General features: G+C 38.7%; 1 protein-coding gene across 1 annotated transcript; it reads right to left on the reverse strand.

The window, feature by feature from the left end:
• Positions 1–21012: 21012 nt before the first annotated feature.
• On the reverse strand, positions 21013–231447 carry LOC136873913 (uncharacterized). Its single transcript, XM_067147250.2, has 8 exons — positions 231048–231447; positions 206945–207265; positions 131868–132017; positions 118088–118363; positions 98052–98171; positions 97892–97946; positions 63315–63558; positions 21013–22617 (listed from the first exon to the last, which is right to left on the reverse strand). The coding sequence occupies exons 1-8, from the start codon at positions 231339–231341 to the stop codon at positions 22176–22178; spliced, it is 1902 nt and encodes a 633-aa protein (XP_067003351.2). The 5' UTR covers positions 231342–231447; the 3' UTR covers positions 21013–22175.
• Between the last annotated feature and the right edge of the window lie 50777 nt (positions 231448–282224).

Genomic DNA, 282224 nt, shown 5'->3' on the forward strand with positions numbered 1-282224 from the left:
ACAAAATCATGTGTTTAAGAACAGGTATCAAATATGCCAATAGGTTTCTCGCAATACAATTTTTGTAATAATCTACAAAGCATGTATTCAGGAACCTCAGGTATGTTACATGACATGTAACAAAACTTACCAGTCTATAAATATTTTAAAGGACAAAAACTTGATGGCAGACAGGAAATAAGCACCAAGGACTTGAGACCATTTTCCACTATTGAGAGTGGAGGTTGTTTTCTTAATTTGATTTTTTTTGCTAGTTGCTTTACGCTGCACCGACACAGATAGGTCTTGTGGAGACGATGGGACAGGGAAGGGCTAGGAGTGGGAAGGAAGCGGCCGTGGCCTCAATAAGGTACAGCCCCAGCATTTGTCTGGTGTGAAAATGGGAAACCGCGGAAAAACATCTTCAGGGCTGCCGACAGTGGGGTTCGAACCTACTATCTCCCGAATACTGGATACTGGCCGCACTTAAGCGACTGCAGCTATCGAGCTCGGTTTTCTTAATTTGAAAGAAATAGAAGCTTTCAAAATGTGGTGTTACAGAAGAATGCTGTAGGTGAGATGGGTAGTTGAATCATGAATGAAGAGATACTGAATTGAATTGATAAGAGGAGAATGATTTTGAAAGGCTTTTTACAAGAAGAGATGTAGAACACATCTTATGACACCCAGGATTTGTTCAGTTAGTTTTTGAGGGAACTGTATGCGGTTAAAACTAAAGGGGGAAAACCAAGGCATGAATATGACATACAGATCAGAGTAGATGTAGGATGTAGTAATTATGAAGAAATGAAAAGGTTAGCACAGGATAGGGTGGAGAGCTGGATCCAACCAGTCTACGGAATAATGATCCACACAACAAGCGACATGTTTGAATGCTGGGTTACTAATCTTTTGTCATGTTTCACCGCACACCAAAATGTTACAGTAGATAAACAGTTTTTATTATTTTGTAGAAGATGCCGCTCAAGCAATTCATACCTTCAAAACCAGGATAATATGGTATCAAAATCTGGGCTTGGGCTCTTTAGTGACAGTACAAACAGTTATACTTACAATCTTCAAGTTTACTCTGGAAAGGCAGAAAGTTGCTCAGAGAGAAGTTAACAATGGTCAGAGAGTAGTCCTGGATATGACAAAAGGCTTACGAGAAGACAGGTCATAATAAGACTTGTGACAACTTTTTCACAGGCCTAGAATTGAACATTATCCAGTTAACCCTGCTAGACACAATTAGAAAAAATAAACCAGACTTACCTAAGGAGATAATGTAATAGAAATAAAATGTTGGAAGACATTTTTGTTAGCATTTGTTTTCAGGATATGTCTGTCAACTGTGGTGTCCTATTGTCTTAAAAAGGGAAGAGACAAACACAAACCACCCTCTACCAGAGGAGGTTATAAATTCACAGACTAAACTGCTGCTGATTCTTGAATACAACACAAAATCTGACTCTGAGACTATGAACAAGTTAGGCAGAACATACTCAATGAAGAAAATGACAAAGAAGTGGCCAATGGTCATCTTTTTCAACATTCTTGATAACAGCACTCTGAATGCTTTCAATATATGGATTCATTTGAACCTAGACTCGAATATTAGATGGAAATTTAAGATTGTTATTTCTCCTGGAATTTTGGAAAATCGTCTGTGAAGCAGAATGCAGAGCATTTTAAAAAATATAACTGCAGGCATATTTCCAGAGTTTTTATGTCAGAAATCTTGAGCCTTACTGATCACACATTAAACAACCACTTTTATACCATGCAATGTCAACTGAAGAACAGCAACTTTTTCTCAATTTCAAAATTCACTTTTTTTTGGGCATCCACACAACTGACTTTTTTCAGCATCTGCACCACCACTCAACTGAAACCAGACCTTATTTAAAAAAAAACACAGTAATATCAATATTGATGTCACCTTGAGTTGATTTTTGTTATTGCAAAATCCCAATCTAGGATCAGGCTATACATGTAATTTTATGCACAGTTGTTATATACAGTTTGGGCACAAGTAACTTTTATTGCTTTCCATGACTATGTCTTGGATATGCTGGCCTGTTGATTTGATAGCCACAGAACAAATGCTGTGGTGCTGAAAAAATGTTCTGTCAAGTTTTTCCTATCTGTTTAATTCTTCTGAAATGGGTTCTTATTATTGAGTTGGTATATTGTTACTTTTAATTCCACATCATGACTATTCAATATCGCAAAACTGTCGAATCATAATAAAATTAATGAAGACATTTCACACATGCTTTGTATTAAAAAAAGCTTTAAATCTCATTCATGCAGCTGCTTGATGACAGTGATGCAGACCTTTCGGAGCAGGATGCTGATGATTGTTGTTTAAAGGGGCCTAACATCTAGGTCATCGGCCCTAATGGTATGAAATGTAATCACAATTTAAGAGTAATCATCCACTGACCAAAATAAAAAATGCGATGAAGAATGAATGGATGGAAATGAAATTTAAAACTATCAGTGAATTTGATCCAGAAACCATCATAAACAATAGTATTACTGACCAAGGGACTGCTTCTAAAGCACAATCCTGAATCAAGGATGTTTGTTGTCTAAAGGGGTTCAAAATCCAGGTCAACGGCCCCTCATAATGGTACGTATCGCTAGTAAAGTAGAACCATGGTATTTTTCATGTTGTGGTACTAATCAAAAGCAGCGTAGACTCATGGTGTTCCACACATTACGGTAATACTCAAAAGTATTATACGTCGCACAGGTAATGAAGACCCATGGTATTTCTCACATAATGGCGCCGCCCATAGACAACGCAAACCAATGGTGTTCCTCACCTAGGTGTACTAATCACAGGTGCCGGTATTCCCGTGGTGTTCCTCATATAGTGGGTACTAATTACAGGCAACGCAGACCCATGATGACACTCATATAGTGGTACTAATCACAGGCAATGTCCAGACCTGTGGTGTTTCTCATAATGGTACTAATCACGGGTTCTGGAAACTCACAGTGAACCACTCTCTGCTGCTACTAATCACAAACTTATTGTGCACCTATTAAATGCAACCCATGATGTACCCCGTGTGATGGTACTAATCACAGGTAGTTACATGGTTCTAATTCAACCATTCCTTGGTCGCCCCTTTTGGCCGCGAGACAGCAGGTAGGTTATGTTTCCTGATGAATGCCCTGTACTATCCCATATGTACAATAAACCAAAACAACTCAGCAAAAAATGCACACACTGCCTCACTCCACGCCACACATAGGAAGATCTTTCCTACCTGGCAGAGATGCCATGGAAAGTATTTTTTTCTTTGTTGTCATTTTACTTGATAGTGCTTCAGCATCCTTGGCTCAGTATGCCACTCTTCTACTCCATTTCCTATTTCTTCCTTACTCAGTTTGACTGTCACCTGTTACCTATCCTGGTTTACCAGGCAAATAATGAATTATGAACTATCTCCATACTAGGTCAAAAGCTAATAGAAGCTTATCAAATAGTCTGATCAATATAAGATTGGAGAGCCACCATCAAGTCATGGAAATCACCAACTTGTCTTCAACTGTGAGTATAAGTCGTTTATACAAAACAAATATCTGTCAACTCCCAGTTATCCCCTTAGATTATTAACAAAGTTTAAGAACAGTCTTATGTTTTCATTTAATTACCTTCATGTGAATGTCGCTTACACTGAATCATCAAACGGTTTTCTCTTATAACTGAAATTTTAATTTGGTAATGTGACTGAAGATGATGAAACCAGACATGCTCCTCATACAGTAATTCAAAACATAAAACAATAACCCCCCCCCCCACCACTTTAAAATTAAATTATTTTAATCCTCATAAATTTTGACAATTCATTTGAGTTTAAAAAAAGAAGTACCATTAAAAACTAATACAAAGATGAGATCATTCACAATACATTCAAACTACAAGTTTGCTTCTGCATGCCACATTACTTCACATACTCTATTCCTTGGAATGACAAAACCAACTCCCCAACAATTTAAACCCTAATACATCAACTTTTCTTAGAAGGCTAGAATATATATAAAATTCTGAGATACATAACATTCTATGCAAATGGTCTGAATATAACATTATATACTTAATTTATACAGAAAGGCAAATCAAACATACAAATCAGTAATGGAAGTGTGCCATAAAACTCTAATTTTTACATGTGGCACCTCTCCTTATATTTCAAAATAATAATAATTCTCCTCTTAGAAAGGACATTCAGGATAGCTTTCCCAAGTTGTTAGACAAGTTATATTTTTAACATTCCACAATATTGGTGACTGGCATCTTTAGGGATGTCATTTTACTTCTCTGACTGAGTAAGGTGAAAAACAATAGCATAAAGCTACTGTATTTACAAACGGAGAAACTTTTAAACAAGACAAAGTTTAAGCGTTATGATAGTGTGGTTTCTGGTAACATACCCAAACAAAATATTAGTTATTGTTTAATGTACCAAGGCAGAGTTCTTCCCTATTGGAAAATATGGAATCTGTAAAGATATAACAATTAATGCTACAGACTACTTGCAGCACACAATAATGAAATTTCAGACTACGTTCCAAATACTACCATAACTTCCATTAAGATATCTCTTCTTATTTATAAAGTTCTACAAGTACACATGTTGTAAACAAACTTAAGGGAGGTAGGAAAGAAAGATTTCAGATGCAATTGCCGGGGAAAAGTCAGAGGACAAGTCAGGTCTAATACCATAAAAAGTTGTTCAGGACAAACATTTGCTTTCTTAAGGGTAGCAGGAAAACTGAACATAGTACAAATATATATTATAGAAATGGTTATCTACAAAATTATTACAGGCTTACAATAAAAACAAGGAAACTTACTCCTTAAAGACACTCCTGTATGATCGAGAATCTGTTGCATGTTTAACACATCTTATTTAAGATACATGAAATGATCAGTCTCTTGATTGTCATAAAACAGGTTCTTAATTGGTTAATAAAGATTTCCAGTTACATGAAAAAATGTATAAAATATCCAGTATAGTGTTATAAATTCCAAATCTGTGCAGCATACTAGTCTCAATAGGAAATTTGTTCATTCATAGGGTATAATAGAAGTACTTCAAAGAAGCATGATTTAAAAAAAAAAATCTTTTGACTATTATACTGCAATGTAACAATAATGCTGTGTTTTTAATATTTCCTGTAACTACCATGGGTCTTCAGAGATGCCTGAGTGCCAGGGATCCTAAAAATTCTGGTAAATCAAGTAACTAAAGTATCTCTCATTTGAACATCCTTAAATTTCACCCATGTCAGGCTTCGGTTTTGCAACTTTGAATAAAGAAGACGAATACATAACCAATGGCACCAAGCAGCCAATATACACTTCACCCTATGTGATTCCAGATCAAATCAAGATTGATTTTTTATCACACCTACACGTAATACAGATTTTATCTTTTCTTTCAATCACTAAGTCTTCCTCATCGAAAGTTCCATTAAGTGTCACAATTGACAATTACAATCTCCTAAAATGAAAGAACTTTGTACTGAGGAAAAGCAATTCAAAAGAAAATGTATTCAAGTTTAGATTCAATCACCATAATTTTGATAGGGCATAAGATAATTCACAATTTCATACAAGCATCAGAAAACATAAATAAGTAATTAGCTTTCAGTCAATTGTAACTAAAATACAGGGTATATTGTACATTCCATTGCTGATAAAAACATTTTCTATATCCTTTACAACGAAATGAAGATTAGTATTACTAAAAGTAATTACATCTTCATTATAGGCTTATGACTTTCAGCACTGAGTCTGAAAGTCTCTGGGAAATTAATAAACGCCACCACAATCTCTATTTGTAACTAGAACTATGGCCTCGTTTAGTTCTATAACTGTTATCTTTAAACCATCGGGGGTTTGCCCATTAAAATAGCAATCAAAGTTTAGCACATTAATTTATCAACTTTTATGAACTTCAAAACCATGGAATTCAGTATTCCTCCATGAACATAATTAGAGAGTTCCTGAATAAATAATCCCTCATGGTATTGTAAACCATAAATTTGCAAGATCTTATTCCCTACATTCATGTCTGACATATACCAGTAATCAGTTAAGAGCACACCATTTATCATAATCTCTATCAGGATTCAGAATGCTGACGTAATGATTTGGAAAAGTTGAAGTAAAACTGCGGCACAAAATTGAAAAGTTTACCCGCAAAATTTTGGGTCGCTTTAATTGTTGCAAGCAAGGGACTTTGAAGCAGTTCCTATATATCATCAGGATGTCCAATTACTTGATGGTTCAGGCAACATCAGTACAAAATATATAGTTCTCTTTCTTTGGCTTGGTGATAAGTGTTTCACGTGAATCATGAAGTCTTGTATGTCTTGACCACGTAATATCTTAACGTTAGTATGCCGCACGAACAAATGTGGGAGCATGAAGTGAATATTGTCATATTAACTCATGTATATATGAAGCAAGACTTTTCTTTTTATTTACAATTGACTTTACGTTGCACCAACAAAGATACGTCTTATGGTGACAACGGGATAGGAAGGGGCTAGGAGTGGGAAGGAATTAGCCGTGGTGGCCTTGAGGTACAGCCCCAACATTTGCCTGATGTGAAAATGGGAAACCAAAGAAAATCACTTTCAGGGCTGCCAACAGTGGGGTTCTAACCTATTATCTCACAAATGCAAGCTCACAGCTGCACGACCCTAACCGCACGGCCAACTCGCTCACCACTAAACAATAGAGTCCAAAGAATTCAATATAAAAATTGTCATTGAGACTTCGTTCGCAGAAACTATCTCTAGTGATATTTTTAATATGAGAAGCCAGGTTGAACAGTCAGTCAAAATGGTTGTTTAAATTAGTATTTTTATTTATACTTCTTTTTAGAATATTATGTCTTTCTCAGTACTATTGACTTGAACATCTAAATTATCTACTTCTGTGGCAGTTTTCTTCAAGGATGTTAATAGATAATAAACAGGATTTCTACGTTTTCCTCCCACTCTACTGCAGATTTAGGACTAGTTGGGATACCCTTGGTCTTGGGAACAAAAGTAAGAAGGAAAGTGAGCTCAAATCCCATTATCAGCTAGTAGCAGTATCCTACTTCAACTCGAGGGGAATTCTGAGATGGTATCTTATGTCAGTATCCTAACAGGAATACCTAAGAGGATTGAATGTCAGGTTAGGAATGCAAAACTGGAACAGGTGAATCATTTCAACTATTTACGATATTTATTCCAGGATGGTGGTATATTAACCAGAATTGAATCAAGGTGCAGCAAACCTAATACAGTGAGCTGCACTTGCAATCAATAGTATTCTGTGAGAAAGAAGTCAGCGCTCAGATGAAACTATCTTATTATCAGTCTGTTTTTAAACTCACTTTGATGTACGGGACTGAAATTTGGGTGGACTCAGGATATCTTATTCACAAGTTGAAAGTAACAGACATGAAGGTAGCAAGAATGATTGGTGGTACAAACAGGTAGGAGCAATGGCAGGAGGGTGTTTGAAATGAGGATATAAAGGCAAGTTAGGAATTAACTCGATGGATGAAGCAGTGCACACAAGCCAGCTTCAGTACTAGGGTCATGTGAGACGAACAGATAGCTAGGAGAACAATGGACTCTGCCATAATAATAATAATAATAATAATAATAATAATAATAATAATAATAATAATAATAGCTTCTCAACTACTGGGCAAACAAAGAGAGGGACACCATGGCTAACAGAAGCGAAGGAAGACATGCAGGAACTGGGAGGAACTGAAAACATCAGAAACTGAGCACCTCTCTTAAGAATAATCCAACAAAAGAGGTTTCAGGACAGACCATCATGCAAAAAAAAAAAAAGAAGAAGAAGCACCCTTTGGACAAAGGAAAGAAGGGAGAAGCATAATCAGAGAATGTGCAAGTATTGGGCAAATATTAAGTCCCTCTCCAAGTAGAAAAGTTGAACATTGTGATCCTTAGTTGGCCCATTTGAAGAAATAATAATAATAATAATAATAATAATAATAATAATAATAATAATAATAATAATAATAATAATAATAATAATAATGGCGCGTAACCTCCGAAGAGGCCTGGTGCAAGTCTTACGAGTTGACGCCATACAGGCGACCTGCATGTCTACGACAATTGGGGCCCTACCTATGATGAATTGTAACGATGAACACGGCACACATACCCAGGCTCCGAGCTATTGTAATTAACCAGTGAATGTTAAAATCCCCGACTGACCGTGAATCGAACCTGGGACCCCTTGGACCTAAGGCCAGCAGGCTAACCATTCAGCCATAGAGCCTCTACCATAGAGGTTAAGAGAAGCACAGAGAGACCGAGGCGATGACGGTTAAACACTATTTTTATTTTATGATAAGAGGTACAGAACTAAATGAGGGCATGGGGCTAGTTGCAAATAGAAGACTAAGGAAGAACTTAGTTAATCCATAGTTGTTTGAACACTGGACACAAAGGTATATATAATATATATTAGATAGTGGTTTAACGTCATGCTGGCATTAAAAATTTTCGACACTGCAAAGATGGGAAAGGGCTAAGATTGGGAAGGAAGCAGCCATGGCCTAAAGGTACAGTCCCAGCATTTGCCTGGTGTGAAAATGGCGAAACCACGGAAAACCATCTTCAGGGCTACTGACTCTGGGATTCGAACCAATCATCTCCCGAATGGAGATCTAAATAGGCTCATCCCTTGTTACACATGTTTACTGGATGATTAAAATGCTACTACATTTCTGCCTCCAACAGTTAGTGCATGTAAGTTTCTTCCTTGTCAAGTTTAACTGAACTACCTGAACTCAAACTTTTTTTTTGCTAGTGGCTTTACGTCGCTCCGACACAGATAGGTCTTATGGCAACGATGGGATAGGAAAGGCCTAGGAGTTGGAAGGAAGCGGCCGTGGCTTTAATTAAGGTACAGCCCCAGCATTTGCCTGGTGTGAAAATGGGAAAACACGGAAAACCATCTTTAGGGCTGCCGACAGTGGGATTTGAACCCACTGTCTCCCGGATGCAAGCAAACAGTCGCGCGCCCCTAACCGCATGGCCAACTCGTCCGGTCTCAAACTTATCAACAAAAATCTTAGTTATGAATAGAATGATGCAGGCTGGGTTGGAAAATCCCTTGGTAACTTATGAGTAGACAGTCACTGGCAGCATTCCTCGAATTCTTGGAACATACTCTAATTAGAAAACAAGACAACCATAACCAACAGTATGGGGAAAGACCTGCACAGAAGAATTAACTTCAGGGTTACTACAGCATCTCTCTCTCTTTTACCTCGGTCTAGAAATCGTACAAACATTCAAAAGCAATCACTGTATGTCTGCAGAATGGTTTTAAAAGAAAAGATCAGATAGTACAGTGTAAAAGAAGCATCTTGGAATGTGTAAAGTGTCTGCTTAAGACAAATGGATGAGACTAAAGGCGATGTCTGCTGTTTGGGGTCCGAGGTGCCTGTTTAAATGAGGCTTATTTAATATGTATCATATGTAAATAAAAATCAATCTGCTGGTATTACCTATTTGCTATATTATAAAATTTGGTATTTTGCATACAATTCTATTGCAATTTCCATCCTTAACATAAATTTATGAAGAAGATAATTCAATATTAAAACGGATTAAAAGTACTTCAACAAAAATACTGTTAAATAAATACTAACATTTAAGTTTCAACTAGGATCTTAACAATGTTATGCATATTAAATGGGATGAGATTTATTTTTATATGCAAGCAGCCCAAAATGAGCAGGAAGCGCAAGTCATGAAAACTAGCTGTATATCAGTATCACTTTAGTAAAAACAATGGTCAATGACCAGATATCAGTTTGACAGTTTATTTAAGACAAGAGCCCTCAAATTAATTATATTTATTATAAAAGTCATATAATGATAAGAACATGAAAAAGAACACATAATAGGGCAAAATCAATGACAGGTCAGTGCAGGGAGAGGGAACATCACTCTCAATGTGTTCACTTTATTATCTGTTCCTTTTCATGTTCTTATTTGAAGAGTGTAAATGTCAAACGTTCTAAGTGCCAGTTTTTGAAAAATTAGTTTTATTTCACAAATACGTTCTATGTGCCCAGGAGCATATACCTAGCTGGGTTCCAAGAGCCAATACACGGAGTAAGTGGTTCAAAGAATTTGCAACATATAGGGCTGTTCTAAGAGCCATACTGTGCTGCCATCTCTTGTTCCAAGTGCCACCCTTCTTTTTACGAGTGCTTTGTTCTGTGTGTTGAGAGCAGGAAATTGTATGTGGTTAGAAAGTTCCTTAATAAATGGAATAAAACATTGTTTATAATGGAAGGAGAAAAGTTGAGATCGGGAAAGGTAAAACACAACTGGAGAAAAGTACAAACGAAGAAACGAATATCGGGAAAATGTTAAGAGAAGAGAAGTACAAAGGAGCTTCATCATAAAAGTACAAACGTGCAGTGGAATTAATGGCTATTGATTTTTTTTTTTTGCTAGGGGCTTTACGTCGCACCGACACAGATGGGTCTTATGGCGACGGTGGGATAGGAAAGGCCTAAGAGTTGAAAGGAAGCGGCCGTGGCCTTAAGGTACAGCCCCAGCATTTGCCTGGTGTGAAAATGGGAAACCACGGAAAACCATCTTCAGGGCTGCCGATAGTGGGATTCGAACCTATTATCGCCCGGATGCAAGCTCACAGCCGCGCGCCTCTACGTGCATGGCCAACTCGCCCGGTGGCTATTGATTCAGCTGATTCAAAGCTCCCCAGTTGTGAAAGCACTGTACTGTCTGTTGATAAGCAACAAGTATTACCTGTACCAACATTAACACATGGCAATATGTTTTACTGTAGGCAGCACGACTGTATTTTTAATTATGTTTCTGGTTAGTTTAGGGTGGTTTGAAGAGATTGTACACAAATTCTTAGTAAGTGGCCATAGCTTTTTGAGTTGCAATCGAGACTTCGCCATTATAGAGAAAAAAAGAAGGGTAAGTAAGGCCTTCATTCCCCAAGATTTGCATAGGATTGTTGAGTCAGCAAAAGCTATAAATTTTTTTCATGTACTTCCAATGGAGTCAAGTGACTTCGTTGATTTTAAGAATACAGCTGATAGTCTATTAACATTACACAAGTGCAACATATCAAAATGCACAATGCTTAAAGTATCTCTGTCTCATCCATCTCAAATAGCTATTAAAAACACTTTCTCAGAATTAAAAGCGTGGAAGGTTATGAATGTTTTAAAGAGAGGAAAGTCAGTGGTTGATATACAGCAAGCTGTGCTTCATCTGAAAGATCAACCCCGTTTATCAGTGAAAAAAAAAAAAAAACCCTCGACAAGGTTGCCATTCCTTTACGAAAAGCACAGAGAGTTTTATGGAGACATTACTTTCAACCCCTGTGTAAGAACTGAAAAACTGTCAGTTGTCAGGAGAGAATGTGAAGATTGATAGGCATTTTTTCTTAAACAAAATACATTTTTGAACATTTCTCCTTAATAAGATGCAGTATTTTGTGTATAATACAATCATATGATATGTTCCTGCTAATCATTTATGTTATTGCTATTATTATATCCTTCTAAAACCTTAAATAAAGTGTAACAACAAGTTGAATGGCACTTGTAACTGACTCAATCATCATATGGCACATAGAACGTTCTTGTCCTTAGTGCTTTGTTTCTCCTAAACCATTATATTTTGGGAAAAATTTTCTAGTACAAAAGAATTCTGTAGTAGGAACCTGCCTACATACTTATTGTTGATGGAATAAATTAAATGCAAACAGAGACAGTTTTTACCTTCTGTAAAATTTAGAAAATGGCACTTAGAACATTTGACATTTACACTCTTCATTTACTTAAGACTTCATTTGACACTTGTTATGCAGTATTATACTAGAGTTGCAGTTTATGTTGGCAAATCAGATTAACTTGAGAGAGAGAGAGAGAGAGTGTGTGTGTGTGTATTCCCTATATTTTTACCAACTGTTGTCCATAGAATGCAAATACCCTTTTAAAAGAAAAATTATGAACTAATAACATTCCTAGGGGTTACAGAAAGGAATATGTTCCTGGATGAAATGAAGATAGTGAGGCTTTATACCAAGAATACCAAAGTTCTGGAAATCAAACAGTGGGCTCACAGCTACTCCACTCTTTAAATAAGAGCAGAAGAGAGAAATGGGAAGCTACACTCAAAAAAATGAACTTCGCAAAGTCAAGCAGGAAAGCTTGGAGAATCTTGAATGGGGTAACTGGTAAGCAACACCCCAAAAAAGCCGCATCCTAAACTGAGTCCTGACATTATTGCCAATAAGATCGTAGACCTCACAAGGACAAAGAGGGACAAGAACCATACCAGAATAGTAAAATGTAACCTTACTAAACTCAAGTGCAGTGCCCCGAGAAACGAGCCGCTTTCCAGACCCTTTTCCACAGTGGAAGTAGAAAATTCAATTAAACAACTGAAAATCGACAACGCTGCTGGCCCCAACAACATCTATAATGAATTTATTAAGAACAAGGGCCCGCATTGTATATACTGGCTCACTTCTCTCTTCACTTACATACTCCAAGAGAACAGATTGCCCACACAATTCAAACTGTCAAAAGTTATAGCCATTTTCAAACCTGGCAAACCTGAGGACAGCCTCGAAAGTTATCAACCAATAGCACTGCTCAGTTGCATATTCAAGCTTCTTGAATGAATCCTCCTAACCAGAATAGCTCCATTCATTGAAGCTGTTACTCCTCCTGGACAAGCTCGATTCAGACAAGGACGCAGCTGCACCGATCAAGTTCTTGCCCTAACTACACATATCAAAGCTGGTTTTCAAGGACAACTAAAATCAACAGCTGTCATCAACTTGACATGTGCATATGACACTGTTTGGCGACAGGGACTGATCTACAAACTATTGCATGTTGTACCAAGAAATTGTGGATCTAATATCTAGCATGCTTAGTGAAAGACAATTTGAAGTGTTTCTAAGCAACACTAAAAGCCACAAACGAAAACTAAGTAACAGTCTATCACAGGGATCTGTTTTAGCACCACTGCTATTCAATTTGTACATTCATGACCTACCAACCACATCAACTAAGTTCATATATGCTGATGACATCGCATTGGTAGCACAGAGTAATAACTTTGAAGATGGTGAACAAATTCTTAACGGAGGACCTCAAGATGATGTCAACCTTCTTTACGACCTGGAGATTGATCCCCACCACAACATAAACAAAAGTCTCTTGTTTCCATCCAGCGAATCGTGCTGCAAACTACAAACCAAGAGCTCTCATCACAGGACGAAAGCTGAGGTACAACCCTTTCCCAAAATATCTTGCAGTTACTATAGATAGAACCCTGAGCTACAAAGAGCACAACACTAAGCTTTCTCATAAAGTTGCCGCAAGAAACATACTGCATAAGCTGTGGTACCTCTTGGGGAGCATCTTCTGATCATCTACGTTTAACTGGCATCAGCCGTGCCTACTCGGCTGCTGACTACTGTGCTCCTGTCTGGTTGGAAAGTGTACATATGAAGAAGGTAGACACAAAATTGAACAATACAATGCGTTGCATTACTGGTACCATCAAATCAACTCCATGTCACTGGTTACCTGTGCTGAGTCACATCTCTCTACCTCACTTAAGGTGAAAGCAAGCTCTACTAAGAAGACCAGCAAGTGTCACGGCAGGGCAACTCATTGCGGACGGATTTGACCTAACTGAAAGCTGGAAGCATGAGTGGTCAACAAAAACATTGGGAACAAGTGCCCACTATCTTGAACCCACAAAGAAGCCAAACGGTTTTGACCTACCGAGGAACCTCTGGTGCCATATCAACAGGTTAAGGACTGGACGTGGTTGTTGCAATTATTTCACGTACAAGTGGGGTTGGATCAGTTCACCAATGTGCGATTGTAACCTGGAAGAACAGATCATTGAGCACCTGGTCCAACGCTGTCCTCTTCATTCGAAACCTGGCACGCATGATTTGTTACAAACCATTATTCTCGTCATTATTCCGTACTGAAAAATAGCTAATCACAAAGTTTATACAAGGAGTAATTTTAATACCACCTATTCAATACAAATTTATTCCACTATAGTGTGGTTAAATACACATGGAAATTATAAGAAATTCGAAGGGTACATGTTTCGCCCACTATTTATTGGGCATCATCAGCCTCAATCAATCTTAAAACACACATGGTCTAAGGAGTCATAACAACTTACGTAAAACGTATTGATGAATATTTACAAGTGTTAATACTGTGAATGCAAAATGTTTACAGCACAAAAATATTGAATAAAACAGAACTATACTAAAATCACTTTGAAAAATTGAAATGTTCATCTAAAAGTAATAGTCACACATTGTTTTTAAAAAGTAATCCATGTCTGACACTGAAATTGATCTTTTTGATGAAAAGCTTGACCAATATATATATTGCATTAGGAAAACAGAATATAAAAAATAAGGCGACAACAGGATAAGAACAAGATGGTTAAAAGAGACAGTATATGCTCATGTTTGAGGCCAATATTTAAAATAAGGATGGAAATAAGTAGTTGAATTGAAGGCGGTATAGCTTAAGACGTCTTGGAAAGTTCGATAAAAATCGTGGTATGTCGTGAAGTGCTAAAAAACATCGAAGAATTTGCCATAAAACGCTGCTAAAATATCAAATAAAAGAAGGTAGGCTGGCAGATACATTAGGGCATACATTACATCTTGAGAATAAATTGACAACATTGTTTACTAAGGACATTCACGTCTACAGGAGGCATTTCCTGGTTACACGAAATTGTCGTCAAGCTTACCTTCTTTTATTTGATATTCTAGCAGCGTTTTATGGCGAATTCTTCGCTGTTTTTTAGCGCTTCACGACATACCACGATTTTTATCCAACTTTCCAAGACGTCTTAAACTATACCGCCTTCAATTCAAGTACTTATTTCCATCCTTATTTTAAATATTGGCCTCAAACATGAGCATATACTGTCTCTTTTAACCATCTTGTTCTTATCCTGTTGACGCCTTATTTTTTATATTCTGTTTTCCTAATGTAATATATATATTGGTCAAGCTTTTCATCAAAAAGATCAATTTCAGTGTCAGACATGGATTACTTTTTAAAAACAATGTGTGACTATTACTTTTAGATGAACATTTCAATTTTTCAAAGTGATTTTAGTATAGTTCTGTTTTATTCAATATTTTTGTACTGTAAACATTTTGCATTCACAGTATTAACACTTGTAAATATTCATCAATACGTTTTACGTAAGTTATTATGACTCCTTAGACCATGTGTGTTTTAAGATTGATTGAGGCTGATGATGCCCAATAAATAGTGGGCGAAACATGTACCCTTCAAATTTCTTATAATTTCCATGTGTATTTAACCACACTATAGTGGAATAAATTTGTATTGAATAGGTGGTATTAAAATTACTCCTTGTATAAACTGTGATTACGCGTGATTTGTTCGCTCTCACACCTGGTTTATCTGAATGGCTGAGAAGGATGGACTTTAAAGTTTGATTTTGCCTTGTATATATATTGTGTAAAATCACCATACGATAAAGTAAAAGTTCATAGTAGTTTGTATTTCTATACAAAAAAGCCAATTTTGGTTTTAATTTGATAAAGTACCTCCCTCTGTCGATCAGTGGTAGAATGTCGGCCTCTGTATATTAAGATCAAAGGTTCAAACCTGGCATAGGTAGTGGGATTTCTGAAGGGTGGAAGAAAGGTTGATTCTACATGTCATGCTATATAATGTCGGCATGTAAAAGATCTCTGGCAACATTTGGAATTTATACAACAAAATTAATTTAAAAACTCAGCTGCACATCGCCCAACAGAGATTTGGTTTTCTCTGCCATCTGGTAGAATAAAACAAATTCAACACTGGCATGCAGGCAGCCTAAATGCAAATTTAAAATGCCTGCATATAGTAGCCAAGGCCATATGATTATGATTAAATAATGCTCTTTATTTTACGTCCCACTAACCACTTTTACAGGTTCTGGAGATGCCGAGGTGCCAGAATTTTGTCCTGCAGAAGTTCTTTTACATGCCAGAAAATCTACCGACACAAGGCTGACATATTTGAGACCTTCAAATACCACCGGACTGAGCCAGGATCGAACCTGCCAAGTTGGAGTCAGAAGGCCAGTGCCTCAACCGTCTGAGCCACTCAGCCCAGCAATTACTATTATTATTATTATTATTATTATTATTATTATTATTATTATTATCATTATGCTTTAATTTGTGTATCATAGTTCATTAGCCCATTACTTAACAGCCTTTCAAACATAAAATTTGAGTGTGAAGTCATTTCAATGCACATTTTTCCATCTTGGCTGCAATTATCATCAACATATTGTCAGGACTGAGTTTGACAAAGCCAGGTTCTATTGTTCTGATCAATGCTCCATTTAGTTTCTCACAAATATTAAAGTATCGGGTAAGGAAGGCTTCTATCAACCATTCTCAGAAGCATTACGAGAATATGCAAGAGTAGTCACCCCTGACTTATTTATCCACACGGGTATTTAGTCATATTGACTCTGAAGAATGCATGCAGTTTTATGCAACTTTTAAGAACATAAGCCCCAGTGCCTGTAGTTTTACGTGTATTTGAACGACAGAAATGTTTTCCATTTCAAGAACTTTTGTGTACGTAGATCAGGATTTGAGGCATATTCACCTTGGTGAGGAACTAGTGACTCTCACCAAGCTATTATGATCCTCTCTAAAAGACAGAACTGTAATTTATTTTCTGAATATATTCCAAATCAGAAAGACACTTATTCTTTTCCAGTGCAGCTTAGTAGAAATTTGTACCAGTATTCTTCCAATATATTTGTTTCTGTAGAATACGACTGTTTTGCACTACATACAACTTCAAAGCCATTGTTAAGTCCCTCTGAATTATTATAACCCTATAGCACAAAGTAACTTCAGTTATTGAAAGTAATAACAAAGATAATTGTGCACACCACATACCAATTGCAGTCCTCAAGACATTTAAAAAAATTCAAAAATTCTTAAAAGCCAGAGTGAACACAACCAATCCTGTCTCATGAAACTAAACAGAAAAGTGGAAGAATGCATCATTTAATCTCTCAGTTAATGAAAATGGTAAAAATCAATGACAACTATAGTTCCTTACAAATATGATCAGGTGAACATTGAATTATAATAAGTTATAAAAAACAACACATACCACAATAATAAGAAACAAGTTATTTAATCTATTCTTACAATGAACAAGTGATATAAAAGATATTAGTTTAATGAACAAGTCAAATCAAAATGACTGAGACAAATAAAAATAGAGAGCAGTTTTGTAACCCATTATAAAACCTTGTAATAACATCTGAACATAACCAACCACAGAAAGAATAATTAATTTCATTTGCAGTCACTTTTAAAAAGGATAAGAAATAAAAGGAAGGAAGAGTTTGGATCACTTTCATTTTTACCGAAGCAGAGAGTACCAGTGAGAATGAACATTATTATATCAGACATCAGAATTAAAACATCTAAAAGAATGAAGTACACAGAAATTCAAGATCATCTTAATGACACACTCCCTGGCACCATAGCATCTCTGAAGACCATTAGTGGTCTTGCAAAGTGGAATTGTTTATCATCATCATTATCACCACTACCATACTGTATCAGACTGAAAGGATTCTTTTATGAAAAGATGAAATGAAATAATCAACCTACAAGAACCGTCTGATGAGAAAAAATCCCTTTCTCAGATAGTCAGGATAACCTGAAGACTATATCCGACTTACAGTGGTTAATATTCACAACAAACCACTAACTTTAAGACTGATGCCTTCATGGTCCATATTGATAAGACATGATGATCTGTTGGGATTTTGCAATGCAAAAGAAAACAAAGATAAATTACTTTTTTCTTTCTTTTGTTTTCTCAGTGTTTTTGTTTTTTCAACTGAGGAAAATCCCAAAAGATTATAACGTCTAATCATTAACCGTGAAGAAAACACCTATGTTTAAGTAGAATTTCAATTCTGAACCTCTAATATTTTATATTTTAAAATCCACTTACAATTTAGTCAGTTGGATACAATAATATACCTAACTAGACTTCTCAAATTCTCCATAGATCATGAAAGGCCTAAAACTATATAGTTTTCCTCCTTTAAGAATAAGCATCCTTTCATCAAAGATTGCAATACATTCCTACATACATACATACTAAGTCATACACAGTCAGTCATGGGATAATTAAACAAAGGAAAAATTCCCCTTTCCTTTACTGAACAAAAATTTCACTGACGATATCCTACAGATTCACGATAAGACCACAAGTTCACTTTATATAACAAACCACATTGTTATAAACGTCCCAATAAATAAATAAATAAATAAATAAATAAATAAATAAATAAATAAATAAATAATGAGAAGAGATGCCTAATTATTATTAAGACCATGGCATATTATTTACATATTAGTGAAGAGGTAAAACAGCTAAACAGCTGCAAACTGCCATAGTATTCAAATGTTTACCTCATACAAAAGATATTACAAGTATCACCGTGTATCAAATTTGTCATGTATAATGATCAAATGATCTGCATGTTGAAGATACTGTTTTACTATCATGAGAAGGATAACTTAAATTGCATTCGGAAGTATCTCACACAGCATTTTAAAATCTCTCTTTTTTGGTACTCAGTATTTTAGCAGTCATGAATTATGTTTAACTGAATCATGATTACAATTTTATGGTATCAGAGCTGTATTAATCTACACTGACCAGCAAACTACTTCGTAAAATTTAAATTTGAAACAAAGAAACACTAACATACAAAGATTGCTTCTATTTAGGGAGGTTTTGTGAATGTGTGTTCATTACACCTCCACAAGCCATTTTTCAAACTCAAGTGCTCTCATGTTTTAAAAGTTTTTGCGACATACTGGAGCGAAAGCTATTGATGGATTATCAGTATATAATTCTTGTCAGAAGTAACAATTTCTTCAGTCTTTTTTGAGTAAAGATGCCTCTTAGCTGAGAAGATGCAGCGAGAACTATCACGTTAATTGAGATTGACAAAGAATTCATTATACTGTCAATGTGATTGGCGCAACATATGGAAGTGTCTACAGTGCTTCAAGAAGATTCCGTGAACTCTGTACCTATCAGGGATGATGTGCCATGGGAAGTCTACAACTGTCAGGGATGAAAGGTTCCTATTCTTCAGGTCTTGCTGCAAGATTGACACTCTACTGCAGCCCAGGCCAGAAATAGTCAAGAAGCTATTATGTTGCTGTAAGATAAAGACTTCTGGAAGCCAATTCGAGGTCCAGGAGACTTGCCACTGGCGAACAGCTTACTCCTCAGCACTGAGCAAGTGAAATTAGAATTTGCATGTCAATAATGGAACTAGAGTGTGGACCAGTGGTCAGTGGTGCTCTGTACAGATGAGTCGCGATATTGTTTTTGGTCATTTGATGGTAGTGTGTACAGAGAAGAACCAGGCTGTGTTCATACTATAATTCCTCCAAGAGGATGCTGTTTAGATGTGGCTCCATCGTGGTTTAGGGTGGTAGTAGTTCTGAGGCATGAACAGAGCTTATAACTGATGACAGATACATTGAGGAGGTGTCAACAGAATATGTAATCCCCTTTGTTCAATTTGTTTGTGAAAATTTGAGACTATTGCTCATTGTGTCGGAACTCCTTCACGGCATCAGAATATGAACAGTGAACTGACCAGCAAATAGTCCAGACCTCAAACTCATTGAGCACCAATGGTGGATGCACTCCCCACCAGGAAACGATCCAGGACCTTGAGGGTAGCATACCATGGTGCATGGAGTCTGCCATTTTCACCAGGAAAGGAAACTCACAATACCAGCATGACGAAAAGGGTTGTAGCAAGAGAATGTTTAGTTGCAAGACTGAATTAAGGTAAGACGGTATCCCTAATTTCTACTCGGCGAAAATTTAAAAATTTCATAAAATACTGTAAAAAAGCACTTAACCTCTGATGATGAGAATAATGTGCATAGGGCACAGTCAACGAAATGTATTATATAATATAAAAAAACCAAGGTTACAGGTAAATAAATATAACAAACAGTTTCTATAAAAAGTTTGAAGTGATTCACTTTTTGATGGTCAGTGTAGTAATTGCATATGAAACCATAAGATTGTGCCCAAACTAAATCTAGATCATGGCAGCAGTCTCTTCAACTCCCTTAACGATTGAATACTCTATAATGGACAGGAAATTTACTAAGATGATCTGTATGGGAGAGAGAAGAATGGAAAACAATGGTGGTCAGTAAAATTCCATGATTCCATGTTTGTGGTTAATGAGCAGAATACATTTGAAACACTGCAGTGAAAAACAACTTCCATTACTTAACAGCAGCTTAAGTCCACAAAATCAAACAATACATGATTAAATTTCTGCACTCTGGTAGTAGTTAGAAAACTTTCAATGGTCTTGGTTCTAAAAAAATATACAAAAATGACATGAAACACAGAGCTTTAGTTCCATCACACATCACACCATTAATTACATTCTTCTCTGCTTGTCTCATCTTCTCTTTACTGACAATGTGGAATGATCCCTCAGCTTAACAGCCACAACCAGTTATGATTAACAATCTCTATTCATACACATGACAATGCGACTTGAGGTGGGCTGAGAACAGTCATCTACAAAACAGTGATTCAAAAGTATCATCACGAAAGTTGGCAGACTCCTTCATGCCTAAAGGCAATAGACCAGGAACTATTCACAGAAAACTCAAGTAGAATGTTCTTCAGTCAAGGGCACAGATTTATCTAGTTCAATTTAACTCCAATGACAAAGGTAAGGAATTCTTTGCCAGAATTAACTTCGTATTTCACATGTTGCAGCCTTCATGTGCCTTCCATCACACAATCCAATCAGCCCTGAGAATAAGTAGGAATGATGAGACAGGATAAGGCCAAATAATGATGCATAGCAAGTAAAGAGCATAATGTGCTATCACCCAAATTAGCATGAGGAACACCATAAATGGAGCAAATGAGTAACATGGTATGTGATCAAAATATATTCCAAGCTATGATGGCTATCATCAGATAACATCAAATAAAATACATGATTAATAAATACTTAACAATATACTGTATAAGAATACAATTATGAGAACAGGACTTAGTAAAGAAACCTTTCCTAAAAATTAAATATGCATAATCTTACATACCTATCATAAAAGTATTTTTCTTCTGATTATCGTAGTCCGACATTTCACAAAGCTTCCTAAATCTAAATCAGAAAATGTATAGTCCATCTAATACATTCTCTTTTATGTACAAACCTTCCAAACATATACTTAAAAAAGTACTAATAAATACAAGTAAATAATATTCCACCTTGTTAAAACCTATCAAGTCATAAAATAATAAAAACTGCGTGAAATAAATTAATCTTATTAAATAATCAAGGATGCAAATACCAAATTCCCCAAGTAATGAGCAGATCCAAAGATGCGGAAACTATTCAGAGACTTTCCTACAGATGTGGGACACATCCCACTCAACACATATTTCTAGGTTTAAATTTATACGTGTGGTACCTCAACTACAAGACAACCAGTCTTTCAATTTATGTGAATATCTGTGTTACCATAACTTTTATGTAAAAAAAATTCATGAGACATGAAAAAAAAAGGAAAATTGCAAGAATAGATGTTAGCAGAGCATCCTCTCTATCTCAAGAACATCAATTTATTTTTGGCCTAAAAGGCCAAAAGAAGGATTGGTAAGCTATATTTCCTCAAAATAGCATACTTTTCCATTAACGATAACCCTGGGAGGGCCTACTGGTTCCTTGGCCGACAGCACTTCAAAAAATGTGCTTTCAATATTATAGATATTTTGATGAATTTTTAAAATACGTTATTTGCACCCCTGACTTACATGCAATTTGTATATACACAAATCAGACAAAACTGATAATCTTTTCAGCATGGAAAGAAATATTTCAGTGCAATATGTTGTCAGCAGTCAGCCACCTATTACGCGTGGAAGACTGAAGTTTAGTGGTAAATTCGAGCTAGGCTCTTCTACCACCTACCTTGCTATATAAATTTAGTTCCCCACTGCATCCTCCATTCCATTGGCAGCATGCTCACTATCATCAGCATCACTAATCAAATGTTCTGCATTGTTGTTTGTAGCAACTGAAGAAGGTGAAGAATCAACATCGTCATCATCATCGTCATCTTGTTCGTGGTTTGCGATTGGTACCGGTTCTTGCTTCACTATTGTGATGTCGGGATTATTCTCTAGAGCAGCTGTTGCTAATTTTTTGGGTGTTGAAGTGACAGTGTCTTCAAAAAATTCATCAATTGTTTCCTCGCCCCCCTCATCCCCCGAGGATGAGCCACCAGGACGTAACGTTGAAAGGTAGTTGGCTAATGTAGTAACAGTGACATTCAGCATTTCTGCTGCTCGAAAAAGAGTGATCTCTTTCCGCTGAACTTTAGCCAAAACATCAGCAGGACCAGATTCTGACCAAAAATCACGAACTCTGTGAAACAACCAAGATGGCTAGGACAATATTCTTTTTTAAAAGTTAAAAACAAAACAAATTTCACAAAAAATAAGGAAAAAAAAAACCAAACAAAATACTGCAGTAAAGAAGAAAACAAATATTCAAATGAAACAATTCAGAATATGATTTCCCCAAACCTTTCTGGTTTGGCCAAATTAAGAAATAAATCTGCATTTTTACAATTTAAGATGGAAAATTTTAGAAAGAAATCAACTTTCTTCTATTTGAACACTTCAGCACACACAAATTGTAAGCAAGAAGGTAACAAGAAGGAAAATATTTTCCACCATTATGCTATGGTATATGATGCAATATTTGCTCTGACATCTTTTTACCAGAGGTCATGAGTAACTAAAAGAGTGCACAGAGTTAGAACACAGCAAAACAATATAAGTATAGCTGTCTGGACTGTTACTTCGCAAGCATGATTAGCCTCCTCTCCTTTAAAACTGGTACAGGCTCTGTCTGAAATATTAACTAAGCTGAAGCCATTAAATGTATAAAATGAGAACTCTGAATACTATACCTTCACTGCTATGGATAATTTAGCTCCGAGTTCTTTCTTTTCACAGTATGAAATCCATATTAAGAAATTTACGTCAAACTAATCTGGGAACAACCTGACAAATCAGCAAGGTAATTCCGTATCAGGCTTGCCTTTAACTCTCTACTTTACCATCGCATACGAAATCTGTACTGCAACGATCCTCCTCCCCACTTTGAGAACATATATGTCTGCATTGAATTCAACACATCACTCATCCTGGCTCCAAACCACGCAACCATCACTATTCTAGGACATAGTCTGAATAATCAAGACTAGTCTTATACAAAGATACAACAATATTGACCTTATGTGGTCATCTTTTACAGCCTGCTCTGCTTTGCCTTCCAAATGGATAAGCAGTCACACCAACAAAGAACTAAACAATGTAGTCATTACCCCAATGTATGGATAATTTACATAAACACTTTACCAAATTTTACACAATGAAAATTCTTACCACCACATTTTTTTCTTATATCTGCTCATCACTGACTTGATGACCAACTCATGATAGGAATTTGAGACAACTGTATTCAACTGGTGAAGGACATAGGAAGATATTTCTTTGACATGAAAGAATACCCCCTTAAAATCCACACACATTCAATTTTCTGGTCACCATCCTGGTAGTAATATCAACATAGCTCTTTGCTTGACTCCTCCATGCCAACAAAAAATCAGTCAACAACCAAGGGATTATATAATTACAGTAAAACCTCGTTAAGACGTTTCTGGAGGGGAAAGAAAGAGAATGTGTTAAGCGAGAAAACGTACTACTGAATACACCCTATCCAACAGGGATATGTAAACATTTGATATGTTTTCTCCAACATGCATGCATTTTACGCCATGTATGTATGGGGACAGTGAAAAACATTTTCCATTTCTAAAGATGAGACGACCGGGCGAGTAGCTGTGAGCTTGCATCCAGGAGATAGCGAGCTTGAATCCCACTGTCGGCAGCCCTGAAGATGGTCTTCCATGGTTTCCCATTTTCACACCAGGCAAATGCTGGAGCTGTACCTTAATTAATTAAGAGCACGGCTGCTTCCTTCCCACTCCCAGGCCTTACCTATCCCATTGTCGCCACAAGACCTATCTGTGTTGGTGCGACGTAAAGCCACTAGGAAAAAAATAAATAAAAAAAAGACAAGAGCATTAACAGGCGTGAAGAAAAACGAGAGGACATATACGATAACCTTTTCCCACTATGGTAAATAATAACAGTGTATTTAGGTGTGAAAAAAACTGGAAACCTATGCACTGGGGCCCATAAAAGTATCAATGTATTATTGCAGATCACACTCTTTCTATACAAATGTTGGCTGAAGTCTTATATTTCAGACTAGCGGGTTATTAAACATTGTTTTCTGGTCACACTCTTCGACCATGAATTATTAGGAGGTTAAACTCAGCCATGTGCGAGAGAAGTGGAGAGAACACACATAGAGACTAGATTGGCTGTGTAGAAACTTTCGACACAAGCTGCACTGAAGCCTCACAAGGGGGCATGAGGGGTGCGGGCAGCAGGCTAGGTGCCATATTGGGTTCACCCAGCTGATACTAGAAGTTGTTTTGAATCTACGATGTTTTTCATGTATTCTCAGACAAAAATAAAATGGTAAACCACTGTGTAGTTTCGGGGTGTCATTTCTAATACAGTTCTTGAGGAAGTTACCATGCACAGAATATATCTTTGCATAGGTTAAGTAAAATAATCACTTACCGGTACATACTTGGACCTATTGCTGGAATTTATTTGTGAAAATTACGCATTATAAGAAAATTTAATACATTTTTCTAGATTTTCAACTGAAACATCTAGAAGAGATCTTAAAGAAGCCTGGATCAAAGCAGTAAGAAGAGAAGGATGGCAGCCAACGAAGTATTCAGCAGTGCTCCCAGCATTTTCGACCTGAAGATATAGACTTCACCTGACAAGCACATCGATTAAGAGATGGTTCAATTCCATCAGTATCCCCATCATTTCCTGAATACTTACAGTGTGATTCGAAGACCCGTGGTAAGACACCAAAATGTCATGCACCTCTAATCAACACCAAAATGTCATGCACCTCTAATCGACACTAAGCCTACCCCTGAATCAGTTCCAAGTTCCAATAGGAGCTTGCAACTGTGAGGGTTGTACCTTAATTAAAGCTAAGAAGATGTACAATATTATAGGGAAGGATCTTTCCCTATAATATTGTACATCTTCTTATTTCTCTATTCAATACGGAACAATCATGAAGTTTTTAACTTTAAATTAATTAAAACTACCGCGCTTCCTCCACACTCCTAGTCCTTCCCTATCCCATCATCACCATAAGACCTATTTGTGTCGGTGCAACGTAAAGCAATTTGTATATATAAAAAAGCAAAAAAAATAAAAAACTTCTGAATGAAATTTGTCATTATTAAGAGATAATATGGAAAACACCAAACTCATGCCTCAGAAAAGAATGTTGGAACATAAATTAAGCAAGTGTAACAGTGCTTTAATTTATTTAATTTTAATTTTTTTAGCCAACATAAGACTACTTTAGTCAGGTTTATGGAGTTTTCCTTCTTTTTGTCAGCCCAATACCGTTTCATCCTTTCTGAATGTAATTTTCTTTCTGCTTGGAGTCACTCTTCCTATTCTCTGCTTGTTGATTTTTGTCTGTACTCTAGTGTGTTTGTCTTTCAATATCTTGAGTGTATTTATTTTCTATTTTAAATCTACTATTGTAATGTGTAACTCTCTCACGTCTTCTAAGTTCTGTAATCCTTCTTATATTATTCTTACTCATACATAATTTTTCTACTGATTCTATTTCCTGGTGACCGTATTAGATGCCCTAAGAATGACATTTGTTTCTTTTTCATTGGGCTATAAACTGTTTCATTGGAAGCTAGTCTCCAGACTCTGTTTACTCGTTAATTTTTATTTAAACAGGTTCTCACTATTCTCCTTTCTAACTTGAGTACTCTTATCTATTGCAACTGTGTTTGTTGTTTTGATTAATGTTCCACATGCATATGTAATTTGTGGCTGGGTGACTGTTTTGTAGTGTTTCTATTTGGTTGCTATTGAGAGACACTTTTTTAATATGTATTCTTGATAACGTGCTGTGCTGTAACCAGTATATCTATTATATTTTGCCATGCTGGTTTCTCGTTCAGGTTTTATGTGATTATTCCACCTAGTATTTAAATTTTTCTACAATTTTTATTTCATGGTCTCCCAGCTTAATTCTGTTTCCAAGCAGAAGTCGAGTTAGCATCTCTTCTTTTTTTCTTTTTCTTTCTTTTTTTTCCAAATGAAATTTTCAAGCCACATTTTGAGCTATTTCCTGTAGAGATGTTATTTGTTGTTTTGTTTCCTGGATATCATTGGCCAGAAGAGCTAGATCATCAGCAAATCCTAGGCAGTTCAAATGTATGTTATCCTTCTGGGTTCCAATTTTTATATTTTTTGAGTGGTTCTTGTACCATTCCCTCATAACGCACTCTAGTGGACAGTTAAAAAGAAGGGGTGACAATCTGTCACCCTGTTTTAACCAGCTGTTACCAAGAATGGCTCAGAAAGTAATCCTCTTAACTTAATTTCAGAAATTGTATTAGAGTAAGTTCAATCAATCTGATCAGCTTTGGGTGAAATCCGAAATGTCTTAAATTTTTTAATAATGATGGTCTGTCGATGGAGTCGTATGCTTTCTTGAAATCTATAACCGTTATTGAAAGGGTCTTGTTTTGTTTCCTGTACTATGCCATGACTGGCTTCAAAGTTATTATTTGTTCAGAGCAGCTTCTCCGAGGTCTGAAGCCTCCCTGGTATTCACCTCAAGTTGTTCTTTAATCCAATTATACACTATCTTAGAGAAAATCTTATACGTGCAGTCAAGGATGGAAATACTGTACCTCTATAGTTGTCTGAATTTCTTCTTTCACCTTTCTTATGAAATGGATTAATTACAGCTGTTGTCCATTGTTCCGGGAATTTTTCTGATATCCAAATCTTTTGTAACATCATATGGAGGGACGTCTGAGTCGCACTGCTGGTGTATTTCCACATCTCTGTAAAAACCTGGTTTAGCTTTTATCGGGGTATGTGTATCAATTAATAAGAGCTTTTCAGGTTCATCACTGTTTGAGAGCTTGTTAAATGCTTCCGCCATGACTTCTGTTTTTCCTTAATGTGGGGGGGTTGAATTTTTGCAATTGTCTACCAAAGGCTTTGTAATAATCTCTAGAATTGGTTTTGTAATAATTTTCCTCAATACAGTTTATTAAATCGTTTTGACATTATCTCTTAATTGTTCTAATAGTTTGGGTGAATTCTTTTCTGACATTCTTGAGGTTAGTGAAATTTTCTTCTGTTTTGTGGGCTTGACATTTCAACCAAGCTTGATGCCTTTCTTCATGCTTTCTATCACAATCAGAGGTCAACCAGGCATGTCTATCTTCAGCATTCTGTTTAAGAATTGGTATTAGGTCATCTAAATTGTCAGTTATCTTGTAGTTCCTGTTTTTTTTTGCCGATACTGGGCATTCTGGATTAACTGATGAGGGTCGTATATACTTTTCTCTCCAACTCTATTTTGTCTTTTTCTTCTTAATAGAGTAAATTTCATTAAGTAATGATCTGAATCAGTGTCCGTTCATCTTAAAACTTCGACATTGTGGATTTCCTTGTGAAAGAATTTGTCCATACATATGTGGTCTAGCTGCCATTCCCATTTTGTCCAAACAGGATGTTTCCAGGTTAAGTTTGTGTGGTTTTCTTTTAAAATATGTAGATTTGAAGATTAGTCCATGGGTTCTGCAAATTTCTACGAGTCTTTGGCCATTTCTGTTAGTATATTTAAGAGGAGCCCACTTTCCTACTACATCTCGATACTTCTTTTCCTTACCCAGTTGAGCGTTAAAGTCCCGTATAAGGATCTTGATGTTATTCATATTTATTTTATTCATTGTCCAATCAAGGAGATTCCAGAAATTATCAACTTCTTGCAGAGGTTTTGTTATGAAATATTTTTCTTTGGTAGAGGCATGAGCATTTATGATGGTGTGAAGTTAGTTTGTGGTTTGTAAAGTTAGAATTGCAATTCTCGGCGAGATGGCTTTAAAATCAATTACGGAATCTATTATTTTCTAATTTGGGGCAATGTTTCATGACCCTTTGACCTGGCTTCCCATAGTACACCATTAGTCTTGAGATTCAACTAGATCTTCTGTTAAATTTCTCATTTCTTGGAGCCCTACCAGAAGAATATTTTGCCTATGTAATTCATCCATAAGTTTTCAAGCTTTCTGGTGCTTTAATTAATGCTAAGAAAAAATTTAAAAGTGTTGCAACAGTAGTCAGGAGGAAAGATAAAGTGACTGAAAGCAATAAAGAATTCATTGATTCTCTTTTGAACAAGAAACTCTTGTCAGAAAGTGCAGCTGACATTTTAGAAAAATCTTTACCTGCAGGTGCTTGCAGTCTTGTGATGAGAGCCATTGTGAACGAGGGTAATCGAGAGTTATGCAGATTTTCCTGAATTGTGGTCATTTGCATTAACTTTACATTATTGCTCACCCAAAGCATATGAATATGTTAGGTCAACATTCAACAATGCCTTACCACATCCAAGAACAATCCGAGCATGGTTGATTGTGAACCTGGGTTCAGTCAAGAGAGTTTTAATGTAATCGAGTTAAAAAGGTGAAGGATGCAAATTATAGAGGTATTATTCCACAGGCTTCTATTTCAATAGATGATATGAGTTTAAGGGAACGCATAGAGTTTGATGGAGTGAAAGTAATGTGATATGTAGACATGGGGACTGAAACTGATGACAGTTTACAAACAGAAAAAATGGCACATGTTATGTATATTTCCATTAATATGTCTTGGAAAATTCCATGTGGCTATTTCTTTTTTTTTTGATAGCACCATGGGTACTAAAAGAGCCAATATTAGACATGCAGTTGAAAAACTGAATGATTTAGGTGTAAATATTGTTGCTGTGGCATTTGCTGGGGCTCCTAGTAATATGGCAATGGCAAATGCACTGGGAGCAAATTTAAGAGATCCATATAATCTTGAAGTTACCTTTCCTAACCCTTGTAATAATCAGGAAGAAATAGAAGTTATTTTTGATGCTTGTCACATCTAGCAAATAAGTTAATAGTAAACATGTGAATTGACAACAACAAAAAATGAACGTTAGGCTAGCTGCTCAAACATTTTCATAAATCTGTTAGCAAAACTATCGAATATTGTACAAAGGAACTAAAACGTGACCAATATGAGGGCTGTGAAGAACCTGTAGATTCACAGTGTTCACTGATATTGCATTTGTTATTTTAAATTCATCCAGTTGTTTTGGTAAGGTACCTTATTACTTACAAACTTAGCTAAGACCATCTTGATTTACTTTTTGATTTGATAAGACAGCGAGGAGGATGGAATAACAATCCTAATTATCGTCAATTCAAGTCTGCATTCAAAAAGACTGAAACAGTGTTTAAAAGACTTGTAGTCAGGAATGAAATAAAAGAAGGGCACTGGCAGTTGTTTACACCAGAGTGATATTAATATGTTGCATGTAAGTAGTACACCCAGTACTAGGAGCCACCAATTGATTGAGTCAGATGTGTCAACACCAGTTAAATCACTAATTATTAATGATGATCATGACCACATCCCTTCCTTGCTTTGTCTGTCACTATATGCAGATAATGTAATAGAATATGTTGCTGGCTGTGTAGCAAAAATGGCACTAAAATTCCTAGATTGTGAACAATTTAAGAAGGCATTCATTTCTGCTAATTTAAGACGAAGAGACAACATATCGCGAAAGGTTATTCAGGGAGTACAGGTCACCAAATTTAAACCTTGACTCCAAAGAAATATCTAAACTTTAATAGCAACTCAAGCCATGGAGCTTAGTTTATTTCTGCCACTGAATGGATATGTATTACACTTAGATCCATTTGATACGCATATAAATAACACTGTTAAGATTTTGTTCAGCAAGTATCTAAAAATTCGCATCCACCATTGTGTATATGAATAGAACACATCTAAAACTGCGCACAGATCAGTATATAATAGATTGGCAGTATTTAAATATCTGTGAAGTGTGTGGATCTTTCAACTGTCCATTAAGAGCCTATGAAGACATGTTATGCATAATTATTGTATACTATTGTACAGTAGAAGTTAAAACAAATAGATTCTGAGTGAATTTCTCTTCTGTTGCTATGCCCACTTCCCCTCTGGTCGAAACTGACTTGGGTGTCTCACTAAGTTTACAAAAGGAGTATTTTATTACACCACCTATTCAATACAATTAATTCCACAGTTTTATGTGATTAAATGAACATAGAAATTACTAGACTTAAAGGGACATGTTTCGCCCTTCTTTTAATGGGTCTAAAAATACCTGGCCAGAAAGAAAGCAAACGAGTTAAAAATTGTCCTAGTGTATTGAGTAAAGAAAAATAATTGTATGATGACTAGTGCCGGTAGATATTACTCAATGCAATACTTGCTCAATACAATAAGACAATTTTTAACCCGTTCGCCTTCTTTCTGGCCATGTATATTTATCCCTTATGTTTTTCTTAAAATAAAACAGAATTCTGCCTCAATATTTGCGTTTTATCATACCGTTCTTATCTACTGAAGCCTTGGGTTTGATAATCTGATCCCCAAGTGATGCTTACTGTTCAAGCTTTTTACGAAGAGGATCCACCTCACAAAATACTTTTCTTTTTGATGAACATTTTTAAGAAGGTCCGCGCATCTTTATGCAGTTCATCAGCAGCATCATCCTAAAGCATCTCCAGTTTCCCGGGTGTGGTATATGAGCCTCCTCCATCTCATCCTGTCCTTGTACCATTCTTCCTCCACCAACCTGTCCCAATCATGACCTCTCAGCAGTACATCGTTCTTAACTAAATCTATCCATTTCCTTCGTGGCCTTCCCACGGGTTGTCTTACTTCTACTTTTCTGTCAAATTCCTTCCTTGCAGTTCTGTTTACTGGCATCCTCTTCATGTGACCAAACCACTTCAGTCTTGATATCTGAATCTTATTGAGGAGAGAATCATCTATTCCTACTTCTCTAATTTTGTCATTCCTAATCTTGTCTTTCCTGGTTTTCTGGATCATAGTGCGAAGGAATTTCATTTCAGCTGCCTGAAGTTTGGAATTATCTCTATTGGTCAGTGCTGTGGTTTCGAGACTGTAAGAATTGCTGTATAATAGGACTTGTACAATGTCATTTTTGTTTTCATGGGTATTTGCTCATCCCACAGCAGGTGTCTTACCTGGTGGTAAAATTGTGTTGCCTTATTGATTCGATTGATCACCTCATGTTTTGCTAGGTTGTCATTTGATATAACGCTACCCAAGTATTTGAAAACTGGAACGCTGTCCAGTTGGGCTTCACTTAACATGACTATTGGTTCTGCTCCTTCCCCATACACTTTCCTCACCACCGTCTTGGTCTTGCTGATGTTTAAACCATATTTCTTAAACTCCTCCTTCCAGCTTTGCATTCTCTCTCCCAATTCCTCTTCTGAGTCACTCCAGATTGCAACATCATCTGCAAATGTGAAGGCTTTGATATCTCCATGTTCTTTCCTTTTCATGTATTTCATTACTACATCCATTAGAATAATAAATAGAAGTGGTGACAATGAGCTGCCCTGCTGCACTCCTCTCTTTGTTTCAAACCAGTCCGACAAACCACATCCTACTTGAATACAGCTTCTGTTCCCATTATACAACATTTTCACTTTGTCTATGAGGCTGTCTCGCACTTGAAGTTCTTTCATGCATTGCCAAATTCTTTCCCTTGTTACACTGTCGTATGCTTTCTCAATGTCCAAAAATATTAGAAATAGAGGCTTGTTCTTCTCCCAGTATTTTTCCATTAGCATCCTAATTGCAAATATAAGGTCTGTAGTTGACCTTCCTGGTCTGAAACCATACTGTTCTTCTTCCAAAATTGGTTCAACAATATCTCTGATTCTGGTCTCTATTATTTTTTCCAATATTTTCAGGACATGAGACAGTAGTGTGATACCACGGTAATTAGTACACTTTCGTCGGCTTCCTTTCTTGAATAGAGGTACAATGATACCCATCTTCCAGTCCTCAGGAATAGTATTTTCCTCCCATATCTTGTTGAGCAGTCTGTAGAGCCATTGGATTCCTGGAATTCCCGCTGCTTTCAGCATATCTGCACTTAGTTCATCTATGCCCACTGCCCTTCCTTTCTTCATGCTCGAGAGCATTTTCAACCTCAAGCCATGTAATTGGTGGTTCAGTTGTGGTGCCTCAACTTGGCTCTCCTCTATCTGTTGTTATATCTTCTGTATCTCCATTCAGCAGCTTTTCGAAATAGATCTCGAGTTCTTGTTTAATTTCTCCCTCTTCTTGTGCCAGAGTTCCATCATCACCTTCTATTGCAGTTCATGTCCGGGGAAAACACTGGCCAGTCCATTCTGCAGATCCCGCATCCCTCCAGGTATCCACTCACTGAAGCTGTACAATGTGGACAAGTGTTATCATAAACCCATCTCCTACAGTCTCTGCAAAACCACTTACTATGGGTAAAAGAATGTTACGTTCGTTTACTGCGGCTGTCATGTTTTCTTGAACTAGTGGCATATGGTGGCCGAACACGATACCTGCCAAAAATAGTGCTGGACTGCCAAGCTGTTGGTGACGTTCTACTGAGGACTATTCATTGTAGTGTTCCCCTCTTGCCTTCCAGGTGTGCAGAGAGTTGTCATCAAGGTCGAAACCAATTTGCACTTCATCAGTGAACAATGTTCTGGACCACTGATCTTGTATCCAAATCTGACATGCTGTACCTCACTAAATCTGAGCCACCCCATGACGATGACATGGGGAAGTCCTCAGGGGTTTTCTTGAATACAGTTCCCCATCATGGAGTCTACTGCACACAGTTCGGGTACTTTCAGTAACTTCTGTGGTATCTCAAAGCTCGTGGTGCATAGTAGTTCTTGTGTGTGAAGGATTTCTACAAGCCAATATGTGTACATACCGATCTTTGCTAAGGTTTTATGTGGATGGGGCCCATGTGATCTCGATTTGCTATTGAACAGGTGTCTAGGAACTTTTTCCACAACCTGGTGACAACACTGATTCATGTGAACAATGTTGGCAAAGTCATCTTGTCTCATATTCTGTTCCGTGAGTGACTATTTTGATGTGATCTGCTACAGACAACATGGTGAGGCATTTCAGTGCACAGTGCATAGAAGTGAGGCACACTGACAAGCTTGCTTGGATGCCATTGCAACTCTAGTGTACTGAATTTGTTTACCAGTTTCAAGTCTAATGCCCGTAGCTATGAGGAAGGCAGGGTTGCCATGTTTTAAACAACATACATACTATCTAAACATAAATGAAACAAATATTAAACATTGGTGAGTAAACTGCAAAAATCTTTAACTTTTTTTGAAGAGTATATTAAATTCCTAGGTCCTCTTGTTAAAGAAAAAAAAAAGGAGTCCAAATATTTTGCAGAAGAAGTACAGTCTCAGCACGATAAATATCAAACGGCTTCAATCTAAAAATAATGCTAAGTAACACTACAAAACTGGGAATCTTAAGGGTATGTCAAAACAAATAAATCCATATCAAAAATTAGAAATTACTAAGTAATATTACCCTGCAGGTCATCAAGAGTCAAACGATTGTCTTACCTCATCATGTATGATAGATGGTGCTTAAAAATTAGGAAAAATAGTCATTTTAATTTTCTATTCTTTGAAGAGCTTGAATATGTCAACATATATTATAACCTTTACGTAACATCTGCTTAAAATGGAAGTGATCCAAACCCTTCACGATTTCTACACTGAAGTGAAAAGGTGTAACAGGCTCGCTATTTAAAACCACAGCTCCGCAAGCGACAATTGCATAGATTTCTATAGGAACACCTTTCCACGGTGAAGATGTCTTCTACAACAAAGTGCAAATTCAATTACTTGTAAGGTCATATCCTGGAATCACTGACTTTTATCCTACAGAAGCAAACCAACCAGTTTAACTTTTTGTTCAGAAACTTCTATTTTTTTTAACTGTCAAAATGACTTTAAAAAAAAAATACAATCATGTTCAATTACCATTATTTCATCAACCATATGTCACCATTGCTGGCAGTAGAATATTCCAATTGCAATAACTTAGACTCCACACCTGAACAAAGTTCGCAATGTTAACATAAGTGATTAATCTACAATTTCTGAAGTAATGGACACTACTTCACTATCTTAAAGCAATTCTATGTAACACAGTGAACAGTGGAAATTCCTACAGGATGTTACTGCAATCACATTCTTACTTTTGGGATTGACATACAAATTTGAAGAATATGGAATGAGAAAACAGAGGTTATGGCACAAAACCTTTCAAAAAAAAAAAGTTTAGTCTCTTTAAAACATAGCTGTTATGATCAGTTCACAGAACATATGTTCAGTTAATACAATGCGTAAGGGCCCTCAGGAAACCAGACTACCTGGCTGAGCATCTTAGACAGATCCCAAGTTACCTCATGTTAGCTGAAGACTGAAATTTGATGCCGTCTTTTGGACTATACCAGAGCTATTTCGAGATCATTGGTGATAGAACTCTGTTGTGGATAGTTTTGCACAGTAGATAACCTAATTTTTTAAATTATTATTCTTAATTTCATAGCTTTGTTTGGATTTCCTGACAGAATTTTTACAAAGTTTAAAAGACCCATGCAGTCAGCAATATGACAGTACCCAGGCAACAGGCATGTTTAGACAGCCGTGACTGATGTGTTGATATAGGTTCAGAATGCGATTATTAAGGCTCGGATGTTTAGGAAAAGTCATATTTTTTTCTTTGTCTCTATTTTCTTGCATGATTGGATTTTGGTGCAAATCAGGTGATTATCGTCACAATTAAGTTATTTTTATTTGTCATACAAATGCATATTTTGGCTATTTTTTGTCAAAAGGTCATATTTTGAGCTATTTTCATAGAAACGTCATATTTCAGCGGTCTGACGACAGCTGTAGCTGTGCAAAATTACCTTCAACTTACCAAATACAAACTAGTATTCACAAAACTGTTTCTCGGTATCATGTCTGCAGCTAACACAAGTGGAATACTCTGCCTCTTCTATCGAGGTTGAGCAGGAATTGTTTTCTAACAGTTTGTCCAGAGTTTGACATACATTAAGTCTAATTTTGGAATTACATCGAGTGCAATTTCTCGTTTAGAAGCTGCTAGCTTAGAAATTACTGCACGTATTGAAATTGTGAGAAATGCTTTCAGTACATCAGTCATATGGAATAGTTGGCGACAGTGTAAAATGGAAACTTTTTTTTTCTAGTTTTACGTCGCACCGACACAGATAGGTCTTACGGCGACGATAGGACAGGAAAGGCCTAAGAGTGGGAAGGAAGCGGCCGTGGCCTTAACCCTTTGGCACTCAGCCTATATGCAGGTGTTTGCTCGAAGACACTCAGACCAATTTCTGTGATTTTCCAAAGCAAATTACAAAAATTCAACACGTAAAGAGTTTAACACACATTAAAATAAAATTAATCACACTAATACAGGAAACTTTGAGCATTTCAGAAATGAATATACCTTGGACGTATTGTTATTGGTTAAGCCGAAAATAATTATTAAATTTCGAAAATAATTTTTTAAAAATAAATTATTGTTTTCAATGACAGAAAAATTAGACATTGTTGCATCTTCCTTCTTTACTCTTAGACGTGGATGAAAGAACATTTAAATCTGAATAATTTGATATCAATATGATGTGTGTGCTGCAATTCACTCACGAAGCATTGCACAAAGTTATTCAGGGTACATGTAACGGTCATCGATGTCAGGGCCTCGCGGTCCGATGCACGGTGAGCAGTTACGACCGTGTCACTTCCCACATAACGGGAATCACTTTCGGCAAAAGAAGGTCATTATTACTATCTAAATCATCTGAAAATTCGTGGATATCGGCATCATTCGGCCTTGAATATGGCCTAGCCATTACTATAAAAAGATGACGCAAGCACGTGCAACAACGGAGTTATGAAAAGGAGTAAAATTGTAGTTTACGAAGTGCATCGAACACACGATATACCAAAGAAACGATATAAACTATAAACAAAACTCATAGCAAGATCAACTTGTTGTATTCTTAAGCCAATCAAAACAGATCCACGCAATAACAACTTCAAATAACCACAACATAAATATTCACGGTCAACAGATTTTATTTGTCGAAAATAAAAATATTTTGTAGGGCTGGTGGATATATCTGTTGAGTTAAACGCAAATTCAACGCTTTAATCTACCGTCACGATCAACTGTTACGATTTAACAGCTACGCAAATGACCAAAATCCGTAAATAAGGCAGAGCCGATGTATCGGCGCCGTGAGCGTTTTCGCCATAACCTCTCGCGCCGATAGATCGGCGCGCTGAGTGCGAAAGGGTTAATTAAGGTACAGCCCCAGCATTTGCCTGGTGTGAAAATGGGAAACCACGGAAAACCATTTTCAGGGCTGCCGATAGTGGGGTTCGAACCTACTATCTCCCGAATACTGGATACTGGCCGCACTTAAACAACTGCAGCTATCGAGCTCGGTAAAATGGAAACTTTAAAAACGTGCTTAATCGAAATGACACCCTTCGCTGTGTGTGCAAGATAAATGATGTTCTTAATCAGTACATTTCAAGACGAGTGCATACTCGACAGTAGTGATTTAACATTATTTAAATATGCACTAATATCTTGTGTCGTAGAAAGGAGGTTCTCTTCTTACAATAATGTGTTAAGTGATAATCGGAGGTCTTTCGTGCCTTATGCTTTGAATATGAATTTTGTCATACACTCAATTCCATCCACGGAGAAGAATGAAAATGGTATGCGAGTTTGCACTATATGCCCTGCCATCCTATCATAATGTATTTAAAGACACCTACTTAATTCATTTCGTGGTGCTCCATTTAAACGTTAACACATTTGAGTAATATTAATGAAATCTGGACTTAAACGTTCCAAAATATTTAAAAATAGATTGATTTCTAGTTTTTTTGGTATTTCAAACCACCAACGTAGGGTGCAAACATGTCTTGACTTTTAAAATATTGTGTGATCTGATAATCTTAGCGAACTTGTAACTCTATAGGTATGTATTCACAAATGCTTGATAAGTGAATGAAGGACAATACACTGTGAATAATTGCTAAACGTGTATACTCAGATTTTTTTTGCTAGTGGCTTTACGTCGCACCAATACAGATAGGTCTTACGGCGACTCAGAAAATTAATATGAAAGTAAGAATAAAGAATTTAGTTAACAAATATGTATCAAAGGAATTGCCATTTCGATTGATAATTTATTTTAAAATGACCATATATAGATTAATCATTTTCGGGTCATATTTTGTCATTTTACATCATATTTCATCACTTTTGAGGTCATATTTGCTTGCTTATTTGGGCTATTTTTAGGTCTTAAACACCCGAGCCCTAGTGATTCTTCAAGGGAAGAGGAACTAGATAACAGATTCTAAATATAGGTCAGTTGGTTGAAAAGGCACATGAATTCAACATTCCTTTGTTTCTGTGCTTCATTGACTACCAAAAGGCCTTCAATTTTGTTTTGTGGCCTAAGTTGTGGTGTGTTCTAGAGGAAATGGGAATGCCATCTCATCTCATTTCACTTATAAAAGGCTTATACGATAACTTGGCCAAAGTCAGAGTTGATGGTGATCTATCATCAAGTTTCAAAGTCTCCAAAGGTGTGAGACAAGGATGCATCTTTTCACCTCAATTGTTTAACATCTATGGTGAATATATCATGAGGCATGCCCTCGACAGTTGGGAAGGAGGATTTTCGATTGGTGGAAAGAGAATTAATAACCTCCATTTTGCAGACGACACCACACGTGTACAGGAGCTTGTCGAGATAATGGATCGTGTACAACAGGAAAGTCACAAACTTGGCATGGAAATTAATTGAAACAAGACAAAACTAATGATTGTCAACAAAGGTGCAGAAATTCAGCTGCCACAGCACCTTAACAATCTTCAAAGAGTCTGTCAGTTTCCTTATCTTGGTTCAATAATCAAGGATAAAAGTAGCTACGAAAAAGAAATCAAACGTCGCATCATTCTAAGACGTACAGCTATGGCAAAATTAAAGAAGATCTGGCAAAATAGAGCAATATCTATGAATACGAAAAAAAGATTAGTCCATTCGCTTGTGTTCTCGATCTTCCTGTATGGATGCGAAACTTGAACCATAAAAGCTTAAGACAGGAACCGAATCAACGCCTTTGAAATGTGGTGTTGGAGAAGGATGTTGTGAATACCGTGGACAGCCATTCTGTCATCCGGGAAATTGGAATACAAGGAAGTTTATGCCAAGTTGTGTACCAGAGAATCCTGCAATTCTTTGGTCACATTATGACAAGAGAGGATGACAACCTGAAAAAATTAATTGACCAAGGAAAAGTTTCTGGCACAAGGACACGAGGACAGGTTGCAAAAAGATGGGTTGATCAAGTAAGAGAGATCATGAATTTACCAAGGAGAATTACTATCCGGAAAACACAAGTACGTACAGAATGGTATCAGCTTATAAAAGAAACAACAAAGTCCTTGGGTCACGATAGTCATGAGTGGAACGACTGGAGAGAGAGAGGAAAGATCTAGCAGAAGTGTTTCATGTGACGAGGAGGATACAGCCTCATCTTCAGAATGTGGAACTGTCACGGTAAAGAAACAAACTATAATTGTGTTACAAGTGTAAATAATTTGTTTTCTGTTATCAATATTAGTGCACCTTACCGACATGGAAAAAAGTATAAACACCTGAGTTTATATGTTTATAAAAAGTTTATCCCTTGTTCCACATAAAAACAAGCTAAACCAAAATGTAATTTATTTTATTCTACGTTTAATTACGCGTAGTATAAAGTTTTATTGTACCCAGTTAAAATTTTAACGCAGGTTGAACGAAAAAGTGTCTGTATTTTTTCCATTTCCAATGGAGAGCTCACTTTGAAAATTCACAACTTTAAAAGTATTGATCTGATCGTTACCAAATTTGAATACATCTTGAAGCAACTTATTGCTGATCTGAATATCAAGTTTTTATTTTAAATCTGATATTTGTGAAAACAGTTGTTGTAAATTTTGTGAAACATTTTTCATTATGGGGTGATCATAGTTGTAAACAAATTGGCTCGTTATGAAGCTCTTGAGAATGTCAGGCTAAAATTAAAACTGCTTTTTGCCTGCATGCAATTGTTGATTTTATACTGATTTATATTTAATTGGGTGGCTGTGTGAGAAGAAAGCAGCCTATCGGCCAGCGAGAACAATGCATTTGGCCCTGGAATCCCTAGCGATGCTGCTGAGTTGAACATACTGGGCGTTCTCTGCTGTACAATAAGTGGATGTTTGTTGTTTCGTCAGTTGTTTAAAACCTTAATTGGACTAGTGCTTGATATATCAGCGATAGAATTATGTAGTATATCTTTTATCTTGCCCTAAGTTCCAGCTTATGAGAAGGACCTCTTCGCTTCGTTAGTGATTAATGCATCAGTGCACTTCGCAGAATTATTTGGAAACTTAGGTTCCTTAGAAGTAGGGAAGAAGTCATTGTTTCTCCACAAGCCTCATTTCTACATGAACTTTAGTAAGAGGGTACAGATTACGCTGTCGCTAACAGTTCCAGTCAGCTGAGCGTGCAGAGCATAGTAGCATTCGCTCCACTGCGAATCTCGTCGTGCATGTGTAATACAATACGGTAAAGGTCGAACACAGTGTTTTCTCTAATTTTTTGGTTTTCAGATACAAGGGTCCCCAGGTTCAATTACTGGCCAGATTATTGAAATTTATCTTCACTCGGGGATAGGTGATAGGGCTTATTCAAAGTGTATCCTCACTTCAAGGCATCAGTAGTACTGGTGGGATGCATTCGACTTTTGAAAAGTCTTTTATTTAAAGTTCCAGGTGATGGGAAAGACCAATTTTTGTCACCTAGCATGTTATTCCCTTATTCCATCTTCTCACCCCACAACACAACATTCACTGCAAAGTAGTTCTAAATGACTCAAAGCTGATACAGAGGAGTGACAGTTCAGTTGGCACGGCAAATAGACCAACATGTAATAAAATTGTATATTAATTGAAACAATTAAGTTTATTGAAGTTTATAACTTAAGCACGACACTTACATTGGGACATGTTTCACCCTTGTTGTGAGCATCGTCAGCCTATCTCTCAGCCTCAAAGTGAATTGTCATCGGAATCCCGATACATTCGTATGAAACCATCTTATAACAAACATGTGCAATACATTAACACTTGATATAAAATATAAACACTATGTTAGGCACTATGTACAGTCACAGGATAAAGATTTAAGTGAAAGTTGTCTGAATGCTAATTAAAATGTTTGATGTCTGATAACATCTATTAATTGTACTCGAAGGATAATATAAAACCTCGTACATACTGTCTTAACAGGGTGTTTATTTTGTATCAAGTGTTAATGTATTCTTTAAACATTAAACATTGTTTCATAAGACAGAGAGTGCCTAACCACATAATTATTTTAATAGGTGCCAAACACCAGATCTTACAAATTATTTCAAAGACCTTTCCAAGAACTACACTTAGGGCCGAATTCATAGACAGCACTTAAACATAAGTGCCCCTTATAAGCCAGGTTTCATTTCATATTACCTACTTAAGTGTCCAACTTACTGCTATAAGTGGACCTCCCACACACACTTAAGTAACTCACTTACGTTGCAGCAAGATGGAGGATAATTATTTTGCTGAATATGTTGCATTTCATTCACAGAATGCTTTCCGTGCACACAGTAGAGATGGAAAATCCTGTCGAAATGTAATGTGACCAACAATTTTAAGAAGGTTTCATTTTAGTAAAGTGAGAGTTATGAATATTCTTGTTCCTTTGATTGAGAGGACATAACCTTTAAAGAACTTACTAGCTCACCATTAATGAAGATATTGTTTTGAGATTTTATGCCACCTCTTAATTTCAGGTTATTATTATTATTATTATTATTATTATTATTATTATCCTCCTCACCATCATCATTACCGGTATTTCCCATAATTAATTGGAAACGTGTTACAAGTTGGTAAGTTATCAAGACTGTAGGCCTATGGAATAGTAAAGAACTATATACTGAGTTATAAGAAAAATTGAAGTGTTGCACTGCCACCATTTATTTTCAGGTTGATCTGTGCTAATTATATGAGGTTAGTCAACCAATTGTTTGCCAGATTATATCAGAAGTTTCTGAAATCATGGCTCGCACATCTAAACATACTATTTACATTTTATTGGGGAAGAAATTTAGGCCAATTACAACGTAACGGCTACATATACACTTGTCAAATCATTAACAGAGTTTTAAGGCTATATATTCTACATTTGGATGAATATTTATATATGTTCGAGTACCTGGAGAACTATAAACATACTATATTAAGAAGAAAATTTGACTGGTCATTTTCGTAGTTTGCTTTGTCCATAAGTTTTTTCCACATCATTCATATTCTGATGAGAAACTGTGTCGGTCTGCTTGTTCTATATTATGTGCATATACTTCGACACAAGTTCTTGCAGGTGCAGTCTCAGTTCACTGTTTTGTTATCCATTCTGATAACCAAATACAATATAGTGTGCCATTTCATTGCCCTGATTATGTCAAAACGAGATGTTACAACACCAACTTTTGCCATGTATTGCAATAAAATAACAAGGATTACATAGTAGAAAAATGTATTATAGAGAATACAGACATACGGAACTAAATAAGCCGTGAATATGTCAAGAGAAATACAGACATAACGAATCAAATAAGCCATGATCAGGAATAAAGACGTTCAGACCTATAGTATCCATGCGGCCGTGATTAAGAAAAATGCAGAATCTTTTAAATTGTTAAACCGGCTAAGTGAACAATCACATTATACGATGAGCATCTGAACGAAGTGACACGCGAGGTCCAACACGTAAAGAAGGAAGAATCTGGTTACGAGAGGAGATTTAATGATTGATTGTACGAACAATGAATAACATAGATATTACGCCAATTCTCGAATAAATATCAAGATTATCAAGGGTAAAAACCAAAAGGAGAAGAAGAGATAAAACTGACTGAAACCGTAGATCGAATTGGAAATTATCAAGGATTATTTAGAAAAGAAATTAGTTTTCGCCAATCTGAAATAGATTTGCGTTAAACTGGAGATTATCTAAAGAACTATGTAAATAACATAACTGAAGATATTATTTTTGGAAGAATAATCTGCTAGAAAATATAAATTAAATACAAGATAATTCATTGTGTAATTGAGCAATGGAACTAATGACATTCTTAAATATGTTTTTATCGCATGTATGTGACAGCATTATGATGAGCGGCTAAGCTGAGAAAATGGGATTGACGTCTGGCGGATACCACTCCGCTGATTCTGCAAACCCGAGGCTGGTAACCACTGCCCGGAGATGACACAGCCATGACTTGGAGCCGATGAATCCAAAGAAGATCAAGATGTTAACCAACCCAGTCCAGTAACGCGGGCAGTTCCATGTAGTTTTATACATTTAAATTATCCATATTTTACTTGAGATGTAGTATGTTGATGTTTTGTAATGTGATTATAGTAAGGTTTACAGTTAAATCTTCGAGAACTGATTTCAATGTGCAGTGTCTTCACGAAAGAATTTATATAATTGTTTAAAGCCATGAATTTAGGTAGTCTTCAATTACTTAAATTAATATTCATTTGTAGGGATGCTTATATTCATTTGTGGAGAGCTTTGAAAATGATTCTTTGACTTATTGCTAAGGAAATGTGTTATTCATACCGTGATTCAATCAAAGTGCAATGCAAAATGGAAATAGTTTGTTTTCTAGGACAGTAGAACTTGATTCAATGTCAAATCGTCACCAAATGTAACTAGATATGAGCCTGATGTATTAATACATGTATTTCTTTCACAGGTAAAGAATTATTGCTGGTATTTGAATAATAATCAAACCCATAAAGCATCATTATGATATGGTAGTGGAATACTGAAACATTACGCTGCTAATAGAGGAATGATTGATATTTATATGTGTAATTGAGAGAATATACAACGGAATTATGAGATTATACTCGTGAATATTATGATGGATATATTTGTTAATACAATTTATGTGGAGGCATGATATTTATTATATGAATATGATGAAAGATATGTATTTTTAGACAATTGATGGTATTTACGCGACATAACGCTAACTATACGTTACAGTTGTCGTAATTGCGTCGTGATTTACGTAGTATCGTATGATGTTTGGGTTAATGTGATATACATATGGTGATGTAAGGTTACTGAATTCGCAACATATTATCGGTGTACGATCATGAAAAGATTATTTCCAAATAATTGAAACTGCAGCTTAAACTTGGTATTTTCTAGGAGAATTTCGCATGTTGTGTTAAGATCTTGTTGGTTAATGTCGAAGATATGATTTGTGGGAGGAAGCATCTTCATAATTTGAATTACTGCCATTAACAAATAAATCATCATCATTTACAATATTCCTTGGAAACTTCGCGATCGGGTGATTGTATTTAAATGAGAATTTGACACTATTAGGTACACGAGTTGATAATGAACGTGATTATGCTAAGTTAGGCTAGTCCTACATGTTTCTCAGGAAATATTATGGATATATTTTGTCCCATGACAGATAAAACTAACCGATTATATTTTTTTTAATTTATTAGTATATTATAGAATAGCCATTGGAAGCTATGATAAATGGAACTTACTTATTCTGCTTACGTTATGAGTGAAGTTTGAGAAAATCAGATAAAATTAATGACTTGTGGAAGTCATAAATAAGCATTCTTGATATTTTAAGAACGTTGATAGTCAATATGATTGATAAATATTTTAACTTATTTTTCCTCATTTTAATATCTCAATTAAATAAGTACAACATTAGATGATGATCGGATTTCAATCAAGAACTATACTAATTTTTTTTTTGAGAATGCAATGTTTGTAATTGAACATTTTAATAATTTAATAATTCATCCTAAGATACATTTTGATCATGAATAAAACTAGGAGTTAAGGATTTAAATAATTATAATTGCTATTTTATTTCATTATTATAGAAGAATAGCTTAAGTCGAATTATTGCAAGATTGTGATTGGGTGGACTTGAGAGTTGATTAATTTAAAAAAAACTTAATTACATTTAAGAAGAAATGGATATGCTGGTAAACTAGAAAAGAGGAGATGCAGTTCCTCAGTCGATCACATGTTAAAAAAATAATCTTTTTTTTTTAACATAATATTTATCCCTGACACTAATAGTGAAATGTGGGAAGGAGATATGCGTCGTAACCAAAATATATGTCGGCGGAAGAAGGTTTATTCTGTCGGGTCAAAGAAGAGAGGTAAAGCTGCAGATATACATCATATAATATAATTGCGTGGTTGCATGATAGTTAATGATGGATGAATATTTAAATGGCTATCGACTGTGGTGTAAGGAAAGAGGAAGATGCCGCGGAGCAAAGCGTTAGTTACATTTATTGGGCTCCTATTCATGCGGCAGTTTGAGGAGACAAGCAACCGGTGCATTTATTTGGTCGCCCAACGTGGCGCAATTAGAAATGTCGGTGCAATAGACGATTTTTTAACCTAAAAAAATGTTGCGCGCGGTCGTGCAATGTCCTTCGATAAACAAAATACAATAGATCATCCCACTATTCGGCAGCCAGAACTACACGATCCAGAAAGCATAGGCATAATATACAGCACTGCCACATCTCCAGTGAATACTTACTGTATCAGTGAGTGTGCTCTTTAAGTGCTGTCTATGAAACGTAAAGTTATCTAAATGAATACTTATTACAAGCGATCCCTTATTACTTAAGGGTTGCACTTATGTATAAGTGCCGACTATGAATTCGGCCCTAAATCTTGTTTACCTGTCAGTAAAGGACCGTCACATTGTATTTTTAACTTATACTACTATTTTAGTTATAAGATGGTATAATAGGAATGTATCAGGATCCCGATGACAAATAATTTTAAGGCTGAGAGATAGGCTGGCGATGCCCACAACAAGGGCGAAACATGTCCCAATTTAAGTGTCATGCTTAAGTTATAAACATTCTCACGAATATATTGTATTGAATAGGTTGACCACTTCAATAAACTTGTTTTAATTAAAATAGGCCAACACTGCTCAGCCGATGCATTGCTTTCTTCTCTCAAAACCACTCAGTTAAATATAATTCAATATAAAATAAACAATCGCATGGAGGCAAAAATCAGTTTTAATTTTAGCCTGACATTCTCATGAGCTTCATAACAAGCCAATTTGTTTACGGCTATGATGATCCAGTAATGAGAAAATGTTGTTTCACAAAATTTACAACTTTTTCCACAAATATAGATTTCCGACTGGAAGAAAAACTGTTCTAAAATCAAACAGTTTTGTACACCATCGACAGTAGACATTCTTAAAACCCGCCAAACATCAAAAGTGTCCTAATTCGATAAACTCTATGAAGTACTTTATTTATGGTACTCCGGCAACTGAACAGTCTCTAGTAGCTGCTGTGCAAGGCTAGTTCTGAAGTCCGTGTAGCTCGTCTTTCTGTTAGCAGCGATCTTGTGATACACAGTGAAGGAATTGAAAATACACATATCTAGGAGGTAAAAGAATATTTTCCTATACCCTTCACAATGCGTTGCATGACGGGGAACAGAGCTGTAACCTGACCCTGAAGGTCAACACCACCCATCCCCTTCTGGTATTCAAGGCCACACTTGGGCTTTATCACTTCTTCCCTATGGGTTTGTCCTCTTTTTCGTCTGAGTTTGCCTGTCCCTGTCATGTCAGCTGATTTGTGTTTAGTGGTGAGAAAGCAAACATCCTTGTTATCTTTCCACTTCACACACAACATACTGTTGGCAGCCCACGTCTCATACCCTCCACGTTTTAGTTTCGTCTTACTGATATCGCGAGGCATGTCTTTTCGGTTCTGTTTAACAGTTTCAATTACATTCACCTGCTTGTCGTGTAGCCTTTTGAATAAATCTGGGGAAGAATACCAGTTATCTAAAAACAATGTATGCCCTCGGCCTAACAAAGGTTCACATATGTTGAGCACAACGTTTGTACTTGCTGGCAGACTTGGATCAGTTACAACATCACCTACATAAATCTTGAAAGACAGACTATCCAGAACTTGATTCACAAATTTTGTAAATTTTTATTCCAAACCTAGAACGTTTAGACCTATTACACTGGACATATGAAAGGCGGCCTCTGAATTTCATTAGACTTTCATCTAGAGCAATGTCTTATGAAGGTAAATATAATTCTGAAAATTTGGAGCAGAAATGTTGTATTATAGGCCTAATCTTTCTTAGTTTGTCACTACTATCGACTTGTTTATCGTCAACAAAATGTAAAAATCATGAAATTATAATAAATCTTCCCCTGCTCATGGTTTCACGAAAAATAGGAGTGTTTATACACCTGTTTTTACTCCAGTATAACTGTATTCTTGACTTTTGCACTTGTGACATTAGTATAACTAACGCGAAAAATGCCCTAATTTCGTCAGGTGTAGTCTCAAGCCATTTGCCATCGTCTTTCAACTCTTTTCTGTCAGGATTGCTCAACTGTTTTGCGGCATATGAATTTGTCTCGACAGATATTTTGTCGAACAAAGGGTTCATGTATTCACAAAAAACAGAGTTCAGATACTGGCTGCGTATCAGACTTTTTCAATAAGTTTTCACCTATCCCACTGTATTCACTAAACTTATGTACAACAGGTTTACTGTCACTTTTTGTCCAGTTCCAGTCAGTCAAATTAGTCTGTGCCGAGGTACGAGCTTGTTTCGAAAGACTCGGCACACCGTCATTTGCATCACATTCCGTGTCATCAGAACTATTATCCACATCGCTAGTACTCGAACTAAGGACTTCAGGGTCTATTTCATCGTCACAAACATCACTGCCTTCAATATCACTCTCTAATACACTATCTATTAACTTCCGTACTCCTTCATCAACACCAGCACATCTGCTTGACACCATAATGGCAACTGACAAGAGCGAAATAATATAAAAAAGATTCTCTTATCTCTTATTCCGGAAGTGTGGGAGAACCTGGTGAAAGGGAAAAAACCGAAGCCACATGTGTAAACTTCAGCTCAGAATGCATACGAGTGGCATCTGTGGGTTAGTGACTGAACTACATGGATTGATGTACAGCTGTGCACCGCTGCGAGCAGAGTTCGTCATTTGATTCATATGCCATGAATAACTATGACGAGCTAGGGTCGTCAAATGATGCGATTGGGTTATGCCCATCTATAGGAGTTATGGTGATTTTTTTAACAGAGCAAACTCTCAATTATCCAGGTGCAGATTATCCGATTTGCGAGCTATCTGCACCCCCCTCCCCCCAAGGTTTTATTATTTTAATTTCCTTTATTTTTGCCATGGAATTTTGAATACTTGTGAAATGTGTGCTTGAAATTAGAGTGTGCTCTCGTCTGCAGGTGTGCTGGAGGCATCCTTTGTTTGAGAACTAAATGCTTAACAGATATTCTTTGTTGTTCTGTGATAGCAGTCATAGCTGTACCGGGCGGTACACCCCTACGCCACAGTTTTAAATCTTGCGCCAATAAATCCTCCTCTACAGGAGAAACTCTGAACTTTAAAAACTGTATCAACTCATAAGTTTCTCAGAAGATGTCACTACCGTAAATTTTGTGATTACGAAGTTGTCAATACTCTGTGGATTTCAACTTGTTTGGTTTTCCATTGATCAAGAAGTGCGGAAAGTTCTCTTATAGATGTCTCTACTAAAAAACTATAATCATGCACCCTGGCGCAAAGTGAAGGAACTTTTTTGAATAAATTTTGTATTCATAAGTTTTCTCTTTACTAAATTTTGTTCATTCATTTGTGGGTTGGCAATATTAACCTTTTCTTTCCGCCAGTTTTGAATCGAGCCAATCCAGAATTTCTGTAATTTTTGACCAATCATGTCTTTCTTCTTCGATTCTGAGTGTACTGTTTACACTGACCAATAAAATTGAGTGGGTGTGGCAGTTTTATTCATGAAAGGTCTCAAATTTTTCCCGAGGGTATAAAAACTGCTGATTTTCTTGTCTCTCAGCCACTTCATCAACATCTAACCTAGTGTATGGACATGTAACAGGAGGCAGGAAGCACCTCCTTCATCAGGACGTAGCTCTCCAATAAGGTAATGGCCGTTTAACATCTTTATTTCTTGCTAGCTCAGCAGTTTAACCCTCGGGAAAGGTACGAATCCCTTTACAATGTAAACTATCTTTTCGACGTGTAATTTTTGCAGTTTGATGTAAAAACTTCATTAGATCTGTAACCACAATTCGGAGATAGAGAGTGCTTTACCCTCTCAAGCTCCCTTTCATATTGGTTTGAGGTGACTGAGTTTTGTAACTGGTTTTCTTCCCTTCTGTAATACCTTAAAATTTTTCTTATACGAGTCACCTCCATAGTTTTGGAATAGCCCCTGTTTCATCGGCCTAGTGCCTCTTAGGTTTTAAGAAGTTTCATTTAGGAGTGCAAGTACTCGCCTCCATTCCTTTGGTATTGCGGGCCATTCACTTAACCTGTTCTTTTTCTGCTAAGACCCAGTAGATTGGGTACAAGATACCCCCGTTTCAGTGGTGTACTTTGTGCCTTGATGGCAATTTAGTGTAAAGCCTGGTATTGCCTTTAATAGGCTTGGAAAACTGAGAGCGGGTCAGCTCTTAAGTATTTGGATATGTGCCTCTAGGAGGCCTGACATTGCTAGGTGGGAGCAAGTGTTCCATGTTATTAGGGGTTTTCTGCCCTTTGGTAAATATGTGGTTGTGAGCTGAGAGCTCAGAAATTGTGAAAATTGGGGCTTGAAGCCCAGATTGTTAATTTTCGCTTTTCCTGGTCTTGTACCTGATTGTCGGTTATTTGTTGACTTCTTGTTATTTGTTGGACTTTGAAATTCTATGTAAAAATTGTTAAGTTTTGCTATTTTCCAAAATATATCCTTTAATGCAATTTTAATTCATATTTTGGCCTTGTAGTTAGACCCATTCACTCCGGCACCTTCTTTCACCTCTGCTGTTCCACAGTAACCTCGGAACAATAGCTATGAAGCAAAAGAAAGTGCTTTTAACTTCAAAACGAAAGTTTGAATTAGTTGAAAAGTTTGAGAAAGGAGAATCAGTAAAGAAATTAGCGAACGATTATGGGATTGGTGTTCAGATAGGGACATTACAAATAGCAAACAGAAACTGTTAGAATTCACTAGAAATTGCAGCAGTGAAGCAGGTCTCACCCAACAAAAATGTATGAAGAAGTCGACTTACAATAACTTCGATGCACCATTGTTACAATGGTTTCATCAGAAGATATCAGAAAGGATACCAATTATGGGTGCTATGTGCACTGTAAAAGCAAAATATTTTCATGGGGCCGCAGGCTTGGAAGGTTCATTTTTGTGCATCATCAGGCTGGTTACAGCTACCATTGCGGCAGATACATTTAAACAAGAATTTGAAAATTATATTTGAGAGGAGAATTACTGGAAATGTTTATCAACCCATACACTTGTTCACGAAGCAGAACAACATGTACCAGGCCATAAATCCTGTAAAGAACTAATAACAGTAATGTGCTGCACCAGTTCTTCTGGAAGCCATAAAATGAAATTGTTGGTAATAGACAAAGGTGAAAGGCTTTGATGTTTCAAAAAGAATGAAACTCAGAACATCCCGACGGGATATTATAACCAAGAAAGGCACATGAATGAACCAACAAATTTTCCAGGATTGGTTTTACTCAAAATATGTTCCCAAATTTATATATTATCTAAAACAAGAAAGGATGTCCAGTAAAAGCAGTTCTAAGATAATGCTCCTTCACATCCTTCTGAAGATAAGTTTATTTCCCATGGCTGAAAAAAGAAGAGTGAAACTTTTACCGCCAAATGTGACATCGATTCTCCAACCCATAGACCAGGGTGTTACTAGATCAATGAAGCAAATCTATCGTTCAAAACTTGTAGGAGACTTGGTTGAACAAAATGACAAAGTACCGTATATATATATGAAAATCCCTGCGTATTTTTTAAAAAAATTGGGGTACGGGTTTTATTTGAGTCAATGTTGGCTTTTTTCTTTTTTTTTTCTTTTCAAAATGAGCCTTCTTAAAGTTAGAGTGCGGGGATTATTCGGTGGTGGGTATTATTCGCGTAAATACCATATTAACATTCTGGAAAATGCTTTCATAGCTGGACGCTGTACATTTGGTTTTAAAGGCTTAGGCTGCTATGAAGTCTGTAACGATTACGCACTCATAGCGTAAATTACTACCAGACATACAGTAGAAAAAAACTATTTCCAATTATTTTCTACATACACAAGAAAATGAATCGTCTAACAACCATCACTTTGATTTCCAGCAAAAATTCGAAAATGTAAGCACTGAAAATATTGAAGAGTGGTTGTATGTGGATACGTGGGAACCAGGCTTCCAGCTAATGACAGAGGAAGAAGAAATAGAAGAAAGGGAAAATACACGTGAACAACATACATCAACATTGGAAAGGGTTCAGACTCCCTTAGATTATGCTGAACACAGAGATTTTAAATATAATGATGTTGCTGCACTTCATAACATTCGCACTTGTATATAAAACAACTTAAATGAATCTCGAAAGCAAAGAACAATAACTTTTCACCAACGGCAAAAACTGACATTTTTTATACTTTTTGTACCTCAAGTGTTTACCCAACAATATCTGTTATCTGGCCTACTTAATCGATAAAGATGGTTATTGAATGTGTTAATTGTTTGACATTATTGCATTTTCAAACAGTATTATACATTCTACATTATTAAAATTTTCATTGTGTATTTAAAAGTACAAAATTGTATATCTGCATTTTCAGTTATCCGTACAAATTTGTCCAGCGATTAGCCTGGACAATCAAGAGTTTGCTGTATCTACATCAGTTTTGATACTATGAATTAAAAAATAAGATGCTGCATAAGCTCTTTAAATATCTGCATAGTACACATTCTAGTAGTGCCACATCCACATAGCTCTTCTTTGTTTTTAAGGAATGTTCCCTGTAATATCTTGTTTTCAAATGAAATTTCTCATAACTGTCCGTCTATGATAGTTTGAAAGTGAAGTTTCTCATCCTGGCATTAGCCTTGTAAACAAACAGCGATCATTTTTCTTTTGTGGTGGTATTTCTGTCTTGTTTTCATTACAGGAACAAGGACAGCAACTTAGAAGGCTAAGAAGTGTGGTTTCCATGTAAATCAACATTCCACATCTCAAACAGAAAGAAAAGATGCACAAATTAATGAAAGAGCTAGCGCATCAGGAAGAAAATTAACCTCATTTTCAAACTCAGGTATTCCTGGGAGTAGCAACAGTGATGATAAGTTGACAAGGAATGTAATTTTTGATACTGAAATAATATTTCAGAACTAGAAAAACTTCTGTGCTGTAAAATAGTGATTGTGAAAACTGCATCTGTTATAGACTCATTTTTAAACAGCCCAATGTGTGAAAAAGAAACAAAGAGTACAGGATTAATTCTGGATCGGTTGCTGGCACGAGATGTACAGGGCAGGGACTAGCAGGTCTTAACGTATTTTGTGGGTTAATGAATCAGATCACCAGTGAGGAGAGAGAGTTATTACTAGGGCCCGGATTTTTAGGTTTTAAACTATTTTATTCCTTGCTAGTTAACTGCAGTATTTTAACTTACTTATCCATTTCATTACCAATGGAGTAAATTACTCGAATCTTATAAAACCTAAAAATAACTAAATAAGACGTTAAAACCTAAAAAAACTAAATGGGCTATTCAAGACACTATAACGTTATTTTGAAATATAAGTACCAAATATTAATGAAATTGAATGATTTTTTTAAATAAACATTATTCAAGACTTTTTGAAATGACTTCATGGTTTGAAACTGAAAGTGGTTTGTAAGTATAACTATTACGAGCGAAATAACGTAATACGATACTATTCCACTAGGGTACAGCACAAATCAAGAGACAACCCTCTTCAGTGCATCTCTCATTGTGTACGGTCGACTACCACCAGCTACGGCGCTGTTCACTGTTTAGCTTTATACATATTATTATGCGACAGACTAAAATTAATTTTCCCTATAAATCAATTTATTATTGAAGGCAGTTTAAGAAGCTAGTTTAAGAAGCTTACGCAGATCAGAAGTAGTGATGCCTAAAGGCAAGTCATCTCGAAGTTGGTTGATTCGCCAGTGGATTGGTAACGATCCGGACTTTACTACAGATGGCAAAATTATATTTTGTCCAGTCTGCCAAAAGCAGGTAAGGAATTATTTAGCATACCACCAATAAAAAAATACCCATTACTATAATGAAAAGTAAGTTTTTTTTTGCTATTTGCTTTACGTCGCACCGACACAGATATGTCTTACTGCGACGACGGGATAGGAAAGGCCTAGGAACTGGAAGGAAGCGGCCGTGGCCTTAATTAAGGTACAGCCCCGGCATTTGCCTTGTGTGAAAATGGGAAACCACGGAAAACCATCTTCAGGGCTGCCGACAGTGGGGTTCGAACCCACTATCCCCCGATTAATGGATACTGGCCGCACTTAAGTGACTGTAGCTATCGAGCTCGGTAATATCCGTTTATGTGAAGCGCTGGTTTCGGCAAACGTGCCGTGGAATACGCTGACCATAGCTTGCACCGTCCGAGATGCTCTTCGCATTCTTTGGCCAAGAGAAAAACAGGATGGCAAGTTTTTACTTCTTTTGAGTGATAGTGCGGCATATATGACCAAAGCTGGTGAAGTATTGAAGAGTTTCTGCCCTAACATGCTGCGTGTAACTTGCATAGGACATGGCTTACACAGATTGGCTGAAGAGGTTAGAAATAATTTTCCATGAGTAAACAGTATTGTTTATTCTGTGAGAAAGGTGTTTCTTAAAGCTCCTAGCTGCATTCTCACATTCAAGGAAATGTTGCCTCAAACTCCTCTTCCTCCCAAACCCATAATCACTAGTTGGGGGACATGGCTCAATGCAGCCCTATACAATGCCAAACACTTTGAAGACATTAAAAATGTTATAAATTCCTTTGATGTCGATGATGCACTCTGCATAGTGTAGGCTAAAACAGCTCTCACGAACAAGAACGCTTTTTCACTTGCCTTCATTAGGGCACACTTTGCTGATCTTCCTGCAGCTATTGGGCGTGTTGAGTCGGCATCGTTGCCATTAAAAGATTCAGTAGAAGTTGTGGACTCCATTTTGAAGAAGGAAATACCAGGACCAGTGGGTGAAGCCTATTCACTCAAGCTCACCAAAATTCTACAGTGTAACCCTGGATTTTCAGCAATGAATAGTGTGTCTGCAATACTTCAGGGAGAAGAAATTGCTGGCGAGGTACCATGGGGACCGAGAGATATTGCTTCAATGAAGCTTGCTCCAAGGACTTCTTGTTGTGTGGAGCGTACATTTTCCTGCTATAAGAATATTTTGAGAGATAACAGAAAAAGTTTTACTCTGAAAAATCTGGAAATGTATTTAGTTGTACAATGTAACAGCAAGTGAAAACTGTGTTCTGTGCTTCTGAAAATGTTTCTTGATGCATTGGAAGTGATAAAAATTTAACCTACATGAACCATTCATTGTATTTGCGCATAAATATTTTATGTTATTTTTAATTTCAGTTGGTATGATGTGTTTGAAATGCTTTCATTAAGCCATTCTGTCCCATATTTGGAAATGAGTGGTATAGTTTTGTACTAGAGAGGCGTGAAGGTTACAATAAAGTACAAAAAATTTGAATGAATAGTATAACTTTAGTAATGATTGAAACGATCATTAAAAACTATTTCAGGAAGATAAAACCTAAAAAAACTATTTTGAGCTATTAGAAAAACTAAAACTTGGTTTTTAAGAACCTAAAAATCCGGGCCCTAGTTATTACATTATAAATAACAAAATTAACAGTGTCACAAAAGTTGTGAAGAAGGATTCCATGCTGAAGGCTACTGATGAAGAGATTTCTCTTAGCATCAATAAAGATTTAGCAGTTTCTTGTTACAGAACATGGCCGATTAAGAACCGATCATCTCAATATGGTGTATGCACACTTATCGGGAGTAAATATGGGTAAGTTCTTGACATAAAGGTCCTTTCATTTGATTGCCAGGCTTGTGAAGTGTGGAAAACAAGAAAGGGTGTACTAGAACATGCAGAGTGGCTAAAGATCCAGATGAATCTTCTACAAATATCAAGGAACAGCCAGTGGGATGGAGGTGGAGAGGATATTTGCACGTTCTGAGGCTACGTATAGCACATGTTATATAAGGTTATGTCGGTGATGGTTAACACACTGACGATGGGCCCCGAACAGAGGCTGCTACCCCATGTAGACCAGATAGTTCAAGCCTCCAACAAATTTTTTTGCTATATGTTTTACGTTGCACCGACACACATAGGTCTTCTGGCGACGATGGGATAGGAAAGGCCCGGCATTTGCATGGTGTGAAAATGGGAAACCACGGAAGCATCCAAGAAAGAAATTACACTACTCCACTTAAACTATCATAACTCGACAAGGATTCGTGATATCGTCCTCAAACTTACAGACTATGTACTCACTAGATTGCTTAGTACTCTGAAGGATGCAATACCTTTCAAAGCAGTACCATTTGTGGCAATTCCGTGTTTGTGCCTTTTATGTACTTATTGTATTCAAGTATGCAACAATTTTCTTTACAATTACTCCCCGTTCAGTGTTAGCCATTAATCATTAAAAATATCCAATTCACTGTCACTTGGTACCTACCTATGATAACCGGTCTGCATATAATTAATCGTGAATATCTTTATCCATCAGCAACCGAATGCGCCGCGCCATGTTGACATCCATGCTCGAGCTACACGGAATAGCTCTACATATCCAATATTACTTTGCTAAATTCAGTACATGAAGGTTTAAAGAAAGATGCAGCAATAGCAATAGTTTATATTCCATATAATCTCGCCCACAACTGTATCAATGATCAAGGAAATACGAGGTGCATTAAAGGGAGAATTCTCATAGCCCATCACCTACTCTCGGCTGTCACCTATTGTCAGCTGAGAAACTACGAGAATTCACAGGCCTTGTCACCCATGTGGCACATCAGATAATTAATCCACAGTATGTATAAATGTTGAAATACTTTTGTCACTCAAGGCACGTTGCCATGGACGCGCCAGCTTGACAATTGTCTCTAGGTGCACGCTTAAGATCATCCATGTATGTAGGTTGTTTTCATGGTTTCAATGATCGTACAAGTGAAAAAAAGTATCGGCACTAACATCAACGATCCTACTACTACATGATATGATGGCAAACACTTCAAACTCTAATTAATAGACAGCACAACAAGCTGAAAGCTAAGTCAGTACGTAAAAACCGAGACTTCTGGGTCCAGTCCACAACCGCTGGCTGCAGTACTATGGAGATCTACAGGGCCAGTTTTCAATGTGTTAAAAGATGCTGTCATAAATACTCTAACAACGTAATTATGGAAATGCCACAAGAAGCAATTATCATCGGTAAATGATATGAGAACTCTCATCCGGGCTACATGGTACCATCAAATTTCATCTGATGAAGAGTTGCTTCATTATTTCTGTCCAAAAGGAGATGGTTCTCGGTGTCCATACCAGCGAACTGTCAGTGCTGACACAGTTCAAGAATACACTGGCGGAAAAAAATTCCAACACCAAGAAGACATTAGAGGAATACAATTTAGGTAAGCAGTTTGATTAAAGTTTTGAGGTCACAGGTTCAAGCATGCACAAGAAGACATGCGACATCGTGGTGCATTAATAACCACTGTCGCCAAAATTTTTAGTGCAAGCATGTAAACATGCATGTATTGTGCCATACAGGTGCTGTATGCCATTTTGTGGAACGGAGTTTCACACCTGTTGCACTTGGTCAGTCAAATAAGCAACGGTTAATGCTGGTATTGGATAACGCTGGATTTGTTGCCCTGTAATGTCTAATATATGCTCAATGGGCAAAAATCTGGTGATCTCGCGGGCCAAGGCAACTGATCGAGAGTCTGTAGAGCATGATGAGTGACAGCAGCGGCATAAGGACGAGCATTATCCTCTTGGAAAACACCCTCTTGAATACTGTGAATGAATGCAGCACAACTGGTTCAATCACCAGTCTGATGTACAAATCCACTGTCAAGGTATCTTGGGATAACGACGAGAGTGCTCCTGCTGTCAAAGGAAATCGCTCCCCAGACCATAACTCCTGATGTAGGTCCAGTGTCTTGACACCGCAGACAGCTTGTTTCCAAGTGCTAATCTGGCCTCCCCCTTGCCAACTTATGGCCATCACAGGCGCCAAGACAGAAATGGCCTTGATCTGAGAACACAACAGATCTCCACTCCGCTCTCCAATGAGCTTTAGCTTGACACCACGGAAGTTGCAGACGGCAGCGATTTGGAATTAGTGGCATAAACGCTACAAGATGTCTGGCTGTCCCTCAAGTAATTGATTTGTTACAGTTCACTGTGTAACTCCAGTGCCAACTGAAGCTCTTATGGCTGCAGCAGATGCAGCACAATTCACCAAAACCATGCAGTGAATACGGTGGTCTTCCCTTTGCGTAGTGGCAGTGTGCTGCCAGATCCTGGAGATGGTGCCTTCCCGTGACCATTGTTTCCAACACCGATGAACTGTGGATACATCCCTGGCAAGTCTTTCTGCAATATTGCGTACAGAACATCCACCTTCTCGAAGCTCTGTTACATGGCCTTGTTCAAACTCTAAGCTGCTAATACTGCCTTTGCCTCCTTAAAAGCATGTTTGACATACATGTACCTCACATCAACACTGGACGATGACTAAATGCTCACAATATGTACAGCGCATATTTAAAGCAAGCTCGCTTTGCAAGGTCACAGTGGCATACTAGCACCACTCTTCGACACTAACGCACAAATTTAAATAGGCGTCATTCTTCAGATGTGCAAACATCTTTCCCAAATTTCCGTTTATCAAGTATAACTTCTTCTTGGTCCTGGGATTTCATGTTCTGCCAGTGTATAAACAAAGGAACACATTACCTAAAGCTGTTAAGTGGTAAAGCCAGTGCTCAAACATTTAGTTGCCAAAGAATTGTTAAAATGGTACATAGGGGGCTATGCACTAAATGCCAACAATTCCCTCAATTGTAAGATTTGGAAGGAGAGTCCAAAAAAAGGATTCAGTGTAAAAGGTAAATGTAAAGACTGCCACCAATGAAGGAGTGATAAGATTCAATAACAGTATGAAGAACAGACTGGTTTCTTGGGAGTAAAAGAAAAAAAAAAAAAAGTGTGTGTGTTAATCCTGGATTGTTTTGTGAAAGTGCAGTACTCCAAGATGATAGGCTCCATTATGTCTGCAGAAAGAGGTACAAATGAGGCCAGACAATGCAGAAAACTATCACTCAATTCCTGCAAACTAAATCTTTAAAAAGTCTTTCCCTTACAACTTCTGAACTGTCTGATATATCTTTACGAATTTTCCCCCTTCACCTGCAATGACCTTCAGACCCATGAAGAACAGGACGTTTCCTTTCTGCTTGCAGTTTAGCTAAGCCCGCAAGTATCTTCGATGTTTAAGGTCTTGTGAATAGCTAAGGAACGTGGCAATCCTGACCTCATGTTTGTCATTGCGCTTTCCATTATGTTTTGTTTACTACAGCTGCACTATTTCCTTAGTTTGCTTGCCTTTCAATTCACTATGGTTAGTAGTGAATATGACTGCATTGAGAGTGTGCTTGAAATGTTTTATATAGTTGATCAGAAGTAAATAAAAGTGATAAGGAAAAGAGTATGCATGATGATGATGATGATGATAATTTAAGTGAGGCTGACAGCTTTTCAATCAAAAGTGATAGTGAGATTATGTACAAGTATTCAGTGCAAGCACATAAAAATGTGTGAGTAGCAGGGAAAGTCCATTTCTTCATTTATCCACCAGAAACTGTGAAATGTCTGAAATGCTTCAGAAGGAGTATCAGGATCATACATCAGAACTTTCAGCATTTTCACATAAAATCTTTTCAATTATTGCATGCGAAACAAATTATTACATTAGAAAACAATTGTCCAACCCCAATGGAAAATGATGAGTAGATATGAAGCGGTTGGACACTAACGAGTATAAGAAAGGCTTGTTTAGTTCCCTGCATTCTAATATCTCAGGTTCCAAAGCCCTGTATTCAAATGTACAATAGCAAAGGTAAGGGTCTCTTCATATCTTGGAGTATTTTGAAGCTTATCATCCCAAATCGTAATTCTGAGGCATCATTACTGGCGATACAAATTCTAATAAAGATAATGTTATTGGCTTTACGTCCCACTAACTTCTATTTCAGTTTTCGGAGACGCTGAGGTGCCGGAATTTTGTCCCGCAGGAGTTCTTTTACGTGCCAGTAAATCTACAGACACGAGGCTGTCGTATTTGAGCACCTTCAAATACCACCGGACTGAGCCAGGATCAAACCTGCCAAGTTGGGGTCAGAAGGCCAGGGCCTCAACCGTCTGAGCCACTCAGCCCGGCAGTACAAATTCTTTGCATGCTAAATTATAAAGCAGCATGAAAACCTTCCAAATGTGTGATGTTGTTCTAATGTGCGACGTAGTGCAGGCCAAAGCGTTATGCTTGTGCAGGACAAGAATTAAAACTGGTTTCTTAGTAATTTGAATGACCTTTCAAATACAAGGCAAATAGGTTAACAAATGGATGTCAATGATCCACTGTTCGACACAGGAATTCCCTGCACTAGTGTGATGGAAGAAGATTTATTAACAACAGCACATATACAGTAGAACCTCGATAATTCGAAATCGGTTAATTCAAAATGCCGCGTAATTCGAAGAATCTCTCGTTCCCCGAACCACGAGGTACGGCTTTTTGTGTTATTTAAATTGTTTAATTCGAAATATGGATAATTCGTAATTCGAAGAACACCATCGGTCCCAGTATTGAAATTCAGACTTTTAATTCAAAATTGTCCTTCAATTTGTTAAAAATAATACTTTACAGCGTAATTTGAATTTAAAATTCTCCGCGTCACGATAGAACGCGTCTTCCGGAACGTGTATCTTTCCGCACTTTCACTTTGAGTTTGGTGTCCGGAACGTGTATCTTTCCGCACTTTCACTTTGAGTTTGGTGTGCCTACAGCGTGCTTCAGAGTTGCCAAGTTATAGTGAAATCATAGTTCTTATGTATTCTTCTAGTTACTCATTGTATTTAAAGTTTTAGTGTGCAGTTATAAACTTCGAAGTTGTTATATTTTATTAATACTGTGTTTTAGTTTATTGTTACGATATTTTAGTTTAGGGCACGTGTGCTCCTTTTTTTGTGTTGCGATGGCTAAGCATCAGTATTCTTCAAAGACACTCAGCGAGAAAATGAAAATTATAAGGGAGGTCGACAAAGGACAAAAGACGAAAACTGAAATAGCTGAAGAATTTGGAATTCCTGTCCACACTTTCAACGTTTTTAAAAAATCGTGAGAGCATAGAAGCTCAGGAAATGCAGGGTATAAATACAGCAAAGCGAATGCGCATTCGAGGAGCTAAACACTCCGATTTGGAAGTACAATTGATCGAGTGGTTTCGGCATGTTCGGGCAAACAATATCCCACTAGATGGCGAGATTATTAAGGGGAAGGCGAATGAACTGGCGCTGAAGATGGGTCGTCTTAAATTTCAGTGTTCGAACGGGTGGATTCAGCGTTTTAAGGAACGGCACAATATCACGTGGCAGGCAGTGTGCGGAGAAGCCGAATCTGTGAACACTCGTGATGCAGACAGTTGGCGAGGAAACGTGGCTCATATAATCAATTCGTATGCACCGAACAATATCTTCAATGCCGATGAGACTGCATTGTTTTTTAATGCCGAACCCAAACGGACTTATGGTTTTAAGGGAGAGAAGTGCCATGGCAGGAAATCTTACAAGGATAGGGTCACAGTCCTTCTGTGTTGCAATGCGGACGGAAGCGAGAGACTTCCTCCCCTTGTCATAGGCAAGTTCGAGAAACCGCGATGTTTTAAAGGCATCAGGCACTTTCCTTGCAAATATAAGTCGTCTAAGAATTCCTGGATGACAGGCAAAATTTTTGAGGAGTGGCTGGTATGCCTTGAGCGCAAAATGGCATGCCAGGACAGGAAAATACTTCTGTCGTTGGATCAGTGCGCTGCACACAAACATAATCTAATTTTAAAACATGTGAGTCTTCTTTTTCTGCCGGCCAACACTACGAGCTACTTGCAGCCCCTAGACCAAGGCATAATTTCATCTGTGAAACGTGCCTACAGAAAGCGACTGGTGCGTTACTTTCTCTGGGAAGTTGCTAGAAATATTCCGGCGGGAGAAATACGCAAGTAGAACGTAATTGATGCAATGCGGAGTGTGACAGTTGCCTGGGACTCTGTTCCTTCATCGACCATCAAGAACTGCTTCGTCAAGTGTGGTTTTGGTTCGTTAAATGAAGTAGAAAAAGGAGCAGAAGAAGACGACGACAATGAAGATGAATGGGAGGAGTTACGGCAAAAGTCCGATGTCGGTATGACTTTCTCCGAATACATCGCCACAGACCATGCGGAGACTACTTCAGAAGAGCGGGATCCCGCCATGATGATCAGCTGTGATCACGTGACACCAGAGGGAGATGCAGCTACAGCTGATGTTGAACACGACGAAGATACGGCGCAGGCGGCAACTATTCCGTCAAAGAATGATGTACTTGCCGCTCTCGCCGTGTTGGATTCAGTGATAAGTGCTAGTGATGCTGACGACGCTACAATTAAGGCTACGGCCCAAATGGAGCAGTTCGTAGCCAGTGTTTATAAAAAAAAAGATGAAGCAACCTCTCATACACTCTTTCTTTAAAAGGCAATAAGCCTAATGTGTGACAAAAAAGCCCTACTAGATCATTAAACATTTGTGAACTATTCAGGTACTGTATATAGTTATCTATTATTCTTTATATTTGTTTAAAATGTATATCTGGGTTTTTAATGTTTGTTTTGTTGGTGCCATGTGTTTCCTATATATGTCTGGGTTTTTAAAGTTTGTTTTGTTGGTGTAATGTGTTTCCAATTTGGACAGCCTTGTTCACTCCCCTGTGCAAGTGCTTTATACTGCACTTAAATCAAGTAGCTTATAACATATTTACTTAAATTGCGTCGTGCATATATACAGTAGATTACCGTACTGCTTGTCTTTGAATCATGTTTTATTTTTCCCGGATGTGAGGTTACGTTTGACAGTATACGGCGTTATCCAAGCGCATTATTTCAATAAATGCACCTTGTTAGATACATTTAGGAATTTTTTTCCCTACGGCATTTGAAAGGTTTAACTGTGAATCAAGGTTAACCCGTGCAGTAACGGGCATTAGAATATTTTGTAACGCGACAAGGGTTGGTACTTCTGAATTGCGAATCGGCGGTTAAGTCGAAATCACGTAATTCGAAGTCCGATTTTTGAGTCCCAACGACTTCGAATTAACGAGGTTTTACTGTAATACTATAAGTACTGTAAGCCATATAACTAGTCAGAACACACAATAATATATTGAAGATCAATCTAAGGTTTTAAAACATTGTATAAATTAAATACAAAAGCGTCATTGATGATCAACTATTAACTCCAAACATGTTATATTTTTTATGAAGGGCATTAGGTGAATGAACGGTCGTGAGATTAGAGAGTACAATAAAGATGAGGATCATCTCAAAGACGTGGAAGTAAAACTTGTATACATTACTCAAAGGATATGTGGTGATCACTCCTGGTTTCTCAAGCAATGAAGGATAATCCAACACACCTTAAGTAAGATGTAAACGTGCAGAGAGAGAGTGATTCTGACTTATAAGATAGAAATTATTAGCAACACAGATCAAGATCATTCTTACAATGGAAAAATGAGATGCCTGGTGATAAAGGTAACAGCAGGCCATCCTGCTCCCAAGTCAACTGCTCCTCCAAACTGTTCCTTCAAATTCACTAAAATTGTTCAAGTCCCAGAATAGGAATTGGTACAGAGAATTTATCGGATTGTCAAATTGTATTACCACATTCATAACATGTTAACATTTTTCAAATACTACCAGAACTAACACTAAGAATTTATTGAACACGAATGACGCACAAATGGCCCTTATTACGAATGTCCTTCACATTCCTCACAGGAAGAAAATTTGTGGAATAAATTTAAAATGTGTATTTCATAAGAGTTCTATACATTTTGCAATTCTGTAAGAGCAGCAACTTTTCATCTGTAATCCCATTCCATGTTCATTACAAAGAACTCTGTTTGTATAGTTCATGAAATAAGTTGTGTACAAATATCCCATTAGTCTTGTTTCCACTGATCTCTCTTCAATTTGCTAAAACTTCATTCTGAAGAATGTTCTTTAAAAAAAAAAAAAAAAAAAAAAGTTATCTGAAGACCAATAAAAAGGTTTAAAAAATAATTGCCCTAATTCATACAAATTAAAGGTACATATAAAAAAATGAAAATACAGATTTTTGGATCATTTTAGCACAATTATTAAAAAAAGCAATATAACCTTATATTATAATCTAGAACAGCTAACACCAGCAAGTCATGTTTCACTTCACGTTCATTAGTAATACTAGGTTGAAAGCCATTACAAACTTCTTTAAATTATTTCAAGAAGGCATTTTCTCCTATATATTTTCAAATTTCAGTATTTTGTATGAAGAAATGTAATTTTTTTTTTTTTTTTCATTCTATCCAGAAAAACTGTATATACTCTGAGAACTTTCAGTCAGCTGCAAGTTCCTGTTTTCACATTCACTTGCACCTGATTTTTTGGTATGGCAAAGTAATGTTACTCAAAGGATGTTACTCCTATCTATTGCACATGACTCCATCCTACCTGTAGGGATGCTTCAGGCAGCCATATGCATCACGGTACCTTCCATACAGAGTACCATATGAAACGCCAAGTAGTTCCGCACCAGCTTTCATTTCCAGTTCCTTACTCTTAATTGCTTCCATTACACGACGAGTGAAAGGCTCTTCCCAAAACTGCTGCCGCCTCCCAGTCGTCAAGTAGTCATTCAATTTAATGACATCCCTAAATTGTTCCGCTACCCTCTGGCTCACACCCGAACCTGAACCTGAGCATAACAAATATCCATTAGGTAACATCTGGAAGTGCACCATAATTAACAGTGCAACTTTTAATTAAGCAAGAGTGCAGAATAAAAAATTTCTAACATTGCTAAATAGGATACCTCACTAGATATCCATAAGGTTCCTCAGGAAGGCAAATAAAGACACTTTTCTAAAAGATATATTTCCAGAAGTAATCAGAAATGGAAAACAAATTCAGAAAGAAAACACTAAATCATTAAAACTAATACAGTGATCTCATCTTACGATGAAACTTCATACCATTCTGCCCCTGACCAACTTCCGGCTCTCTCAATTGCAGCGTGGGAAGACAGGTGGCACGTGACGAAACATCCCACCAGTTAGTTCCTTCCGAGAATTGTACTGGCATGTGTGTGCAACCATTGCTTTTGTATTATTGTGTATACTTCTTGTGTATTAAGTAATCAACTAAATTATTTGGTTAAAGAGTAAATTTATTTGGTGGAATGTTATGTAAAAAAAGATAACTATAGACGATGAATTCAGAGATTTACTCATATATATCATTACTCTAGCATTCCTACAAAATCTTCAGTTTAGAAATTGATGAAAAAGTGGCAGAGAACAGGTTCAGTTTGAGATATACAGAGGAAGTGAAAAAAAAAAAGTTTTAAATGAAAACCTGGAGATATTCAGGCTCTTATAAACAACCCCTTAACCAAGTATGTATTTTTCACCCTTTCAGTAATTTATTTTGGTAATTTATCCCTCCTCAAGTATGAACATTATTTTCACTAGGCAAATTTAACATGACACACAAAAATATCAAACACCTGTACACACACACACTCTCCCATGTGATCAGTGCTGCTGGTTCATCAAAAAAGAAATGCTCAAAAATTCTTCTTCTTCATTCTGGATTGGCCTTCACGTAGTGCTACATCCAGATGCTCAAAAATATCTACAGATTCAGAGTTATCCTCACAGTGTAGGCATACATGCTAATTGGCGTTGGCAGTAAATAAGAACCTTTCGTGCTATTCTAAATTCTGCCCACTCTATTTGAATGTCAATGTCACTGTAACCTGCCCCATCTTTTGCATCAACTGCCACTATCAGCATCACAGTCTTCTGAATCTAACAATATACGTGCAATATAATTTTCAGCTACAACCTTCAAATTGTTTTTGTCTCCATTACCACTGTAAATCGCCATGCTGACAGCACCGCCTACTAGTTGTAAGAGCAGAGTGCTGCAGTCGGTCCAGGCGAAGATCCTGAAGGCAATTTACCTGACACCTCACTTGAATTCCACCCACAACTCAATAGATGGCAGAAAGGTTCAAAAAAGGTTTTACGCTCATACGCAGCTTGCACAACGTAGAGGGCTAATTTGAAATGTGCTGACGTGTGAAAGTCATTCATGCAACTAATGGACAGTACGGTTAATTGTCTAGCACAGGAAACGAACATATCCATGTGGTCGGACCACAAAGCGACCAGAATTTTCAAAATTCAATCATTTAAAATAAGGTTTATGCAGGAACTTCAGATTATGCTGCAAAAATAAGGTTCTGCAAGAGGTTTCACGAAAGAGTTTATGATGGAAATTAGGATCTATAGCTAATGTTTCTGTCAACGAGGCATGGTTACATTTTCTGGATGTGTAAATTCTCGAATGTGTGATTGTAGAGTACTGAGTATATTGTACAGGAAGTGCGACTGCATCCCATTAAAATAGAGGTATGGTGTGCGGTAAGCGTGTGGAGGATAATTGAGCCTATATTTTTAGACAACAGCATGAATTCAGATCTGTATATGAGAAAAATTGTGTCTCCCATTTTTTAATGAACTGACACAGAAAGAAAAGGAACCACTCTTAATTCTGTAGACACTGCGTGTCCAGTTTTTGATGACCCGATAATTACTTCAGATTTTATGGCCCCCTACATCAGCTGACCTACCTTAATGTGATTATCATCATCTTAGGTGAACCCTAAAGGGCAAAGTTTACCAAAATAATCCCTATACTATAGAAGAAATGAAGGCCGAAATAACACGTGCAATACAGCCAATTACTGAAGCGAGATTACAGAAAGTGGCAAATAATTTGTTTAAACATTGTGAGGCATGTTTTACTGTTGAAAAATCATTTTCAACAATACAATGGTGAGTAAGAAACCTGTATATGTGTACAGCATTTTTATAATTAAATTTTTGAGGTTATTTTGTTCTGTAGTTGCTGAATATCTTGATTTGCTGGTAGTAATGGAACACTTCCTGCGGGAAAGTGTGAGCTAGGTTCCACTGATATTTAATTTCCTCATTTTGTCACCTGCCTTCCCATGCTGTAGTTGAGAGAGCTGGAAGTTGGCCAGCGGCAGGAATGATCTGAAGTTCTCTCATACTAAAGAGATAAAATTAAGATACTGGAAGTATCAATTCTACACAGTTAACAAACATGCAACAAATATTCTGAAAATAATATTACACATAAAACATGGATCTTGATAAGCAGATATAATCAGAAGGTGAAACTAAAATTAAAATTACTTTTCAAACATATATATTTTTCATTACAGACTTATTTCCTTCAAAATTCTGTCTGGAAGTCTGTGAATGAACTAAGCACATCTGCAATTCTTCAGCTGCAAATAACACTGAGGCTTTTAAGAAACTCTACAATTCTCCATTTGCAACCTATGACCCCATCAGTCATTATAAGATCTTGTAGTATAAATTTACGAAAAAATCCCGTAAAACCTATAAAATGTTTCATTTTTTAGGAAACCAGCTGTGGTATTTGTCAATAATAATAATAATAATAATAATAATAATAATAATAATAATAATAATAATAATAATAATAATAATAATGTTATTGCTTATTACATCCCACTAACTACTTCTGAGGGTTTTCAGAGACACTGAGGTGCTGGAATTTTGTTTTTACGTGCCAGTAAACCTACCAACACAAGGCCAATGTATTTGAGCACTTTCAAATACCACCGGACTGGGCCATCGGTTTGATGGAAATACCACTTAGCACATGCATGACATTTTGTCGACCCTTCATGTTGTTGCTGAGATTCTGAGGTATGTAGGTGGAGAGCCTCTCCCTGTCAACAGGTTGTCATGACATCCTCATTTCCTGGCTCTCTTCAGTCTTATGCAGTTTCACCTTTTAAAAAATTTAATTTGAACTCTTCTCTCTGGTATAAAAAAACAAGTACCAGGTTAATATTTAAAAAGTACAGAGACACGTACAAAGATTTAAAGCATTGCCAGTACGATCTCCAAAGCAAGTCACCACAGAGTTAGTTATCAGCGCTAGGACTTTCAACTTCCCTTATATTCCTGTATCGGGAAAAGGTTAGACAAAAATATCTGTACAAGATATTCTAAATCAATTTTGACATGAACAATCTTCCTGTAAAAAAAAAACTCTAAGAGAAATAACGAGTTTTGAGTTTGAGACCCCCCCTCTGAAACCCTTTCCTGCTAAAGATTTTTGAACAAGTTATGGCTAAAATCTTGCCCATCCTTCTCGTAAACTTGAATTAAGTTCCATGAAAATCCTTCAAACAGTTTTCCTGTGATGTTTTAACAGTCAGACAAAAATTAAACTGAACCCGACATGGTCTATTATTTGTCCTGTCTGGTATAAAAACAGGAAGATGATTATGAACATTCAGTGATGGGAAAGTAGAGCTGTCAGAAAAGACTGCAATTTAACAGTGAATATATTCTTAAGTTACACTTAGGATTCTGGTGCTGTTACACAATGTGCTTGGAGGGGCACAGAAAAATCACTGAACTGTGCTGAAGTATGATTACTTACGGACAAGTTATTCAATATCTTTACTTCATGGAACAGCTTTAAAGAGCTTGCTTAAGAATTAAAACATTGCGAGTTCAAGCCTTGATCAAGTTATAATTTTAATTGTGTTATCGTTCCTTAGAAATATAAATAGCGTACGTTAGTTTTGGAACAATACAGTACCTAATAATAGTGTTAGGTTCTTCTTCTTTTTCTTCTATTAATGTAACAAAATAAAATGAAGAGGAGCGACGAGGATTTGAACACGAGATGTTGCCATCTAACACATTTGAAGGGTGATGGCCTAGGACTGTTGCCATTTAACACATTTGAAGGGTGACGGCTAAGAACGATCATAGTCCATTTTTCGATGAAATTGAGTTAGCAGTGGCATCGTGTAGCTGAATACAGACAGAACGCAAGGTAGACCCTACAGTCCAAGAAAGATCACAGTCTCACAGTAATTAACATCGAAAGATATGGAGTAACGGCTAATAGCGATCAAGCTCCACGCGCTGCCAAGCAATACCGATTAGGGTCCGTAGGGCTCCCCTCCTCTTCGCCATTATGACACACAGCGTTAGCTGGTCAGTTCACAAAATACCGCCAGAATAGCAGCGTCAAATTCAGTGTTTTCTTTGTTTATTGTACTTTGCTGTCGTACGTAATAATTATGTTGAGTGATATTAGTGACACAGACAATGAACAGGCAAATAGTGAGCAACATAGCATAAAGGGAAGAAAAAAAGACAGGCAAGATGAGTGATGTTACGAAGAAATTACATGCTCCAACACGAGACTGAAGAAGACTGTAAGTGTTCCCGGTATAAGTGCTTCGAAATAATTTCTTTCGAAGAATGGAAACGTATAATCTTAAATGAAATAAGTTTCATTATGATAGACCCGTATTGAACTGTGATTACAATAGAGTAAAACTAATGTATAATTAAGGTCCATCTTTTCAATACATAATATAGAGTTTAAATTATATAAACCGAGCTCAATAGCTGCAGTCGCTTAATTGAGGCCAGTATCCAGTAATCGGGAGATTAATCGGGGTTTGAGTCTCACTGTTGGCAGCCCTGAAGATGGTTTTCCATGGTTTCCCATTTCCACACCAGGCAAATGCTGGGGCTGTACCTTAATTAAGGCCACGGCCGCTTCCTTCCCATTCCTACGCCTTTCCTATCCTATCGGCGCCAGAAGACCTATCTGTGTCGGTGCGATGTAAAGCAACTAGAAGAAAAAAATAAATAAATTACATAAATGATTAGGGACTAGTTTCGACCTAATATTAGGTCATCATCAGCCTAAAGCAAAATTAAAACATAAATACCGAAGAAATCAAACAATGTGAAGTCACATAAGGTCTTGTAAATGTACATACCATGTGAGGTATAGAGAAAAGAATTATAGAGATGTGCAGCACTATGTTAATAAATAACTCCATGACAGAGATTCATAAAAAGTCCAGTGCGCATTAAAAAGATGTTAAAGATAGGAATCCATGAGTTGCTGGATAAGGAGATTAGTATAGGCTGGCTCCTTTAAGATGCTGTTATCCAATTGAAGAACAACTGAGCCGAAGTCACGTCGTTTATTTATGATTAAAGTCCAGTGCGCCCTGCAGCATTAAAAAGTTGTTAGGGATGGAAATCTTTCAGTTGTAGGTCAAGGAATTCAATATATGCTTGCTCCTTAAATGTGCTGTTGTACATTCGAAGAACAACTAGGACGAAGTTACGTCGTTTTTCAAGATATTCATAGGCATAAAAACACATGGATGCTACAAAGGCTCTTCTGTTTTTTGGAACTTGAAGGAAGGTGATTGTTGCACATGGAGGCTTAAGAATCAGGTGATGCACTACACTATGTTAAAAAATAGAGGTCCATAAAAAAGTCCAGTGCGCCGTATAAAAGTAAAAAGTTGTGAAAGTAATCCTTAAGTTGCTGGTCATGTAAATAGAAAAAGGCTGGCTTCCAAGCAATGCTGTTGTTCATTCAGAGGTCAATTGAAATTGTAGTAACATTGTCTTCACAAGATGTTTATAAACTTAATATATATGCGGATGCGAAGTATGATGCTAGAAGAAAGTTCTTGTGTTTCTAGAATCTTGAAGGACGATTCTTAAGCTAACAGCATCTTAAAGGAGCCAGCATATACTAATCTCCTTATCCAGCAACTCAAGGATTCCCATTTTTAACATCTTTTTAATGCGCACTGGACTTTTTATGAATCTCTGTCATGGAGTTATTTTTTAACATAGTGCTTCACGTCTCTATAATTCTTTTCTCTATACCTCACATGGTATGTACATTTACAAGACCTTATGTGACTTCACATTGTTTGATTTCTTCGGTATTTATGTTTTAATTTTGCTTTAGGCTGATGACCTAATATTAGGTCGAAACTAGTCCCTAATCATTTATGTAATTTAAAGTCTGTATATTTTGTATTGAAAAGCTGGACCTTAATAATACATTACTTTAACTCTATTGTAACATATAATCTCCATTTCAATGAACTGGGAGACTATAATGCGCAGAGTCAATATTTGAGTGGACTTGTTACTGTTGTTCTTGTTCAGCAGTGGCACAACCGGAAGGATGAAGAGGCAAGTTTCCATAGCTCCTCTTACTGTTATCGTGTTAGGGCACGTGTAGAAGACACACTACAAGATGTTAGTGTTTGCTACAAGGCATTTTTATCTCTGCATGTTATTTCTAATCGCTGCGCTCAAACTATTAAGAAACATGACACAATATGGTGAAGCTAAAACGATGGCCGGGGAAAACAGCAACAGACCTAATAAATTACCCAATGAAACGCAATCTAAAGTTACAGGTTTCATCAGATCACTTCGAGGTAGAAAATCTCACTATTCCTTACAAGATACTTCTCAATTGTACCTGTCTGAAAAACTAGATGTAGCCAAACTTCATAGGATGTATAACAAGTCCAACAAGGACAACCAAGTAGGTTCAATCAATACTGATCTGCATTTAGAGCTGTCGCCCAGGTGGCAGATTCCCTATCTGTTGCTTTCCTAGCCTTTTCCTAAATGATTTCAAAGAAATTGGAAATTTATTTAACATCTCCCTTGGTAAGTTATTCCAATCCCTAACTCCCCTTCATATAAATGAATATTTGCCCCAGTTTGTCCTCTTGAATTCCAACTTTATCTTCATATTGTGATCTTTCCTACTTTTATAAACGCCATTCAAACTTATTCGTCTACTAATGTCATTCCACGCCATCTCTCCGCTGACAGCTCGGAACATACCACTTAGTCGAGCAGCTCTTCTTCTTTCTCTCAATTCTTCCCAACCCAAACATTGCAACATTTTTGTAACGCTACCCTTTTGTCGGAAATCACCCAGAACAAATCGAGCTGTTTTTCTTTGGATTTTTTCCAGTTCTTGAATCAGGTAATCCTGGTGAGGGTCCCATACACTGGAACCATACTCTAGTTGGGGTCTTACCAGAGACTTATATGCCCTCTCCTTTACATTCTTACTACAACCCCTAAACACCCTCATAACCATGTGCAGAGATCTGTACCCTTTATTTACAATCCCATTTATGTGATTACCCCAATGAAGATCTTTCCTTATATTAACACCTAGATACTTACAATGATCCCCAAAAGGAACTTTCACCCCATCAACGCAGTAATTAAACTGAGAGGACTTTTCCTATTTGTGAAACTCACAACCTGACTTTTAACCCCGTTTATCAACATACCATTGCCTGCTGTCCATCTCATAATATTTTCGAGGTCACGTTGCAGTTGCTCACAATCTTGGAACTTATTTATCACTCTATAGAGAATAACATCATCCGCAAAAAGCCTTACCTCCGATTCCACTCCTTTACTCATATCATTTATATATAAGAAAACATAAAAGGTCCGATAATACTGCCTTGAGGAATTCCCCTCTTAATTATTACAGGGTCAGATAAAGCTTCACCTACTCTAGTTCTCTGAGATCTATTTTCTAGAAATAGAGCAACCCATTCAGTCACTCTTCTGTCTAGTCCAATTGCACTCATTTTTGCCAGTAGTCTCCCATGATCCACCCTATCAAATGCTTTAGACAGGTCAATCGCGATACAGTCCATTTGACCTCCAGAATCCAAGATATCTGCTATATCTTGCTGGAATCCTACAAGTTGAGCTTCAGTGGAATAACCTTTCCTAAAACCGAATTGCCTTCTATCGAACCAGTTATTAATTTCACAAACATGTCTAATATAATCAGAAAGAATGCTTTCCCAAAGCTTACATACAATGCATGTCAAACTTACTGACCTGTAATTTTCAGCTTTATGTCTATCACCCTTTCCTTTGTACACAGGGGCTACTATAGCAACTCTCCATTCATCTGGTATAGCTCCTCCGACCAAACAATAATCAAATAAGTACTTCAGATATGGTACTATATCCCAACCCATTGTCTTTAGTATATCCCCAGAAATCTGATCAATTCCAGCCGCTTTTCTAGTTTTCAACTTTTGTATCTTATTGTAAATGTCATTGTTATCATATGTAAATTTTATTACTTCTTTGGCCTTAGTCTCCTCCTCTATCTCGACATTATCCCTGTAACCAACAATCTTTACATACTGCTGACTGAATACTTCTGGCCTTCTGAAGATCCTCATACACACTCCCCTTCTTCATTAATAATTCCTGGAATGTCCTTCTTGGAACCTGTTTCTGCCTTAAAATACCTATACATACCCTTCCATTTTCCACTAAAATTTGTATGACTGCCAATTATGCTTGCCATCATGTTATCCTTAGCTGCCTTCTTTGCTAGATTCAATTTTCTAGTAAGTTCCTTCAATTTCTCCTTACTTCCATAGCCATTTCTAACTACTACTTTCCAGTATGCACCTCCTTCTTAGTCTCTTTATTTCTCTATTATAATAAGGTGGGTCTTTACCATTCCTTACAACCCTTAAAGGTACAAACCTGTTTTCGCATTCCTCAACAATTGCTTTAAACCCATCCCAGAGTCTGTTTACATTTTTATTTACCATTTTCCACCGATCACAGTTACTTTTTAGAAACTGCCTCGTGCCTGCTTTATCAGCCATATGGTACAATTTCTTGTCTTGTGTAACCCTCTTATTAAGCCTTTTTGGTACGAGTCCCACATCCATTATTACAGCTTTATGGTCTACTAATCCTTCAATTACCTCAGTTTTATCAACAATTTCTCATGGTTTAACCAAGAATACATCTAGTAAGTTATTGAGATGAGTCGGTTCTTGTACTACTTGTGTAAATCCTCCCTCCCAAATTAACTTATTTGCCAGTTTCTGTTCATGGGCTTCACTTGCAGCTCCATTCCATTCAAATTCAGGCAAATTTAGATCTCCCAATTATTACCATATCATTATTATTGTTTTTATGAGTATAATCTATTATTTTCTCAAATATTTCCATGTCTCTTTCCTCTCTTCCAGGTCCGTGACAATCGTAAACCTTATAATCCGGGAGTGCATCTTGTGAAATGTGTATTAGGAACTTGAACAAGAGCCAATCAAGCCTAGGCATAGGTCTCAGATTCTGTGCAAGGTTATACAACGTTCCACGAAATATTTGTGGGTAATTTTAACATAACTTTCGGTTACCCATGAAAAGACTCGTGCAGTACTTGTGATATGAATAAAGCCGCGACTTCAGTGTTGACAGCAAATGTAGCTACTTATCAGGATGAAGGAACTAAACAATCTTTGTGTAACTAACTGAAAAATAAAGAGAAAGAACAGGAAAATCACTTGGTGAAAAGTGAAAAGTTTTACTTTGTGAAGAGGAAGTACAGGAAGGCGTCAAGGAAGCATGTAGAACTCGAGGCAATAACAATGGACTTTCAGAGGAACCTACATACACCGAATATTACAAGTGATGTTTATTATCGCCGCCAACTTTATTTCATTCAATATTCATGTTCTGTCAGACTCTACATCAGTTTTTTTACACGTATGATGAGAGTATTGCTCGAAAGGGGGCCGATGATGTATGCTCAATGTTGTATCACTTTGTTAACAATGTGCTTAGCCCAGAAGTAAGACATTTAGTAATTTTTTGTGATTCTTGCTCTGGCCAAAACAAGAATTACACAGTTTTGCGCTTCGAGAAAAACAGTTTTGACAGGGTGAAAGTTGTGTTCCCGATACACGGGCATTAGTTTATGGAGAGTGAAAAGGATATGAGCTTTGTTAATAAAAAATCCTACACTGAAACACCAGATGACTGGAGGGATGTGCTTAAAAACAATCAAATCAAACCTTCACCTTTCAAAGTAATCGACTGCACTACTGAAGTCAACTTTCAAGCCTGAACAGAAATGCCTTGTGCACACCAGACCAATGAGAGTTATGAAAAAAAAAAGTTCATTTGAATTGTGGATGTTACAATCAAGCTGTTGTGGTTTCTAAGAGAGACACAAAGAAAAAGAAGCGAAGCACGCATCCCGGTGAACTGAAGAATTTGTACAATGGACCATTACCAATCAAGTCTAAAAAGTTGAAGGATTTGATACATTTAACAGGGTTTTTGTGAATCCCAATTCTCAGGCATTTTACCAGGCATGAGTTCCTGACAATCTGCAGCGAGAAAATGACAGTGATGTGGAGCTTGTGGACGATCCCCCCTTTGTTTAATGGTGTCCTGTATTTATTTATAATGAAATCCATTTTTTTTGTTTCAGTGTACATTTCAACTATTTCATTTATATAATGCCTAATATGCTTCGCAGTGAGTTCAATTATTATGTTCCTCTCAATATTATAATATTAGATAATAAGATTTGAAAGACAAAACTTAAATTTCTGAAAAATAAACAATATGACCATGATCATTCTTAGCCATCACCCTTCATTTGCAGTGTCACTATGACTTAACATTCATTTAGATTATATTATGATTTCATAATGCTATACAAATAGGTTTATTATGACATTATTTTGCAGCTGTAGTAATAATATATGCTGGAGTATCCAATGATTAAGGAATTATTTTGTGCATATAATTAGTCTCGATGCAGGTCTTTATAAAACAAAGTATGGCTATGAGATCGAAATTATAAACTATATTTTCTTTATGCCTTTGCTGGCGGGACTTAGTGTTTACAGTGCACTATGTCTTCTGGCACAGGCTAGAGCAATCTTGTTACTTTCATTGATCTGTCTCAGCTTTATCCTTGGCTTCGACAAAATGTAAGTGACTGAGGTATGAGTGATGCTAGTAATGCCATTCCTTATGCAGCCAGTCCCTGCTATGAATGGTGTGAAAATATTGCTCATAGAGTCGGTAGGTGCATGTATTTCAGTGGGCTTGGCAGACTGGTATGTAATAGCAACTTCTGGCTTGGTGAGGAAAGCAACAGGAAACTACCTCACTCCTCATTTCCCTAGTACGCCTCTTCAGCGATGCCTAGGCCATCTATGACAGCTGATGGCGGAGCTGTAAAGGATCCAACCAGCCTTCGGGCTGAGGACTAAACATACATACATATTTTCTTTAAATTTTTGGAATTTATGTCTGCAAATAATATAGTGATTAATAAGACTCTAAACAAAGCAAACCAAACCTCATGGCACAGCAGCCCTGAAGAGCCATTCCCTACCAGGCGACTGCTGCTCATCCCCAAGGTGAGCAGATTATGAGGTGTCTTGTGGTAGGCACGATGAATCCTCTTGGCCATTATTTTCGTAATTCAAACATTTATATACGTATGATTGTGAATACTTTGGAACTGCCTGCATAATATTGCCAATATTGAATGATACTGATGATATCAATACTTGTGTTCGATATTATTGTAGCATCACTATTTTTGTGACTTAAGTGTAGATACCAAAACTTGTATCATATGTACTATTGCAATGTCTATGTATACTTAGCTTTACAGTTTCGTAACATATTGCGAGTGGAAGGGCTTCAACACTGTCAATATCAATGTACAATTACTATAAAGTAACAATTATTAGAATGGATTGATTACAATTTTATTTTAAGAAGTAAAGTACTAGTAAAAATTACGAAAAATGTTTTTGTTACAAGCAATTTGATTACTTTTACCCAAGTCCAAACTCTGTATATATATATATATATATATATATATATACATATAGCCAATTATTCAATATCTCTAAAAATGTCTGGCTCTATGGCTAAATGGTTAGCATGCTGGCCTTTGGTCACAGGGGTTCCGGGTTCGATTCCCGGGAGGGTGGGGAATTTTAATCATCATTGGTTAATTTTGCTGACAAAGGGGCTGGGTGTGTGTGTCGTCTTCAACATCATTTTGCCCTCATCACGACGCGCAGGTCGCCTACAGGAGTCAAAACAAAAGACCTGCATCTGGTGAGCCGAACATGTTCTCGGACACTCCTGGCACTAAAAGCCATACGCCATTTAATTTCATTTTCCCTAAAAATGTGATCTTCAAAGCATGTAAGTTAAGTAGTTTAAAAGTAATTAACATTAATAATCTGTTACATAAAAATATGAGGCAACAGAATCATTTGCTGAAACTTTGCAACTTTCTACTCTTCGTTAAATATAAAAAGAAAACCATAAACCTGAGCAAAATTAATGATAAAAATATAACCGTACAGTTAAACAATGCAATATAAGCATTATGCATGGTTAAATCTAAAATTCTACGAACAGTATAATCTACTGAAAAAAAGAGGTATTTATCATTTTCCTCTTACCAGTATTTTGCATGTCAGAGGCATTAAAAGAGAGCATGAAATAGAAGTGCTGATTAATGTTATGAGCTACAAGGACTTGAAAGTCAATGGCACATTTTAAAAAAGGAGAGAGGGAAGGTGAAAAAAATATTGGTAAAATTCACAAACGTATTAATGGCAGATTTGAAGGTGAATAAATAATGAAAGAAAGTTACAGAATCAAGATTAATGATTATAAGACCATATGATTAAATGTATGCCTGTTTATATTTCTTGATGGATGCCAAGATTTTACTTCTGTCTCTTGGCACAGACGAGAGTAAAATGTAGCACTGGCTCAAGTCTCATTCTCACTTATGGCTGTGTCTTAGCTGCAGAGGCATGGGTGGTGCTGAGTAATGACATTCCCAGCATGACTTGTACATGTGAATGCTATGAAAGGGGTTTCTCATAAGACCACTTGTGCTGCAATATCGGTGGGGATGGAGCATGTAGAATTGTAGATTAACTCGGTTCTTGAAGTTACGCAACGTCACAGCGGAGTACAGATTCAACTCGAATACTCAGTATAGCGCTTCAGTAAACCTTCCAGCCAGGCTACACTCGCAACATCACTGTGCTGTTGTTCAGACTCCAGACTGAGACGTCTGTTCTTTTTGTATGTTTCCTTATACATATATCTTTGTTTAAAGTTGTTGCACTATATTTTCTATCGATATTTGTAATAAGAAAGAAGCAATAATGCCACGAAAATCCTCCCAAGCATGGCAGTATTTTACTAGAAGTCCAGGTAGAAAATCTGCCAGGTATTTGTAAAACTTGCAATCAAATCTCTTGTATACAGTAGGTGGAGGAAGGTCAAATTTATGGAATCGCATAAAACAGGCGCATTTTAAGGACATGGTACAAGATACAGTTGCACATCGTGAAAGTAATTCCATTCCTACGTATGGAAGAGACGTACATACATAATCATTAAGCGTTCAGTCCGCAAGCCTCTGTGAATTTACTTAACGTCGCCGTAATCCTCTATTCGCAACTAGTGCTGTGGTCTCATTTAGTTCTATCCTCTTATCTTCAAATTGTTAGAAACTGAGCCTTACCATCGTCGTCTTGGTCCCCCTCTATTTCTCTTACCCTCCATAACAGAGTCCATTATTCTCCATAGGTAATCTATGCTCCTCCATTCGCCTCACATGGCCTTACCACTGAAGCCGGTGTATGCGTACAGCTTCATCCATCGAGTTCATTCCTAAATTAGCCTTTATCTCCTCATTCCGAGTACCCTCCTGCCATTGTTCCCGCCTGTTTGTACCAGCAATCATTCTTGCTACTTTCATGTCTGTTACTTATAATTTATGAATAAGATATCCTGAGTCCACCCAGCTTTCACTCCCGTAAAGGAGTTGGTCTGAAAACAGACCGACGTGAAGATAGTTTCGCCTGGGAGCTGACTTCCTTCTCACAGAATACTGTTGAACCGCAACTGCGAGCTCACTACATTAGCTTTACTAAACATTGATTCAATCTCACCTTATTATCATCCTGGGAGAACACACAACCTAAATACTTGAAATTATCGACCCGTTCTAGTTTTGCATCACTAATCAGACATTCAATTCTGTTGAATTTCTAACCTAATAACATCAATTTAGTCTTTGAAAGGATAATTTTTTTTACCATACGCATTGCACCTATTTTCAAGTTCCAAGATATTAGGACTGCAGGCTTTCTGCACAATCTGCCATTAAGACCAAGTCGTCAGCATAGGCCAGACTGCTTACTATATTTTCACCTAATTGAATCCCTCCCTCCCATTTTAAACCTTTCAGCAGATGATCCATGTAAACTACGAACAGCAAAGGTGAAAGATTACAGCCTTGTCTAACCCCTGTAAGTACCCTGAACCAAGAACTCTTTCTACCATTAATTCTCACCGCAGCCTTTGTCTGATTTTAATAATCTACCTTTAATTCCATAGTCCCCCAGTATGGCGAACATCTTTTCCCTTGGTACCCTGTCATATGCATTCTCTAGATCTACAAAACAAACACAACTGCCTATTCCTCTTGTAGCTTTTTTTCAATTACCTGGCGCATACTGAAAATCTGATCCTGACAGCCCCTCTGTGGTCTGAAACCACACTGGTTTTCATCCAACTTCTTAACTACTAATCACACCCTCCCTTCCAAGATGCCACTAATACTTTGCCTGGTATAATAATCAATGAGATACTCCCTTGCTTATAGATAGGTGTAAATACTGTTTTTGTCCAATTTGAAGGTACGTTACCAACACTATATGCTAATCTTATTACTCTCTGAACCCATTTCATCCCTGCCTTCCCACTATACTTCACCATTTCAGGTCTAATTTCATCTATTCCTGCTGCTTTATAACAATGGAGTTTATTTACTACCCTTTCCACTTCCTCAAGCATAATTTCACCAACATCATTTTCCTCCTCCCCATGAGCTTGGCTGTTTGCAACACCACCAGGAAGATTTCCTTTTACGTTGAGAAGATTGTCAAAATATTCCTTCCACTTGTCCAGTGATTCCCTGGGATCTATTATGAGTTCACCTGAATTACTCAAAATACTGTTCATTTCCTTTTTTGCCTCCCTTCCGAAGATTCTTTATTACTGTCCAGAAAGGTTTCCCTGCTGCTTGACCTAGCCTTTCCAGATTATTACCAAAATCTTCCCATAACTTCTTTTTGAATTCAAGAACTATTTTTTCGCTCTGTTACTTTCATCTACATACAAATCACTGTCTGCATCGGCCCTTGTTTGCAGCCATTTCTGTTAAGCCTTCTTTTTACGTTTACAAGCTGCTCTCACTTCATCATTCCACCAAGATGTTAGCCTTTTCCCATCTTTACACACAGTTGTTCCTAGGCATTCACTTGCTGTTTCTACAACAGGATCTCTCTATGCCACCCATTCCCTTTCTATATCCTGAACCTGCTTACTGTCTACTGTTCGAAACTTCTCACTAATCATATCCATGTACTTCAGTCTAATTTCCTCGTCCTGGAGATTTTCTACCCTTATTCGTTTGCAGACAGATTTCACTTTCTCTACCCTAGGCTTAGAGATACTTAGTTCACTACAGATAAGATAGTGGCCTGCGACACAGTTGTGTCATGATCAATTACCTTCACCCCTACCACCCCTAACATTTTAGATGTGTGCTAGTCGCCATTGAAATCCGTGTCCTATTATTCTAATTTTTCTTCAAACCATCTTACCCCACTTTCTTATTTAATTCATATTGTAACGTGTTGGCGGGGTAAATGAGTACAGAACCTGGTAGCGTACTATTTCTAAGATTTATTAACTAAGCACTACAATTACACATTTGCACAAGCACACACACGATTGCCGAGCTTACAAGTTACACAAGTACCCTTACACGGTTTGCACTCTCTCTCTTAGTTTCTCATGTTCCATCTACAATGACACACACGCAGTCATCGATTATTTACACTACACTCACTCAGCCACTCAGTCACACTCGTTAGCGCTGTCACGGTCCACAGCCTACACGTCAGTCTTGCAGGTCGGGATAGTATCCGCTGTTTACTCAACCCATCGAACCCCGTTCGCAGTCTGCACACGTCGGCACCCAGTGTTCCCTTCGTGCTGCTCCAGAACACCCGAGGTTCTTCACCAGCAGCTGGCCTCAAGGGACTTACTCACACGACATCAGGGAAACAGGAACGAGTCCTCGGCTCCAACAGGCAGATAGTCGGGCTGACATCTCAGCCCAAGCTATCACTGACTGCGCTCTTTGCTAACTCACACCAGCGAACTAAATCTCGCTCTCATTCACTCACTCACTCACTCACTGACCAACTCCCACTAACTGCAGGCAGGTCGTTCCTCTCTTACATACCTGCGATGGCCCTTCTAGAACAGTCCGGATGCTTAATGGATCCAGGAACCTCGTGAAATGGAAGACTCCAGATTAATCTTCCAGTCATTCCCGTAGTCCTCTGCTGCGGGACCGCGGGCGGAGGCGAGAGAGGCTGGCCTAGCACTTAAGTGCTGCTCGTGACTGGCACGGCTGAAGTAATGGGGTGCGCCGAATACGGTGACGAGCGGGCCCGTAGCAAGTTGGCAAGGCGGACGCTATAACCATTACAATATCTTCCCCGGGCCTAGCGCTCGCTATTATGCTCTGGTTCTTAAAGCATAAATCGTCCCTGATATGTGCTGCTATCATCTACTGAGTGTTCTTACTGCGAGACTCTGCCCTTTAACCAATGAGAGCTCTCAATCTTGTCAGCGCTGTCTTCCTCATCTAGCAGGCGTGGCACCATTACGGTTTTGTCATTTGAGTGTGATGGATTGCTGGCGTGCTTGGTGTCTCCTACAGGACCAGATTTCGGTCTGCATTATGGATAAAAAATCTTCTACTGCCTTACCGACTATCAGCAGTAGAAGTTAAACATAGACAAGAAATATAAGGAGCAACACCCACAATATCACATTAAATCACACTTACCGTAAGTGAGACAATTAATTACCCAGAGACCATGAACTGAAATGAGTGTTGGTACGGCAGTAAATTTCTAGTCTACAATAAAGAAAAGCTTTTCATAGTGAACATAATTTACTTTTTTTTTTTAAGGAATTAAGCCATCACTATCAGGGAAAACATCCACAAAAGAAAAACCACCCAAACTGGGTTACAAAATTAAATGTAGGGATAAAACCTTAATGCATCGCCCGGACGGAGAAATAAAATTAAATGATACATTTGCATAACTTCTACACAACCAAACCTCTTGTGAAATTTTTAACACGTTTCATGCATCGCGTCTTCCAGAAATATCTTCTTTTCACAATATTTCTTTAATTTACAAACATTTTCATTACTCTGAAAACACCGAGGTCAAATAAATGATCACCACGGAGATTTCACATGGCCCCCAGTATTTGGCTCGCGGATGAGAAAATAGCAGGCATGAACCAGCAGAAGGCCAGAAAAATGTAAGTATGAAGAGGTAGAGGGATAATAAAATGACATTAAAGCAAGGATAAATAAATGACATTAAAGCAAGGATAAATAAATGACAAATCCCCAAGAAGCAAACAATATCCGCACACATCTTTAAAAGAATCCCAGCGCCACCAAACAACATCAAACAATCACGATCACAAACACAACCAGTTACCATGGTGACATACACACACTAAGAGACCTTGGCAACCACAAAACATGAACCAAAACAACACAGGTCCAACAAGAAAAGTATGAAGGTAAAAAGGAAAAACTACAAATACAAGGTCAAAATTAAGTAAGCAGAAACAAAGTAAACAAGAAATTAAAACGAATCAAGAGACTGGCACCCACGTGAAATCTCGCGTAGTTTTAAAATTATACAGAGTAGTTTCATAGAGTTACTCAATAGTATTACTAAATAAATTTCTTTCTTCTCTTTTCACCAAACAGTTTGGACGTATAACGAGGTACAATTTGGAAACCCAACTTGGAGAAATCTAAGGTAACTAAAATAAACTGGACGACTTAATAAATTCGAGACCCACGACGATACTCAAGATGAAAGATTTTCAACTCATATTTCTTCACGCAGCAGGAAGCAGATCCAAGACAGAAATGAAGAATACACTTACTTGCATTGTTGGAGTTTGCAGGAGTATGCTAGTATCCATTACTCGCATAAATGAAATATACTTGAAGTTACTAAATTCATAATAAAAGGAAGACGTTCCCCGAGTCTGATAAGGCAGCACTAAGGACTAAATCCTTATGCAGAAACACTGCTATCCAGTATCCATGTGGTAGATAGGAAAGCGATACAGAAGTGAGGACGAAACACGTCTTGCCTCCATCATGCCCCAGCAATTACTCAAGCATGGCGTTCCACACCAACAGGCAGCAAGACCCTCAACCAACGAAGGGGAGAGTGAGAGACTCGCTCTCAAGGTGACATTACAACTCAGGGCACGAGTTTGTACCAGACACAATTTTAAGTATTCCAAGAGAAAACATTAAAGCAATATAAGCGCATAACTACAATGACAAAGATGGTATCAATTAAATAATGTGAGGAAAGCCGCACAGAAAGTACTAGTGGAATACAAGGCGGAAATAATTTCCGAAGGACACCAATTTCTATAACACGAATGCAGTTTCGAAATATGGTTGGGGAGAGCTAAATCTCGTCACCAACATGACAATCTGCATGCAAGGGTTCTTTCTTGCCCTCAGAGAATCATAATATTTCTACCTTTTTCGGAATGTCCCCAGACCGTATGGATTATTTATTTCTTGAATAACTGTGTCGACGTGAGTATTGGAAAATGACGCTTACGCGTCTCTGCAAGCTTCCGGGAATCTGCAAGTTCTTCATGTTCTTAAGTGAAAATGGGCTTGTGTACTGCATCTATGAGTTTGGAAAAACTATTATTCGGACTCGAGGCGTTTTAGGTCTCCTAAAAAGGTTCCATCTTCCTGTCTCTGCTTTTAATTTATTGATTGTATCTTTAAACATATTCGGGTTTCCTTGTAAAATTAAGTTAAATATATAGATATCTATACTAAATGATGGTGTTCTGTATGCATATTAATGCTTATGACGTTACATTTACTTTCGGTGAAACAAAATTATCATCAAGTATGTTGAAAGGAGAGTATGTAATGTTATTAATGGGGCTATAAAATCACCCCACTATGTAATTTTTTACGGAGGGGGCAGGGGGGTGTCCCACGCAAGTTCTCCCCAAGAGGATTGGTATTTTATTTTCCCTGTCTTTACTTCTTTCCCCGTTCTTTCATTTTCTATTTATTACGTGTAATTTAGTGGTTGTGCCTCTTGAGTAATGCCCATTGTTGTAGTTGTACTGACTGGTTGTGGCTTATGTTCATGGCGTGTGTTCGTTGCCATGACGATTTGGAGTTGGTGTTGATGATGGTTTTGTTTTTCTCGGGGTCTGTTGACCAAGTTGTGGTAGTTCAATTAATTTAATTGGCTTGGCCCTTGCTCTTGTGAATATTTGAGCATGTTATTTGGCATTTAACATTACCTTTGGAATTTTTCTCTATCTCGAGTTGGATGTATCTATACATTTTTTTTGGGTTGGTTTTTTTTTCCTGTCCTTCTGGTAGTACGTTTTTCGTATATGGTGACGCGCTAAGATTTGGGTTTCTGGAAGAATTAATTCGTTTAATTATTTATTATCTTCTTAGGCTGGTTGACCACAGATAGGAATTTTAATCCTTCTAATTTGTCATTTAAATTTAAATGGACTATTCGTTTTCTCTGTTAAGGCCTTTATTTAATTCAACTTTGTTTCCTGAAATAAAGATATTATATTTTACTTTTCAAGGTAAGACCTGTTGTTCTTTACTTAATCTTAGTATTTTGATACCAGGTACAATTGTTGTTCTTAATCCACGGTTTTAATCGTGACACCTTTCCACCAGTTCTGATAAGTTCTTCCTTGTCTATTTTAGGTGGTGTTTTACAGTGTCTATACTCGCTTCCTGTTTTCTTTGGTAAACTAGCTCATTTGTTGTAACACCCAGTTAATTTTTTTTACTGCCGTTAACGTGTAGCTGTATTTGACTTTGTTAACGGGTCACCTGTATCATCGAAAAATCCCCGGAAAACTCACACATTCCTAACAGATTTCCTGAACTTGAAGTCGGTTAAGATACAGTCTATTATGAATCTGGTATCCCTAGCCTCCCATGTGTAGCGGTGAATAGCCTTATGCTTGAAGAATGTCTTCATAATTGCTAAACCCATACTAGCACAGAAATCCAGCAAACGCTTCCCATTCCCATTAGCTTCCATATGTTCCCCATATTTACCAATCACCCTTTCGTATCCTTCAGTTCTATTTCCAACTCTCACATTGAAATCGCCCATCAGCACTATTCTATCCTTGCTGTTGACCCTGAGCACGATGTCACTCAATGCTTCATAAAACTTGTCAACTTCAAGCTCATCTGCACCCCCAATATGGTAAATACACTGAGACAATTCTCGTCCTAATTCCTCCAACTGACAAATCTACCCACAACGTTCGCTCATTTACGTGCCTAACAGAAACTATGTTGCGTGCAATGGTATTCCTGATAAAGAGCCCTACCCCAGACTCTGCCCTTCCCTTTTTGACACCCGTCAAGTACACTGTATAATCTCCCAGCTCTTCCTCTTTATCTCCACTTACCTGAATATCACTTACTCCTAGCACATCCAGATGCATCCTCTTAGCTGACTCAGATAGTTCTACTTTATTTCTTCCATAAGCTCCATTAATATAGATAGCTACCCATCGAATTCCATTTCTTTCGCCGTTTCCAAGGAATCGCTCGCCTGTCAAATGGGAGTGGGACTCTGTTACTCCCATAGGTGATATAGATGTTGACTCCCATACGGAACTTTAAATATTTGTCCTGAATGAGTAAGCTTTTAATACCAATATAATGGTCCGTTATTGGACATTATAAATTTTCCAGATAACTCATTCTTGGTTGCCTGCATGCCTATGCAGTGGCCTCCACGGTACGCACTAGCCTTGCATCTTGGGAGGTGTGCTAAGTCCCAACTGACGAGCCCAACTTAGCACACGAGGGCGAAATGCAGGCAACCAAGAATGAGTTAGCTGGAAAATTTATAATGTCCAATAATGGACCATTATATTGGTATTACTCCCATAGATCCGAGGCTTGCTTAAAATGTTCTGAGCTCGGTAAATTTATGAAGCAGGATGCTACCCTACTTACACATGGTCCAAGTTAGGATCTCTCCCATAACGGGTTTTAGGGACCTCTGGTGGATTGTATAGCCCTAACCGCCTGGGCACAAGGAAGGTATGACTCAGAATATGCCTGAGATGCCCACTCCCATTCCGTAGCAACTGGTATCCCGACTCTCAGGATCACTTACTAGGCCACTCAGCCATTGCCCATGGTACACGAACTAGGACGTGACTACAGTAACCCACACCAAGAACCATATGGCAAAATAAGTTGTATAGGAGTTTGGCTACGTATGTACGCGAAGACATGCTGTCACTGAGGGTTGTAGAGGAAATAGGATAGAGCCAGACCTGTAACTTAGATCCTTTCCAACAGAAAGATGAGCTAGGCCACCATAGCTCAATTGATAGACCTACCAACGTGAAATCGGGAGGTTATGGGTTCGGATCCCACTGGTGTCCGGTTGGCCATTTTTGTTCTGTGCTTGACATCTCTTCTACACGTACTAAATGTGCATAGAACCTAATAGGTTGAAAGTCAATTTCGATTACAATGCAGTCGTGAAAATTCAATATTCATTGACTCTTAAGTGAACTTGCTCTTGCTTACCTTAGTGTATCTGCTTACATCTGTGCCCGCATAGGTGTTTTCATGTGCTGGACAAATTCTTCAAGGCCGAAGGTCCTCGCTTTCTGCAAAACGAGCTGAAACTCTGATATTTCTCAATAGAAATTCCTCGTATATAACACCTGTTCCATGCAATACAGAACACCAACGGTACCGTACTTCCCATACTGTCTGTGTACAATGTGCTGTATGTGATTTTAATGCTTCTCACAAGATGAAGAATTGGGTTCTTTTGTATTTGTATACTTTTTTCCATTACCGATGTTATCTTAGCAGATTTGTCATTTATCTCCTTACCACATAGTTATCAATGAAATGTTTGTCATATGAGTTAACGTACATTTCAAAGAACTAGATTTCGTTTTGTTAATTACCACATTATGGAATACGGTACGTTTATCCATATGGATTAATATTTTATTTTATTTCATTTGTTCATTTCTATGTTTATTTGTATACTTGATATGCCTCATATTATATTACATTATAAAAACTGTGCAAATAACCAATAGCAGAATGTATGGAGCATAGTACCACTGATGATAATTGATAATACTCTTTATAAATGTAAACGGTAGCTTGGAAGGTCAATACCAGCAAGTTACTTCGGAATCTCAATTGATGCAGGACTGAAAGAATACCATATCGCCAAGCGGTGTCATAGGCCTTTTCTAAGTCAAAGAAAATAGCCACCAAATTCTGTTTGCGGAGAAATACATCCTGGATAGAACTCTCCAGGTGTACCAGGTAGTCAGTGGTCGAGCGAGCGGCTCAAATACCACATTGGTACTCGGACAAAAGTCCGCGTTTCTCGAGACACCACACAAGTCGGCGATTTACCACCTCTCAAAAAGCTTACACAAGCAGTTTGTGAGACGAACAGGTCTATAGCTTCCTGCATACTTGGGATTTTTGTCAGTCTTGATGACAGGAATGACTATGCCCTCTCGCCACTGAGCCGGAAACTCACCCTCTATCCAGATTTGGTTGAACACTCGAAGGAGATATAATAGACTATCCTCACTAAGGTGTTTCAACATCTGGTTATGGACACTGTCTGGCCCGGAGGACGTGTCCTTACAAAGCGCCAAAGTTCCCACTCCGTAAAATGCACATTATTGTCCTCTGAAGCTCAAGAGGCAAAACTGAGGTGATGATCTGCCTCCCACTTCAGAGCGAGGAAATCACAATGGTAATTAACGGAGCCAGACATATCTGCGTAATGGCTAGCTAGATGGTTAGCAATCGAGAGTGGTTCAGTGACGATACTGCCTGCAATACAAATTCCCGATACAGAAGATGAACCTTGGATTCCCGATGAAATACGTCGAAGTTTAGTCTACACGAGATGATGGAGTGTGACAATTAGAAATAGGAAAGGATTTCCACCTATCAATACTTGTGTATTGCACTTATTATGCTACAGGACCGGTTTCGACCCTTTACATAAGGTCATCTTCAGTAGAACCATGCATACATATCTATGTGATGAAGCTATGATTAAGAATGTATTGTCAAAGGAATGCCATACGATAATAAATATTAGGTCACATCCAAATGGGGCATGTCGTAACGTGAACTGGCATATATGTCACTATGTACAACAATGCATTGTGTATCTATAATAGTATGTTTAAAAGGTCTTAAAATTAGTTGATAAAACACATTTCTACTTAAAACTAACTTATATACACTGACTGACAGAGCAAATGCAACACCAAGAAGGAGTGGTCAGAACTTTATGCCAATTGCAGGGTAGACTGACGTCACTGAGGTATGCTCATGATGTGAAATGCGCCGCTGTGCTGCGCACGTAGCGAACGATAAATGGGACACGGCGTTGGCGAATGGCCCACTTCGTACCGTGATTTCTCAGCCGACAGTCATTGTAGAACGTGTTGTCGTGTGCCACAGGACACATGTATAGCTAAGAATGCCAGGCCGCCGTCAACGGAGGCATTTCCAGCAGGCAGACGACTTTACGAGGGGTATGGTGATCGGGCTGAGAAGGGCAGGTTGGTCGCTTCGTCAAATCGCAGCCGATACCCATAGGGATGTGTCCACGGTGCAGCGCCTGTGGCGAAGATGGTTGGCGCAGGGACATGTGGCACGTGCGAGGGGTCCAGGCGCAGCCCGAGTGACGTCAGCACGCGAGGATCAGCGCATCCGCCGCCAAGCGGTGGCAGCCCCGCACGCCACGTCAACCGCCATTTTTCAGCATGTGCAAGACACCCTGGCTGTTCCAATATCGACCAGAACAATTTCCCGTCGATTGGTTGAAGGAGGCCTGCACTCCCGGCGTCCGCTCAGAAGACTACCATTGACTCCACAGCATAGACGTGCACTCCTGGCATGGTGCCGGGCTAGAGCGACTTGGATGAGGGAATTGCGGAACGTCGTGTTCTCCGATGAGTCACGCTTCTGTTCTGTCAGTGATAGTCACCGCACACGAGTGTGGCGTCGGCGTGGAGAAAGGTCAAATCCGGCAGTAACTGTGGAGCGCCCTACCGCTAGACAACGCGGCATCATGGTTTGGGGCGCTATTGCGTATGATTCCACGTCACCTCTAGTGCGTATTCAAGGCACGTTAAATGCCCACCGTTACGTGCAGCATGTGCTGCGGCCGGTGGCACTCCCGTACCTTCAGGGGCTGCCCAGTGCTCTGTTTCAGCAGGATAATGCCCGCCCACACACTGCTCGCATCTCCCAACAGGCTCAACAAGGTGTACAGATGTTTCCGTGGCCAGCGTACTCTCCGGATCTCTCACCAATCGAACACGTGTGGGATCTCATTGGACGCCGTTTGCAAACTCTGCCCCAGCCTCATACGGACGACCAACTCTGGCAAATGGTTGACAGAGAATGGAGAACCATCCCTCAGGACACCATCCGCACTCTTATTGACTCTGTACCTCGACGTGTTTCTGCGTGCATCGCCGCTCGCGGTGGTCCTACATCCTACTGAGTCGATGCCGTGCGCATTGTGTAACCTGCATATCGGTTTGAAATAAACATCAATTATTCGTCCGTGCCGTCTCTGTTTTTTCCCCAACTTTCATCCCTTTCGAACCACTCCTTCTTGGTGTTGCATTTGCTCTGTCAGTCAGTGTATATATGTACAAGATGAATACAATATATGGGAGCACTTCATGCACATGAACGTTCGTGTCTTGCTTGTTGTTAAATTCATCGGTTGACTCCCGTATTCAAGTCTTATTTACACAGTTGTACACTCACCTGCTGTTCCTGGAGTTTAAATGATATGGTTTGCTTGTAAAATTGCATAAGTAAAAGATTTTGTCTTCATTTATGTACATAGAATTAAACACTTCCCAATTTTAAAAAGGTGCCAGACGTATGGATAAAATTAGGCTAAAATATGTTCAGCTCTGCTGTGTGTGTTGCCTTATGTTAAAATCAAATCATGTTGTCCTGTGACGCCCATAAAATTTGAGTGTCATTGGGTTCAAAGTAGTGCCTCCTTTCCCATTTGTAGCTGTGCAGTGATGTTATATTTATTGTTGTTCGAGTGGCTGAGATGTGTTTGATATGCGAGCTTGTTGTGTATGTTGTATTATCGTATGGCATTCCTTTGACAATACAATCTTAATCATAGCTTCATCACATAGATATGTATGCATGGTTCAGCTAAAGATGACCTTACGTAAAGGGTCGAAACCGGTCCTGTAGCATAATAAGTGCAATAAACAAGTATTGTTAGGTGGAAATCCTTTCCTATTTCTAATTGTGTAATTCGTCACTACAGAAATGAAGATTATGGAGTATGTGACGTCATAGACGACACATTTCTCTCCCAAGAAGCTTTCTTACTTTGGCGAATAAGAACTCGCGCCTTAGTGTGGAGTTGTTTAAATGTTACCAAGTTGGCCACAGTAGGCCGCTTACAATATCATTTATGAGTGCGACGGCGTTCTTTGATAGCTGCTGCAATTTCTTCGTTCCACCAAGGAGAGAGTTTTCGATGAGGAGTCACTGAGAAGGACGGAATGGACTCCTCAGCAGCAGCCAGAATAACTTGTGTTATACAAGTTATATTGCTGTCTACAGTCCGCCTGGTCTCGTCGTTAAAGATAGCAAGTGATCTCAACTTTGGCCAATCAGCATATTTAAGAATCCATTGAGGAAAAGCCTTGACGGATTTCTGTTTCAACAAAGTAAGAATAATGGGAAAATGGTCACTGTCACAGAGATCATCGTGTGTATTCCACTGAACACTACAACCCAGAAGTCAAACAGGAATAACAGCGAAACCAATGCTTGGCTGCATAGACTTAAGTCTATGCGAGAGTATGTTTCGTAACGTACCCTGAAATGAGTTAGTTGCCCTATGTTCAAATACATACATCCAGCTCTGTTAATAATGTTTCCAACTCACTTCCCCTGGAGCAAGGAGTTTCAGAGCCCCATATGGGGTGATGAGCGTTAAAATTTTCCAATAAAAGGAGGGGAGGAGGAAGCTGATCTGTAAGATCATTGACATCATTTATGTTAAGAGGCTGGCCTGGTGGAAAATAAACATTACACACTGTTGTTATGACAGGCAGCGGTATCCGCACCACAACTGCTTCCAGTGTGGTTCTTGGAGGAACCTCTTCACTATAGGTATCGGAACAAACAAAATTAGCCACGCCACCGCACGCCCCGTTTGCATAATATCGTTCAGTCAAGTATAGCCTGAAATTTCTCAAGACCGTATGATGACCTGGTCTGAAGTTTGTCTCCTGAATACAGAATAAACTCGTCGTGAACTGACTAATGAGCTGACGCAGCTCAGCAAAGTGCCTGTTGTAACCATTACAATTACACTGTAACAGTGCCATAGTGTGGACTATAAAAAGAGTGTTAGGTTGTGAGCGACAAGATGCTCGTGAACCTGAACACCATCAAATCTACATCTGTAGATGTAGACGACAGCTCGACGTCCATCCCGTCATCGACAGATGGCAGGGTTGACGCCCAGAACTTCGGCGCTTTCCGGGGGGCGGGAAGTTCCCCTACGAGAGGAGCACGCAGGTTTTGGAGCAGAGTACCTGCTGGCTCAGACATACCCTCCGGATGGAGGGCACGATTTCCCTCTCGCAGGGGTAGTGTGGGAGCGCCCGGTAGGGTGGTCGAAGGTGGGGTGGTCCCCCCTTCGCGCTTTTACTCTTCGCGACTTTGCTCTGAGGAACAACAGTCTCTTTGGGCGCAGTGTTCATCACGGGTAATGATGTGTGAAAAGTGAACCTGAGAGACACTGTGCTATCCTGCTGCAGTCAAGTGTACGAGCAAGTGTATTCGTGGAATTAAACTTACGTGCGCTTTGTGGTAAGAAAGACCATCCAGGGTCTTGATCTCCTGGATCTCCTTCTCACTCAAGATATGTCTGACAATTCCGATCCCGAGGAGAATGAAGACCAAAGCAGTTAGTGCACTTGTACGGAGTTGTGCACTCCTGCACGCCGTGACCTACTCTACCACATGTACCCGATTCGAACGAGATACCATATATCCGAATCGCTGGCATTGATAACATCGCATAGGAGGCGGGATGTATGGCTTCACATTGCAACGATAAGTTGTTACCTTGACTTTCTCTGGTAACACTGACAAGTTGAAAGAGACAATGAAGGCACCTGTGGCAACGTCTTCACCGTTGACCTTGTGCGTAATACGCCAGACGTGTGTCACGCCACGGTTCTTCATGTCTTTCAGCAACTCGTCAGTGTTCAAAATAGATCACGGTGAAAGATGACTCCACAAACCAGGTTCAAGGATTTGTGCTCCTCCACTTTGATGGGGATTTCGCCAAAGTAGTCGTATTTAAGCAACTGATCGGCTTGCGGTGCTGTACGAGTCTTCAAAAGCAAACTACTGTTGCGCATTTTCTCTAGATCCTCAAGTTCGCCGTAGACGCCTTCAATGTGTCTACTAAAAAGGATCGATTTTACCAGCTTAAAATCATGCCCATCGGTTCTGGTAGCAAACAGAAACCTAGGGAAGCTGGATCCCATTCCTTCACGCTGCGCATGTTCCCAGGGAGTTTAACATCTTAGGGAAGCAAGAGTTAAAGACTTCAGTGGGGGACCACCTTAGGATGGGCGCCTTCGTTTCAAAACTATGCCCGAAATCGTCCTCCCCGAATGCCACCCACTTCGATCAGGGGTCTCTGTAGCTGAACCAAGCTGCCAAGGCAATACCCACATGGTCATAGCCGGTACTGCCCGGGGTCCGATGGTGGGCGATGCCTAAAACGGGATGAGTGAGGCAATGAGCACTAGGACTCCCTTCCTCCAGTCGCCCAGAATAGGATGTACCCCATAACGTGTACAGAGCACTAAATATAGAGAAAAAATAATTAATAATAATATGTCCTTCTGGCAATTTGGCTGTGCGGGGACCTGTGTTGTCAGGCGGATACTATGCGAGGGTACGACGCTCCCACCTGCAAGATCCCTAGGTGGTCACAAATGCAGGCTTTTGGGCGTAACCGCACATGTAAGAGGCCCGTCTCTGAGCAGCAGGCACATCAAAACTTTTGAAACGGTCTACAACTAACCCTTTAAAAAAAAAGAAATAAATAAAAATAAAGAGGGGACCATGGCCACATGACCCTTTTAGTCGCCTTCTACGACAGGCAGGGATTACCTGTGAATGTATTCAGCACCTCCCATCCACAGAAGGTTCAACACATTCTACCAAACCGCAATCCATGTCCGCACCTAGGTTGCCCCTTTTAGTCGCCTCTTACGAGGCAGGGGATACCGCGGGTGTATTCTACATGAGCGTCCCCCACCTGCAGGGTGTAGGTCAGTAATGACAGCAACGGGAAACTATCTAGCTTCTCATTATGCTAATTACAATTTGTTGCGAAGCTGTCTTTGAGTCTTGCATTTTTGTACAACAGCATAATCTTTAGCAGTGCTATTCGAGGATCCAACCAGCCTCCAAGCTGATGACTCAACAGGCAGACATTCTTAATGTCCAACTACTAGTAGTAACCTTTGAATGTGCCGGAGTCCAGGAATTTTGCCCTAAATATAAGTTTTTTTTTTTTTTTTTTTTTTTTAACATGTCACTAAATCAAACATTCAACGAACTGTGCTGGGGTATAACTCATGATCTTTAGCAGAGGCGGCAAGATCCTAACCGACTGAAAGATATAAAAGAGGAGCTGGACAAGTGGAACCAATGTCAAATTCAGTATAGCTTGTGGAGAACTTCATTATCAGCAAGCTTCTCCAAGTTTCACAATTACTGAAATAAGTAAAAATGTGTATTTCTGTCAAAGTATCTTTATTGGTTTTTTCTGTGCTTAAACAGCACATAAGAAAAAAAGAAACATGAATGACCATGATGTTACGTTTTCTGATCAAATAGTTAAGGTTGACAAAAATAGTGTTTTTTTTTTAATATCACAGACATTGTAAAGGCGAACTATTACAACCCATCCCCTTTGTCTACGTGCTAAATCTTATGTCCAAAACATTCTTCCACCGACTGTTCTCAAAAGAGAATTTTTCCATACCAATACTTGCCTAAGAAAGGCTTTACAAGGAAACTATTCATACATGCACAGAATTATAAACAACAGATACAGAATTATGTTTCAAAGCCCGCCTGGTGGCCGTGCTCGTTAAGGCACTGAAGCCTAAACGGTCTGACACTGTGGTTAGCCGGTTTGAGTCCCGTTGGTCGAAAAAAATTCACCATCAGAATGTTGGCTGGCAGGGTAGGCGACATGCTGGTATAGAATCTAATCAATAGATCGAGTGCCAAAAGCCTGGATTAACTCATTACGGACCGTGGACGGCGTAAGACGTTCAAGCTTGCTCCTATGCTGTGGGCCGTGGACGGCGTAAGACGTTTAATGTTCCGCGCGAAGCAATGCTGTTTATATTCGTCATCTATGCATTCTTACACCTTAGTCAGCGTTACTGGTTGTAGCAGGAAGTTGGTTGACCTTTTTGAGATAAACCTGGCGTTGAGTCGGCTAATATTTATCTTAGCTGTTTTAGCGGGAATATCTCAGCACTTCCTCGCGCGTCAAGACGGTACTTGAGATTACAATGCAGTGGGTATCGTTCTTACCGAGTGTAGTATAATGGCTTATAAAACAAAGTTTATTACGGAAGATTAATTATTAGATATTGTTCACAATGATTATTCTGGTGATGAACTTATTCCTGAAATAGACTCAGATAGTGAAAGTGAGAGTGACGAGGAAATTCCGATTCCCGAATCCCATTGGCCTATAAAGGAAAGTGAAGTGCCTGATACATATCATCCTAGTTATTGTCCACCTGTTCCATCGTTTAGAGAGAATTCAGGTATAAACGTTCAAACAGAAAATGAGCAGGATATTTTGAGTTAGGTGAGTATTTTCATGAATGACGATTTTTTTCAGTATGTGTGTGAGCAGACCAATCTATGCGCGAGTAAGGCGATAGGCGCGACGCCCCGGCCTTTCACGAAAAATTCATTCATGCAATCGTGGAAACCGATTATTCCAAAATTCTTATATAAAATGTACTGGACTGAAGACCCTGTTTTTTATACCCCGATATTTTCTAAAACATTGTTCCGAACACGCTTCCTTCATATTCATTCCTTTCTTCACTACAGTGACAGTAATCATTATGCCGAAAATACAGATAGGCTGTATAAAATTAGACGTATTTTGGAACCTGTGACACCAGATATCACACCCTAAATATTTAATAGAGTTTAGCACAAAGAATCATGTTTCTAACATTTATAGTTCAGGAGTAATGGTAAATTTTATTAAGTAATGCACGTTAAGAGGGCTGGGCATGAAAATGGCTGGTCCAGGAATTGAAGTGTCCCGCTCAAAAGCAGGTACTGAACGTGTTAAATTCCAAACCTCTCCGCAGCGCTGATATGGAGTGAGGGCATATGACGATGTTGATGGTGATTCGTCCGTCGGATGGAGACGTTAAGCCTGAGCAGATCCCTTGGTGCTATTCGACAGGAGTTGGCTATGTGCTGGTAGCGGGTTTCACCCTCTCCCTACCATCATATATCACGTAGTTCATTTCATCTCATTAACACCCCTGATGAGGTTGACATCAAGAAGGGCATCCGATCATAAAAACCCGTCACAACAGATTCATCTCACCTCATACCCAACCCCGTAGAGGAAAAGGACAAGGGTTGGGCAAACAAACAGAGTTTTATTTCAAACTAGCATTCTGATGACGAGTGTTTAAAGGGGCCTAACAGTTAGGTCATTGGCCCCTAATGGTACGAGGTGCAATGAAATGAAACAATAAATAAAACTTCAAAATGTATCCACTGACTAGAAATTAAAGCAAATGATGATGAAAAAATGATCATGAATTCAAAACAATCCTGTTCACCATGTCTTGTTTTCTGATAAGATGCTTGTTGTCCAATGGGTCCAAAATCCAGGTCATCGGCTCCTCATAATGATATTAATCAACAGTAAAGCAGAAGTATGGTGTTCCTCCCATTATGGTATTAATCACAGGTAATGTATAGACTCATGGTGTTCCTCGCTTGGTGGTACTAATCACAGCAAATGTAGACCCATGGTATGTCACACATAATAGCAACACTCACAAGCAATACAGACCCATAGTGTTCCTCACGTAGTGGGACTAATCACGGGCAAAGCGCAAACCCATGGCATAAGCTAACTTTCAAATAGAGAAATCCGGAAGATCCTTAAGCGGAATTTTTTTAACAACACACACATGCGTAGTAAAGTCTTGAGACATAATGAAAAAGTAACGTCGACCCATCGTGCTCCTTATGTAATGGTACTATTCACAAGTAGTCTCATGGTTCTAAGTCCATCGTCCCTTGGTCGCCTCTTATGACAGACAGAGCATACTGCAGGTGTATTCTTCGTCTGTGTCCCCCACCCACAGGGGGTTTAGCATTCTGAGACTGAACGGTATTTTGTTTTAATCTTATCCTCGCAACTGTCCAGATTTTAATGAGGAGACATCCATTCCTTACCCTGTTAGTATGAAGGTAATTCCAAAAATAAGGTCCCTTTTATATATATATATATATATATATATATATATTCATATACATACATAGACCTGTTTATTTCTACAATGGTTTACATCATTTTACAGCTTGAACAGTTACTTATTTTTCAACATAATCACCATTTCGGTTGATGCATTTTTGTAGACGCTGTGACAGTTTTTGTACGCCCATGGCATACCAGCTCGCCGCCATGCGGTTCAGGAATCTGTGAGCGATGCTTCGGGAAACCTCAGGAACCAAACTGAAGGGATCATCCAGGGTGATCCACCGATCTTCAGGCACGATTTGCTCAACCTTCACGACTGCCTCAACGGAAATTGACAGTCTTCCGCTCCTTTGTTCGTTCTTCGTTAATTTCAGTCGGACCGCCGCAAACTCTCTACACCCACTTACGAACATTTTTGACATACATGTATGACTCACCATACACTTCCGTCAATTGGCGATAGATTTAAATCGGATCAGTACCTTTTGCGTTAAAAAACTGAATAAATGCGCGCACTTCGCAACTGGCGGTAACATCCAACAGGAGCTCCATTCTCAACGGCTGCCAAGCCAAGACTGACTGCCTCAGCGCGGCGTGTGCATGTTTATATGCGAGCGCGGGAAACACTCTTCACAATATTGTGACCAACAGCCACACAAACAGAGTTCTGTATTTATAAAAAAAAATAATGACCTTATTTTTGGGATTTCCCTTATATATACATATGTGCATTTCCTGACAAGAAGTGATCAGCTAAACATTTCTCAACTTCTCTAGTACAAGCACAACTGAAAGGAAAGAGTTCATTCTCACAGTTTCCTGGCTAGATAATGTATTGAGGTATATCTACATTTTGCCAATAAGAGGGTGCACTTATACGCTTTTATAGCCTGTTTAAATAATATTTTATATAAAATGCCCTAAATGCTGCTTGACACTTTCTCTTTAACATGAGCCTCGCTCCAGCAACCCACCGATGGCAGTAACCCAAAAATGTTAGAAGCTGTAAGGAAGATGGTTGAAGATCCTTACATCATACTTTCAACAATAGAATGCACCGTAAATATTGGGCCACCTGTAGCACAAACCATACTTCATGTATATCTACGTCTCTCAAAGCAATGTGCATGTTGGGTGCCCTATTCTCTAACACAGGGGTGATTAGTACCCTTTTATGCTGGAAATGTATGATGGGAGGACAATCCAAAGACACCCACCTACAATGATGCAATCGGTGACAAAACTTGTGTATATCATTATGATCCCAAAACCAAGAGGCAATCTTCTGTTTGGTGCTTTTCAGATGAGGACACATCTACATCCGGAGGAACCTCTGAGGAACCGAGCATGAATGGAGACTGGAAGGTAGATATTTGAAAATTTGCCTATAATACAGTGACCACACCTGTTAGCAGTCTGATCAATGTAGAAAGTTGGGCAAGGTCTGCACTGACACTGATAGATGTTTCATCAGGTGCAGCTGAAAGGAGCTCTTAAGACTTGGTGGAATTGCTGTTAAATGTTCTGGTAGGTGAAGGCTAGACACAATCTTAGTTGCTTGATTGGCACCAATTCGAAGTCCTGCCGCAGAGATAAGAGTGTATTAATCCCCGGCTAGATGACCAATACAAAACATACATCAAATTAGAATTTTAATTCTGTGGAAACATGCATCAACCCAACACCATCTCATAGTGAAGAACCTCATTAAGGAATCCTTTTAAATAGGTAGCATCTTGTCCTGAAAACTTGCCCAAAGGTCCACAGGCCTAAATTACTGTGCATGTAAGCAAAGGAAAGAAAATTAAACCCCTTACAGGCTATGAACACCCTTGGAGGGGTCGAAGGTAAAGGCTTCCACCATCCGTAACCTCAGCACTTGATGGGGTAGAGTGGTTAGCTGTACGCAAGTTTGACAGAGATTTGTGGACAAAGTAAGGGAAGCTTGTCTCCACTGGTACTGTCATGTAATGAGAAGACAGGACTACTTAGTTGTAAAAACAGCTCTTTAATTCAACTCGCATGGAAGACCATTAAAGCGATGGACCAATAACATCCAGGCCGACATGCATGACATTAACTTAAAACCTGAAGATGTCGATAACAGACTGAAATGAAAGAGATATCGCCCCCATATGCCTGGATTTCGAGGTGGAGGGGGGCGACAAGTTAATAAGAACGCAGATACCTGTGTGGAGGAAAGGAAATTTTCCCTGTTCTCCCCTTTGGCCTGTGATGAACAAGTCAGCACCAAACAGTACTTTTGATGATGATGATGATGATGATGATGCTTGCTGTTTAAAGGGGCCTAACATAGAGGTCATCGGCCCAACAGTACTTTTAATACTATGAAAACTATTTAGTGAAGCTTGATATCCATAACCCTTTCACTCTTTATGTAATAATGCATAAGGTTGACTCTTACCTTCTTGGTATGGTGTCAAAACTGGTTTCTCGTCCACAGGTTCATTAAAGGATTCCTGCAAATTTTACCACACAAAAAATATGAAGAAAAAAATTAAACATCTGAAAAGCTATTCTTCACCACCAATACAATTTTAAAAGCACAACATAATTAAACTCACAGCAGCAGATGGTGTATTTGCTTCAGGTGCTGGGGTCTCATGAGAAACTCCATCCGATTTTGAATCTGGCCAAACAGTGTTTTCATTATCTACATCCACATCTGATGATGCAGCACCTTCCTGCAAGAGAAAACGATACACTGAACACAGGCATTAATAACTTCCATCCAGTGCAACAGTAAGTGAACAATCTGCAACAAATTACAAACACAGGTTCTTATTTGAATTTAGCTCCTAAGTTTGCAAGTGTCCCATATCATTTTAGAAGGGAACAGGCAAAGAAAAGCACTAGTTGCTGAATAAAATTTATAGTATTCATTACAGAGCATTTAAATATGCCTATACATAAAACTGTAGCAAAGAGGACAAGGAGAGTCAACAGAGTCAAAAGAAGGCTGTACCATGCTTAATGTGAGACGGTCAATGACTACAGTATAAACGAGTTGCTAGTTGTACGAGACTGTTGATATTGTGATCATGGCCATGAAACCTCCATTTTTATGCAGTTTCCAAACCATAGAAGGAGCTTTTCAGTTTCAAAAATTCCTCGTGCAGTAGATAGGAATTGAAACTCTGGCAGCCTTGACGAAAAGCCAGTGACTATGTCACTCCGCTTTAACGCCCCTTGGTCAAAAGACCACTGGGGAGCGGGGAAGCTATCCAGAGTTGTCTGCTGTAAACAGAAGAACCAAAAATCCATTCTAGTATCAAGAGTATGCAAGACAGTTGTTGAAAATGAAGTTTATACGGACTGCTTTAACTAAACTACAAAAATGATAACACTGGTAGTACCAAGATGGAGGCTTTTCTTACTGAAGGATAGCCAGGAGTAGTTTGAAAACCCTCCTGAAATTTTGAAAACGAAGAAGCATACAACAAAAATGGTTGTTATTCACGACAAAAAATTAGAATGCAGCAGATAATGAATCTAATGAAAAAGTAGGGTCCAAATAATACTGAATTCGAAGTATTTACATCATTGATAAGAAAATTTAAACATAATACTGTGCCCGAAAAATAATGTGCAGTTTCCAAATTGCCCAGGAATAATTCAAGATCAGTAGAGAAGACTCATTCTAAGCATCTACAGTGGAACCTCCATTATTTGTTTCCGGAAACTACATTTTTCTGCATTATTCGCTCAAATCATGTGGTCTCGCGAGCATCCTAATTAAATCATGTTGCAAAAATCCTGCATTACCAGTTCCTTGAATAAACTATTTCCCGGATCAACTGTCCAGAAATTTCAGTCCCATCAATGCTAAATCACGCGGTCTTCAAGAAACAGTATCTCACGAAAGGACGGCTACGTCCGGGAGTAGTCGTGTTTCGGTATCGCTCCGTGTCTTTTGTCTATTAGTAGTGCTCAAATGTAGTATCACGTCCGTTCGAGTTTGCCTCCGGAATGAGAATGTGCTAGACTTCGACGTGAAATATGAAAACCGTTGGTTAAACGCTTTTGTGAATGGTTCGGAGCTTCGTATCTCGGCTCACACACTGGCTTTAAATGGAACTATGTATCTGGTGATGTCACAACCAGGCGGGCCTGCCTGCGAGAAAATAACAGATGAACTCTAGCACAAAGATATCTGGTTCAGCGATTTGCGTGCTTTTACTGGCTTTGTCCAGCAACATACATCTGAACCCAGGACCCCAGCATGACAGCGGTATGAATTTCTTCTACCAAAATGTGGGGAGCATGTGTAATTCTTTGACGGACTTTAACCTCGCTTTCAGTGATGCCAGCAAAGATTGTATTTGTATCTGAAAGAAGTTGGGTTTTTTTTGTTTGTTTTTTTTGCCAGTTGTTTTACGTCTCACCGACGCAGATAGGTCTTACAGCGACGATGGGACAGGAAAGGGCTAGGAGTGGGAAGGAAGCGGCCGTGGCCTTAATTAAGGTACAGCCCCCGCATTTACCTGGTGTGAAAATGGGAAACCACGGAAAACCGAAAGTTGGTTAAATGATTCTGTTAGTGATAATGAACTGTTATCTACTGATTACTGTGTGTTTCGTCAAGACAGACAACAGGTCCATAGTAGCAAAGTGAAAGGGGGAGGGATTTTGATTGCTGTGAAATCTGCTCTAAGGCCAGTTTTCCGGCCAGAGCTGGCGGGAGACTGGGAGTGTCTTGTGGTCAAGGCCACCCCAACATCAGGGAGGTCAGTGTTTGTAGTGTGGTGCTACCTGCCACCGGACGAAGTGACTGCTAGGATGAGCAATCTTCGAGCAACACTGACCAACGTCACAGCTATTTTAAACCCGCAGGATATCCTTGTAGTTTGTGGAGACTTTAACATCAGGCATTTGGCTTGGGATCCTGGTCCCGTTATGAAACAAAGATGTGCGGAAGTCACGGAAGTCTTCTTACTTCTTGAAATCGTCAGTGAATTCCGACTCAAGCAAATGTGTCACTTCCCAACAAGAAACGAGAACTTCCTGGACCTTGTTCTAATCTGGGATCAATACTGTGGACACTTGGACTGCTTTGAGACTAAAAAGGTAATTACATCTGACCATCGAGCTGTAGAATTCACTCGATCTTTATCGCAAGTTATGCACCCCGTGCTGCAGAGGAAGTTAATGTTCGCATGGACTAAGGCTGATTTTCCTCAAATGAGAGATCTCCTTTCGTTGTGTCCCTGGAATTTAATCGAGGACTCCCCCTCCGTCGACGAGGCGTTAACCCTTTTCTACGACTTCCTTCGCGCTGTAATAAAAGACACCGTACCGTCCCGGATAGTTAGCACGCGGAAGTACCCATGCTGGTACGACTCTGAGGTAATAGATAAATTAAAAGAAAAGGAGAGGGCAAGAAAGAAGTTAAAAAAAAGGGCCATAATAGTGATTATGTGCAATTTTTTACCATATGCGGTGAATTTAAGCGTCTTCAGCTCAAAAAATACAGAAATTATATAACTTCGATGGAATCGAAATTAGCTGCCAACCCAAAGTGTTTCTGGAATTTTGTAAACAACAAACGGAGGTCATCTCGCCTGCCATCTACTATGCTTCAGGACGGGAAAGAATTACAGGACAAGAGAAGCATCTTGGACAGTTTTGCAGATACCTTTGAAAAGTATCACTCACCTGCCACACAGTGTAATCTATCCACTTCGTCCGTGTGTGATATAGGCCCAACTTCAATAGTGACCTCTCCAGCAGAGGTATCTTCAGTTCTTGCTTCTTTGGATACCTCCAAATCATGTGGTCCAGATGACGTACCCGCAATAGTATTGAAAGAATGTGCATCTGAGCTAGGTAGGCCACTTAGCATCATAATAAATATGTCATTCTCGTCAGGGTATTTTCCATGTGAGTGGAAGAAAGGTTACGTCATACCAGTGTTCAAGAAAGGAGACAAAATGGTGTTTGATAACTATAGGCCTGTTGTGTTATTGTCCCTGATTTCGAAGGTGGCAGAGAAGATCGTGTATAAGAGATTGTACAGTTCAGTTTCGCAGTACATTAATATAGAGCAGCACGGTTTTGTACAGAAACGCTCTACCGTGTCCAATATGGCGGTGTACAACAATTTCATATCAGAATCTCTCGACAGGAGGCAACAAGTGGATGTTGTTTATACAGACTTCTCCAAAGCCTTTGATTCAGTTCAACATGATGCTCTACTCAACAAATTGTCAGCATATGGGATAGGAGGAATTGCTCTGGAGTGGATAAGAAGCTATCTCACTAACAGAGTTTGCACAGTAAAAGCTGATGGTATTATGTCAAAGCCGTACCACACTACCTCAGGTGTCCCCCAAGGCTCTTTACTGGGCCCTCTTTTCTTTGTCATATTCATAAATGATATAACATCAGTTATACAACACAGTAATTGCCTTCTCTATGCTGATGAATCTTTAAGGTAATCAATAGGGAGTTGGACTGTAAGTTGTTACAGTCTGGCTTAAACCTACTAAGTAACTGGTGTAGAAAGTGGCTGCTTGGTTTGAATACTTCAAAATACAATGCAATTACATTTTCATGCAAGTTGGAACCAGTAAATTACCCTTACCATTTATGCAATTTTCAAATAGTTCGTGTGAATGAAATAAATGATCTTGCTGTGACACTTTCAAACTGCTATGGTCTTTCCTTCGAGAAACATTTAGACAAGATTTCTAGGAAAGGGTTTAAATTACTTGGCTTTCTGAAAAGAAATTGTTCCAAATTTGTTTCTCCTAGAACTCTAATAACTTTGTTTTGCACTCTAATCAGGCCATCGTTAGAATATTGTTGTGAGGTGTGGCTGCCTTATCAGCAGTATTTAATACAAAACTTGGAAAGAGTCCAAATAAGGTTCATGAAATGGATCAGCTACAAGGGTTTGGGTATTTCTCTCTCTTCGTCCAATTACGAGTCTTTTTGTGAGACTATGAGCATGAGAACATTGCACGCATGCCGCAGATGTGCCAATGCCCTCTTTCTTTATAAGTGTCTGATGAACAGAGTGGATTGCTCAACATTACTGGAGCTAATTCCATTACATGTTCCTCGTCGAAATACTAGGCAAAGGTATATTTTCATCTGCCTAAAGTGAGAACTGTGGCTCGGGCTAACTCATGGCTTGTGAGGGCACTAACATCACTGAATGAGGTGGGTGAATCAGTGGACATTTTTCACTCACCCCCATCTAAAATCAGACATGCCCTAATGACCTCATGAATGTAAGGCCCTATCTGTAAGATATGTAAATGTTACTAGATGTAGTTTAATAATGTAATTTATTTAAGGAGATTGAGTTTTACTTATTTATTTATTTATTTATTTATTTATTTATTTATTTATTTATGGTTTTGTAAATATGCATACAAAAAGGTCTCTTAGATTTAGTTTGAACCTGGTTATTATTTTAGGAAATTAGTGTTATTTACTTAAGGTGTATTTGTTGTATATTATGTTTTACTGAATCATCTTTAATTGGGAAAATAACCTGTTGATGATAAATAAATCTATTCTATTCTATTAAAATGGGCACAGTTGTTGAATATTCATGGAGCTCTTGGACATTATAAATATGACAAGATCTCTAGATTCATGGTGTCTGTTTTTACCATATCACATAGTAATGCAGAGTGTGAACAAATTTTTAGGCTGACAAAGAAGAACAGGACACAGTTCAGGTCATCAATATCCAATGGAACTCTGAAAGCCATTTCCATTTTGAAGACCAGAAGTTCTAAAGCATGTTATATAAACACATTTATTCTATTGACTTTCTGAAGAAGGCAGAGCAAGCCATAACTTCAGCTATTAAATCAGAATGAATATGTGTGTGTGTGATGGTGTAAATAATGTAAATAATTTGTGTGCATATAATTATGTGCAGCAACATACTCTTTACTTCAAAGTTTTAATTAAAGGTCATTGAATGAATCAATGCAAAGAACAAGCGAATGGTTATCCAAGAGTCAGTCTCTGAACACAAACAAATCGACATAGACTGACTAGGATACAGGATGCATCTTGTATTCACAGTCGAAGATTAACGATCAGATGAATATAAATCAGAGTGATGTATCGAACATTCGCTGGTCACACAGCATGTATCAGCGGCCTGCGGAAGCTTGTTCTGGCATGAACTTTATGTTGTCTAAATACTCTAACATGGAGAAAGTAGGACTAATGTGGCCCGCAGTTTAAGAAAACTTGCAATCCAGCCCACCTGCAAATTAGCGTAATTTGAGCATTCCCGTTCAACAGATTAATTAATTAATTAATTCATTCATTCATTCGTGTGTCCACATAAATATTGATTCTTCTGGAACTCGCAGATCATCTTGGGAGCATCACTTGATCCATGTTTCGAGAGATTAATAATAAATAATGTTATTTGCTTTACGTCCCACTAACGACTTTTACAGTTTTCGAAGATGCTGAGTTGCCAGGATTTAGTCCTGCAGGGGTTATTTTACATGCCAGTAAATCTACCAACATGAGGCTGAAGTATTTGAGTCCCTTCAAATACCACTGTACTGAGCCAGGATCGATCCTGCCAAATTGGGGTCAGAAGGCCAGCCAGCACCTCAACCATCTGAGCCACTCTGGCTTGGGGAGATTAGCAGATGCTCCTGATTTTTAGTGTATGCACACTCATAAAGGATGTCCCCCGATGCATGAAGGAACTCTCATTTCATTGAGTTATCCTTACATCTGGATACACCAACATGTAAACGATTGACAGACTTCCAGCAGAAAGGTTAAATCGCCTTCCTTTACCTCAGTCGATGGCAGATATAGTTCCCCTTTACACCTTGTAAGTCATGCACTTTCTGGAAAGCAAGACAATGGAGTTATTCAATATAGCTAGAATACTATGGAACAGTCCGACTCTTTGCCTGACTGGTGAGCGTACTGGCCTTCAGTTCAGAGGGTCCCGGGTTTGATTCCCGTCCGGGTCAGGGATTTTAACCTTCAATAGTTAATTCCAATGGCTCGGGGGCTGGGTATTTGTGCTGTCCCCAACATCACTGCGATTCACACACCACACATCATAACACTATCCTCCACCACAATAACACGTAGTTACCTACACATGGTGGATGCCACCCACTCATCAGAGGGTCTGCCCTTCAAGTGCTGCACTCGGCTAGAAATAGCCACACGAAATTATAAATTATTATAACTATGAAACACATAGTAGACACACCGAAGCGAGTGAAAGTGCAGAAAGTGTTTATTCTTGAGCTACCCTGTTAACAAATGAACACTGGCTTTACAAGAACTATGACGAACATCACATCACGTTATGTGCGAAATGAGTAGCCTATTCATTAGTGTAGGCGGCTATAGAAAAAATACAAGAGTTGAATCTTCTTGAAAACTATTAGATTTATGAAGAAAATGCATACGATTTTTAATGTAGAAAATTTAACTTCATGGCCAAACTGTCCACTTCATTTTTTGATACGGCCAACCGTTTACTCAATTTAGTTGATGCAGGGCAAAAATTAAACAACTTTGGGACATACACATATAAAATCCCTCACTACTTTGAAACAATGAAATATATCAAAATCAAAAGTATCCCTTGCATGACTCGGGATTTCAAGCTACATCCTTACCAAATTTAAGCTCAATTGGTTCAGTAGTTTTCAAGCCTGTCCGGAAAAAACGAACAAAATCTCATTTTTATTAATAGTATAAATTTGACTCGTCTTAAATGACGATGATGCTGCTACCCAGAGAAAATTATTCTTCACAGTATTATTTCGTAAAGTGTCCATGTATCTTTTCTGATTCAAGTGTCTAATCGTAACGAATGTTCTTGTTCCCACATACAGCAAAATTATTTGTTTTGTATTTCAGGGAACTTGGAGCTTAAAATAGATACTAAATATTTTATCACTCCTTCACACTTAGCCTCTTGTGACCCATGGAAACTGCAAATCACTACTTCATGCTGCTTGACTTTACACACCCACTCAAGAGATAGAAGCGAGATGCCCCTCCACTTGGAAATTACAAAAATCCAGTCACATCTGTTTGAGTCCATTCTATTAAGGACACATCATCATAATCTTTTCTTCACTCCAGCAAGTCGGGTGCGACTGCACACAAGCCTCCTCCAGTTTGTCCGTCCATCCACAGATGATGTTCATACATGTGATGCCAGTTAACCCCTCTAATTTGAAGGTCCTTGAAAATCTGAACTTCCCAAACATCACGAGGTCTTCCTCTTGGTCTTTTCTCAGGAACACTGCGGTCAAAGTATGCTCAAGGAGTCGTGTGGGGAGCCATTCTTTTCACACGACCATACCATTCTAGGGTATCCAGCAGGCTTCTTTCCAATCAAAGCGGCTGTCATATCCACATTCTTTATTTTATTCATTTTTGCTTTTTATAGACAAGAGCAGATGAACATTTCTGTTGTCCGAAGATGACTTTATTCAGTAAGTGTTGCTACTTCTAGACCATACATCAATATAGGTACTGTAGCGGTATAATTGTTGGGACTATGTGTAATTGCCGCTGCACTTGAGATTTGGTTCATGTGGAATTTGAGAAGCAGGAGGGTGAAGCTGTCATTTTACTTGACGCCATGTGGGGCAGCACAGCGATGGCTAGTTGTTGTGCATTTAAGATCCTTATTGGAGTGAATTGTGATGTGGCGGCGGGCTGTTTCCTCACCATTGGATATTCGGTGGAACTTCGTTGTTGCAGGCTTGGTTTGGGTGGCTCGCGAACTGGCTGTCGGCCGTTTTTCGCAGCGCACTCTGGTGTGGGCCGCTGGTGCCGTTGTTGTTGTGTGCCGGCTTCGCTCTCGACAACACGTCCGTGCTGTGGACTCTTGTTACTATGGCCAGTAAACGGTCTGTGTGTATCTTCAAACCACCCTAACGTGTGATTTCGGCTAAGAATCTAATTACTTTTAGTGGTGGGTGGTTAAAAGAAGATTATTTGTGTACAGTTTTTCTTTCAAAAGTCAAGTTTTATGTCACTGTTCTCTTTGCCATCAGAGCATGCTGTAATACATGGAAATAATGTCACCACCATTGTAAGTTGTGAAGTTTTTTTTTCCATTGTGAAACAGTCAGCACCTTGGTAAGCCCAACTTTATATGTTATACAAATTATCACAGCCAGACTGTACGGTGTCACTTCGTTCAAGTTGCTGCTATACGCATCCAATATGTCGGCTCGGCATGCAATATTAATTTTTTTTTTGGACTGAAGATACATTCGCCTTCAGACCATGTTAAGCCATATGAACTGAAGTTCTTTTTGTGGTTGAAATTATCTAATTCAACAAAATGTAAATATGCCCAACCAATTATGTTATATTTAGGCGAGTAAAAAATTTTCAATTGAAAAGAAGTACTTCTATGTGACTTGAACCGCAGTTGGTAACTGTTAGCATGTGGTTTCAAATGATCTGCTCTTTTAGCAGGAGTTGTGACAAGTGAAATTGTGTGTAGTCTGTTTGTATAGTTAGGAAGGCATCTGAATTTTTAAATTAATGTAACGTTTGTAAATTTCACACCCAAGTGAATACTGAAATGTGCGTTGGGTTGAATTTTATTCCATTTTCTTTTAATAATTCAACTTCATTTGCAGCTATGATTATTATTATTATTATTATTATTAATTTTTTTCTTCCTTTAAATTTCGATTTATGGTTACTGTTTCTGAAGCTGCCCTCCATTTTATTGCATTGTTGTGGTTTTGATTAGCGCGCATTGTCGTGGCGTAGGTCAGTGTTGTAACAATACTTGAGATGTTCTGACGCTCCTTGTTGTGGTGAACTGGGTCACGGGATGAGTGTTTATTTCTTTTATATTATTGTTACCTTATGATTGTTTTCTTTTAAACTTTAATTTATTTTCGACGTGGGCTCTTTTCTTATTTAAATTTTAGCATACCCTTATGTTACTCATGACATTATCGTTCTGTTTGGGGATGCGGATAGATGGTTTCATTTAAAACGCTTCCGTGTTCACAGAGGTATCTCAAACCATGTAATTATTAATGGTAGTTGGGTCTGTTGGCTTTTAATTGTTTTATAACAAAGTAAATTGTAAATGGATAAATCAAAAGGGGTTTTTGTACCCAGAAAGGTGTACCTAAGATTAAAAATTACAAGAGTACTCATTAAATACTAAAAAACAAAGGTTCCGTGCTCGAACAGTATTTGCTATGGGGTTCAAATTTAAATGTCAACTCAAGTTTATTTCTTTTAGAACATCTTATTGTACCTTATTAATTGGTTGAGGTTGTACACATTCTGCTTGGTGACCATGCTTGGTGTGGTAGTCCTCTTGAAAATGAGCCTTGTCATTAATTTTTTAAATTATTCAATTGATTTCAATTTGATTTATATATTTATATTGGACCACCCACCCTACTTATTGTTTTTCTTAAATAGTATTAAAATTTGGCCCTTAAGTGTGACGGTGAGTGTTATTGTAGTGAATTGCTCTATCCTTTAACTCCTTCCACCCTCTGTTATGGTCATCGACCTATTGGTTTTGCCCAGATTCCATCGCTTCCCTATCCTGTGTTTGTTTTTTATCGAGGCCTTCCCTCAATAGTTGGCGTGATTTCGCGCTGGGAGGTGCCTCTTATCTCTTTGGTGGTTGTGCCAGAAAGTGAAGACCTGGGTTGCGGAGTTGATTGCCCCCTTCTTTGGTTGTTGATATGCCACAGTACCATATATATTTCGTACAAGCTGATCTTGGAAACTAATAGAAATGTTTCAGCCCAAAGCATTTGACGTACAGCATGATAGAATTTGGAAGCTTTCTGTATTCCGTTGCTAATCTCTTGTTGTATGGTATTGTCTGACAACAGAACACAGTGTACTGGAAGTTGTCTACAATATCTTATCTCCATTTCTTAAATCAACAGTTGGAGAGTTTCTACTTATCACCAAGCCAATTGTCTTGGTAGTGCCGATTTTAAGACCTATAGTTGTAAAAGCTTCATTCTAAACATCCTATCTAGCTTGTACTTCTGCTCCCATCTCACCCCATACCATTAAATCATCAGTAAAAACCAGGGAATTTGTTGTTGAATCTTTCTTAACCACTTTAAAAACTTCCCCCATTATACTTTAAATAAGAGTGGTAAAAGATAACTTTGTACCGTTTTTATCGACCTGATAACGAGATAAACGTGGTCATATGGCGTTAGAATTTGCCCTGCACGCAAGAAGATTCACTTGGTTGGGCTATACATTAAAAAAAGATATACGGACACAATGAATCAAAGGGACCGTGGTTATCAAAATAATAAAATACGGGTGCAGAAAGTCAAAGAAGCCGTAACATGTCGGAGAAAAATGCTAATTTGGCGATGCAGACAGCCCATGGTTTCGGGAGTTAGACGTGCAGACCGGCAGAATCCTTGCGGCTGTGATAAAAAAAAGAATAGAATGCTTTTGGGTGTTAAAAAATCGAGTTGGACAATAAAAATTTTCACTGCAACGGGACGAGATTTTCTACGCAGAAGAAACCGTCGTATACAGAAGGAGGAAGATTAAGCTAAAGAATTAGTACTTCAAGCGAATCTTAAAGGATCACACCAAAATCTAGCATTTTACCCAACAGATTAAATAATTAAAATCAAGAGAGAAGAAGTTTAAACACTTCGTTGGTGGCCGTAACTCCAATTCAAACTTTGCGTATTGCATTAAACGAGATAATAATATATACACTGAAGATATTAACGACAGTGAAATTGAGAGCTGACTAAATTGTATTCTTCAAGTCTTGTCACTAGATTCTATCGTTGAAGTTCTGATTTGGATTACTTGTAGAAAAAGTTACGAATTAGATCCTGAATAATATATTGCAGAAGACTATGTCCCTGATCCTAATGACAATGTTCAATATTCTGTCGCATGTACTCATCGCCGTCATCATGAGGAGCTAAACTAGAGATGGATCTGACAACCTGACAGAAGCCGCCCTGCCGATGCTGCTACCCCGAGCCTACTATCCCGAACATATATTCCAGTGCATAATCATGACGCAGTAGATGTCCAGTGCCAGCCCGCATGCCATGGATGATCACATGGAAACCTAGTCCAGTCTAGTAACATTGGCAAATGACAGCTAAGTTCCGATATTCTTTTATTGGTAGTAGTTAGAAATGTTAGAAGTAATATATAAATTAAGCTGTGAATTTGTAGTGCGAAAGTTGTTATTCATATCTTCGAGAGAAAATTCCAATCGGCAATATCTTCGCAAAGAGTTTAATGTGGTTCATTGATACGTGTGGACGTAGGTATTCTTCAATAATGTATAATCAATGCCAATACGTAGGAATGTTTACAATCATATATGCAGAGATTTAAGGTGATTTTCTTCTCGTGCTAAAATGAAACGACGTATTTAATACGGTAAACTTTAACCGTAAAACAGAAAGAAGATAATAGTTTACGTGTTATTAAGACTTGGTTGCCAATTCACCACAATTACATGAGAGTAAATATGAGCTCACGTTATTCAAATATGTATTTATTTTTTTCATAGTAACGCAAATATTTGGTGATTTGAAAACTAACCCAATTATGCAACGTCATAGTTTCAGTGTGGTATGTTGAAATGTTATGCCGCGGGGAAAGTGATTGGTAGATAAGGTTATGAGAAATATGTTGTGGATAATATAGATATGAGTATTCGTTGAGATACATGTGAATTTGAGTATGGCGTGATGATATGATATTTCCAAATGATATATGAAAGGGTGTATCCATATCTGAAAGTTGTTGGTAGTAATTGTGACTTGTTACTAACCATTAACATTATTTGATATGTGCGGCACGACTGATTTTTTTTTTTTTTTTTTTGATGGAAGATAATATAGCTGAATAGAGCTATTGCTTTGGAACCTGGCTGACATTGCCGATGTTATAAATATTTTTTTTTACAAGATACATGAAGATGAAATTGATATTGGAACTGAAAATAAGTGTATTCAGAATTGAAATCAAGTTTATTTTGTTTGATTTATCTAATTTATTCAATGCATGTAACTGCTTTCATTTATTCAATCATCTGATTTGATTAACTAATTTAATTCATTTAACAGCTACAATTTATGAAAGTAGGCAAACTTTTCTTTGTTTTTCATGAGGCGATTAAGATATTTATTCTGAAGGAAGAATGATCGAATTATTTTTAAAGAGGCGATATAATATTTGAAGGAAAGCATGATAAATATTTGTTATAGAAAGTTATATATTTTTTTTTTCTTTTTCTCTTTTCTTCTATTAATTCATGATCATGAATAAAATTCAAATTTATAAAAAAAGGATATTATTGAGGATAAATTATTTAATTTAGCATATAAGTTTAGGTTGAACTTGCATGATTAACGTACTATTGAAAGACTGATTTTTAGACAGTAATTGAGAATTGACATTGCCGGACAAATAATTTGTGGATGAATCTTAAGTATGAAGAAATGGGTTCCCGGTTGAACCCTACGTAAAATATATATATATTCTTTTTGTTGGTGATGCGTAATAAAAAATCCCTGAGAGGTGTCGCGTAGCAACTTAGAGAATATTTTGACGATTGCAATGAGTCGAAGAGATGGAATTACTACGTCGGTTGAAATGATTTTGACATAATAAGTTAAACTTTACTCGGCGTATGCAAACTTGGATAGCTGCCGACATTTTAGCATCATATATTTATTGCACTGATTTGTTCATTCGATCCAAAGACATGACAGACATAATAGGGGAAATAGCCGGAGCATTTGACTGATCGCCCAATATGATGCAGAAAAATAATTCCCCGAGGATAAGTGCAACTTCCTTGCTGGACTCCATTCTTTGTTTCAAACCAAAATTATATACACAATGGCAATTGCCTCAATATGTATCAATAGGTTGTTGTAAAACATAATGACAAATTATGTACACGACATGAAACATTTGGCAGTTTAAGAAAGATCTTGGATCGAAAGCGGTCTTCGCTTAATAAATTTCAAATATTTTACATTGTGTTGAATGATGAAACATCCCTCAAACTCTTTATCATATTAGTGAGAAAGACCAAGATAAAAAGAATCTACCTCCCCCAGTAAAACAGAAAGAAAAAGACAAAATTTTCTTGGATTGCTGGACAGTTTACTCCAATACTTCACACTTTCTATTCACGCAATTCAGGTGTTGTATACAATATATTACATGATGATTCTCCCGAAATAGATGTCTTTCTGTGTTTGTTCACTTCTGCACTGGTTCAGAAGGTCTTAACAGTTTCTGATCATCATCATTGTAAATATATGCTTAATTCAATTGATTATCTTGAAATGCCAGTTAAAAAACCAGTAAAGCAATTTTTCAATAAATGCATATTCTTGGGGGAGAAAACCCAGCACAGAGGCTACAACTGCAGCCTAGCACTGAAAGAGTTAAGTAAGAGGGAACAGATAAAAACTATATAAGTTGACTAATATATACAAGAAACATAACACTCCAGCTGTTTTTCCCATTTTCACTAACAGTGAAACGCCAGGACAGTTCTTATTCAAAGGCCACAGCCGATTCCTTCCACCATCTTACCCAATTTCATTCACCATTATTCACTTCAACTTCATTAGCTCCTCAACTGAAGGGCATCTGAACGTTTAAAAAAAAGCCGTTTAATTTCATCTCACCTCATCTCCGACCCTGTATCAGGAAACATGATTAGGGGTAGACATATCCTCCCAGCTGTCCCATCAGAATTGTTTCTACACGTACTTTTATTTCATTGATCTCCAACTTTGCAGCTTATATATTCCCTGTAGTAGACCTTAACCACATCTTTCACTTCACAAACTATCTAAGTACTACCAAGTCAAAGCAGACTCTCTAAGTCAAATGGGCCCACCCAAGTCCTGGCTTAAACCCAACAGAGCACCTGTGTTATGAGTAGACGAGAATTATAGGCACTAAAAACAGTTAAAATAGGCAGGCATATAGGCTCTTAAATTAGCCAAAATAGGCATGTAAATAGGCACTAACGTTCAAAATAGGCATGATTTAACAACACGCTCAATTACTATAAAAGGAATTTACAATAAGCAACGTTTCAATGTTTTCCGGTAACAATCTCGTTCTCCTGTCGGGCAGAATGTTTTGTACTGAGAGAAATCTCTCAACATCACAGGAAGTGATTGGACAAAACTTCAATGAAGCCACTTCATCTGGTTTTAGTTCAACCGCTTCATCTACCTCACCTCGTAGCACCCTGGCTACTTTTATCGTCACTTTCCATCATGAAGTCTGCTTCAGGACCCTTATGGATCTTTTTGCTGACAGCGGCTACCTTCCCAGAGGTTCGGTCAAAACTTCTCCTGACTTCTTCCACAACCCTAAATGACTCCAGCTGGGGAAAACCACTCATCTCCAACTCAGTGATTGCTCCCGGCTGCTTGTTGAAGTTTGAAGATGCTCCAGTTTATGTAGGGCGATATTGCAGTGCACAGGTCTATAGAAAATTGTTGTTGGTCGCTGTTCACAGTGGACTGGTAGAAAAGCTACGATGACAACGCCCTCTGTACTTGTGTCAAATACATCACAGTATTTCTATGTTGATCTATATGGTATCTTTTCACATTTGATCTAAAAAATAATAAAACTGACTTAAATTTCAATGTTCTTATATTTATACAGCTGGGCTAATTGGCAATAATGCTTATTATACACATAATAATGGCGTATGGCCTCCAGAGAGGCCTGGTGCGGGTCTTTTTTCGTAGACGGCCTATTAGGCGACTTACATGTCTGTGAAAATGAGGGCCCTACCTAGGATAATTTCTAATGCAGAAAACGCCACACACACCCACCTTCAGAGCCATTGGAATTAACCAATTATGGTTAAAATCCCTGCCCCGGCCGCGAATCGAACCATTACAAGATATTAGAATCATTCCGTATTGACGGTTTTCACTTTAAAAAAGGTGAAAAATGAGAGTATCCTCCTAATTCAATAAATATACAATAAATACAATAAATATAAATAAATATAAATATAATAATATAATAAATATAAATAAATACAATAAATATTCCCGCGACCCCGTGAACCGAAGGCCAGTACGCTGACCATTCAGCCAACGAGTCAGACAGTATAAACATGCATTTGTTTCATTAAAAAAAGAGAAATACTATTACAGGTGATGTTTCTAGAAGTACAAAACTTTAAAGTAGGAACAAGAGAATGTGTAATTTACATGGAAACATGTCCTCAAAAATGTTGTTTTAATCTGGCAGTTTCCTAATGGAAATTCTAAGTTCCCATGGAGGGAATTAGATTCTTTTCCACCAATAGAGCATCCCACTCTGACACATCCCACTCTGAAGAGTCTAGTGTCAGACCTAAAACGAAACGCTGGTTAATAGAGCAAACGCCGGAAAAGCCTTCCATCTGGCAGTTTCCTGTCGAGTTCACCAGGTGAAATTATAATAAAAATGACGTGAAACAATACCTGAATAGCGTGGAGAAAAGATCCTTCTTATATGCTTGCCAGAAACTCCCCAAGCTGCCCCTAGCAGTATTCTTACTTACATAGAATTAAAATGGAGGCACTATAAATCTCAGATTTGTGAACATTTTATATGTTGCTATTCGCCGCCTTTGGTCAGCCGGGTCAGCTGTCATGAAGACTATTTTCTGTTGCCTGTAATAGATCCTGCATCAGGTGTGCCCACAAGGCCGCCACCCTTGTCGAAAATTAGAAAACCGTGCGATTTGAAATTGTCGTGGCGTGCGCCCATAAACTTACTTTCTGTCACAATTTAGCAAGACTCTAGATGGGATGCTAGAGCTTACGCACCCCGGACTATCTCTGCTTGCCCCTCCCCTGCACAAGGGTTACTAACCGGACCTCACCAATCCAGACCAACGGTCTTTTCACTGACCTGATCTTGTAAAGATAATCTTTGTAGCCTTGCTAAACACGCTGACATCATCCGAGCCGTGCCATCTCGTAGAGTTCACTAGAGCCTGCACATAGTGCTGGTGAAAGTTACTCACGATTTTTTAAAATTACATTTCAGTTGTAGTCCGCTTCTGTGATGTTGTAGATAGCGTGATTAGCCGCCACCCACGGAGGCCCGGGTTCAATTCCCGGCTCTGCGCGAAATTTGAAAAGTGGCACGAGGGCTGGAACGGGGTCCACTCAACCTTGGGAGGTCAACTGAGTAGAGGTGGATTCGATTCCCACCTCAGCCATCCTCGAAGTGGTTTCCCACTTCTCCAGGAAAATGCCGGGATGGTACCTTCCGGCCACATCCTTCCATCTTCTTTGTCTGTCCCTATCAATCTTCCCATGCCTTCACAAGCCCCCTGTTCAGCATACAAGGTGAGGGTGTCTGGGCAGGGTACTAGTCCTCCTCCCCAGTTGTATCCCCGACCCAAAGTCTCACACTCCAGGGCACTGCCCTTGAGACGGTAGAGGTGGGATCCTTCGCTGAGTCCGAGGGGAAAACCTACCCTGGAGGGTAAACAGATTAAGAAAGAAAGAAAGAAAGAAAATACTTCAGTTGTAAATCTCTATTTTCACGGTAATGGAATCAAGAGTTCAAAATACCGATTTTTGAATATTGAATTTTCACGACCGCATTGTAATCGAAACAAGAGACCACCAGCGCTCTCAACTCCTCGTTCAGTAATTAAATGATTATTTAAATTTTGGCAGTATAAATTATTGAAAGTTCACGATTAATACACCATTGCAACAAAACAACTTTCCACAATACGTAAATTAATAGGCCTGTAAATGCTACAATGAAATGTGATCGTAGTTCAGCCACAAAAACATAAAAGGAACAAACGAACTTAACTCCTTACAGCACGCTTGGCAGAGGACTACCTTCCCATCTGTAGTGAAATTGGGGTCCCCTGTGATCCACCGCTTCAACCAGTAAGACTTCCACGATTTTTCTTTGCAATTACAATTTTTTACGTCACGCCGACACAGACAGGTAGTATGGCGACGATGGGATAGGAAAGGGCTAGGAGTGGGAAGGAAGCGAACGTGGCCTTAAGGTACAGCCCCAGCATTTGCCTGGTGTAAAAATGACAAACCACGGAAAACCATCTTCAGAGCTGCCGACAATGGGGTTCAACCCACTATCTCCCAGATGCAAGCTCACAGCTGCGCGCCCCTAAGCGCACAGCCAACTCGCCCGGTGATTTTTCTTTGGGCATCGCCACAGGCGCACTTCTTCACAATGGATCACAACACGTTCTGAAGATAAAACGTACGCACACAACAGTTCAGATCGAGGAGGAAGTATAAGGGTTCGACGTTGATTGGTTCTCGATGTCTTAGAAGGTTGGAGGGGTTGAAGGCTTCGAGGTCAAATTGTCCCTTGTTTCTCCTGATGAAAATTTCCCAAGAACTATTTCTGGTGACTTCCAAGAATTCCCATTTATGTTCGTGGGGTGAACAGGTCTTGAGAAATGAGAAGGTAATATTGTTGAGCACATCAGTTACAATACTGTAAAATGCACTGGGAGAAAATCAGCTTCTTTAAAATAGATTCAAAAGGCATCAAATAGGCAATTATACTCCAAATAGGCACAAACCCCTGAAATAGGCATTTATAGGCACAATAAAACCAATGAAATCTAGCTTAAAGGACCCTAAAGCGGATTTTTATCTCAAAAGCCTAGGTTTCTGAACACAGGAATGAAATAGGCAAATTCCCGTCTCTAGTTATGAGTTAGAACGGAGACTTTATTCCAGACCCCACCACGCAACATCTACACGTTCTCTGGGTATGGATCTTTAGAAAGAATAGGATGCCATTTCCATGGAAACATTCCAACACTTGGTAGAGAGTCTCTCCAACAGAATCAGGGTTGTGATAAAGACCAACGGCAGGCCAACATCACAATTTTTTTTTTTATTACTTTTTTTTTGCTTTACGTCGCACCGACACAGATATGTCTTGTGGCGACGATGGGATAGGAAAGGCCTAGGAATTGGAAGGAAGCGGCCGTGGCCTTAATTAAGGTACAGCCCCAGCATTTGCCTGGTGTGAAAATGGGAAACCACGGAAAACCATCTGCAGGGCTGCCGACAGTGGGGCTCGAACCCACTATCTCCCGATTACTGGATACCGGCCGCACTTAAGTGACTGCAGCTATCGAGCTCGGTAACATCACATTAATGTCAACCATTAACAGAGTATGTTACCAACAAACTCTGCCTTCAGTTTGCAGTAGGTGCCTGGATACTTTTGATCAGATTGTGTGTATATATCTGCTGGAAATAGCGAAAGTATACTTGACTACATTTTCCCCTCCAAGTTTTCTATACCAAGTACAGAATCTATCACAAATAAACACAGAATAATTTATAACTTTTAGCCATAAAAATGAGCATTTATATTTTCAAGAAAATAAAGTTATCCATTTGACCATACAGTTCAGTTCTGCAAAGAGTAGTTTCATTCTGCAGATTATTTCAGGGGTTCTTTGTAATATGCAAGAATAAGATGAGGTTCTTTACAAATTCCAGAGGTTGATCCAAACAGAATGTGAGCAGAGAGTGACGACTAAGAATAGCTCTATGAAAAATACGTTTCCTCTTACCACTGCAAATTTATCTTCTAAATAAAAGAATAAAGAAAAGCATAGGTGTACAGGTTCCCAAATTTCATATAAACAGGCCAAGCAGTTGTTTCAAATATATGAGGGGCGTACTAAAATTAAGAGTACCATGAATGTAGGATAATCAAGTGCACCATCACAATCTACAGATTCTATACAACACTTCAAGGTATTGTGACACCATTAACTTCCATCACACAAGCAGAGGAAGTTGTTACAAAATGGCCGACAGCGATTTTTAGTTTTGTTAACGTGCTCACACTGAATTATTAATTAATGAAGGAATATCTAACTGCTGGGATTCACCATAGACATGGTGACATGTGAATGGGTGCTAGCAGTGTTAGGAGAAAAGCGAAACATGACCATCCGGTATCAGCCTTGTAATGATCACCCTCTGAACTGCCTTCACTGAATGCAACATCAAAGGAGGTGACAAAATTGTTAAAAGAAGACAGGTGTGTCACTGAACACAACTGCAGCAAAACTTGCAGGATATAGTGCAGCACAGGAAAGGATTTCAAACTTAGATTGTTGAAAAGTTTGTAATAGCTAGGACCCACATTTACCAACTACAAAAATCAGAGAATAACCGTCAGTCTACACATTTGGAGATATTGCAATGGAGATGTTTTCTTATTGAGTATTGTGATAGTTGATGAAAGCTAGTTTTACCATTATGAACCGGAAACAAAATAGAGCATGGAATGGGCCCTTTAAAATTTTCTGACAAGAAAAGAGAAGACAAAGACAGTGCAGTCTGCCAGGAAAGTTATGGGCAGTATCTTCTAGGAAGTAGAGGGGAGCATTCTGGTTGAATTTCTTGAACCTGGGGAAACCATAAATACTTGTCATTATGTACAAACTCTTCTTAAGCTCTGTCTCCTGGAAAAAATGATCATTCAACATGATAATAAGTTAAGGGCAGGTTCCAACATTTCCCCCACAAAAATATGTAAATATACTTACTGTAAATGCATCTTCGGTTCCCACAGCACCTGATATACTTGTAACTTTAGGATTGAAATTTGAATCCATTGGAGGACGCCCCCTTCTTCTCTTGAGAGGTGGTTCAGGCTCTGAATCATTATTTGTCTCCACAGGAGTTTGTGAGACACGTGAATCCGAGCAGTTCACAGATTCCTCTTGTTGTTGATTTGCCTGTCCATCTGACCTCCACGACACTTCAGCCAAACCTTTTATTCGAAGATCTTCAGCAGCCTTCAACAGAGATGCTAAGTGGGACTGAAAATATAAAGCAATTCATAGCCAATACCAAGAAAAATCAATAATATTAATAATAAAAAGTTATCCTAAATATATTATGAAAGTTAATTACATTTATGCTTTCTTAGATTTGTACTCCGTAGTGTAATGGTTAACGCTATCAGCTGCCATCCTCAGGGACCCAGATTCGGTTCCCGGTATAATAAAAAATTTAATACAAAGAAGACGATGTCACGCTTTGTGGGGTGAAGGATGTTCATATATACTGTATGTAATCGTTTAGTGGGACCATGCTTAACTTCAAGCTATCACACAAAACTAGCACAACGTCCACAGCTGCATTGCACCGAGTGTTCTCATAAGGTGTTCATTGGGGCAGCGCAGTAGTCATTCCCTTCCTTGTGCAACAGAAGATGGAATTTCACTGACCCGAATGGGATGACATACGTAACCAACAAAAGTCAGTTATCAGAGGCAAAGAAAATAATGTGAATATTGGAGTCTACAGCGTCTCTGAAATGAAATGTCGTATGGCTTTTAGTGCTGGGATATCCCAGGATGGGTTCGGCTCGCCAGGTGCAGGTCTTTCTATTTGACTCCTGTAGGCGACCTGCGCGTCGTGATGAGGATGAAATGGTGATGAAGACAACACATACACCCAGCCCACGGGCCGTTGGAATTAACCAATTAAGGTTAAAATTCCCGACCCGGCCGGGAATCGAACCCGGGACCCTCTGAACCGAAGGCCAGTACGCTGACCGTTCAGCCAACGAGTCGGACAGCGTCTCTCATATAAACTCAGACTAAATGCACGGTGTTAGTACTCAGCGCTATGGCAGCTGCCTTAGCCGACCTTATGTCACGAACGGCCAGGGTGTATACAATCTTTTATGAAATCTTAGCTTATAAAAGATGCTGAAAGTGTTGTCCTTCCTGGGTTATACAGCCACTGTATCTGGTAACCACATTCTGACTGATGCGAGTGAGTTCTGCCACTGTGATGTTTACGATTTCATTTGTAATGTTTTCTTTCAGTTCCTCCAATGTGTGAAGATTTGTTCAATACACTTTTTCTTTCAGTTTAGTCCGCAAGTAAAAATCACACACTGTTATATCTGGAGAGCGAGGGGGAAATAGATCAGCACCGATCACTCTGCCTGCAAACACTTCCGAGATTGTAAGAAGGAAATATTCTGCTGTATGATCAGGGGTGCAATCTTGTTGAAACAACCAAATGCGATTTTTCTTCTTCCGTTAACTGGCATAAACTGTTGGCTCTCAGCCATGCAATTGTTTGCAGGATGTAGCGTAGTTTGACGGCTCACATCCGCGGAGCCGAGCACATGTAGGTTTGCGCACATATTTCAGACGTTAACCGAGAGATGACACTGACATATTACATACCGACGGAAACAAGAAGTTACTCTTTTTCGCAATAGTAATTATGTTTGATTACCTCACACAGTTTGCATTACAATCAACCAAGAAAAGACATACGTTGACAGCTCGCAGCTGTGGAGCCCAGCACTAGTATATTTGAGCGCATATTTCAGACATTCATTAAGAGAAGGAACTGGCATATTATACCCTCAGAAAGAGGAAGAATAGCTCTTTCTCGCAATGGTAATAATTGCATTTGATTATCTCAAACAGTTAGCATTATAATCGATCTTGAAAAGTTACTCCCCGTTGTGTTTGTCACTATCAAAGATGAGTACATGAGTAGCACGGAACGTAGTAGACGAGTAGCATGGCATATAGAAGACTATCAGCTAGCGGTGATGTATCGGATATTCTGAACAGAAGTAATGATCAAAGTGAGTCAAATTTCAGATTTCTAAGAAGTATTTAGTGTCAGTAATGGTAGTAAATGTGGTGGATCCGAGAAAAGTGACAGCAAAGCAGAAAATTTTGATGGTGATAATGACTCGAATGTTGAAGTGCCGGCTGTTAGAAGCGCTAAAGAGATGAAAAATGAAAACCACCAAAATGCCAAAATATCCTAATAAAAAATTTATATTTTTTTCATTTTGTAAATTAAAGTTTGCGTGTCTCCGTGGCTCAAACAACAGCACGCCGGCTACTGACCGTTGGGTTCCGTGGTTCAAATCCCAGTCACTCCATGTGAGATTTGTGCTGGACAAAGTGGAGGCAGGACAGGTTTCCCTGTGAGTACTCTGGTTTTCTTTTAAAGATAAGAATTTCATAATATTCCGTATTGAACTGAGTTCACAATTAAATTTAAATAAGATATATAATGGTTCAACCTTTTCAATACGAGTAGAATTAGAAATGTAATGTTACATTCCTAGTTACCGGTTTCGACCACTGTTCCGGATCATCATCACCCGATCACTTAAAATATAAAGAACAATGCACAGGAAAACAATAGGAGATGTATAAATCTTTCACCAGTTGCAGTTCATGAAGCACTATAACACTTTACGGATTAGCACTGCGTGTTGAAAGTTCCTAAAATCTTGAAGTCTAGGATCAATCACATAAATGATGCAAGACACAAATTCTTGGAGAGCAGCTGCTCCTTCTTCAAGATTTTGGGAACTTTCAACACGCAGTGCTAATCCCTAAAGTGTTAAAGCACTTCACGAACTGCAACTGGTGAAAGATTTATACATCTCCTATTGTTTTCCTGTGCATTGTTCTTTATAAGTGATTGGCTGATGATGACCCGGAACAGTGATCAAAACCGGTACCGCTCGTAATCAACTAGGAATGTAACATTACATTTCTAATTCCACTTTTATTGAAAAGGTTGAACCATTATATATCTTATTTCAATTTAATTGTGTACTCTGGTTTTCCCTGTCCTCTTTCATTCTAGTAACACACTCAAGTATCATTTCATCTGTCAATTCATTAATCACTGCCCCAGAGGAGTGCGACAGGCTTAGGCAGCAGGCACAATTCCTATCCTCGTAGCTAGATGGGAGCTTCATTCATTCCATTCCTGACACGGTTAAATGACTGGAAACAGGATGTGGATTTTCATTTTTCCAAATTACAGTTTGCATAAGAAAACTGTAATAATTAATAAATTAAAGTTCTCATGAACTGTGATTAACGTAAATTAAATACTAATCATGGCCATGCGAAGGGCTAGAAAATCTATATGCCAATGGGTTTTGATGGAAGAACAGCGTCAAAATGTTATCTTTCGTACCTCTCTGCACTCACTGTCGCCTAAAAAAGTCCAATTAACCGTCTTGCACTAACAGCACACCACAACGACCAATCTTCCAATCATAATGAGGGACTTCATAAACACCATTAGGATTTTCTGCACACCGATAGCGGGAGTTATGACCGTTCATACGACCATTAAAATGAAACAAGAACTTTTACACTCGAAAATACGGAGTTGCAATCATAACTATTTCACCATGTTAACAGCTGAGATTCAGACTAGCGACTCATGCTTGCCAGGTCAAACACGTGCGGGCTGCTTGCAAGGTCAAGAACTAAGTGCGTGTCTCCCATACTACTGCTGCCATAGCACAGAGTACAAACTCCGTGCAATCGCTCTGGGCTTAAATGAGAGATCCTGTATTATAGCTTTATTCTTACATGCTATTGTTAAATCACTTCAAGAAGTATTACAATTAGATCTACAGTGCTTCACTGTTGATGTCCTACTTAGCACACAAATACTCAAATTAAATTCATATCACACAATGTAATCTACAAGGAAAACACTGAATGCAGCATAAACCAACTGCTCACAGAACAGAGGACAGTTTCACAACAAAGAAAATTGTGCAGTCACACATGCTTTCTGAATTGCAATGCCAACTTAATAATCATATTGCAACTTCTAAATTTCATTTTGGGTCGGTACTGACATTTAACATTATTAAACTTAATTCTTGAAAAAAGAATTTATTACAAAGTTACAAAGTATTGAATAGGTGGATATTTGTAATAAATTCTTTTTTTAAGAATTACGTTCATTAATAATAACTAATAGAGGGGCACATATGGTAACTCTGAATATAAATATATCTCTTATCATCATCTAGGAATGAAATAAAGCACATTCCTGGCCCATTAATGGTTATGAATTTCATGTTTTTGGTCCGTATTGAACTGAGAATAATATATAAGTAATAATAATAACAACGTAAACGTTTCCACCTTTTCAATACTAAAATATATTCACAAAATTATAAATTACACGGTATTAGTTCCGACCCATCAGAACTTACTGATTTCCATGATTATAATTTTTACAACACCCCATTTATACTTTATTCTTTGTTAAAAACCTCTTAATATGTATATTACTTGTATTATTAACTATTAACATAATATCTCATTTCACTTGTTATTCTTTAAAATAACATTTTCTTAGGATTTCGCCAAAAGTGATCTTTGCTCCAATACGGCTGATGATGACCCCTAGATGGGTCGAAACTAGTACCGTGTAATTTATAATTTTGTGAATATATTTTAATATTGAAAAGGTGGAAACGTTTACGTTGTTATTATTATTACTTATATATTATTCCTGGCCCATTACAACTTGAAATACGTATATTGCTTTTCTGCAGTTTTCTCGTAAAAACCAACTATACACCTCGATATTAACATGTTAAGAATGGCTGGAGTGTTAATATGTGGTTATAACGGTACATGCAGCTCACCCCCATTGGTGTGTTCGTGCACCACCATAAAACGAGAACACACATTTACTTTACTGGTAAACTTGTTTCTTCCATTTTTCATATATATAAATTTATGCTGTCCATCACTTTTACACTACTGATCACTGGAAGCAGTAGTTCGATGACTTTGAATTCCTCACTATTTAATTTATTTTTATTTTTCCCTAATTTTCTTACCCTATCCCTATCCCATGTCTAATCAACTGCTTGCCAGATTCCAACTGAACCCCTTTCATTCCTTACCTGTATTATATTACAGTATGAACAATATTTCTCTCAGACCTCTTTCCAAAATTTAACGCCCTTGCCGACCACAGAATATTGTACAGGAACATCCTGCATAACTGACTGGACCAGGAAGCAGTTTGCAGAGTGTATTTTGTGTCATGGATGTGTTTTGTTGAGACATGGATAAAATATATTGTGAAAACTGGCAAAGTTGGAGGATCTCTCCGTGCACTTTTTAAGATTTTCTATTTTTTCCTTATAAGTCTTTTGGGTTTTTCCTTTTTTTTAAATATTGGTTTGTTTAACTCGCTCTCTCAGATCATACGTGCACCAGACCTAGGTCATACCGATTCACTTTAAAACAAGATTCATGTTGTTTTGAAATTCTTATTAGAAACTTGTAAGGTTTGTAGAGAGGACCAAGTAGATTTCTGAACAGAAACTCCAGCCAGAACCCACGTTTACGAACATTTTTTCCCCCCTTTCTTTCAAATTTCTCACATCCGCTGGGTCAAAGAATATTGCTGACATGACTTCTTCAAATTAATATAAATTAATATAGAATGACCTCCAGGGACTGAAATGTTTTGCTTTTCAGTTCCAGCTGCTTGGCACTTCAGACTGGTCTCCCATTAGAATTACTCCGCACAACACCTCAAATATTCCTGCATAAAATTTTAGTTGTAAAACATGTACCGGTACATTAGCTCAAAAACACTGGGTGTTTTATATGTAGCAGATACAATCTATACAAAGTGGACTATATAAAGGATTGATAAAGAATGATCTCGCAGGCGTCAAGTCTATATTACCTGATACTGTGATTAGCTGGTTCGAGTACTGTTGGTTGAAAAAGTTTCACCATCAGAATCTTGGCCGGCAGGGTAGGAGAGGTGGTGATATACAGTTATATAATCACTGGACTGCACGCAAAAGCCTCTCCACAGTGTTCATATGGAGGGAGGGCATGACTCTGTTGATGGTAATTCGTCTGTCGAATGGCAACATCAAGCCTCGAACAGATGCCTTGATGCTATTCAACAGAAGTAATCTATATGCCGACACCGAGTTTCACCCTCTCCCTTCCTCCTATCATATATCACGTCATTCATTTCATCCCACTTCATACCAGATCGTGTAAAGAAACAGGACAAGGGTTGGACATACAAACAACCAAATGGGCCATCTCAAGACAATCCATCTTCCTCCAAATGTTTGGTCTGGATTTTGTTGGATGGCAAATACAAAGTTTGGCAGTACATCATACTGCTGACATGGTGGAACATACCAGGGTGACCACAGGTTTGCAACCCAGTCATTACAAGTGGGATTTTTAAAACAATAAATCACATCCCCGGTGGATTAATTTAACACAACACTCTAGGTTCTATGGCTATTATCACTATATAAACAGTCATGTAAAACTACAAACCTACTGTACTGCCTTCAACTGCTGGTGATCCTTGTCCACATTAATGTAAACCTTGTCATCTGTCAAAATGTGTGGCACAAGAATTCTATTCAACCCAATATGGCTGTACAGAGTTGTAAACGGCTTCCGTGGTGAATTTAGAATGATAGATAAAATTAATTATGAAAGGAAATGTGTTCCTCCACACAATGGTACAGAAAATATGTGGCACAAGGTCAGCTAGACTTGTTACATAAGAGAGTAGCTGATCACATTAAACGTGTTAAGGCTACGCATTGGTTTGAAAATTCATAGACAGAAGTCAGATTTTCAACCTGAAGAAGTACATCCTTTGCAATGTTCGGGGTGTAACACTTACTTGAAACAGCACAGTCAATTGTGATTTAAATGTTAGCACTGGGAACAGAACAAAAGGGCATGAGAAAGTAATGTGTAAGAATGGACAGTATACGGAAGTCAACAGGTATAGGAAATGCTAACTTGATTTCCGTGTAGGTATGGAATTACCAGTTCCAAATCCATTTTTCAAGGAAGTCACTGCTACACTCAAAATGGCAGGAGTACCAACTAGGTCCATAACAAAATACAGGATCTCTCATATAAACCCAGAACGAACATACGGAGTTTGTACTCTGTGCTACGGCAGCTGCAGTATGGGAGGCAAGCACGTAATTCTTGACCTTGCTAGCAGCCTGCACATGGCACGCACGAGTCGCCAGTCTGAATCTCAGCTGTTAACACGGTGAAACAGTTATCAATGCAACACTGTATTTTCGTATGCAAAACTTCTGGTTTCATCTTAATGATCGTGTGAACAGTCATAACTCACGCTATTGGTGTGCAGTAAATCCTAATGGAGTTTATGGAGTCCCTCATTATGATAGGAAGATTGGTGTTTGGTGTGCTGTTAGTGCAAGACGAAAAATTGGGCCTATTTTTTTTTTTGAGACGACAGTAAATGCAGAGGTACCAAGATGACATTTTGACACCGTTCTTCCATCAGTTAACGGGAGGAGAAACATCAGAAGTGTTTGCAGACAGAGTGATCAGTGCTGGTCTGTTTTCCCTGCGTTCTCCACATGTAACTGTGTGATTTTTACTTGTTGGGTAAACTGAAAGAAAACATTACGAATGAAATCAGAAACATTACAGTGGCAGAACTCGCTTGCATCAGCCAGAATATGGTTACCAGATACAATGTCTGTACAACCCAGGAAGGACGACACTTCCAATATCTTTTATAAGGTAAGATTTCATACAAGATTGTATACACGCTTCATGTAGGGCGGCCGCGTGCGACATAAGTTCAGCTGAAGCAGCTGCTGTAGCGCAGAGTACAAATACCATGCGTTCGGTCTGAGTTTATATGAGAGACCCTGTACATCAGGACTGTCAAACATACAGCCCACAGACTGTTTAAGGCCCTCGATATCATCCCGAATAGCCCACAACAAAATAGGAAGTTTCTATGAATAATCGTTTTTACACTAAACTAATTACTTTTACGGTTCCCCCTCCCTCTCTCCACCAAGAATGCAGGCCATGTGGACACACACACACATACAACACCAGGAGGAAAGCAGCTCTGAGCGCAGGAGGCGGCCGGGTGTGAATTAGCCGTGATGGGTGTCAGGTGGTGAGAAACTTAAGGTCTTATTAAACATGACAGCCACATCACTTTCATTATCGAGCTTCAAAGTTTTACTCTCCTTTCCAGATTTGGATACAACATTATAGGGAGTTGCTTTCCAACTTGAACACAATCAGTCCATTTTATCTGACAAGAAAATTCCCCTTTCCATTCACATCAAATGTTGAATGTTACGAAAACATTTGCATAGTGGTACACTGCTATTTCAGTTATTCAAGATCCTTTTGTCTTGGGATAAATTTCCAAGTGGTATACAGTCAAACCTCCCTTCTGCAGACACGGTCGGTTGCGAGGAAAAATGTCCGTTACACAAGAGGTGTCCGCTAAGACAAGTTTGTAAAAATGATCGAACATTTTAACGGCAAAAGAACATCCATCTTATATATAAGCATACACATCTTTATTTGTATTAGTCTGAGTCATTTCTGTGTTAGTATTTCATAGAGAGTTATTATAAGTGATTTTACATCATTTACAAACATTACAGCTTCGTGAAGTAATCCCTTGTTACTCATGTTTAACAGACAACTGAAATGCTACAGTATTTCTGTCTCAGTAATTAGCGCCTGTACTGTCTTTTCCTTCTCAAGATGACTACCTGAACTACACGTTATCAGCGCCAATCCGAGTTATGAATAGAATGATGCAAGAAGGGAAGAAAATCCCCAGGTAACTTGTGAGTCAACAGTCTATGGCAGCATTTCTGGACAATTAGAATTCTCGGAACAGGCCTATATACCACTAGGTAGAACTGCATTCCGATGTACCTTCTCTCCCCTTGCACTCGAAATAGTACGAACATTCAAAAGGTATTTCCTTATGCCTGAAGAATGGTTTTAAAAGAAAGGATGACATGTGGTCCGGTGTAATAAATTGTACTGCAACGTGTTAAGTGTCCGCTTAAGTCAAGTGGACAGGACAAATGGCGATGTCCGCTGTCCGGAGTTCAAGGTGTCCCCTTAAATGAGACCAATTTAACACTTGTCTTATGTGAAATAAAATCGGGCCGAGGAAAATTGTCCGTATAGGGAGGTGTCCGCTGAATAAGGGTGTCCGTTAGGGCAGGTTCGACTATATTATGAATTTAAAAATAAAAATTTCATTGTTCCGTATTGAAAATTATCACAGTTAAATTGAAATAATAAATATGGTAGTTCAACCTATTCAATACAAGTTTTCTTTCCCTTCTCTGAGGGTGGAAAACAGAATACATCTAGATGTCCCCAGCCTCCTGTAAGATGTGACTAATAGGAATAACCTCCACAGAGACATTTTGGAAAAGGGAGATTACCAATTTGGAGCTAAGCAGCTCCAGTAATGTTTCTGTTCTTCAGGAAGCTTAAAAGCTTTTAGTTCCTCAGCTATTCTTACTGGTGGGTGATTTATTATTATTATTATTATTATTATTATTATTATTTGTTTTACTCTTAACCAGTCTAAACCTAAAAGACTGTTAGTAATAATTACTGATGACAATAATATGAAAACAATAATAACAATTGTTTAGTTGCTTACCAGCATTTAGTTCACCTGACGACATGTGGAACAGTGGCAGCACTTATCAAGGACGCTGAGTGAGAGGAGAGTGGCATGATGGGAGTAGTGTGAGAGAGGAGAAGCTCAACTAGGCAAGCGTGTTTTTCGCTTGATGTATTTGTTAGTTTTAAGTCGTCAATAGTGTAAAATAAACACGTGTTTTCATCCAGTGAGATTTAATTTATTTAGTGAGCTACCAGAGAGGTGTTGTTTAGATCAAATGCAACAACAGTAATAGTATAATAAAATAATTAAATGTAGCGATATTAAGGAAGAAAGATATCATACATAAAAAACAAATAGTATCACACACTGTACGTCGATTACATTAAAAATATATGAATAAGTAGTAAATATTAAACTTAAAGGAAAGTTTCAAAAATATGTGGATTTCAAGAAGGAATGGTGTGCCTAGTTCGTGAACCATGGGCAATGGCTTTGTGGCCTGGTAAGTGGTCCTGCAAGTCGGGATACCAGTTGCTATGGAATGGGAGTGGGAGTGGGCATCTCGGACATATTTTGAGTCATGGTCTTCTTTGTGCTCAGATGGCTAGGACTATACAATCCACCGGCGGTCCCTAACCCGTTAGAGGAGAAATCCTCACTTGGATTATGTGCAAGTAGGGTAGCATCCTGCTTCATGAATTTACCGAGCTCAGAACATTATAAGCAAGTCTCGCACCTATGGGAGTAAACGAGTCCCATTCCCATTTGACAGGCAGGGACTCCTTGGAAACAACTGGCGAACAAAATGGAATTATTCGATGGGAAGCTATCAATATTAATGGGGCTTGTGGAAGAAAGAAAGTAGAACTGGCTGAGTCAGCAAAGACGATGAATCTGGATGTGCTAGGAGTAAGTGATATTCGGGTAAGGGGAGATAACGAGAAAGAGATAGTCAAGTTGTACCCGACGGGTGTTAAAAATGGAAAGGCAGAGTATGGGATAGGACTGTTTATCAGGAATACCATTCCACGCAACATAGTTTCTGTTAGGCAAGTAAATGAGCGAAGGATGTAGGTTGATTTGGCAGCTGGAGGAACTAGGACAAGAAATGTCTCGGTGTATTCGCCATGTGAGAGTGCAGATGACGATGAAGTTGACAAGTTTTATGAAGCATCGAGTGACATCGTAGTCAGAGTCAACAGAAAGGAGAGGATAGTGCTAATGGGTGATTTCAATGCGAGAATTGGAAATAGAACTGAAGGATACGAAAGGGTGATTGGTAAATGTGGGGAAGATATGGAAGCTAATGGGAATGGGAAGCGTTTGCTGGACTTCTGTGCTAGTATGGGTTTAGCAGTTACAAATACATTCTTCAAGCATAAGGCTATTCACCGCTACACAAGGGAGGCTTGGGGTACCAGATCCATAATAGGCTATATCTTAACTGACTTCGAATTCAGGAAATCTGTTAGGAATGTACGAGTTTTACAGGGATTTTTCGATGATACAGGCTACTATCTGATCTGTAGTGAAAAGTATCTCTAGGACTAGGATGGAGAAAGTGAAATGTGTCTGCAAACGAATAAGGGTAGAAAATCTCCAGGACGAAGAAATTAGACAGAAGTACATGGATATGATTAGTGAGAAGTTTCGAACAGTAGAAAGTAAGCAGGTTCAGGATATAGAAAGAACATGGGTGGCATACAGGGATGCTGTAGTAGAAATAGCAAGGGAATGCCTAAGAACAACTGTGTGTAAAGATGGGAAAAAGCGAACATCTTGGTGGAATGATGAAGTGAGAGCAGCTTGTAAAAGTAAAAAGAAGGCTTATCAGAAATGGCTCCAAACAAGGGTCGATGCAGACAGGGAATTGTACACAGATTAAAGAAACAGAGCGAAACAAATAGTTGCTGAATCCAAAAAGGAGTCGTGGGATGATTTTGGTAATAACCTGGAAAGGCTAGGTCAAGCAGCAGGGAAACCTTTCTGGACAGTAATAAAAAATCTTAGGGAGGGGAAAAGGAAATGAACAGTGTTTTGGGTAATTCAGGTGAACTCATAATTGCCAAAGAATCACCGGAGAGGTGGAGGGAATACATTTATCATCATCTCAACGTAAAAGGATATCTTCCTCGTGGTGTTGCGAACAGCCAAGCTCATGGTCAGGAGGAAAATGATGTTGATGAAATTACACTTGAGGAAGTGGAAAGGATGGTAAAAACTCCATTGTCATAAAGCAGCAGGAATAGATGAAATTAGACCTGAAATTGTGAAATATAGTGGAAAGGCAGGGATGAAATGGGTTCAGAGAGTAGTAAGATTAACATGGAGTGTTGGTAAGGTACCTTCAGATTGGACGAAAGCAGTAATTGCACCCATCTATAAGCAAGAGAACAGGAAGGATTGCAACAACTATTGAGGTAGGGCCTATCTCATTGATTAGTATACCAGGAAAAGTATTCACCAGCATCTTGGAAGGGAGGGTGCAATCAGTGGTTGAGAAGAAGTTGGATGAAAACCAGTGTGGTTTCAGAACACAGAGGGGCTGTCAGGATCAGATTTTCAGTAAATCAGATTTTTAAAAATCAGATGTAAGGCTTTTCAGGCATTTGCTCTATTAACCAGCGTTTTATCTCAGGTCTGACACTACTCATCAGGTCTACTGCTAGGCGGGCAATAATTCCATCGTGGAGTTTTATCTCCCTATGCAGTTATCAGACTGTGCCTCTTATAATGGGCTTCTGATAAGTTCACCTGCATATACCCCAGCGTCAGTGGGTAGGGTCTGACACATCCCACTCTGATGAGTCTAGTGTCAGACCTAAGACAAAACGCTGGTTAATAGAGCAAACGCCTGAAAAGCCTTACATTGATTTTTTATCTGATTTTTAGACATGCTCTATTGGTGGAGAATGTCTAGTTCCCTCCATGGGAACTTAGAATTTCCACATTTTCAGTATGCGTCAGGTAACTGAAAAATGCTACAAAAGGATTAGACAGCTGTATGCATGTTTCGTAGATCTAGAGAAAGCATATGACAGGGTACCGAGGGAAAAGATGTTCGCCATACTGAGGGACCATGGAATTAATGGTAGATTATTAAAATCAATCAAAGGCATTTATGTTAACAATTGGGCTTCAGTGAGAATTGATGGCAGAATGAGTTCTTGGTTCAGGGTACTTACAGGGGTTAGACCTTTGCTGTTCGTAGTTTACATGGATCATATTTATTTATTTATTTATTTATTTATTTATTTATTTTTTTTTTTTTTTTCTTTCCGTGTGGCTATTTCTAGCCGAGTGCAGCCCTTGTAAGGCAGACCCTCCGATGAGGGTGGGCGAAAGTAAACTCGTGTCCTCATCCTGAGGTGGTGCAGCTCTTTTCAGGTACACCCCCATTGGAGGTGAGCTGCATGTACCATTTCAACCACATACCAGCCCTCCTGCCATTCTTAAATTTCTGGCAGTACCGGGAATCGAACCCAGGCCCCCGAGGACGGCAGCTAATAACACTAACCGTTACGCTACGGAGGCGGACGATCATATTTTGAAAGGTATAAAGTGGCAGGGAGGGATTCAGTTAGGTGGAAATGTAGTAAGCAGTCTGGCCTATGCTGATGACTTGGTCTTAATGGCAGATTACGCCGAAAGCCTGCAGTCTAATATCTTGGAACTTGAAAATAGGTGCAACGAGTATGGTATGAAAATTATAATATTACATTATATATTACATGATAACAATGGATAGGAAAGGGCAGAGTCTGTGAAGGAAGCAACTGTAGCCTTAATTAAGGTAGGCCACAACCCCACCATTTGCCCAGTGTGAAAACTGAAAACCATCTTCAGGTTTGCTGACAGTGTAGTTTGAACCCCTGAATGCAAGCGGACAGCTACATGACCCAAATCGTGTAGCAAGCTCACTTGGGAGGTGGACATCTCAAAAATAAAAGAATCAGTAACATGACTGGAAAAACTTCTATGTTTGTCAACAAAACAAGGTAATTCTAAAACTTGTGAACATGCGAGCATATAATGCAAGATACTTACATGATCTATATTGATTTCTCCCCTATACATAAATTCCACAAGTGCTCTGATGTCTGTATACTTTACGTCCTTCAATATCACAATAGGATTTTTCTCTTCATACTGCGAAAATATTGCATCGAAGTAAGTGCTGCATGCTGATAGTACAACCTGGAAGATAGTAGAACAAGTATAATTTAATCACTTTAGAAAACTGATTGGAACAATTTAGTTTGTTTTTAGATTAACTGAATATGGACAAAAGCTTAAAACACGGATAATACAATTCAATGAAACTTTCCCTGTGCAGCTTGTACTGGTAATACCCACCTGCCTGCTTTTGTTTCATTGAAATATTGAGCTAGTGCAAGATCTAACTCTGCATATGTAGATATTTTTACAACTTTTACATTCTGAAGGTCCAGCACCATCAACTGTTCCACACAAAATCCTGCAGTTTTTCTTTTCATAAATTTGTCGACAGTTTGGACTCCTATTCCGTTATGTACAGCTAACATATTAGGTGACTCCCTTTCTCGATTTTTTCCTATAACTTACAATTTTTAAAGTTTTTCTGCCATGACAAGATGAAGCTGAACAAAATATATTAACAAGAGAAATTTACAATTTTTACTGTTACACTAAACCGGTAACAATGGAGGCGGTCCGTCCGTCCGTCTGTCCGTCCATCCATCACCCTTTACTTCTGAATTCTTGTGTTCACCAATGAAGCAAGTTTTATCTAATTTTCAACTATAGTAAAACTAGACTGCTTAACCAAAACCTGGGTTATCTGAAATTGCAAGTCCAGAAAACACTTACCGTACCACACGGGAATAATTACAGTATACAGAATTTAATGCCTTGCTATTTTAAATGTGAAATGAAGTGACTGTTGTACCAGCTGTAGCCTACTGCGTACTGTACAAAAAAAAAAAAAAACCCAACAACAACACAAATTATAGTACGTACACCACGTGTTATTTAAGGTTGCCCTAAGATTTATTGAACAATGCAGTGAGTCAACGCCGGCTGATGTCCTTGCTAATCAAAAGAAGGCAGGACATTGCTGCAACACTGGGAGGGACGCAAGAAACAAACATACATTACAGTTTTGTTTAATGATTCATACTAAGTACCGTACTTACGTGAATAATCCCCGCATTGAAAAAAAGAAGAATTTGAGGCACAAAATTGGGGTACGGGTTTAATTTGCATCAAGGTTGGCAACACGCTCCTGCTCACCTAGTTTTCGATGTTGGGTGTACACTTATGCTTTGTGTAACTGCAGATGGAAGAAAACTAACCCCCTTTTGTCATATTTAAACGCAAAACAATTCAGACTTAATTTAAAACTGTTTACATTTTAAAGAAAATAGTATTTTTCAGAGGAAGTTAAATTCAAAATTTCTCTGTGTCACGATAGAATGCGTCTTCTGTAATGTGAAGGGATAGCTTTCCGCACTTTCACTTCGGTGTGTTGACAGTGTGTTTCATAGTCGCTAAGTTCGAGTGAAATCGCAATTCTTTTGTATTCAGCGTTTTAAGGAACGCCACAATATCATATAATAGGCAATGTGCAGAGAAGCAGAATCCACGAAAACTGGCGGTGCCGACAATTGGCGAAAAAGCGTGGCTCATAATTATAATCAATTCGTACGCACTGAACAATATTGTCAGTGCCAATGAAACTGCATTTTTTTAATGCCTAGCCCAAACGGCCTTTTTTCTTAAGGAGATGGGGTCGCTGTCCTGTGTTGCAATGCAGACTGAAGCAAAAGATATCCTCCCCTCATCATTGGAAAGGTTGATAAACCGAGAAGTTTTAAAGGCGTCTGGTACTTTCCGTGCAAGTACAAGGCATCTAAAAATGCAAACTTTACAATAATCCAAAACATAAAGCACTTGCACAGGTGAGCCATCATAATTTGTCCTTGTCTTCAAGATCCGAATGCATTATTTGAATAATGTAAATGCACCTTGCTGGATACATTTTGGAAATAGCTCTTCTCCATGGCATTTGAAAGGTTTAAACTGTGTTAACAGCATGCAGTAACGAGTCTTAGAATATTTTATGACGCGGCAAGAGTTAGTTAGCGGTTAACTCAAAATCACGTACTTCGAAATCTGATTTTTGCGTCCCAACGACTTCGAATTAACGAGGTTTTACTGTATTGCGAAACTAACATCCGAGTTCGCCGGTGTCTGTTTCAAGTGTTTACTGGTCGTGTTAATATCCAAGTAAAAAGAGACCGCGTGTGAAAATTATTTTAGACGTAGAGTATGACGAATTTATAAGTAATTTAAGAGAGGATTCTAGTGATGCAAGAGACAACGGACCTTCCGATCTACAGGGAATCAAGCCCGTTGCAAGTTCATATTAATGAAATACCTAGGCCTACTTGCTAATTTTCATGGCAAATATGTTTTATAGAAGTGATAGATGTATTTTTAATATCTCAAACATATTCAAGCAAAGCAGCTATATCCATAAATTAACATGTTCATATTTGCGTAAAGACCACATGGACCTCGCAGAGTGATATGAAATGTTTGTTTATGCCTACGTTACTCCTTCGATGGAAATTATTTTAGTTAATGTCTTTTTTTTTTTCAAAATAAGCCTTGTTAAAATTAAGGTGCGGGGATTATTCGGCGGCGGGGATTTTTTCGCGTAAATGTGGTATATATTAGATGTACTGTAATACTAAAAATGTCTTTTAAACTTTAATAAAGAAATAAGTGTGGCCTACAAGGAGAGTTTTGAATTAATTTGGCCTTCAAAACATTTCAGAATTATATACTGTTTTAAATAGTACTGTACATGGCTTAACAAAAAAAAAGAGCTATCCAAAATGCCCTCCACCCCACCTTTGGTTCAGTTAACTGATGATGTACTGTACTGCATTCAGTTTACTTACATTGGTTGAAAATTACTTAAATGTCCTATTCATTTCATTAACCCTTATGCTTTCAAGGTAACGATCTATCGGTACCCACGGTTCCTGCGAAAACAGTCATGGTAACGATCTATCGTTACTGGCCTTTATTACTGTTATTTCATTATTTACATGCCAGATAGCAGCATTTTGCATGGAATAAGAAGAGCACAGTATTAATTCACGTTATACTCCAAGGTAACTGCTGACTATCCACATTTATCGATATTCTTAGTGTTCAAAACATGTGCTAACTGGAGTTCGGTGTCTTGTTTACGTCATGGTTAGCGGAAAACATGTGAGCATTTATATCTGTTTTTGTTGATGATACTGATTATTTTTAAGCAGTATAATAGGCATTATACTTAGTTTATTTGCTAGTTCATTATTTAAATAGTTTTCTTAGGCAATTAGGTGTCAGATACATAGTCTGATATAGTTAATTTAGGTTAGGCCTAGTTATTTATCGCGTGCAACATGATGAAGAGAGTTAATTTTGCTGACGATATCACAGAATATTTTGACAATTATTCAAGTGATGATGTTAATTTTCTCCGAAGCAGAAGGTGAAGATGACAATGATAATAATCCAGTACCTCCAGTAAGAAATGTGCATTTTTTGCAAAAATGGCTGACTTTTTCAGTGATACACCACTTTACGCAATTTAATCTATCCTTGGATCTAATGCACATAGAATCTTGATATTTACCACGCTAGTAAACAATAATATAACCTTTCTACTAATATCAGTCACAAACTTGTGCAGTGCACACCATTTCTCAGAATTACTTCAAAACTTTCAAAATCTGAAACTTGTAATTTTGCTTCCATTTTTTTTTTTTTTTTTAATTGAACTCTCCTGGTTTAGAGACATGACTCACTTGCAGTAATAATAAGTGATATATACTCTATATGTTTACAAACTTACATATTGATGTCTTTATTGGTGTGCCTTCCATGCAATTTTAAAAGAAATGTGTGAATAGTGGAGTAAATATGGCTGACAGTTTCCACACACCCATCAGCTGAGAGCTTGAAAGCAAAAGGGTTAAGTTGGTACGCAATATATTCAACATATATACATGCTCCGATTAATAAGCAGCTTGGTGCAGTTATTTAATAAAAATCATAATTCTTTCACATCTCACCAAGATCTTCTTTTTCAAATAACTTAATAGGATTTTCAATATCACTATTAAATATCAATACTGAACTAACCTTTAATGCCTTATATACACACAGCGCAGTAAAGTGAAGCTAAGTGTAGTAGAAATTGCATTCCTTAACAGTGCTTAGAAATGTAGCGCATAGTAGGAAAGCAAATATAATAATTTGTTTAATAAGTTAAGTACTTAGTTTTTAACTACATTTCATCTGCTTCAGTTAACCTTTTATGCTTAACACGTTGACTACCAGCTCCTCAGCGGGTGATTTGAACCTCCAGCCCAGCCTTTTAAAATCCCCCCCATCTCTATACTGCACTATGTTACATTAGATGTTACTGTACAAAAACTGGTCGCTGAGCCTTTCGAGAATCTGCCTAATTTTGTATAGAATATCAGGATTCAACTCACAATGACTGCTGTCGAAGTGCAAGAATGATTATATGTTTTCGAACCAGGTTCGTGCCAGGGTTTTCAAAAAAAAAAAATCGGCGAGCCGAAAATAGTGTCCTCTGTCCAGTACATTTTCAGACCTTGTTTTTTAATTATTTCGGTTACAAACATTAGTCCTAAAAACTTCATCTCATTTACTTTCCGAATCCCCCACCCGCCACTGTCGTCCCTCTGGGTGCTGTTTCGATGTTGGTCATGTACTCTGTCTTCTCGAAGGAGATCCGTAAGCCTGCCTTACTTGTTTCTGGAGCTGGGAAATCTGGTTCCGTGGTTCCTATATTGACTCTGACAGAATCACAATGTCATCCGCAAAGGCTACACAGTCTACTACAATCCTATTCTTATATCTCATCCGTATACCACCTATTCCTTGCACATACTTGCACCACTCTCTTAATTACCTCGTCAAGAACACAGTTGAATAGAATATTATTAGTTGACCTATCGATAAATACTACATAACTAAAATTATACAGAATCAAATTTCCGATCATTTATGTCTTATACATTTTTACCGTACGGGCTATGATAAAAGAGATATTCATGAAATTGTATTTTTGTTACCGAGTCCATCTCAATGGTGAGCCACGAGAAAATGGGTTAACAGAATTTAATGAAAATCAGTTATAGAGTTGGGGAATAAGAAACTACAGTCTAAGCTATAAACAATTTTATTCACCCTGCATGAAATTGTAGTTTAGGGGAAGGCACCTAAAATTTAATTTTTAAATACCTATGTTATTGGTCCTATCAAAAAGTACTACATAACAAAAGTTATAGAGAATACAATTTCCGATCATTTATGTTGTATTCGGTTTTAACTGTACCAAGTATGAAAGGAGTGGTATTTCAGAGTCAGAAGAAAACTAAATGGGAAGGCTTGCAATATCGCAAGCGCTTAACATTCATCAACAATAACATTACTTTGCCCATTGTTTGTTGTGATGTTCTTTGTCTCTTATGCTGCCATTGAACATTGATAGATGGGATTACTACTGCGTATCGAGTATAACAGCCTGACTGAATATTTGTGGGAAATAGCTGGGGAGTTAGGAAACTTTCTTCTTTCACATGCCATTCGTCTGGTTCACACTGTTACCATGGTTTGGTGGATCGCAGAGAGGTGAAAGAAGGTGCTGGGGTGAATGGGTCTATCTACAATATCAAAATTAATTTAAAACTTGAACTGAAGGTTGTATTTCTTCAAAACAACAAACTTAACAATTTTTCACTAGGTGAAAATAACAATGACATCTCAGATACAATGCCAAACAAGGGTGGAACACCCCAGAATAGGGAATTTAACAATTTTGGGCTTCAACCCCTCGATTTACCATTTCTGAACTACGAGCTCAAGTTTACGAAATTCACAAATGAGGACAGGGCAGAAATGCCCTAATTCAAGAGCACTTGCTCCCAAAATTATATTTTTTCTTGCTAGTTGTTTTACGTTGCACCGATACAGATAGGTCTTACGACGACGATGGGACAGGAAAGGGCTAGGAGTGGGAAGGAAGCGGCCGTGGCCTTAATTAAGGTACAGCCCCAGCATTTGCCTGGTGTGAAAATGGGAAACCACGGAAAACCATTTTCAGGGCTGCCGACAGTGGGGTTCAAACCTACTATCTCCTGAATACTGGATACTGGCCGCACTTAAGCGACTGCAGCTATCGAGCTCGGTAAATTATAATATCTAGTCTTCCAGAGGCACCCTTCACTATTACAAAACTTTGAAAAAGAGCTTACAAGCTCTCGATTTCTTACAGCCTACTCAAAGCAACATCACATCACAATCTTACACTCTCTGGCCTCATTAGGTATGAATTACAAATGGAAACAGTTTTCCACAGGGGTATCTAGTACCCAACCTACTGGACCTTTGCGGGAAAAAAATTCCTAGGAAACAGATTAGTAAAAGGGCATAGTTTTTGCCCTGGGATTCTCCACTATTCGTCTCCCCCCCGCCAAAAAAAGACAAATAGTGTTCACAGATCACGGCTGTCTGCGGCTTGGTCATTCCAGCTCTGGAACTTTGGACTGTTATCGGCAGCATAGTACTGTTAGTTAAAAGTGAGAAAATCTACGGTTTTTCATTTGTTCGAGTATTTCACATGAAAGCAATGCTTTTAATCACGCTATTCCTAGTGACATCATTGTAATGATGTATATTCATTTCAGTTGGGAAAACCGCTAAGACAGTCTTCCTGAGGATGTAAAAAGGCAGGTGGAGTGTGAGTGTTTGCCATTACAATGAAAGCTCCCCAACCTGATTGTGACTGATGGTAGGCAAGTGGGCCTACGACTGCAATTAAAATTCCCTAACCCAGTCTTCATATGAGAAAAGACGTTTGGTGACTTCCCCATCGCGCTTATAGGGTAACGTTAAGAGCTACGCAATTTAATACAAACTTGCTCAGAACGTGTACACTACCTAACCTAGAATTCTGTATACAACATAGAATTCCGTAGCTAAGCATGGGTACATCAGCTAGTATAATATAAACTTCATGTTTTCTCCGTATTGTCACCTAATAGGCTTGTAAGAGAGTCACAAAATACCCACCTAAACAAGTTTCTTCAATTTATTTAGCCTACATTCATTAGCACACGTTTTGTCCTCTCGGCTAAAACTTTAATAAGATTTGTAAGACTAAAAACAAAAAGAAATCATAGAGCAAAACTATGTTGAGGCTAAAATAACAAGTTCATGTTAGTTAAAAATGTCTTCTGAAGGTCATATAATACGGCGTTGACATAAGTTCTACGGGCGAGGATATATACACTTTTCTACACCTTAAATTTTACTAGTCCGGCTTTATTAAGTGTTCACAAAAACGTCCCACATAACATAAGCCAAGACTTAATATTTACATCTTCAAATACCAAAGGCTGCATTTTAATGTCAACAACAAATGTGGTTCACTTCACGAAGAACTTATGTTTTGCTCTATGGTACCTTTTGTTTTAAGTTTTAAATCTTATTCAAGTTTTAGCTGATGATATCCAATATTCTATGGCGAAACATGAACTAATCAAGGTAAATAAATTTAAGAAACTTGTATAGGTGGGAATTTTGTGACTCTTACAAGCCTACTGTCCATGGCCGAGACCATTGTTCTATTAGGTAACCTATCCTCCCCATTCACCTCATGACACCCCTACCAAAGTCTATTTATGTGTACATCTTTATCCACCACAGAGTTTCTTACTTACTTAGCCTTAACTTCCTACTATTGTTCCTAGCTGTTTCTACCAGCAATAATTCTAGTTACTTATTCATCTGTTACTACCAACTTATGAATGGGATATGGATATCTTGAGTCCACCCAGCTCTCACTTCTATACAGCAAAGTAATGTAAAGATAGTTTCATCCAAGAGCTAATTCTTTACAGAATACCGCTGATTGTGACTGAGCTCACTGCTTTAGTTTTGTTGCACCTTGATTCAGTTTTGTTCAGTATACTATCATCTTACAGGAATTCATATTCTAAACGATTCATTTTGTTTCCTTTATAAAAAGGAAATGGAATTTACTATACGATCTCTTTGTGAATAATCCAAATGGACGTCAACTGTCTGTTAACTTTATTTTTACACTATTAATCACGCATCTGACCTGTCAGGTAGATGCCCACACCTGCACATTACTTAGCCATTTCCCACTTACAGAATAGGTATCTAGCAACTGCAACACTGATAGAATGTAATTCTGATCTGTATAGGACAATGTTTTTAAAACTATCATTCACTATTTGTCATATTTTCTAAATGTTATTACAATTTTTTTTTAACTGTTATTATTTTATGATATTTTTCTAATTCGCATTACCTGGCATGTGTGATGAATGAATGAACAAACGAACGAATGAATAAATTTTTTTTTTCTATTGGCTTTACGTCGCACCGACACAGACATGTCCTATGGCGATGATGGGACAGGAAAGGGCTAGGAAATGGAAGGAAGTAGCCGTGGCCTTAAGGTGGAGCTCGGTAATAAATAAATAAATAAATAAATAAATAAATAAATAAATAAATAAATAAATAAATAAATAAATAAATAAATAAATAAATAAATAAATAAATAAATAAATAAATAAATAAATAAATAAATAAATAAATAAATAAATAAATAAATAAATAAATAAATAAATAAATAAATAAATAAATAAATAAATAAATAAATAAATAAATAAATAAATAAATAAATAAATAAATAAATAAATAAATAAATAAATAAATAAATAAATAAATAAATAAATAAATAAATAAATAAATAAATAAATAAATAAATAAATAAATAAATAAATAAATAAATAAATAAATAAATAAATAAATAAATAAATAAATAAATAAATAAATAAATAAATAAATAAATAAATAAATAAATAAATAAATAAATAAATAAATAAATAAATAAATAAATAAATAAATAAATAAATAAATAAATAAATAAATAAATAAATAAATAAATAAATAAATAAATAAATAAATAAATAAATAAATAAATAAATAAATAAATAAATAAATAAATAAATAAATAAATAAATAAATAAATAAATAAATAAATAAATAAATAAATAAATAAATAAATAATCCTACCTAATAATCAATCCTCTTACGTTTTGCCCCTACTGATATTACATTAGTCTTGGAAATGCTATTTTCATGCAGGTACTTGCTGCACCTCCTTTCAAGCTGTAAGGTATTAGATTGCAGACTTTCAGCACAATCTGCCATTAAAATAAAGTTGTTGCCCTAGACCAAACAGCTTACTACATTTCCATCCAACTGTATCCCTCTCTGCCATTTTATACCTTTTGGTAAATGATCCATGTATACTATGAACAACAACGGTCAAAGATTACAGCCTTGTCTAACACCTGTAATTACCTTGGAGGAAAAAAAAAGAAAAAAAGAAGTAAAACCTCATTCTACCATCAATTCTCAATGCAGCCTGATTGTCAACATAATTGCCTTTGATTGCCTATAATAATCTACACTTAATCCCATACACCAACAGTAAAGATAACATCCTTTTTCATTAGTCCTCCGTTATAAGCCTTCTCAAGACCTACGAAAAATGTTAACATAACTGTCTTATTACTCTGGTAGCATTTTTCTATTACTTTATGCATACTGATCATCTAATCCTAAAGAGCCCCTCTCTGTGATCTGAAACAAAACAGGTTTTCATCCAATTTACTTTCCACAACTGATACAGTATTAACAGCAATAGCTCAAGTAATTTTCATGCAAGATTATGACAAAATTAAATACAAAGGAGAAAACAATAAACCTTCCCTTAACTGCACTTAATCTAGAGAACAGAAAAGTTGAGTACACTGCAAAAACTTAAGTACTTATTTCCTGATCCGAATGGTGCAATCTATCTCGCTTGTAAACCAATTATATAAGCAGCAACATGAATGCAAATTCATAAATAGGAATGAGTAGTCAGTATAAATATTCAAACTACATGCAATAATGGTAACGAAGAATTAACTAACACAGATGCAGCCTGACCTGGATCTGTGCATGGTTCTAAGACATGGAGATATTCTAATGCTGGATATGGTATTTTCACCTGGCTCTGACAGAGCAGAGGTTTTGTAACATGCACTGGAGAGAAAAAATAATTATAAATATAAAATCATCTTTCAGTTTGTACTTTTTAAATATGAATCTGATACTTGGCTTTATTACAGGATAGGGAAAATAACAGCTTTTGTCTGTTTGTTGGTTTGCCTGATAGAGCATCAATGGGAAAATGGACATGTGGATATTGATGAAACATGGTATTTAAGTTCAAGACAAGAGGGAGTAGGATCTTACCTATAGTTTTTGGTAATGCTTTTCTCTCCCTTATGGTTGGTTTTACACTAAAGTTGTTTGCAACATTTATTTACAATACAATTTAAAAAACTGTTATACGCTGCTGACACCGAGGGGGGGGGGCATGTCCACCTATGTGCTCAGAATCCCAGGAACAACATGAAGGGCCAACAAAAAATATAATAAAGCATATGGTAAGTGACTCCCACTAACAACGGGTACAACAGCTAGTATTTAATACAAAAGAGTTCTCATGTTCCAAACGAAAATACAACCCGAAAAATAAGCAATTCCATGCATTTTGCATTATACAGTTTGACAAATTGCAATAAAACAGCCCTTCAACAATTTCCACAATCCAGGTATACAGTTTGGGAATTACCTGGTAAACAAGAAGTAGCTTATATCTGAAAGAGGGGGAAAAGAAGAAGATATATATGAGGCGTATAGTTTCAAACACGACCAAGTCCATCTTTTGCACGTTCTGATGTTTTGACTTCCATGGATTCCTCTTTACAAGATGAATACGAGAACGAAGGTAGGTTTCAAATCCGGCCAGATCACATTTAAAATTACAGCAGAAAATTACGTTTCATGTCAAAGTCGGTCAAGTCCCTGTTAACGCACACGAGCCAATAATCCTGCGCTATCCAGTCACATGATGACTTCGGTAAAATGGTTGACTGAAGTTTGTTCGAGTCACATATGGTGGTTTTGTTTGCGTGTATTTTTATAAACATTTTATAAATAATAAATATATATAATTAATTGGTCGTTTTTAATAGTATTCATATTTGCTGTGCAATAAAATGGAGGAAATAAATAAACGCCATTCCAAAAAGCGGCAACGTGATCCTTCCACCTGGAAGCGCACAAGGGAAAAACAACCGAGATGAGTACAATCAACGTGTTGTTAGTGGTGATTCAATCAAGGCTCGGTGATGTGTTTCAAAGGCACGATGGTATTGAATAGGTATAATATGAAGAATATACATTGAAGTAACTATATGAATCCACATATTTGCAAAATATACAATATTTAAATGTTAATTAGCCTCTACATTGGTTACAACGTTGGGTAATTTTACACAAATATAATGTTTAAAATAATAATCTTTAAAAATGATTTAAGGTTTTGTGAAAAATCTTTAATCATACTTGTTCCAAATAAAGTCAAGATGAACACAGTTGCAAAATAGGCCTAACCTAGATTTCTTTTTTCCTTACGTATTCTGCGACGTCTTTACCACAGTACCCAACCTGTAATCACAGAGGAACAAAGAAGTGTAGGCTACTGAAAATGAAAGATATAAAAGACTTTCATAGTGCATACTATGCACACCCCGTTAAAGCTAAACAAGATGCTTTTATTCTGAGGTACTGTCACATAAGCATACCCAAAAAACGGCGAAGCAGAAATAATGCATATTAAGGCCAAATTTTCTAATCTAAGTTTCAAAAATGGCCAACTCTTAGGTAAGTTTCAAAATTGGCCATAGTCCCATAGTTTTAAACATGGTCAAGACCAAATTTTAAATACATTTTTCAATTCATGCAATATATTTAGACTGTAAAAATTGTATGGTAATGAATTAGAAGCCTCTGTTAAGCAACATAAAGAATAAAGTGACTGAATATATATGAATTAATATCCTAAAAGAGTTTTTTGCTTCTCCTGAAGAAAACAACTCAACGGACTTGGCCATGTTTGAAACTATACGCCTCATATATTTGAGAGCGATGTCAATGCTGTTAACCGCTGTTCAGAACTTGAAAATGTGAACCAGAAATTTTAAAAAAGTTGATTAATAATTAAAAAATAAAATAATCAGGATATCTTTTTTTAAATAATCCGGAAAGGAGAGTTCAAGAAGCAAGCAAACCCTTCTGGAGTGTAATAAAGATTCTTTATAAAAAAAAAAAATAATAAAAAAAAGGAGGGGGGGGGAGGAGAAAAACTGTAGATGTAGTTTGTGCGTTTACTTTTGATACTATCCTCGTTGCGTATAACATTGTTTATATTGGTTACTATGCTCCACTTTGGTACAGATTATTTTTTTATATACAATTTAAAGTGACTATTTTACTCCTCGTACTGAAACAGTGTTTTTCTTAAAGATTTTAGTGTTGTTCGTTTTTCAAATTCCATTCAGTGACTCATCTTTTGCCAGCGAGATATGAAGAATGCTAGTAATAACAGTCAATATTCTTTGGATGGAAAATAGATTTGCAGATTATGCAGAACATTTTATAAATCAAATACACGTATTAATAACGTACATCCAGAAGAACATAGGCAGATATTAACTAAACATTATACAATTGAAGATAATGCTATTTATGACTTTGCCAATATAGAGGTTAATACACAAACTGCTACTACTGCTGCGTATTCAAATAGTTCCATTGATTTAATGAAACCACGCGAGGCTAGAATGCATAAAGGATTAACAGACCAAACACCAGAACAAATAAGACTATATTCTCTCAGAGATTTGCTCTCTTTTCACTCTTTAATGGATGTGCTACCCAGACCACAACACCTGGCGGTGAAATATTTGAACCTGCGTAAAAAAACGATCGATAATCGTGGCTTTACTCACTCTTGCGAAACGATCTAAAAGAGAGAAAGAGAACAAAAGACAGAAATATGCATATGACGTAGCACACTATAATCATTATAACAACAGGAATAAAGCTGTACAACGTATAATGAATAATAAGTCGGATCCTAATCATTGTTTGGCACCTTCAAATGAAGCTGAGTGATATTTCTCAGAATGATTTGGGCCTGCTAATGATATGACATCTCTGGACTCCTCTTTCAAACAAGCAATAGATATCCTAATGAGCTGGTGTGATCGGAGGAGGATGTGAACAGAGCCCTTTCTGGTATGCGTATGGATACAGGTCGACGCCCCGATAAAATTTTGGTGAGAGTTTGAAAGCAGAAAAATTCCTTGCATTGTTAGGGTCTGAGATGATCAGTTTTGGAGTGGATCCTACAGAGTTTAAAAAGGGAAGAGTTATTCTAATCTTCAAAAGGTGGTAAAATTGGATGCCTATAACCATTTTCTCAGTTATTAGAAGAATAATGGAACGGGTGTTACATAAGATGCTTCGCAGTTTCATAAGCTTTTCTTGCCATCAGAGAGGTTTTGTCTTCTCCAAGAACACACATGTACACTTCGCTGATTAATGGCTGCCTCAGAATGGCTATGGCAAAGAAACAGGACTATTGCGTAGCATTCTTAGATGTAACGAACACCTTCAATTTCATAGAAAACAAGCCGATAATAAATAATGCATTTAAAGATAAAAATTTCATTGTTCCGTATTGAAAGTATTAACGTTAAAAATTAAATAATTGAAAAAGAGGTTCAACCTATTCAATACATAAAAGAAAGAAATGTAGCGATTACATTCTTATTTAATAGTAACTATAAATGGGACCGGTTTCGACCCTAGTCCAGGTCATCGTCAGCCGTAAAAACATGTAAAACAATGCATATGAAAAAGAAAAAGATTAAGTGAACTCTGGATCGGTATAAGATGAAACATAAATTAACAAAGGGGGTAGAAATTGTGAGTCACTTAGAAGAAAACAGTACGTAATATTAAGAATGGTAGTATGGCACACGCAATGATAGGCGAAGTCTCACAATATTTATGAACATTGGAGAACGGTCAAATGGGTCAGTTTCCACACTCTGTCAGGCACAAAGTCACAACACAATTAACTTGAAGTCGCAGACGAATAGCAAATCTTTTTCTTTTTCATATGCATTGTTTTACATGTTTTTACGGCTGACGATGACCTGGACTAGGATCGAAACCGGTCCCATTTATAGTTACTATTAAATAAGAATGTAATCACTACATTTCTTTCTTTTATGTATTGAATAGGTTGAACCTCTTTTTCAATTATTTAATTTTTAACGTAAATAAATAATGCTATTGATTTTACGTCCCACTAACTACTTTTCAGTTTTCAGAGATACCAAGGTGCCGGAATTTTGCCCCGTAGGAGTTCTTTAACGTGCCGGTAAATCAACAGACACGAAGCTGGCGTATTTGAGCACCTTCACATACCACTGGACTGAGTCAGGATCGAACCTGCCAAGTTGGGCTCAGAAGGCCAGCGCTCTACCATCCGAACTAAAACAAACATATTAGCAGATCTTTAGGTTCCTGCGATACGCCTGAGAATTTAAGAATTTTAAATGAAAATTACTGATCGACAACCATATCCAAATCGAAGTAGGTCCTAACAAAACAACGGAAATCCCATGAAACAAGGGCGTTGTGCAGGGCAGCCCTCTGTTGCACAACTCTTTACAACTTATCAACGGCTAGAATAATTAATGATTTTACTGACCTTTAGATTTCTGATTTATATGGTTTTTCACTAGTTGATGGATTAAGAAAGCTATCTTGTCTTGCTTTTGCAGATAACCTAGCTCTGATGGATGATAAAACCAGCATAACCTGCCTCATTCAACTTGCAGAAAGCTCTTTGGTATCCACTGGTCTAAAAGCAAACTCAGCAAAGAGTACATTAATTTGTCTCAAAAACAATAATCTTGTGCCTACCAAAATTACCACTTGGACGGTTCTATATACACTCTTTGACAAATACTGATGAACGCATCAGATATCTTGGTGTTAACTTTCGTGATGAAATAATTTTTGATGAAGCTGTGCTCACATTAATGACCTGAATATAAACATCAACAAAATATGTAGTTCACCTCTGCTGAAACCTGATCAGAAACTCTCCATCATTAATCAGTATATTTGGGGCAAGTCTCGTATCCCCTACAGTGTGCACCACTGATAAAGATTAAAAGTTTTCTAGATGATGTAGGTAAGTTACTGAGAGGAGCTGTGCAAGAAATCATTGGGCTTCCTCATGAATGTCCAGACTGAATTATATATATGCTGATGTAGATGTTGATTCCCATAGGGAACCCAACTGATGAGCCTAACTTAGTACACGAGGGCGAAACGCAGGCAACCAAGAATGAGTTAGCTGGAAAATTTATAATGTCCAATAACGGACCATTATATTGGTATTATATATATGCTCCAAGAAGTTGTCATGGACTGGGTCCTGTGAAAGCTAAATTGGAGGCTTCCTTAAACACTTCAATATCTGTAACTGTCTGCTTCGAGTCAATAATACCCATCTCCACTCTGTCAGAAACATACAGAGTGAGAGGAAATCTGTCTTTGGCATTTTAAACATCAACAAAGCTGATAACAACTGGACTGGCAGGCAATTAAGAAGAGTCTTAAGGGAGAAAGCCTTTCATACATGGGCTTCTCAATCCTTGAGAGGAAGGGGCATCTAAGTATATGCTGACTTAGCCAAAGCCAACTTTGGGGTGAAGACTAAGTAGATTATCATCTTCAGACTGGATAAACACCCTTAAAATGTCGTCCAACATCTCGGCGGTTCAAGCAGTCTCTGGAGGGTGCAAGAGCACAACCCACTGCCGTCATCCTGACTGTGGCAAGACAAACTTCAGGACAAGTGCTTTGTATCTGTCCCAAGGGAACACTGCAAAGCAATAATCGCCATCACAGGGTTAGATGAGGTCTATCTTCAGCATTAAGAGAAATAACGTGGCAAATTTACAAAGAAGTTCACTATGTGTCTTCTATGGGGTCAAAGAAAAGAGCCGACATCATTGTCGTGCATAAAAAAAAAAAATTAAAAAAAAGCACACTGCTTTAGTGTTCGATCCCACTATACGTTTTTAAGAGACATTAAGCAGGCGATTGAGGTTGACACAGAGGTAAGATACATTTATGAACCATGCCTCCCATATTTAAAAGAATATTACAACATCCGTTAAAGGATTGTTATTTGGTAGCAAGGGAGGTACTACAAAATATATCTTGAACATTTTGAAAGGGTTAGGTATCCCCAGAAATACACTCAACAGTATAACAGGCATTATCAAAGGCTCCATTTAACATTCTGCACCATGACCTTTATGTTTCATAATTGTCAATTTAAGATTAAGAAAGAAGAGGAAGAACATGGAAAAATATTGCAGATATTATGTCAGGAAACTAAAACAGGATAGAATCAAGGAAAACTATCAAACACTGGTAAAACAGAACTTCGCAGAAATACCCAATGGTACAATAAATGAGAAATGGATGGGTCTTAAAACACTATCATAGAAGCTGCAAATCAGGCAATAGGCAAAACAACGAAACAAGCACAAGAACCATGGGTTACAGATTATGTGCTTGAACTTAGAGGAAAGGAGGAAATTAAAAAAATCAAAGAGTGAAGAAGGAATCAGAAACCTAGTCAACAGAGAAGCAAAGAAGGCTAAGGAAGAATATATAATGAGACAATGCAAAGAAATAGAATAATGGAGAAAAGAAACCTGGAAACTGCTTATGAATTGATTAAGAAACAATTCAGAAGTCACTGGCCGTAGTAACAGCATATTAAGTGAAAATGGGAAACTGTTGTCTGAGAGCAAAGAAGTGGGAAAAAGATGGAAGCGTTAGATAGAAACATTATGAAGATCCTACTGACATAAATGACCTTGAAAATGAAGATGACATAACAAGTGATCAACTGGGACCCTCTTTAACAAAAGAAGAATATCTTAAGGCTGCGAAAAAACTGAAACCTAATATAGCACCAGGATGCGATAAACTAATTGGAGAAATGATACAGAGACTGGATGTTGAGAGAGACGGCTATATTTTAAAAATGATCACGGAAATATATGAAACTGGAGAAATTCCAGAAGATTTTAAAAAGTCTCTCATAATCCCTATACCAAAGAAACCTGGAACTCTAAAATGTGAAGAACATCACACCTTGAGTCTATGGTTGCACATGTCAAAAATATTGACATGAATAATATATAACCAAATAAGCAATAAAATTGAACCACATTTGGCTGAAGATCAGTTTAGATTTAGACGAAATAGAGGCACACGAGAAGCTATTCTAATGTTACGATAGGTTATAGACAAAATGCTAAGACGTAAGAAAACCTTTGTTTATTGCATTTGTGGATTTAGAAAAAGCTTTTGATAATGTGAACTGGAATATGTTAATGAAGATTATGACTAGTGTTGGTCTAGATTTTAGAGATAGACGAATAGTATATGAACTCTATAACAACCAAAGAGGCATCATAAACATACATGGTGAAGTATGGGAGGCTTATATAAAGAAAGGAGTATGACAGGGATGTAATTTGTCACCAGTGCTGTTCAACCGGTATATTGAGAAAGGCAATTGAGGATTGTAAAGAGGATATGGAAGGGATAAAGATAAATGGAGTAGAAATCAAAATAAGATTTGTTGATGACATAGCTGTCATAGAGGAGAACGAAGGGAAAGTACAAAAGTGCATTAATAAGAATGAATAAGATATTGAGAGAGAAGTATAACATGAAAATTAATACAAAAAAGACCGAATGGTGCAACCGCCAACATCTTGCAGTCGACATCAGAATTAGTGATACACCACTAAGGAAAGTAAATGTCTTTACCTACTTAGGAAGTAAAATCACTCCAGATGGCAAAAGTTCAGTCGACATAAGGAGACTAAGAATAGATTTATTAAGTGCTATGTCTGGAGCGTGGTCTTGTATGGCTCAGAAATGTAGACTACTAGTGCACATGATAACAAACGTCTGGAAGCATTTGAGATGTGGTGCTGGAAGATGGAAAAGATCTCGTGGACAGCAAAACTCATCAATGAAGAAGTTCTTCGACGAATAGGTGAAAAAAGATCCTTTTTAGCAACAATAAGAAAGAGAAGAGACCAATTAATTGGCCATCGCTATAGGCACAATAGTTTCATAGTTAATGTCATGGAAGGAATGATCAAGGTAAAAGAGGAAGACGTAGAGACTGCAATATTCAAGACAGATCAGAGATGACGTAGGAACAGGCTCATATGTAGAAATGAAGAGATTAGCAGATTACAGAGAGGAGTAGAGAAGACGAATTGCTGCCAACCAATCTTAGGATTAAGAAGAAGAAGAAGAAGAAGAATCTAGCCCATTTCGTGTAATAATCCCCTATGAGTGTGTTGCATTTTCCTCGAGTCCAAATGTTTTATTTTATTTGTGCATATGAATATATTTTTTTCGAAGTTGTAATATGTTTACTAGCGTTTTTGTGTAATTCAGGATGCTTGTGGTCACACATAGTACATGTGCTGGTGTTTTTATGAATATATAAATATCAGTTGATTATTTTGAACTCTTAAAAAAAAAATTAAATTATCCAAAATTCAAATCACCACAAACATGCATTAGAGTTAAAGAAACGCTGTAAAGAAAAATTATCAACATATATGTAAAATAACTAACATGCAGTGGATTTTACCTTGAAATCTGCAGTATTTTGTGCATGGTCCTTATACTGCAATGTGAAAAAAATTCCTCTCACAATGAAAAGCTACCAGTAAATGAAAAACACATCTGAATACTGTACTGTACTACACTTTAGAACAACTTTTTCTAATATCAAACATACATGCCAAGCTTCAACATTGCAAACTACGTGCACTAAAAACAATTATACGTTAACAACAGAGGTTCAAACTAATGTACACACCAAGCTACATCACTGCAAACTATGTGCACTGAAAAATTATAAGGTAATGACAGGTCTCCCAGCCACTAACTTCAGTACAACTATGAAAATGTTTGCAAATTGTTTGTTTTTACAACTCAATGACTAGTGGAGAAAGGGGGTTGAATGACATACTGTATGGGTACTGCACCTGCACACAAAAGAGGATGATAACACTAATGAGAAGACAAAGGGTGCATACCTGCAAACAAAAGCTTTCTTTTCCCTACAGCTGTCCCTGAATACCTGTAAATCCACGGAAACTATGTACAGTGCAATTCATTATTCTGTTTGATATCTGTAAATTTGTAGAATTATTTATGAATTGGAACGACTATCAGGATATTTCTTTGATTAGTATACAAGCAAGGCGATCACAGGCATTTCAGAAAAGAGGATGTGATCTCTAGTGGAGGGAAAATTGGATAAAAACCTATAAAGCTATAGACCACAGAGGAGCTGTCAGGACCAGATTTTTAGTACATTTCGTTCTTTACGCATACGGCTCTCAATACATTTAGTGCATAAAAATCACAAGCCTTAAGTTTTAAAAATATAATGAATTGCTTGAAGGAGCAAATGCGAGGTACAGTACAAAAATGTTGAATGATACTTTTTTCATAATGAATTACATGGAACCATATATTAATGGGAGTAATTAATGAAAATGTGATACTGCTATTATCTATTAGAGAACATATTATTTGTATGATTGGGGTGTTAGATGGTGAATAAGAAACCAAAAATAGAGAAGCATGTAGTTTCTTACTGACGTTGCCATCTTTAAACTCATGAACACTTCAGAGAGAGAGAGAGAGAGAGAGAGAGACTGTGTGTGTAAAAAAATTCCTGCATAAACTCTAGTAACATCCAGAAACTACGAGAATGGAACGAGCTAAATCTGATGGCAACAAACTGAACCGTATCACAATTAATCTGACACATGCTACTATCTACTGCCAGTACAAAGGAGAACAGAACAACTTACCCCATCAGCTGGTGACAAACCAAACTAAACCGAGAATAAAATCTAACATATAATGCCACCTACAACCACTTCAAGACACTATCAATATACAAAACCCCCAACAAATAAAAAGTTCATGGAATCTGATATTATGATGGACAGAAACTCCAAGACAAATGAAAAAAAAAAAAAATGAACAGGAAAAATGAGTTGAGGTCCGTGACAATGAGAGTGGCTTTAACAGTCATTTGTCTCCGTCAGTTGAACCAAAAAGGTAATTAAGACTCTTAAAGAAGGCCAATAACCAGTGTCAATAGCACAATGAAGGAAAAAATAAAACGACTAGAAACTGGCATCTAAGCAATACAAGAAGTGTAGGAGGGCAGACAACTTAGAGAAAGAAGATATTACATTATTAAAATTAATCTTATTGGTTTTACGTCCCACCAACTACCATCATATTATTTTAGAGAGGCAGCGGTGCCACAATTTTGTCCCACAGGAGTTCTTTCACATACTGGTAAATCTATTGACACGTGGCATACATGTTTGAGCACCTTCAAATACCACTGGAATGAACCAGGTTAGAACCTGCCAACTTGGAGTCAGAAGGGCAGCTATCTACAGTCTGAACTACTCAGCCTGCCATCATTAAAAGTAATGAATTTCATAAGATGTGCAAAACACACTAGACAGCAAAATCAAAGAAATTCTAAAGATGAATAAGACAAAGGACGAATTCATTAGAGCCAACTAAATAAGTAAAGACTAAGAAAGGAATAAAAAGGGTCGAACTCACACGCTTAAAGGAAAATATTTAGGTCATGGAGAATAAAAGTAAACTAAATGGACAGGATTGCTAAAAAGAGAACAATACGTCCAGGAACGAACATGAAATTCATGCAACCCTCAGGAAACGAGCAAGAGACGTGAGAGAGAAGGGCAACACGGTCAAGGTGGGCTATCAGAAAATAATGATAAATAATCAGTGGGGATAACTAATAGCCTACCTCTCGACAACGAATTATGTAGAATTCAGCAACAAATCTATGACAAAATCCAAAGCAATAATACACCAGAGAGAAATAGTAACAGCACCCTAATGTAAACACACTTAAACTACGAAAGAAGTAGAACTAGATCATGCTCAAAAGAGTCATTCCAGGCCTCAGTGAAGTAAGAAGTGTAGAGGAAGCCATAACTGACAACAAAAAGAAAGGAACGGCGATCTATTATGCTATAAAGGGACAGCACCAAGCCAGAAAAGCATAGGAAAACAAAATAAAACATATGATACATGAAATACTAGGAACATCAGAAAGGATAATGGCACCAGTCATAAATTCAAATGATTCCAGAATAACAATCATTTAAATTTATTCTTCCACAGTAGCTAGCAACGAACAAGTAATAGAGGAATTCTAAGAATTACTAGAAAATACTATGAAGAAATATAAATCTTCAACAAACCTAGTTATCGGAGACTTCAAGAGTAAAATATGCCGGCGCATACACGGTGAAGAGGAAACAGTCGATCGCCATGGTTATGGAAAACAAAACGAAAGAACGGAAAATAAGAATAGTCAATAACAGGCTTCACTATGCAAAACAAACAAGACCAAACATAAAAAACAATAGACAAGAGTAAATTTTTCTAACACCTATAGAGCCAATTATCACAAGAAAATTTCAACGATGACCAGGGAGACAAGGAACTATGTAACACACTAGAAAAGTGCCTACTGCAGCATCAAACAAGCTGAGACAAAAATGACTAGATACAATATAAGCCTATCGATCACCACTCTCGTAGTACAGAGAAAAATAACACTCCAGTTTCAATTCTACCAAAACCCAGGCCGAATATACCTAGTTGGATAAATTAATGAAGAGAGAAATATGCAGAAATATCCATGAACATCGCACCACTGTATCGAGATAAATACTAGAAGACACTAAATCGACTAGAAAAGTGAAGAAAAATCTAACTAGAGAAAAACGATGTATGTTGGGAGCCATGATAGTATCAGGAGATGGCAGATCTTCAGATCACGTCCCCCATATTCTACCAAGCGAAATGCAGAGTACAATAACAGAACTCAAGAATGGAAATACCCCTGGAAAGGATGGCATTTGGAATGCATTTTTAAAAGAGGGAGCAGAACTCATAATACAACCAATCATCACAATTTTCAACAAGATTCTACAAACTACAGGCATACCAGAGCAATGGAAATCTAGCACCATTATTCAACTACACAAGAAAGGATCAAAGGATGATTTGAACAACCAGATAACAATAAGAAGGCTGACAAAGCTTCTAAACAAGAACCAAGCATGTGAATAAGCAGGATACTGCTCAGGCTTTAGTACAAACAACCACATCCAAATCATAGAGAAGAATTAACTTATAGCTGTACTTAGTCATCATTTATTACAGCACAGCATTCAACTCTGTTGAATATTCAAGCATGCTCCAAGAAATATGCAGCCAGGGAAGAGAAACAAAATATATCAGTATTTTGGAAATACTTTACAGCCAAAGCATAGGTGAAGTCAAGACAGAGAAAGTTTCTGTCTCAGCAGAGGAGTAAAAAAGGGAGATACTATCTACTTCACGCTCTTCAACTGCATGCTCGAAGTCATATTCAGGAAACTAGAATGGAACAACAAATTTGGTACGAAAATAAATGGGAAGAGATTGTCACATCTAAGATATGCCGATGTTATAGTGCCAAACAAAAGCAACTCAAGAAAAGAACAACAAAACAGTAGGTCACAATGAATCGCAAGAAAACAAAACTAATGTCCAACAGGCCACCGTTCACAATCGATAGAACCATCCTGCAGTATGTCCATAAACACTGTATTTATTCACGTATTAGACCCTCTTTTTTCCTCTTTTACAGCCAAAAACTGTAACTGGGGGAGGGGGTCCAATATGCGATAACCTCAACAAAATTATGAATGTATTTGAGTAATACTGGCTATTTTCGTTGGAAGGCAATATTTCTAAATGTAAAAAGAAAAATGGCGAATACGACTTTTAGGCCTATACATAAAGTAAACAGTCAGTTTTAGTTACTCATATCATGTCATTCGTTTCATCTCACTAATTCCTCTGATGAGGTTGACGTCAGGAAGGGCATACCGTCGTACAAAGTTGCTACGAAGATTCATCTCACTTCATACTCGAATCCGTAGAGAAAAGGGATAAATGTGTCTGAAAAACTTGCTATAAAGATTCATCTCACTTCATACTTGACTCTGTAGAGAAAAGGGATAAATTTATCGTATTATCTTAATGGCCAGTCATTTGTCTCCGTCAGTTGAGCAGTAGGCCTACCACACACTAAACCTGAGTAAACCCGATCACTGCTTTAAAATGAATTATAGTCTTGTACCGCCAACTTCCCTGCTACTGGCGTGTCGTGATTCCAAATGACGTCATCTTCACTGCCATCTCGTCAGCCATGCACTGCAATAGAGAGCATTCGAGGCACCATCTTTTTTTTTTTTTTTTTTTTTTTTTTTTTTTTTTTTTTTTTTTTAACAGTTTTATTCACAATTATAGATTTCAAACAGTGAGAATCTATACCTAAACGATTTCTGGAGATAGTCTCTGATATTCCCAGTTGGTGTATGTGTAATAGAAACCACTCCTTCCGAATAAAGCCGCGCTGTAGAAAGCGTGCGAAACCACCAGCTGATAACTAGTGTATGTTACGAGTTGTACTTCCGAATGTAATACATAGTGACTGGAAGCATTCTTTAGATAACTAAGGCTGTTGTACGTTCATTGTCTCCATTTTCTTAATTAACCCCTTAACTGAGCATTAATTTTCCAAGTGTTGCATATTTTTTACTTCAGATAATTTTTTATCACTAACAAATTGTTCAAATATTGTCAATGGCTCGTAAAATCAAATATGTTGCGCAGCTCTCCAAACATAACCCAGTCAGCCTGAATGTCTTCAATTTCTTCACATTCGTGTCTGTCATCCTGGAATTCGTCACTCGATTTGGAAGAATAATTATCACTTCATTTTCACTCTCATCAAAAAGCAAGAGCATTCGCTCAATTATCACTGCTAAATTACTTTGTTTACATTTGGGGGTTTCAGCATGGAAGCCGCATTGCTTCGACTGCTGACCACACGGAAAAAGTGTGCACAGCCACATGAATTCTACACGGAATACGATATTCTATTGAAATAAAATGTAGTACTTCGTTGCAAAATAAGGTCAACAGACGTCAGAAGTATCTATAAACTTCTAACGCTTATAAGCAGTTGACACAATCTGTAATAAACACATTAACTTGTGTCAGAAGTATCTATAAACTTCTAACGCTTATAAGCAGTTGACACAATCTGTAATAAACACATTAACTTGTACGCTTACAAGTGGTTTACGCAACTTACGAATAATTACCTTGACGCTTATAAGCGATTGACACTGGGAAGGGGTTAATGCACAGATAGTATGTTTTGTTTGGAATCTCCAAAAATTGTTAAAAGTGTGTGCGGACGTAAAATAACTATTATCTGTTACGTACATTGGTGAGTAAAACCATTGTTATGACTGGATAGTTTTTATCACATTTTAAACTTGCTTCTCTCCAAACAATACCTATATTGGTCAAGGTTATGGGATATTAACTCTTCCATTCACCATTTTTTTAAAGAATAGGATGACAAGAACACCATTATTTTTCAAGTGATTCTTAACTCTACTAGAGATTTAACATAGAGGAATACAAATGAATATAAACACCAGTCTTTTCATATAACTAGGAGAAGTATATCTGAGTGTGGTAGACCTTGAAACACTCTTCCATGTGTAGGGCAACAAAAAATCTGTGGCATTCAAACGACTCTTTGCGAAGGCCGTGTGCTGTGCAGACCGTGCAGCACCTCAAAGGACCAGATTTCATCAGGGTTGATGCAATTTTCGAAGGAAAATGGCTCCATTGTTCACCTGCAACCTCAGTAGTGTGTCCCCCTGGCTGGGACGGTCCCTGGTTGGGTAAGCAGATAGATGAAGAGTCTCTAAAAGTTGTTCAGCTACACTTAGACGAAACAATGTCGAGCCCCTTTGCTTTTTTTCCAGGATTCAAAACCTGCCAGATAATGAAACTATTCAATAGAGCCATATCCAACATGTAAAAAGAGATCATCTTACATCCTTTCACATACTTCCTCATGAGTGGATTGCTCATGAATTGCAAGTGACTAATCTCATGTTTTAATCCTTATTGAAGTCTGTTGATTTACAATAACAAAGTATTCTTATGATCCACCTATTCAATACATGATAATGTTGTCACATTTAAAACATCTTTATTAGTTAAAAAGTTATATGTAGGACAAGTTTTGCTCCCTTACAGAGCATCATCAGCCAAATCTGAATCTCAAAGAATGGTTATGTTCGTAAATAATGACAAGAACTATTAGACCAATTTTCACAAACTTAAAACTTACTCTACTAGAATATCATAAAATACAGAATCTTTGGAGGCATGCCTTAATAACAAGTGCTTAATAGGAAAGATACATTAAAATTGTGAAAGAATGAGTTGTTCTAAAATATCTAAAACAAGCAGCATATCTAAAATCTTAGAAAGACGTGAAAATCAATCTTAAGAGCTAAATTTGAAGATTTTCTTGGCAATGAGATCGGTTAAAAAATGTATTTTTAAGGCTTGAGGATAAGAGTCTATAAAGATTCAAAGACCTCGTCAATTTGATAACTGAACTTGTGACAGGATGAATGTTGGACTTCAAGAAATTTAAATGCTTGTTGTCATTTGACCTCGGCGAATGCTGTTGAATAAATACGCTCTTATTGATGTCGGTGACCGTACGTTGAAATAATGAATTTAATAAGGCATGATTGAAAGGGATGTAAATCGACAATTGTATTTAAAAGTTGTTGGGTAGTTTATCTTGTTGTATGTCTGTAACAAGAAAAGGAATCTTGTAAGTAATCGGAATTTGTGTTGCTGGTTAAGAGTGTGCTTCTAGAAACTTCACTTACCCCTCCAATGGCTGTTTGTTAGTTTGGTGTTATCCGAGGTTGTGTGGTGAATGCATGTTGTTCCGTGTCTACACATTCTTGTGTTGTAAGAGTGAGGTGGTGGGAGTTGAGGGGAGGGAGTATGGGTAGGAGGAGAAATGTTTGTGGGTGTGGTTTTGGAAGGGGAATGTCTAGTAGGGGCGCAGGGAGGGGTTGTCTTTTCAGACAAAACCTACACTGTAGTAAACCAAAGTCCCATAAATAAGATTCAACGGAATATAAAAATTATCCGTAAAAATTCTAGCATTTTATTTAATGAACAAGAACACAAAAAAAAAAAAAAAAAAAAAAAGTATGAATCCAAAATTAGCAACGGCTAGGGCGTTTCCCAAACTACATACACCCAACGTACCCATACGTCCTATAATTAACAGTAGAAATAGTCCCACATATAAAACATCCAAATTTATACACTATATCTTCAAAAGATATTGTAAGTTTAATAATGAATCAATAATCAAAAATTCAATAGAATTTTGTAATAAACTAAGAAAATTCAATTTACAACCACAAAATAAAATGGTTCCATTCGATGTAATCAACATGTATCCACACATACCGGTTAAAGAAACTATCAATACCATCAAACACAATCTCCTTACACACAGTAAATTAAGTAAATGCGAAATACATGAATTTGTTAACCTACTGAAATTTGTATTAAATGATTAAAACCCCATGGCACTAGAGCCCTTGAAGGTCCTTGGCCTACCAAGCGACCACTGCTCAGCCCGAGGGCCTGTAGATTACGAGCTGTATGTGGTCAGCATGACGAATCCTCTTGATCGTTATTCTTGACTTTCTAGACTGGGGCCGCCATCTCACCGTCAGATAGCTCCTCAATTCTAATCACACAAGCTGAGTGGACCTCGAACCAGCCGTCACGTCCAGGTAAAAATCCCTGACCTGGCCGGGAATCGAATCCGGGGCGCTACCCCTACACCACGGGGCCGGCACAAACAATAATTATTTCACATTTAATAAAAACATTTTCCATCAAACATGCTTGGCAATGGGAGACCCCATGTCTGGCATACTGGCGGACATATATATGGATCATTTGGAGCAAAACAAAATAAATACAAGCATAAATGGACTTTGTCTTTGGATCAGGTATGTAGACGACACCTTTGTCAAAATATATATCCAAAAAAAGATAGTGGAAAAAATCCTGAATTTCTTAAATAATATTGAGCCAAATATAAAATTCACGAAAGACGACGAAACCAACAACTCAATAAACTTCCTGGATATTAACACCCGAGAGGTCGCACCCGTTTTAAAACGCGAGAGGTCGCGCGAAGGCAAATTGCTCACGCTTCATATTTTAATGAGCTGCTATTTTCCTTTGGCGGTGAATGCTCTGATAAAAATATTAATATGTACCCTGTGTAACTGCCTTTCGACTAGTACTAACATAATTACCCAGTAACAAGATTTTCTCAATGTAAAAAAATTAATGAATTTTGTCGCAAAACCTGGTAAAGTTACGAGAGTTTTTAAAGAGCGCGAGAGGTCGCGCATGAACAAATTGCCGCAACGTTTCCATTTGTACATTTCAATGAATGATTTGGTCACAATTCAAGATAAGACTACAGAACCACACTTCACTGAAAGCCACCATAAACCTCATGAACTTTACTTAAGAAACTTTCTTGGAAATGCAGTCATGTAAGAATGCACCACGCGAGTGGTCGCATGAAGGCAATATGCCGCGGCAGATGCGAGAGTGAAAGAAAACTTAAACTACTCCGGAACGCAGCAGGCAATTCACTGTCGATAATCAACGTCAGGCGTGAGAGAGAAAGGGGAGGGATGAAACAAAAGCCCCAAGCCCTACAGCGGCTAGCAACTAAATTATTAACAAATATTTAAAAGTGCGGCAAATTGCCGCGGGTGCGACATCTCGCGTGTTATGTAACACAAATAGGAGATAGGTTTGAATTTCAAATATTTAGAAAACCATCATACGCTCCTCGAACGATAAAAAATGGTTCACTTCACCCAAAATCACATAAACAGGCGGCTTTTTTCAGTTTGATTTATAGAGCTTTCAAAATCCCCCTTTCAGATAGTAACTTAAGAAAGGAGCTCAAATTTATAAAAGATATGGCCTCAATTAATGGATACAAAATAAATATGATCATTCGGATAATCAATAAAGTAAAACAAATGTTAGTAACTAATCTTACTCCCAAAAAAACTAAGCAGTCCAAATTCGCAACATTACATTCACCAATCCAGCCATTTTTCAAATAACTAATCCTATCAAAAAACGAGATGTTAATATAGCATTCAAGACACAAAATACAAACAAACATTTTTTCAACCACAATAGTATAAATTCTATCAATCAATCAATCAATCAATCAATCAATCAATCAATCAATCAATCAAAACTGATCTGCATTTAGGGCAGTCACCCAGGTGGCAGATTCCCTATCTGTTGTTTTCCTAGCCTTTTCTTAAATGATTTCAAAGAAATTGGAAATTTATTGAACATCTCCCTTGGTAAGTTATTCCAATCCCTAACTCCCCTTCCTATGAATGAATATATGCCCGAATGTTTCCTCTTGAATGCCAACTTCATCTTCATACTGTGATCTTTCCTACTTTTAAAGACGCCGCTCAAACTTATTCGTCTACTAATGTCATTCCATGCCATCTCTCCGCTGACAGCTCGAGACATACTACTTAAAATGTATATAGGAAAATATTTAATATTTATTTCCACCTATTCAATACAATACAAGATGTTGGCATTTAAGTTAAAACATTTTTTTAAATGTGAGACATTTTTCGCCTCCTACTGTGAGGCATCTTCAGTCACTATCAAAACCTTAATATTTCAGTCGGGCAACAGGTTAAAATTATCCTAAAATGTATTTGATAATGATTGTAGGTGAGATAAAAATTTTTTTTACAGTTATTGTAAAAATGTTCATGAATAATAAAAATCTAATATAATGATAAACTCATGTATAGTTCACTTGATGAATACCATCAAATGACGTCCCATTCGTCAAGTGAACTACACATGAGTTTATCATTATATTAGATTTTTAGTTATTCATGAACATTTTTACAATAACTGTAAAAAAAAAAATTATCTTGCCTACAATCATTATGAAACACATTTTAGGATAATTTTAACCTGTTGCCTGACAAAAATAATAAAGTTTTGATAGTGACTGAAGATGCCTCACAGTAAGAGGCAAAACATAATAAGGTTTTGATAGTAACTGAAGATACCTCACAGTAAGAGGCGAAACATGTGTCACATTTTAAAAAAATGTTTTAACTTAAATGCCAACATCTTGTATTGTACTGAATAGGTGGAAATAAATATTAAATATTTTCCTATATACATTTTATGAAACTTTCAATACGGACGAAAAATGAATTTCATCACTTGACATACTACTTAGTCGAGCAGGTCGTCTTCTTTCTCCCAATTCTTCCCAGCCCAATAACCCTTATCTAAGTTCTGGCATCTATAGATTAACGTGTGTAGTGTAACTGTTCATATGTTGGCCAAACTGGCCGTAGCTTTCTCACAAGATACTTAGAACACGTTAATACTACAAAGCACAACAAACATTCTGCGATGAGTGCTCACATGAGACAGTCAGGCCACCAATTTACAACTATAGAGAAAGACCTAAAAATTATAAAGAAGATAGAAAAGGGAAAATTAATGACAGAATTAGAAAATATTTATATCCATTTAGACCAGTATTTCAATAAAGAAAAAATTTAAATGACAAAATTGAAATAAGAAATCCTTTACACGAACAATTACCTAAACTATTAAAAAATTTAATCTAGAAAAAAGTAGCTTTGCCAAAGTTTTCATTCCCAAAACAACTAATAATCACAAAACATTAAAGAACACAATCCCTCCCTGCGCCCCTACTAGACATTCCCCTTCCAAAACCACACCCACAAACATTTCACCTCCTACCCCTACTCCCTCCCCTCAACTCCCACCGCCACACTCATACAAGACAAGGTGTAGTATTAAGCACATGTTATTAAGGCATGTCTCCAAAGATTCTGTATTTTATGATATTCTAGTAGAGTAAGTTTTAAGATTGTGAAAAATGGTCTAATAGTTCTTAAGTCATTATTTACAAACATAAACATTCTTTGAGATTTAGATTTGGCTGATGATGCTCTGTAAGGGAGCAAAACATGTCCCACATATAACTTTTTAACTAATGAAGATATTTTAAATGTGACAACATTATAATGTATTGAATAGGTGGATCATAATAAAACTTTGTTATTGGTCATGAACGTCGACCCAGCCCAGTGACTGGCTGTAATCCACTGACGTGCTGGGTTTCATTTTCTCTTTCCCGGATTTTGATTTCACAATCACAATATCTGGTCAACTATGTTTAGTTGATAATATATGAACAGCTTTCTTGTCCATCCATTTTATTGCTAAAATTGCACTGGATGAGGCAAAAGTAAGTTCTCCTTCTTGAGACTGCAGTCTTCGACACCTTCGGCATATTTTTCCGGCTTGGTCTAACTGTACCTACAGCATGCGTATTATTATTCAAAAGAGTTCTGAATAATTTAGGTGAACTATACCAGTTGTCCATAAAAATTGTTCCCCTCCACCCAGAAGCTCATGGCACAACTCAAGCACAACCTTTTCAATTGCTGGGTGACTACTGCCAATACCGGGCGAAACATTACCCGACGTATCTTTACCAGCATAAATTTTGGAGTTCCAACAATAACCATTTTGTGAAGAACAAACTTCGTAAATTTTAATCCCAAAAACATCACAAGAGCTAGGGATTTCTGTATAAAAGTGTAAGAACTTTTTCACTTAAATGAAATGTTTGAATGGCATTGTTGCTGAAAATATAGGGCTTTCTATCACCTTTCCCTTGAACCAGTAATCTCTTATTGCAGATTTTTTAGTCTGTGACATAAGTATGCACCCAAAAAAAATGGCCATTCAGTTCATCTGTAGTTATTGGAAACCAGTGATCTTCTGCATAGGGCTTTCTGGAAGAGGAGGAGCTCACAGCAAGAAATTGACAATCATAAGCACTGGTCTCATTGGTAACGATTCCAAAACTGTGGAGTTAGAAATTTGTTGTTCATAACCTCTACTTCACTAGGATTTCCACCAAGACGTCTTTTGACAACAGAATTTATGTTGCAGAGAGTATTATTATCTACACTATCAGGCAGCTGATTATCAGGATGAGTCCAAATCCACTCGCTTTTTCCATTAGGCCTACCTACTACAGCTGCCACGGGAGATGAAAGTCCATTTCCAGTAGGTTTTCATGTATGTGCGCTGGAATTTTCATCAGATTCATCGCTGGAACTTTTTGATTTGCTAAAATCACTTCCTTCACTTTCAGAAGCCACAAGATCACTTTCATCTTCACTTTCGTCGAGCCAGAATAGAATATCTTCTTCATTCACCACCGCTGTGCTTGTTTACATGATTGTCAAAACATTACCTATTTCATTCGGTTTTACCAAGTTTTCCATGGAATAAAAGACAGCAAAGAGCACAAATTACAAATCTTCAATCCATCGATAGCAACAAGAAGCAACTACAATATGTCTCGGTACATAGTAACGAATTGACAATACGCTGAAACAAGACAGGCGTGAGGAAGGACACATCCATCAAAGTGCTTAACTGTTCTTGAAGAGATGGACAGACACATCCGTTAAAGTGTGTCAATGGGTTAAATGATCACTTTGTTAATGATCTCGCCTGCTACATAAATAGCAACAACTGTGGATATCTATTAACTAAAGTAAACTTGTTTCCACATGCCGAGGTGTTGCAGCTCTTTTCAGACATGCCCACAGTGGAAAGGAGTTGCATGTATAGTACCACTTTTATTCCATATCAACCTTCCTGCCATTCGTAATCTCTGGCAGTATGGTACCAGGAATCGAACTAAGGCTCCCAAGAACGGCAGCTAATTGTGCTAACCATTAGGCTGGCAGAATTTCTTAACTACAAAACAAAGACATATAGCAGGACTAATGCGTGCTTGCAATGCACATGTCGGGCACAAGACTATTCACTTATTTGTGTGACGTCAGAGCTGCAGTAAGGCTTGTACCAGCTTCAAAGCGGAGTCGCCATTCTTCTCTGATGAATTACGTTTGGGGAGGGAGGTGGGATTGTGGGAAAGATTTCTTTTTTTAAATTTTCTTCGTCTCAAAAACCAGGGGAGGGGGTCTAAAACACAAGTAAATAACATATGTATATGTAGGTCACCTAACTACACTGACACAAAAAATTTAAGAATAGCTCAATCTTGAAAGGCCGTTTGGACACTAAAATTCGTACTGCTGGACAAATCACTAAACAGGAAACTTAGATTGGAGACACTAAACACATTCATCACATCAATACTGATGTACGCCTATCAGACTTCAGTCTTCAACAGAAAAACAAAAAAAGATCAATACAGAAATTAGACAAAGGAAAATACAGTACTAAGTATATCCCTAAGACAGCCTTTCATACAAGGCGCTCCAAGAAATTGCATCCTCAGAGAACATTATGCAGCTGGTTACAAGAGCCAAGGTGGAAGAGGCCAACGCATGTAGTGAGGTTACATCAGAACAGATCGGCACAGAGGGCAACCATATGGGATCCCTACATAAGCATGACAAACAGATGACATGGGCAGACTACTTTAGGGCCTAACTAGAGCAGTACAGCACGATGCATATCTACTTGGAGAGCCTTAGGGCAGTGGTGCCCAAACGCTGCACAGTTCACAGTGTGTACAGTTACCGCACACTAACTTTCCACACATGAAGAGCGCGGTGGGCACGTCCACTCTCTGGGAGAAAAGAATAATGTTATTTGCTTTACGTCCCACTAACTACTTTTACGGCTTTCGACGACACCGAGGTGCCAGAATTTAGTCCCGAGGAGTTCTTTTATGTGCTAGTAAATCTACCGACACGAGGCTGACGTATTTGAGCACCTTCAAATACCACCGGACTGAGCCAGGATTGAATCTGCCAAGTCGGGGTCAGAAGGTCAGCACCTCAACCGTCTGCGCCACTCAGCCCGGCCTCAGAGAGAGGGACACGTAATGTGATGATGATGCTTGTTTAGAGGGGCCTAACATCTAGGCCATCGGCCCCTATGGTACGAAATGAGACGAAATGGGATTACAATTTAAAAGTACAAAATTCATCCACTGACCCGAATTCAAAACGTGATGATGAGGAATGAATTGATGAATATGAATTTAAAACAATCAGTGGATAAGACGCGCAATGCCTCACATTCCCAGAAAAAATATTACTGACCAAGGGACTGCTTCCAAAGCCCAATCCTGAATCGATGATGCTTGTCTGAATGGGTCAATATCTATGTCAACGATCCTGCACAATGGCACTTATCGCTAGTAAAGGAGAACCATGATATTTCTCAAGCTGCGGTACTAATCAAAGGTAACGTAAAAACCAAGCATTAAGGTACTACTCACAAGTATTGTACACCGTAAAGGTAACGGAGACCTATGGTGTTTCTCACACAATGGCACCACTCATAGCTAACACAAACAGATGAGGTTCCTCACCTAGGTGTACTAATCACGGGCGCCGGTATTCCCGTTGTGTTCCTCACAATGTGGGTACTAACCACAGGCAACATAGACCCACGGTGTCGTTCATATAGTGGTACAACTCACAGGCAGCGCCCAGACCCGTGGTGTTGCTCACATGGGTACAACTCACGGGTACTGGAAACTCACAGTGAACCCCGCTTGACTGCTATGAATCACAAAACTATTGAGTACCTAACAGAGTGGTACTATTCGCAAGTAAAAGCGACCCATGGTGTTCGCCGCGTGATGGTACTAATCAAAAGTGGTTTCATGGTTCTGAGACAATCATCCCTTGTTAACCCCTTTTAGTCGCCTCTCACGACAGACAGGGGATACCGTGGGTGTATTTTTCGTCTGCGTCCCCCACCCACAGGGGGCAGAGAGAGAGAAAAAAGAAGAAGAAAGAAGGGATTCGTCACTTCGAAAAATGATGTAACGGACGAAGAAAGGCAAGGGCCAAGAAGGGCGTGAAAATGAAAGACTTCCTAGACCTCGAATGCTCTAATACCGTCGGGGTCGGAAAAGAACAAGAGTTGACCCAGGGAGGTTAGACAGGATAGATGAAAGTGAGGAGCCTGGTATAAGTGGAAGCAATGCCAAGACTCAGCTAAGGGCACCATGGTCACCAATACACACTCCCAAGTTGAGAGCCCCTTGGAACCCTTTTAGTCTCCTCTTACGACAGGCAGGGCATACCGCGGGTGTATTCTACATGTGCGTCCCCCACCCGCAGGGGGTAGACACGTAATGTGGTGGGGAGCACTGATCCTAGAATCGGACGGGTGTATAGTATGAGTCTGACGGCTAGGGAACATAGCATACACCAGCCCAGTCCAACGCGGCACCCGAGGTGCCCTTTTATGGCGCCCTTCGCAATTAATTTCCAAATTAAATTTTACTTAATATTTGAAAACAATACTTTTGCATTTCAATAAATATTCTTACTTTTCTCTTAAAAATACCGTCCTCAAAGTCAGGAAACTTGTTATATCCGTACCTCCAAATACACAAAGAGCTCTGAGTAAGCCATAAATGTGATCTAGGCCTAACTGACCCAATTAGTGAAGAGATAGAAGAAAGGTTCAGAAAGAGAGCTATTCGACATGTAAATAGTTGCGACAAAAGGAAATCCTCCACAAACCTCTCACAGTGGGGGGGCTAGCACCAGGTATAAGGCCCTCTCTACTCACGGAGCCAAATATAGTCGCATATTTATTCTGCCAAACTGAACCGCTTCCTTATGATTCACTTGATTGCAATGCCATAAACTACCTACCATGACAGAGTTTCACCAGGACGACAATGGAACACCCAATTTGCCCACGAAGTAACTTTAATCCCAACAAAGCTGTGCCGTAAACAATGAACAAACGATTTATGAAAGTCTTGCAATTGGAATGTTCCCAGTTCCTATAGAGCATCCAGAGTTAAGAAAAGACTACAGGCCTTATGGGCCTGCTGTCTTCCACTGTTGCCATACTCGCTCACTCACCGAGGCTCGGACACTGCTTGTGAAATACAGTGATGACATAAAATTATACATCGCTTGGTACAGCTGTTGTAAATGCCAGATTATCTCCAGTCATTAATGAATTAATGAAATTACAGTCATGACATTTCGTTTTGCCATAACGTTTCTAAGGATAATAGCCACTGACTGTATCATTCGAAATAGAGTAAGAGTTTGAACATGCAGGGATGCAAACTAAATAATAATAATAATAATAATAATAATAATAATAATAATAATAATAATAATAATAATAATAATAATAATAATAATAACGTGCATGCCCAGAAACCGAAATTATTGTCTTGTTTCTTATATCTGAGAAAGTTTCATTATCGTTGTTGCTTTAAGGGAGCGCAGTGCTGAGTCTATTAGCCCCCAGAAACATTTCATTATTAAGGCAAATACTGTGTGGTTTCAACACAGGAAGCTGACGGCGAGATATCTCTATCTCGGTGATGTATCCTTCAGCTCATTTCAAATAAATTTACTCGTAAGTGACAACAGATGCAAGGGCTTCATGTTTATCACAAAATACGATAACTTAAATATTCTTCCGCAACATAAAATACAGAACGCTGAATGACCTATTCGTATGATTTCTTGAAATCAGGTATTTCGGGGTTGCTGTTTACAGAAGTGAGGATTGTGTTCAGAGTTGGCGGTTCATCTCTAAAATAGAATTCATGAACAGTGCGCCGTATTCCACTTCTGACAAAATCATCGTATTTAATGAGTCTGGAATTACTGCGTTCCTTTCCCGCTTCTTGCTGGGACTCTGGAATGGCCCTTCGCTGGCTTCCTTCTTTATTTTGAAGACAGAAGGCCTCGAAATTCCTAAAAACTTTGCGGCTTTATCTACTACCCAGTGTATTACTCGCTGATTGATTGTATAAAATACTAAACAGAAAAAGATAATACACGATACACACAACAAAAAGCAATGCAATACACGAAAAATGAAACACAATATACTGTATTTATAACAAAACATTATGCGCCCCAGGAAGACGATCACTTCACTCTGCCGAATATCTCCCTTACATAACCAATCATTGTAATGAGTGACACACACAAAAAGGGAAACATGCCGCACTGACCTCACCAATGATGATTCGCAGTGGTTAAGCTGAGTTATTACACGTGTTGACTACTGTACACACTTCCGCACTACACGCTGAAATGTGGCGCGCAATGCGACAAGCATGGCCGGCTGTTCCGTGTACTGAACCGCATATACGATATTTAAAAGGATAAACTCAAAGATATCAAAATGTTTTTACGTCTTCCTTGGTATTGTATGGCACAACCAATGCTTGTTTCATAAGAAAAATTATACATTTTGATAGGAATTCATTATCATTTTTATATACATGTAGAACTAAAATGGGTAACACCAATAGAAGTAAAAGCCCATAAGGCATGTAGTCTTTTCTTAACGCTGGATGTTCTATAGCTTTAAGGCGAACATTCAGTATTACTTGCGAGCTTATGCAGGGCTTATGGAATATGTTTTGAGTGCCTTGTGTTGTGATAAGTTGTACATTCAACATGTTTCATGTGCTTTTTTTCATTACTATTTAAACTTTAAATTATTCAGTTTATAATCAGTTATATTTCATTAAACATAACTCTTCTTAACATGGCTAAAAGGCAAAGAAATTATAACTTTAACAGTGAATGGGAGGACCAGTATTGCTTTATTGAAAACAAAGGAAAGTCTGTGTGTTTATTGTGTAATGCTAGCGTGTCTGTTCCAACAAGATGTAATGTACGACGATATTTTTTGACTAATCACAAAAAATTTGACAGTGAATTTCCTGCTAATTCTGAACTAAGAAAACACAAAGTGAAAGACCTAAAATCTAAATTAGAATTGCAACAATGTGCGTTTAAGAAGCCAGTTCAGCAAACGCGTAACGTGACAATAGCTTCTTACAAAATTTGTTACGTCCTAGCTAAAAGGACAAAAGCTTTCAGTGATGGGGAAGTGGTGAAAAGCTATGCTAAATGCCGCTGAATCTCTGTTCGAATCTCAGAAAGATAAATCTGAATTGATATCTTCAATCAAAGGACTTCAGTTGTCTCACCAAACTGTTGCTAGGCGGGTTGAACAGATTTCTAATAATATGGAATCTCAGTTACATCAGGTTTTGAAATCGTGTGAACATTTTTCACTCCAGTTTGATGAAAGTGCTGATATGTCTGACACTGCTGAGTTGTGTGTATTTGCTATAATGGTTTTACATGATTTTACAGTAAAGGAAGAATTTGTCAAGTTATTGCCACTTCATGGACGTACTAGGGGAGAAGACATATTTAATGCTTTCGTTAAATTCACCACAGAGAGTAACTTACCACTGTCAAAGCTTGTCGCTATAACAACAGATGGGGCACCGTCTATGACTGGTAGAAATAATGGATTTCTTTCTCTTTGCACTAAGGATGAATCATTTCCAAAATTTCTTTCTTATCATTGTATTATTCATCAAGAAGCTTTATGCGCAAAGGTTTTAAAGTTCGATCATGTCATGAAAATTGTAACTCATGTCGTGAATTATATAAGATCGTCATCTACTCATCATCGATTGTTCAGAAATATTTTAAGTATGTAAGATTCGGAGTATGGTGACATCATCCTTCACACAGACGTAAGGTGGCATAGTAGGGGAAAACACTCGAACGGTTTTGCTGCCTGTTGGATGAGATACGAGACTTTATGAAATCATCTCCTGGGAAATATTATCACGAACTTCATGATATATCTTGGCTAATTGAATTAGCATTCTTGGCAGGTATCACCCCAAAATTAAATGAGTTAAATCTGGAATTGCAAGGAAAAGATCATAATATTTCAGGTATGATAAGTATTGCCAATGTATTTGAAAAGAAACTTAAGGTATGGATTGTCCATTTAAATAGAAATTCCCTTTCACATTTTCCAAATTTGAAATCTATGGCAGATACAGTAAATGGCGGCAAGCGTGATTATTCATCTCTTGCTAAACATCTTGAAACTGTTGGGTCCGAATTTGGTAGCAGATTTAGCCAGTTTTCAATCCTTGAACCAGTGATCATGTTTGTCAATCCCTTCGCTTTTGTTGACGTTTGTGAGCTAAGAGGGAGGGTGTGTGAAATATTCGAAAATTATAATCCTGAAGATTTAGAAATGGAAATGTTAAGCCTTCAGTCAGACCTTTCTTTGAAATCCTCCTACGCAACATGCGGCAATTTCTGGGTTCTGGTGGACGGTAAAAAATATTCCATTACCCGCAGTGTTGCTCTGAAGATGCAATCTTGTTTTGGTTCAACCTATCATAGTGAAGTCACGTTTTCGACTATGAACATAATAAAAAACAAATACCGTTCCTGCCTGATAGACTCACACCTGGACGACGCGTTAAGAGCAGCCTGTTCCAGTTACTTGCTAATTGCTTTACGTCGCACCGACACAGATAGGCCTTATGGCGACGATGGGACAGGAAAGGCCTAGGAGTTGGAAGGAAGTGGCCTTGGCCTTAATTAAGGTACAGCCCCAGCATTTGCCTGGTGTGAAAATGGAAAACCACGGAGAACCATCTTCAGGGCTGCCGATCGTGGGGCTCGAACCCACGATCTCCCGGATGCAAGCTCACAGCCGCGCGCCTCTACGCGCACGGCCAACTCGCCCGGTGTTCCAGTTACACATCAGACTTTCCTCAAATTGCAGCGAGCATGCAGTGTCAGATTTCACATTAATTATGTGAGTAAATATATTTTCATATAATTTTTAATTCTAGATTTATTATTATTATTATTATTATTATTATTATTATTATTATTATTATTATTATTATAATATAGTCATTGTAGTACTGATAATAGTAGTCGAATTAGTGGAATCGTACCTGGCGCCTGCATACCCTTAGTTATCATGTGAATGTGCTCGAGTAGAAACGAACATTGGACAGCCCTGGCATACGCAGTTCAGGATGGCTCGTTGGAAGTGCTGTTGCAAACACGCTGCATTATGGAAAGCACATCAGAAAAGAGAAGAAGTGGCAAAAATTTGCAATCTTTAAAAACATGTTTGTGAGAGGTTTTTCTCTGTACTGAAACTTCACAAGCCACAGTTTATCTGACGAAAGCTTGCGCTTGTCTGTGTGCCATATGTTTGTGCTGGTAATTGGTTTCATAATTACTTCAACAAAGCGCTTATAAGATACAATACCATTTCTTATGTGATATCTTGTTAATCTTGATTAAATAACAACATTACATTTAGTATTGATAAGGTGGATCTCTTTCTTTCTATGACATATCTTGTTAAGCAGAATGTATTGTCACACGTTTACTCAAAGAAGGACATATTGAGTGTCTCCCTGCCGATGAGCTTCCACTCCACATTTGCGGTGAATAAAAATATAGAGCGGAAGCGCAGCGTACACTCGAGTGTCTGGAGCAGCCACTCAGTCTCACTGATCAAGGTCGTGCACGTGCCATTTACATAACACCTTAGACTGTGATAACACTTCGATGACTTCCGGGTAGTTCAATGCTTAACATGGCAGGCGACAGTGTGGAATTCCAGTCAGCTTTTATCTCCATTTTAAAGGAATATACAATTATATTTTCAAAGTCACAGTTACCGGATAAGAAGCACAAGAAAACAAGTGCAATAAACGAAGTTCAGTGTGAACTACTCGGTAAATTTAACTTATACATTTCTGTTACAAGTGAACTATGTAGGATGAGTGGAATGTAATTTTTTTAAGACTTTATTGGCGAAGTATCATATAATGTTTTATTTATTATGACCTAACCTGTACTATATAATGTTGTAACATAGGCATTTGTAAATAGTAGAATTCTGTCTGTAGTTCCTGGAAAGATCTAGAAAGTTGCATAACTTTTGTACTGGGTGTGTTACTTTGTTGGTATGTGTTCTAGAAAGTGTGTTCTGTTTATTCTGGAAAAATACGACTTTCGCGATCATGCGTATTCTAGAATGTTAGTCTGAGTTCTCGATCGAAAGTAAGGTTGTGATTGGTGAGTCTAGGTGGCGATAGGGGACACGTGCACGCTGACTGGTTGCCTCCAAGGCCAGTAATTCCTATATATAGTGAGCGAGGTAGTGTTCGAAGGTATTCTGTATCCTGAATTCTGTCGGTCTCGGTTATCTGTCTGCGAGCAGCCTATCTGGATGACGTCCCTCCGGTTTTCGGGATGGCACACTCCCCGGGTAAGCACTCGGGAATTCCGTTCCTGCTAAAAATTCCATAATATTCCGATTTGGTTTTCATACAGGAGTCTGCCCTAACCTCGCCTAGATTCACCAAATTAGTTACTTATGACGTCTTAGTTTTTCTGCTAGACTTACCTGTTCGTTTTCCAAGGCATTCCCGTTTTGTTTCACTAGAATATGCATATTGTAGTTTAATAGTATTTCCCTTGGGGTTTGCCTCTCATAGTTTTGTATCACTTTAGGTACGGTACGCTAGATTTTGGATAACCTGTAAATTGCATTGTACTACTGCACTGGTAACTAGATGTACAGCTGATTTGTAATTTGAATTTACACTGCTACGAACAACCTATGTATATCACTGAACTTATAGCTCATAACTTGGAATGTATATGTAGAATTATCTTGTAAATAATATTTTTAAAACTAAGGATCACGGTGATTCATTTCGGAATCCGCTATCTAAGCCATGTCCATGCCTTTGGTAGGTTCCCAGCCCTTCCATCTTCCCTTATTGTCGTTCACTAGTTGGCGCTACTGATAGTTACGTACTTGTTTTGTTGGAGATCTGCGTATGCTAGCTACTGTTTTCCCGAGTGTGTAGTGTTTACTTATATTGTGTATTGTGCTCTTACCCTCCCTTTTAACTGTGTTTGTGCCTTGTTTAGTGTTACCACTGTAGTAGAGGTAACATTTTGGTAGCAGAGGCAAGCGCTAGATTGCGGAAGAAGAAAAGTGAACCGTGATCATACCTAACCTAAAACTCCGTAAAAGTTGTGGTTCGTATATCGCTTGAAATCTTGTTTCTACCTGTCAGGATGGCTCGCGCTGTTCCTAATCCTTTCCATTTAAGAAAGGCAGAACTGATTTACGAGTTAAAAATTCGCAAAATTAATTCGACAGGGAATGTCAGAGATGACACTAGCCTGTTGAAGCAGTCCCTTGACCTACCTGTAACCATACCTGAGTTAACTACAGACGAGTTGCGTGAGTCTTTGGCCGTGATTGAAGACAGGTTACCCGAATTTAACGCCATTCTTTTGTCCTTTAGTGCTTCGAAGCCCTCGCATGGCCAATTAGCGCGGGTTAAGGGGCAGTTATTACATTATTTAGACAGAATTAAGGATTTGTTGTCTGTTGAATTGCCGGAAATTGAGCTGCAGAAATGTCAAACCTTACTAGAACAGTTTTCCACAATTTTCAACAGAATCAGTGGTTTGTTTGAAGGCAATAACACCATTTCTCAAATTCAAGTGTCGATCCCATCTGCAATGAGTGACAGTGTTAATTGTGGCGAGGCATCTGTTGCTGTTCAAGTGGGCAATCCGACACCTAGTGCTGGTGTTAGGCATATTCAGGAGTCTGAGGTGACTAATGCTGCCCTGGGATCTTCTGTTTCATTGTCTGGACCTAAGACACCTGTAAGTCATTCTGATGATACATCTCTTTTGCATGTTGGTAACCGTACTAGTTTTCCTATGATTCCTGCTAATTCCGTTGAAGCTCAGTGTTTACCTTCTATTCCTAATCAACCCGGGTCTGATTCAATGGTGCATAACCACCCACCTGTCCTAGCACCACCCGTATCGAGTTGCATAACCTCTACACAACCGGTTAATGCCCAAATGGTCTCTCAGATTAGTGAGAACCTTTCTCAAATTAGGTTGTCTGCGCCCATAACATTGCACGATAATGTTAATCCTAACCTATCCTGTACTCCGTCCTTTTCACAAGGGCACCCGAATCAAAGGCACGAGGCCTTGCTAAACCCTCTGGACTATTCTAAGCCTTCCCAAGCACCCCCTACACCTGTCTTCCCCCAGATTTTCTCCAATCTGCCTCACCCGTTGACCACTGTGTTTAGGGGTATCTCTAAATTTTCAGCTAACTCCGTTGATGAAGTTATTTCCTTCCTTCGCTTTCTAACCGAATTCAAGGATCAGGCAATAGTGTATAATGTCAGTAACGACAATGTATTTCAAATTCTATACCCACATGTCTCTGGAGCTCTTTCTGAGCACATTGTCAGGGCCATTACTGAAAGATGGTCAGTAGATCAATTTCATGCCCATGTTCTTGAATATTTCATTCCTGCTCGTGCCTTGTCTGCATTAGTGCAGAAGCACTATTTTAGAGTACAACATTTTAATGAGTCACTATCTGAGTATGTTCAAGACATCAAGCTCCAAGCTAAAATTTTCCGGCTCCACTATTCAGAGGCTCAGATTGTTGCCAACATAGTTGAAGGTCTCGCCCCCAACTATAGATCATATCTGGCTCTTTCACCCCGACCTGCAACATTCGCCCAGTTGGAAGCAGTTACAGTGTCCGCTGAAGGCATTCGATATGCTGACCAGCTACGTCTGGCATTAGCCCCACCTCCTATAACCGTACCCCCTACTCAGGATTATATAACCACCCCGTCACCTGCTTCCAACGCGCGTAATCCCCGTTCATGTTTCAACTGTGGCTCCACGGCTCATCTCAGGCGGGATTGTCCCAAGGCCGGGACATTAGACAATAGGAAACCTGCGATGGGTGGAGGCTTGTCCACCAGTACTTCTTGCCGTAACTGTGGATCAACTAGGCATTTCTCTAGGCAGTGCCCACGTAACACTTCTGGCTCTGGACCGCCAGGCCGTAGTAGTGCTAGATGACTAACCGCCTGTTCTGATGACAAATCCCAAAGCATGGCTTCTTGTCTTATCGATCATGACTGTACCTTGGTTGATTTACTTTATTCTGAGGCTAATGATTGCTCCCAGGCTGACTCAGGTCTTCATTTCTTACAATCTTGTAGGATTTCTGCCATACCTTCTTGTAAACTACCATATTTATGCATAGAGGTAAATAATGAACCTGTCTGTGCATTGCTAGACTCTGGGAGTAGCGTCACCTTGATGAGCAAGACTTGGTATGATTCTATGAAAATTGTTTGCAAGCTACCTACATTACAACCAGTGTCCTTAACATGCCAGACTGCTAATTCCAATTCATTGAATATTGTAGGGTCCCTACAGGTCAAGATTAGAGTCCGTGATTTCACCTGGAAAATGCCAGTGGTAGTGGCAAAAGATTTATCCTGCCAATTCATATTGGGTGCAAACTTTATTGCTAAAACAGGCATGATTTTGGACCTCCAGTTCAACAGATTCCATTTTAAATTTTCTGCAAGAACCTTTGAGCTGTGTGATCGCTCCCCTATTCTGCCTTGCCACGTTAACGCTGTTCCTGAAGATTCCGATGAACCCAAGGCTTTTGATTTTAATCACTTACCCGAAGAGCGGGCCAATCAACTTAGGAAACTCTGCGATAAGTTCCCTGATGTCTTCACCGACAGGTTAGGTGTCACCAATGTATTAGAATACAAAATTGAGGTTACGGATAGCATACCTGTTCGCTCTCCTCCGTACCGGTTGTCACCTCCCAAAATGAAAGCCCTGAAGGCTATCATTGATCAAATGCTCGCTGATGGAGTGATACGCCCTTCCAAGTCAGCCTATTCTTCTCCAATGTTTCTGGTTCCCAAACCACAAGGTGGTTATCGGCCTGTAGTGGACTATCGGATGTTGAACCGTAAGGTAGTTCTCCAATCTGTCCCACTTCCTGATTTGCACTCTTGTTTTTCTTGGTTCGCTAATGCAAAAATTTTCACCACTTTCGATTTAAATCAGGCTTATTACCAGATACCCCTTGCCGAAGAATCCAAGCATCTCACTGCATTTGCAATCGATTGGAACCTATATGAATTCGAACGCGTCCCTTTTGGCCTAGCAACTGGAGCGGCTGTCCTTACACGGTTACTAGATTATGTCTTATCGGACATTAAGTTCAAGTTTGTTTATAATTACCTGGACGATCTCGTAATTTTCAGCGAAACCTTCGAGGAACACCTACTCCATCTCAACGAAGTGCTGGAAAGACTGCGTAAAGCAGGTCTAACCCTCAAGGCATCCAAGGTTTCCTTCGCACAACCCCAGATGTCCTTCTTAGGACATATCGTGTCGGGGGGGGGGGTGTCGCAATCGATCAGTCTCGTACTGCCGCCATCCAGAATTTTCCCCCTCCAAAGGACGTCAAGGCTGTAGCCAGATTCATTGGCATGGTGAATTTCTTTCGCAAGTTTATTCCTAATTTTGCTGAACGTGCAGCTCCATTGAACGATTTGAGAAGAAAGGATGCCAAATTTGTGTGGGGTGATGCCCAACGTGAAGCCTTCATGGACTTGAAATCTGCCTTATGTAACGCCCCTGTACTGGCTATGCCAGACTTTTCTAAACGCTTCATCCTTCAGACTGACGCCTCTTCCTCAGGCATATCCGGAGTTCTTCTACAGGAATTTCAAGAAGGGCGTCGTCCTATTTCTTATGCTTCTCGTGCCCTAAATCCTGCTGAGCGCAATTATTCCATTTATGAGTTGGAAGCCCTGGCTGTTGTCTTCTCCTTAGAACGCTTCAGAATGTACCTGGAACATCTCCCTTTCGATCTGGAAACTGACAATCAGGCGTTGAGTTGGGTACTGGCCAAGCCGCGAAAGACCGGTCGTCTAGCACGATGGGCAGTGCGCATCTCAGCCTTCCAATTTCAAGCCCGCCACATTCGTGGCACGGAAAACGTTGTGGCTGATGGCCTCAGTAGGATGTTCCATCCAGACAGCTCTGACCCTCAATCAGAGCCAGTTGACTCATCTCCCGAACAAGTATCAGCTTTTGTCAATGTAGTTCTCACTGACTCCCCTTCCTTTTCAAGGATATTGCTAAACATCAAGAGGATGATCCTGAGTTAAAAGCCATTGTCGACAGGATTAAATCCGGTGAGCATGTTAAGCCCTATATTCTTAAGAATGGTGTCTTGTGTTGTCCTGCTCGTGGTCGCAGAGACCCCAAAATTGTAGTCCCAACTAACCTGGTCCCGGCTCTCTTCAAATACTTTCATGAATCCCCAGTGGGCGGTCATCTGGGCGTTTTCAAAACAAGGGAAAAAATCCGTAACCACTTTATTTGGAAATCCATGGATAGTGAGATCCGTACCCTTGTCAAGTCCTGTAAGACTTGCAACATCAGTAAACCTGCCCCGAATACTCGTCTAGGTCTCTTGTCTTCTGAGCAAGCTTCTCGCCCCATGGAAAGACTGTTCATAGACTATATTGGTCCTTTCCCGAGATCTCGGAATGGTCATCGTTTCATACTCGTGTGTGTTGACGCCTTTTCGCGTTTTACGTGGCTGTTCCCCACTCGGATGGCTAACGCAAACACCACCATCTCGTGCTTGAAACAGATATTCGCCTCGTTTGGACCCTGTCAATTCTTGGTAAGTGATAACGCAAGAGCCTTTACTTCTGCCCAGTTCCGGAATTTCTGTTTTGATCTATCCATTGCTCATGTAACCACTACCCCGTATTACCCGAAGCCCAATTATGCTGAGAGAGTGAATCGTAACCTGCGATCTGCCCTAATCGCTTATCACTCCTCAGACCACTCCAAGTGGGATTCCTCATTGAATTGGTTGTCATTTGCATTTAACACTGCTGTCCATGAAAGCCACAAGCAAACCCCTGCTTCGTTGATGTTGGCTTTTACTCCAAATTCTCCTCTATCTAACCTATGGTCAATTAATGATCTCCTGCCCGACGATGCCAGCCCAGAAAAGATCCGAGCTAATTGGCACCGTGCACGAAAGAACTTGAAGGTTTATTACGCTAAGGTCCAGCGTAATTACAACCACGGGCGAAGACCGCACAATCTCTCTGTGGGTGACCAGGTATTTATTAGAACTCATCCCGTCAGTAGTGCTGCGGACCATGTTATCAGTAAGTTGGCCCCCAGATTTCGAGGTCCCTGCACCATCTTAAAGTTCCTTACCCCGGTGACATTGTTGGTGAGCGATCCCGAAAGGAAAAGGATCAGCAGAGTACATCTTTCCCAGATCAAGGTACCTTAAGTCTGGTAGGGAAGGGTAAATACCATTGTTGGTGACCTTGTAGATTTAGTTGTAAGTTATTTGTAAGAATTTAGTTATAAAATAATTTTATTGTGAGGTTATTTATAAGGTTTTGGTTATAAGATAATAGTAAGTTTTATTGTAAGTTAGTTGTAAGTAATTGTGTAAGTGAATACTTTGGTATCCTGTAGTGTAATCGATTTAGTATTATAAGTTAGATAAGTTTTAGTTTAGGGTCACTACTTGGAATTTTCTTCCTTTTACGGTCAGGTTTAGGGCACCCTCCTGTAGTTTCTTTTCACCCCCACCATAATCTTGTCATGAATTTTAGATAGCAGTGCTTACCCCGGGGCTAGTGCTCTAATATCCCTGGTATGCGAGGGAGTCCCTACTGCATATTCATTAAGGCACCCATCGGGTGACTCTACGCGAGATCTTCAGCCCAGCAGCATATTTTTACCTCAAAGTATTCCCCTGTCTGCTGCGGTTTGTGTGTGTTACAGTGGCTGCAGTGACCAGCTTTTTCGGGCAGCAACCTGAAGTGCCAAATTGGGAGGCACACTGTGTGCCTTGGGCGTCAACATTCGGCATCACTATCCTGCGGGGAATGTCCTGTTGGTGGCAGGCGGACTGGACGGTGTCTCACCCCTGCTTATTTGGTGCAAGAGACCACTGAACTGCATCTCACCTAGGTGTCCGGTTTGGACTGACATTGAATGGAGGCTGGCGTCAAACGGCCGTGTCGGCAGCCGCATCATCAGCAAGAACCGGTGCCCTAGCTGTGCTGTGACGGTTGTGGGAAAGTAGTGCAAAAGTGTTAGCAACAAGTGAGAAGTTTTGGTATCTCTAACATTTGGAAGAAAGTATGGTGTACATGATTTGGTGGACAGACTACAAATTGTCTAATCATATGTGAAAGAAGGCATTTTGAAGTGCAATGTGACAATCCATGTGGATTTTGTGATATTTATTCAAGAGGTGGATCTATATTACCTTTGAAAATTATGTAACAGTTTGTGTTGCTTGGTTATTGCAAAGGCTACTTCAAGAAATCGTGTGTGTTAAAGTAATGTACCTTTACTATTGGTACTGTGTGAAAACGTTCTATCGCTTGCTCCCCAGTGATGTTATATTGTTGGTCGAGCAGGGCTCGACTTTCGGGGGAGGAAGATGTTACAAGTGAACTATGTAGGATGAGTGGAATGTAATTTTTTTAAGACTTTATTGGCGAAGTATCATATAATGTTTTATTTATTATGACCTAACCTGTACTATATAATGTTGTAACATAGGCATTTGTAAATAGTAGAATTCTGTCTGTAGTTCCTGGAAAGATCTAGAAAGTTGCATAACTTTTGTACTGGGTGTGTTACTTTGTTGGTATGTGTTCTAGAAAGTGTGTTCTGTTTATTCTGGAAAAATACGACTTTCGCGATCATGCGTATTCTAGAATGTTAGTCTGAGTTCTCGATCGAAAGTAAGGTTGTGATTGGTGAGTCTAGGTGGCGATAGGGGACACGTGCACGCTGACTGGTTGCCTCCAAGGCCAGTAATTCCTATATATAGTGAGCGAGGTAGTGTTCGAAGGTATTCTGTATCCTGAATTCTGTCGGTCTCGGTTATCTGTCTGCGAGCAGCCTATCTGGATGACGTCCCTCCGGTTTTCGGGATGGCACACTCCCCGGGTAAGCACTCGGGAATTCCGTTCCTGCTAAAAATTCCATAATATTCCGATTTGGTTTTCATACAGGAGTCTGCCCTAACCTCGCCTAGATTCACCAAATTAGTTACTTATGACGTCTTAGTTTTTCTGCTAGACTTACCTGTTCGTTTTCCGAGGCATTCCCGTTTTGTTTCACTAGAATATGTATATTGTAGTTTAATAGTATTTCCCTTGGGGTTTGCCTCTCATAGTGTTGTATCACTTTAGGTACGGTACGCTAGATTTTGGATAACCTGTAAATTGCATTGTACTACTGCACTGGTAACTAGATGTACAGCTGATTTGTAATTTGAATTTACACTGCTACGAACAACCTATGTATATCACTGAACTTATAGCTCATAACTTGGAATGTATATGTAGAATTATCTTGTAAATAATATTTTTAAAACTAAGGATCACGGTGATTCATTTCGGAATCCGCTATCTAAGCCATGTCCATGCCTTTGGTAGGTTCCCAGCCCTTCCATCTTCCCTTATTGTCGTTCACTAGTTGGCGCTACTGATAGTTACGTACTTGTTTTGTTGGAGATCTGCGTATGCTAGCTACTGTTTTCCCGAGTGTGTAGTGTTTACTTATATTGTGTATTGTGCTCTTACCCTCCCTTTTAACTGTGTTTGTGCCTTGTTTAGTGTTACCACTGTAGTAGAGGTAACAATTTCCATCCAACAACTGTCTGATTGCCTGAATGGTAAGCATTGAGGCCTTCGGGTCAGAGGGTCCCGGCTGGGTCGGGGATTTTAATCGCCTCTGATTAATTCTTCTGGCCCGGAGACTGGGTGTTAGTGTTTGTCCCAACACTTTCCTCTTCATATTCGCACAACACACTACGCTACCAACCATCACAGAAACATGCAATAGTGATTACATCCCTCCATCTAAGGTTAGCGTCAGGAAGAGCATCCGGCCGTAAAAGGCCAAATCCACATGTGCGACATAATTCGTACCCAGGACCCCACAGAGGTGGGAAAAGCTGTAGAAGGAGAAGAATTTCCGTCCAACAACTGTTGCTAAAAACTTACAAAACATGAAAACAAGACAAATATAAAGTTCAATTAAGGCGTACGGGAAACAAATGCATATTGTAAAAATAATGGGAGAAGCAGCTGATGAATCTGATGCAGGGTGAGAATAACCCTACCATCGGCCGTCTGAAAGGTAGGAAATCATAGCGTGAATATTACGATATTAGCTGACAAACATTAATTATGTTGAAAATAATATATTGACAATTGAATGAAATATAGAGCAAAAATAATAATTAATAATAATATGTCCTTCTGGCATTTGGCTGTGCAGGGACCTGTGTTGTCAGACGGATACTACTGCAAGGGTACATGACGCTCCCTCCCGCAAGATCCCTGGGTGGTCAAATGCGGGCTTTCGGGTGTAACCGCACACGTAAGAGGCCCATCTCTGAGCAGCACCACATCAATAATTTTGAAATGTTCTACAACAATTTGGAAATGTTCTACAACTAACCCTCAAAAAAAACAATAAAGAGGGGACAATGACCACATGACCCCTTTAGTCACCTTCTACGACAGGCAGGGATTACCTCTGAATGTATTCAGCCCCTCCCATCCAAAAGGATGTCCAACACATTGTACCAAACCGCAATCCAGGTCCGCGCCTCGGTCGCCCCTTTTAGTACGCAGGTATGAAATTTTTAGGTAGGGATAAAACTGGTTTGTGCGACTATCGGCTGTAACGACCTTGATTGGCGGTCCCTTCGGGGTTATAACCGATTTACACTGTACTGTCAAGGAATTCTTGCTCTTCAGAATATAAGTGCTCGGGTTAGTATTTCTCCAAAAATATTATCTCATAGTGGTTTTCGCAGGCGCAACAATGGAATGTATGTATAGGTGCTATAAATCTGCAACGCCTAGCACGTTCATATGATTACAGCCTGCACTGTTTTGTTTAGATCAACTTGCAATGCTTTGTATAGCCCTGGAATTCTTTGCTGACCGTACAGATCGATTAAAGAAACTTCTGGCAACTGTGTATGTGAACAAATAAGTACGTAATATTTATTGACTAATGGTTTTGACACACTTTCAATTGATGGCACAGTCAGTATGGCTGAATCATGATGGCACACTTCAAGTAAGTTTGATATTTCACGAACGTTTACGTTTAGATTACACAACTCATTACTAAGTAAGTTTAGAAATTAGATATGTTCATGTTACGATGCAGTGAATTAACATATAATTGCAAACATCGCTCCTATAGGCACTTAAAACACAGCGTGATCATATGAGCATGCTAGGTGCTTGTGTTAGCTATTCACTTTGTACCTTTATTCACATTTGTTTGATGTTAGAGATTATGCTACCTGTCATGATTGCTATCATTCAGTAGTCTTTATTGAAGAAATGAACTTTGGTCGATTTCAGGAAATCTATTCTACATTTACACAAATTTAGTACAAAAAAAAAATAAATGAAATGGCGTATGGCTTTTAGTGCCGGGAGTGTCCGAGGACAAGTTCGGCTCACCAGATGCAAGTCTTTTGAATTGACGCGCGCAGGTCACCTGCACATCGTGATGAGGATGAAATGATGAAGACACATACACCCAGCCCCCGTGTCAGCGAAATTAACCAATTATGGTTAAAATTTCCGACCCCGTCAGAAATCAAACCCGGGACTCCTGTGGCCAAAGGCCAGCACGCTAACCATTTAGCCATGGAGCCGGACGTTGAGTACAATTACATAGTCCTAACCGTGTCGGTAGATGCAGACTGGGGTATCGGCCCGTAAGTGGCCACAGCTGGTCCATGGTTCAACAGCTCTGCACTCTGACTGGCCAACCAAGCAGAGGAGGGTGGCCACAGCTTTACCATGGCTCTACACCTCTGCATTCAGGAGACAGGACAGGGCTGGACTTCACGACTGGCAACAACTGTCGGCTGTCCTCAGAATGGTTTTCCGTAGTTTTCCATTCTGCTGCACCACGACGAATGCTGGGACAGTTCCCAGGATAGGCCACGGCCACCAACCCCCTCACCTTCTCCGTCCATCCCCTTCACCGTAACAAACCTCCCTTCCTGAGAGACAGCGTCACCGTCTAAGAGGCCCGCCTCCCCCTTCAGGGGAGGAATGCAAAAGTTTTAGTAGTAGTAGTAGTAGTAGTAGTAGTAGTAGTAACAATATCTAAATGGTGAAAAATTACGGCAGGAACAGCTGCAAGCAATTTATCCATGGAAAGTCCATTTGTTTTGGGAATAAGCTCAATTCAAATACTTCCTAGGGCTACCTCATAAATTTTGATATTTATCAGGGAAAGAATCCTCGTGGTAACAGATTCGGAATGATTTGCAATATGTGTTGCTTCAATAGTACTGATGCTTGACCAGCACCTGGTGATACGTCACACTTGCCCTTTTGATTATGTTTCGATAGTTTTTCTTTTTTTACCAGAATGGTTCTTCTGACTCGTCTAAAATTTTGCAGATATGGCACTACAGGGACAGTTTGAGAGAACAGAATTCCCTATGACTCCCCAATCGCGTCTTCAAATGAGATGAAGGGAGACGCTCAAGGTACATACAACAGAGTAAAGAACTCAAATGGCAGAAGTATTGTTTGTTGGGCTGATAACTCTTTGGTAAACATAGCACCAACTTGCCATGGTGTTAAACTGGGTTCTATGGTGACGCTACACTCCCAGGCAGAGAAGAGAAAAGTATGTGTGAAGCAACTGGCTCTGTTTGGAGCTTACAATGGTGAAATGGCCAGAACAGACAGGATGGACCAGAATGTGCCGTGCCACAAAGTAGGTATGCGTGGAAAGAAATTATGGTGATCGCTGGTAACATGGCTCCTGGACATTTCTGTTCACAATTCTTGGTTCCTTCTGAAGTAGTGATGTAAGGAAGGCACTGACATCCTGCTTTGACACCGGTGCCAGAAACTGCACAGTAGGCACAGTGCCATGATTTAAAATGAACCAGTGCCAGTGGCACTGCCATAAAATTACAGTAAATCTGTGAAACGTTTGCAAGAATAAGAAGGTTTGTGACGTGAATATTTACCCTGAAGGGCAACTCCTTATTTATATTGTTAGTAAGGGCAAAAACATACATCAATCAAGTCTGCTTTTCCACGAGTACATCGAATAGTATGGCGGGCACTGGTGCCTGGCACTGTTACCGAACGAAGCACTATTGTGTGTAGCCACGTGATTGCCTCGTGCCTCGGCTGTGCACATCATGGCCATTATCTGGTGTCAATGGCATGGCACGTACAGACCAGTGCTTCTCGGATCAGTGCTGGTGTCAGTGCCATTGCCAGTCTGCCAAGAGAGATCACTTTTACAGTACGTACTGGTCACCCCATCCTACCAAGTGCGGCCGGACCGTGCCACGTTATGCTTTATTCTCTTTTGTAATATTATCGATTGTCTTTAATTCCATGTCAATGGCAAATAGACGAAAATCTAGCCTTTTGTGGAGCTATTTCACTCCAGTTGATAAAAACAAGTACATAGCAGCGTGTGATATTTGTAAATCTTGTATATCATTTAAATCGATGATAACATGTTTAAAACGGCATATGCTTCATTGTCACCTGACTGTGATTTTGCTTCAAGGTGGAGAAGTGACTCAGATGCCAGAAAACAGAAACAAGTGATGAACAACGGGAAGTTGAGCGTCGAAATAGTACTTCAAGTTCTAGTCGGTCTCTTGATCTAGCTGCCCCACCTGTAACATCGCCGGCTACTCCATTTTCAAAGGTACCTATTTCAAAGCCTAACAACCAGATGACGGTAACTGCGTTTGTCAGAAGAAAACTAATTGCTCCTCAAAAGAAGAAAATAGACCTCGCGTTAGCAAAAATGATCTACACGGATTTACAGCTGTACAGTTTGGTTGAGGACACTGGATTTGTGGAGTACACTCAAGCTCTGAATTTTAACTATGAACTTCCATCAAAATATGTCTTAAATCATTCACTGATAAACTCTATGCCTGATTCTTGTCAGTTTAAAGTACGAGAATTAAAGTACGAGAATACCTTCATCTTACACCCTCTGTCTAACTACTGACTGTTGGACATCACTTAATACAGAAAGTTTCAGGACTGTCACCGGCCATTTTATTTTGCCAGACACAATGACCATGCAGAGTGTCTTGTTACAGTGGTTTTTGCATTCAGAGAGGCATACTGCGGAAAATGTGTTCAACCTAAGTGCATCACGAATGAATGGTACATAGACGAGAAGGTTCTAATTGTTGTGTCCGATTATGCTCCGAATATTGTTCGTGCAATCGAACGAAGTAAATTTACCAAGTTTGGCGGTTTCGCTCATACGTTGAACTTAATAGTGCAATTTGCGTTGAAGCAGAGTGAGTTACAAGTTGTTCTGAAAAAAGTGAGGGAAACCATGGAGTACTTCAAAAGCAAAATAGCAATGGCAGCCCTAAGAAACTATTTACAGCAGAACGACCTCCCAATTGCAAAACTAATCCACGATGTTTCAACTAGGTGGAACTCGACATTTTACATGCTCGAAGCTTCCATAAACTTTCAAGTGCTGTGAAAAGCACAGTTGCTGTACTGGATGCTAAGGTTCCTGCCATTGCCATTACAGTGGAAGAATGGCTCGTTATACGGGACATGTGTGCAGTTTTGAAGCCATTCGAAATAGTGACACGCGAAATGAGTGCGGACAAATATGTATCAGCGTCGAAGGTGATTGTTTTAAGAAAGGGATTACTTTCTTCCTGCCACAAAATGATCGATTCAAAGAAGTTTCATAGTTCCGTGACACAAATTATACACTCGCTAGTGGTCGGTTTAACCAAATACTGCGGAGACTTTGAGAAGAGCAAGACATTTGAAACCTGTACGTTCTTGGATCCTATGTTCAAGAAAGAAAGCATGTTTCACGATCTTCTTGATGCCAGGAAGATCAAAGATGTCATTGCCGATGTAGCAGACCTAATTTTAAGATCCCATCCGGAAGAGTGTTTGCAGGGAACTGGAGGTCCTCCTTCTACAGACACAGTTCCTGATGAAGATGAACTATGCGAATTTTCACCATGGGCTACCTACAACGAGGACTTAGCTAGATGTCAGCAACCACAAATTTCAACACCTATGTCTCAAGCTATTGTAGAAGTAAACAGGTAAGCAAACTACGTATATTTTTATAGCTGCTATTATTTCAATCACTTTAAAATATTCAGAGTGATATTCTACTAACACACAAATTCGGTTATTGAACATTCAGATTAGAGAAATAATCTTTATATTATCTATTTATTACAGGTACCTGGAAGACCCCTTAGTAGCTAGGCAGGCAGATCCGTTAAAATGGTGGTTGGAAAGAAAGCTTCAGTATCCCAACCTTTACTATTTAGCTGTCCAGAAGTTGAGTGTTATAGCAACATCCGTCCCTGCCAAACGGGTGTTTTCGAAAGCTGGTTAAATTATGACTTAACAGACGAAACAGACGGTCTGCTAATCAAGTGAAAAAAATACCGTTCTTGAATGTGAATGGAAAACTTATTTGGGGGTTATTTTGTAGTACATTGCACGTAAATATTAATGCAAATTACGGTATATCTATGTGGAGTTCCCTTTTTTGTCAATACATAAAGTACAAACGTTTTTATATGAGTCCAGTGAATAAGTAGTCATCGTGGCACTGACAGTGCCGCAGCACAGGTGTTTTGGCACAGTGACACGTCTGACACTGGCACTCTGCACACCAGTGCCAGCACAGGCACTGGAATTTGCATCACTATTCTGAAGTGGTATGGGTGTGATTTATCACATCTAGAATTGAATCACCATAATCTACAAACATATCCCAAGAAATTTAAAATTATGCCAATAGGAAGAGGTCCCCTCAAGGTATAGCATCCAGCAGAACATAGTCAATGAAGACATATGCCTCGACGGAATTGATTACCTCATCACACCCTGCGATTGCTGATGCTGATAGAGAAAGGAATGATCCAGCACCGTTCGTACCAAATGTAGAAAATGCATTGTTGGTCTCTGTGTTCCATGCTTTGTTCCATCTCATACTGTATAAAACACATAGTTTCTAAATATTTATTTCTATTCAATCACTTTCATGAATTACATCATTTTTGTGTAATGCATTACAACAATCAGTATTTACATAATCTTATGACATTTAGTACATTATTTATGAGCATATTTAGTGTATATACTTCATAAATTATCTTGTGACTATCTGAGTGTATTTCCTTCATAATTGATCAATTGTCAGCTGCTACTCTTTTTCCAAGAATAAATTTTTCTCCTGCAATTCTTCTTGAAGTCTGTTGGCTCTGTGGAGATGTTGCTGATGACTGATCAAGCCAATCTTTGCCTGAAACATGCAGCCACACAGGTCACATCTAAAAGTAGGTTGAGGACACGGTTGTCTGCGATGTGCCTGCTCAAACACTGATGTAAAATACATATTGAAGTAATGCTATACAGACTGAAATGCTAACACATCCGCATACTGTGATCATACGAACACAGCACCTGCCGACAAAATCCTGAAAAGTATGAGCATTATATTACACAGTTATGTTCTACTATGCCGGCTGCGTGGTGTAGGGGTAGCGTGCCTGCCTCTTACCCGAAGGCCCCGGGTTCAATTCCCAGCTAGGTCAGGGATTTTGCCTGGACCTGAGGGCTGGTCCGAGGTCCACTCATCCTATATAGTAACAACTGAGGAGCTATCTGGCAGTAAGATAGCGGCCCCGGTCTAGAAAGCCAAGAATAATAGCCGATAAGTACCGTCGTGCCGACCACATGACACCTCATAATCTGCAGGCCCTCAGGCCAAGGCCCTTCAGGGCTGTTGCGCCATGGGGTTTGTTTGCTTTGGTTTGTTTATGTTCTACCAAATACTTTGACAATACTGGACGGTTTTCAGCGAGAAAATAAGATAGTGCTGCTACCTACATGGTTAGGTGTGAAAAACTCTTTCAATAACATATTGCCATCTGTATGATTCTTGGTGCACTGGCATGTTGTTTATAATGTATCAGAGCTTGTCCTAAATAATCTTACACTGCAGTTATATTCCAAGAAAAGTGTTATGCGCTGAACAAATTACTCAGCAAGGTAATGTAATGGCATGGGAACTGATAAGGACCGCAATTATTAACACTTTCAACACTATGCCCGTACGCGACACGTGCGCGCGCTGCTTTCCTGCTTCTGGTCGGCACCCGTATGCGATACAGGCGTGATTTTCTCGTGTGTTTATATCCAGCTGCACGTATCACGTACGGTTCCCGTCCCTTGGTTGGAGGTAATAGTTCATCTAGTGACCGCTAGAATGCAGCAGTTATCGGGAATTTCGACATGAAACGATAAACAGGGTATTTTCTCCTTGCCGTGACCTCTACCGAAGCACTCGGTGTGCCGTATGCTGCGCGCGCCAAATCTGTCATGCTGTCAGCTGTGTTACTGTGTAAACATTTCTTCACGCCGGCTCAGTGATTGTGATATTTTGGATATTTTATCGGGAGAAGCGGGTTCAGAGAGGGAGGAAAGTGATGACGACCCTGCTTTCGAACCGGATAACGACCGTATCAAGCAATAGTTCAGGTAAGATTTTCATTTATTACGTCACTTTGGAACGTGTTTAGCTGTATTATTTTACTCCGAATACAAATGATATAAATACTTCGCCTACAGAAATATGGGTTTATTTCTTTCGTTTAGACGAAGAAACGCAGGCTGATGATTCACCTGTGCCGGGAAAATCTGCTAGATCATCTGAACCTGATGATGAATGGTCAGAAACAGATGACCAACCACAGCTACCTGTCTTCCAGTCGGCATCTGGTTCAACTGTTGTGAATGGTTTCATTCTATATAAAGAAATCTCAAAATCAAAGATATCTCTTGTGGATTACATGAGAGTGATCAGTTCACGGTTAGCAGCTAAAGGAGGAGGAGACATCTCAAGACTGGAACCTACTCCCTCCCCCAGTGTTGACAGGACTTTTGCTCGCCATTTTCCAGAAAAGGTTCCTCCAACGACAATAAAGTGAATGCTACTCGTTATTGCAAGGTATGCTCAGACAGGGGCAAGAAGGAAAGTGGTAAGCGCATCAGAAAAGAGAGTAGATGGTGGTGCAAGGAGTGCAAAGTAGGACAGTGTATAGTCCAATGTTTTCAGGACTACTATACGAAAACAAACTATTCCTAAATAGGTGAATATTTTATTCCACTGCATTTGTGTTTATTTGTGGCCTAAGTAGTCGCATTAAATGATTATTTTTTGTTGTTTGAGCAAGCTTATTGGTATAACCTCAAAGTAAAATTTTTTCAGTTCTATTATTTTCATGTTTTTCATAAGACTAGTATAATTACATTACTTCAGATATTCACTTGTTGATTAACATCTTCATTTTGGATGGTTGACACCTTAATACGGTACAAAAATAGGCATGTAATATGTTTCGCTGTTCCATAACAACGTGTTAAAAATTAGCAAAAAGACCCAGTTCACAGCCAGGATCCATGTTGAAATATGGTAGTGTTGAAAGTGTTTAAAAAAAAAAAAAGGAATGACATCACATCTGTGTTGAGGTTACATTTCTATGCCCCCTATATTAAGAAATAAATACTCTACTGAAATGATAGTGGGACGTAAAACCAACAATATTATCAAACTCAAACCTGAGGGTCCAGATTGTTAAACAGATATCATAAATTTCACAATCGAAAACTTGGGGGCTGGTAGCAAAATGGTTATAGTGGTAGTCTTGAATTTGAAGGCCATGAGTTTCAAATCCAGCCAGCCTTTTTTTTTTTTTTTACCGTAAGAAAATAACAACAATAATAATAATAATAATAATAATAATAATAATAATAATAATAATAATTTTCTTTACGTCCCACTAACTACTTTTATGGTTTTCAGAGGTGCCGAGGTGCCGTAATTTAGTCCTACAGGAATTATTTTACGTGCCAGTAAATCTACTTACACGAGGCTGATGTATTTGAGCACCTTCAAATACCACCGGACTGAACCAGGATCGAACCTGCCAAATCCGGATCAGACGGACCAGCGCCTCAACCGTCTGAGCCACTCAGCCCGGCGTAAGAAAATTATTTACAGGCATAGGCTTGAGCAGCAGTCCAACTAATTTAACCTTAGCCAAGCATAACACGCCTTTATCCGGAACACATTACTCCCTCACGAGCGATAGACATGTTTTGAGTTACGCTCTTTTGCGACCGTTATGTTCCCTCTTAGGGTTGAAATATTAGCAGATAGATGCTAGGAGCATATAGGCAAGGTTTTTATTTAGGCTAAACACAGGGATTTGGAATTCTTTAAAAGAAGGTGTTTGTTCCGAAGGGCGGTTTCCATGCTGGTGTACTTCATATAAGTTATTTGATATTTTGAAAGTTGAAAGTTCATGTTTTGCCTTTTCTAGACGTTATGTCAAGGAAACATATTCAAAACGAGAGTGAAATAAAGTCACAATTATTAAATAGTGATGATAAATACCTGGAAATGAGTGTAATGAGTGGGAAAACAAGGAAAATTAAATCGTTGCAAGTGAATGCGAAAATAACCTAAGTGACCGAGCAGACACAGACGATGAAACAAGGGTTCTGAGGCCTGTGTTGTCTGTAAGGCCCAAAAAGTAAGAATAAAGACTATTTATTATTGTTCAATGTGCACAGCAAAGCCATTCTTACACCCTGATACATGCTTTGAAATGTATCACACACAAGTGAAAGTTTCTAAACTGTCAGGGAAGATTCAACATCATGTGTATAAAATTGTATCATAAATAGGGCCCGGATTTTTTAAAAATGCATATGCGCATATGCAATTGCATATTTTGACATATTTTTAGGGTTAGTGCATATTCTGGACGTAACAGCATATTCCGGTATATAATGTCTGAATTTAAGGATAAGGAACTACTAAAATAAATCTGTTTTGTACATCCCTCGCTAGTTGGTATTTTCGACTGTCTGTGTAACGGCACTTTACTTTCACAACTGACAATGGCAACAGATAGCTTACGTGTGGGTAGGCAGGCTTGGACTTCCCTGAATTCCTTTCTCTACCACAGCAAATAGTAATCTCAGGGGGCTGGGCACTTGGTCAGGACAGAAGTATCTTCAGTTCACTAGTTACGTTCCATTTTAATGCCCTTCATCTCATTTCTAAAAGTGTTAGTTTTTAAAAAATGACTAAGGAAAAGAGCAGCAGAAGAGATTTACTAAATCGGTGGGTGTCGGGTAATAGGGACTATTCAACCGATGGTGTCATCGTGTACTGTCAAGTTTGCTCAAAGGAAGTGAAATGTGAAAAGAAATTTCAGCTTGAACAGCATTCAAAAACAACTGCACATATTAAAGCAAAGGAGGAGAAGAACAGCACACCACAACAACTACTTCTTACACAGGTAAAGCCCAAGTCCTGTAGTCTTAATTTTTTCAAATGATCTTTGTAGGGCTTTGGTACGCAGCAACATTCCATGGAATAAATTAAACAATCCAGTTCTGCAATCATTTCTCGAGAAATATTGCGTAAATCAAAAAATACCACATGAATCAACTCTTAGGAAAAATTACCTACCTCCGCTATATGAATCTACCCTGGAATTGATCCGTTCTGATATCGGCAGGAACTGTGTCTGGATATCGGTGGATGAGATAACGGATTCGTGTGGCCGTTACATAGCAAATTTCTTGGTTGGTAAATTACATCCAGACGAACCCGGTAAGCCACATCTTCTTGCTTGTAAAGAACTACAGAAAACCAACCATAGCACAATAGCAAGCTTTGTAAATGATTCTCTGCGACTATTGTGGCCATCTGAAATTGAGACTAATTGTTGTAAAGTGCTTGTACTGCTCACAGATGCAGCTTCGTATATGTTGAAAGCAGCAAAGGCCCTCCAAGTATTTTATCAAAAACTCATACACATAACATGTTTAGCGCACGGATTACACCGCATTGCAGAAGAAATACGCGCACAGTTTCCAGCTGTTAACAATTTAATTGGATGTGGGAAGAAACTGTTTCTGAAAGCACCAGTTCGTGTCCAGCTCTACAAAGATTGTCTACCTGAAGTTCCTTTGCCACCTGAACCTGTCCTGACTAGGTGGGGGACATGGTTATCTGCAGTATCATTTTAATGAAGTGAAAGAAGTGGTTACAAAACTTGAAGAAGAACATATTGCATGTGTCCGTGATGCAAAAGGTGTGTTTGAAACCGCTACAGTTTATCAAGATGTGAATTTCATTCATGCACATTTTTCTAAACTTCCAAAAGCCATTGAGAGCTTAGAATCTTCTGGTACTCCCCTCCATGAATCACTTGATCTCGTTGAAAAAGCTGCATCTTCGTTGAATTACGCTCCAGGCGAAATTGGAGAGAAGATTAAATGCAAGTTAGAAAAGGTGTTGAATTCGAACCCAGGACTGAAGAAGATTAAGTTGATTAGTCAATACTTGAGTGGAACTAGGGTATCCTTGCCAGAAACGTTGGTGCCCATGTATAAGTACTGTCCAATTACGTCAGTTGATGTAGAACGATCATTTTCAGCCTATAAACTCATTTTGACGGACAACAGACATAGTTTGTCTCCAGAAAACATTGAAAGACTACTAGTTACCTATTGTGATGCTTCTTTTTGCAATAAATGATACCTGTAAATAGGTAAGTGAATAAAATTGCATGTTTTTAAGAGCATATTTCCTTATTTTCCGTGCATATATTGTAACTTTTTAGTGCATATTTGCATGCATATTTTCAGGTTTTTAGTGCATATAAATCCGGGCCCTAATCATAAATACTAATTAGATTGTTAATGTACATGTTTATTAGTGAATTTGCCAGTTCAATATTTATAGCAGTAGTCATAGGTTAGAAAGTGAATTACAGCTCAGTTGTTTAGTGATCTTAATCAAGACTAGTTTGTGTTGTGCCTTGTGCCATTTCTGCACGAAAACCAGCAGTTTTCCATATTATATGGATACCTACAAGCTGACTTCCTGAAATCAGGTATGAATGAATGTAGAGTACTTACATATTTGCATTTTCATGTGTGTTAAGAATAAAAAATAAACAAAAATAAGCAAAAACTTATCCACCTGGCAAGCGTTAATACGTGTGTATGGTAATTCTTCACGCATAAATTTTTGAAATAGGCTTTAGGAAATTCTGAACACTTCTTCCTTTGCAGGAACATCGTAGTTCACTCACGAAACCCCGATAAATTTCTTGTACAGGTATGGGATATCTCGGTCTCAACCGGACACGACATCACGACATCGCTATCACCGTAATATGAGGTTCAGTAACCATACTCGGCAACCATCTATATAAAATTTGAAGAGCCATACATCATGCCACATTCCAAATTCGTTCCAGACTTATTCCTAAACCTTGTACTCTTTACCCAAGACCTTGTCCATACAATTCAGCAATTTCTCCAGATCCTCTCCAGTCTCTGATAAAATAACAATATCATCACAGTGGTCTCCATAGGACCTTTTTAATAGGTGCACCGCCCTGCCCCTTTTACAGACCGCCTGGCTAACATAACCTAGATAGCTACTTGCATAATATTCATACATATTTGAGTCATGGGTTCCAAATAAAAATGTAAATACTGTAAAACTGTTCATTTATATGATTAATCTTACTTATTGTTAGCATAACTGCATCGATTACATTGGAGTCTCAAGGTTTAGCTTGATTATTACGTAGTATCGTGCGCGAGCGGTGTCTGGATTAGCGTGGAATCCAGCGATTCCGCCCGCGGCATAAACCCGTATGGCACCCTACAGCAACCGAGTGATTAAGCCCCGGTGGTACATGACTGAACGAGCAGTAGAACACTAGAAGTTGAAAATACTCCATTATGTTTTGTTCATGTTAGTAACACTGAAATAATTCAATTTTGGCATTAATATTATTGTTAATGCCCTGAGGGGACTAAATATAAATTTTATTATTTTCTTTTCTTTTTTTACATAGTATTCCCCGCCCGGCTACTCATTCCTGCCACCCAGCTGAAAAAAATTTCTGGGGAGAACACTGCATCAGCAAATCTCAGGGTTTTGATTTCCTCTCCCTGGATTGTGATTCCTGTCCCACATTCGTCTTTGATTTCCTTTACTGACTGTTCTATATAAACACTGAAAAGGTGTAGGGGGGGAGACAAACTGCAACCCTGCCTCACTCCTTTCCGGATTGCTGCTTCTTTTTTCAAAGCCCTTGATTCTTATCACTGCAGACAGATTTTTATACAGATTGTAGATAATTCTCCGTTCTCTGTATCTGATCCCGATCACCTTCAGAATTTCAACAACATTATCAAATGTATTTTCTAGATCTACGAACGCCATGTACGTGGACTTGTCTTTCTTTATTCGATCCTCAAAGATCAGACATAAATTCAAGATTGCTTCACGTGCCCCTACATTTCTTCTGAAGCTAAAATGATCTTCTCCCAACTCAGTTTCAACTTGTCTTTCGATTCTTCTGTAAATAATGCATGTTAAAATTTCGCAGGCATGACATACTACGGTAGTTTTCACACTTGTCAGCACCAGCTTTCTTGGGAATAGGTATAACAACATTCTGCTGAAAATCGGATGGCACTTTTCCTGTCTCATACACCTTACACACTAAATGGAATAACCTCGCCATGCTGGTTTCTCCCAAGGTAGTCAGTAATTCAGAGGGAATGTTATCAATTCCAGGTGCCTTGTTCCTATTTAGGCCTCAAAGCTCTGTCGAATTCTGACCTCAAAATTAGGTCTCCCATTTCATCAGTATCAACAGCCTCATCTTGTTCCAGAGCCATATCATCTACGTCATTACCTTGCTACAACTGTTGGATATGTTCCCGGCATCTTTCAGCCTCGTCTTCTTTCCCTAGAAGTGGTTTCACATCTGAGCTCTTAATATTCATACACCTAGATTTACTTTCTCCAAAGGTTTCCTTTATTTTCCTGTATGCAGCACCTACCTTTCCTACGACAACCTTCAACATCCTTGCACTTCTCCTTCAGCCATTCTACCTTAGCTGTCATGCACTTTCTATCTATTTCATTCTTTAATCATCTGTCCTCTTCATTTTTTGCATTCTTGTACTTTCGTAGTTATTCAATCAGGTCCAGTATATCCTGAGTTATCCATTGATTCTTAGTTGATCTTTCCTTATTTCCCGAGCATTTCTTCAGCAGCCATAGGGACCTCATCCTTCGTGATTGTCCATTCTTCCTCTATTGTGTTTCCTTCAGCCTTTTTATTTAGTCCTTGTGCAACATGTTCCTTGAAACAGTCCCTCACACTATTTTCTTTCAACTTGTCTAGATCCCATCCTCTTGCATTCCTTCCTTTCTTCAATTCCTTCATCTTCAGATAGCATTTCAAGACTAACAAGTTGTGGTCAGAGTCCACATCTGCTCCTGGGAAAATTTTGCAATCCAACATCTAGTTTCTGAATCTCTGCCTAATCATAATGAAGTCTATTTGATACCTTCCAGTGTCTCCAGGTCACATCCACGTACACAGCTGTCGTTTGTGGTGTTTGAACCTATTGTTATCAAGGAGTAAATTATGATTGGTGCAGAATTCAACCAGCCGACTTCCTCTTTCATTCCTTTGTCCCAATACAAATTCTTCTTCTGTATTACCTTCTTCTTCTTCTGTATTACCTTCTCTTCCTTAGCCTACCATTGCATTCCAGTCTCCCATCACAATTAAATTCTCATTACCTTTTGCATATTGTATTAAATCTTCTATCTCTTCATATATTCTTTCCATTTCTTTATCATCTGCTGAACTAGTGGCCATATAGACCTGCACTATTGTGGTGGGCATTGGTTTGGTGCCTATCTTGACAACAATAATCCTTTCACTATGCTGGTCGTAGTAGCTTACCTGCTGCCCTATTTTCTTATAATTAGACCAACTCCTGCATTTCCCCTCATTTGATTTTGTGTTGATAAATCTGTAACCGCTGACCAAAAATCCTGCTCCTCCTGCCAACATACTTATACCAACTACATCTAACTTTCTATCCATCTCCCTTTTCAGATTCTCTAACCTTATCCTTGATTTTATGATAAAATAGTATATTTCTTTTTTATATATTATCTGTAGATTAATTATGTGGTTAAGTGTAAGAGAGGGCCAAGAGCCCTAACTTCGCCACTGATAAATAAATAAATAAATAAATAAATAAATAAATAAATAAATAAATAAATAAATAAATAAATAAATAAATAGGTAGGTGAGGGTTATTCTGTCCGAAGGCAGGTCCGAACCTCCGCAGAGGTGTTCCTGAGCCGGAGTTTACGTGCGGTAGGGTGGCCAGTTCCTTTCCGCTCCTCCATTCCCTTACCCCCCACCAACAGCGCGTGGCAACCCATCCAACTCCTGACCACGCCCAATGTTGCTTAACTTCGGAGATCTCACGGGATCCGGTGTTTCAACGCGGCTACGGCCGTTGGCAATAAATAAATAAATAAATAAATAAATAACCAACCTATTACAATGATTCAAACATCTAACATTCCACGCTCCAACTCTCAGATTGTCAGTATCCATCTTCCTGATGATCGCCCCCTCTGGTGTAGTCCCCACCCGGAGATCCGAATGGGGGACTATTTTACCTCCGGAATATTTTACCCGGGAGGAAGGCATCATCAGTTCATCATTCATACAGAGAGAGCTGCATGTCCTCAAGAATTACTTATGGCTGTAGTTTCCAGTTGCTTTCAGCCGTGTAGCAGTATCAACACAGCTATGCCATGTTGAGTATTATTACAAGACCATATCAGTCAATCGCCTAGACTGCTGCCCTTGCAACTTCCGAAAGGCTGCTACCCCTCTCTTGACAGATGCCCATCCAATATGGTTGCACCTGCAGCTCAGCTATCTACTCATTCAGACCCGCAAGCCTCCCCACTGCAGCAAGGTCACATGGTGATAAAGATGTTGATTCCCATAGGGAACCTGAAATACTTGTTCCGAATGAGTAATACCAATATAGCTGGTCCGTTATTGGACTGGGGCGAAAGGAAGGTCACATAGTTCGCAGGGGAGGTGTTTCACTATAATTATTAAAAATGTTTACGGATTTGATGCGTTTTAAAAAAATCTTCACTTGGCTAGAAGCCTTTGCTGAAAACCACCAACTTCCTTCATAATCTGTTTCACTGGCTGTGTTTTAAGTCTATCAGCTCCAGTTTTTTTTTTTTTTTTTTTTTTTCCTACTACGTGCTTATCAGTCTCTCTTAGTCCTGTAGTTGGTCAGTCCGTTGGGAGATAATCTTGCTATATGACCACAGAATGCTACCCTCCTTTTCCTTGCAAATTCACAGAGCCTCTCTATCAGGGAGTAGAGCTCTGAATTTTGATGTCCCCAGTTTTCTCCATCTTCCAGTACCAGGCCCAGGATCTTAGCAAGCCAACTGCACCAAGATAAATTAATGTTGCTTTCAAAACTGAAACAAACCTATGCCTAGACTCTGTAATTTAATACGTTGTGCTTTGCTTTTATCCCCAATTCTACCGTTTTCTTATTACCCTGCGTTTTTCTTATTACTCTTTGTACAGATGGTTGGGAAATGTCTCAGCTGTTTAATGTATTTGTTGATACTAGATGACCCAGTGAACTTCGTACCACCTAAAATGGACCTTCCAATTCCAATTCACTGAGATTGATAATATTAGCCTTACCTTGTATGGTTTGAGTTTTGTTTGGTTATTACATGAAACTCATTTGTAATTGAAGTGAATTCAATGTCTTATTTACATGAAAGATAAATGCAGTTAACATTCAATCCAAAGCTTTCTGGTAAACTAGGTTTTTAGTTTTGTTTTCAGGCACATAAATAAACAAAGATAATGGTTTTCAGACACGCGAACACGCGACACACAGTTGTCCATCTGCGAAACACAAACTCCAAGTTAATTCCGTAAACTTCCAACGATGGGCCTTGTGATTTGTTGATGGACATCGCGAAGGACGGACGCACGAGGAATTGTTGAAACCGTTTAAAATCGAATGGCACGTCTGTTGGAATCATCGGGATGCGTGTAATCAAAACATCCTTTCCTTTGTACCTTCCCTTGAAAATCGCCGCCTTGATGATGTTCATAAGGTTTTCCACAGCCAGTCTCCTTCCACCGCAGAGTCGAGGATGACTGATGTTATGCAAAATGATGATGACAGAGCCTACTTTCAATTGCAAATTGTCAGGTGGTAATCCAGGCAATTCCAGCAAATTCAAAAATTCTGCAGAATAGTTGACCACCTCATCCTGGTTGATAACTGTGTCAACCGATTTGAATGAAAACAACTGTCCAAGATTGAAATATTGAACAGACGCGTTGATATCATCGACATCTTTGTTTTTTGCTGCCAGTATGGCTCGTTCCTTCAGCCAATTAAGGTTTTTGTAATTATGCACTACGTTGAGAAAAACATGCCGAATGAGCACCTCCTTTGATTCTGTCAACTGACAGGAATCAGTGGGCAATGTAATGAATTCGGCCGATATGTCAACTGTGATTTTCCTATTACCAATGCCTAACAATTGCTTCGGAAACACATCTGCATTTTGATCTTGTTGGAAACACGCTTGCATGTTAGTCGTCAATCGGAGTGTCTTCACATGCCACCACAAATTTGATGATTTTAAGCATGCGTTTAGTTCGTCAGCTACAACTGATTGTGGAATAACTGGAAGGGTCCAACGAAAATCACCGCACAACAGAATCGTGGCTCCACCAAAAATGTTTTGATTGTCACGCAGATCTTTCAACATTCTCTTGAGGGCTTGTGTATTCATCCCAAACTATCAATTTGCACCTCTGCAGAATCTTTCTATTGTGCTGTTTTTGGCGATGTTGCAAACTTGCGTCTCATTGATTTGCATGTTCGGTTACAATTTCAAAGCAGAACGTGCACTTCATCCGCCTTCTGACAAAATCGCTGCTATTCCAGATGAAGCGAATACTAGGGCCACTTCATTCTTTGAATCCTCGCCAAAAGCAATGAAATTAGGAACGTTTTTTTCAGTCACTCCGGGAGCATCCAGGAAATAAATTTCACCAGTTCCATTGTTCGCAGCTTGTATTAAAGAGTCGTATGCAGTCTTTTGTTGTTGATTAAATAGCGAAATTTGTATGAACTGCTTCGGCTAATGCTTCACATGTAATAATGCTTCGGTGTCGTATTGTTGTTCTCTTTGTAACTCATGGTTAAATGCATCGTGCATTGGACTATGCAACAAGACTTAATTCACCATCAATAAACACGTCTTCTATCATGATCAGTGTCTCATTGTGAATTTCTGCAGTAATTTGCAATGCTGGATTTAAAATTTGGTGACACACATGATACAAAACATCTTCAGACATGTCTTTCTTATATTTGACCCACAGATCGTTGTGATTCAAAGGGATACGTGTGGATATGATAATCGCAAATAATGTGCGAACTCGATGCGGTGATGAAGATGTGACAAAATCTTTGAGCGAAATGTCCCAATGTGAATCGCTCTCGAACAAGTGTAAGAGTTGACACGCCTCACGGTAAGTCGCACACAGATGCACGTTAACGCTTCTCAGTTGTAGAAACAATGTCGGACTACGAACATTCAACAACAATTCAAGATAGTAACATTCGTCGTTATTTGGATGCACAGTGTAGATGCAACCCAGAGCATATTAGGTAAATATAACTGGATGTCCTTCAACTTGCGTCCCTTGTTTCTGACGCTGAAACAATTTCAATGATGCGTTCCATGTGTAGGAGTGTGACATTTCAGCATACAGCAAAGTGCGAGCGAAAATATCTGCTTGACGAAACGAGAAGCTGGTCAATGTTGCCGACGATGGCCGTGCCGCTCTGTCCACTGCATTCTCTGAATTGAAATACACATGTCCATTTTTTAGTTGTACTGCCAAATTTACAACTGGAGGGTGTTTTTCGTGGATCGGAAAGGAAAAGATGTGCCCAATCACCTCGTTGCTGCTGACATAGCAACCCATCTGATACAGAGAAACTTTCGTTGTTTGCATTTGTGACAGCAAAAAGAGCCATATCGCTGCCTTCGTTCACATATTTGCATATGTATTTGATCGCCTCAACAGAATTACAGTATTCCACATTGATGTGAGCCTCAAAAGCCTTGGACAATATCGGCGAACATGGCACAATCCAACGATTGTCCACATTAACATCTTGCCCTTTAACCTTCACAACTGCAGATCGCCCATTGTCCGCAACTGATCACCGATGATACAATCGATATCCGTCATTGCCTGTGATGGTGTCGGCAATTAGGTCCCTCAGGTATCGCTTGGAACACTTATAATCGATCATACAGGGCTAGTCGTCGAAAACTCTGCAAGGTCCATGGATCATATTCTTAGTCACCACTGCAGGCAATTTCGGATCAACAGCTTCATCCAGGATTTCCGCTGAAATGACTGAATCAATTTCATCTGGCCTGATTTTATCAACTACCCAAACCAAAGTGTGCACATGAGGCAGACCACACTTTTGCCATTCAACAGAGTACATCAAACAATAGACTTGGCCATACACACTGTGCTTTATGATGAAATCCATCAGAGATTTTAATTTTTGTTTAAAAACTCATGCACTGATGTCATGTCTGCCAGCTAGTGTTTGGCTGGATAGCAGTTCCTTCTTGAATTCCATCCACTGAGGGTTACAGGTGAATGTTACGAATAGGTCTGGGCCACCATATTGTCTTACAACATCGCATCTTGCGCGTACTCTTGCATGTGGTGCGGGCTTCCAATGTAAGTGGCCAGCATAAGTGTCATTCTTGCCACGTTTGCATTGTTGTCGACATTAATCGCATCGTGGAGATGAATGTATTCTTCAGATCGGAGCTGCTTTTGGTTCAAACAAATGTCAATCACTCAGTCTCAATTTTAACATACATATCAACCACGAACTGATGGGACAGCGACACTTCAAAATGTGATTTACTTCACCTTCACGGATCATAAGACTGTATGAATAAAAATTCATAGCACATTTGTATTGGTTTCAGCACCTGTTAGTTGATTAACAATTGTGATTTTGAAATGGTATCAGTCCTCACTCTGCCAAAAGATCAATGGATATTGTAGCAAATCGTAAGTCCTGTGCATTTCAGACATGCATTTCAATTCATTGTTCCGATGAAGCATGATATCTCTAGATTGAAAATTTTCTGCGACAATAACAGCCACTTCGTTGATTGTCGGCGAATTGAACCTTCTTGCATGCTCACCCGCAGGTGTTTTGTCAGCTCTGATTATGATATTATGGTTGTCGCATGGCATCTGATCCAATGCAATTTTGAACAATTTGATCAATTAGTCTGCAATTCTCTGACAATGGAATAACGCTGATTAAATTCCACTTCCAAATTGCCCATGAAATATATTTGTAAGAATTGATGGTCCGCATCCAGTGGTGGTGACAGCGCTCCTACTAAATGATATATCTGCCCTTGAATTTTGAAAGTGGGCATCCAATTGTGAAAATTTCATTTTTCCACCAGCACAACACAACGCAGAAGATTCACCGCTGAATTTCAACACCTTACAATGCGGAAAAACTACCAACATTTCTCCAGTTTTTAGTGATCTGTCCGCTCCGTAACCGATTTCCAAATCGTAATGGAATGCCGTTCGTTCCAGGTTCACACAAGCAACGCATCAGCACAATCGATCATGTTCACTGTGTCGTGCTCGGTGGCATTGTGACTGATATTTACAAATTCATTGCATTCTGAATGTATTCGCCTGTCGTTTATTTTCAGTTACTCTCGGTCGTCAATCGGACATGCCAGTGCAACAGTTTTCATTATCCGTCGCTTGCTGGTCTCCTCTCCTTGGCATTGTAATCAACACCGTAAAACGACAGGGAACTGTTTTCACAGTCACTGAAATATAACCAACTTACCTGAGAACTTCACAATATTGAAATTTGTAGTTATGTCTCAGCCTGCAAAGTCAATTTATCTTAATAGAATGGCTGATGAAAAAGAGTGTTTGCAAAATGTAATTAAATTCGCTTTAATCAAATGTATTCTAAAAAAATCCACTGTTTTTCCTTACGAAAAAACGAATTGAAATGTTATGGATTTCACACAACCACACGGAATTAATAACAGTTGTGCAGGGCGGTCGCACTGAACCATGAACGCTATCTATTGAAAGTAATCGGAAGTGGCAATTCCCATACAAAATCACCAATTTTGACTTTTTTGATTTTTCCACCTGTTCCTTTGGTTTTTTTTTCCTAAACCAACCCATTATTGAGGCAAACGAAAACAAAAATACTCAAATCAGTCGAGTCATTTTTGAGTTTTTGCGAGACTAACGCCATCTACTGGAAGTAATCTGAACTGACTCCTATCCTTCACATTGCACCACGAATGCCATCTATTGAGGCAATTCCCATACCAAATTACCAATTTCGATTTTTTCTATTTTTCGGCTGTTCCTTTGGGTTTTTCATAATTTTTCTTTCCCCTAAACCACACCAGTATTGAGGTGAACAAAACAAATAAAAATATTGAAATCGGTCGAGCCATTCAAGGTTTTGCAAGACTAACATACGGCAATTGATTTTTATATATAGAGAGGATATTCCAAGTCAAAAGTTCCTTTCTCATCTGATGTGAAATGAGTCATAATATTTCTATTCTGTTCTGGTTCTTTATTTGCTAACTGGTTGTGTTTATGTGAAAATACATTTTGTTTATCCGAAGTTGGCGATTCTTGATCATCCCCTAGCGTCCTTAAATTTTCTAACTACTCGTACTTATTGCTACGTTAATCTTCCCCCTTTGTACCATCCACGGTTATCCTCTCGTTGCCCAGCATTTGAATATGTCTCTTCCACAAGAATTCAGTTCCTATTTACTCTCTATAAATAAAATATTATACCTTCTGCAACTTATTTCTTACACTTCAATACAGAAGATGGTTTTGAAGAAGGAAAGATTACTGGCCTTGCTATGGTTGATTTAACTGCCGCCTACAACACAGTTAACCATAAACGATTGCAGAAGCTGTACGACTTGATAAAGGCCTGCTTGCTTCAAGTCAAAAGTGGTTGTGTGCACATTTGGATCAGAATTTGCTAATATTGTTGAGTCTTTGATTGCAGTCCTAGCAGCTTCTGTCCTTCTATGGTGAAGTTCTTATTCCTGTAGTAGTTTTCTTTCTCCATCCACCCTATCATGCAATTTTGCATCTTGAATAGCTACATGAAGTGGCACAAGTGTCACTATGAAGTGATTTGAAAAAAAAAGCAGCGGGTAGCTGAGAATCAGTTTCCCATCATTCCACTAGAGAGCTACCGCCTGGACATAATTAGCTTTTCTGTTTGTGGAAGAGTTTGAACCAGCTATGCACAGGTATTTAAAATACAAAACCAATTTAGAACGTTAAGGGGTGCTTCTGGAAGGAGAAAATACCTTGTTCTCCTGTGGGATAGTGCAGGACATTTTCTGACTTGTTTTTTTTTTTTTTGCTATGGGCTTTACGTCGCACCGACACAGATAGGTCTTATGGCGACGATGGGATAGGAAAGGCCTAGGAGTTGGAAGGAAGCGGCCGTGGCCTTAATTAAGGTACAGCCCCAGCATTTGCCTGGTATGAAAATGGGAAACCACGGAAAACCATTTTCAGGGCTGCCGATAGTGGGATTCGAACCTACTATCTCCCGAATGCAAGCTCACAGCCGCGCGCCTCTACGCGCACGGCCAACTCGCCCGGTTTTCTGACTTGTATAGAGATTTGTTGTGTATGAGCTTGTTCTCAATCACATCTATGTTTTGTGTGATAAACTTTGTTATTGTCTCTTCAAATGGAAGAGACATCTGAAGAATTTTGTCATTGTTACCAAACTTCAGTTCAGTTTGGTAATTTGCTTATTTCAATCTGGAAAACCCTCTTTCAGTAAGTCTGCTGGTAAAATATCTGAAGAGAGAATGATACGTTCTGTGCTTATTTGAAATACAAAGAAGTATTTAACGTAAAGTTTCAATTTATTAAGACATCTTATGAGCTTTAATTACTCCAAAAGTTCTCCCTTGTGCAAATTGATAATTACTAAAGGATTATGGGCTCAGGGGTTGTATATTAGAAGCAATCAAAGGCTTTCATGTTAAAAATCAGATCAATGTGAGAATTAATGGTAGACAAGTTCTTAATACAAAATATTTACAAGATTAGATAATTCACTTATCGTTTTCCCACATCCATCGCTATTTTTCCCCTTCCCCCTTCACAAACGATGCACTGAGGTTTTACTGTACTGTATTCCTAATTATTCATGCACTTTTCCTGCCACCATTTCCCTGGATAATCAAGAATTGACTGTATTTGTGACACAGTGCCCTCTACCTCTGGGCACAAATATAAGGCCTGCAAGATGAAAAATATACTGTAGTTTCTTTCCAGTTTTTTCATGTGAAAATGAGAATGAAATTCCAATGCATTACGCTTTCAGTGTGCAGTGTTAATAGTTCGTAAGCACGGCTTATAAAACAAGGTTTCTGGCAGACGAAAATACGTTACATAGCATAATGACTATTCTGGTGATGAACTTATTCCCAAATGAGATTCGGGCGGTAGTGACAGTGAAATTCCAATTCGCAAAACCAATACACCAGCAGAACAAAGCAAAGCATCAGATACACGTAGCCCTAGTTACCGTCCGCCGGGCTCAGACGAGTGAGGCACTGGAACCCTGACTCCAACTTGGCAGGTTCGATCCTGACTCAGTCCGGTGGTATTTAACGGTGCTCAAATACATCAGCCTCGTGTTGGTCGATTTACCGGCACGTAAAAAAGAACTCCTGCAAGACAAAATTCCGGCACCACGACATCTCAAAACTGTAAAAGTAGTTAGTGGGACATAAAGCAAATAACATTATCATTTATTACTTACTGTCCAACATTTTCCCTATTTACAGTAAATTCATGTCTAAGTGCTACCTAGAAAATGAAATCATATGCTACATCAGATTTTTAACAACAAAACTACACATGAGCAAAGTTATACGTGTGGCGCCACGGCCTTAAAAAGAATTCAATTATTCAAACCTGGAAATCAAATGGTGTCCCCGAACAGAAGAATTTAGGATTGATGTTAACAGAAATAGTTCAAAAACCTGATAAAAAATGTACAGGACTGCACACCAAATTTTCAAACTCATATTTTCTACTTGCAGTGGATTTAGTAATTTGATAAAAGTAATCATTCCTCGGTACTCTACTAAGACATTATTTGAAAATCCCTAAAGTATAAAAACTCACTGATAAATTGAGTTTCACTTACCCCAGAAACTCTTTGTAAACCACGTTTGTAGTATTGATTGCCTTTTGGTGCTGAAATGACCATGCAATGTAGAATTGTACATATGAGAAACAGTCTTCCCTCAAGTTGAAAACAAACAAAATGTACGTTTCTTTATTTTTAAAGGAGATTCCAAACACCAACTTTCACGTCTGTAACATCTTTAGTTTTTGTGATAATAAGTAGCCTAATACAAAAAATTCAACTAATTTTTCAATTCTTACACTCCCTTCCCCCCCCCCCCCCCTTAAGTGGACTTTCCAAAAACAAAAAAGTATTTTTAAAGGAGACTCTAGATACCAATTTTCACGCCTGCAACATCTTCTGTTTATGAGATATCAGTATCCTCCCATATTTAAGTGTTTTCCCCAAAAATAATTACATGTTTATCTTTAAAAGAGAATAAAAATAGCAATGTCCATGTCTGTAACATTTTTAGTTTTTGAGATAAAAATATCCTCATACAAATAATTCACCTAATTTTTCAATTCTTTCACCCCTCTCCCACTCCAGTGAATTTTCTGAAAGCAAAAAAATATGTATTTTTAAAGGAGACTCTAAACACCAATTTACACGTCTGTAACATCATCAGTTTTTGAGATGTCAGCATCCTAATAAAAAGAACTCAACCTCCTTTTCCGTCCTTTTTACCCCCCCGCCCCCCTCAAGTGGTATTTCCAAAAACAAAAAATACATGTTTATTTTTAAAAGAGATTAAAAGTACCAATTTTCATATTTGTAACATGCTCATTTTAAACACACACACACCCCACTTTTCACTTCCATGTAAGTGGATTTTCTGAAAACAAATTCCCTGTGTTTCTTTACCTTTACAGGAGATTCCAAATACCATTTTTTACGTCTATAACATGTTATGTTTCTGAGATATACTGTAGATATTGTCACTTTAAATATGCAAACCGTTTGTCACTTCTGTTCACCTCCATTAATTGGATTTTCCAAAAATAAAATATTTGTTTCTTTATTTTTAAAGGAGAAACCAAATACCAATTTTTACGTCTTAACGTTTTTGAGACATGGATATACTCTTTAAAACAATTCACCCCCCCCTAGCGGTGGAATATCCAAAAATCCTCCCTTAGTGATCACCTACACTCTAACATAAATGCATCCCCAAAATTTCATTTCTTTATGTCCAGTAATCAGTCAGTCAGTCAGTCAGTCAGTCAGTCAGGACATGTTATTTTATATAACAATGTCCCACACACACTCGCTTCATTTCTTTACTTCAGTGAAGTCTGTCTCCGTACCAATACTAGATACCATACTCTCAAAGTCTACTAGAAGTATATGTAAAATTTCATATTTTCAACTGTTACAATATAGCAGCAATGCTAAATTTTATTAAGTATTTTGTAAAAGGTGGGAGAGAGATGAAAATGGTCTGTCCAGGCATGTAAATGCCCTACTGAGAAGCTGTACAAAATGTGTTAAATGAAGAAATATAAGCTGGTACTTTGGAACTGAGGTAAACTTCTTTAAGCAACTCAGCTGGCAAAATTTTTCAGACAGCATATACTGTCAAATAACTGTTGATAAGATAAACATTTTCAATTATACCGGTAAAAAGCTTTCCAATTTTGTACAATGAGAAACTTACCTTATGAGCACGCAGTGTCTTTCCTTCACAAGCTAGTGTGACATCACAAAAACTTTCCCTTTCCAACAGCTGACTGAACATAACTTGCAGGTTGTTATGGTGATATTTCCATCTAAGGCAGTACTGCTGAGGGAACATTTTCTGTTGAGAGTTCATTTTATCAGAATGCTTCAACTCTTCTTTACTGGCTTCAAATGACTGATTTTCTGAAACAAATCTTTCGCAATATTCTTCACCTTGTTGGGAGGAATTGTATCCCAAGGAATCTTCGACACTCAACACACTTTCTGGATAAAGATTAGCTTCTTCCACAGCATCAGTCTGAAAATTCAAAGGTACGAGTATAATATTTTTAAACAAAGGATGCATATGCAAGATAAATTATAGAAAGACTACAACAATGTACACAGCCTCTCAAAACTTACAAGCAATATCTTGCAATTATACAAAACCACCTCCACTCACTGTGCAAGAAGCTAAGTCTTTTAGCTCAAATTCTGAATATAAATTTACTCAGGTCCTGATACACTAGCACAGTTAAATTGCCAGAGATCTTCAAAACAATACTTCTTAACTTGACATACTGCATAGTTGAGTAATTCATGCTTGGAAAAACGGGTATGGAATGTGAACATGCTGAATAATACAGTTAAACGTACCATCCATATATTTAAAATACTAACTGAAAAAACTTTTATCCAGTCAGTCCAGCCGTTCTACTGGACTGATTTGCTTCCTTTTTTTTATTCTTCTATAATTAGCTGGAGATGAGCCATCAAGCATTGATAGATCTCCAAGTTCAGTCAACTTTAAGTAATTCTAAAATCAAATATTGTATGTATGCATATGCGTGCGTATTCTGACATAGCTCGGGAACGCACGGAGCGATTTCAACTAAACTTAGTGTACATATGACTTACTATCTGAAGAAAAATATTTTTTAAATTACAATTTGCTTTAATTCTTATGGCAACAACGGGATAGGAGAGGGCTAGGAGTAGAAAGGAAGCCTCCATGGCCTAAAAGTACAGCCACAGCATTTGCCTGGTGTGAAAATGCGAACTACAGAAAACCACCTTCTAGGCTGCCGACAGTGGAATTTGAATCCACTATCTCCCAAAAGCAAGCTGACAGCTACGTAACCCAAACAGCACAGCCACTCACTTGGTGGGAAAAAAAAAAATGTGGGGGTAAAACACTCCCAGCAACCACTAGGCATGAGGGTGGATGGCTTATGAAAATAATCAAAAACGACCGTATTAGTGTTGAATCCATAGTTTTCGGGCTCATTGATATGAATAGTGACACAATGAATGCCATTTAAGTTCAAGATCCACAGATGGAAACAAAGTCATGCCTCTGTAATTCATGCCATGGCTACGATCTTGTAAAACTGAAAGTTTGCTTGATTTGCTTATTGGTCAACCACCAATTCATAGTTTTGGGGTCGCTGAGAAGAACAGCAACACTCTGGATGCCATTTTAGTCCAAGTTCAGTTCCTGTCAGCATGGGGGTGAGAAAGGGTGAAAAATAAAATTCCAAAATGACGGAGGTTATGGATGTGCGGTGAAACCACATCCCTCCTCCGCAGGCACCTAGAGGCAGCTCTCCATCAACGGCCATGAGGGTAGAAAGCCATGCTGGGTGCCAAAACAACATTCCACCATCTGAAGACAGTGGATGCAGCACCTCCGAGAGAAAGTAAGTAGCTGCACCAAGCCAACCCCAGACAATGACCCAGCTCACCAAAGTGAGTGAAAGTTAGTGGACCTCACAACACACATTATATACTTGCCTGTGCCTGTGTTGCAATGTGCCGTGTGTAATAAATTTCTCTTATTTTATGGGGTCATCCTTATTGTAGCTAGCAAGTTCAGTGGAATAATCCCCACATTGATAACCCCAACAGACTGTGATATTGTGCAATATTTTCCACCAAAAAGTCTGTACTTTTCACATGCTAGTAACAGCTTTTGCTACGAAGCAATTACAACAGCAGCTACAGCAATTACAAGAGCAAAAATGCCTCTTACAACAGCAAACGCTGCAATCATCACCCTCACAGATTAGTGCTGTTGTAAGTCGTGTACGACTTACGTTACCTGTTTTCTGGCCAGACAAGCCAGCGTTATGGTTCACTCAGGCGGAAGTGCAGTTTGACATGTCCGGTATCACACAAGATTCAACAAAATATACGTATGTTGTTTCCAAGCGGGACAGTCACTATGCTGCAGAAGTTGAAGACATTATAGATGTGAGCTTAAGAGATGACTAGCAGGACGAGGTGGGACACGGGGGAGCAACTTTCTCTCTCTGTTGCCTTGGCTATGGCTCTTCCTTAAAGTATCGTTAGCCAGCTAGCCAGCAATGACCCAGCTCATCAAAGTTAGTAAATGTTCGTGGACCTCACCACACGCATTGTATACTTGCTTGTGCCTGTGTTGCAATGTGCCGTGTGGAATAAATTTCTCTTATTTAATGGGGTGATACCAGTGGCCAGTCGAACAGTTCGGTAGCGTTAATTTTGTCTGTGTGTTGTAAGTGTTGAACAGTGTTTTATAAAACAGTGTTATAAAACATGTATGTTATTGTACTACTCTGTATTACTATTATGGAACCCTCCCAGAAGAAAGGAAAGACTGTACACAGCGAAGCTAGGGAGGTTATCAGACATGTTATCCAAGAATGTGATGAAGAGGCACAAGAAAGGCAAGTGAAACACTTACTGAGGCAAACGAATTTGCGTGTATCTAATTACACTGGCATTTCAGTCAGCACAGTGAGTAGAATTCACAAGGAAAGTACAGCAGCTGGCGATGCATCACTATCAACACCAGGGAAGCACCGCTCACAGCCCAAAAAAAAGAAAAGTGCATTGTGATAGTTTTAATAGAGGAGTAACAAGAGAAGTAATTAAAGACTTTTATGTAGTCCAGAAGAAACTGCCTACATGCCCCAAGCTTTTGAGTACCATCAAGAACAAAACCGAATTTCCGTGGGACGTTCACGCCTTGAGGCGAATTTTAAAAGATATGGGATTTAAGTGGAAGAAGTGTCAGAATTTCAGAAAAATTTTGGGAGTACCCAAACATTGTCAGTTGACGCTGTAGGTATATAAGAGCTATGGGGCATTACAGAAGAGATAATCGTTCCATTGTTTATATAGATGAAACACTGGTAGATATTATTTTAACATTTAATAAGTGCTGAAAATGTGGCAATCAACCTGGTGTTATGACCAACAGAAGCTCGTCCAAGACCAACTACAATATATCAGACCTTAATGCAGCTTTCGATATTAGCTAAAATGGCGACGCAATCAGTTTGTTCAAATGTAAACATAAGCACGTGGGAAGTATCAGTTTAGATCTTTCTGTTCATTTGGTTTGGTAAGGAAATGATAGTGTAGTGATGTATTTATTGAAATTTGGTTTTAAAACTATTTTGATATATTAGGACGTGTCGAACGTATTGTGTGTCCGGATTTAATTCATATTACAGCAGATGCACTCAACATTCAGATCAAGTGTACTTAATGCACAGTGATGATTTTGTAGTTACAAATAACTTATTAGGGTGCATTAAAACATTCAACGATAAATTTGTCAACAGAGAGGATGTTTTCTGTGTACTTGAAGAGATTTTTTTTTTTCTTCGGATAAGGCCAAATGTCAGTGTTGGTGCATATCCTAGTAGATTTCTCAATTACTATTCATTTCGAGGATTTTAAAAATGAGGTTATAAACAGAAATAAAGCTATTTACTTTATCTGTGAATGAAGATTATATATTCTTTGTTAAATTAAAGGACAAGTTATCAACTGATATACTGTCACAGTGCGTATTTATGTTGCCAACGATTTGGGTGTTCAAGTGCTTGATACGAAAATGCATATCGCACCAGAGAACTCCAAATCGATTCTCCTATTCATTATCTGAAGTGAAACAGATGTATAGAAATTTGATGAGTCATTATCAGAATCATTGTTTTGAGATAATTGAAATTCGTGACAAGGTTAGGTTTCTAGTAAACTTCTTGAACGAGGTAGGTTATTGTATACAAAAGCGTATGGTAATATAAAGATAATTCAAATAAATGTCTTTCTAAAACAAGTATTGATTTATAGGAAGAAGGATTATGGTCAGGAATAACTTACCCCTACTATATCGAATTCTTTGAAATCTTTTAATAAAATACTAGGTAAACAATTGACACGCAATCTGCCACTTGGACGACAGCCCTAAATTCAGATCATTTGTGATTGACTGATTGAACTGAAACTGCCACACTTTGAAACACATCAGATATTCCCCAGGACTGATACTTTAGAATGCAAGACTACATTACCTCTTTCCTGGACCATACTAGTTCATAGGAAGGACTTATATTTTGAATTTTCCACTTATTGCTTATCTAAATATAGGCTATTTCTAGATGGTATTGGTCTATTACCCAAAGTAAAGTATTATTTTCGTTATTATTGACAACTTAGCAATTCAATACGATAATCAGAACGTTATGTTTATGTATCACATGCGTGTTTACAATACACCGATGCGTCGGCCACGTTGATTTTGTATTAAGGTCTGATAATATTGTAGATGCTCTTGGATCATCGAACCGCTTAATCATTGTACACGCGGGTTGTGAAGATGGGTTCCTGGAAGGAGCGTTGCTTATTTTTAAGTCCGGGAAATCTTCACGAGATTATCATGGCCAGATGAACACCGAAAATTCTGAGAAGTGGATTTGTGAGAAGCTGTTGCCTAGCCTCCCTACAAACAGCGTTATGGAGTTAGATAATGCTTCGTATCACCGTGTGCAACAGAACAAACCCCCCAAAAAGTATGCTGTTAAGAAGAAAATAAAAACCTGGCTAGAAAGGAACAATGTGCCATACGGTGAGGACATGAGAAAATCGGAATTCTTCCATTTGATTGAAATTAAGAAAGGTCCCGTTTGCCGCCTTACATGTGCAAGTTTAATGACATTGAACTGGCTTTGGCGAAGGCAAAGATGATTGTATAGGAAAGCAGTGTTACCGGGGACATTTCCATGATAAGGTTCGAAGTAGTAACGATAACTGCAATTTCTCCTATTAGCAAAGAAGATGGGAAGGATATTGTTCCCACATTCGTAACAGTGAGGAAGAGTACTGGCAGAACGATGGAGTGACGGAAGACGCGCTCGAAGAATTCATATCTCTGAAAAGTGACTATTGAATCAAGTGATAACCAGTTTTCCTCGTCTGAATCCGAACTTGCTCATCCCGTAACAGACAATGAGTGACCCATCGATGACTCTCTTCAAGCACTTCTTCGTACAGTTTCCGGTAATTCGTTCATGTAGAAACGTAACTTTAAGTCTGTTTCCACCTTAGGAAATACCGTTTTAAATGTTACTTTATTTCATAATTCTGTGTATCATCATGAAAAGTGACAAAGGGACATAAGGATTGAGGAAGCTAATTTAGGCCTACAGTCTATTGTTTTAAATGTTATTTTATTTCATAGTTTTGTGTATCAAGAAAAGTGACATAGGGACACAAGGATTGATGAAGCTAATTAGGCCCAGTATTTTTAAATATTTTGTGATTAAATAAAATTCTATAAAAGAGTTCTTCAGTAAAATAACTTGTCGAATAATTAATAAATTCCCTCCCTCACCTTTTTCAGACAGTACAGCACTGGCTTTCTGAGCTTAAGTGGGTGGGTTCGATCTCGGCTAAGTTCAATGGTATTTGATGGTGCTGACCTACGTCAGCCTTATGTCGACAGCTTTATCAACATGTAAAATAACTCTTGCGGGGCAGAATTTGTGACGCAAAAGCGAGAACATTGTTATACAGAATAACAGAATAGAATACTCCCATTCCGTAGTACTGGACTGCCTGGAACTGGGGAGAGAGAAATAATTTATTGCATTCCAAATTATTTTTGATATGAATGCCTTTCTTGTTTCAATTAATGTATCTATTACTACATTAAACATTACAATTACTCCTAATCATTATTTACACCCAATCTCTAAATTGTAGTTTTTTAATTTTATTTATTTTTGTCCTAGACATTAACAGTGTTATATTGTCTAGGACAACATATACATTAGGGTGTCCCTTAAAAGGGGAAAAATTTTTTTTTTCATTTATTGAAAGGCATACCCCGTTATTGTGTTTATTAGTCTATTAGTTACCCAAGTACAGAATTTCAACTTCCTACATTAATTTTAACCCGTGCCGACGGGGCCTAAAATTTTTAGAAAATAGCTGCTTAAAGGGTCTCTTAAATGTAGTTGTAGATGGTCACTCAAAACAATTATTTTAGAGAAATATATATGAAAATAGAAATGTATATAATGCTCTTCTTGTAAGTAACAAAAAGATACAATTTTTATAGTTATTCATTTGGATATTTCCTCTTCAAAGTCCCTTTTTTTACAGTCTGGGTAAATTTTTCTATGTTCTTGCACACAATGTAATGCTTCTGTTCTTCATCTGCGGTAATCAAACCATGAAAGTCTGTCATTAGTTTAACATCTCTTTCAGCTATGTCATTAACTGCTTTTAAAGTAGAAACCTTCTTTTTAGCTTCCACAAACGCCACATTGTCTTTCCATGAAGATACAATTTCTTGAAGGAAACCACTGTCAAGTTTGTCGTGGAAATAAATCTTTACTCTTGACAGAAACAAAATCACTCAAAGATTTCCCTGAAACAAGATAAAATATACTTGTAGTGCCTATAAATAAAACAAATAAGTTCTAAATTAAATACCAGATTAAACACTACTAGTCTACTACATACCATATAGAGAGCCAGACATCTCTTCTTTCGATGGAACATCTCTTTCTGGAATCATCAAAGCTTTCTTTTTGTAAGTTTTCTACAATGTTTCCTTTAGTCTGCTCATCAACTTCATTATCAAAAATTGAAAGGATGGCTATTTCCTCTGACATGTACCACAAGTGTTCACTGAACTTGTTTAAAGACGCATTGGAAATCAACTTGTCAACTTTCTCGTAATCTTTTTTAAGGTCTCTAAAAAACAAAAATCTTGATTTGGCGGGGGTTTTTTTTGCCAATGAGCTCACAATAATCATCTTGTACAGTCGATTTTGCCACCTCATTGTAAAAAAAGTCACCAATTCAATAATATTTGCCTCACAGAGATGTTGTTGGACAAAATCAGTGCACGGTTCGATGGCACAGTTGTCTCTAAACTTTCTGAAAAGCGGAATATTAGGACAGCTAGTGATTTGTTGGATCTTTGATTCAAACACACTTTTGAGCACCAGTTCGTAAATATGATGGCGGCAAGGAAAGAGTAACAACTCTCTTTCTAGTTTTTGCTTTAAAAGCACACAAGCTCCGTTCAAGCGTCCTGTATTAGATGCTGTTGTATCACAGCACATTATTTGTACCTTATCATCAAGGTTCCAGTCATGAAGGGCATTTGACACTGCTTTCGCTTGCTCTTTACTGGAAGAGTTGTCTAACTTCAGCACAGCAAAAGTTGTTCTTCCTCGTCATATGAAATAATAATTGGTAGGCGTTCTTCTTTAGAACTTCTTACGTCCAGAGCAGGTAACAATTTTCCATCCCAATGAACAGCAACTACTTCGGGCATGTTATTCTGAAAATCGGATTTAATGGATCTCGCTCTCTTTTCTCATTTGTGTTGGAATGCGTAGAATAGAAGATTTGTTGATCGGGTAATTGTCAGAACTAAGACCAAGTGCTTCTACTGCAGACCGAATTATATAAACAGAATCTCTGATACTTAGTTGACATCTGTCTAAAGTTGCAACTAATTTAGATGTGATAAAATCTTTTCTTCCTCTTCTTGTCGACGTAGCTAAAGAACTTACAGATTGAGATGTGGATGGCAGAGATTCTTCCAGGCTTTCTTCAGAGCTTGTGGATTGTTCTTCTACGTCTTCATGTGTATCTAAAGTTACAGATTCTAATGAGCTTGCGGAAGGCATTTGCTTTAGTCTCTTTTTATCTTCTGCGAGTTTTCTCAGCCTGGCCCTTTCTTCAATATCAGCCAACTTTTTGTCAACACCCAATTTTTATTCTTTCAAGAGCATCAGCATGTGCAATATCGAATAACATATCTAATTCAAGTCGAAAGTTCTCTTCGCGGTGCCAATGTAAATCCTGAATCTTCTTGCTATTTTTTTGCAGTTCTCGCCAGACCTGATAAAGATCCACTAACTTCTTAACACAATTAGGCACAGCTCTGGTAGGTATTATAGCCTTTTCCCAGAATATATTGATTGCACTCCCAAATGACAAGATTTGCGCTTTCACTAACAGTCAACTTAACCTCACGTATGTTGAAAAATAGAACTGCGAGAACTTGATGGTAATTTTGCGCCTGTTATTTGATGATTTAGTTCACCAACCAAGAAAATGCTTTTTTAATTGCTCCTTAGTTCCACTGACATCTTTGAAATATAAAACAATCCATGCCAGCTACCCGATAGGCGAAAACTAAGTGACAATAACAATGAGAGCGCGCCACTCTTGTGACGCAACTTGTATGGACATGTTTACGCGTGAGTCGGCACGGGTTGCACTGTTCCAAATAAGGAAAAAAAATTGTTTTCGGGTGTTTTAGGCCCAAATGAATAAAACAATAACCTATGCATTGCAAAATTAAAACTTTGAAAAATAAGGCAAACCCTAATGTACATACCTGCCAAACTTCAAAAAGAGAAATTCAGAAGATCCCAAAGTGGAAAATCTTTTAACAACATCCGCATGTGTCGCTAAGTCTTGAGACATAGTGAAAAAAGATGGCAAGGGGGAGATTACAAACAATACTAATACAAGTCAAATACAAGTTATGATCACCCCTGAAATTAAATATTTACACGAAGTTACATCTTGATGAGCGCTCGCCTGTTTTCACTTAACACTGGGAACAGTTCACACAGTACTCAAGCAGTGTTTTACTGCACTTTATACTTGCAGGTCACAATATAAATGTCACCGTCAAAATTAAACTAAAGATATACATTGATTTACTAAATAATTTTGCTGATAATTTCTAAATAATGATGTTTACTGATTTTCACTCAGGTATACTCTTGTTTTTGCTTGTGGTTAGGCGACCCTTGATACTGGTATGGGAGAATGGTGATATACAAAAGAGCCTTCAAACCAAAAAGGCGTAATTATGACCTAGCCCTAACTGGTTCCTGCTGGCAATTAGTGGAAGGAAGAAATAAAGGTAAAGTTGTCGCAAGAGAATATATCCCTCATAAACCTGTGATTGTAGGGGTTATGGTGCCAGGTGTCAGGCCTATTGTATTATGATAACAGGTCTATCTGTTTCAATACCTTGGGTGTAATATACTGTAGTTAAATATTTAAATTATCTGCGGATAACCATTTTGCGGATGCGGATAACTATTTTATTACATGTAACTAATCGCATGTTTAGACCCGTATTGAAATTTGCTATAATTTGCATACAAATTTGTATTTTTTATTTTTCTATTCCACCTTTTCAATACAATTGATTTTGTGTTGTTAGAAGTTCACTTTGCTACAACACTACATTAAAAGGGACATGTTTCGCTTGGTTTCAAGCATCCTCAGCCTTTGTCATTTATCTCATGGTTAAGACCTGTTATTGTTAATTTGCTTATAACTAATTTGTACTTAATTATGATTCTAAAAACTAAGTGGTAAAATATGTAAACATAGACATTTGTATGGACAGTTTAACAATTTAAATGACAGTGCTAAAATTGGGATATTCATTAATTCTAACAACACTAGACGTCCAAAACACAGTAATATCTTCACAATAACAAGATTTGGCTAAAATTCTCAAGTTCTTTGTTTTTAAAAAACAATTGTTAGTTGACTTATTGTATTAAAATTTGAGTCGTAAATTCCATTGAAACTCAATAGTGTCTAAAGCTTAAAATCTTAAATGCGTTCGAACTATTCTGCTTCATGTGTTGATTTGAGGCATGCTTCTGTAATCTATTAGCTGTAGACGGTGAAATCCAACTATTGGTCGTTTCCTCAAACTAGTCTTGATTTGACGAGCAAATTTTACATTGGAAGTAGATCATTTTATGAGAGCTTAGTCAAAGGGGACGTCATTCCAAGAATCTTGAGGTGCTGAGATGTTTTCTTTTTACAATATTTAAATGATGGTGCGTCCCTTTGACTGCTACTAAAATGCCTCGTGGTACTTGTTACATTACGGTGACTGCTTGCTTCTGTGTTTCTAGAAACAAAATCACAGCCTGCTACTTGTTTGTAAACTTTCTTTCGGCTAATGTAAAATTTCATAAAATCTTAAACTGTAAATCGGGGATAGAGAGTGCGTTACACTCTCGAGTTCTCCTTCAACTTAGATTGAGGTGACTATGATTTTGTAACCTTTTCTCTTTGCTGTAAAATGTTAAATTAACCTCCATTCTAGTCACCTCAGTAGCTTGGGATTAGCTTCTGCATCATCGGGCCGAGAGCCCAATTAGGGTTTTTAATTTTCTAGGAGAGCAAGTGTACGCTCCATTCAGTTTGTGTTTGGGCCAGTAATTTAAACTGTTCTTTTTCCACGAAGGCCCAGTAGGTTGGGTAATAGATACCCCTGTGTAATTTTTTTTTTTTTAAGACTGTGCCTAGAGAGGCCAGAGATTGTAAGGTTTTGTGTAATGTTGCCTTAACCGGGCTGTAAGAAATTGGTTAATGTTGGAGAGCATGTAAGCTCTCTTCTGAGATTGTGAATTTCCTATAATAGTGAGGGGTGCCACTGGAAGGCTATAGATTTGTAACCTTTGGAGCAAAGTGCTCTTGAATTTGGGAGATTTCAGTCCTTGTCTAAATAATACCATTTTTGTGAAATTGTAAATTTGTAAACCAGGAGCTTGAAGCCCAAAATTGTTAAATTCCCTATCCTAGGGTTCTCTATTTTAATATACAAATTTGTCATTGCTACTTCACTAAGTGAAAAGTTGTTAGGTTATATTTCTTTTCAAAAAGCAAACTTATGTTATTAAAGTTTTAACTTAATCTTTGATATAGTAGATAGACCCATTCCACCCAGCACCTTCTTTCACCTCTTTCTGCTCTAAAAACCCCAGAACAATTATTTTCTTCACCTTTACTTTTTCCATAGAGCTTGTGACTGGTGGGAAGTGTAGCGACCACTGTTCTCGATTTTGTTATCACTGGTACATTTTTTTATTGTACTAGAACTGTAGGAGCTAATTACATATTTTCTACTAAAATGAATTTATCATTAATCTTTACAATCTGAATATCTAGCTCATGCTAGGAAAAAATGAATATCTGTTGACGACCTCATATACCGAAGCTCTACTCTGCATTCACACATCCACCCATTAACAGCCGGTCACATAACGAACGCGCCGGGATCTGTGTGAGAGAGAATGTATCTGTAACCCGGCACACAGACGAACAAAACTGACCTGCCTGAAGCTCACTTCCTGTTAACTTACTGCATTTGAAATATAGGAAATAAATATCATCTTCTTCTAGTGCTGTAACAGTCACCGGATGTTGGCGATCATTTTGGCAATCTCACTTTATCGGTGGCTGCGCGGAATATAAATATATATGTAAAAAATATTATAATAAATAGAGTATATATATATATCAAAATAAAAAAATATCAGAAGCTCTTTCGATTTGCCCCTTGAGGATGCCTGTGATAAAATCTAATGTTGAAAATGGCATAAATTCCCAGTATCAGAGCAAATAACCTACATTACTGTTAGTTGGAAAATGACTTATCTTAATATTTTGCTGGTCAGATGTAGTCTATTAATAGACAAATAATGCTATCCACCTGCGATATACAAACATTGAGTACCTTGCAGGTAGAGATCACCTGAAGACACTGCGACTGCGCGAGGGCCAAAGTTTTCAGAAACCAGGGACGAGGGGAGAAGCGATGGTTAACGCATTCCCGGCCACATTCCTAGTGAAACTCATATCTTGAGCTGCCATCTATACCAACACTCCAACACAAATGCATATGCATACTTGCGCACCAAATTCATTTGGCATCTTTCCCTATTGGAACAGCAATGGGTTCGTCAACTGCTCACAGAGAAAGAGCTCTGCGACCATAAACCATTCCAGTACTTACGACACCTTAGGTCTCTAACGGGTAGTATGCTACTACAGGACAATCTCCTCAGACAACTGTGGATACAATTCAAATGCAGAAAGAGGTCCACCTATTCAAGACACATTTATGAATTGTGGATGCAGCACCTGCCATCACAAGCACAGGCCATTTTACAAACACAAAGTGAGATCAGGTTGCCGTTCTGACCAACAAAATCCTTGAGGTTTCACCTGTGTCCCTCCCTGCCACTGTTCACACCATGAACACGCCACCAGTTTGTGAGGTGAGCCAGCTCGCAAAGAGGCTAGATGAACACACACACACATCAGATGGCAGCATTGCAAACTTCCTTTCGTGCCGCTCTTGTTCCTAGAATAAATGAAGCCATCCTAGCAATAGCTGCAAGTCTTCTCCGATAGTTGGTGCACCAGGTGTCTGCTGGCACCATTGCCGCTCCCACAAAAAGCCCCAGAAATGTGAATCGCGTAGTAGCTTTCAGTCAAACACCAACAACAACCAATGACGGCAGTAAATGGTTGCCCAACAGATGGAAACCACATCTTTATCACAGGTAAGAAGAGTAAACAAAAAATTTATGATCAATACTGGGTCTGAATTATGTTGCATCCTGCGCAATTTCCCGAAGGGGAGTCGTCATCACAGCAGTTGTGAAATTATCGCTGCCAATAATTCCACGATTCACCAGGGTGCAATGATTTAAATCTTGATTTTTATAATAAATCAGTTAGCTTACTTATTACATGCTGCCCATTGTTCAAATTCATATAAAAATCAACTACTTAAAATAAGTTTGCTTTCTTATTTTCTGTAAACTATAGGGTGGCACTTCGATACTCCTCCCGCATGAAGAAAAATGTTTTGACACTGGTATATATTGGAAGTGGAAAGTGATATAGAAAATTTTATTTGTAAACCTTGTTAAGTAGTACGTTCTGTATGATCTGAAGTGTGGTGATAGAATGTTTTATTTGTACTCCATGTAACTACCTAACCTGTACAGTGTAAATATTTTGGTAACATATTGTATGTGTAACTAGTAGGTTTCATTTCTATATTTACTGGAACTGTCCAGAAAGTTGTCACATGAATTTTTGAACAGGGTGTGTTGCCTTTTGTTAGTTATGTATTCTAGAAAATATTTTCTGACTATTCTGGAAATGGAATATTCGCAATCGTATGTATTCGAGAAAATTATTTAAACATCGCGACTGAAGTTAAGTGTTGTGATTGGTCAATCCGGGCAAGCTCCTGTGTTCTGATTGGCTGCTCCAAGGCCAGCGTCCCCTTTAAAAGGGACCAGGCAGCATTTCGTGAGAAGTCTGAGGTCTTATGTCTCTGTGCTGTCTTGGTCTCAACCTGCCGAGGCTCCCGAAGTTAAAGACATCGTGAACATCTCCTCAGTACCAGCGTGGCCTGCCTTGGGGTAAGCGCCGTTTCTTTCTGTCCGGTTTTAAGTTCCATTTAGTGTTCGTTTGGTGTATCACAGAAGTTTGCCCTAATCGCCACTATTTGTTCAGATGTGAAAAAGCAAGTTTTGATCTCACTAAAATATTTTGTGCTTCCACTTACCTTCAATATTGTATTTGTCGAATTTGATTTGTACTAAGATGTACTTGCTTAACTCTTTGAACTTGTAGGAAACTCTTGTCAAAGAATATATAACTTAGGTCTTAATGGCAGATTGTGCTGAAAACGTGAATCTAATATCTAGGAACTTGAAAATCGGTGCAATAAGTACAATATGAAAATTAGCCTTTCCAAGGCTAAAGTGATGCCAGTAGGTAAGAAACCTAAGAGAACCGAAGGTCAAGTTGGAATACAAAACTGGAACAGGTAGATAATTTCAAGTAGGGTCAGTCAGGGTAAATATTAGACATTTTTTACAACTTTGCTCATAAATTACAAACTATAACAGTGACAGTTATGCAAACAATCATAATAAGTTGTGACTGGTGTTACAAAAAACAATGGAAACTACAGATTACTATATATTCATTAACTTTTGAAAAATAAATATAAATGTGCGTCTCATTTTTAACCCAGAAAAGGGGGAATTCTGGGACAACCCAGGGAAAAAAGTGAGACAGTATTGTAGCAGACTGTAAAATCATGTTGGAGAGTTAATACGGTAATTGTGAGACAGTTTAGGGTCAAAGAAAGACAGAAAAAAATCTGGGTGTAATAGTTTGCAAGACTTTCCTCAGTTTTATTATAGGAACAAAATGGCCATGTTTCGATAATACAAAATTTAGGCCTGAGATACATCTTTATACATTTTCCTGACAAAAATTATGTAGTATAGATTGTTGACATTATACCATCTACTTAAATGGTACCTGAGCTTTATGTCTGAATTTATGTTACATTTTAATGATACTAAATAAATATATAATGCCCATTGTAATCAGAATGGTGAAAAAATGAGACATTTCACTTGGCTAAAAGTGGGTTAGCAGAAACTGTAGTTGTAGTTTTTTTTTTTTTTTTTCAAAAACATCAACTGTTCCTGGGAATGCAAATGTAATGCCTCTATCTTTCCCTGTTATTATTGGAACAGGCAATTTCGCCAGTAATTTTGACTTTTCCACAACGGATATGTCATTTTTGTTAAGCCAAACGCAGTTTTGTTATTGTCCACACAATTGAGACACATAATTTGCAAGTCTCTACCTCCCAGTACTTTATGAACAGTGGAAACATATTTATATTGAAAAGAATGCCGCTTTCCACAACTTTCAATAAGTACAAAGTCACCCAGATTTACTTCATCTGCCATGGTCATTTCCTCAGCATCTGTGTCAAGTAGGTCAACTTCATCAAGACTGTCACCGCTACCTTGCCAATCTTCACCTTCGCTTGAAGCTGAGTCAGACGAATCAACTTTTGCTCTTGTCTTAGATGGAGGTTTTACTGCTGAAACTGTTGCCTTTTGAATACCAGTACCCTTTCTATTCTTCTTATGAACTGGTTTCTGCTTTTCCCTCATAAGCTGAGAATACTCTTCAGATGATATCACCTTTGCTGTTGGGTCCACTCTTTCAGTGCGTTTGATTTTTTTAAAGTAGGATAAGTATTTAGGTACAGAAACAAGTGTACCAAGTGTCTCATTTTTCCCCTAGAAGTGTCTCACTTTTACCCTCATGATGTCTCATATTTACCCCCCCCCCCCCCGTATTTTTAAAATTAATTTTCTTCTCAAATCAAAAACTTAAAATTGTGTTTACAAGCTGAAAAGGAAGGTTCTCCCTTATACTATGAAATACAACCACAAACACTTCCCTGGATTTTTGGATTGAGTCAGAGTAACAAAATACGAAGTGCAACACATGAATTTTTTTTTTGTTAGAAAAAACACCACTCAGGAAAACCTTTTCGTAGACTTTTCAATTATTTTATCATAATGGATATAAGACTAATATATAACATCATTCATGCAAAATGTTGAGATCATTAATCAGAGCAGAAAAATTTGAGTGTCTCATTTTTCCCCCTTTTTTTGTCTGTCTCATAATTACCCTGACTGACCCTACTTAGGATGGGTATTCTACCAGGATGATAGCAATGTAGGTGAGAGTGAATCAAGGTGCAGCAAAGCTAATGCAGCGAGTCTGCAGTTGCAATGAACAGTATTCTATAAGAACGAAGTCAGCTCCCGGACAAAACTATCTTCACACTGGTCTATTTTCAGACCAACTTTGCTTTACCAGAATGAAAGCTGGTTGGATTCAGGATATCTTATTTGTGCGTTAGAAGTAACAGACAAAAGAGAGAATAAGGCCAGGCGCACATTGAGAAGCAGTTGGCCGCAGAGCAAGGAAGAGCAGAATACGACAGCGCAAAGCTTACGAAACTGTGAAGTGCACATGAGCGCACATTGCCACGCAGGGTCTCGTCGGTTTTCAGAAAGGGCATGTTTTCTTTAGACTCTGTGATATTGGGGCATCCAGTACAAAGAGGTTCTTTTTTTCTTTTTCTTTATGCATTTGCGATTTTTCTTATTTTGATATTCATCTTCACAATTCCCCTTGTGCTGGTGACAACACGGTTGTTCACCTTAAGACAATCGCAATAAAAACAACTACCTTCACCAGTTTACAAGAGTGAATAATATATCTATGTTAGCAATGTTCGGCATTCATATGGACTAGGCAAAAAATCTAAATTCATGATTATTTTTTATATTTTTTTCATTGCACCGACACAAATAGGTCTTATAATAATAATAATCGTATGGCCTCAGCTACCGTTTGCAGACATTTCGATTTGACGCCATCTGGCTGTCTGCTCGTCAATTTCGACGTTGCGGTTTACTCTGTCTGCCATCTAGCGGACCTAGAGTAAACCGGATCTCTCTTGGGCGTCTATGGCTGAGATTTTAATTAATTTTGTCGGGTAAATACCAAATGTATCACCAGAGATCTTTTACATGCCGACATCGTACGACATGGAGTGTCGATTGGACTTTTTTCCGCCCTTCAAAAATCCGACTACCTCTGCCGGGTTTGAACCCGCTATCTTGGGATCCGGAGGCCGACACTCTACCACGGATCCACAGAGGCAGCTAATAGGTCTTATGGCAACGATGGAATAGGAAAGGGCTAGGAATGGGAGGGAAGCGACTGTGGCTTTAATTAGGGTACAGCCCCCCCCCCCCCCCCCCTAGCATTTCCCTCGTGTGAAAATGTGAAGCCACGGAAATCCATCTTCAGGGTTGCCGACAGTGGGGTTCGAACACACTATCTCTCGAATGCAAGCTCATAGCAAGGCGATACTAACCGCACAACCAACTTGCATGGTAAATTCATTAATAGGATCAGAGAGGGGGAGAGGGAGAAAATACTCATTTTCAAAGGTACTGCTGGATTTTCACCTAGTTGCCATAAGACACAATATACTAAAATCAAGCAACAATAACAATCTGTTGTGAACACGTTTGCATTTATATTCGACAAGACATGATAAAATATTTTCTGTACTTATTTCTTCACATTTAAATGTGATGGTGGATGACAGCAATGGAGTTGGCGATGATGCTCTCCATAATCAGCATAAGATCTTTGTGTTAAATACCCAATGTTGCGAGAACTTGGGCCACGGATTGTTTCATAGGTATCTGAGAATTACATTTTAGGCCTTCCTCTAAACTACCTTGTTACCCAGCGTGAATAAAATGATTTATAGCCTAGACTGTAGTGCCTTATTCCCCGAATTTACATACCGATTTTCATTAAATTCTGTTCAGCCATTTTCTTGTGTGTACATATATACGTACATACGTTTGGCTGCGTCCCAATGTGCGCCCGGCCTAATCGCTGGTACAAACGGGTGGCAACAATGGCAGGAAGATACTCAGAATGAGGAGATAAAAGCTACCGTAAGTTAGGAATGAACTCGACTGATGAAGCTGTACGCATAAATCGGTTTCAGTGGTGGGGTCATGTGGGACAAATGGAAGAGGATAGGTTACCTAGGAGAATAATCGACTCAGTTACGGAATGTAAGAGAAGTAGAGGAAGACCAAGACAACGATGGTTGTACTCTGTTTTTAATGATTTAAAGATAAGAGATATGGAATTAAGGCCACAGAACTAGTTACACAACTATCCCGTATTGTAATTTCACACCCACCAGCTAGGTACTAGAAGGAGATGCATACCAAAAATTTTAAAAATTGACAGATGCAAATGCTCTCCAGCTTGCAGCCAGCAAACAGTTGGCCAGAACTACATCACAGTCCCACTTAGCACCATGCCAGAGCACGCTCCACTAGGCACAGAGAGCGATGCTCTTTTGTCCTCAGTGGCTACGTCACTTGCTCGAACAATGCTACCACCCATTCACGTAAATCCCAGTCGCGGCTTGGTGCATTATGCAACAGAGCACAGCAGTACAGTAGAACCTCATTAATCTGGACTTTGCTTAATCCGGATAGCCATTTAATAATAATATATAAATGCAGTTACAGTATAAAGCTGAGTTACAAGTGCAGTGTTGTAAACTTCGCAGAAGAGGAGATTGTTGAAAGTGTGATCGCTACAGAGAGCTCTGAAACGGATGACCAGGATGAAGCAAGTGATATTAACCCTAAGCCAAAACTTGGTGAAATTAAAGACCATCTAAACATTGTCATTAAATACGTTGAAGATAACAATGAAAACATATCTGCATATTACAAACATTTGAAGCACATGCACGAGTTAATTATTAATGTCAAAGGAAGACAACAAAAGATCAATAGTTTTTTCAAACCAGCAAGCGTGTCAAGTGTGGTCATTGAAGGTGTGTCTTCATTGCCATATTCTAATTCTGTTTTGGTGGTTTCCCATTTTCACACCAGCCAAATACTGGGGCTGTACCTTAATTAAGGCCACAGCCGCTTCCTTCCCAATCCAAGCCCTTCCCTGTCCCATCGTCACCATGAGACCTATCTGTGTCAGTGCGACGTAAAGCCAATAGCAAAAAAAAATTTAATTCTGTACTGCACTAGTTATTCTCTATTTTGAAGGGCCTAATACTGTATTTCATCAGGCCTATATCTTGTATACTAAATAACCTTTGTGTTTCTAAAATCAAAACATCTATCAGCCATAGTGTTAAAGCATGCACTCCAACGTACTCTACTGTTTAGCACTGTATGGCTGACTGGGTGTTTAAATTACTCCAATTAGCCTTTTGGTATTCTGCTATTTTGAAATAAAATAGAATACGGTAGTAAGTGAACTAGCGACTCTCATATCGGCCACACAAAATTTAATTTCCACACCATCTACAAAGAACAGAGAAATGCAATTATACAATAGATACTCTGTCTTCTGTAAACACACGACAACGTCCTCCAGTTCATGGACATTAGCACAAATCTTAAAATATTATACACCAAAAATAATTTTTTTAAATTCAAGATAAAGGATGCAATACAAATATCAACCAGAATAACACCAACCATAACACACATCTGCCGGCCCCGTGGTGTAGGGGTAGCGTGCCTGCCTCTTACCCGGAGACCCCGGGTTCTGTTCCCGGCCAGGTCAGGGATTTTTACCTGGGCCTGAGGGCTGGTTCAAGGTCCACTCAGCCTACGTGATTAGAATTGAGGAGCTATCTGACTGAGATAGCGGCCCCGGTCTGGAAGGCCAAGAATAACAGCCTAGAGGATTTGTCGTGCTGACCACACAACACCTCGTAATCTGCAGGCCTTCGGGCTGAGCAGCGGTCGTTTAGTAGGCCAAGGCCCTTCAAGGGCTGTAGTGCCATGGGGGGGGGGGGCATAAAACACACCTACAAGATTCCCCACTTTTCACTCTACTAAATTAAATCACATATCAGTGAAGTCCAATAATTCAAACTCCATGAAATGATGTAATTTATTCACTAGTTCGTTAAACATCCCCTAAATCAAAACAATGATGATGATAATGATATTATTATTATTATTATTATTATTATTATTACTATTATTATTATATCCGACTCGTTGGCTGAATGGCCAGCGCACTGGCCTTCGGTTCAGAGGGTCCCGGGTTCAATTCCCGGCCGGGTCGGGGATTTTAACCTTCATTGGTTAATTCCAGTGGCCCAGGGGCTGGGTGTTTGTGCTGTCCCCAACATCCCTGCAACTCACACACCACACATAACACTATCCGTCACCACAACAACACGCAGTTACCTACACATGGCAGATGCCGCCCCCCCTCGTCGGAGGGTCTGCCTTACAAGGGCTGCACTCGGCTAGAAATAGCCACACGAAATTATTATTATTATTATATTATTATTATTAGACTATTAATAATAATAATAATAATAGACGAAAAGGCTACGGTTCTGCAAAGGAGACATCACCGGAGCATGACATAGCTGAATGTTACTGGTAAACAAGCCAGCTGGCGTAACACCAATGACGGCATATTGCATTCCTAGCCGACTACTGAGAAACAGGACGACTAGAGGAGTACTTCGTTAAGAATTCTGACATTTCAACAATTATTAGAGGAGTGTACAAAGAATTTTAACAAATGTTTTTATACTTCTCAATATTATTCATCAATTCGTAAAAGGTAATTAAAATATATTAAATTTAAATGACCTAGCAATAGCCTACTAGCGGACAGCAAAATCACAGCAATCAAACAATCCTCAAGGAGTGCCTTGAAAAGCTGGGCTACAAATCTCATTCGAGAAAACAGTTCATTTGCACCGTACTCAACATTCAGAAACTATAAAGGCAAAATATGGACATACTGGTTCCACACTTCAAATACCTTGGCGAGATCCTAGAACCAACAGAGTTTGAAAAGGAAGCACAGGAAGTTTGCCTACTGAGACTCTAAAAGAACATACAGGAGAATACGTAACATTTACAACAAAAATTGCATGTACACTCACAAAGATTAGACACTATAATATGGTGATCAAACCTGAACCTCAACTGGAAAGGAGATCCAACAAGTCAAAAAAGGATATGAAGATCCAGACAGATACTCAGAAATAATACACAGGAATCTGTTCAATCCAAGGTAGAGATGGGTAGTACAGCCAGAGAATGAAATTCCAAAGAGATCAGGAACCAAATGAACTGAAGAAAGGAAGACCATGGAGAAAAAATGGAAAATTAGAAAGGCATATCATAAAAACACTGTATGATCCAACAGGATCCATCTGCACATAACAATAATTTAAAGTGTGATTGAATGGAATCTGATGATCATCCTTCAAAAACAGAACAAGTCATTCTGTTCTTTTCACTGGTAGTACCTTTTGCAGGTATATCTGTTATTGAGCGTTTTCTTTTTCAGGTATTATTTTACATTTATTTTATCCTGAATCAAGTTTTGACAGACAGAACCACCTCACAGTTAGGCCTATACTGTAGATCTTGTAAGTCCCTCACCAAATTCTTTATAAGATTGGTACAGTACCATTCTCAGTGCTCTCCCTAGGACCTTTTTAATGGGCGCACCACCCTGCCATGTTTATAGACCGCCCGGCTAGTTTCATAATATTAATCCATACCTGAGTCATTCGGTGCTCTAAATTAAAATGTAAATACTGTAAATCTGTTTATTTAAATGATAAATCGTTAGTATTGAGAGCATAATTGCATCAGTTACACAGGAGTTTAAATGTTTAGCTTGGTTATCACATAGTGCTGTGCTTTGAACCCCACTGTCAGCAGCCCTGAAGATAGTTTTCCGTGGTTTCCCATTTTCATACTAGGCAAATGATGAGTCTGTACTTTAATGAAGGCCACGGCGACTTCCTTCCCCCTCCTAGCCCTTTCCTGCCCCATCGCCATAAGACCTATCTGTGTCGTAAAGCAACTGGTAAAAATAAAAGTAGTCTCATGCACGAGTGGTGTCTGTACTAGCGCGGAATCGTATGCGAGCGCTCGATACCGCTGGACCTGACAAACCCGTATGGCACTCCACAGCAACAGAGTGGTAAGCCATGGTGTTACATGATGAACAAGCAATAGAACACTAGAAGTTCAAATATATTCAGTTCAATTTCGCAGAAAACTTTTACCTGTCTGGTATTAATGTTAATGTCCTGAGGGAAATATATTGAAATCTTATCATATTCATTTTTTACGTAGTATTCCCCGCCCGGCCTACGAACATTTCTGGGGAGAACACTGCATTCTCATGTAATGAAAGATAAGATCTGGGTATTCCACCTTTGAGTGAATACAGTGACCAGCAGGATTATGAGCTCAGGGTTCCTTAAGTCAAAGATGACCAGTTTTCGGTCAGGAAGGAAACCTAAGGGATTAATGTTTATCAAGTATATCACTATACAAAGCATTAGTTAACAATGAAAATTAAACACAAGACACAGTCATTTCCGATTTGTAGAATAGAGGCAGCAAAGAGAACACCTGTAAATCATGTATCAATCCTACCGCAAAAGCCTCCTTGTTCTGCCTTTCTGATATAGGCTAAACCTTAAAATAAGAATACATGTGATCAGCAGGCCTAGATATGTCTAGTAAAGGACATACCCAAAAAGCAAGCTTGTAACTGTACAAGACTGTTGATATTGTGATCACAGCCACGAGACCCGAGTATTACGTGGAATCTGAACCCTACGGACAAAACTTTTCATTTCAAAAATAATAGAGGTGTTCTTTAATCCACCTATTCTATACTTTAATTTCCACTTATAGTGGTTACATAAACAGACTATCAGTTAAATGGGACATGTTTTGCCCTCAATTTAGGGCACCTTCAGCCTAAAAACAATCTTCAAGAGTACACTTTTAAAGTATTAAAGTAAAGTATTAAAGTATTGAATAGGTGGATTAAAGAAGACCTTTTGTTATTTTTGAACTGTAAATTTTCAATACGGACCAAAAATGAGATTTGTAACAAAACTGTTCATTCCAAAAATTCCACATGCACTGGTCAGGATTCAAACCTTGGCTGCCTTAGTGAGACGCCAGTGACTATGCCACTCAATCTCTGCACCCTAATTAAATAACCAAACTGGAGGGAGCTCGTACACAACCGCACCTGGCTTGCTGGAGCGAAGAAATAATGATGGAGTCAACAAAACTCTCTCCACTGGCCACTCGTCTATAGCTTACAAATCTCATTTGAATTTGCCCCTAATATTAAAATAAAATGTACTCAATCAAGTGGGCTAGATTAAACTTCAGTTTGAAGAACCATGGGCAGTTTTATTAGTGCAGATGAACCCAATCATCTGATACACGCAAAGACAGTACTTCAATCTTCTATATCTTACCGAACACTTTGAGGCTCAATTTAAAATAAACTCCCTTCTCCAAGAGATAAGCCTTCAGTCACATAACTACATAACCTCACTAAGTGCAGCTCAATACATAACAGCCTGAATGACAGGTCTTCCCTCCACTGGATAAAATATTTTTAGAAAGATCCATCCAGTATAAAATCTGCTCCAACTTTTATTTACTTCATAGAACCAGACGTGTACATCTTCCTTCAGAAATGAAGTCCTTAATCATCCATCACCAAATCTTTTCAGTATAGCATTTCCAAACAAAAGAATACATCGTTAAATATCGTTCAAGTTCTTGCCCAATTTCACTCTAGTGTAGCAACTGTTGTTAAAAAGTCCCTAAAGTCATCGGCCCTTACTTAGATTTACTGGAGCCCGACCATAAATGGAAACATTTAATTGCAGTATTATTGACGACCGTTATGCCAGACATGAATTCTGGCATCTCTAAATGACAAAAGTAGAATCGCAGCAGGGGAAAAGATGAAAAATACTTCAACGACTGAAATATACCGAATAATTTTCAATGTAGGCCTATATCCACTGCACAAAAAAGCCCAAGAAATGCCAACACAACATAATTAGGAACTGTTTCTGAAGAAAATCTAACTATTAAATTCACAAATAACTAGATCTGATACAAAATTAACAAGGAAAAGCCAAAACGCTCGGTTTATATTTAGGAGATAATGCCGACTAGTAAAATCGATTTATTGTACATCATTAAAGCACAGCTTAGCCTCAGTTTGGAAGTTCTGTCATTCAATTGTGTGTTTTGATATTACACACTCATTTGCCGTACAGATTACTTGAACCAACATTATGAAACCCTAAAATGGTCTACCTTCGTTTCATCCCCGCTTTGTCCCACATTTTGAATTCATAAAATCACAAAAATTTTAAATTTCGTGCGTAGTGTGCATGGGACATAAATATCCAAGCGAGAACACGGTTTAACTTAAAGTTATCACAACAAATTCGGCCTCGAAAGATCAAAATACCGTACAAATTTCCTTCATTTCCAGCTCCTGTCGCGTTCTTAATATCAATTTTGGATAAAAATGAAAATGGCGTATGCCATATCACTTACGGAATTCTGAGCTTAACAGGTATTTTCCATCATACTATCGAAGATTACTACATTCAAACAGATAAAAACTTGAACTCCTCACAGTATCATGCGAGCAACGGCTATGCTTACCTGTTCATTAAAAACAATATTTTTGACCCAAGAATCTCCACGACCCTTCCACTGATCCGACAGGCCCGCAGCTATTTTCTCTTGTTGACGTTGAAGCCGAATATGCCTTATCCCTTTGTAATGCGCCTTCACATCGTTTAATCCACCGTGACTCACAGCAAACACCTTTTTGCATAGCAAGCAATACGCTTTATGTTTTTCACCTTTCACAGGAGTTAGCCACGACGAAAATTCCACGGCCGCAGTCCAATCTGAAATAAATTTGCACAGACGCCGTCTCTCGCGTCTCGCCATGTTAGTCAATTAAAGTTGTAGGGGAGTTTGCGCTTTCAAATAAATAATTTTAATACGAATTTCAGCGCATAAACGAAGGGAATATTAAGCAAACGATCTTTGAATAATACAATTAGATTTTCTGCGGTTGTTATTCACCCGTATTGCAAATGAAACAGCACTCTTCCCGGATTTAAATTAAAATCCAACTCGGCACTGTACTGACCACGTAGCTATATATACACATAAAACTATTAATAACATCAGGGGTTTTACAGCACTTAGTGCCATCATTCCATATTCAATACCATTTCGTAATTATTAGATATGATGTATACTTTTGTTACTGTTCTTCCGATTGTGTTTTTACTTAGGTCATTCACCTTAGGTCGGAAGTGAATTTTTAAGATTCTTATCCATTGAACTACTGCTTCATTAATGAAAACTAATTGCTTCCAAAGAACGTACATATGTAAGATGCGTTTACTTTATAGAGAATGATAGGACATGCAATTAAATTTCCCTTCATTTGTAGACTACTGTTCGTAAAAGTAGAGACATTTACCTAAACTTAAGTATTCACTTGCAGCAGATAATCTGGAACAAGAGTTCTTCAAATTATCCCGTATAGAATAGGCCTATGTATCACAGGGCAATTATTACACTGAATTCATGGCGAACATTATTCACATAATTGTCTGTCGTCAGCATTTTACAGCTCATCACTATTCTTCCACTTCCTTTGTAAAACTGAGACAAGCCGCACGTGAGTAGGATGAGTACCGGTACCGGATAGCGCAAAGGTGAAGAGTATGAAATTCTTGGAGAGGAGTGAAGAGGGAGTGTAGCAAACTCAGCTCGTTGCTCCCTCGTCCCTCCTCTGCGTACTCCATAAATAAAATAAAATAAAAAATCGAATCTTGTTATTGTCTGGTTATCCATGTTACCGTTGCAGTGCGAGCTGTAGTATTTAGTTGGGCTTAGAACTGAAAGAGGTGCTCTGGGATTTAAAAAAAATATTATTCCAGTTTTTGTAATATATCAGTGGGAGCGGTAGTGACGGTGAGGTGCACCCTCCACCGTTAACTCGGATGGAGGTAGCTATAAGTAGGCGTGAAGTGCGTACAGATCACGTATCAGAAGTTTCATTTCTCCCTTGAATAGGTACTTGTTAATTTGTTAATGTTTGTAACAGGTAGAAGGTACGTTAAAAACGAATGTACCGTATGCTGAGTATTCAGCTCGAAGGTAGCAATGATCCTCAGAAGTTCCACATTCAGCTGTCATAGACGGCTTTGGTGTCACCGAAGAGGTATATTAAGCCTGGTATTGCGAATAAAGATCATTACATATATTGCCAGTCCGCCTCTGTGGTGTAGTGGTTAGCGTGATTAGCTGTCACCCCCGGAGGTCCGGGTTCGATTCCCGGCTCTGCCACGAAATTTGAAAAGTGGTACGAGGGCTGGAACGGGGTCCACTCAGCCTCGGGAGGTCAACTGAGTAGAGGTGGGTTCGATTCCCAACTCAGCCATCCTAGAAGTGGTTTTCCGTGGTTTCCCACTTCTCCTCCAGGCAAATGCCGGAATGGTACCTAACTTAAGGCCACGGCCGCTTCCTTCCCTCTTCCTTGCCTGTCCCATCCAACCTTCCCATCCCTCCACAAGGCCCCTGTTCAGCATAGCAGGTGAGGCCGCCTGGGCGAGGTACTGGTCATTCTCCCCAGTTGTATCCCCGAACCAAAGTCTGAATCTCCAGGACACTGCCCTTGAGGCGGGATCCCTCGCTGAGTCCGAGGGAAAAACCGACCCTGGAGGGTAAACAGATTACGAACGAACGAACACATATTGCCTATATCGAGTATTTAACCTTGACTGAAATAAATCACTTAGTACTACTCCTACTAAACTGTACCTCCTACAAGTACCACTTTGCAACCACACTAAAATGGTGAAGGCGTGAAGTGCGTACCGATCACGTATCAGAAGTTTCATTTCTCTCTTGGATAGGTACTTGTTAATGTTTATAACACCGAGCTCGATAGCTGTAGTCGCTTAAGTGCGGCCAGTATTCGGTAGATAGTAGGTTCGAACCCCACTGTCGGCAGCCCTGAAAATAGTTTTCCGTGGTTTCCCATTTTCACACCAGGCAAATGTTGGGGCTGTGCCACGGCCGCTTCCTTCCCACTCCTAGCCCTTCCCTGCCCCATCGTCCCCATAAGACCTATCTGTGTTGGTACGACGTAAAGCAACTAGCAAAAAAAAAAAAAAAAATGTTTATAAGAGGTACGTTAAAAACGAATGTACCGTGTGCTGAGTATTCAGTGGTCTCTAGCTCTTATGGAAACGCAATCTTGCCTTCACACGTACCACACACTGCAGTCAAGTTCAACCACTGTCGCAACTCACAGTCTGTGGGCGATGTCATCCACAAAAACGTCGCTGGCAGGGGTCGAACGCAATTAACACGAACTACTTTGCAACCACACGGCAATGTTAGCGCTGCAAAACTCGTGCACCGGGTAGCCAGGATCGACCGATTGGGGGGGGGGGGGTGGTAATACATACAAAATGATGATAGAACATAATAAAGGTCCTTGTGCGTGTGTGGTGAGCGCAGCATGGGTTTCATCATGACACTGATACAAGTGAATTATGTTGATATTCAGATTGCAGTACAAGTACACTACAAAATTTTACATTAAAATACAGAATAAGAACCATTTGATCAAGGTCAACTGTTTTACAGCGAATGGTATGTTCAGATTACAATCTAAAATCCAACGTTTGATGTTTCTCAGAAATTTGATTCAAGACATATGTTGGTTTTACAATTACGTCTCTGTGAATGTTGCAAAGAGCCAATCCATGAGTCAACTTTTCCTTGTTTATTGTCAGTTTCTGTTCATTTTCTTTTGTAAAACTTCCATGGGGGGGGGGGGGGAAGAGGGGTTCTAACTCCCAATAAACTCCCCTTGGCTACGTTTCGTTTCCAGTAGGTGATACGTACTTCCGCTCAATTAATTAATTCCTATTATCAATTAAATAATTTAAAAACATGTCATCGTACATTCTTAAAGACTAAATGAAAATTACATTCGCTTCTGGATGGATCGTCGACGTAAAGCAATAACAATGCTTCCTCTTTGAAATCAATTTCAGTACTGTGTACTTTCGGGTGTAGAGTGGTTGGTTTGTGGTCGATTGTAACTACAGCTGAACCACTCAGTTGCAAAGTGGTACGTGTGAAGGCAACTTTAGATGACGACGCCGTCTCTCAGACCGGGAGATTCGTTACGGTGGAGATACTCGGAGAAAGTGAGGTTTTGGCGGCCGTGGACTATACTAGGAACTGTCCCGGCATTCGCCTTAGTGCAGGAGGATGGAAAAACACGGAAAACCATTCTCAGAACAGCCGACGGTTGGGGCCAGCTGTGAGGTCCAGCCCTGTCCCGTCTCCCGAATGCAAAGGCGTAGAGCCGTGGCCACCCATCCTCTTCTCGACTGGCCGGTCAGAGTGCAGAGCTGTTGGACCACGAACTAGCCGCGGCCACTTATGGGCCGAGACCCACTCTGCATCTACCGACCAAATCACTTACGCAGTAAGACAGTTATAATTGCTAGTGAGCGCTGACTTCTCTAGTACCGATAACGATGATTGAAGTGTGACTGAAGATGTTCGAGACGTTATTATACATTCTTCCTCCACCTAGAGGTTGCCCGAAGATAAAGAATACACAATACAGTGAATATTGACTATATCACTGTGAAATAGAAGCCCATGAGTCTTCCGAGGTGAATAAACATTGGCCGCCGGGTCCTACTCGGCAGGGTAACCGCATATTGTTGGTGGATCGTGGACATTATCGGTCACCATAATTCAAGTAAACTCCATCTCAGCTGGCCAGTCAATGAGCTGTGGTCAGTTCATAATTTGCAAATGTGGGATACAATATGAGCGGTATCGGTACGTAGCAGAGTTCCCTATGCAAACTGAATCCTAGTACCTCATCGTGATGTCCGGGAACGTTGTGGGATATGAGCGGTTATCAAGAGGCTTCAGCTAAACCTAATATTGTTCCTAAAACTACCGAGCTCGATAGCTGCAGTCGCTTAAGTGCGGCCAGTATTCGGGAGATAGTAGGTTCGAACCCCACTGCCGGCAGCCCTGAAAATGGTTTTCCGTGGTTTCCAATTTTCACACCAGGCAAAGGCCGTGGCCTTAATTAAGGCCACGGCCGCTTCCTTCCCACTCCTAGCCCTTTCCTGTCCCATCGTCGCCGTAAGACCTATCTGTGTCGGTGCAACGTCAAACAAATAGCAACAGAAAAAAAAAATTCCTAAAACTCTACTTCTCTCGCTTCTCTTGCTGTTTAGCTCATTTCTTGCCTGAAAAATATTGCGTCTGCGAGACACATGGCATTTTTTACATAATTTCCCTTTCTTTACCAGACTAGCTGCCAGGGGCGTAGTCAGTGGGGGGGGGGGTTGGTTACTGGGGGTTTGACTTCCCCCCACCCATGGAATTTTTACAAGAAGAAAATATACAGGAAATGACAATAAACTAAATAAATATTCAGATACATGATTGTAGAACCAACAGATATGTAATTTACTTGTACCAGTGTCCTTATAATGACAAGTCATTCATGCACTTTCATTGTGTTCTACCATAATTTTGTAACTACAAACCCCCCACCCCACCCCCACTCCCCACCCTCCTCTATCTGCCGATCCTAGCTACACTACTGCTAGCTGCAGGGCGTTGGATCAGTGTCTGTCGTCACTAATTTAAAGGTTTTGAGCAAAGAGGATAGAGACTTTGAGACCTTAACCCATTTCAGTCAAATGGCATTTAAGATTGTAATGAAAACAGTTTCGGTAGTTTTTTTTTTTTTTTTTTTTTTTTTCAATTTGCTTTACGTCGCATCGACAGATAGATCTTATGCCGACGATGAGATAGGAAAAGGCTAGGAGTTGGAAGGAAGCGACTGTAACCCTAATTGAAGTAAAGCCCCAGCATTTGCCTGATGTGCAAATTGGAAACTACGGAAAACCATCTTCAGACTGCCGACAGTGGGGTTCGAAACCACTATCTCCCGAATGCAAGCTGACAGCTGCGTGACTTCGGTAGATTTGCTGGCATGTATAAGAGTGCCCCTTTGCAAAATTCTGGCATTAGGTGTCTCTTAAAATTTAGAGTAATTGAAGAAATGTTAAACACATACCGGTAGCCTTATTACTTTATTTACTCGATATCAAAATATTCTTCGAATTCAATAAAGCCTGTCAGTTTACAGTCAATGGAAACGGAATCCCCTACTTGCTAACTTGTACACATTCGTTTCGACAATAAAACCATTCAACTACTGCAAGGAAGGAGACGAAAAGTCCAATGAACTCCAGTTGAACCTTAACCGCCGTTTCAAAGTAGTTTGGGCAAGGAGAGGGAAGAAAGTAGCCTTGGCCTCATAGAGCCGGAGCATTTACCTGGTGTGAAAATGAGAAACCACGGAAAATAATCTTCAGGGCTGCCGACAGTGGGGTTCGAACCCACTTTCTCCCGAATGCAAGCTGACAGCTTCAATGTAGTATTGTTTATACTGCTATACATCTCAGAATCCGAAGCAAGTCATAGGAATAGAATGAAGTCATCATCCTAGGTAGGATGTTCATCGTTTTTTCATTGTAAATCTACGTATAAAGAATACCTTGCTTTATTTACGTATCACGGTACCTACCTTCTCCATGTTCGAGCACAAATACTAAGCTTATTTTAAATACAGGCAATGTATTGATTATGCAATATAAGTATCGCGGGTTATAACCTAAGCACAACGTCTCTCTTTTCCGTACTACCACCTGTTACGATTTGTCTTCAATGCACGGTATATTTGACGGGACGGAACAAAGCCCAGTGTAAGGACAGAGAAACATATTGCTACAGTTACATACATTGGTAGTAATAATTGTGTGATATAACTTATAAGTGTCTTTTTGAATTTCTTGGAGCAATACATGCCAGGTTTTATCGACATTACAGCGAAGCGGATTTCCTGAACATTCCTGACCGCATGAAACTGTTGTTAATTCCCGTTACCGAGCAAGCGTACTAAACTGAAGAGAGGGAAAGAGAACGTGAGAAAGGGAGGGATCAAGGAGAGAGTGTCTCCCGAACACAGCCTGTAAGAGCAGACACTGAAGTGTAACTTTTAAGTACCGTAGTCTTACTGCATGTAAAACCTTTCGGAATGTAGGCTACAGTATGTGCATACACTTCTTATGGGCTCTGCTTTTCAACAAAAATTATCAATGTTGAACTGCTGGCTTGCTTCCTCCAGAGCGATCAATACTTCTCTCAAGCACGTATTAATAACTCACGACCGGGCGAGTTGGCCATGCGGTTAGGGGCGCGCAGCTGTGAGCTCGCATCCGGGAGATAGTGGGTTCGAACCCCACTGTCGGCAGTCTTGAAGATGGTTTTCTGTGGTTTCCCATTTTCACACCAGGCAAATGCTGGGGCTGTACCTTAATTAAGGCCACGGCCGCTTCCTTCCCATTCCTAGGCCTTTCCTGTCACATTGTCGCCATAAGACCTATTTGTGTCGGTGCGACGTAAAGCAAAAAAAAAATCCTCACGAGTTGCTCGATTGAAGGGATGACCTTAAAATAATACCTTAAATACTATGCAATGAAAGTGTGTACTCTCATCCTAGCTGTACCATTTCCATTCCCAGACCTTCCCTATTCTATTGTCGCCAAAACCCCCACATGAGTGGGTGCGACATTAAAGAACTGTTCACATGCTGCTTCTTAGTTATCAGCATAGTCAGGTACCGTTGGTTATTTAAACTTTGAAGAACCACTTTCCAGGGGGAAAATTCCAACACTCTCGAGTCTCTTTAAGACCTGCTTATTAAGCAGTTGAAGGAATAAGGAATGACAAATATAATAATAATAATAATAATAATAATAATAATAATAATAATAATAATAATAATAATAATAATAAAACATAGGCCTACAAGGCGCTGGCCTTCTGGCCCCAACTTGGCAGATTCGATCCTGGCTCAGTCCGGTGGTATTTGAAGGTACTCAAATACGTTAATACTTACGAGCTGTCTCCTGCGAGACACAATTCCGGCACCTTGGCGTCTCCAAAAACCGTAAAAGTAGTTAGTGGGCCGTAAAGCCATTATTATTATTATTATTATTATTATTATTATTATTATTATTCTGCCCTTTCCCCAACTACTAGGGGTCCGAAATATATGTGGATTCAGCTCAGTTTTCCCGCCGGATGCCTTTCCAAAGAGCCAACGCTATGTGGAGGGATTATAGTATGTGTTTCTGTGTTAATGTTTAGTGATGTGAGAAGTTTTAAGTGATCAGAGATAATTCGCCCTATCAGTGGGATAGTGATGGGAGTATGATCACGGATTTCAATGAGACTGTGGAGTGTGTATGTGGGAAACTGGGAGAGAGATTTGTAGATCCCAATGGGTGAGTAGGACATAGGGATCTGCGTTTAGATGGCCTTCACTTGAACTGTAGGTGCACGTGTAGAGGGTTTGTTTAGACGGGTTCTAAGGAGACGGGGTGACTAGGGAGATGAGAGTACGGGGAGTTTGAAATCAAATAAGGATGGCATAAAGTAGAATTAAGTAGTCTAATTTAATAGATACATATATTTTTATATTTACCAGATATTGTAATAAGAATTGAATTGTGGCTACGAAGTGATATTATGGACGCATAAATGTTCTCCCGAAACTGGGCTAGAGCACTCGAGGCCTAGGGAGTGTTTCATTTTCCCGACCTGACGAGTTGGTCCGTGCGGTTAGGGGCGCGCAGCTGAGCTTACATCCGGGAGATAGTGGGTTCAAGCCCCACTGTCGGCAACCTTGAAGATGGTTTTCCGTGGTTTCCCATTTTCACACCAGGAAAATGCTGGGGCTGTACCTTAATTAAGGCCACGGCCGATTCCTTCCCAATCCTAGGTCTTCCCTATCCATCGTCGCCATAAGACCTGTCTGAGTCGGTGCGATGTAAAGCAAGTTGTCATTTTCCCGCTCGTCGTGGCCCTTGTCTTCCTTTGGCCGATACCTTCATTTTTCGGAAGTGTCGGATCCCTTCCATTTTCTCTCTCTGATTAGTGTTATATAGAGGATGGTTGCCTAGTTGTACTTCCTCTTAAAACTCAGCACCACCTCTCCAGGATTACTTTATTCAAGAACTGGAAAAGATCCAAAGGAAAGTAGCACGATTTGTTCTGTGCAATTTTCGGCAAAGAAAAGGGAAAAAATGAAAGTAGTGTTAGGAAAATGTTGCAAACTTTGGGCTGGGAAGTCTTGGGAGTAAGGAGACGAGCTGTTCGACTAAGCGGTATGTTCCGAGCTGTCAGAGGAGAGATGGCGCAGAATTAAATTAGTATACTAAACTTGAATGGATTTTTTAAAGTAAGAAGAATCATAATAAAGCTGGATTTAAAGAGGAAAAATATCAAATATTCATTTATAGGTAAAATCATTTAAGAAATGGCTAGGCAAGGAAATAGGGAAACTGCACCTGCGCGATAGCCCTAAATGCAAATCAGTGGTGATTTATTTATTTATTTATTTATTTATTTATTTATTTATTTATTTATTTATTTATTTATTTATTTATTTATTTATTTGACTGTATGTAAATTAAGATGTGTGTTATGACGAGCACAAATACGCAGTCCCTTAACCAGAAGAGTTTACTTGGCGCGATGAAAATTCCCGGCTGGGCCGGGAATCGAACGCAGGACCTTCCGAACCGAAGGTTCCTACGCTGAAGATTAAGCCATTAAGTTAGACATAGTCTACATATTATTATTATTATTATTATTATTATTATTATTATTATTATTATTATTATTATTATTATTATTATTATTATTATTACCGGTATTGTTATGATCAATCTTTCACTTTGCTTGTATGCTCATGAACTTTCGAGATAGAAAATGAATACTTCCTTTGTTTCTAGTTTCATCCATGTTCTTCGCAGTATGCTCTTGGTCTGCGTGAGAACCTGGTATTTTACCTAATTGATGTTCTTGTGAAGTCCCTTAGCAGATATTTCCACAATCTGAATAGACAAGAGACTTGGAAGATAAAAAGTGTTGCTTTATTTAGCAGATAGGGGCTTCGTGTTCGCCAGCATCATGCCCTGTGTGCGTCGCAAAAAAAAAAAAAAAAAAAAAAAAAGTACAAATGTGAGAGACTTCTACACCCTGCCGTAGCCTAGGCTTAGCTTTGTACAGTCGCTCAAAAAGAAAATGAGTGTACTATGATATTGGTATAAGTTCATTAAAAGTACACTTTTTTCAGAAACAATTAAACCTATAGATATTATGTTTATTGTGGGATTTTGTAACTATATAGGAGGTGAATTCTATTTTGATAATATTTAAAATTAATTCTAATAAAATGTTACATGCGAGCAACATGCGATACCACTCGCTCATTCTTTTAGCAACAACTATACATTCGCATCTGATCGTTCTGGTTTCGATTCCGGATTGTAATAACAACTACAGTAGACTAGTGAAGTTGTCAGAACCTGGGTGCATCTTGGTTTCGCTATATTTGTTTTACGTCGCACCGACTCGGAGATGTCATCTGGTGACGATGGGATAGAACTGGGAAGGAAACGACCGTGGCCTTAAGTAAGGTGCAGCTCTAACATTTGCCTCGTGGAAATGTTAAACCACGGATAACCATCTTCAAGGTTGCTGATAGTGGGGCTCGAGTTCACTATCGTCCGAATGCAAGCAAGCCAACAGGTGCACGGCTCGAAACGTTTAGCCAACTCACTCGGTCATTTCGGCATCATCTGTGAAAAGAAGTGAATTAGAATCTCATTCCCGAATAGCGGATGGTTGCCGGGTTGTATTTCCCCTTTCCTCTTATTTCCTCTAGCACCACCACCACCCATTCTCGGACATTCTGAAAACGTTTTTCCTTTATTTTACACCTCAACTTTAGTACTATCAATCCTAACTAAAATTAGTTACAAAAGTATCACCAGTACCGACCCTACAGCTACAGAGGTTATAATAAGATAGACTTCACACGAACTGAGTATACGAGACTCTTGGCCTGGATGTCCCAAGCACCTTACACGAAGTAACGTTTATTAATGAATAGCTGTTTTGTACCCCGCGTTGATGGGTTAGTTTTATGATTGCAGCAGTAATGCAGTCTAGCGGAGATGAGTGACAGCATATGAGACAATAATAAATAGTGCTATTGGCTTCATGTCCCACCAACTACTTTTACGCTTTTCGGAGACGCCAAGGTGCCGGAATTTAGTCCCGCAGGAGTTCTTTTACGTGCCAGCAAATCTACTGTCACGAGGCTGACGTATTTGAGCACCTTCAAATACCACCGGACTGAGCCAGGATCGAACATCAACCGTCTGAGTCACTCACAGCCCGGTAGCAGATGAGAGAGCAGACTTCAACTAAGTAACAGTAGTCAATGTAATGTTATGGTTGATAAGTTTTAGGGCCTTGCTTAGAACAATGTAGGCCTACACATTTTGTTTCCTTTCGGCTCTACTCGTTAGAATATTTGAGGCCTACGCTTTCAAACCCGCAGACTTCATTCTTCATCATTCTTAGTGTCCGGCTCCATGGCTAAATGGTTAGCATGCTGGCCTTTGGTTACAGGGGTTCGATTCCCGGCAGGATCGGGAATTTTAACCTTAATTGTTAATTTCGCTGGCATGGGGCTGGGTGTAAGTGTCGTCTTCATCATCATTTCATCCTCATCACGATGCGGAGGTTGGCTACGGGTGTCAAATCAAAAGACCTGCATCTGGCGAGCCGAACTTGTCCTCGTACACTCCAGGCACTAAAAGCCATACGCCATTTCATTTCATTCTTAGAGTGATCGGTCCTTCACGTTTTCTTCTCATTCCGATAGTCATCTTCATTGTCCTCCTGTCCGACTCGTTGGCTGAATGGTCAGCTTACTGGCCTTCGGTTCAGAGGGTCCGGGGTTCGATTCCCGGCCGGGTCGGGGATTTTAACCTTCATTGGTTCAATCCAATGGCCTGGGGGGCTGGGTGTTTGTTCTGTCCCCAACATCCCTGCAACTCACGCACCACACAGAACACTATCCTACATCACAATAACACGCAGTTACCTACATATGGCAGATGCCGCCCACCCTCATCGGAGGGTCTGCCTTACAAGGGCTGCACTCGGCTAGAAATAGCCACACGACATTATTATATTGTCCTCCTGATCAATAAGAGCTAATGACTACGCGGTTTTGCGGCTTAGAAAATCGTCAGTTTGTTCGTTACAGTCAGTATTCACATCAGAGGTGCTCGTCGTTGATGGACTAAGTAATAAGGAATTGAATTCGTTAATATTTCTATTATTTTAGCAAGTACGATAAGGCTGTGTTAAAGCAAATATTGGAAATAATATTGTCAATATTTTTATGGTGCCAGTTTTAGATACAACAAATATTTAGGGATATTTCGAAGTATGTACAAAATATAATAATCGCGAATATCTCCGTTATTATTCCTCGTTCGATAAAAACGTGTGAAACATTATGAACTTATAAATATTTTACAAATTCTATTAAGCATCGTTTTTCGATACAGGCTAATATTAACGAAGAAATTTGCCTTTTCCCGTGTTGGTTCCCTTAATATTTCTACGCCAGTGTAGCCTATACTAATCAGTAGACCCTAGAAATTAGGCAAAATGTCTTTTTTGTCTGGGTGCATGACTATATCTAAGTGTCGCATAGAAAAAAACATGTTTCCGTACATTTGGGAACGGTAGGACCAGTTATTATTTTGCCTTTTTTTAGCTTCAGTAGCCTATTTGATAGTTTAATGCCTTTTTTGCCTTTTTTTAAGATGTTGATATTTTTTGCTGTTATTTGTGTATTAAAATTATTCAATGAAAAGAAAAAATATATAATTCCAACGTACTGTATTAATAATAAAGGAAAAACATTTACACAAACGGTATTTTCATATTGCACAGAGGGTTGCAAGGTCCCGTCCTTGCTACGTAAAATTTAGTGTTGGTGATGATTATAGTTTTAAGAGGAAGAACAACTTCGTAACCATCCTCTACTAACACTAATCAGAAGGAAAATGGAGGAGGTCCGATACTTCGAAAAATGAAGTTGTCGGCAAAAGAAAGGGAAGGCCCTCGAAGATCGTGAAAATGAAACACTCCCTAGGCCTTACAAATCTACTACCGTCGGGGTCGGAAAAGAACAAGAGTTGACGAAGCGAGGTCAGACAGGAAAAGTAAGAGCGAGGAACCTGGCACAAGTAAGTAGAAGCAACGCCAGACTCAGCTAGGGGAACCGTGGTCGCCAACCCACATTCCCAAGTTGAGAGGCCCTGGTCCCACTTATAGTCGCATCTTACGAAAGACAGGGGATACCGCTGACGTTTTCTACCATCCCCACCCACAGGGAGGCGTAAGATGAAGTACTAACATGTGATGCATATGTCTGTTACGTAGCTTACATTAGAGCATCTTTATTAGTGCCCATTTTTGTCATTATAAATGCCTATTTTATTTATTTTACTGCCTATTTCCTAATGTTAAGTGCATATTTGCCTGCATATTTTAGCAAAAATTAATGCCTGAACTTCCGGGCTCTAATAATAAATAACAAATTCCACCTCTGTGGTTAGTGTGATTAGCCAGCCCCGGAGACCCGGGTTCGATTCACGGCTTTGCCACGAAATTTGAAAAGTGGTACGAGGTCTGAAATGGGGTCCACTCAGCCTCGGGAGGTCAACTGAGTATAGGGGAGTTCGATTCCCTCCTCAGCCATCCTCGAAGTGGTTTTCCGTGGTTTCCCCCACTTCTCTTCCAAGCAAATGCTGGGATGGTACCTAACTTAAGGCCGTGGCTGGTTTCTTCTCTCTTCCTTGCCTATCCCTTTCGAACTTCCCATACCCCAACTAGGCCCCCTGTTCAGCATAGCAGGTGAGGCCGCCTGGGCGAGTAAGTGGTCCTCCTCCCCAGTCGTATCCCCTGACCCAAAGTCTCACGCTCCAGGACACTGTCCTTGAGGCGGTAGAGGTGAGATCCCTCACTGAGTCCGAGGGAAAAACCAACCCTGGATGGTAAATGGACTGAAAAAGAAGAAAGAAGAATAAATAACAAGTTAATGTTCAATGTACGTTAATATACCTCGCATGCAGTCTATGCGGGACAAGCGAAGGTATTAGCTTCTTAAATTCTTAAAGCAGTGTGTATTTGCTGCTTCTAGTGTCTGTGGTACCGTATGTAGCTGTAAATATTAATGTAATCTCCTGTCCCCATAAAGGGCGTCTGTGAAGTATAAATTGTAAACGTTGCTTCAGGGTTCGAGACCAGTCCTATGTAACCTTGTTTCAGTAGCTATGGCTTCTTTCTTTGAACTGAATTGAATTTATTTCCTCTCTTCTATGTAAAGGCTAGCCTGTCGCTGTAACCAACTCATACGGTCCGATTATATTTTCAGCCTGCCACTTAGTGTAGGGGTAGCATGCCTGCCTGTTAGTCGGAGGCCTTGGGTTTGGTTCTCGGCCAGTCCAGATATTTTCATTCTAGAGCGAGGGATAAATAATATTATTAATAATAATAATAATAATAATAATAATTGTACCGGGCGCTACACCTCTACGCCGCAAATTTAAATCTTCCGCCAATAAATCCTCCTCTACCGGAGAAACTGTGAACTTTTAGAACTGTATTAATTCATGAGTTTTCTCAGAAGAGGTCTCTACTATAAATTTTGGGATTACAAAGTTGTCTATACTGTGTGGATTTCAACGGGTTTTGTTTTCTATGGATCAAGAAGTGTGGACATTCGCTAATAGATGTCTCTACCCAAAAAAACTATGATCATGCACCCTGGTGCGAAGTGAAGGAAATTTGGTTGAATAAATTTTGTATTTATAAGTTTTGGTCTTTACTAAATTTTGTTTCTTTCATTTGTGGGTTGGCAATATTAAGCTTTCTTTCCGCCTGTTTTGAACTTAGCCAATCAGTAATTCTGTAATTAATTTTCCACCTATCAGAGGTTTCTTCTTCGAATTTCCATGTGTAACTCTTAGCTACCCAATAAAGTTGAGTGGGTGTGTCTTTATTATTCATGAAAGGTCTCGAATCTTCCACGAGGGTTTAAAACTGCTGATTTTCTCGGCTCTTCGCCACTTCAACAACATCTAGCTTAGTCTATGGAAGTATAGCAGGGGGCGGGTTGCGCCTCTTCCTTCGAGCAGCAGCTCTTCAGCTAAGGTAATGGCCTTTTAACATCTTTATTTCTTTCTTGCTCAGCAGTTTAACCCCCGGGGAAGGTTCGAAACATTTTCAAAGTATCCTACCTGTTCAAAAATGTAACTTAGTGCCGGCTTATGTAAACATTTTCTTATTACTTTAAATTAAATCGGGGATAGAGAGTAATTTACCCTCTCGAGCTCCCCTTCATTTTGATTTGAGGTGACTATGTTTTCGTAACTGATTTTCTAATATTTCCTAACGTGTTAAAATTTTCTTATAAAAGTCACCTATATAGTGTGGGAAAAGCCCCTGTGTATCGGCTTAGCGCCACTTAGGTTTTAACAAGCTTTCATGTAGGAGTGCAAGTACTCGCCTCCATTCATCTTGTGTTTTTGGGGGCCATTTAATTAATCTGTTCCTTTTCCACGAAGGCCCAGTAGATTGGATACTAGATACCCCTGTTTCTTGATAGGTGTGCCTTGAGGGCAGTTGATTGTAATGTTGTTTGTAGCCTTTAATAGGCTTGAAGGATTGAGATCGGGTCAGCTCTTTATGGTGTTCTGGTAAAAGTGCCTCAGAGAGCCTTGAGATGTGAAGGTGGGAGCAAGTGCTCCATGTTATGAGGGGTTTTCTGCCCTTTGGTAATTTGTGGTTGTGAGCTGAGAGCTCAGAAATTGTTAAACTTTGGGGCTCGTAGCCCAGGATGTGTAAATACCCCTTAACTTGTGCTTTCGTTTGAAAAGTTGCATTGTACCTGATTTTTCTTTGTTGTTTCACCTAGTGAAAATTGTTAAATCTTGTTATCAATTGAAAATATAACCTTTATTTAAATTTTAAATTCATCTTTCGGACTTGCAGTTAGACCCATTCCAGCCCGCACCTTCTTTCACCTCTGCTGATTCACCAAAACACGGTAACAAGTGGTAGCAGAGCATGGTTGAATGGGTCTCATTTTAGCCCCCTTTGACGGCTAAACATTGCTTTGGTATCCGAACTCTAACAATTTTCTCAGTCGCTGGAATTTCTTTATTATTTTATAAATTTGTAAAGTGTCTGTCATCATGTCCGGTCCTCGCGATGTCCTCCATCCCGGCTATTTGCCCAAGGAGGAATTGATCTATGAATTAACAATTAGAAATGTTCAATCTGGAGGCACGGTTGGGGTAGATATCAATAAGCTTAAAGATTCCCTTGATTTGCCTATTACCATCCCAACTTTGGGAGAGAAAGAGATTGACGACGCTCTCTCCACGATCACTGATAATGCTACTGAGCTAGCATCTGTAGTTAGTTTTTTTGAAGGGGGTGATCATCACCTAATCAACTTAAACGTGTACAAGCTAGATTGTACCATTTTTGCAATAGAGTTAGTGATATATTTTCTCTTAAGTTGAATGACATTCAAGGGAAGGAGGCTAGTGCTGTTCTCGAAAACCTTTCCAAACTGTCCGGTAAGGTTAGCCTATTGTTAACTGGGGCAGTACTCTCCAAAACCGACCAACACACTCTGGTAAACGTAGTTAGCGAGGAGCATTCTCCCACGGGGGAAGAAAGTAGGAAATCTGTAGGAGTCCAACAAACATCTGCTCCATTAGATACTGAGTCAGGTCAGCGCACATCCATTCCACCCTTTGTTTTGAATAATGCACCCTCTGAAACAGCTTCTCCGCCCCTTAGGCCTTTACCTACTATGTCACCCGGGTAAAGTAGTTTGCCTCATCCATTAGCAATGTTGCTCATGGGTATTTCAAAATTTTTACGTTAACTCTACTAATGAGGTCATTGCATTTTTAAGATTTTTAGTTGAGTTTCAGGACCATGCTCTTGTTTTTTCTCTTTCTACGTGTCAAATTTTGCAGGTTATTTATTCCTATTCCATTGGTGTTCTCTCTGACAAAATAGTAAGAGCCATTGCTGATCAATCCTCTATAGAAGACTTCCACGCGCGTCTATTAGCAAACTTCATTCCGACTAGGGCAAGGTCCTCTCTAATACAGAAGTACTATTACCGAGTACAGCGGCTGGATGAAAATCTTGCCGACTTCATCCAAGACATCAAATTCTACACCAGAGTATTTGCCTTTCATTTTCTAGAAGATCAAATTGTTCAGGTTATTGTGGAAGGGATTTCACCTCCCTACAGGTCGAATTCGTGTTTTGCGTCGCGTCCTCAAACTTTTGCCGAATTAGACGCTATGGCTGTCTCAGCCGAGGGAGTTAGATATGCTGACACACTACGTGTGGCGAGGGAACCCCCTCCTTCTTTAAGTAATCTTCGGCCTCCACCTCGCCGCACCATCGTAACCCGCAAATGTTATGCTTGTGGGTCTGCAGACCATCTCCGCAACAAGTGCCCTTTGATCAAATCCAACGGTGCAAAGAATGGAGCAGGGTCATCTCGAGGCTGTTTTAAATGCGGCGCTTTTTCCCATATTGCCAAGAATTGCCCGAATTCTAATAGCACTCCCTCCTGCTCAACTTCGCGTGTAACTTCCACCAATAATCAAAAGTGACTAGTGGCTTCGGCTGAGTCGGCTAACTCATCTTTCCGAGGCTCAGCCCCAAGTAAACCAGCCGAAATCTCAGGCTCAGAACATGGTAGGAAGTCTTCTAACCCCTCATTTGAATGCCCTAAAGAATGTCTTAGGATTGCGGAGGATACCCCCGCACCGGTACCATTTCTCAAACTTGAATTGAATAATGAACCTGTAACAACACTATTCGATTCTGGGAGTGTGTGTTCAATCATTTCGGCTGAATGGTATTCTAAATTAAAATCTGTTTGTAAACTTTCTGATTTTTGTTCGTCTTCGGTTCTATGCATTTCGGCTAACACTTCTCCGTTAGAAATTTTAGGTTTTCTGTATGCCAAAATTAGAATTGCTAAATTTACTTGGAAAGTTAAACTTTTTGTGGCTAAGCACCTGTCTTGCCCCATTATATTGGGAGCGGATTTCATGTCTCACACCGGTCTAGTGCTCGATATTCAGAGCAAGTCGTGCACCTTCAAATTTGCTAGTAATTTCAAAATCCCATTACTTAAATGTAATTCTGTATCATGTTCATCTGTTTCGCCTACCCAGGATGAGATGTTGTTAGACCTTAGACATCTACCTGAGGAGCAGGCTGATAGTATTCGTAAGTTGTGTCAGTCGTTTCCAGAAGTTTTCTCCGAAACTCTTGGTGTTACTGACCTTATTGAATACAAGATAGAAGTTACGGATTCGATCCCTGTTCGATTTCCTCCTTAAAGGTTATCTCCACCTAAAATGAAGGCTCTGAAAGAGATCATAGATCAGATGTTGAAAGATGGTATAATTCGGCCCTCTAAGTCGGCGTATTCATCACCTATTTTCCTTGTTCCGAAACCCCAAGGTGGCTTCAGGCCTGTGATTGATTATAGGGCTCTCAATCGGAAGGTGGTGTTACAATCTGTACCCCTTCCAGACCTTCACTCTTGTTTTTCATGGTTTCGAAAGGCTAGATTCTTCACCATCTTAGACCTCAATCAGGCTTATAACCAGATTCCTCTGGCGGAAGAATCTAAACATCTTACAGCGTTTGCCACTGATTGGAACTTGTACGAATACAACCGCGTGCCTTTCGGGCTCCCCACGGGAGCAGCCGTGCTTACAAGACTGCTAGACAGGGTCTTCTCAGACATCAAATTCGATTACTTATACCATTATCTTGATGATGTTGTCGTAATTTCTGAGACCTTTGAAGAACATCTAGATCATCTGAAAGAGGTCCTGAGTAGCCATCGTAAGGCAGGGTTAACGGTGAAGTTGTCCAAAGTTGCTTTCGCTAAACTTTCCATGTCATTTCTAGGACATATTGTGTCGCCCGATGGTGTCGCTGTAGATCATTCTAGAACACAGGCCATCCGTGATTTCAAACCTCCTAAGGACATCAGAGGAATTGCCAGATTCATTGGTATGGTGAATTTCTTCAGGAAATTTATTCTTAACTTCGCTAATAGAGCGGCACCCTTGAACTTACTTCGTAGGAAAGGCGTCAAATTTGAGTGGGGGCCTTCTCAACAAGCCGCTTTTGAAGATCTCAAATTAGCTCTGTGTAATGCCCCTGTTCTTGCTATGCCTGATTTTTCGAAGAAATTTATCGTCCAAACCGACGCGTCGTCGTCGGCAGTGGCTGTAGTCCTTCTTCAAGAGACTGAACTATGGAGGCGACCCATCGCCTATGCGTCTAGGACTTTATCGGCTCCAGAAGCCAAGTATTCCATTTATGAACTTGAAGGTTTGGCAGTCTTATTTGCTCTAGAAAAGTTCCGCCTCTATTTGGAACATGTCAAGTTCGACTTGGAGACTGATAACCAAGCCTTAGTTGTGTCTTAGGTAGGCCGCGTCGCACTGGTCGCATAGCCCGCTGGGCCATCAGAATCTCTGCCTTCCAATTTGATGTTAGGCATATTAGAGGAACTGAAAATGTTGTGGCAGATGGACTAAGCCGTATGTTTGCCCATGATATAGAGACCTCTGAGCAGGAAGACAGTTCTTCACTTCCCGAGTCCATACATCCTGGTGTAAATGCCATTTTAACGGATGCTCCAATGTTATTTAGGGATATTGAAAAATATCAACGTGAAGATCCGACGCTGGCCCCTATCATGGAAACCCTTTCTTCTGGGGAACACGTCGTCCCTTATGTATTGAGGAATGGTGTTTTATGTTGCCCGTCGAGGCATGATCGGAAAATGAAAGTTGTGGTTCCAGCTGTTCTTGTACCTATGATCTTCAAGTACTACCACGAGACCCCATTATGGGGGCATTTAGGCATCTTCAAAACTCGAGAAAAGATCAGAGAAATGTTCATTTGGAAAGGTATGGACAGTGAAATCCGCGACTTGGTAAAGGCTTGTAAATCTTGCTTGCTTAGTAAACCCACCATGTCCACTAAGCTAGGTCTTCTGTCCTCCCATCAAGCGTCGCGCCCCATGGAATGCCTCTATATCGACTACGTAGGGCCCTTCCCCCAATCAAAGGGGAACGCCAATAAATTCATCCTTGTGTGTGTAGAGGGTTTCACAAGATTTTCCTGGTTATTTCCGACTAAGCTGGCTACCGCTCAGTCCACTATTTCTTGTTTAAATTCCATCTTTGCTTCTTTTGGTCCGTGTCAATATATCGTTTCTGATAATGCTAAAGCCTTTACCTCCAATCTCTTCCGTAAATTTTGTTTTGATCTAGATGCGCTTGAGAACGGTTGGCTGTTGAGAGAGCTCTTGCATTATTGTAGTGATAAAGTAGTGAAAACCTATTGAAATAGCTTAATTTTATGTATATCTGATTCATTTAGTGCTGTTTATATAGTGGTGTTTAGTGCTTGTTGGTAGAAATTGGGAGTAGTAATAATTATTTAAATTTTGTAACAAGTAATTCAGTTGGTCTTCAGTAAATTACGTTTTCTAGGTTAAGTAGGCTAGCTAGGTGCACCTTGTTTCGAATTTGGGTTTAGGTAATACTTTAGGTAACAATATTAACTTTAAAAATATTTGTAAATATCTGTAGGTTCGTTGGTTGTACTTACAAAGGCAGATTATCATAAGGAATAGTACCGTAACTTCTGCAGCAACTTCTCCGGTATTTCGTATAGATATACGTTCAAACTATCGCGAAGGTAAGAATTTACTACATTAAAAACACGATACGCCTGTAAACTTCCATTTAAAAAGAAGTTAAAGAGATTAGGTAACAGTCGTATTGTTATTGATTATTGTCGCTCCTCATATTCAAATATTGCATTGTTGGCTACAGTCGTGAACAAAGGGTGTAGTGTAGTCAAGTAAATATAAATAAAATAAGCTGACCTTGTATTCCATTCATTTGTACTTCTGAGTAGGTAGTTAGTATCCGTAATTTATATTTCGCTCCCTCGATCTTTCAGTATTTATGAGCGGTTAGCTAATAATAATAAAGTTCATATATCTCAGTAATTGCAGTTCATGTCCCTGGAGTCGTAGTAGTAGTAGTTTTGATAGAAATATTTGAGAAATTATTGTAGACAACCTCGTATTTTTCAGTAGGCCTAATTAAGGACTTTTTTTTCTCCGTCCCGTGGAGTAGGGAAAATAATAGTAATCCACCAGCTGTAATAATCACATAACCACATTTCAGTAGAATTGTAGTGAAGATAAGGTATAATATATTAGATAGTTTCTTGCCAGTTATATTCGTGTTTTTCTTCGTGTACGGCAATCCTTTTGATAGTTAAGCATTTAACCAAACGCAGTGTAGTGTAGATACATTGTAGTATAGATACAGTACATTTAGATAGTGCCGTATCTTGCCTGCTATATTCGTGTGTTATCTTTCGTGTATATCTATTAGACCGTAATACTAATAATAATTTGTCTAAGCATTTAGCTTCGTTGGTAATCTTTGAGTACAGTAGTTCTTGCAAATTTCATTTCTGTTGTGCTTAGTAGTGACATACGGTACGGTACCGGTATCGTAATTAGGATACGTCTGAAAGTAGTTTAAAAATTACTGTAGTGTACTGTACAGTAGTATACGAGTAATATCCTATTAGAATTTAGTGTGCTTATTTTATTATTGTAAAATATTTGTGTAGTACTGGTGTAGTAGAGGTATCCGTAGAAACTCTTACTAAAATGTTGTTGAAATTAGGATAGGCTTAATTGCAGTTTGGAATTGTGTAGTTCTTGTGTATTACTTTCGATATTCAGTAATTAACAGCAGCTTTTATCCTGTTAGGGGTTATAGGATTTAAAAAAATAGAGCACGACTAAGTAGTATTGTAGTGTAGTCGTACATTAATTACCTTATTGTTGTGTACTATCCCAGACAATATATCCCTCCGTTCATCTATTTTTTTGCCAATAAGTTATTTTATTTTTTAATTTAAAATTCTTCCCCCGTAAAGAATGGCTAAGGAGCACGAGTGTACTTCTTGTGGGTGTGGTGAGGCATTGAGGGGTATGAGGGAGGAGTTGGAAAGTTTGAGGGATATAATTAGGATTCTCACAGAAGACAGGAAGGAAGATAGGACTCCCTCAAACAATGTACAGGTTACAGTAGGTGTACAAGAGGGAGGGGGAGGAAAGGGAGGAGTTGTAGAAGACAGGTGGTCTAATGTTCTAAGGGGAAGGAGATTGCAGGCCAAGGGCTCTATTCAGGATCAGAATTCAGGACAGGTGTCTGTGCGAAATCGGTACGAGTCACTCCAGGTAGAACAACGGAGGGAAGATGAGGGACAGGGAACTGTTGCTGAGATGCGTGGAAGTAGGAGGAAGGGAAAAGGTAGGAAAGGGAAATGTAGAGTAGAGGATAGGAAAAGACAGGTGGAACAGGGTCATGGGAAGGAGAAAAGGGAGGAGGAAGTAGCTTCTGCAGCTCTCAGGAAAGATAGGGCTGACCAGGAGGGGAGGGGATCAAATGAGGTGGGTAGGGTTGAGGCTCTGGTCATGGGGGATTCCATCGTTAGACACGTGGGGATAGTGTGTGGAGGAAAGGGAACCAGGGTAGAATGTTATCCAGGAATTAGGTTGAGGCAGATGTTGAGGAAAGTAGAAGAGAGGGAGGAGGGGAAGGAGAAGGTAGTAGTGTTTCACGTTGGTACCAACAACGTAAGGCAAGCTGATATAAGTACCAACATAGTTGGAGATGTGTGGGATCTGGTAAATGCAGCACGGGTGAAGTTTAAGAAAGCGGAAATTGTTATTAGTGGAATACTGTGTAGGAGGGATACTGATTGATACTGATTGTGGTGATTGGGGATTTAAATGAGACTATGGAGTGGGTATGCGGGAAACTGGGAGTGAAATTTCTAGATCCTAATGGGTGGGGAGGAGATAGGGATCTGCGCTCGGATGGCCTTCATTTAAACCGCAGTGGTACGTATAAGTTAGGAAATTTGTTTGGAAGGTTAATAGGGAGGTACATTCAGGAAAACGGGATGGCCTAGGGAGCGGTGATAAGGGAACAGGGAACTGGAAATCAAGTAGGGATGACATAAAATTGTTAGTGTTGAACAGTAGAAGTATTGTAAAGAAAGGAATAGAATTAAGTAATTTAATAGATATATATTCACCAGATATTGTAATAGGAGTTGAATCTTGGCTGAAAAATGATATAATGGATGCAGAAACTTTCTCAAGGCACTGGAGTGTGTATCGTAGAGATAGGATAGAAATGGTGGGAGGGGGAGTGTTCATTCTGGTGAAAGAAGAATTTGTAAGCTACGAAAAAAGTTAAAGATGAGACACATGAAATTCTAGGTGTAAGGCTCATTTCTAAAGATAATAGGTAACTTGATATATTTGGAGTGTACAGATCGGGAAAGGGCAGCACTGACGCGGATTCGGAATTATTTGATAGGATAGTCAGCTATGTGGGAAACGACATGGAAAGAAATGTGATTGTAGCGGGAGATCTGAATTTGCCAGATGTCAATTGGGAAGGAAATGCGTACGACAGGAAGTATGACCAACAAATGGCAAACGAGTTAATATGGGAAGGACAGCTGATTCAGGAAGTGATGGAACCAACCGGAGGGAAAAATATCCTGGATGTCGTGCTGATAAAACCTGTAGAGCTCTATAGGGAAACTGAAGTAATAGATGGTATTAGTGATCATGAAGCTGTTTTTGTCGTAGTTAAAAATAAATGTGATAGAAAGGAAGGTCTTAAAAGTAGGACTGTTAGGCAGTACCATATGGCTGATAAAGCAGGCATGAGGCAGTTTCTGAAATGTAACTATGATCGGTGGAAAACGGTAAATAAAAATGTAAACAGACTCTGGGATGGGTTTAAAGAAATTGTTGAGGAAAGCGAAAACAGGTTTGTACCTTTAAGGGTGGTAAGGAATGGTAAAGATCCACCTTATTATAATAGAGAATTAAAGAGTCTAAGAAGGAGGTGCAGACTGGAAAGTAGTAGTTAGAAATGGCTGTGGAAGTAAGGAGAAATTGAAGGAACTTACTAGAAAATTGAATCTAGCAAAGAAGGCAGCTAAGGATAACATGATGGCAAGCATAATTGGCAGTCATACAAATTTTAGTGGAAAATGGAAGGGTATGTACAGGTATTTTAAGGCAGAAACAGGTTCCAAGAAGGACATTCCAGGAATTATTAATGAAGAAGGGGAGTGTGTATGAGGATCTTCAGAAGGCCAGAAGTATTCAGTCAGCAGTATGTAAAGATTGTTGGTTACAAGGATGATGTCGAGATTGAGGAGGAGACTAAGGCCAAAGAAGTAATAAAATTTACATATGATAACAATGACAATTACAATAAGATACAAAAGTTGGAATCTAGAAAAGCGGCTGGAATTGATCAGATTTCTGGGAATATACTAAAGACAATGGGTTGGGATATGGTACCATATCTGAAGTACTTATTTGATTATTGTTTGGCCGAAGGAGCTATACCAGATGAATGGAGAGTTGCTATAGTAGCCCCTGTGTATAAAGGAAAGGGTGATAGACATGAAGCTGAAAATTGCAGGTCAGTAAGTTTGACATGCATTGTATGTAAGCTTTGGGAAAGCATTCTTTCTGATTATATTAGACATGTTTGTGAAATTAATAACTGTTTCGATAGAAGGCAATTCGGTCTTAGGAAAGGTTATTCCACTGAAGCTCAACTTGTAGGATTCCAGCAAGATATAGGAGATATCTTGGATTCTGGAGGTCAGATGGACTGTATCGCGATTGACCTGTCTAAAGCATTTGATAGGATGGATCATGGGAGACTACTGGGAAAAATGAGTGCAATTGGACTAGACAAAAGAGTGACTGAATGGGTTGCTATATTTCTAGGAAATAGATCTCAGAGAATTAAAGTAGGTGAAGCTTTATCTGACCCTGTAATAATTAAGAGGGTAATTCCTCAAGGCAGTATTATCGGACCTTTATGTTTTCTTACATATATAAATGATATGAGTAAAGGAGTGGAATCGGAGGTAAGTTACAAGATTGTGAGCAACTGCAACGTGACCTTGAAAATATTGTGAGATGACAGCGGTCAATGGTATGTTAATAAACGGGGTTAAAAATCCGGTTGTGAGTTGCACAAATAGGAAAAGTCCTCTCAGTTTTAATTACTGCGTTGATGGGGTGAAAGTTCCTTTTGGGGATCATTGTAAGTATAAGGAAAGATCTTCATTGTGGTAATCACATAAATGGGATTGTAAATAAAGGGTACAGATCTCTGCACATGGTTATGAGGGTGTTTAGGGGTTGTAGTAAGGATGTAAAGGAGAGTGCATATAAGTCTCTGGTAAGACCCCAGCTAGAGTATGGTTCCAGTGTATGGGACCCTCACCAGGATTACCTGATTTAAGAACTGGAAAAAATCCAAAGAAAAGCAGCTCGATTTGTTCTGGGTGATTTCCGACAAAGGAGTAGCGTTACAAAAATGTTGCAATGTTTGGGTTGGGAAGAATTGAGAGAAAGAAGGAGAGCTGCTCGACTAAGCGGTATGTTCCGAGCTGTCAGCGGAGACATGGCGTGGAATGACATTAGTAGACGAATAAGTTTGAATGGCGTTTATAAAAGTAGGAAAGATCACAATATGAAGATAAAGTTGGAATTCAAGAGGACAAACTGGGGCAAATATTCATTTATAGGAAGGGGAGTTAGGGATTGGAATAACTTACAAAGGGAGATGTTCAATAAATTTCCAATTTCTTTGAAATCGTTTAGGAAAAGGCTAGGAAAGCAACAGATAGGGAATCTGCCACCTGGGCGACTGCCCTAAGTGCAGATCAGTATTGATTGATTGATTGAAACAGTATTTGTAGTTAAGGATACATTGAATTTGGGTGTTTATGATGCAGTTCTTTCATTAATGATGGCAATGTTGGGAGAGTTAGGCTGCTTCAAAAGTTAGGCTGCTTCAAATGTTAGGCATAAAATCTGGGGAAAATATGGTGAAGACATGTTCCGAGTTGAATGCAGTCCGTGTCAAGAAAGCAGATTATAAAGTGACTATGATAGCTAGGGAGGCAATAATGCACTCAAGGAATGCTAAAAGGGTCAGGGAGGATAAAGAAAATGCAGATGACCCAGAATATGGTGCAGGGATGTTCTAAATTGAGCAACAAACTATGTTCAACTTTAAAACATGTTTTCTGAGATATTTTGTTTTTAATTTTTAAGTACATTTTTCTCAGAAACTAACCATCATAGAACAGTAAAACTTAAATATCATACAGATACTGGGGTGAACATTATTGGTGCATTTTGAAAGAGTTTAAGTTTAATATTTTAGAAATTATGAGTTAATAAAACTGAAATATTTGGATATTTTGGAAATTTTTTAAAACATGCAAAATATTTTCAAAACATGACATTATAATAGGTACTTACCTACAAAAATAGTTTTAGGTAGAGAAACCTTTCCTCTACCAGCTATTAAAATTTTATAACATTATCATGAACAATTCACGAGAAAATGTACCTAAAATTGGTGTAAAATATTCGTTGCAAAGTTTGTTTATTCCCATTGAAAATTGGTTTCAAATTATTGGTCTTGTTGCAGAACTCGTTTTCTCCATTACCTATACTGTTTCATATTCCGTTTTCTCCATCTGCAGGTTACAACAAGAAACTGGTACAGAACTCGTTTAGTCCAGTTTGCAGCACAGTTTGTTTAAATCGGTATTTATTAATTTTACAGAGGAATAAGTCATGTAAAAATAGTATAATAGGTAAATTTAATTTTCAACATGGGGCCAAACTGAGATGATAAACATCATGCATTGCATTTCCCGCCTAATTTTGTAAACAAGGCAGTAGTTGCATTGTAGCACTCAGTGGTGTATTTGTGTAAGTGAATACTTTGTTTTATTACAAAATATGTATCCTCTGAAAGCAGGGGCGGCCGTACCTTATGTGCTGAAGTGCTGCAGCACACTGCCTATTGGAAAAATATATTAGTTTTAAAATATTATCTACAATCAAATACACTGCATTGAAAAAGACGTCAGCCAATTAATAGGAAATTATTCAACTTCCCTCACAACCAGGTAACTACTGGTGCGCTCTACGCCGGGTACTGTGCGATCACAGCTCAGCGAGAATTTCTAAGCTTTTAGCCAGAAACCAGGAGCTCTTCCTTTTGCGCATGCGTGCCGAACTTTTCCGATACAAAGAAAATGTGTTCCGATAGACTGTGGAAACAACAGCCAAGACATCACTTCACATCGATTCTTCGTTCGACCACAGAGAGGCAGCACTAGCACTAGTTACACTTGCATTGTGACCGATGTGAGAACCTGGCAGCTGTCACTCTCTTGACTCAGTGGTAGTATTTAAGAGGGGATCGCTCAAAGAAACCGGGAAAACAAAATACTGTAGAGCTGTTCCCGCCAGGTCTTTTAATACCAAAGAGGATAGAATACTACAAACTTGCCTATTCCATAACCACCTTTGTTAATCGAAGAAATATAAAAATTGTACTTTTTATGTTGTCAAATTAAGGACATGATATTGTGATTTTCTTTAATTAAAATGTCTAGTTTATAAATGTCACTATAAAACATAACATGTAATTTTGCATTACGACGTTGCTGCTTTTATTTCAATGATGTTGGTGACATTGGGAAATTCTGTTTTTGTGCGCTCACACCAAGTGTTTGAGTTCGTGAATACTTTGCCATTGCAGGTTTTATTGTGTGTTTAATTATATAGTTTTATAGTTTTTTATGAGGAATATGGGTATGTGTTGGGGTTGCTTGCGTGTTTGTTCAGTGAGGAAAACTAAGTGGAGAGCCTCTTGAAAACCACATACCAATATGTTTCTAAGTATATTTATTTTTTGGAGTGGAGATGGGTTACAGCACACAACTGATTTTCTGCACCAGCTGCCACGGTCTGAAAGTAAATAACTCGGAGTTTGGTAAAGGAAAAAAGAAGAGAAGCAGGAAGGATACATGGAGACGCGATGTGGCGAAGAGGATGAGGTAAGGTTTACAGAAGTGTGATGCAGTGGCGTATAGTGAGGGCTACCAAGGCTATCAGTGAAGCCCAAACCTCAAATGCGAGCGATGGAAATCTAAAGCACATTATATTGTAAGCATCTGACACATTGTTCCATTTGCAAAACTTGAAAGCAATGAGAAAACACGTCGCACGTATTTCTGAGAACAAGGCTTCGGAGACTGATATTGCAGCCCAGCCTCTTGTCCCTTCCCATCGACTCGCCTCACGCAGCTTGTTGCTGTCTGCCTACAGGCGCGGGGACCGGCGGAGGATAGCTGTGCTAGGCTTCGGTCCGTCAGATTGGCACTGCTATCACCATGCGTTACTCATCGTATATACTCCCTCACCTCATCCTTCTGCCTTAAATATATAGATAACGGAATGCTGGTATTTCACTCCCGTTTACTTCTATATCCTTGTAGGAAAACACTGCAGGGCTGCTGTTATAGGATTAATATAGTTTTCTTTTTATTGGTCGATCTGCTAAAATGAAACGCAATATTTCAGGTTTAGTGTTCTCTTTTGTTGGTTGGAATCGAACCCGTGATGATGGGTCGGACACCACCACTGATCTCTCGAGGAAGATAATTAACCATTGAACGATGGGTACGACCGCTGTAAAATTCAACATTGTTATTTAACGATTATTATGATGTTAATAATAATAATAATAATAATAATAATAATAATAATAATAATAATAATAATAATAATAATAATAATAATAATAATAATAATAATAATAATAATAATAATAATAATAATAATAATAATAATAATGGTGCATGGCATCTACATAGGCTTGGTGGTAACCTAATAAGGATAAAATGAATGGCGAAGACGTCATACACACCCAGTTTCCAAGTCAGGGGAATTAACACCATGAGGGGGTTGATTCTGAAAATTGAACCGGGGCCGTCGGACCAAAGACAAGCATTCTATCCATTTTGCCTCAAAGCTGGACTTCAATTTCCTAAACCTTAGGCTACCAACTCGATTAATCAGGTGTTGAGTATTGACGGTGACAGAGGCCAGGGCAGTAGCTTGTGAAGCAGCCTTGACAACACAGCGGGCAACTCCGTTGGCTGTTGGCTGCAGCTCAAAATGCTTAAGGCTTGATGTTCCCTAAACCAACTATCGAAAAGCGGTAGCCCACGTCTTGATACCAGCATACGCCCCTGGTGTGATGTGTATGTTAGCTCAATACCTACAAGTGAAGTTCTTATTCAATCATATTTCCACTTTAAATTCTTGTATGACAAATAAACAATTGATACAATTTTATTTCATTTATTCTGCACCATCCTTTCCTGCACCACTCGCATGTCAACACAAATCCGTGGAAGCTTTTCCATGCAGTGAAGTCAGTTACCTGGATGTAAGGCGCATGCATCAGAAATTTTATGCCAATCCGGACAGACAATCTCAATGCAATTTCATATTAAAACGTGTTACAGTTTCTACCCACAACGTAACAGATCAAGAAGCGGAAATAGTGATATTGAAGAAATAAAGTAACGACTAAATATTTCATGCCATGCTTGAAAATTATGGAAAAACATGACATACCTCCGGAGCGAAGTGGTGGTGACAGGAGGACCGCTAAGTTTTTTTGTCAGGCGACAAGCAGTGTAAACGTTTATGGAGTCTATATTAATCCTCGAAACGCATTATTGCCGTAGCAAATGTACGAAACGGCAATATTTGCCGAGTGAAGTGAGCATCAGAGCTCTCTGGGTACAATACAATGATAAGCATGAACCAGACTCATGTAAAATATGAATCTTTGTTAGTAATTACAATCTAGGCTTCGGCTTACCATCCACATACGTTTGTTCTCAGCGCTCGTCTATTAAGGAACGTATGCAGAACTGCCAAGACCCCGTGAAGAAGCAAGATTTGCAATCCGAGTTAAACGCACATACCAAAAAAGCCGATGCTTTTTATGATCATTACTTTCTGCTAACGAAGGTGAAAATGTTTTCAGTTTTGACTGCCAAAAAAATCAAGCCACCCCAAAGACTGCTCATCAGGCAGCATGCTATTTACGCCAGCTATACCTGTTTAAGTTTGCTATATGTGAGGGAACATCAAAAGACACTCAAAGTAAAGAGAGAACCTTTTCTTACATTTGGCTCGAAAATGAATATCCAAAAGGTGTAAATCAAGTAGTTTCTGCATTTACCATAGGCTGGTATCAACAGATCTTACAGGATACAATTGAATCAGACTGGTTGCAGACGGCTGTGGTATCCAAGGCAAGAATAAATTCATGATTGGTATGTTAGGCAAATTTCTGTGTCAAGATACCCCAGCGACAGTGAGGAAAATTACACTAGTGTTTCTTATAGCTGGTCACTCCTGTATACCTCCAGATCGGATTTTTAGGCGAATGGAGGCTGATATAAAAAGCATACAACATTGCTAACTGACAAAATTTACTGAAGATTTTTGAATCTCATGCGTCTGTCATTAGTTTGGGAGACCAAACTTGTCCAGTGCAAGACTGGAAGAGTGTTGTATCGAAAGAAGTTAAAGAACCCGCTCAATGGCATTTTAAGTTGCAGCCTTCGAAAGGTGTTATTATCAAGAAAACAAAGCAAGGAAGCTGTGTTGTGCAAGGTGAAATAAATTACAACAGTAATTTTGAAACGTGGGACAGTGTATATGAATATTTTCCTAATATCATGGAGAGAGGTGTACTCATAAAAAAGCATAAATTTGCCGATTTAAACACATTATTGTCTAAAAATTTCGAAGAAAACTGGGAGCAAAATGACAAACTATACTTTTTAAGAAATTGTTTAAAGAGCGAGAAACCTTACATGAGGCAGATGACATGGAATCTGATTCTGAAGACTTCACTGAAGAACATGAGGGACTGGTGTTGTGAGATGTGTGCATTTGCGAGAAGCAAGTGAAAATTAATTTTATATACTAATGTATAGGTAATTTGAGTTGATTACTGTAAATGTATTCATATAATTATATTTTGATTAAGATATGTTTTTTTAATTCCGTAGCACTTGATATCTCACCAGTCTCAACAGGCCCAAAAAATGTCATATCCACTATACCGTTGCAAAACTCGTTATCCTCATGTTACTGCTGCAAATCACGTTATGTCCAAACTAGTTTACATACAATCTTGGAATATATGTGTCAGAGATTTTTTGGAATATGGTGACAGACATGAACCATATCATGCTGTTAATTGGTTAAAGATTCATCCTTCTAACTCTAGGCATAAGCAAACGACAGTTTTCCCTCGTTTCTGAAAAATCTGTTATCATGGACAAAACGACCTTTTTCAGTTGGACGCCTCAATTTACCTAAAACCTATACTATCATTTACACTGATACAAGTAATTCTATAGATGAAGTGTTCAACAATTGTTTAGAATATAAATTATGAATTAAAATATATACATATTATAATAGTAAATATAACTGAAGTAGAAAATATACTTACTGTATGGTAACATTTATTCAGAATCCCTTTCAGCGAAATATAGCAGAATGTAAACTATAGAGTTATTTTAATTAACGTACTATTCAATTCGGGATAGAATAAGAGAAGATTAACTGAATAATATTTCATAATATCAAACAATTTTAGTATAATGAACTTCTACTATCTGAACTACATATGTGTACAGTAGTCTTTCAATTAAATCGGATCCATATAATATACATATATTTAATGAAAAGAGATCATATAACTGTACATGAATAACAAATTCTAAAGGTTAATATATTTAAATCAAGGACATTTTACAAGCAATATATAATGACACTATAATATAATATAGAAATCAAATAAATACATCTAATGCTATTTAAATAAGTATATTAAGTATTAAATGCCACACTTCCATGTGTATAGTAGGAATTCATGAAATGTAGATATTCTGAAGGTTATACAATGGCCCAAATAATCAGACACTTGAACGTAGGTATACATATTCTTCATCAATGAATTAATATGGAATAATAATTATTTGGAGAGGAGATTCGGTTGATTAACCAATAATAACGTTATAAATATAAAAGTGTTATTCACAATCTTTTAAAAATACCGGATTATTATTAGTCATCATTGAAATGTATATTAATCTTACATTATGCTTTGGGTTTCGTCGCATTGTTCATTATACAATATCGCTGATTTATTATTTTTCCGAACTTGTATATTTAACGAAATAACATCATCAGGTAGACATTTCTTCTTTGAAATGGGGTGTTTCTTTGTATATAAGGTAATATATGACATATCAGAGTTGTTGTTAGCATATAAAGTAAGCTTACGTATTTGGGAAGCTAAAACTTCAATTTCTTTTTCAACATCTTTTATTTCTGATACTTTATGTCGAATTTCGTTTGTTAGGATATCGTTCGAATGCTTGTGTTTCGACCATCTTTCAGGAAAACATGGACCAGCCATTTTTAATACACGTTTATTTAGAATATCATGCATCTTAGTCAACCATTCATCATTTATTTTTCTTTTCAATGATTCTATGTCATCAGCAATTGAATTCATCTCAGTTGAAAATAGAGCCCTTATATTATACATATGCCTCCTTAAAGTGTCAACTCTTCTACTGTTTTCATCAATCCCTTTCTCCTTGTAATGCAAGAGTTCTTCCAGCTGATTTCTTGCAAATGTAAGTTGTTTATCTAATAAGCAATTATCTTGCTCTAATTGGTCAATTTTCTTCAACATTATTGTGCGTCTATCTGAACGATCTGCAGCGAGCATATTGATCTCGTGCTGGGCATTCTTTTCTATAACTTCAATGCAGTTGTCACCGATCACAAGCATATCCTCACGATCCGTTACTTGATCAAAGTTGATTACCTCTGATCTATCAACACTGTTCTGTATATTTTGAATTCTCATTTGAAGTTTTGGAATTTCAGGGATCAGATTCTTAATTAAGTCCCTCTGAGTCTGGAGCTCATTCTGGAAGAAATGTAGTTGATCATTTATTCGATGAGTTAATAAAACCGTAAATATTCATCATTGCATACTGAATTTCGGATCTTATTGTTTTTTAAGTACCATAACCTCACATTCGTTGTAATGAGTGTGTAAGATACGGTTATCTTATTATTATATTAGATAAGTGTTGAATTTCCTATATAACTAACTCAGAATAAGTGCCTCACAATTCAGAAACAATAAGTTATGGATAATTATTCTTAATATTAAGCCAAGGAATCAAGATATTGAAAATGGTTTGGCATGTGCCTAGTGGTTGCGGCAGTGGGGTAGAGACGGAATTTAGATAAGGAGTTGGAGTCTAAAGTCCATTTATATCAAGTTAAAATATATGACATCCTAAGACGCTTTTGAATCCAACATTGGGGGGAATCATGCCTTATTTTGTATCGTAAAATAATAATTTATAGTACCTCTCTCTGAATCAGCATATTACACTTCTACACAGGTTTAAACTGTCGTCACTACACTTTGTTTAACATTAAATACACATTATTACTATTCTTCGTAAGTGCGATTATAACTTACGTGTACGTTCATCCTTAGCCATTTGATTCCCGGGACATCAACACTTGGTGTCTTTTGTCCTTCCTTAAGATTGTGAAAATGTATAAGAGGACTACCACCTACCTTATAAACGATTACTGTGCTTTTTCACTGGGCAAAAGACATAACGGTATCTATTTCCTCGAAAAACGGTTAAATGTATCGATCTGGATCAATCAAAGGTCCTTGCCTTGTATTTAAAATCCTAACATAATAATAATAATAATAATAATAATAATAATAATAATAATAATAATAATAATAATAATAATAATAATAATTGTACCGGGCGGTACACCTCCACGCCGCTAATTCAAATATTGCGCCAGTTGAAACTCCTCTACAGGAGAAAGCCTAAACTTTAACAAACTGAATTAACTCAAAGGTTTATCGGAAGATGTCACCCCTGTAAATTTTGTAATTTTGAAGTGTTCTGAACTGTGTCTATTTCGAATTGTGTTTGTTTTGCCCTGTATCAGAAGTGTGGACATTCTCTTCTAGATGTCTCTACAGAGAAAAGACTACGATTGTGCACTCTGGTGCGAACTGATTGAACTGTTTTTTGAAGAAACCTTGTATCCATAAGTTTGTTCTTTGTTAAATTTTTTTCTTTCAGTTTTTGGGTTGGCAATATTGATCTCTGTTTCCGCCAGTTTTGAATTCAGCCAATCCCGAATTTTCTAATTTAATTTTCCTCCAATCCTAGGTTTCTTATTCATGTTGTGTGTAACTTTTAATGTTAGCCAATAAAGAGAAGGGGTGTGGCGCTTTTATTTCATGAAAGGCCTCGAAGCTTCCTTGTGGGTATAAAACTGCTGAGGTTCAGGGCTCGTCGCCACTCCATCGACATCTTGCTTTGTGTGTGAATATGTAGCAGGGGGCGGGAAGCGTCTCTTTCTTCGGGCAGCAGTTCTTCAACAAGGTAATGGCCGTTTAATAACTTTATTTCTTGCTAGTTCAGCAGTTTAACCCACGGGGCAGGTTCGAAACTTTTCTCATGTAACCTACCTTTAAAATGTAAAAGACATCTGGTAAAAATTCCGTCTCTTTAACTACAATTGGGATAGAGAGTGCCTAACACTCTCGACCTCCCACTCATATTGTTTTGAGGTGACTACGTTTTCATAACCGATTTTCTTCTTTTCTGAATATAATAGAGTTTTCTTATACGAGTCACCTCCTTAGTATGGGATTAGCCCTTGTGTAAGCGGCCTAGTGCCAAGTAGGTTTTAAAAGTGTATTAGGAGTGCAAGGTACGCCTCCAGTCAATTTGGTATTTTGGGCCATGTAATTAACCTGTTCCTTTTCTGAGTAGGCCCAGTAGGTTGGGTACATGATACCCCTGTGTAAATTTGTAGGTTGTGCCTGCAGGCAAGTGATTGTAAAAGTCGAGGATGCCTTAAATAGGCGTGAGTAACTGAGAGTCGGTTCGCTCGTTTCGAATTAGGTTCTGAGTGCCTCTAGAAGGCCGGAATGTGTTAGGTGAGAGCAAGTGCTCTTTGATTTCAGGGGAATTCTGCCCCAGGTAGTCTGGTTGCATATTGGTAAAGTGGAGCTTGGAGCTCATTAATTATTCACCCGGGGCTTGAACCCCAGCAATTGTATTTTATTAACTTGTTTTCCTGCTACTTGGTACCTGTTACTCTGATGTTGTTATTTGTTGATTTTGAAAAGAAAATATAACCTTTGTTAAAGTTTTAAATTAACTTTAATTTGGTAGTTGAGACCTATTCCAGCCCGCACCTTCTTTCACCTCTGCTGTTAACAGATACCTCGGAACAATAATAATCACCATCCTTATTACCATTGGCAATCATTCGTGACCAAGTATGACAGTGGTGGTGGTGGTGATTATTATATGTTTTAAGAGGAAATGCAACTAGACAACCATCTTCTATACAATATTAATCAGAGAGAAAGTGTGGAAGAAATCAGACACTTCAAAAAATGAAGGTATCGGCCAAAGAAAACAAGGGGCACGAAGGGCGTGAAAATGAAACACTCCCTATTCCTCGGAACCTAACAGTGTCGGGGTCGGAAAAGAATAAGTGTTAACCAAAGCAGGTCTGATATGATAGATGAAAGTGAGGAGCCTGTTACAAGTAAGTGGAAGCAATCTGCCATCATAGTTTTTCTACCGGTTCATCTTTATAATTATGATTGATTAGCCAAGCCTCTTATGTGTATATTTTACCATGGCGACAAGCAAATATCGGCAGGCAAGCCGCTAATAGGCCAATCCACGTTAACACTTCACGATATTTCATTCTTGTTTGCAGTTCTGCAACAACACGTCGTCTTTGTGCTTCGAATGTCTCTACTCCTTGGTGGTTGGTCCTTCTCAAGGTTGAAGGCCCCGAAGCAGATGTTTTAGTATTGATAGTAGGCTGCTACAGGGTGGTTTTAAATGAATATTTATACCTCTTCCCCTGACCTTCAACGCATATTTCCTCCTAAAACTATAATAAGCACCACCGTTATCAATGACCTTCAACATAGCGGTCTACGCGGACTGTGTGTTCAACCCATCGGAGCTGATGTTGGGCTTGTATCACTTGCCAGTTATCCATTAATACCATGAAGAACCTGAAAATACCCGGTCTCGAGGATCTGTCAACTGATTTTTGGAAGCTTACGGAACTTTAGGGAACCACTATTACCTGGCTCATATATTTCTTTAATGCCATTATTGAGTCTGGTCAAATTTCTACTGACTGGACGTCCAGAGTGATAGTGCTCATGTTTAAAAACAAGTGTGATTGGGCTTTGTGTTCAAACTACTGACCAATTCGCTTCTTGTGTCACACCCTGAAGATCTTTGAGCCATTTTATGACTAGCCCCTTCGGAGGATTGACACTCTCATCATCACACAGTACGTATTCGTTAAAGGCTTCTAGGACTAGAGATTGAATTTTTGCCGCAAGGATGCTGCTAGAGAGACACAGAGAGAACAGAAAGCCATTGCATCTAGCTTTCGTCGATTTGGAAAAGGCTTTCGACCTTTCTCCACACCAGTTTATATAGTAATTGCTGCGTAACCACGGAATTCCAGAGCTCCTACTCGGCTTGATTCCACTGCTCTACTCAAATATCACCAGTCGTTTTTGACAAAAATAGTTTCCTAAAGAATTTATTTAAATTTATCACGCATGATTTATTAACGTTTACAAAATATCACATTAAGATTTACATTTAGATTCAACCTTTTGTAATTACATTTTCCAGTAAGGTTGCAGGACCTCCTAAATATGATCTTCTAATAATCCTTTCCCTACTCCATGCCAATATGTTCCTTTTCTCAGCCTTGAGGGTCACTAACAACATCTTTGCGAAGATTGTATTTGCTGCAAGGTTTAAAACTTAAGCCCGCGACGCACAACATTAGTAGCATAAGTCACGTCTTATATCGCAAACATTTTGGCGAGGAATGACAGTCATTTGTTTCTTTCCCGTGGACGACGTGATAGGGCGGTGTACAGGCCTGCCATCCTGTCTACTTAGGAACTGATGTAAGTGCAAAGATAGGTTATAGCTACTAAATTACATTTTTCTTGCCGTATGGACACTTTGCGCCACGGCCATAGAAAAAAAGCTTCTCGAGGGACGTGTGACCCCCAAGAGGCCCCTGTTCTCATGACAGAGATGGGCTTGGATATGCATAAATGGGTTACAGCTACTAAATGACAGTACGCATCTCTACCGGTTATATTTACTAGGGCTTTGATTCTGCGGGAGCAGCGGAATATAATTATCATCTCTGCCGGAATTACGTCACGTCCCATTTTACGTTAGTCAATAGCAATGTTAGTAGCTACTTAAGCAGTGGAACTCTTTATTAGGACATAAAAGTAAATGCTCTCCTTGAGGTTGGGGGCAGGTCTCTGGAAATCACAATGAACACATCTGTCCTCTAAAAAGAATTCCACGTAAGATCAGCATCATTTATACTTGATTATAATGCTATCAAACTTAAGCGACGGACATTAATGTTTTACCGCTTCAAGGATATGTGCACCTGTAATAATTAAACTATACCCAAGTAAAATCCAGAAGATATAATTAAACTATAGTATGCACTAGTGGCTGTTTGTAAACAACTATCCATGCAATTACGTTCATGAAACGTGTTTCATAAAATTAGTTGTGAAACCCTGTGTCGTCGTGTAAACTAGCCTTTCATTCGCTACGGGATTTGAATCGCGAATGAAAACGGAAATCATGTCACAAGTAAAGGGAAATCATGTTCAACGGAGGTCAGTACCGTAACCATTATCCACTATTCGCTTCTTCAGAGTCCCTAGGAGATCGCAAGTGATCAGAAAGAAACGCTGGATGAAAAAGGAAAGGAAAAATGCTTAATGTGAGAAAGAGAAACAACGGCTAGAGCTGGACTGCGCAGACATGTTTTATACCCAGTAGTTGCAATTCCTCCGAACCGGACTTGTTCTACATCCTTTTTTTCGTAATTTAATACTTCAATCACACCATTTAAATTACTTGTTTATCACTTGTCCTTCAATATATAGTCTTACCAGCCGGAGATCATTTACTTCTACTCTATAAGTATTCTTTCTCTAATTACTATTGTCAGAAAATTACCTTCAACCGAACAATTTCAGCGCGATGTTTTCTTTGATTAAACGAAGTTTTACTCTCTCCCTGTTTTCGATGTATGCATGTAGAATTCCCGTCTTTGATTCCCACTGTTTGATACACTGAACAGCAACTCCAACTGCCTTGTCCAGGAGGTCTCCAAATAGGTCTTGAAAGTGACTTCAATTTGTGCTTGTTTTGAAATGCCATGATTGTGTGTACTTATATTATACTAAATCCAAATATACTGTAGTGGTGTAATAACGTTGAAGACGTATCCTGATTATGTAAATTCTTCTCGGAGTACTTCTAAAATTCCTCATGGAATGATTACAAATTGTAATGCAAAACTGGACACGACAAAAGTATAATACGGTACTAGTGAAGTTCACAGAATAATCACAGAACACCAATAGTTATATAGTCATTGCCATATATGTTCGAGTGACATCATGTTCGTATGGAACTAGAGATGTTGTAGTGTACTCATTCACCGCCCTCTACTATGACTGGGATAATACGCCTTCCCAATACAGCAATATGAGCGATATGGGCCTAGTTCCCATTTCTATCACCGAGCGCTGCTTCCCTGGCATTGAAACACGATTGTTCATTACAGCAAACGTTAAGTGTTTAGCATATTTATGTTCATAATATATAGCCAATCACTCAAAAAACATATTTGAATCACACCTTAATCCTTAATAAAGGAATTCATTGAAGAACGTACCCCTCCGCAGCGGAAAATCTGTACAAAATAATGTTAACGGTAGGTAGTAAATACTGTAGAAAATATATTCCCACACTTTTCTCTTTAAGTGTCGCGTTCAAATCTTTTAAGGATATTTGTTATTTATGTGGCTATGTTATTTAAGAATACAGCAATAGCACACTCGCAAATAACTTCACTCAATAACTATGAATGTTCGATTTCAGGACAGCTGAAGTGAGGAAAATCACGCAACACAGGCAATACATAGATGCAACAGGATTTTTATGCACAAATGGTTGTGCTTTCAATACAAAATCATAAATAACTTTCAAAATCCACAATGGCAAATCAGATGGGTACTGTAGCCTGCTGTTTTAATCTCTTTTATAAATCAAGTCCATTAGGACTGTTGAACACCTTGGTTTTACAAGTGATTAATCTTATTATTAGACTGTATTGAAGTTCAAAATATTAAAACTTTTTACAATTTATTTATTTATTTATTTATTTATTTATTTATTTATTTATTGAATATATGATTTTAAATAAATTAATTCTAAAAAAGTTTTAACACCTTGGTCTCGTCGAAAGAATCAAGAATCTTGTCCGGCTGCAATGTTGCTACATTTGTGCTACTGACACGTATGTCTTATCAATTTTTTATCGATAACTTTTATTTGCCAATGGTACCGGCATTAAAAATCGTGCATATCTGAATACGAATGGTCTTTTAAATATTATAGGGCTGTTATTACTTCAGTCGCGAAAATACTTTTCGGGCGCAGCACATTCATTTTCTTAGACCGCTCAATTTTTGCACGTAAGAAAAATGAACCTCTTTCACTGTTTCATTTGATTGCATCTGATAGAGTATCTTGATAAAATCGCCATTTATATCCTGAGAACAATCAAACATTACTTTTCAGATTGTGCCATTTGTCGAAAGCAAGAAGAGGCATTTCACTATCAACAGGATTACAGATCTTCGGTTTAATGTGTTTTGAAGAAGACATTCTTCTTATCCTGCTAACATTAGTCTTATGATTGTCACTCACCATGCGCAACACGATAAAACCGCAAGCTTCGACTTCCTTTATTGTTTTGAGTGTTAAAGTATGTAGCTCTGTATCTGAAAGCCTCTTAAAGAAGAAAAATGCTGTTGTAACCTTTATTTTATAGTCACAGCAGAAATTATAAAACTGAAATGGTTATCGACTTGGGTAATTCGATTTCTACTTTCGCTTGCATGACAGTCATCTTGAGTAGTTTTTATTCGCTGAACATGGAATGAAGCGCCTTTCTGCTCAAAGATGATGTCGGGTTTCCAGTCATAGAACATCTGCTGTTCGATAGACTACCAACAATCACAAACTCTCTTCTTCATTTTGGCACTGACTGTCTGCCAAGAGGCGCTCCTTTACTAAGAGTGCTATTCCAGTATCGCAGTTTATATCTCCTACGTAGCGTGAAAGTGTGGATTGGTTCGGTGTGGCAAACATATCGTTTCGAAGATATTGAATTGAATTTCGGTGAGAGACCTTGTTAGTCGTTGAAAGTAAAATCATGAAACGAAATCCCACTTGCCGATCTGCTTTTCATCTTACATTAAGGCACACAGTAGTAAACAATATTATGTACATAAACATTAAAACTTTTCACGACCAACGGATCAAGCCAAATAAGGTAAACACAGGCTCAAATTACACCAGCACTCTTAGCAGGGGGCCGATGACCTTCGATTTTAGACCCCTACAAACATCATCAGCATCAACCCTTAGCAACGATCACTGAGCGTGTCTCGTCAAATAGACTAATGCCAGCTTCTCAGTGCTCCAAGCGCCTGAACTGCTAACTACGCCGTGTTAGCTCGTTTACATGTGTGACTGGGCGAATGAGAAGGTGTATTAGCGCAGTCATAGTGGAGGGCGATGACTTTCAACATCCGTACTACAAAATTCCAGTAATCTTTGTGCAAGCATGCAGTGTAGTAAAAAGCTATAGAAAACTTTTATGTGAAACAAAAGCTGTGAAGAAGTCAGAATTACTAAAATTGGGTTAATTGATATGTGCATTTTAAACATAGCTTCAAATAGGGCACTACGATGTATCATATTTCATCAGGAAATTATGCTGGTGTTTTACGATGAAGAGCGCTGATTTACGACTTGAGATATTTTATCTTTGTACTCAATATTCTTTGGTTACGATCGATTTGCTGACTAAATCAAGACCAACTCCAGACCAACTACCTGACTGAGGGCATGTGAGATATGTATCGATATGTGATAAAATGGCCGTGAGCGTTTGGCCATCAGCAGGACGAATGACCGTGCGTTATTTGGGTAACGGGTTTTGTTTGCACTATACATGGTTTTACTCCTGAAGCATTTGCCATTCCAGAAACATTCCTATGTATTAAACAGAGTCATATTACAATGCAAAAGTCTCTTCGGACTTCTTACGTATTTTACAATCCCTTACAATTCCCCATGTTGGTGGGGGCAGTAGAATAACACACACGGTATCCCCTGCCTGTCGTAACAAGTGACTAAAAGGGTCCTGTAGTGCTCTCAGGTTGGGAGCGTTGGTTGGCATTCACGGGGCCCTTAGCTGAACTCTGGCATTGCTTCCAATTCCTTGTGGCAGGCTCCTCACTTTAATCTATCCTATCCGACCTCCCTTGGTCGATTCTAGTTATTTTTCGACCCCTAGGGTATTAGAGCACAAGAGGCCTAGGGAGTCTTTCATTTTCGCACCCTTTGTGGCCCTTGTTTTCCTTTGGCCGATACCTTCATTTTTCTGATTAGTGTTATATAGAGGTTGGTTGCCTAGTTGTACTTCCTCTTAAAAGAGTATAATTACCACCAACGTGCCCTTACAACCCCCATGGATCAGAGGAACTGGTATACATTTAATATAAAACAACTACTCTACAACGACCTCCAAGCACAAGGTAAGAACATCACCTTGGCTTGTATTTCAGCTCACACCGGTATTCCTGGAGATGATCAAGCCGATTATACAGCCACACAAGCATCTATGGATCAGGGTTTATACTATTACATATCACTCCCCCATACCGATTTATTTTGGAAAGAACGCGAGTACATTAAAACCAAATGGCACACAATGTGGGAAGAAACAATTAAAAATGGGTAAACATTATTTCCAAATACAGACACCACCATTACACAAACCCTGGTTCATAGTTAATAACTACTCTAGAAGGCACATTAGATTAAGATTTAATCGTGCTCTAACACCGGACCACAAATTTAGACTTCATTTAAGTGAATCAATCATATGTCCATGCCAACAAGATGCTGGTACAGCAAATCAACTATTCTTTTCATATCCAATATATAAACCTCAACGTACGAAATTCTATAAGCAATTAATAAACAACCATGTACTCCTACCAACCAATATAGCTTTTCTGGTAGTATCCATTCTTACAACATCGAAAATTAAAATTATAGCAGAATGTTTGTGCAATTGTAATTTAATTGTATAATTCATCATCAGTTAACCTAGTTTGACAGATTTCTCTGTGAGACGTGCAAGCGTAAACATTGAACGCGCTGTTGTGTTATGTGCTGTGAGGTAGAGTGTGGTATTAGCACAAAGTGAAAGAAAATGGCAAGCTTTAACATTACGAAAAATACAGTAAAATATGCATTTCCTGATAAACTAAACACACCCGGACGAGCAGCTGTTCATGAGTGGACTGAAACCGTTTTAAAATTAAATGTCGATCAAGTTGAAGTAATACAGTTGGACGATTTGGGAACAGCGGTGTACATAAAATTAACAAGAAAACTTCTGATGGAGCGCATTGTGACTTCAAAAGCAGTAAAATCCCAGGTAAAGAAATTCATTGGTTCATTTTCGGAAGTAATTATAACATGTGCTGACGTGGACACGAAACTAGTACGCATAATGAACCCTCCTATTGAATTGGTCAATGAACGGGTGGCAACTTATTTCAGTAAATATGGGAGAGTTAGGGAAATTCATAATGAAGAATGGTCTTCTACGTACACATTAATGTATTTAGTGGAATTAGAGCTATGCGTATCGAATTGCAAAGCCCTATCCCGACAATAGTGACAATTGGTGGATATAGTGCTCAGGTACTTTATGAAGGACAACCAAAAACATGCTATAATTGTAGTGGTAGTGACCATCTCCGAAAAGTCTACCCGGGAAGGAGAGGAAAAACTTCGACCTGTGAAACAGGACCTAGGCTGATGAGTCAAGTAGTTGCAGGGAACTCTCCTGCCCCATCTATCGCGAGCGACACATTTGTAAACACAGGCAGGAGCGAAAAGCTGAAATCACAATAGGTTATAGGTCTTGAGACACAACATGAACAGACCATCCCGGGTCATAAACAAGATACACTAAATGTAGTTGAGGTTATCACAACGTAAGCGGAGATACATCCCTTATCAAATAACCTTTAACACATGACCAAGGCAGATCAGTCGATGTAAGCGGACAAGGAACAGATCCACAACCAGCTCATTTCGAAACTGTAGGACTGGAACCATCTAAGGATCACATTCAAGTTGACGAACACTTCTCCCATCCTAAAACAAATGTCACTGAACTTACGATAGGAAACGTAATTATTAATTCTGAACTCGCAAACAAAGACTTTGACGTAACCAGTTTGTTGGCAGACAAGTTAAATAGTTCCAATAACCCCACCACTAGCAGTCCTCCGAAGGAAGATATGAAACTAGATACTGATGATAGTAACACCACCGAAATTTTGACAGGTCATAGTCAGACTCCTAAACAGCAGTGGTCAGATGACCTTGAGCCCTCGCCTCATACACTGCTTAACGGCACAAGTGAAATTCCCTCCGTATTTAGGTTGTGTGTTCTCCCAGGATGCTAATATACACTGACATCGCAAATGTCATGGGATAGTCACCTAATAGCGTGTGGGGCCTCCTCTGGCCCTGCGAACTGTAGTGAGACGCCGTGGAAGTAAGTCGACAAGTCCCTGGTAGTCCTCTGGACGCAGCTGACACCAAATCGTTTGCAGAGAGGCCGCCAATGCTGGTCTGTTCGAGGGTGCATGATCCATGGCACGGAACCTGCGTTCCAGGACATCCCAATTATGCTCGATAGGGTTTATATCGGGGCTTCTGTGTGGCCATGGCAGTCGTTGGACCTCCGCTGAATATTCCTGGAGCCATTCCCGGGCGACGTGGGAGCGATGTGTCGGCGCGTTTTAATCTTGAAACATCACAGAACCGGCTGGGCGCTGGAACGCCAAAAATGGGTGGAGATGGTCTCCGAGCAGCTCAACATACCGCGTACCATTCAAGGTCTCTTCCAGAACAACTAGGGGGGCTATTCCATACCAGGAAAATGCACCCCAAACAATAACAGAGACACCAGAGCCCTGGACACCACTTTCGAGGCATGCGGGATCCATCGCTTCATGTGGTCTGCTCCAAACACGGTGCCTCCCGTCGGCATGGTGCAGTTGAAATCGTGATTCGTCCGACCATATCACGTTACGCCATTGTTCCAGTGTCCATCCCTGGTGACTGGCGACAAATGCGCGTCGTTGCGCCCGATGACGTTGGGTTAACAGTGGCACTCGTGTGCAGCGCCGGCTCCCATACCCCATAGAACCCAGGTTCCTATGGATTGTCCACTGGAGACGTGTCTAGCACGGCCTGTGTTGAATTTAGCCGTGATTTGTTGCACGGTTGCCCGTCTGTCACTATTGGTAATCCGTCTCAGATGTCGCCGGTCACGGTCATCGAGGGTGGCTGGACAGCCGGTCGTTCGTCTGTTGTGGACGGTGACACCCGCATTCAACCATTCACGATACACCTTGGATACGGTTGATCGTGTGAAGCCGAATTCCCGTACCACTTCCGAAATCGCACTTTCCATCCGTCGGGCACCGACCACCATACCCCGTTCGAACGGTGTCAGCTCACGACGACGTTCCATGTTACACCTGTCACATGCACAGCCGCTGCTCACAAGGTCTCTTATACAATTGCCGCTGGCACAGGGGTCGTTTGGTGCGCAGACAACATACCTGCGCATCAGTGCTCCGCTATCCCGTGACATTTGCTCAGTCAGTGTAGTACCGTAAGTGACATTGAATCAAGGTGTAGTAAAGCTAATTTTGTGAGCTCGCAGTTACGATCAACAGTATTCTGTAAGAAGGAAGTCAATTCCCGGACGAAACTATCTTTACATCGGTCTGTTTTCAGACCAACTTTGCTTTACGGGAGCGAAAGCTTTGTGGACTCAGGATACCTTATTCATAACTTAGAAGCAACAGGCATGAACGTAGCGAGAATGATTGCTGGTATAAACAGGTGGGAACAATGGCAGAGGGTACTCGGAGGAACGAAGAGATAAAGGCTATGTTAGGAATGAAATCGATAGATAAAGCTGTAGGGATAAACCGGCTTCGGTGTTGGGGTCATGTGAGGCGAATGAAGGAGGATAGGTTACCTAGGCGAATAATGGACTCTGTTATGGAATGTAAGAGGAGGAGAGGGAGGCCAGGACGACAATGATTAGACTCAGTTTCTAACGATTTAAAGATAAGAGGCGAAGAACTGAATGAGGCCTCGCACTAGTTACAAATAGAGGATTGTGGCTACGTTTTGTAAATTCACAGAGACTTGCAGACTGAACGCTGAAAGACATAACGTTGTATAATGATAATGTATGTATGTATGTATGTATGTATGTATGTATGTATGTATGTATGTATGTATGTATGTATGTATGTATTGCCCCCGTTTTACTGGGTAGCTCAGTCGTTGAACGAGAGTCCCAAGGTGCGGAACGTTCGCTAAACGGCAACGCAAAAGTTTTGAGGACAGGGATAATCTAAGGACTAACGACAATGAAAAACACTAAAAATGGGTTTTAACATTTATTAAAAAATTAATAGCACTTTCCAAAAACCATCTATTATTTTAAAATCTTGGAATAAAATGATTAATTCTTCCCTGCTGGAATCCATCCGAAATTCTTCACCAAATTACAGTCTGCAAAGATATGAAACTGAATTTTACTAAATCGCATTAGAAAATTAATTATATCCTTATTTGAGAAAATCCTATCTTAATATATCAAAACCTGATTTTTTAAAATCATTAATTGAATTGACAATATTTTTGCTATTTACTCATAAATCGACGAAACTTTCACCTCACAGCAAAAATCAAATAATTATTTCTTTTGATTAAATATTATTCGGATAAGTTATTTATACTTTAAGTTCCTTAATTACATTAGTTTGAAATCATTCATCCAACATATTATATTTTTATTCTTGTATAAATCGACTTAATGTTGTGCACAACTCATAATAAAATGCTTAAATTTTACGATGTATTAGGTTACCCTTTTTACACTTCGTGAGCTTAGTTCATTGACATGATCCTTGCTTAAACATTTTCCTCGAAGCACAAGATCCTAATCTATTTTATTTCATCATATAATCGCTTAAAGATTTATAACTGAACCAAATAGGCTCACCGCAAAACATCAACAAATCGAAGGAATTTACGCGTATTGCGTACACATATCACGGCGAAATGTCACCATGAAAAAATCGTATTTACAAAATATCATCCATTCATCCATCTCACACTCAAGCTTAGGCCCACGGCAATATTATCAAATAAATTTAACGAAACCTAGCCCTTGATTTTTATTTTTGTAATTATTTGAACTTTGAGAAAATTTCCCGATGACGGTGTCGTATAAGGACTACCATTACCATCATTTGACTTGTGATGGTATCAGGATTATCACTTTTCAATGAAATAGAATTCACAACGATGCTCCAGGGGAATTTTACAATAGAAATCATCACTAAGAATTCCTTAAATTTGCCTACAGTCTCAGATAAATAAGCATTCGCGTATGCGGTCTATGAGTCACGACTTCAATATTATTATTCTCCTATTCTCTCAAAACATCGACCAATATGTGCTTCCCAAGAAGAAGTTATGTTCAAAGACATACTCTCTTCCTTAATCGACTCATGTAACGGACACACAAATAAAATCCTATCATAAAATCCATTTACAAGTTTCAAAATCCAAAATATCAGCAAATGTAAAAATGTGAAACTTCAAGTCACGACCATATTCCAGGCCTACATATACTTCAATAGAGCACATATTAACCACTCGTAAGCACAGTAATATTTATACTCATGACCCTTACATATTCTTTTAGACCGTAACAACGTCAACATTATAATAATAATAATAATAATAATAATAATAATAATAATAATAATAATAATAATAATAATAATAATAATAATTATTATTATTATTATTATTACTACTATTACGCGCGCGGTCGCATCATTGTAGGCTATAGCTTAATGATATCATAGATGATTCTATCCTATCTCGAATCTATGATAAACCACAAATATCATCAAGGGAAAATCCTAAGTTTACAGAATACGTCGATATTCTGTCCCAAATAATTCCAAAATTATTTGAAAATTATTTAATAAACTAATAATTATTAACGCGTGGGTCAAATAATTTTATCACTCTCCTATGTTAATTCTGTGTTAATTCTGGGACAGTGAGAACATGTCACGAAGCACGCACTCAAGTAAGACAAAATACAGATCCCAAATACACTCTCTCACACATCAAATTCTACCAACACCAATGAAAGGAGAATGGAATTTCTAACTACAAAGACTAGTAGAAATTATCGGCAATATCTAAACAAGGACTACGTCTACAATATCATTACAACAGATGAACAGAAAAAAATAGTTTGAAATCTTATCTGTAGTGGACATGGCTTCTGGACTTGACTGATGATCAGTTAAAATGGATCAGTTTCATCTCGAGTGATACTTTCCCCTTGGCTGAATGATGCCTCACATTTTAGTTATTCAGCAGATGAAGACTTGGAACAGTTATAGATTTCTTCGTAACGTTGAGGTCCCATCCTTCGAAATAATTCAGGACTGCTTGCAATCTTCCGTCTTCAGGTTAAAAGCTGAAACTAATAAATTTGTTTTAGTAATAATTCCAAACACACACTCGATTCTTTATGATGGCACAGTTCTACGTACTTTAATGTTCCTCAGATTATTAATGAAATCTGAACTGCGACGTTTCTAACAAATATTACAATTTAAAATTTCCTCAGAAGCAGAAATATTGCCATCTTTCGTCAAATGGATGCCTATAATTTCCAACGTCGTATAGGTCGTCCCCCAGTAATGCAGGCAATTTTATTTTACGAAGCAATTAACCAGGTAAAACAGCGAAAGTCAGCGAAGCGAAGAAAAGTAAGGAATAAAGAGTGCAAATTTCCCTAGATACACGGGTATTTATTTCTTCAAGACGTAGGTGTGTCTTTTAGTTGAATCCCATTGGTTGAAATTTTGCGATCGAGCTAACCTTCCAATTCAATTGATGAAATATCATGACGTATCAATTCTCAAAGTATAGATCGCTTTTGGCCTGGTAAACCTGTAGTCACGTGTCACACAACTGGGGTCTAGAGCAAGACACAAAACATCCAAGACTGCTGCCGGCTCGTCGGGAAAAACCTGTTCTGCCGCTGGCGAGCGGAGACAGTGCAGAGTTGAAATCTCCTTCCTGAATGATAAATTAATGCATTGTTCCACCCCGATAATAAAATATTCTTCCCATACAGCCTAATTACCAATTTTCAAGCGTATAGTATGTATGTATGTATGTATGTATGTATGTATGTATGTATGTATGTATGTATGTATGTATGTATGTATGTATGTATGTATGTATGTATGTATGTATGTATGTATGTATGTATGTATGTATGTGTGTATGTATGTATGTATGTATGTTGGATTACCTTCATCTGCTCACTCTGAACGAGGATCTGCCTCCATGTTCCAAGAATTAAAGACATTGCTCACAACTGTTGGTGTGGCAACAAACACGACCGCCCCGGACAATCCAAAAGGCAGTAAAATACGTTGGAATCGTGTGGAAAACACTAGAACTCGCCTTGAAACCAAGAAGAAAAAATATCCTACAGTGGGAAGAAGTCATCTACGATGCCCTCCACACAATCAGATCATTGCTATGTACTGCGACCAGTGAAACTCACTACGAGCGGATGTATAAGAACTAAAGTGAGTCCAGTTGTTGACATAGAATCCTTACGTGGCTTCTGACTCCAGATTCAATATTTCAATGGAAACCTGTCAGACAATCCAAGAATGGGATACACGTAGAAGAAATCACTGTTTATGAAGGAAATTCCGAGTATGCTCATGTCACAACAATGATGGAAAGGAGACTACTGTTTCTACAAGAGACCTGGTAGCAATGGCGTATCCTGGAATCTCCACCGAGGCATGCAACTAGTAACCACGCAGTAACACAATGTATTAAATAAATTTCATTTTTACTCACCCTAATTACATGTGGGTGAACTCGACCCTGCGATTCTTTTTGCAGAATTCCTTGGTGACGTCACTCTAGAAGTCCTCACGTGTTTTCATCTCAACAAGATCCTTTTCTGTAGAAATCATTCTTAATGCAGAGAGACGACTTTGAATATTGCGGGCAAAAGATTTCATTCGCATTAGGGCCGAGAAAGAGCGTTCTACAGATGATAATGTTGATGTAGCGGGAATAGTTATAATCAATATGCACTACTTATAAAGCTCGGGAAGACCGCTGTGGAGATCACTGGTCAATGGCAATTTTAGATTTGAGCCACAGTCTTATCTTAGAAGTGTTCAGAAGTGAACATTGCCCTCAATTCTGATTTAAGTCCTACTATATCAAAATATTTTCCATAAACTTTAATCGATTTACTGAATTGCTCTTCAGGAAAATCGCCAGAAAAATTGAAAATTTCTTACAATCAAGCATTTCAATGAAGGACAGATCTCCAAATGAACAGAGGCGATATTTTAACTGTGCTGGAATAATATCATGTACCGGGCGAGTTGGCTGTGTGGTTAGGGGCGCGAAGCTGTGAGCTTCCTTCCGGGAGTTAGTGGGTTCGAACTCCACTGTCGGCAGCCCTGGAGATCGTTTTCCGTGGTTTCCCATTTTTACACCAGGCCACGGCCGGTTCCTTCCCACTCCCAGGCCTTTCCCCTCCCATCGTCAACATAAGACCTATCTGTGTAGGTGCGACGTAAAGTCACTAACAAAACAAACCTTATCCAACTGCAAATCTATCCTAGTTTTACCAAAGGTACCTAAGGATATCCATGCGTGGATATGACAATCTGATTTCTCGTGCCTTGCAATAGCAGTGTGCAGATTGTTTAAATCTGCATATCCACGTTTCTTACTGTTCCAAGGGGAATTTTCAGCAACAAACAATACGCAAGGCCAACAGAATAATTTGCTTAGTGACTCAGAGCTGCAGAGCCAAACAGTTTTATTGTAAGTTTCTAGATTGGACGTGCGAACACAATTGTTTTCTGTTTTTAAATTTGCGAGGGAAGGGCTGTAACTATTTGAATCTTTTCATCAAACGGACGGGTAGTAAATGGATTTTCAAACATATTTACAATGATACCCGTTTTAGGCTCATCCATCGTTAATACCACATATGCAAAACATATCATAAAACGCCGAAAACGACGAATAGTACAGGAACAGCACACAAAGAATGAACTCACTAATCAGCAAAGCAAACCATGAATGAACTCATTAGTCAGCCACAACTCAAGCACTGGAGGTAAGTCACCCCAGTTGCATTGGTCTCTTAGGTCACGTTGGGTTCTCGCTAGGCGGTAATCCGTGTGTCCCGTTCGCTGTAAACTTGGACATGCCTACTTTCTCCAAGTTGCTAAGGCAGAAGGTAGAATGTGTATGAGGTGAGAATGTCTGACCAAGTTTCAATTGCAGCGACATCATTCCGAGGGTTTCAGAACTATGTCTGCCACCGAATGCAATTTTAAGATTGAATGCCTTACATCCTAACTTCTCGATTTGCAGTCTCTCTCTTTCTAGAGAGGAATAGACGGCGAGACTACTCCAGCACCACACGTAGTCAAGTAACGGAACTAGTACAGTTGCTCAGAAATTCTGAACTTCTGAGAGATGAAATCGTTAATAATTGACTTCGAACAACTTAAAATCGTACTTCAGACAGTTCTTTACATTCTCATAACGCATGCAATGAATGCCTTGCATGCAAGGAAAATACGCCCCTGCCTGGTAGCACCATTGCCTTGTGCCCCAAGGGCTCTTAACTTGGGATAGTGCATTGGATATCACGGGTAGTTGAGACAGCCAGGCGCCCTTTCAGACGGCTCTTATGACTGGTAGGGGATACTGTGGGTGTCATTTTAAATCCCTCACCCACAAGGGGACAACCATGGGGCGCTTAGATGAGTCCTGGAATGACCTCAACTTACTTGTGCCAGGTTCATCACTTTCATCTGTCCTATCCGATTTTACTTGGTCAACTTTTGTTCTTTTCCGATCCCAACTGTGTTGGGTTACGAGGCCTAGGGAGTCTTAATGTTCACTACTGTAAGATTGCGGACGGTTACAGGAGTGTTGTAAGTGTGTACTGATAATAATCGTGTTTCTTGTGGTCCAAGTGCTTTTATCGCGGTTCCGTGTCAATGAGATTGAACCGACTAGCGTATACTTTGATGTTAAGTGCGGCATAACTTTTTGGGAAGATATACTCTCCAATAATAAGCTGAAAATAAGAGCCCACGTGTTGTGTATTAACGGCAAGCAGCAGCGAATGGCGCCCAGTCAGCGTGTAAAGCACAAGCC

This window comes from Anabrus simplex, chromosome 5, assembly GCF_040414725.1.
Source record: "Anabrus simplex isolate iqAnaSimp1 chromosome 5, ASM4041472v1, whole genome shotgun sequence".
Taxonomy (NCBI): domain Eukaryota; kingdom Metazoa; phylum Arthropoda; class Insecta; order Orthoptera; family Tettigoniidae; genus Anabrus; species Anabrus simplex.

What these genes read in the sequence shown, in the direction of transcription:
- LOC136873913 (XM_067147250.2), bottom strand. Translation starts at nt 231,341, where the DNA reads ATGGCGAGACGCGAGAGACGGCGTCTGTGCAAATTTATTTCAGATTGG. An exon ending in ATATTGTTTTTAATGAACAG is followed by an intron (nt 207,266 to 231,047) that starts GTAAGCATAGCC and finishes TTGAATTTTCAG; the next exon opens with ACTGATGCTGTGGAAGAAGC. An exon ending in GAGAAATCAATATAGATCAT is followed by an intron (nt 118,364 to 131,867) that starts GTAAGTATCTTG and finishes TTATATTTTCAG; the next exon opens with TCCCACTTAGCATCTCTGTT.